The 288,358-nt window shown below is 40.0% G+C and overlaps 7 protein-coding genes and 1 long non-coding RNA gene across 26 annotated transcripts in view; 3 read left to right on the top strand and 5 right to left on the bottom strand.

Moving 5' to 3' along the window:
• Nucleotides 1–14,392, bottom strand: part of PACSIN2 (protein kinase C and casein kinase substrate in neurons 2) — a 53,232-nt gene extending 38,840 nt beyond the window's left edge. For 3 of the 5 annotated variants that reach the window (XM_085049010.1, XM_085049014.1, XM_085049015.1), the window contains exon 1: nt 14,235–14,392. The gene's annotated coding sequence lies outside the window, so the exon portion shown is untranslated. Of the gene's footprint in view, nt 1–13,712; nt 13,838–14,174 lie in introns of those variants that run through there. The other 2 variants (XM_085049011.1, XM_085049012.1) reach the window with 2 other exon arrangements.
• Nucleotides 14,393–23,222: 8,830 nt separating this feature from the next.
• On the bottom strand, nt 23,223–42,544 carry TTLL1 (TTL family tubulin polyglutamylase complex subunit L1). 8 transcript variants are annotated; one of them, XM_085049001.1, is made up of 13 exons: nt 42,204–42,544; nt 41,238–41,389; nt 38,093–38,176; nt 37,617–37,819; nt 36,457–36,589; nt 35,038–35,246; nt 33,608–33,788; nt 32,397–32,531; nt 32,131–32,239; nt 29,015–29,158; nt 27,201–27,287; nt 25,924–26,087; nt 23,223–24,382 (listed from the first exon to the last, which is right to left on the bottom strand). In XM_085049001.1, exons 5-13 carry the CDS (start codon nt 36,567–36,569, stop codon nt 24,253–24,255), a joined length of 1,272 nt encoding a protein of 423 aa, XP_084905127.1. In that variant the 5' UTR covers nt 36,570–36,589; nt 37,617–37,819; nt 38,093–38,176; nt 41,238–41,389; nt 42,204–42,544; the 3' UTR covers nt 23,223–24,252. The 8 variants fall into 8 exon arrangements, with proteins under 8 accessions (XP_084905127.1, XP_084905124.1, XP_084905128.1 ...); XM_085048998.1 differs by lacking the exon at nt 37,617–37,819 and having other exon boundaries at nt 42,204–42,543; XM_085049002.1 differs by lacking the exons at nt 41,238–41,389; nt 42,204–42,544 and adding an exon at nt 39,859–39,985.
• A 634-nt stretch (nt 42,545–43,178) lies between these two features.
• LOC146443879 (uncharacterized) lies at nt 43,179–55,022 on the top strand. Of its 2 annotated transcripts, XM_085049009.1 has the most exons (6): nt 43,186–43,301; nt 48,952–49,530; nt 51,487–51,623; nt 52,831–52,932; nt 53,844–53,955; nt 54,482–55,022. In XM_085049009.1, the coding sequence occupies exons 3-6, from the start codon at nt 51,493–51,495 to the stop codon at nt 54,575–54,577; spliced, it is 441 nt and encodes a 146-aa protein (XP_084905135.1). In that variant the 5' UTR covers nt 43,186–43,301; nt 48,952–49,530; nt 51,487–51,492; the 3' UTR covers nt 54,578–55,022. The 2 variants fall into 2 exon arrangements, with proteins under 2 accessions (XP_084905133.1, XP_084905135.1); XM_085049007.1 differs by lacking the exon at nt 48,952–49,530 and having other exon boundaries at nt 43,179–43,301.
• A 3,246-nt stretch (nt 55,023–58,268) lies between these two features.
• On the bottom strand, nt 58,269–60,694 carry MCAT (malonyl-CoA-acyl carrier protein transacylase). Its single transcript, XM_085048996.1, has 4 exons — nt 60,251–60,694; nt 60,070–60,157; nt 59,603–59,820; nt 58,269–59,332 (listed from the first exon to the last, which is right to left on the bottom strand). The coding sequence occupies exons 1-4, from the start codon at nt 60,692–60,694 to the stop codon at nt 58,910–58,912; spliced, it is 1,173 nt and encodes a 390-aa protein (XP_084905122.1). The 3' UTR covers nt 58,269–58,909.
• On the top strand, nt 60,670–69,469 carry TSPO (translocator protein). 2 transcript variants are annotated; one of them, XR_014849349.1, is made up of 5 exons: nt 60,670–60,974; nt 66,482–66,682; nt 67,725–67,863; nt 68,394–68,476; nt 68,738–68,963. XR_014849349.1 is itself a non-coding variant. In XM_085049006.1 (4 exons), exons 1-4 carry the CDS (start codon nt 60,670–60,672, stop codon nt 68,912–68,914), a joined length of 822 nt encoding a protein of 273 aa, XP_084905132.1. In that variant the 3' UTR covers nt 68,915–69,469. The 2 variants fall into 2 exon arrangements, 1 of the variants encoding a protein (XP_084905132.1); XM_085049006.1 differs by lacking the exon at nt 68,394–68,476 and having other exon boundaries at nt 68,738–69,469.
• Nucleotides 69,470–70,536: 1,067 nt separating this feature from the next.
• TTLL12 (tubulin tyrosine ligase like 12) lies at nt 70,537–96,188 on the bottom strand. Its single transcript, XM_085048995.1, has 14 exons — nt 96,057–96,188; nt 89,186–89,358; nt 86,999–87,197; nt 85,129–85,288; nt 84,390–84,523; nt 82,168–82,244; nt 77,899–78,015; nt 77,588–77,782; nt 75,933–76,044; nt 75,013–75,164; nt 74,857–74,938; nt 74,318–74,386; nt 72,021–72,159; nt 70,537–71,045 (listed from the first exon to the last, which is right to left on the bottom strand). Exons 1-14 carry the CDS (start codon nt 96,174–96,176, stop codon nt 70,894–70,896), a joined length of 1,881 nt encoding a protein of 626 aa, XP_084905121.1. The 5' UTR covers nt 96,177–96,188; the 3' UTR covers nt 70,537–70,893.
• Nucleotides 96,189–96,226: 38 nt separating this feature from the next.
• Nucleotides 96,227–106,896, top strand: LOC146443875 (uncharacterized). Of its 2 annotated transcripts, XR_014849351.1 has the most exons (4): nt 96,227–96,364; nt 98,282–98,438; nt 104,662–104,741; nt 106,770–106,896. It is a non-coding gene; the product is annotated as an uncharacterized LOC146443875 (long non-coding RNA). The 2 variants fall into 2 exon arrangements; XR_014849350.1 differs by lacking the exon at nt 106,770–106,896 and having other exon boundaries at nt 104,662–105,350.
• SCUBE1 (signal peptide, CUB domain and EGF like domain containing 1) lies at nt 106,334–287,400 on the bottom strand. 5 transcript variants are annotated; one of them, XM_085048991.1, is made up of 23 exons: nt 287,235–287,400; nt 284,313–284,435; nt 256,275–256,403; nt 240,451–240,585; nt 193,071–193,196; nt 184,844–184,960; nt 182,080–182,169; nt 166,779–166,895; nt 146,607–146,729; nt 126,940–127,056; nt 124,823–124,945; nt 121,926–122,045; nt 120,800–120,892; nt 118,681–118,797; nt 116,558–116,695; nt 115,352–115,555; nt 113,808–113,969; nt 112,933–113,100; nt 111,924–112,085; nt 110,330–110,527; nt 108,686–108,838; nt 108,112–108,191; nt 106,334–107,050 (listed from the first exon to the last, which is right to left on the bottom strand). In XM_085048991.1, exons 1-23 carry the CDS (start codon nt 287,320–287,322, stop codon nt 106,898–106,900), a joined length of 3,036 nt encoding a protein of 1,011 aa, XP_084905117.1. In that variant the 5' UTR covers nt 287,323–287,400; the 3' UTR covers nt 106,334–106,897. The 5 variants fall into 5 exon arrangements, with proteins under 5 accessions (XP_084905117.1, XP_084905116.1, XP_084905118.1 ...); XM_085048990.1 differs by having other exon boundaries at nt 116,558–116,716; nt 287,235–287,399; XM_085048992.1 differs by lacking the exon at nt 182,080–182,169 and having other exon boundaries at nt 116,558–116,716; nt 287,235–287,399.
• Nucleotides 287,401–288,358: the final 958 nt, after the last annotated feature.

Here is a 288,358-nt window from a genome sequence, read left to right as displayed (position 1 = left end):
TTTCATAGGAAAACACTTTTTAACCTACTTTATATTTGTTATACTATCTTAAAAAGCCTGTAGCCACAATTCCAGCTGAAAATGCCAATTTCAAACCAAAGAAGGCTAATGGTTATTGATCCTGTCATGGACCAGTGACACTTTACCATTGGAAACTCTGCTCATTTGAGTCTGACAATTGATGATCTAGTTAACTGTGACATAAGACAGTCCACCAGACTATGTTTTCACCAGGGAAAAATCCAGTACTTTTCAGAAGATAAATGTACATCTGTCTGCATTTTCAATGCCAGATTTTAATTGAGAAGTCACCACAATAACTGATTAAATTGGCAAAAGATGAGGATTACAATGAGGATCACAGAATCCTGGAAACAAGTCCTTGGAGCAGATGAGGCTGGACTACTCAAGATGACTTCAAAGAGTGTTCAACAGCCACACTTTGCTACAGTAATCAGTTCCCACAAGAAATACTTCAGCTGAGTGTTTGTCAAGTTACAATGATCACAGAGCCATGCAACAGCCTGACCTTTCTAGTCGGATCTTTCATGGAATAGGGAGCCTTGTTGAGATTATCTAGCACCCTGTCCAGTCACAGCTCGAATGTCTCCAGTGATGGGGACTCTACAATCAATTATCTATCAATTCACAAGACATCATTCAACCTCAGAAAGATAAAAACTAGAGTGCCATTCTCATGGCCAGTTACATTTAATTTGCTTCTTTACACTCTGCACACAGACAGTTCTAGTCCATTTTTCTTTTTTTTTTTCTTTTGCTGAACTAGAAGGCTACACAGTTGCACCTTGGAGCCAAAGCCATTAACTAATCCTTTAACTATAAATTCTAATATCTGAAGAAAAATTTCATGGTACTGGTACAATCCAGAAAGTTCACATTATACTTAATTCATGTAATGATACAGGTTTTTCAATATGGTCCAATTTGTAGGACATAAATTGCAGATACTCAAGTAACTAAGCTTGAAAAAACACTAATTTGATACACACACACTCAACAACTTGTCTTTGTCCCGGGCATGTCACCTCCTGGTATAACTATCTGTTTCTTATCATATGAACATATTTTTACTGTAACATCTACTGGCATGAGATGAAGCTCTAAATCAAAAATATTTCAGTCTTGTATTTCTACTATTGGCAGCTAAAACTCCCTTCAAAGGAAGGCAGCTCTTCTTTCAGAAATATTTGTGTCTGTTCTCATTGATACACAAATTGAAGAATTCTAGTGACACCAGTCTAGCCGACATTTTGTTAGAACTAACATCCACCTGTAGTTCAGCTTTAAGAGCTTTATGTAAAAGAAGGTACAGTAGCTGCCACACAAATCTTCTGCTGGTCTTCATTCTGAGGCTCTCAAAAACAATGCTTGGTACTAAGTGGAACAATTTAGAACTGCAGCGTGTTATGTAATATCAGAAGAGTCCTAAGGTTTTTTCAGAGTTCTCCCTGGATGCTGGTATGAGAATATATGAACTATATCCCTGCAATGTTCACCAAATAAAGAAGTTTCTAAAGATTGCCTTTTCAACCTAAAACCAGTGCAGCAATAAAGAAGGCCATTCGAACAGGTTTAGCGCTGGCTCACAGCTTTGACTAAGTCCTAGCAAAATTAACACTGAAATTAGTTTTACTAACGCCCCATGGTTCCAACTGACAGACAATCAAAACACATCACCAGTGTCCATTTTCTTGTGTCTGGAGAGGTGAAAGTCAATGGAAGACAGGACCAACATAAATCGGTGGAAAAAGGGTTCTCTTAATGTCACTGATACAAAGTAATCACAATACAATGATACAGAAAGGGTTCTTTCAGCTATGCAAAACCACCTCTGGCTCAAGGGATACAGTAGATCAAAGTACAAAGCCAGTGCTTTTGCCTATAAAATAAAGGCACTGAAAGCTTATCTAAACTCCAAAAATTTCTAAAATCATATTTTGCTGTCCTCTAGTTAGGGCACTTCAACAGCAATATTCCAGAATATATTCAGTGGTTTCAGGATTTGGAGGCAAGTCACTAGCGTAAGGCTTATTCAGCTTAACACAGATAACCAGTAATTCTGTATCAAGTTTTAAATTCTAGACAAAACCGGAAGAAATCAAATAACAAACTATTAAATGACTTTTCAAATACATAACTTCTTGCTTGAATATTTAAGTTTCAGTAGGCTAGCTTTAGACAAAACTTCAACTGCTGCATTTTCATTTTATACATTTGACATATATATGTCCAATTCCTACTTCTACTCATCTTCCACCTGAGGTGATGATTTTTCTTTTCCTTAGGACAGATGAACAACTGAGAAACAAGATGTAAAAGTATCTTTTTAAGCTTATGTAGCTGGATTTCCAGCAGCCCTTCCAGTATTCACAGCAACATAAATTCTAATGTAAAAGCCTAGGTGCTGTTCTTTGCACATTCCCATAATTCTCACGAGTTGCTTCAGCTGCATAACTAGAGAAAGTAGCTCCAATTTAATTCATTCTGGGAAGCAATGCAGATTCCTGGAGGATTGGAACAACAGTTGACAAAGCAATTTAACAGGAGCTGTGAGTTTCACATTGCTTATTTCTCTCCATTTGCAGGGTTGAACACTGCACAAGTTAATTGCTATTGCATTACAAAGAGTGTTTCACAAGATTTTCATAAAAGCTTTTTTTTCTGAAATGAGATTACATAACCTTGTTCTCTAATTATTCACTGCACTAAAAAAACTGAAGGATTCATGTGATATCTTTTTCCTTGGCAAATTCAAAACATATTTTGAAAAGCAGGTTTATAAAATCTTCAGCTTTAAAGAGAGAATTTGTACAACAGATTTTTATGGTATTTTTCATACCTAATAAATTGCATTCCAGTGAGTAAGCTAGCTAAATTAGACACTTTACACATCCCTGAAAATTAAAAAATCATAAACACATTATAAACTTCAAAACTGAAATATGATAATTCACAACTCAGAAAAATCAGATCAGAAGATATTATACTGGAACAGCATTATTCACTCAAAAAATGCAGTATTTCATCTATATGTATGAAATAATCCATATGTGAAATAAATACAAGTGCAAAAAACCCTAACACCATAAAAAGTGAACAATGAAAATACCTCCAGATGTACTTGAAAACATCAAAACCTGTTCATCTCTTCTCGTATTTTCCTGCTGTGCAATATCTTTGCAGTGGCATAAATTTAAAGTACTAAATTTAAAGTACTAAAATTATTATTGTAAAACTAGTAATTTTATTCAGCAACACATTAATTACATGCTAAATTTAGCACTACTTCTCCTTAATTACACAAAGCATTTCTGCAATACCTAACAAGTAGAAACAAAGGTGCTTCCTCTATCCAGCCTCTATTGCAAAAAAAGGGGAGGAGGGATAAAGGGGAAACCTCCAATCACAGTTTTAGTTTCTGTACAGGGCTAGCAAAAAACCCCAGCTAAGTGGATCTCTGTAGAAAGAGAAACAACATCATATTTTATCAGACTGATCAAAGTCTAAAGCAAAGAACCTATATGTTATCTTGCACAACCCCAAATAAGTTCAGAATCATTGTATGATATTTGTTTTATCTATTTGCGGTTATCAGTTACGGAACTGTTTGGTAGTGGCCTGACAATGATTAACATTGCATAGCACGCGTTTTACTCATGACATCCATACCACTCACAGGATTTACATCTTCCAGAAACTATGGAATAGCCTAGGTTAAACCAAGTGCTAAAAATGCAGTAATTTGATACAGATTAAACCCACATGTTGCTCTCTGATACAGGGATACTACAAGCCAAAGCTAGTTTGGACAAAGGATTTCTTAGCCAAATTCAAACGAATTTTAAGATCAAATCTCATTTCAAATAACTTCTAAGGTTCACCTACAGACCCTTTAAAGCTATATGGATTGTCCTTTAATCTCCTCAAATTTGTGTGTATGAACATAAATAATAAATTTGGTCCTAGCTCAATGAACACACAAGACATTCATGATATCCCAAGCACCCTTCCCAGTGCAGACAATTAAACAAAGAAAACCACAAAATGTTCTTCAATGTTGTTCTAAGATGTTTTCTGAAGCCAATCTGAACACCTGCTTGAAAAAAAAAATTAATCCAGTGGAATAGCAGTTCACTCAGAATAGCCAAGAAAGCAATTTGGACAGTATCACAGAACAAAAGTAACAAAAGAATCCAACTAATTCTACTTCTTGAATTCTAATAATTCTGAGGAAAGAAAAAAAAAAAAAAGAACCACAAACACCCACAAAACCAAACACAAATAGGTTACAATCAGGTAGGGAAGCAGTTTTCTTTTCCAGTTCAGGAAATGACAGCAACAGCATGGGTTTTTTATACACCTAGATTTTACCCTGGGAGAAAAAAAAAAAAGGAAAGAAGACACTAATATAAAAATACATTTGATTCTTTCCACAAAATGTGTCAGTCTTGGAAATTAAGTATTGAATTGAAATTTAAAGCTACTTCTTCAAAACTTGGGTTAACAATGATGTGCTAACAGAATAATCTAAATCATCTGCTAGGAGTTTCAAAACAATTATTTAGCATTCCCTTTTTTTTCTGTAAATACAGTATTTCATTACATAAGAATAAAATATCAGCATTACACCTTAGAAACATCTACATTATTTATAAGTAAATATTCTAAAAGTAAAAAGGCAAGGACTTTTGGCTCCTTTCTACTTGGAACTAGTTTAACTTCAAAAAGTATTTCAATTGTCTTCTAGTACTTCCACACCAAAATATTTTAAGCAAAAATTCAAGAAAAAACCAGCAAGTTTACCTTAAAATTTATTAATTTCATATTTATTATCGATTCACCCATGCATTTAAAATTAGTCAAAATTAAGAAACAAGTTTAAGCATATCTCCAATTCCCTTAACTACAGAGAGTGTAAGGGTAGAGTCTGAGTGAAGAAGTGTTACACCTTTCTCAGTTGTATTCCAGCAGCTCACGTAGCACAGCTTCACCTGCCAGGCTGAACAACAATCTTGCATTTATATGCACTCCATTTTCCTTACTTTATTACACCTGACCATCTCTGGCATACATCTAATTATAGAAAAACTTATACAAAAACTTGTTTGCATTCAATGCTCACTTTACAGCTCAACTTTGTAGAAATTATTCACTGCACTACATATCTCCGTATGCAGCCTGATCACTTTGTTACAGCATAAATTAATTCCACGGATAGAGACTGATCTCGTTTGTGCCACATTCCAGTTATCCCTCTTAACCCATCCCTACGCCACTGATTCTGTTTGGGAAGTCAGCTGCTGAGCTTTATGCAGCTGAAAATGACTCTGCAAAAACAAAAAGTTTCTTGCTGAACCAGAGAATCAGACCCAGACACAGCACAGCCAGATCAACACAAGCACCACAGAGCACGTAGCAAGAACAAACAGCTGGGCACCAGTGAAAAACCCTGATTTCCTGTTTTAGTCACAACACAGACTATCACTGGTTTTGAAGTTACTTATCGTTGTGAGTAGAAGCATCAACAAACTTTGGAGTCAGTTTAACAAGCTACAAGATGTTCTGTTAACACAAAGAATAGGCAAGTACACAGACCACACACAAGGTAACCTTCAGAAAAAGTCTGACACCCTGGAACAAAGGCAAAAAGATATTTTCCTTGCTTATGTGTAAGCAGTAGGCATACAAGTAAGAGATTATATTTTTGCGTTTGGGAACATATATCAAGCCCATTTAATAACACTGAAACATTGTGCATGTCACATGACTGAAGAGCTTGGATGTGGTTATGTAGGGAGAGAGGACCAAGTGGTCAAAAAAGGAATGGTGGCACTTCTGCAATAATAGTCATTATTCTTTTGAAATATTAGTAACTTGAAAGAACTACCACTCCACAGACATTCTTCACCACACGAGCACTAACTGGTATCTACCAGAGGCCACCCATGCACACTGAACAACAGCACACACAGCTCCTTCTGCAAGGAGCTGCTGCTGGGGGAAGGAGAATGCCACATTATCGTGGCACCCACGTATGTTCCACGTTTTGCTTTCCCAACTCCAAAATTTGTATGTGATTTATAATGGTATATTATGGTGACACTGTCCTGACTAAAACAGCACATTGTGTTCAACAAGAAAGAACTCTATGCATCCATACCTCAGAAGAGAACAGATGACAGAACTAGAAGTGACTATGTGTCCTAAGAAGCTCAGTTTTGGCAAGCTGATAAAATATTACTTCAGTATTATTTTATCACTATATCACGCAAGACTTTTTAACAACTGTCCCCAAAGCCACATTAGAAGAAGAAAACCACATTACCTACAGAAATACCTCTATGTGAAGTGGAAAAGAGGGAAAGTTCAAAGTAACAAATGTAACAAAAGCTAGAAATTACAAAAGATAGCAGAATGAACACAGAAAGAGTTCTACTGGTAGACAGCAAATATATTTAAAGCTCCTTTATTATCTTTACTGTAATGACCTTAGCAACAATGCAGTCACTCACTTTAATGTAGTAACAGAGGCAGAAGATCTATGAATGCTGACAAATAATCTTGAGTGATATGATTATTAGCCCTCAAATTAGAAATTAAAAGGACGTAGGAGCCCAAATCTGCTTTTGTTCAGGAATTCTAAAATATCATTTGGGATGCTCTAGCTCACTCAGCACACAGAAGAACCCTGACAATGCCCAGGCACTCCCTCTCCCACACTCCCAATGGGAGCTTTTCCACCATCCCTGGAAAATGAGGTGATACAGAATAACCTCCCTGTCCTGGCCAGGCCACTCCTGCCTCCTGCAAAAATTAACCTTGTCCTGGCCAGAACCAGGACAAGTCAATTAATACAGAACAAGTAAGATTCCACCTGAGCATACTAACCTGGTAATTATTATTACACAGTAAAAAGAAAAATACAATACAACCAATTTCTTAGCATCATTTTCTTTTTATGAGGACACCATCCTGAGTGATAGTGACTACGCTGAGGACCTAAGTTACAACACAGCACTGAACTTGCTTTCCCAAGCTGTTCTGATCAAGATACAGAATAATACAAGCTCAGTCTGATATTACATTTATTTTAAACTCGGAAAAGAGAGAGTCAAGAAATATCACAAAGCTGGATGTGTTCACTGAGCTACTGCTAATCTATTTACAGTTATTATTAGTGACCTGGTAAAAGATCAGGAATCATGACTGATTACTGCCTAGCCAATTCTAAAAGAAGCCTGAGGAAATAGCAGATAAGACAGAAACCAGTGCTGATAAACCTATCTGCACTGTTTGCTGAAATGAGCACAAGTTAAAGATGCTGATTTGAAATAAGCATTGGGCTGTACCAAGACAAAGTTTAATTTCCCTATCTCATACAGATGAAAAAATATTTTAAGCATCAAGTTTGAGGAATGCTGAAATTGAGCAGAATATTCGGGAGAACATGTTCAATGAATTGTAGGATATCAAAAAAGTGCCGGGAGTAGGCAGCTAGAAGTACATATTATCTGATTATACATCAGAGAGGTTACCCTGTTAGAGACAGCAGAACTAATTAGCTAACTGAGCAACTAACATGGTTGTGGGTAGACTCTAAATCCATTTTTTCAAAATGGGAAGTTTTCTTTGTGGCTATATCAAATTCCAACAGGGATCCATTCACACAAGTCCTAGAGATGGTCTTTTTCAGAAAAGACCAGATGATTACAAATAGTTCTTCCCTGAATTTAAATCTAATAATTTTTTTTTTTACATTTCTACTGCACACTATTAGCAGCTAGATAATCAATCTACTTAAATATTTTAGGAGCAGCAGCAGCAATTAAAATCTGTCTAATCAAATGATAATATCTTTCAATGTCTACAGAATGTTAATGCATGATGCACATACCAAAAATTGCCTATTCATTAAAGCCATCTCCCACACATGCTCCTGAGGATCTAGCCACATCTGCAGCGCATGGAGGACTCCATGGAGGAGCTGTGAAAGCCCAAGGGAGACTGAGACACCTTGGGAAGCCCAGGCTGGAGCAGGCTCCTGGCAGGACCTGTGACCCCATGGAGAGAGGAACCCAGGCTGGAGCAGGCTGCTCCTGATGGATGGGCACCCTGGAAAGGAGCCACACTGGAGCAGTTTGTGAAGAACTGCAGCCTGAGGGAAGGATGCATGTTGGAGAAGCTTGTGGAGAGCTGTCTCCTGGGGGAGGGACTCCATGCTAGAGCAGAGAAAGAGTGTGAGGAGGAAAGAGAAGCTGAGAAACACGTGAGGAACTGACTGCAACTCCCATTCCTTGTCCCCCTGTGCCACCCAGGGGGAGGAGACAAGAGAAAAATCAAGAGTGAAGTTGAGCCTGTAAAAAAGGGAGGGGTTGGTCAAAAGCATTTTAAGATTTGGTTTCATTTCTGACTACCCTACTCTGACTTGATTGGCAATAGTTTAAATTAATTTCCCTGAGTCAAGTATGTTTTGCCCAGCAACGTAACTAGTGAGTGATCTCTCCTGTCCTTATCTCAACTTGTGGGTCTTTTTTTACAGTTTTTCTCCCCTGTCCAGTTGAGGAGAGTGACAGAATTGCTTGGTGAGCAGCTGGCATCCAACCATGGTCAACTCACTGTAGGCCATCAATGAGACAGTAACAGAATAAAATTTCTTTTCACTTATCTTTCTGTTTAGGAGTCTGTTTGCTTAAGACAGCCTGCAAGTGTGCTTTGGAAAGTGGCACCATGAATCATGGGTTATTGGTTGATCATACTTTATCCATAGGCGCTGGTTGTTCCTGCTTTCAATTGAAACAGCTTTCAAAAACAACAAAAACCTCAGTTCTCAGAGCCCTAAAATAACAATCAGTGAGATGGCAATACTCCCAGGTGTGGGTGTAAGAGTTTCTAAGAAATTTAATTGCCCAGAAGAGGAAGAGCTAACCACTCAATTTATTTCTCACTGTATTTGAATGACACTAGACTAACAGCATTCTTTATATGAAGCTCTCTCCTAACACAGAAAAAAACTAAAGGAAAGTTGTGTAAAGGAAATGGTTATCCAGTTTCTCATAAGTAACACAAAGTGCCCACATTTTGGAATGGAACTGTGACCTCAACGCAGCAATAACTTTGGAATAACTAACTTCAGTTAAGATCTCTCTAGAGCTTAAAGCAAGCTGTTCAACAGCTCCTACAAGTTAAGCACAATTGTATGTTGACAAGGTATCAGGTAACTTAGAGTGGTTTGATTATTCCAGGTAAATAAAAAATCAGAGTTTTGAAGGTTTTACCTCTAACTATTAAGGGACAGAGAGAAACTAAATACTTTGGAAAAAATGTTTTTAAGAATGTTATTCAAGGACTGTGAAAGTAAGCATGTCTACAAGTTGATGTTGTATACAGCAGGTTCCATTAAATACAGAGAGTTCATTTAACAGAGCTATACTTGTTTATTATCAATTTATCATTTCTCCCAAAACGAAAGCAGCATTGTTCAACTCAGTAGGGAGCTAGGTATCTGTCAAATTGCCAAGAAAAGACTCAATTAAGGGACAGGATGAAAGGCGTAAGTCAAACCAAAAATATGTCCATTTGTCCTATGACTCATGGCAGATTATTTATTGAAATCTATACTTCACTTCTTTTTAAAAGGGCACATTAAGCATATTCACCTTGCACCTTTTATTTAGCCTATTAAGTCAGAAATTAGGAAAAAACCCATATAATATAGAATAACATTCTTATTAATATACAATATAGAATACATTAGAAAAACATACAATATAGAATAATATTCTTTGTTATATTATTTTAAAATTAATCAAGTATGGCTGTGCATCTGCTATTGACAACAACAACAAACAACATTCTTATTTCAGTATTCAGCTACTATTACTATGCCAGGTAAGTAGTTCTGTGCAAGTTGGTTTTGTAACCCAAACCCCTGGCTGTGCTCAGAAAGCAGAGTATGAGATGCCAGCTACAAGAACTCTGCTAGTCCTTTCAGAGCCCAGTTGACAACATTTTGTTGCTATAATCACCAGCTGGCAATACATTCACCTGGTATGTGGGAGAGATTAATGTACAATTATACATGAAAGTCAGATTTATGAGCCCTATTTGGGCTACTCATGCACAAAGACACAATAAAATAGGGCAGAAAGAATATCACACTTCTGCAACAAGACACTTCGTGATGAACAGTACAGCAACACCAAGGTCAGCCAGTTTTTATAGTAGCAAACAGCTTACTACTTTATATCAGAAGCTAAGAGCTTACAAGCACATCATGATTCTGTGGAATATAAATCACAACAGACATGAGAAGATACTTAGAACACACTTGTGAACTCCTCTGAGTTCACAATGTCAAAGTCTGAGTGGCACCCATTTGCAGGGCATATACTATGTTACATCCATAAGTTTATGTCAAAAGATTACATGAAGTACAGCCTTTTTGGTTTCAGGAAAACTCTTGAAAGAAATATTTAATAATACCATACAGAGTTCTCATTCTCAGCATTTCTGCTTTTATATCGTGGCATGGTTTGTCGTTCACTGGTCTAGAGTATGTGATAAAAGGCAAAAAAGGGTGTTTAAAATTTTTGGCCTATAGATGTCTTGGAATTAGTTCTTAAAGCAGAGTCCTACATAAGCAAAAAGGGTTAACAATATGCACTGGCCCAAAGCCATTCAAGATACACGTTTCCAATACTATCAAAATATTTACAGTACCTTGTGTAAGCCAGAATGGTTTTTAAATATTTGCATATTCTAAAAATTTGAACTAAACCACCTTACTTAAAGCCTGAGAGACATTTTCTTTTTGCCTTGGAGCTCATTACTGTGCAGAGTTACAATAGCCATGTTAGTTTTACCCCTATTTACTAATTAGGGCTGGGTACCTCCTCAAATATTGACACATCCTGTCCACTGAGATCCACAGGATTCTAACCAAGCGCCCCAGTGGCTCAAGCAGAATCCCTCACACTCCAAGCAGCACTCATCAAGGCAGATTCTAGACCGACATCATCAGAGAAATTTGGATTGTTCCCCTCCCCTAAGTAAGGCACCTTGAGGATAACACATAAAGGAACAACATTCAAGTCTTGTGACAAATTTGACTATGAACCAACCCCAGAATAACAACAGGTGTTTTACTGTCAGCTCCAGGTTATTCTTCTCAGCCTACTAGCCAGGTAACATTCATATTAAATACAGCATTCTATTCAGTCACAGACTCCGAACGCTTAGCTCAGTATGTCTCAGTACAGTTACATCACTGTTTTATTTCCTACTTCTTCCTTTTCACCTCCTGGGAATAATTCATCTTTACATTAAGTCAAAAATCAGTAACTGGGTTTAGTTGAAAGGGGCAATGTCACTTCTTGAAGTTCTGGGGATTACGACAGAGTTTGAATTAAATCCTATGTTACAAAGAAGTTGTTAGTCTCACAGACTAGTCTTCAATTCAAGCATTAGAGATTTCATTCCAGGTTTCAGGCAACAAGAAAATCATTAAATCCTAGTATTTTTTTTAAAAAGCAGAGTTTCCAAGAACCAAAAAGGCACTCATGTATTACTTTATATGGATGCTTAAAAATATATATTAAAAAACAAACAAAAAACAAACAAACTCCCAAAAAAACAAAAACCCCACAGAAAAACAACACCCCCCCCAGTCACCTTCAATCTGCATCTACTGTTCTCCTGGTTTATTGTATGAGAAGATGCCGGTTCTCCCGGACCTGACACACTATGAAAACTACACACCGACTCAGAAACAGAAAGCTACCTTTCAGCTACTTTATGTTACAACACAGGCAACTTTTGACCAGCAGCGCTGCTAAGCATTTCATCCAATTCCTGCAATAAGTACAGAATTTTCTTGTCCTGCATTTATAGGCTACCAATTAAATTCACAGTTAACTTCAGGCTCATTTTAACCACAATCAAGGAAGCACAGAATTGACATATGGACATCTTTAAGCACATAGCTCACTCAGCTCTAGAGCAGGAAAAGCTACCCATATGCTCCACAGACAGACCACAAGAACAAAACCTCCCATGCCTAACACTAAATCATCCAAACATGTCACCTGGTAAAAATAACAGGTTCACAATACTGATTTTCAGACAAACAGTCAAGTGGCTTGTCACAAGAAAAGAAAGTAGACATCTACCCTCTGGAAAGATATATCATCTAGATATTTTCTGAAGGCACTGTTTAAAAACATTCATAGATCACAATGATCTGGACCACAGTCCAGAAAGCCATGCTCTTATGACAGTATTTCAAAGGCATAAGAAAGAAAAGTTAGATCCAGATTTGCAAACTACTTACCCAAGGGAGTTTGGAACACTTGAGCACAGAACAGCCATGGCAAGGTGACACCTGCACACCTCTCCTGCTCACCACACTGCAGCTGTGGTGTATCAGAGATCAGGGATCTCTGAAATGATGCTGCACTGTGCTAAACAGAAATGCTCCATATGCTAATAAATGTTCCTGCTTAAGCTGAATCAGTCATAATTGACAGAATATAACTACTATCTTTGAAGGCAAATTGCAAGTTTGACAAAATATAATTTCAGGCAGGTACAGGTATAAAAGTGCCAGCACATTAGCCCTCAGTGCTAATAACCTTAATAGTAAAGAATGCAATCAAGAAGTTTTGACAATCTGAAATACAGCTGGCAAACTCTTTTAGTTACTGCTCACCTTTAAGCAGAAACACAAGCCATAATGTCATGTGTGTCCACCCTGCCCAAGAAACCAACGAAGCAGTGCTTTTGCACTGGTCTGTCTTGTCACAGACATACGAGAATGATCCTTTTGTTGCACTATAATCAGAATGAAAACTCAGTTGATTACATAACGCAGTCTTCCCTATGGCTTTTATAATAATGCACTACTATTGTTTTAAATTTTAAAAGAAGGGGAAAGGTTTTTGCTTTTAAAGAAGAGCTGAAGAAATGCTGGCATTAAATCCAAATCAGCAGAAGGGAATCCCTCATGTTCTCCCCAACAGCAAGAGAAAACAGTCTCATGGCAGCCTTTTAAGCAGTCTTTTGGAGGTCGGGGAGCACAACAGAAACAAAAATGCCTAGCCCATCCAAGGCTCATTTTTTACCCCAGTCTGGGTCAAATGACCAAACTTACACAAACAGGTACAGGAAACATGAGCAGTGGTGTACTAGTTTTAAATTATCCCAGCTAATCTATGATTTTAATCAAGTAACCCAAGCGTTTAAAACTGCAAGATTGCAACAGTTTTCAAACTGTTCAGTTTACAAAGGACAGCATATGTCACCTGCATCTTTCTGGCTTCCTTCACTGCCCAGGCAAAAGGATGACAGCTCAGAAGACTGAATTTATCAGCTTCTGAGTCACTCCAAGCAGAGACAGCTGAGAAAGACAGACACAGCAAGCCAGGCAGACACTGTACACATCCTGTCCTCCCCTAACCAGGTAGCCCCAATGCACATAAAGAGATGTTTGTCTCTAACGCAGAGGTTTCGGTCTGGGAGATGAGAAGATTCTTTCCACAAGCCAAAAAAGGGAAAGTCAAGATAGAAGGCGGCAAAGGCAAGACCAAGCAGCTTTACTCAGCTGGGTCATTACGGGTACGCAGGAGGCCCCAAGCTGTTTAAAACCTCACTCTCCCCCGTAGAAACACCTCCTCCCACCAAACCAGCAGCGTTACCTGCCATCATCCGCGGCGCCGCGATTTCAAAGCCGGCAGGAAAAACCCAGCTGCTCAAGTTAAGGACTCCCATCCTCGCCTTCTTCTCCTCCCGTCCCCAAACCAAAGTCGCCGCCACCACCCAGTGGGTCACTAAACTTCCCCGAGCAGGGAGCTCTCCCCTCCTACAGGAACCGAGCCAGTGTCGTCATCCCTCGCAAGCCCCAGCCCTGCCCTTCCCCGCCTGGCGCCGTGCAAGGAGAGCTTCACCTTCCCCGCGCCCTCCGCAGCAGCAGCCCCGTCGCGGCCGCAGGGTCGACGGCCCACACCCAGCGCGGTCCGCGGGAGTCATCCCCCGGCCCGGCCCGGCCCGGCCCCAGCACGGGCAGCGCCGCCGGCCCGGCTGCGGCAGCGGCACCAGCGGCTCCCCCCGCCCGGACCCACCGCCCGCCATTGCCCAACGGCTCCGACGGGGATCCCAACCCGGCCTCCGGCTCGAGCCTCTCCCGAAGGCGGGGCCCCGGAGCGCGGCGCGGCCCTCACCTGCAGCGCCGGGACCTGCCCGTCGCCTGTGCCCGGCGGGCGTGAGGGTGACGAGACGGCGAGAGCGCGGCGGAACCGACCCGACCCTGCGCTCCGCTCCGCTCGGCGCCGCCGTGCGGCCACCGCCCCCGCCCGCCCCCTGGCGCCCGCCCAGCCGCCTCCCCATTGGCTGAGACCTCCAGTGAGCTCCCGCCCTTCTACCGTCCATTGGCTCTCCGCGACTGCCAATCAATGCCGTTTTGTCGTCGGGGGCGGTGAGGGACGGCGCGCGCGCCCGCGGCCCCCGCGCGCTCCCCGGGCGCCGTCGGGGACACTGAGGGCCAGGCGCGCGGCCCCGCCCCCTCCCGCCCCGGCCCGGGTCACCCTGGGAGCTCCGACCTCCCCCGGCCCGGGTCATCCCGGGAGCTCCAACCTCCCCCGGCCCGGGTCACCCCGGGGGCTCCGACCGGCCCGGGTCACCCTGGGAGCTCCGACCTCCCCCGGCCCGGGTCATCCCGGGGGGCTCCGACCGGCCCGGGTCACCCCGGGGGCTCCGACCTCCCCCGGCCCGGGTCACCCCGGGAGCTCCGACCCCGCGGGGGCGGTGGCTGCCCGGCCCGCCCGGCAGCAGCGTTAGCCAGGTGTACGAGTGTAGGAAACCGTGACAGGAGCACTGCGGAACGTGGCAGGGCGCGGCGGGGACAGCACGGTGTCCGTGTCCCGTTTCCACTGCGGGGCACCGTGAATAAGCAGATGTTGTTCCCCGAAGCGAGATGTGAGCCGGGCGACAGTTCCCGGGCAGTGGCGGGGACTTTTCCGCGCCCGGCAGCGGTGCGGGCGGTGATCGCGCTCCGGCGGCACTGCGGCACGGGGAGCGCCCGCTCGGGGCTGGGCTGGGCTGGGCTGGCAGCTGCCCCGGGCACGGGCTCAAGGACAGGGCCACCTCTGACACGGCGCCGCTGCTTCGGTGGCACCGCTGCCCGCGGAGCTGCGCAGTACTAGCCCAGTATCAGAACTGTTACTCCCGACTTCGCCTATCTTTCGGATTTATTTGTTTTAGACAGAGGACTACTTCAAGTTCCAAGCAGCAGCCACGACGGTGACCTTATTTCGTCCCTTCAGCCTTTGCCTTCTCTGCCACTAGTTTCTGCATTTCCCTCCCATCTGCCCTTCTCATCACTGCTCTGCCTCCAGCGCGGTCCCTGGGGACAGCCTGGTTTGAGGACAGCAAGATCTCTGGATCACTGGGTAGGGCTGCAAAACAGTCCTAAGAGTACTTTCCTCTTGGCCATGGTTCTTATGCAAGCCCACATATAATCAGATAGACGCCAAGTCTTCCTGTACTCTTTCACTCAGTCTGTGACTCATTAACTTAAAACTTAAGTTCACTTAGGTTAGTTCACTAGGATTGTGAGACCATAGCACTGGGATAAATTTTATCTTCTGAATGCCCTTGAAAAATGGACTCGAATTAATTGCAATTAACATTACTGTGAAATTTGGTCAGGTTGGTAAGCTTTTCTAAGATCAAACATGATTTCTCCCCTTCCCTCGTCTCATTTTCTTCTACATCCTATGTTGAAAGTTAACAGTTCATGTTTGCAAAATTTTGTGATTTATGGTTTCTTACACTTACAACTAGAGCTGCAATTTAATTTTCTACAGTCTCATTAAATGTGAGATCAAGCTTCCTTTACAGGACACTACAAGGGACACAAACAACCACAAACACAGCTCTTTCTGTAAAGAATTAAGCTTCCGTTTTGCCTAGAGCATTGTCAAAGCTGGAAATTCTCTGTGCCAGAATACTTAGACTTTCTTCAACCTAACATCAAAACAGTCATTCATCTCTTTGTTTGGTCAAATAATGCTCAAACTTGTTCAAAGATGGAAGAAACAGAACAGGAATTCAACATAAATCATAGCACTCTCTGGAAGAACCGAGTTCATTCTGCGATGAAAGGGAATTCCAGTTTGGCAGAGGACAGAACCTGCAGCCTGGGGTGCACTGACACAGAAAATCCCCAACTATTTCATACAGACTTGGTTGAATACCACCACCTTGTGCCCCAAAAATCACTTCACTGTGCACAAACACCATGCTGGTTTCTTCTATGCTACTGCCTGTGACAATCAGGGCCCATGTTCTGATATTAGGCCACTTCGGGGACAATTACTGTAAAAGGAGCAAGAAATGTATCTTCAAGTCCCCAGTCTGGTGGCACAAACTATCAGACAGCCTTTTAACAATTAAGAAAATATTCTTCAAATCAGTTATTCCCACACATTGACTTTGTTGGCTGATGTACTGCTTATACATTTTATATATACAAAACATGTAATTATATATATTACAATATGCACATGGAAATAGTATACGATTTATAACTCTATTTACATATAGTTTACGGTACTTACATATATACCTTTACTATACTTTTTATATATTATACATATATATTACATATATATATACACATACATACAGGTACAGTACATTTAGCCCTTGTGTCATAGTGTAAAGGCAGTGTGTTATTTTGGGACTTGTCTTCATATGGAACTTGAACTGGTTCTGCCTTCCAAGGGAATAGAGAGTGATCAGTAATTTGGAATTTACAAACATTTTTGTACAAACAGCTGGATTCAGATTTTAGTACAACTTGCAAAATAACAACTGTGTTTTCCAATTTTTCACTTAAACATCTTTATAATTCCACTAGCACCTTTATAAGAGCTATGAAACATAATTATAAATGCTATGAAACTATAATTTTGAAGATAAAAAGGTAAATTAGTAAGGACTATTAGTTGGAAAAAAGAAAGCTTACCAAAAGGCAATTTTTATGAACATCTTAATTTAATATTTGGAGGTTTCTCAAGGCACTACATTAGGGAATAATATTTTCAAGCTGCTGAATATTCTTTTCTGCTTGCAAAATGTTTTTTATCCTTTTGACACTTAGATGAAAAATGCTTGGACACCTTTGGAAGCCAGTAAGACAGTAACTGTTACAAGAGTTTTAAAAACACATTTTTAACTGTTGAGTATTTGCTCCTTTCTAAGTATACCACTTGAAACCATTTGGAAGCAACATTATTAGAGTCACCTTAGTGTACTTCTTGAATCAACACTCTTGCTCTTTCTGTGAAGAAAGCAGAATTTGTCTGCACTGGCATTAACACACATGCAGGTACAGTAATTTGACTTCATTACTTATAGTAAGACAGTTTAAGGTATGTATAAATATATACAGGGCTTAAGGCTACACACACTGAATAAATACATACATATATGCACTCAAAAAACTGCCTGGGGAAATATACCCCAGTAGTTAATAAAGCACCATTTTTTTAACTTATAAAATGTAAATTAGTTTTATGTATATTCAATCATTATGTTTTTCTTCTAGTGAATTAAAAGAGATTAGTGGTCTAATTATATCTATCATCAGTGATGCAGGATCCCAGCGTGATGATTCCATAAATAGTTTACTCATGTAGAGAATCACACTTTAGCATATTAGTAATTTTTATTTTAGTATTTTGGTATTTTTCCTAAGTATTAAAATGCAGATGTTCTCTGAACATTTTCAGTTATATTAAAAATGTGACATCCAGTGAAAGATTACCTTGATCTTTTTCCTTAGAAGAACAGCTGACAGTCAGTCCAGCCCCACTGGTGAGCATTTGATTCAGACTGTTAGGAACAGGACAGGAAGTTTGTAGGGAAAAAAAAATCCTTTCATTTTAGTTAAGTATCCCACGGTTATTTTTACTTTTAACACAATCTATTTTTAAATATGCTTCTTGTTTCTTCTGCTGTCCTCAGAAATTCCATGTGTCCTTTTAAGCACTAGTACTTTCTCTGTAAAGAAATTCTGTCTCGTGGCTTCACTCAAAACAAATTTTGTGTTTCTTGACTGCTGCAAGAATATTTCAGCACTCTCTTCAAACTCTCTCTTGCTAAGGAAGTCCATGTGTTATACATCTTTATTTACACTTTAAATGTAAATTTAAATCCTGAAGCATATTTTGATTGCAAATGTAATGCCGTTAGGGACTATATATGCCAACCAATGACAAAGAATTGCAAATTATTAAATTTAATTCCACTCAAATCAATCAATTTCACTGTTTCACTGCCCAACTTTCACTGCGAAAGAACCTTTCCAATAAAAGCCATGTTCTTGCCTGAAATATTTTTTGTCTCATTTTTCATGACGGTTTTAATTACTGTTTCATACTGTCCAAACTTTTCTATTTTACAATAATTATCTATTACTACCTCAGATGTGAATGATTTGCTTTTAATAATTAGGAATAACTAAGGCCTAGAAGACTTTCTGTCACTAGTAAAGGTACCTATGTCATCATAATTGGGAAAGTTCGAGTATGGAGAGCTTGCCTAGGCTTTGATGGCAACTTAGAAAAGGTGGAAAAACATGCAGTCTAGCACACACAACTTCCTACTATCCAGTAAAAACAACCAATTTTTCCAAGATACTCATTTATGTTCCTGTTTCCTCTCAATCGTCGAATGTTAAAATTGTGGCTTAAGTCAGCTTTACCCAGTTATACACACTTGTTTTCTGCAAAGAAGAGAGGAATAAAGTTTCTGTTTGGGTTTTTTTTTGTGCTTTATGTGTGTGTTTGTGGGTTTTTTTTGTTAGGAAGCCCTGCAGGTCAGCAGCTATAGATTGTTGCTATAGACACTAGTGTTCCATTTGGATACCTTTGCACCACAGGGAACACAGTCCATCCTACTGACCCAAAGGCTGGAGTGAAGTCTTGTCATAAAGCAGGCATGGAACATCAACTCCCTTCTCTAATCTTCATTCTAAGTCAACTGAACAGCAACTACTTGAGAGAAACAGCACCCTTCCTTTACTGCAGATAAATGAGCTCTGCCTGACATGTTCTGCTGATGAAATGCAGAGCTATATATCTTCTGTGAAATGTCTATTGTTTTGCTAAGTTTATAGCAGGAAGTGAATCAGGAGACAGGGACATTTTAGGCAGAAGTCCTATTGTAAAGCCAACAGTAATGAAGTAACTTTAGGAATAATACTGCTTCTTTTATACTAATTAAGTTCCTCAAGCCATGTACAGAAGCTATTCTGTGGGAATCTTATTAATTCCTTCCATGTCAAAGAATTAATAGGGAGAAAGGTTAGAGCCCAGGAAGCAAGCCCCACTATTCAACTTTAACAATAAACTCCTTCTACACTGATGCCATTATAACAATTCCTGTAGCTGTTTAGAACTCGTCTATTTAATTCTTCATACAATACTGTCCTTATGCCAATGATCACTGGAGCATAGGAAGAACAGAATTTTAGGACTGAGACACACATTTATATCAGCTCTGCCTGGCAAGTTATTATACTAGCCAAAGTCAGAACTTTTGAGAACTGTTATTTCCGATTTATTTTGCTCTCCTGAAAGCCAAAATAATTTCTTTGTTAGATACATTTGTAGGATGACTGGCACAAGGCCACAGTTAGTTACTAAGAACTAAGAGCTTGTCTGCTTGCAGTCACTCAGATTTAAGCCCTCTCAGTCAGAGGTAAAACAGTCTTTAACCTCTTGGAGAATTAGACTCCAGCAAAAAGAGCCACCAAACATGTGAATGAGAGCATCCACACGACGATTATCATCTTTCATTACATGTGTCAGCATCACTCCTGTAGTCAATTCCCCTTACCTCCTGCAGCAGAGAGGTGCCTCAAGTGAAGTACACATCTCCCAAATCACCTCAGTTCCAGCTGATAGCAGAGCATGCCCCAGGCTCTTACCTGCCTGGGCACCACTTGGTACCATTAGTTCTGTCCTATTACAGCAAGAGATTTAGTTAAAGATGCAGAAGTGAAAAGTTGAAGATTTTATCTCTGAGTAAGCAATTAAAGTTTTCATTTCCAGTTACTGTTCCTCCTAAGTCGATTTTCACCTTTACCTTTCAAGACCAGGTACAAACTAGCATCTCACAGTGTGATATCCACATACCACCCTCTTCCTCCCCCCACAGAACTATTAGCTATGACTGCGTTTGTTTCCTTGTCATTCTCCAAGTCTGCAGCCAAGCTGCTTTATGCACTGTCATTCCAGCTAACACAGACTCTTTCCTTACTCGAATTCCTTCAGAGAATGACTGTTTTTCACCAAGACTTGAAAAAAGACATTACGTAGCAACAGAGCTTCCTAATTTTGAGTTTCTCAAGAACATTCTGCTGACGTACACAAGGCCTCAAGTTCTGCACAGAAAAGGAAGAATTGCTTCTTGCTCACAGATTTTGTTCCTGGGTTTGTGTTGTGGTTTTAAGCCCAGCTGGAGATGAAACACCATCCAGTCACTCGCTCAGCTCCCTCTCTTCCCCCCCACCCTGGTGGAATGGGGAGGAGAATTGAAGTAGAACTTGTATGTAGAGATAAGAAGAGTTTAATAATTAGAAATAAGATAAACTACAATAATAATGGTTAATAATAATAATGGGGAAAAAATCACAAGTGATGCACAATTCAATTGCTCACCACCTGCAGACCTCACCCCTCAGACCCAGATTGGCCCTGGTGAGTAAGTCCCCCAGTTTATATTCCATGGTGTGGAATATCCTGGTCTGGTCAGTTCAGCTCACCTGTCCCAGCTATGCTCCTTCTCCATTTCTTTAGTGCACTTCCTCACTGGCAGAGCATGAGACAAGACAAGCAAATAGTCCTGGACTTAGGATAAACACGACTTAGCAAAAACCCAAAACATCAGTGTGTTAGTGACATCATTCTTGATCCAAATCCAAAAGCACAGCAATAGCTACTGAGAAGAAATTAACTCTATCCCAGTTGAAACCAGGACAGTTTAGTACTGATAATCAGAAAACCAATCTTAGTATGTTAGAATTCAGTATAATTTCAGTTTTGTTCCTTAAAACTCCCTTTACATACATAGGTTTTTCATACATTAGAAATGAAAATATAATTAGGATTTCAAACTTCAACCTCTGCAAAAAGCCTGTCAGAAAATGAAATGAGGAGAAAGCAGTCTGATGTATATAATCACTAGCCTATTGTTTAAAAAAAAAAAAATTGAATGAGATCAGGAAGAGAGGGTCACTGCATTTGTAGTGTCTTTGAATTCTTGGTCTTTAAAGAGAACATTGTGTGATTAAATTCATGTGTGGGTCAGCAAGATAAATTACTAGTAATACATTGGTTGGAGATATAATTGTAAAATGTGGTATCACCATTTGAAATCTTAACTCCAGTTCTAAGGTTATATACCACATAGTCAAAGATTCCTATCAGTTTTGGGTTTTTTTTCTTTTTTTCCCTCAGTTAGTAATATTTTGATGTTTTTATTTTGAGGTAGTAATGATAGTTTGCTAGATATTTCACAAAGATGTTTCATCCTCAAGGGTTTGAAATGTACTTTCTCACTACTACACTGGGTCAGAGAGAAGGATTTGCATGTTTAGATTTGATAGGCCTGTTACAAAAACATTTTCCATATAAAATACTGCTTCATAAATACTGTATTTTACTTAATGTATCTGCTATACACTGGGACAGAAATCTTTATTCTTTGAAAGCAACAACAAGACTTCCAGTCCTGACATCTGAACTATTGCATACTAAGGATGCAAATGAGTTGACTCTTTCCAAACAAACAGAAACCCCCTAAACAATTAAATAAGAATTTTCAGTATTAGTAATATTACAAGCAGTGCCATTAATATTTTGTATTGTTAATGTCTATGTTCTGGAGGCCACGATTCACCTCACTGCCTACCTGTAATAACACCAATGCCAACAACAGAGTACCACCAACAAGCTAGTTCGGAAAAACAAGATTATTTAGATGCTGTTATCAGTACTGGGTCATTGTGAAACTACAGCTACAAGTATCCCCCGGATTCCATCTCCAAAGCCTTCCACAGCCATAAATCCTAATAACCCAGACCTGGTTTTGCTGTCATGTTGAGCCTTCCCAAAAAGGAGAGCTACTGTTGCAATAGAAGAACACCACAGCAACACACCCTCTGTCTGAGCCACTACAGAAATTAATCATAAGCAGGGAGAGAAAGCCCCATTTTCCTTCTATCAGAGTCTCCTTGTTATGTTACCTGTCTCTTAAAAATATAATCATACTACAAAATACTATTTACAACAGGCCCACAGTCCCTATGGCTGTTACTACTTCCCACTTTATCCCTGACAGGCAGTTGGGGGTAAAACCGGAAACATCTGCCCACTAAATACCACATAATTAAAACAACACTACTGATGATTAACACATCTGACTACACATCTACTTAAGAGCAGCTGACCTGTCAAGACTCAAATATACAAGCAAGATTCACAGCTAGGAACTGAAAAAACAAAAAAAACCCCACTACCACCAAACCCCACACCAAAAAAACAAACAAAAAAGCCCAAACAGAAAACCCCAACTCCAAAATATGAGACCCAGAATTTAGGTGAGCTTTACTGTCCTGCAGTGATCATCTTGACTTAGCCTTACTTATTTCAAGAGCCAACTAGAATATGCTTTTGTGGAGGCCAGGGAGAAGATTCAAGCCTGATGAAGAGAGAATCAGTTAGATTTTAACAAAATTATATAAGATTAATGAAGATTACGACTCAATCTACACATTTCATTCCTTATTGCAAAGATAAAACTCAGATTCTGTGTAAGGATATTGATCAGCCCAGCCCACATCTGCCCTCCCTCCTCAACACAAGCTGCTCTTGCCAGACAGTGTTCAACTGTCCCAAAGACCAGTTTGCTGCCCTCTTCTACAAGGACCTTCCAAAGCAGGCAAAGTGGTGCAGTTGCAGATGGTCTTGTTTAGGTGTTCAAGAAACTAAACTTTTGGGAGAGTTTAACTTTACTAAAAAAATTTAAAAAAAAAAAAGGAGGGAGGGAGAGAGAAGGAGAATAAAACCAACCAGTGCACATTACTGTTTATAAATAACCACCCAATATCTGGTGGAAAGTCAAGTGGAAACAACAGCCAATCACAGACCCAACTAGTTTATTTATATGCTATGCTGTTAGAAGATTGAAAAACCCATTTTTATCTTTTGCTCTATATGTTTTGGTAGCTAATCATCACAACTGTTGTTATCATAGCTACCAGAAATAGCTTGCCATGTGCAACAGTATTTTTCTTAAAGTGTACATAAAATATACAAAAATATACAGAGATTTGACTTATATACATGCATAAATACACTGAGAGATTCTGGTGCAAATAAAGATTTATCATCAGCTTCAAGCAATGAGATTTATCACAGTATCTGGCTGTTCTGTCTGATTTCCACAGATGTGCACTCTCTCAAAATAAAAATTAATGGCTAGTGAAATAGTCCATCAATATACCATTGAAACACTCCCTCAGTCCATCAAGCTTCCTACCTTTAAAGTGTTAGCAGCTCAGAACACTTAAAGGAAATAAAAACACCCCAACCCTCAGCATATAAAGACTTGCTTTTCAATTTGTTAATCCTGGTTATAAATCATTAGCTGCATTAACTGACAACAGCCTCAAGTACATGTACTGCTAGTTTTTTTCCAGTTGCTCTTCTTTTACTACAAGAATCTGAACCATCATTGTGAAAATATTAACACTTACCTCTATCACCCTTTTACAGAAACCACAGCTCATTTATTATAGGCAGGAAAGGACAGGCTACTATAGGAAATAAATACTATCCAGAACAGCAAGGATTTTCGTTCAGAATGCGTATTTTGAGTTGTCACCTTTACAAAGAAAGTTCTTAATAATTATTGAGACAGTATTTATACAAATTATATAAACATAATTGTATATACATACACACTCTGTATGTATTGTTGTAATAATAATCAGGTCAGTATACGCCCAGTCCAGTTCCTAGGTTTTGAGTGTTTGTTTCACTTTTCAAAGGTTGTATTGTGTTCTTTAGTATTTCCTACATGCAACATAGCAAAACATAGCAATTTGTCCTAAAACTGCAAGTTATTCTTGATGTCTTCCTACCAAGAGTGCAGCTGTTTTTTCTGTCATCACTTCCAGGTGGTCAGTACAGGCTTTCCTGAATCTCTTGCACGACTTCCTTTGACCCCAGTGGATTGCCCAGGACGACCCCGCAGCTCACGATCAGGCCCATCGCTCTGCGCCATCTCCTCATCGTACCTGGAGACGAGAAAATGCCTTCAGTGCCTCATCCTGCTACACAAACTACAGTGGGTCCTCTAGATTCTAGTTGTCTATTCTGTTTTGCTTACTGTCTAGAACTGGAGTTTAATACAAGCTGTTCTACACACAGCTGTATGCATGCATAGTATGACATGCAGCTGTGATCCTGTGAAATATGTGTGATTTTACAATACAGATCATCTGAAATACCTTCAGCCACTGTTTGAAAGAAACAAGTCATCTGGCAGCTTTAGTTAAACTCCTGAGTTTGTGAAATTTCATGCTTGGGAAATTTCCCCTGTACTTATGCAGGTCTGTGGTTAAGCAGAACATCAGACTGCTGCCAGTTTAAATAACTCCTGAGCTGTTGCTTCAAAGAGAGGATTGTTAGCTGCAGTGCTAAAACTCTACTGTTGCATCAGAGAGTGAGAAGGGAAAGAATGAACTAAACAGCCATGTGATCAAATAAAATGCATTTGATGACACGTATTTGGTAACACTTAACCACAGTGATGAGTAGTTCTGTAAATATCTAAATCCATTATAGCCTCAGATAACCTCAGTATATATTGACCTTTCAGCTATTAGGCAAATTCCAAGCACAATTTGGCTGTAGATAGGTAATTATAATTAACAAAAGATAATGCTATAGTATTTTGTAGAACAATCATAATATATACTTAGTCATACTGTCTCATAGGTGTTCACAGCTACCATGTATGTAACATTCATTAAAACTTAAATCCTAGCTCAGACCACTTATATTCAACTGAGTATATTAGTATATAGAAAGAGTATTTCAAATTAGTATGAACTAGTGGATCAGCTATGTACATAAAGTGCATTTCTGACATACTGAGCAATTGCACCACCAGTGCTAGAGAACCGATCCAAAAATTTTCTCAAAAAAGATGAGAAACTGTATTGGCAACAAGGTATTTAAATCAGTGTTCTTCTGCCTAAGACCAATCAATCCTAGATAAATCTTGCAGACACTCCAGTATAAAAATCTCAGCTTCCTTCACTTATCTCCTCATAATACAGACCAAGGAATTTAAAAATATCTGACAACTTCATTATTTATTTATTTATTATTACATTCATGAATTACAGGACTCAAGAGGCATTATTTCTATGAACTGAAATTTTGTATCAAATAACTTTTAAACCAGAACTAACTATTTTAATGGTTTAAGTACCATCTATATATCGCCCTAAATGTAATTAAAGTTCTGCACGTGTAGAAGACAAACATTCTCTTTGGCTCTGTCCCTCAATTCTAGCTGCTGCAAGATCAGGAGGTGCAAGCAGGGGCTTATCAGACAACATTCTCTCTGGACATGAGGCAAGAGAACTCTGCTTTAATGCACTCCCACCTCCAATGTTGCTATTGCAGCTCCAAAGAAATGAAGTGGCACTTTGTGCCCCTTTTTCACATCAGAATGAAGTTCACCTTATCTTTTTGGTCTACATTACACATCAAAAAATGAGGTGACAGAAAAACAGGTGCCTTTATCTAAACCATTTCTAATACTTACAAGACTTCATAATTGCCCAGAACCTCTTTTGGTGGAGATTTATTCCATTTGCAGTCGGGGATTTCCCCATTAGGCACAGCAATGTTGAGTGTGTCATTAATAAGATTATACTTCAAGATGCGATCATTAGCAGTGCTGGAAGTAAGAGAAGGGGAAGCATTAACCTACAAAAGGAAAAAACAGTCAGAGTCAGGTTTTGGAGTGGTGTATAGTTCTCCATACAGCATGAGTGATGACTGTGTGTACCACAAGGGAAATTGAGACTTGTTGTCTCAAAGCACATCTTTCAGTTCCTCAGGCACTAGAAGGAATTCCCCACTGGGCATTTTTCTTTTTACTTAGACAGGAAAGTACCATACAGTTAAGTGTCTGCAGTGTCAGCCTGAAGATTTTTGTTGAGATGAGATTCACCAGGGTGAATCAGACAAGACAGAATTTTTGGTTAATTTGCTGTTTACATGCACATTTGAGTGCTTAAAATTTGCCCAGTTTCCATGAACAGCTGTTATACACAGAAATCTGGGGCTCTCTTCTAGGTAAACAAGTTTTATTTAAGTTCTTTTCTGAGCTCTCCCCTGTTAAATTGAGAGCTGGAGAGTGCTGTCTATTCAAAGCACTACATTGTACCTTGTTTTAATTAAATGTGGGATTCACTTAACATATCTTTGTTCCACATTTATTTTGGAGAAGTGGTATCAGAACAAAAAACAAGATTTTTTTTAATGAAGTACACTTTTAATTTGATTGAGAAGGAAGAGGGACAGATAAAATTTATAGTGAAGGTACAGATCTAAAGTTAATACCCTAAAGAGATATTTAGGTAAAAAATAAAAAAGCTTTCCAAATATCCAAATTATGCTTTGTGTTCCCCCTTTTGTTTCCTCTCAACCTATAAAATTAAGGCCATGGCAGCATTTAAAAGTTAAATTTGATGTTATCCTCCGTCAAGTCAATCCCCATTTTCCAGCTACTGATACAGTGTTTAACAGGGATGCTAACATTCAGACTGCCCTGAAGTGCAATTGTATGGATTCACTGGATTTAGGAGACAAAGCAGAAAGCCACAAACAAATAGAAACAGCAAACAAATAGGAAAGAAAAGCACGTGCTAGCCTGGTTATCACACGACCTCTCTTACTTTCCAACATTTTTCTTAATCCACTTACCCCATAAACAAAAAACATTGTTTAAAAGGAGGAAAGACTGCATTGAAATCTACTTCGTTTCATTCTGCGAAATGAGAAGGAAGTTTTTTCCTTTATTTTATATAACTTTACCTCAATCAGCCAGGGCTTAAGCTTGTCATCAATGATAATGTCATATCCGTAACACTCAAAGCAGTGTTTATCGTTATTCATTACAGGCTGGGAAAAAAATAAAAAAAAAAGAAAGAAGACAGTAATACGTATTAAAATCAACTATTCAGTAAATGACCTAAATACACACTTTCTTTGCCAGAAATCATATGTGATGACATTATGAATCTTCTACAACACCTTCCAGTGTTTCAACTCAAATATAAGTTTGGTAACTAGCAGGTTCAGGATTGCCTCTTTTTTTCCAAGTTTTATGTAAGTATTTCAGGACTAATAATTGCACTCATGCCAAGTATTAAGTTACACTAATTTCCCATTACGTTTCCTGTGTGAAAATAAGTGTTTTCATACTTTGCAAAAGTAACAGCAGTATTTAAAGGAGAAAACAAAATTTTGAAAATTTACAGCTTCACATAATTGTGAATTCTTTAAACTTTGGAAAAACCAGACTTATTCAAAGACGTTTCTTTTATTCTGCTGCTGTAACTATGCAGAAATCTTAGGCCAAACAATTACAAGATATATTTTTTTCATTATAATTAGCTCAAGGTAACTATAACCCCAGAACCAAGAGAGACCAAAAATCAAGTTGTGCTTAGATGCACTTTCTCTAGAGAACCAGTAGCTTTCCAGCATCTGCTAAACATTTGCAAGTATGCATGGGCATGGGAAGACTTTTCTTCTATGTGAATCTCATTAGATCTTTTAGAGAAAACTTTGTAAAAGGTTTGTAAGATGTTTTCTCCTGGACTAATAAGGAAAGCTCTTCATTTCTTCAGCGACTGAAAGAGGGAAGCAGGAGCAAGAATCTCATTACATGTGCCATTGTCAGAAAGAGAAAAAACAAATTTCATGCTCAATCATTCTCAACACTTTTCCTTTTTTAAGGTTCTGCTAACATTTGATTATACCCCTTCTCTCTCCCAGCTATTTTCAAATACAATTGCACAGCAGAGGCCAGGTTAAGCCATGCTTCCCCATCTCCTCCTAATCCTAGCTGCATGACCTTGTCCCTGTCTCATGCTGATTCTGGTGTTCATCTGGTCCTTCAATGACTCAGCTTATCTCCCTGGCAGAACACTAAGCCATCAATACAGCAAGGTAGTAATTGTCAGTTCACAAGTGAGCTGATTCAGCTCTAAATGGTGCCAGGACCAGCCCAAAAGAGATGACAAGATGATGTACTTGGGACCAGGAGAGTCCTTGGCAACAGGAGCTCCTTCAGTTACCCCAGCTGACCCACACAGTGATACCTGCCCTGTGATGGGCTCATGGCCTATCACCCAAACACTGAAAAGTCACTCAAGCAGCGGACTGGCTGCTGCAGATAACTCCTTGACTTGTGTATAAAAGAGGTGAAAGTACATTATGTAACTCTGATGAGCCTTAGGTTTTGTTTGATAAATTGTCCTCTAGAGATTACTTTTTCTTTGACACACTTGTTATTGCTGGAATGACATCATACATTTTGGCAGAACTTAATACTATTCACAAGGGCAGTATCAAGTCATATTAAATAGTTCACAAAGCCCTCAAGAGATTTATTCACTCCTTCAAATATCCACAGATAACTCAACCCACTCACCCACCCAAGATTCAGTTCCCTCATCTCAAAGAAATAAAGGGATAACAGAACTGTAGAAATCAGCATCAACACCACCACTCAAAGAGCAGAAAACAGATGTATGGGTTTTAATGGCAAGCTCACTTCCATGGTTAGGGGAAGCCTGCAGCTGGAATGCTATCGCTGGCAGCATTCCAGGAACAGTACTCACCGCAACAGCCTTCAGAGACTGCACAATTATCCAGTGGATTTCATCAAATAATTTGTTGGTGACTTCCTTTCCACGGGTGCTCTCTAGATACAGGCGTAAGTTACTCACTGTCCACTTGCCTCCATGGATGTGGTTGTAATCATCCTGAAGAGTTAAAGGAGTTCACTCAGTCTAAGATTTTGAAGTTGTTCAGCAGGCTTTTTTCATTCCCACAAAAGTCCCCTTATACGTACAAGTACTGCTCTAAAAACAAAGCTGGCTAATTGTTCTTGCAGCTTTATGAGGACTTCAGCTTTTAACTGCCCTCTACATAGAGAACTGCTTTTATTATAGCTGTAATATGCTTGCACCACACACTGTAAATCAAGTAATCAATCTTTCTTACAAGAAAAAAATGAGTACTTCGACAGCTTTATAGCAAATGAGCTGTGGTTTGGAAATACAAGTTTTAAAATGTGAAAGGAAAGAACTGAATGTTTTCCTCCTCTGGGGATAAGGAAAAGACAATTAATGAGCAATAGCAGAATTTCACTGAAGTTAGCTGCTGTAAAATGCAGCGCTTGAAAGGGCTTGTCTGTGTTTATTCATTTAAAATACAACTTGTCTGCTCCCCAGTATCTTTTTAATAGTGCTACTGGTAACAGTTACATTCAAGAACACAGTGAAATGACACCTGAATTGTTTTTAAAAATTAAATTTTGCAAGTAATTCAGTACAAAAACCCACTAAGTGTTACTGAAACTGAGCAGGGGAAAACAGGAGGTTACCTTATGCTGTCTTTTCAAAGGCTATCAAGGCTCTGTGTTATTTCTCTTTAAATGGAAAGAGCAAAGCAAGGGTAGTTCATACTGATGGAAAAGCACATGTTCAGCCCTCAAGTAAAACTTAGGACAAATGCTTTGTCCCTTTATAAAGATTCTCCTCAGAGCATTTCTGAGAATTAATAATTGTATGCCTGCTAAATTATAAAACACAGGATGTATAGAGCAGAAAAAGTTTATCAGAAGAAAAAATTCTGTCATCCTCTAGGACAAGGTCAGAGATGTTATCTACCTTATCATTACGCTTTTTCCTACAGCTCCCCCATTAGTAAATTTGGAAAACTGGACTGTACAAATAAAGACCTGAAACATGGTTTCCGGGATTTGCTCCATGGAAAAAATGTCTTGAGACCAGATTCCAGCAAGGGGATAGAGATCAAAGTTTCAACCCTCTTTGCCCTTCAGAACGAGTACTCAAATCAAAACAGATTGTACTGGGTAGAGCTTTACACAGCCACAGTTGTTTTTTAATTAAAGATATTAGAACAAAGTGAAAATAACTAAGTATTATTGTTTTGTTTGTATTACAGCGTAGTGAATAATGGCTTAGAACTGTATTTTCTAGCATCTAATCATAATTTTTATAAATTATTGACAGCTCAAATTAGGTACAGTTTTAGAAGACTAAAACTGTAGTCTAAATGCCTCCAAAGTTACAGGCACATCTAAAACAGGAGAACAAATAGGATGGATAGCATAGCTTTACATTTAACTTCTCTTATGCCCTTCTGCAAAACTGAACAGGTATCAGTGGTTTACCATTTATAAAAAGCTTTTCAAATATTCTAGTAATGATTCCACATTTTTAGGCTGCTACTTCTATATCCATTTCTGTTGTCCTTTATTCTAAGTGACTTCACCACCACGTTCACTTCTCTTATTTGGGAAAAATCTTGAAGGCCATTCTTTTACTGGTAGAGAATATGTGAATAATAACCAGACCAGCAATGTACCACATGCCTCACATCTTCACTGCCACTGGCAACAGCACCAGTATTTATTCTCCAACTTGTATGTGACCTGCTTTCACCATAAGTAATTCTAAGTGTACACTGTCATAATGTGTGTAAAGAACTTGACATGTCAGCACCTGAGCAATAAAATGTTTGTAACAGTGAAAAAGACCATATTTGAACACTTACCCTGGTTTATAACTACCAACATTATCATTCACATTCTTGGTACAGCAACATCCAGATAAGAACAGTTCTGCTACACTGCACATCTTATGGAAAAGTAGCAGAGAAGGCACATCAAGCAAGGTTGCAGTTTAAGATATATTGCATATACCTTGTGTATGAGTGCATATGTATATTCATATAAATATAATCAGGAGCGCCTGTGTGTTTATGTCCTTACATACTTATTTTCCATACCATTAAGATAAAACTTATGGCATTGGGGAGTGCAACAATAGAGTTTTAATTACTGTACCAGAGGCATGGTTTGTACATCAGAGACATCCGTTAAAAACACCAAAAGGACAATCACTATCAAGTGTCTTCCCTGAAGGAACACGGCTTGGGCAGTGGCAGCTTATCCCCAGCTGTCCCTGTCACCCCTGCCCCACTAACCTTCCCTCCTCACTGCCAAACTTCAGCCTACTTTGACCTAAGGAAGTGCTGTCAAGGCCCTCATATTTCCACATGAGTATCACCAGCAAATTACAAGACAGAGCTGTTCTGCAGGCAGAGCTCCATCTTTGTCCATGCAAGAGGAAGCCACCAGATGGCCAGGCAGCACTTATTTATCTCAAGCTGGCAACTGCACATTCCCTTTCTTTTCCACAGAAGGAAGGCAGGGACAGGATGTTGGGGAAACACTGGAAGAAGCTGGAAAGTCTTGTGATGATTAAGTGCTGGAAATAAGAAACTGAATTAACTACATGTCAGAAAGAGAGAGGGAAGGGGAGACAAGGAAGGAGCTATTAAGCCACTATTATAAAGTACATACCCACATGATCCAAGCTCATTAATTGCACTGCTCAATTCCTAGGTGAGTTTATTGGTCTTTAAATGAGACTTGAGGAACTCCCCTGCTCTTAGCTTCCATAAGTCAATACTGAAAATATCACACTCTGCTAGAGAGCTGCAACTCATTACCTTGCACACTTTTGATCTGTGGTTTTCTAAAATTTCTAAATTCTGCATTTTTTTTATTTGTAAGTGAAAGTTGAAGTATTTTAATTGTGAGATGATGAAGAGTATGACAAAACCCTTTTCTTCTGAGTTTTTGGGACAATTTAAGAAAATCAGTCTTGCTACAAAAGAGCATCTAAGAGCTCAGTACACTTACCCCATGTTTCTGAATGGCAACATTTGTAAGATGCACAAACATGTTATCCAGTTCACTTGTACTTGGTGTATATTTGACTGTGCAAAAGCGGCAAAATCCAAGTTTATACCTTAAATGCAAAAAAAAAGAAAGGACATAAAATGTGTTAAAACCCTATAAAAAAGTGGGAATCCTAGGATACCATGTACAGGTTAAACTTCTTTGTGCAACATGCACAACATTATTTTGACCACATCAAAACAAAATATAAATACACACAATCTTACATGTAACATCTCAGGGGACGATAGGTAGACACCAAAACATACAGACGAAGATCAAATTTCTTTCCACCAATCAGTAAGGGATTGTTGATGTAGAGTGAAATCACATAGGCTTCTTTGGAAGACTGAGACACAAACCTGAAAAACACAAATCACATCTCACAATATGACAATTGCAACAATACAATCCCTGAAGTCTTTTTCTTCTTTAGAAGCGTTCTGTAAATTTTGAATTGACTGAAATCTTGTGTCTTTTAGACAATGTATAAGGTTGTGGTGGTTAATAATAAACACTTGACATCAGGCTTTACATACCAAAAAAAAGTTGAAAATACTGTACAGATGACCAAGATCAATTAACCATTTAAATTCACACAGCAGCTGAGCAAGCCACTGAGCAAGAATGCATCTCTGCCAGCCAGCCTTTTTTTCCTTCAAGAGGATTTAGAGCTTGGCAAGGGTCAGACAAGCAAAAAAAATACGTAGTGCATTTCCTTCCTTATTCAAGGTCTTGTACTGCTGGAATATTTGCATTTGTGTTTGGTGCACAATTGCAAACCACTGTGAAAAGTTAATATAAGTTTCAAATTGTGACATTCTTTGGATTACAAGTCAAATGGGGGGAAAAATACTCAAGTGATATTCAGCCAGTCACGTGATCACAGGGAAAAACTTAACATTAGTTGTGTCATCAAAACTTCTGGTCAGAGAAAATCACAGATTGATAACCTGTTTCATCTATTTGGAAGGAGCTCATAAACATGGCATGTATTACTCTGTGTTCCAAAAGGAAAATGCATTTATTTCATATAAATGCATTCTTTCTTTGTACTAATTTAAAAAGTTATTTAATATAGACGAAGCTATTATTGAAATTGCTGAGGGGAAGATTTTTCTCTTGCCTCTCGTTATTTAATACTGTGAAGCAGAACATTTTCTTTCTATGCAAGTTTTTCCCCAACAACACTGAAGGTGTTTTTACAAAGAATATTAACTGAACAGCTCTGTGCACCTCCTCACACCAAAAAAGTCGTATTATAACCTGTTGAGGGAGGAAGCCAGATAACACCTGAGATTAAATGCAAACCTAACTATAAAATGACAAAGCAATAATAATGATGGAATATTTTTCCCATGCATCAGACAATTAGCATGTTGATGGAGATCACCTGATTACAGAAAGTACAGTAAAGGGTTAGGTTTTAAGAACTCACGATGACGTTTTGCTGTCTCGAGACCATTTCTTAATTTGGGAGAGTTTATTGATTAAAAATATTCCTTTTCCTTGAGCTTTGCCACAAGGTTTCATAATCCAAGTGCTGGAGGGATTCTTTCTGAATTCTTCAACAAAGAGATTATAGTCGGCAGGAAGCATAAAAGTCACAGGAACAAAGTCTGGGTTAAGGGGGAAAAAAATGGTCCACAATTAGAGACACTGTATCTGATAAAGCTATTGACATACAGAGACTGAAAAAGAAAAATCCTGTATTTTCAGTTTTCCAGTCTGGCATGATCCACCATCATTAAGACTCATGTTGCTTTTTATCTCATTTAAATTCTGTTTTTCACTTAAACAACTGCAAATTGTTGCATGACGCTAACTTCATATTAATAGAGTCTAAATAATGTGAATAGATTTTTTTCTTCCATTTATATGCTGTGAAATTAGAGTATTGGATACCATTCCAACTTAACAATCAAAATTTTTCTCAATTTCCTATGTCAACTTTCACCAGGCCTTATCGTACTCTGTGCAGGCAAAAATCCCCTTTGGATGTATAATTCTTACTTCCATGTAAGCCCCATTATTCTTATTTATTGTATCTTATTGTGACCTCTTACTATTCTTTGCTCCCACACTCAGTTTTATGATGATTACTGAAACCTAAAGAAAAGCGTTTTTCACTTTTTGCTATTAGATTATCTTCTCCTCCAGCTTTACAGAACTGCTTTCTTACACGGATGAAGTGTTTTCATTTCACTTTTCCAAGATGTAACTCAACTCCACATATCCGCATTCTGTTTCACTTTGATGCTTTCTGACCTCCAAATCATCTCTACTTTCCTCATTCCTGACCTATTCTGTGTTTGGTTTTGGGGGTTGGGGTTTTTTGTGGGTTTGTTTTTTTGTCTCTTTTTTTTGGTGGGTTAGTTTGTTTTGGGTTTTTTCTTTTTTTTTTTTTGGTCTGGTTTTCTTTTTATTTTATTTTCTAGCAGTCATTATTTGTTCTCCAACTTCTCCCAAATTTCTCCTCTGAAGTGTTTGTTCATTCAGCTCTGTCCAGAGCCTTTCTGCAAAACTTTATTTTAGCTTTTGCTCCAGTGTAAGATATTAAGACAATGGATTTTCACCTCTGAATTAAAGAAACTGCAACCCTCTCTCATATGAAGTACCAGAGCCCTTTGGTTTCACCACTAATCTAATGGCAAACTGCTTTAACCTCACAATTTTCCCTCTCCAAAATAATTTTTAAGAAACCCCAAATGAATCAAACCCAACAGAGGAACAGAGCATTTCAAGGTAGCCACTTTAATGTCATAACACTCTAGAGGTTCAATATTTCATGCACAAAAAACCTGGTTCAATTCTGGGTTATTGACTACCTAAGAAAAAAGCTGAATGCTGATAATAAGAGCAACATACCCAAATAAATATATTTCCCATTCTCATCCTTTTCTGCAAGAGGACTTCCTTCTTTCTCAAGTTCTTTTCTGTATCGCTTGATATTCTTTACCATCAAATCTTTTCTGGTCAGTTCATAGTGGTTTGGGAAATGATTGACAATTTGGTCATCAGAGAGGCGGTAACCAGTTTCCACACTGAAAACATTTCTGATTGTTTGGACACTCATCCTGAAACCAAAGACAAACATCGAATGATTCCTCTCAAGAAACACACTTCAGAAGGACAAATTAGAAATCTTCTCACTCCAATTCCTTCATCTTTTCTCTCTCTCATTTCTTTTATATTTAATATTTTGCTGTGGTGACAATCCAACATATCCTGAACTCCTATTAACAAAGCAAATGAGATCCTGCAGAAGGTTTAATCAGTCCCTCCACCACTACTGAAATTGGTGCAGGAAGTGAGGACAGGAAGGTGACAAATTGGTCCCACTGGACTCTGGCTTGTTGATAGTCAGGTCAACCCCCAGCAGGGCCAAAAACTTACTGAAGTGCACCCAAATGCTACAGAATCATCTTTCTAAATCTGTTACTCCACACTCTTGAAACTCACCTTTCCTGTTCAAAAAAGCCACAAACCCAACCTCCTACTGGCTGCCGCCTTGCTATTTGGACTATAAAGGAATTCAAACACATGGCTTGAAAACTGGTCAAGAGATCTTAATGAAAAGACCTGTGATCTTTAGTTATATACCAGATGAAAGCGCTGCAGTGACAGAGTCATCAAATCAGTTATCAACTATATTTTTCACAGAAGATAAGAGCAGGGACACAGATGCAAAGAATTTTCCACATTACATGTCTCGCTGTAAAAATTTAAGAATATTTCCTGAATGCCCCCAGTCTGCTACGTTATTATTTCAGGAAGAAAAAAAACCAACAAACCCAAAACAATACAAGCAGTCACACAGCAATTTCCATGAGTATTTCCCCACTCTCCCAACTGCATTCCAAGATCATGAGCAGATTACTAGATTCCTGCCCATTTAAATAATTGGTTCACAGAGGGTACATTTGGCAGCACAAACTGCCATTCTGGTGAATTTGAAAGGAACATCATAAATTGTTTGGTTTATTTCAAGAGAACTGTTGCTGCCTGTTAATGGATTACTGCATTCTAGGACAGCATTTCATGGTCTTACGTAACACAAATATCAAATGAGAAGCTAGATTATTTACTCTCCTCCTTTCACCATACACAATCTTGATCTCATTTCACATTCACTCTCAGTATTGAAATGTTGAATAATTAGCCTGAATATAAATTGTTATCATGAAGGAGAAGGAAAGTAAAGTTTATTACAGAAGTCTGGACACTGATAATAGGGCAAGCCTCCACAACATTGATTAAAGAAATTGGTAATTGTAGCATACTTACCAATAAAAATTCCAGTCTTCATTTTCTGCCACCTGAATCCATCCTCTTTTTTCAAAGTTGTTTATTAGAACAGATTTTTCTATGTCAGTTACCCACTTTACTTTTCCTGCCATGATCCTAAAGCGGAATCAACCTGTTAGCAAAGGAAAGTTTAGAGATGTGAGGTTGAAAATAGGGGAGGATACATGAAAGTTAAAGCAGAAGAAAAGTAGCACCTAGAAAGTCCTTTCACATAAATACATTAATTTAAAAATCAAGGAAAATAACATCTAGGCTCAGACTGAAACCCCAAATTTCTCAGCTGGACAACTGCACACAAGGACACTGGTTACAGGGACTTTTCACACTCCTCAGCCAGCCTACCTTTTATAAACAGACACACAACAAATGTCTTCCCTTAAATACACTACTGACAGAAACCCCTATTGTATACTGGGTAATCTTTGAAGAACCAAGCATGGAGCATAGACATTTTACTGTTTTTACTCAGGAACATACATTTTTGCTTTGTTTTGAAGTAGGAATGCTCATATGGATCACTTGGAGACTGTAGAATAAGAAACCATGATTCCAAGAGCTCTATCAAGAATTAAGATTTGCAGTACCCCAAGGAAGGGAACTACAGTAAGGTGATTGACCTTGCAACTGATATCATCAAACCCTTACAGGAGGATTTCCCCAAATCTCAGGTCATTAGAAGAGCGCTTATAAACTGCACTTCAGCTCCTGACAGCAGATGCCACTTTCTACATTAGACCTCTCACTTGCCCACGTCAGCCTTTTTTTAGGGTCACTTGACCATTTCAGCTGGAAGGGACCTCAGCAAGTCCAGCAGGGTTAGCTATGAGGTCTGGTCAGTTTGCTCAGAGCTTTACCCACCTATTTTATGAAAACCCCAAAGATGGAGATAGCACAGCTTCTCTGGGCATCCCATCTCACAACCTGACTGACCCGATGGGGGGGTTTTCCTCTATACTTTTATTAACATTATTATTTCCCCTACATTTGTTATTATTACTTACATTACTCTCCCAAGAACAAAACTCACCATGCAAAGGAGTGGAAGAGAGCTGGGTTATCACACATACACATTTAACACCATCTACTGCCCCTTCTACACACATTTTTCCATTGAAAGGTAAATAAAAACATAAAATCACCTTTACTAAATGTAGTACTGTAATTAATGAATGTAGTTAATGCAATTTCTGCATGTAACATGTTGGACTGGAATTCAAGGGGTCTTCATTTTCCAGGACTATCTATGGAGATGTACATCTGCCACCAAGCTCAGGCCCCTGCTGTTTCTTTCTGGGAGATACAACCCATATAATCCCACACAGACAATTTATCCTGTCAAATCCTACAAGGCAGAAATGTTTACTATTAAACTGCAATTTAAAAAAGTTTAAGACACACTTATTTTTATTTATGTTGGTAAACCAATCTGAGATCAAGCTTAAACAGAGACAGACAGAAAAGAGTATATGAAGGCTCAGGACTGTCTGCATGCGTGTGCTTTTATACAACACCGATTTCTACAAGGTCATGATCTTTCTCTGGGCCATCCAGATATTACCAGAACAAAAGTAAATAAAGCCATTAATTTATTTGTATTGAAGTTTGCATGACTCACCATCAATGACTCACTAATACCACACACCACCTTGTTATGGTTTTAAAAGGTCAGGGATTAGTCTGCTTGCAATACAATTGTCCCCTGAAAAGGAAATGCATGAAAGGCTACAATAGTATTAACCAACCAATACGTAAACTTTTCAAAAGGCTTTAAAACAATGTTCTTCACATCTCCAAACTACCCCATGAGGTTCACCAAAATTCAGCCCCAACACTATAGCCATTTCTCTGGTACCTGACTCCTTGATCGGTTCACACAGAGGAAGGTGAGTTAAAACTAAACCAAAGCTAAACACTTCTACCTTCTAACACTTCTAACACTTCTACTGAAAATAGCTTCTACCAGAAATAAAAAGAAAAATTACAAGAGTGCACTTCTTTTCCTCTTTTGGGAACTTGAGGCCTTACAGATCCCTCCTGCTACAGGAGGATTGAAAGGATAGCAATACTGAAAATACTGAAAAAAGGATAGCAGACTGAAAATTCTTCCTTGGTTTCTGCAGACAGTTTGATTATCTCAGATGATGTTTAAGCGGCCAGTAAACAGAAAATTCCAATTTTGCATAACTTGATTACTGAAACCCACAAACACTAGGCTGTACCAAAAACTTTCTTACTTTCAAAAATATCATTTTAATACAGTATCGTTTTCTACAGGAATCCTCTAACCTGTAAATCGGTATTCTAGATAACCTGATGAGATTGCACAAAATAACTACACATTCAAACTTCTGGTCAGCTGAGATCCCTAGCTTCACAAAACATCAAAGAAGGCCCAACACAGCCCTAGCCCACATATTTGTAGTAAGTCAAATCCTTCACAGAACACCAGAGCTCCTACTCAAGAGACAGTAGGTATGTGACAGAGGCACAGCAGGCCTGCCACTTCTCCAAAACACTGCCTTCCTCGCCCAAACTGCTCCCAGAGGCAGCAAGGAAATGTAACAAAGCCTGGCAGCAGCCTAACCCAAGGTGAGGCCTCTTGCCCCGGCACAAATTCATGCGCTGAGATCCAAAAGCAGCCAGGTTGGTATCACTACCACAAGCAGCCAGCGGTGCTGATGGCAGATTTTTCATACCGCAAAACACCCCTGAAGCCACGCCGGCAGCACCTGACCCAGCGAGCCCTGCTTCCTTCTAACAGCACAAAATGTAACTGTGCTTCATTATTAATACAATACCATTAAGTTTATTACTGAAAAATCCAGTTCGGCTGATGCGCATATGCCATCGGAGGAGGCCGGGAGGGTTTGCTGCAAGATTCCCAAAGTGTCAGGGGCGAAAAGGAGCTAAAGAGTGAAACAGACACACGGCTGTGTGTGCTGGGCGGTGGGGGATGTTTGGGGAGGGGAGGAGGGATGTGTATGTGTGAGCAGGGGTTTGTGTGGGGTGTGTGGGTGTGGGTGTAGAGTGTGTGTATGTCTGTGTGCGGTGTACGTGTGTATGAGGGGATGCATGTGGGACAGCTATGGGCGTGTGCGGGTGTGGAGGAAGGGGATGGGACTGGGGATGTGTGCGGAGGGCCTGCGGGTGTATGGAGGGGCTGTGGGTGTGCAGAGGGGCTGTGCGTGTATGGAGGGCCTGCGGGTGTATGGAGGGGCTATGGGTGCATGGAGGGGCTATGGGTGCATGGAGGGGCTGCGGGTGTACGGAGGGGCTGCGGGTGTGTGGAGGGGCTGCGGGTGTGTGGAGGGGCTATGGGTGCGTGGAGGGGCTGCCGGGGCATTACGGCCACCCACGACCCGCCCCGCGCCCTGCGCTCACCTGCCGGCGGAGCGCGGCCGCCGCTCCCCTCAGGCCCGGCCGTGCCCGCCCGCCGCCGCCATGGCCCCGCCCGTTCCGGCACCGCCCGGGGCGGGGCTGAGGGGCACCGGCCATGTTGTGCGGGCGGGCCGGGCGGTGACGGACGCGGGTGTGGCCGGGGAGCCTGGCGAGGCCGGCGCTGCTGCTCCCCCAAGGGATAGGGACGTGCTGCAGCTCTGACGGGAAAGCCCCGAAACCCGCCCGGCCACCTCCGCCTTGTCCCTACTGCCTGGAGACGTTGTGATGCTAGGCCTCCGCGGCCTCGGCCTGCCCCATCATCAGGAAACAAGTCCCTAACAAACATCACTTCATGACTAACGGCGGTTTGTCGAAGGCCATCGCTCGACAAAACCTTCTTAGATGTTATCAGAATGCAAAACCCCCGGGGACACTCCGATGCCAAAGCTCAAGTTGGTGTTTGAGCCTGTCAGGTGTTAAAATGTTCATGGCCGTACAGCTTAGGAATAGCTCCTTTTGTACAGATACTGCTCAGAGGAAGCATGCACATTTTCACCCAAAAATTCCATCACAGAACCCCAAGCTGGCTGGGGTTGAAAGGGACCTGAAAACCCATCCAGTCCCACCCCGTGCCACGGGCAGGGACACCTTCCACTATCCCAGGTTGCTCCAAGCTCTGTCCAGCCTGGCCTTGGATACCTGCAGGGATGGGGGAGGTACAGCTTCTCTGGGCACCCTGCGCTCATGACAACATGAGCAACAATTGTAATTCACAGTGAAAGCGCGGTGAGAAAAATAGCACGTAAGAAGTTAGAGGGTTAGCTCCTGTGCAGAGGAGCCAGATGTACACATGCAAAATTCCTTCCAAAAAGAGATGATGTTAAGACACCTGCCGTATGTTAAGGTCACAGACATTTTGTGACAGGCTCAATACAAACCAATAAGGGATTACATAGTGGACTCCAGAGATCTGGAGAGTCTTTGGGGGAGACTGGGTAAGACAAATTACATATAATACTTAATTTGCCTCTGTAAGACAAATTACTCACTAAAAAATAGATACATTAAGACAGTTGCTGAAATAAGCACTTTGCAATGTGTTGGGAGTAGAGCAAATAACTCTGATACTATATAAGATCTATATTTCCTAAGAGCCTTAATTCCCCAAATAATCTGAATAGAATAAATAGGTTTTATGATTTGCCAGGTCATGCTATGGTAATAGGCTGTTTCAAGGACGCAACTACAAGGAAAGAGTTAAATTTAATAATTAATATTACTGGGGTTATTAAATATTCCCTAGTTTAGCTATGAAAGCAGCTGCAAAATGCAGTGTCACGTGCATGGCCACGTGCAGTGGAAATTTCCTAGCACAACAATACCTCTGGCAGCAGAAGAGAGCAGCCTTCTTAGCCTTCTTTCGATTGAGAAGCTACATCTGCCGTGGCAGCTGACAGCAAGAAAAGTGAACCTGAATCTTCTCCTTGCTGTCAATCCTTTTTTGTTCCTGCATCCATCATACCTCAGAGGAAAGCTGAAAAGAAATACCACTTTTTAAATGTTTTATTTCATTAAGGGACAGAAACGGTTTGGGTTTTTTATTTGTTTGGTTTTGGTTTTGGGTTTTGTTTTTTTAATATAAGAGTCTTTTAGCTTAATTTGGCATCCTTGATTGATGTTACAGTTCCATAGTATGAAAAGCTGTTGTTTTGCTCTTTGAAATTTACATTCACAGTATTACATCACAGCTAATAATAGATGTTGTAGTTTTCAGTATTAAGGAATCTTCACTTTGTAACATCATTGTTAAAACACAGGAAGTGGGGGTAATTTGAGAGCAGCTCAGTGATGCTTACTATTATTGTATCAGGAAATGCTGTGGCAGCACGGGTGTGCTATCTCTGTGACAGAAATGACTCCTATGATGACATTTGGGTATTTTATTTTAAGCTTGAGGCAACTCACAAGGTTACCTGTATGTGTAAAAGTCAGCCTGGTTTCAGGAGGGGAACTATTACTGACTTGAAGAAAAGTAAATACAAAAATTGAAAGAACTAAATAGAAGAGAGTCATGGCAAGAAGTGATAGTAAGAGGTTAATTTCCCTTTTATTATACTGTACCTTCGAGGCAATTTTTTTTGTGCTGTGCAAATGTAAACACAGCACAATCCTTGGCATGAGCTGGAAGATAAGCTCTGTCATGTTCATTTTACAGATGAGTAAACCTCTTGTACGGAGCTCGAAGATGAGACAAGGGGGCTTGTACTGCACAGTGCTGAAAGAAGTGGTTTGCATAACACACACACACACACATGCACGCACACACTTTTATGCACACACTTTTGTACCTTTAAAAACTTAGCCATGAAAGTCTTAAGGACACCCCAGCTCCAGGTGGAGTGCTGTATCTATGCTGCTGTTCGGCTTCTCCTGGTGTTTACCTTCACTTAGAGAGATGAAATCATACTATAAATAGAGGGGCAAAGTCCACTCTCAAACATTAACTGGTAAAGTCTCCTGTTTGACATGACAATAAAGCGTGGAGCAATAGGGGGTTTGGTTCTTTAAAGCTCTTTTGCAGTACACTGGGCTCTGCGTGATGGGTGATACTGACTTAATCACAACACTGTTATCACCAGCACAAAAGAAAAACACCGAAAGTCCCATGACCTCACTAAACCTTTTGGGCAAGGCGTCAGTACCGTTTCAGATCTCTCTCTCTTTAACCTCGGTAACTCTGGCTGTGCTGCCAGGGCTTCTCCTGCCCCACACCCTTTTTCCTCACGTACCCTCGAGAGAGTTGGGGATGCAGGTGCCTTAGTCGTTTCTGCTAAACTTAACTAAGAGGAAACCCTGCTCCTCCCTGTTTAAAAGTGAACACCACCACTGCATTTCCAAACCAAAGCCCAGCGCGGGCTCCAGCACGCTCAGTGCTGGAAAAAAACCACACGGGTCCACTTAGAGACAAGGGCAGCCATTTGGAACGGGGCTCCTTCGGCCAAAGGGGTCCGCAGCGCCTGCTCACACCACCTGGCATCTCAATCGGTGCGAGCGCAAGGCTCGTGCAAGCCGGGATGGCCAGGGAGCAGTGGCGTCCCGCGGCCGGGCAGGGGTCCATCCCACGGGACAGGGTCCCGCGGCCGCTGTCCCACCGAGGGGCGGAGCGTGGCAGGGCCATCCCGGCCCAGCGGCTCCCCGCGGGTGCGCACAGCGCCGCCAGCCCCGCTCCCCCCGCCGCGCTTCCCGTGGCGCCGGCAGCGGCCGGGCGGGCTGGCGGAGCGGCGGTGTCCCCGGCGGGGCGGGGCAGGGCCGGGGCGGGGCGCGGGCGGACAAAAGGGGCAGTCGGGCAGTGTCGCCGCCGTGAGTGGCCGGCGCGGGGGGCGCGGGGAGCCCCCTCTGCTGACGCCTGCTGTGTGCCCGCGGCGCGGCGGGGACTCCGGGCCGAGGTGAGCGGCGGGGTCCCGGCGGGACGCGGGCTGCGCCTTTCCGCGGGGGGAGCGGGGAGAAGCTGCCGGGCGCTCCGGGCAGACCCGGGCTGCTGTCCCGGAGCGCCGCGGAGCGCCGAGGGCTGCCGGCGGTGCCGGGACCCGCCGCTTCACCAGCGCGCCCCGCGCCGCGTCCCGGGACGTTTCCACGGGTAGCACCTCCGCCTGGGTGCTCACAGCATCTTCGGTTCGGGAGGAGGGATCGATGTCATTTAACAAACGCGGCGGGCGGGGGTGGACGCCGGCAGCGGAGCGAGCGGCCGGAGCCGCCGTGCCCGCGGGCGGGGGGAGCGCCCGGCCTCGGCCGCTCGGCTCGGCAGGGACAGAGTGCCTTCCAAAGGATGCTGTGAGCACCCATGCGCCTGATACTCAACTACGGTGTTCTAAGCAAATGAGGAGCCGAGTGCGTGTACTTTCACTCCTAGCAAAGCAGGAAATAAGCCCTCAAAATAAGTCCAAGATATACAGCAAAATATACCAGTGTTAAACTTACAAAAATATTCCCGAATAAGTCGTTTACTATATGTGTACATTTACAACGATGCTGTTGATAATGGGAATGATCTCCAATAGCAGAGATGGATACAGAAATCTGTAAGCAGTGTATACTCTGTAATGTATAAGTCATTTCACGAGGAGTGATTTCAGCAGCATGCAGAGTTCTGTGACTAAACAGATTTCTAGGTGTTTGGGTGGAAAGTATTAGCCTGAGATTGCTTCTCAAGGCTGTAGCAGAAAGACACGTGTGTAACAAGAAGACAGAGTAGATTCCATTGTCATTTTCTGCCACAGTTACATGAACAAAGTTATTTTGAATGAACGTATTGTGGGTACATTAACTTTTTTTTTCATGTAATGCGTGTCAGTTGAATGAGTTAGCACTGAGTGTAATGAAGAAGAAAATCAATGTTTATTCAAGGTGTTCGATATCTTCTGAGGTCAAAGTGTCATCTCTGTAGAGACTCTATCTCTCTGAAGGAAGTTTAACAAAATTGCCTGTTTTACCTGTTTGGTAGGTGTCTGTGGTAGTTATTTTCAATGATTTCTGTATCACTAGGCCATTGACCATAAGACCATTCAGGGCAGACTAAGAAAAATTGAATGCACTCAACTTCTGCAGGGTAACAGCCTGATGGGCAAACAAGAGCTGGTGGGAGTAGAACAGGAGCTGTGATCTTGATCCAATACAGGAAGCCTAAGTAAAACTGTGAAGAGTGTGGCATTTTAACTCTCTATACTGATGTGCAGAACAAGGACAGCATAAATAGTGAGTTAAATTTGAGTTCTTAGATGGAACTTACACTGTTCTTGGGTATCAACAGTTTCTCTCACCTTCCCAATGTGGCAGCAATAACTGGGATTTCAGAGGCATCTGTAGAAGATGACCACCAAAGGTCGTAGATGATGATGAGTTTTCTGACCACAAGTCCAATAAAATGTCCCTGCTAAATGGGACAGGCTGAAGGTGCAAGGTGACAGTGAGGCTGCTGTGCTATGCAGTGCTATGGAGATGAGATGAGATGAGGGAAAATGCAGCCCCTAGCTACCCCAAGTGTGCCAGCTTTTTAATAATAAGAATTATTAGGTTTAAATTGAAAATGTTATTTTGTCTGTTGAAGCTCGGCATCAGCCCCAGTATTTTTATAGGTTATGACCTTAGTGACCAGCATCCTTGAATTTTACATTTAATATCAAGGCATGAATCCTGTAATCTGCTTGCTGAGGATGCCAGCAGGTTCACTGCAAGTACTTCAGCCTTCAAGTGGATGGGGTGGTTGAACAAGGTCTCTTAAGTACATCAGATTTTTATTTTTTTCAATTAGATTGAAAGGATTCAAATTTTACTATGTAATTAATAATTAGGAGCATTGCACAAACTTTTCTAAACACCACCACCAACTTTTTTGTCTGCATCATTTATTTTAGGAGCTTTCAAAAAGTCAAAATTTTAGAATAAATGTAAAAAATGTGAACAAAGAAACATTTTTCCATAGCTTTATGGTTCATTCATAGATTATTGAACTATATATATTGTCATACTTACCTCGTACAACTTGGCTGTGCAATTCAAGTAACAATTGTAATCAGATTCTTATTTATTGTATAAGAATCTTGACCTGTTGGTGAGACAGAAGAGTACAAAGAGCAAAAGATGCTTTGAAAAGGAAATGTTAATATTAGAACAGAATCTTTCCAACTTAATCTAAACCTTAACTCTTTATAAACAAGTAGAGCAGAGGCAATATCCCTGAGATAGGTGATGCTATCACAAAAAACCAACAACCTAAGTGTGGCAGAATGTGTGTGTGAGTTGGGTTTTTTTAATAGAAATAGTTTCAGTGTGGTATCAATATATTTTTCTCTTCGATGTTTTTAGTTCTTCCCATGGAACCTCTTGGGAATTTAATGTTTTAATTTTGGTAAAAGCAGACACCTGATGTTTCTTGTGTCAGTTTAGAAGCTATTGAAATAGGTTTGTGAGCACTGAAGTATTCAGTAGACTCTTTAAGGAAAATGATACTTTATATTTTACTGCAGAAGTAACTTTTTAGGATGGAAATCTCTTGTTCTCTACAGTCACAGTTAGAACTGGTGCTCTCTGAGTGCTCTAACAGACAACATGCAAATGCTGATGATACATAAAAATTTTGAGATTCTTGAAGTCTTGACCCAGTCAGAGCCCCTTAAACATTTTCAGCAGAGACTGAAATACAAAATATCTGTTCTTTAAAAGGTTTCCTCCATTTAAAGTCTGCTGTATGCATTTCTTTTGCTACCAAGCTTACAGAACTTGCTTAAGAACACATTTTTAGGTTTAAATATAATCAAATGCTTAATTCCTATCCTGTTTTGACGTAAGAGAACCTCTGTTAAATTCACAGAGGAGGCATATTATCATACTAACTTACTGATCATAAAAGCATAAATGAAGTAAAATGTAAGAAGTAGAGTGTGTATTTTGCAGATTTACAAAGTGTCCTTTAATGGCTGTTTGAGGCAATATTAAGAAGTGTTTTGTGTAAACAGTCTCCAAGGTCACTGATGGTAAGCTATCTGAGAACATGATAGGAGACAAAGAATTAATTTATCTTTGCTCCTGGACCTGGTACTGGTTTAAGAGTTTGCCTTGCACCCTGGGTTAACTTACCTGCGCTGTGCCAAAATGAGTAAGGATGACTTAACCTCTCATCTTTCTCAGAGAAACTCGGGTTGCTGACGGTTACCTTGCAGCACTTTGCCTCGAGCTGTGGTGGTTCCAAAGGCAGGTGTCCCTGTGAGGGGAGGGGCAGGGATGTGCTGGTGCCCACAGGCTGTGTGCTGCCCGTGGCTCACAGCATCTGACCTTCAAGGGAAGAGGGCCAGAAGTCACGGGCAACTGCTGCTCATCTGACAGAGGTCATAGAAGAGCCCAAAACCTAAAGAAAACAAAACCAAAAAATGCCTAGGATTTTCGAGTGTATCCTTCCTGCATGCCAAATATTTCTGTTTCTCTGAAACCTTAACTAGCTCTTAATCCGTAGTCATTTTGTCCAAGACTTGTCCTTGTAAAATAGCACAGAGATTTGTGCTCACAGCAGTGAGGATGATGTCATGTTTTGAAAGAGGTGGCTATGGATTGGAGATATATATGCAAACAACCAAGCCTCTGTTTGTTTTTCATTTAAATTTAGTTTGCATGGGCAGCTGGTAGAATCTGAAACAGTTTGAGATAGGCTTTGATACCATGGGGGGTGAAGGACGGGGATCCTGTCTGACTATCCATATTTATGTAGGTGGGCTCTGGGAGTTTTGAGCCTGAACACTGGAATTAGATTATCTATAGTGGTTTTCTGTTTTCATAACCAGCTTTAAAACATAGTAAATTGTATATTGTTATTATTTATAGCTTTACTATGTCACGTCTGCATAAAATATGTAAGACTGGATGTGTAAGACATAAAGTGCTTAAAAACTACATAGATAAGTTATAAAATACATAAGGATGTATTATATAAACTAATGCATTCAGTGCATTATACTGAAGTATTATTGTGCCTGTCTTAAAATCTGTTAACACAGCAAATCTAATTGAACTGACTCCTAGCAAATATCAGATCCTTTTGTTTTCCCCAGCTCACCTGCTGGCCTTCCTGGTCTAGCAATGTTCCTTTTTCAAGAAGATTTTCTGTTCTCTTTGGCTGGGTTAAAAAACTCCCTCACAAATAAAACCAACCTGACTATGCAAAGTAAAGATAGTGTCAACATAATCTTTCTACTGAAGATGCTTCATTATTCAATCATACTTGTGTTGCCATAATTTCCATCATATAATTAGGCATTTGGAGAGCTGTTTTTTAAAATTTGGATCTAGGCGTCTTTTCATCAGAACATTAAGTATTGTATTTGAGTTGAAATACATTATTTATTCTGCTGAAGGCATTTCACCATTGAAACTAAGCTTTAAGCATGCTCAGTCAAAGCTTTACAGGGAAGCTTGAGCTTTTTTGATCTGGTTGCTAGTTTAGAAATGATCTCTGTTGCTGACATGGGGTCCTGCCAATGCCTCCTCAGAGCTGATGGGAGGATTCAGTTGTGGTCATTTACTCTCTGAATCATCAGCAATTACTCCCAAACACATACAGCCTCTTTGGTTTCTGTAAACCAAAATCAGTTTACCTTTTCTTTCTGTATAAATGGGGGAAAGAAGGAAAGGCTGAGATGGTAGAAGATTACCATGTCCTGCTGTGGAGAACCAGAAGGGCCTGTGGAGTGTCATGTGTGTTCCTCTTGACCAGCTCTGCACAGATCCAAACCTGAGGAACAAAACAGGTCCATATTAATGTAGCTTTTATGTGCATTTCTATATTATATCTATACACCCAGATTTTAAAAACTATGACAGGAATCAGTAAATGGCCTCAAGATAAGTAATTCTCAAGAAGATAATTGCTAAGCCTTGCTTTGCAACTAAATTAGACCCATCCTGTACATCTCCAAGACAATGGCCCTAGCAGACTGCATTTGCCTCAGTACTGTCCATCCTGTAAAATACATTATAATGCCCTTCCTTGTTGGATGGGCATTGCATTGAGACAATTTGGTGGGCAAAGCCAATACATGAGGCTGCAGCTGAGCTGTGGAGAGCATGACCCAACAACTACGACAGTGTCTTTTTTAGGCTGTGGGAGGAAGGTATTATCATGGTAACAGGTGTGAGGTAGCATATGTTGCAGTTTAGGCTTTTGTTGTGGTATTGTATGGTTTGTTTACATGTCTGAGTTCTGTACTGCCTTGACTTATTATAGGTCTTTTTCAGGACACAGTTTTCATCTTACCCAGATATAGACATTTCCGTTGTATGGCCCCATGAATGTGAAACTAGCATCAAGTCTAGAAATGAAGAAGAAGAAAAATGAGAAAAAGAACATACCTTTTTTTAGTATTTTTTTCCCTCACTATGTCATTGTGAGAGCTAAAAATAGTTAGTAATACATGTGCAGGAGGCAGCTGACTTTTCATACTTGGTCCTACTACATTTTATCTACTATAGTACTTGTTTTACTCGATAACTTCTAACAAGTTTCTAAGGTGTGAAGAAACACAATTAATACATTTCCATTGGTACCCACAGGCTACAGAAGTACACCACTACATCCCTAGATGTTTACTTTGTGCGTGTGAGCCCAACAATTGGGTTGTTTAACCTCCAAAAGTCCAGCACTGCGTGCTTTGACTGTTTCTCTATGCAGCCTACTGAGATTAACTGCATCCAGAGAATTGACAGTTTAAATGTCCAAGGGAGTACTTCAGCATCCCTGGGATCCTCCAAACGTTGCTCTGCCATTCCCAGTTTCTCATTCATGGATCTACAGGACGCCTTGGAGCTCCTGCCTGAGCTCTGGTGAAGTTCTCAAACCAGGAGCTGCCCTGGGTCACCCAGTGCGTACTGCAGTAGTGTCACATTGGACTTTGCACCAAAAAGGGACAGGGATGCACTTGTGGGAATGTGATCAGCCCTTGGCCACCACCACGCCCAGTAACCCACTGGTCTAGATGTTCCCCTGGGAAATGGAAGAGTCGTTCAAGTGTCTGCTTCAGTGAATATGGATTGATTTAAAGGGATGCAGCTTCACTCCGGTGTGTGGATGAAGCCCTGGCACCTGATTCAGAGCTACAAAGTCCTTGGGGTGACTGGGTATCTGGAAATCAGGTAGGGTGCTGGAATGCACAAAGTTCCTCTACGGACATCGCCCTTTTTGTTCCTGATTTTTTCAGATGGAGGAGACACACAGCAATACATAAGGGAAGCATTTAAAACAGGACAGGGCAGCTTTTGAAGCAAATATAGCACCTAAAACTCCCGGCTCTTTTAAAAAAAATACTATCTGAAATAAATGAGCCTTTTAACTCACCTGTAAAATATGTTCAGATAGGTGTTCCTTTGCAGTATTTCCCCTCAGAAAGAGATTTGGGTCACAAAACTCCCCTCACAGTTGTTGCAATAAAATTCAGAAGACCTGATCCCAGCTTCTCTTTGTCACTACTAAACTACACAGCTCTTCAGAACTCTGGATATATTTAAAATCCTAGATTACAAACATCTTTGTAAGAAGAGCAGAAATGCTCCAAATAGAAGGAAAAAATACAGAAGATGAAACTACAAACTGTGTAACACATAATATCTACATATCTGCAGCATGCTTTTCCCCAGCCACATTAAACAGGAAGAAGATCCTACACTTCTTTAAGTATATTTTCATTTATTTAGTATCACATTTTTGTGAGTTTGCTTATGCAGTAATGTATACACATTAGTTATGGATAATTTTGCTTTGTGGAAAATACAAACTTCATCTAAATACTGAAAGATCACAAAGGCCCTAACCTCATCCCAAGTGTAAAATTAATAATGTTTACAAGAATGCAGCAATGTGGCAAATCAAGTTCACACCAAGCAGCATTATGATATTATCTTTTGCTTGGTTTAGTTTAATTTCTGAGAATATTTTATTTGAGTTCTATTCATTTGACCTGCTGAGTGTGTGTTTAAAATAAGAAAGAAATCCAGCCAGCAGAACTCCCCTTCGTTGCTGTCCAGGATCATTCCATCAAAAAGAGGGATCAGTTTTTCAGTGATGGAGCCAGGAAGCAAAGAAACCACAAAAAAGCTGGCCAAAACCAATGCCAGATAAAACCAGAGCATCTCCAGAAAGCTGTAATTAAGTTCAACATCAGGGAGTGCCTTCCACTGCAGCAAATGTCCAAGGGCCAGAAGTGTTACCTGCCCAAGGGCATGCGTAGTTTGGAATAATCCCCATCCACAGCTCTGATGTTGTTTCCCTTGATAAACCAAATAAAACAATCCTAATGACTATGAAAACATCAGCTCTGCTCTCCAAACACTGCTCTCTGTGTTTTCCAAATGCTTGCAATATTAGACACAAGCCACATGTGCTGAAACCTGTTACATTTTGCCATTTATTTCATGGAGAAGACAATCCCCTCCTAGGAGGTGCATATGGAGCAGAGCCTGGGTACTGGTTGTGAATAACTTTCCCATTGTACAAGTAAGCAACTCTGCTGATTTTTGTGGTTTCTACTGTTTGCTCTTCCATGTGGAAAGCTATTAATGGGTTTAAATGTTTGTTACATTCTATTTCTGTGGTGAGTTGCTTGTAATTTCCCTGGTGGTGGCCTCCAGCTGAAGAAAATGTATAAACTTGGACCTGAATTAAAGACTTAGGAAAATCTGTTCGAGTTTGTTTTAGATACTTTGCTGCCTGGGGATCTCCATGGGTTAGAGTGATTTAATGCCAGGCAGGCTGTTGCAAACAATGTAGGAAAGCATCTTGTGCTAAGTGGAACTACTGAGGAACTATACTTGTCTACACTTACTAGATTTATTGAGATTTTCCAACTTCTAGCTTGTTTTGAGCCAATATAAAATAGCTGCCATCAAAATGCTGCATGTATGAATTGCTGGACATCTGTTGGGTCACTGAAACTTTCCTTTGACTACTCTCAAAGTAGTTATCTTAGCAACACTCGTGTTCTGACTGGAGAAGTAAAATGAGTAATTTAAGAGTGCTTTAAACAATTTTCATCTATACTGAAAAAACGTTGCATAACATGAAGCCATGAGGTTGTCTTTCACAACTTGTTGCAGAGTAAGATGTCTGAAATAAGGAGAATCCCCAGGCATTTTGTCCTCTCCAGCTACCCCAATGGAGCACCAGAAGACGAAACCTACAGTAACCTCCAAACAATTCCAGACACCACAGAGCAAATGGAGTTTGATATCAGGTATCACACTACATTAATACTCCTTCTGTCCTCCCCAAGTACAAAGTGCCAGACTTTCCAGAAAACTGCTAAGCCAAATAATCACAGTGCATGCTACTGGAAATGGAATAGATGCAAGTGTAGATAACCTGTAGTGCTTAACTCTGACTGTTCAAGATTATGCTGCATTAAATGTCTGTAAGTTTTTGTCTTGCACAGGGACACAGATATGGCTCTTCATTAGAGACCCACCTGTTACAGCAAGCAGCTGAAGAAGCCATTTTTACATAATTCTCTAGGCGCCACTTACAACAAACTAGCAGTGCTGCTTTGGGTCTTTCTTAATCCCATACATACATTATGTACAAGAGTCAGGGGTTGCCTTTCTCCCCCATCTGTGAAAATTCCTTTCTGTGGGTCTTTTGGCTTTTTTTTTGTTGATGGACTGACCAAATCAAGCCCAAGTTTTTTTTCAAGCAGACTCTAGAATTAAGCTCTTAAGCCCACTTGCTATTCAGCAGATCTCATAAACAGATCTCAGCAGAAATGTGAGGTAAAATAAAAATGTATATTCATATTATTTGTCTGCCAAAACAAAAACACATATCTAAGAGAAGCTAAATCAAATTGGAAATTTTCATCAGGAAAGCATAACAAGTTTTTGGCATTAAGATGTGCCACAGATGTTGTTCAAGTTTCTGTATGCCCCAGGACCTCCCTAAAAGTCTTAAGGTTTTGGTCAGTTCGTACCCGGGCACCACCCAGTAGCTGGAGACCCACACTGCATAGTGGAACTCACTGGAGTACATCTGTTGGATGACAAAGCCAACATTTTTGTAAGATGAAATATTTTGAAAGGTTTGAAGTGAGGGCTGTTTCAATATTTTGACTTATGGGGAGGGAGTGGGATAACCAAAAAACCCAAACCAGAATTCCATTGTCTTTTATAATGAAATGAAACACCTAAAGAATCAACATGCTTTCTCAAAGGTGCCAAATATGTAGCTTTTTATGAAAACATCAAAACACTTCCTATGTATGGGCATAAGATGTGTAATCAATAAACCCATAAATAATAGGAAACAAAACCCCTGTAACATTTCCCTTTTATGTGCCCAGTTTACCCCAAGTGTTGGGGGAATAACAGTACCTGACATTTGCAGAATGCTTTTAAGGAATTGCTGTTGCAGGGTTCTCCTCTAATGTGCACATCCTGACTGCCTTGCAGCTCAGCTACTCATGTTGGCCATCAGCTGGCCCTGATTGGGGATGAATTTAACAGGAGGTTCCACAGGACATTAGAAGAAACACTGCTTCACCTGGCACGAGTGTAAGTTACCTTATTGGCAGATCCTTTTAAAAATCATGTTAGATAAACAAGAACGTTTCTGTACACAAAATAAAAAAATGTATTGCTACTATTGCATCATTATACAGAAACTAGAAAAGCAAAACAGATGGTCTTACAAGGAAAAGCTTACAAGGAAAAGCAATAATGTAAATAGTAAATTGTTTCCACAGACTACAGCTGTTTAAAGTCAAAAGACTTAAGTAGTTTCTTGCTATTTAGAATTCCTCAGAGGCACAGTAGCTTTAGACATGACTTTAAGCACAACTGAATGATGAGAGGCCTGCAGCCTGGTGTGGGATTAACATGTTTCTGCATGTGCAGTAACCTACCCATGCACATACAAAGAAACATGGCTGGACTAGTTTGAACTGCTTTTTATCTGCCGTGAGCTGAGGGTTGTCCTGCATAGTTAATAACTGACGTGCAGCAGCGTCCCAACATGAGGTGCTCAGCTGTGTCTGGTACTCTACCTTATTGTTAATTACAGCTGTGTAACTTAACAGAACATATATATATGGACATAACATATATACACCTTCTACCTCAGTAAAGCTGGATTCACACTCCGGAGAGAGCCTGTGGCATTGCTGTGTCAGTCCTGTATTGCTGTCCTGATTCATCAGAGATAAATGACTCTCATCAGGTCATGCTCTTCTAAGTTTGAAACAACTGCAAAGATAATCACTTAATTCAGAAACTAAATTAGATTTCAAAGTCTTCATCCTAAATATTTAGAGAAATATACAGGTACACATACACTTTCAGGAAGGAATATACTAAACATAAAGGAATATACTAAACTAGTTTCCTAAACTTCTGTATTTTATTTGCCACTCTTTAGAATAAATTTTCTGTCCTCATGCTTTGTTTTGTTTTGTTTAAATCATCAGGGTTGCTATCAGTGTTTTCCAGACGTGGAATGTTATTAAAAGTGTTATAAGAAGCTTTGGAAATGTTTTGAACAATAACTGGACAAAGCGGATCCTTGGCCATGGAGGCTGGGTATGCTCTCTCCCTTTTCTCCCACCTTTTTGCTGGCAAGTAGGCAACAGTAACACCTGACTCCCTTGTAATGTCAGTGAGTGAAGCATGTAAGGTGGCTTTAGGTTGGGGTTTATCCCTTAATTTGTTGGTGCCCCCTCAGTGCCCTGTTTTTTTCCCTTTAGGCTGACATTTCTCATTGAAAGACAGGCTGCTGTCCAAACGCCACATAACTCACAGGGCTCCATCCAGAGGGGAGGCATCTGCCACTATCAAAGGCTGGAAAAGTCTCCCTGGGGAGATGAGCAGAGCTGCTGCCAGCAGAGTTTACCCAGAGAAGAGAGGAGGGTTCAGTGGCTGGATCTGACCCTGCCACCGCTGCAGTCTCAATAACCACCAGCAAAACTGACCCCCTCTGCATTTCTGCAGCAGAACCTGACCATGCTCTCGAGCCCACACTGACCTCCCACACAGGCACCCTTTTAGTTTTCTCGAACCATCTTTTGGCTTTCGTTATTTCTAATTGCCATTTCCTTTCTTCCCACAGGCTTGCAGGCTTCCTTTCAGGTGCCTCTGCCAGAAGCTGGTGCCTGCAGCCTTCCTTGTTGCTGCCTTTTGGTGGGCCATGAATTATGGACTGTAGAATTAACACACAGAATTACAAGAGGAGGTCATTGCTGGACACTGACCGACATCATTAACACCCCAGTGGTGGCAGCTGGTTTGTTTTTCAAATTTACACTGATAAAAATCTCTTTAATATTTAAAACTAGGCTAGTGCTGGGTCACTGCTGTTTCTTATCTTTTTTTTTAAGAAAAAACATTTAAAATAAGGAGGTTGTTGCTGGATAACTGCCTGACTAGCTAGTTTTGAAATGTGACTCCAGGCGATTAGAAAGTCTGTCTTTTTTGTTTTTATTTTAATGCGATATAAAGTGTCTATTTCCTATAAATGAGTTTGTTAAAGAGATTCTGGATGTGAGGAACACTGAAGGCATGCTGGACATCCTTGAAATTTTAACACTGGCAAAGCAATAGTAAAGATTAAAACCACGATACTTTTTTAAAATTAAATTGCTTCAAACCTTTCACAGTGTTGTCTGCTTCATTTTCCAAGACTGCTATCACACATTAATGGCAACATCTTCTGCCCCTTTTCACAGTAAAACTATGAGCTGCCCAGCAGAAAACACCAAGAATTTGATGGAATTCTGAGAAGGGATTTTCTTAGAGGATGCATGTCTTTTTGCAAGCCATGTGCTTGGGGAAAATAGAAGCTTAAGGGGAACATGAGCACAGCTTATAGGATCAAGATGGTCGAGGTGTCACCCTCCACGGGTGGCCATTAGCACGCAGTTGGGTTTTTCCTCTCTCAACACCACCTCCCAGTCCTGTCCAATTATTCTCTATCTGGGTGTATCTCCCCTCCTCTTTGCTGTTGAAGTTGGTTTTCACAGTATCCAGCTGTAGACTCTCTGAGTGAGAGAAAACGAAAGTGCATCTCTGTGGTTTGGGTATTCCCCTCAGCACAGGGGATGCCTGCTTCTTGCCCAGACAAGCAACTACTACCCTTTGCCTATTTTTGAAACAGGAAAATGCAATACTCAATGGATTTGTGATCTAAGCACGCATAGGAGAAGTTGGGAGTTTCAAATTCAAGTCTCTGCTTTAAAGCAGACAAGGAATTTAAGCCCCTCTTGTCTTCAGTGAAGACAAATGCCAAATCCAATCCAATCAAATCAAAATGTGTTTAGGAACATGCTTCCTCCCTTTAATGAAAGGTACCTACATCCCATTAGGATCCTAACTGCCCATCTCAGAAAACTTTTCTGGGAGAACAGAAAATTAAGCTCCACTAGACTATATTTCGTTTGACCATTTCATGAAATACCTTTGAACAACTTGAAATGCAGGGCAAAAGGGAAGCATGCAAAGAAGGAATGTAAAGGGAGATGGCTCCAGTGCACCCCAGAAGTTCAAGCAGCAGCAGCACATATTCCAGTGTCACCTTTTATCAAAATGCTCTCAAGCTGATGTACCCTTCAGCAGGAGGTAGACAATTTTTTCTACAAAAGCAGAGTTAGCACACCTGGAACTGTAGTCACACACAGGCCAGAAGCTGGCCCACGTAGCCAAAAAACCAGACCAAAGTTTTATCCGTGAATTGACTGCTCTGTTTAGCTCCATAATAGCAGTGTGAGAAATATGTTAAAGTTATTATTTACTGAAGGGTAAAATTTAACATCAGGAAGATCTAATAAATGTGCATGTGTAATAGAAGTACCAGTTACAAAAATTTACTCTTCCCAGCAGAATCAATTAAACACTACCTAGATAAATAATCTTCAGGCACAGGGGAGCAGTGATGGGCAGGAGACTGATGCACTGCCTATTTCATCCAAGAACTGTGTGGGGTGACTGCTACAAGAGTGTTTTCTACTCTTGTAAGGCTTTGAATCACAAGAGGGGAATTTCATCATCCAGCATGAATGGAGCGAAACACAGTCTCAAGGAATATAAAATTCAATCACACCAAAGAAACACATAAAACACAAAGCAAACAGCATCCAAAGCAACACCAATCAGCACTAACTGGAGTACCAGAGAGCAGTGCCAGGCTCCTCTCTCACCTGTGGAGCAGAGTTAGTTAATCCTTTAGTCACAGCCCCACAGTCTGACTCAGAAGACCCAAAGTCAATTCTGTTTTTTTTTTACCGCACACTTCCTCATATGACAGCATTTACGGCACTTGATTTTCTTCCACATCCTGTTTCTGCCTGTTCATAGGTGAAGGAGCCATGCTGGTTTCTCACATCTTGAACATTCAGTTTTCAGAAGCAGAAGGGATAAATGAGCAAACACATAAAAGAAATGTGTGGAGATCCAGGATGAATTACTGGCCACTCTCTGCCCAGCCACAGGCAAGTGTTACAGCGCATGCGAGGTGAGCTTGTGCTGACAGGCACCACACGAAATCAACCCCTGAACACTCTCAATGCAGAGGTACAAAGGCCTTCATCACACTTTCTCTGCTCCTAGAAATTGCAACATCAGCACAAGAGCATGATACCCTTTGGCTTCTGATTTTGGAGACACAAAGTTCTCCAGATTTTGGAGCAGCCTCGGCTCATCTGGACTCAGACACTGCACAGAAGTAAAGCAAATAACCAACAGTGGTGACAGGTCCTTCTTCCCACTAATTAAATAAAGCCCACGAGATTGGAATGCTTTTAGGATACAGACTTCCCTTCAGCATTCAGCAGCTCACAAAGGTGCAAAGGTTATCTAATGGTTTGCAAACAAAAGATTTCTAGCATGGTCTTCCCGAAGAGCTTTAATTCTGAACAAAGTGTACAACAAAGTGAAATGTGGCAGGGGGGAAAGAAAAAAATTATGTTAGGAACACTACAAATAGAAAACACATTTCCTCAGAAAAGTAAAATAATTAAAAAGGAAGTCCAGAAATTTTAAAGCACTAAAATTAGTGCCTCCAACATACCATGCTCAGCTCCAGCTAACATAAAAGCAGGTTTGAAAGTCAGTAACATTGCGTTTGGTTTTACAAGATGTGCTCAGAAACTTTTAACACATCACAATCCAGTGTTTAATAATATGAATGGCATTTAGTTGCAATATTCTAACTGAAGACTTTGGTATGCTTTACTGAATAATTAACACCTTATCTGGGACACAGGAACCTTCACCAAAATAATTTTCTTTACAGTAATTCCAACGCTTAATCATCAGCCTCTAACAGTCCAATGGTGAAGCTGACAAGTTCCTCAGTATTTTACTAATTGTTAATGTTTACACATGCTAAAAGTGGAATTTGTACTGCAAGAGCAGGCACAGCTGCCAGTTGCAGTCCACAGAAGAAATGTTTAATAATACAGTCCACTTAGCAATTATAACCAAGGGAGTGTTTTTAATTCACTCTCCCTTTCATAAATGCGAAATTACAGAATGATTGGTACTGTAATTGGAAGTTCCCCTGCATTTCATAATACATTATTGAAGGCATGGTCAGACCTTTGATTTGAGTAATATTTCCTATATTTTCCCTATATATCTGTTAAATATAGCATTAGAATACCAAAATAAAAAACACAAACAGAACTGGAAGCTCTTTCCAGGAGGAGCAACGTGCTGCTCCTCCAGATCATAATTTCCTGCTGCCAGGAAATATACATAATATTTTTGTTAAGCTTTTTTTTTCCCAGTGAACATTTCTTGTGTAACTTAGCACAAACAGTGTGGCACTGGACAACTGGAGTGAAAGTTACCTCCATCCCCATGTAGACAGAGCCAATAATGATGCACCCCAAAAAACAGCATGAAAAGCTTCATAGTTTATTTATAGTTTAACCTTAAGAAAATAATTTTTCTAGCAACATCTTCTGCCTTACTCAGCTGCTACCAGGCAATTAAGGACACAAAATAAGAGAATTTTACATAGATGAACATCCCATAAGTCAGCTGAATTAGAAAACAGAACACCAACACACTGAAAGCCGTACCAACAAATGGCTCCTCCAAATGCACCCTCAATCCCAGAACAGAGCCCTCCACAACTTGGAGCCAACAGCCTCATTCTACCCCTGCATTCCTAGAGAAGATCCCTGCACCACACAGCCGAGGCTACCAACTGTAACTTGAATCCACACCCAAAAAACACCCCCCAAAAAAACCACCAAACCAAAAAACCAGAGAGGGAAGGCTGCTTGCAGGATTGAGGCCAAACAGTGCTACTTGGCCTGTTTGTTGATAACTTTGCAGTCCCAACACAGTTAGAAGAGCCAAACTTTGCTCTCCCCTTCCACACCTGAGGAACTCAAAAGAAAATGTTCATTGCAATTATGCACATAGTGCTCTTTATGTCCTGAGAAGCCAAGAATGTTTAAGACCTCCTCTTTTGGGAGCACAAAGTTTTAAATCAGAAAAAAACAAGTCTTGTGGATTTTTCTCAACACGTTACTTAAGTCTCTGCTGCTTCCTCATCTTCCAGAGCATTTACATGTTTATATTGTTTCCAGGCCTTTAAATTACATTGTTTGAGAATGGCTCCCAGTTGATTCCCAGGCCCCACTTCATACGTGTAAGGAAATTCTGTTCCTTGCTTTCTTTCGTACACTGAGTGCATGGTCTGTTCCCACAGAACAGGTGACACCACCTGCTTCACTAACAGCTTCTGAATGTGCTGTGAGTGCATGTACTTTTTGCCATCAACATTGGAATACACACAGAGCAGTGGTTTCTGAATCTCAATCGATTTTAGGACTTCAGCCAAAGGCTCCACTGCTGGTTCCATAAGTGTGGTATGAAAAGCCCCACTGACTGGGAGCATTTTTGTACGTTTAAAATAATATTTTCGGGCATTCTCCTGCAAAAACTCCAAAGCCTATAAAAGAGAGAGAGAAGTGAGTCTTGCACAAGAAAGGTTTTCTCAGCCACCCCATAAGAATCACTTCATCAGACTTACTTCGATAAAGGGATTCCCTTCCCTACCCAACAACTGAACACATGCTGGAAAAAAAAACCCCACAGATAAAATACTTTTGCTTGGACAAAGTAAGACTGTACTTATCACCCACACAAAAGTGCAAAGGAAAAGTTTTAAAAAAGTGAAACGCTCAGTTCAACTGAAGGAATAGTTATTCTGAAGCAATACCTGTAAGTGTCCTGCAATGACTCTGCTGTCTGGAAACAAATAGTTTGAAACTGTGCACACGGGGTTCTCTATCCCCAGCGATTCACAGTGTTTACGGGCTTCCAGGCAGGCAAATTTGTAATTTGCCTCTCGCCGACCGATAACCGAGAGCATTCCACTGGGGACAGCTTCCGACGCCTTTTGCATGGCTTCGGCGCGCACTTTCACCGCGTACAGCGCTACGGAGAGAAACAGAGATGCTGCGTGAATGCTGCGCAAGAAAGGGCAGTTGTTCACTCTTGCGAAACGTCAATGCCTTTAATGCTGGATTACACATGTTAAAGCGAACAGGGGAAGTAAAATTCTTCCTCGGGGAGAAAAAGAAAAAAGGGGCGTGAGGGACACAGTGATAACAGGCAACGCTTTGGAAACAGCATGGGCCCGCGGTGGGAGATGCTAGCAGGCAGTTCCGCACGTCCCCCAGGCACCTTCGGCAAAGCCCAGGGCTCCAGCGAAGACCAGCGCCGCGAACTCCCCCACGCTGTAGCCGGCGGCCGCCACGCAGCGCTCCACGACCTGCGGGGACAGAGCCGAGCGGCGCCTCAGCCGCAGCGCGGGGCAGGCCCGAGGCGCCGCCACCCCACCGCCCCGACCGGCCCGCCCGCTCACTTCAGGCTGCTGGTGGTTGAGCTTCTCCACGGCGGCCAGGGAGGCGACGAACACGGCGGGCTGGCAGTGCTGGGTGCGGTCCAGCGCGTCCCGCGGCCCCTCCAGGCAGAGGGAGAGCAGGTCGTAGCCCAGCACCTTCTCGGCCAGGCGGTACATGTCCCGCACGCCGGGATAGCGCTGCAGCCCGCGGCACATCCCCACGAACTGGCTGCCCTGCCCGGGGAAGAGCAGCACCGTGCCCTCCCGGGGGCACCGCCACTCCCGCCTCGCCGCCGCCGCGCCCGGCTCCTCGGCCTCCACCGAGCTCTGCAGGAGGTCGCTCAGGGTCGCCGCCCGGTCCCCAGCGCCGGGGCGGGAGCTGCCCCACCGCCACGCAGCGCCGCGGAGGCCGCCGCGCCCGCTGCAGCCACCAAGCCGCCATGGCGCCGCGGCCCAGCCGCCCATGGCCGCCGCCCGGGAACGGGCGTTGCCACGGGAACGGGGCGGCCCCCGCCGGCAGCCGCTGCCGGGCCGGGTGCCGGCAAAGGGGACGGGAAGCGAGGGAAGGGAGGGAGGGAGCGAGGGAGGTCGGTCGGTCGGGCCGCCCCGGCGCTCACCGCCCTCACCCCGCGCGCCGCCCTGGGCCCAGCCCGCGCCAGGCGCCTCCCGCCCGCCCGGGGGCGGCGCTTCGCTGCCTCGGCAGAGCAGGCGCGACTGGCGGCGGCAGCGGCACGGAGAGGAGGAGGTAACGCCGGCGCTGCCCGCGGCACGGCAGGGGATGGGACGGGATGGGACGGGGAGCCCTACGGGCGGCGCAGCCCCGTAGCGGGGCCCGGCTGCCTCTCCGGAGGGGCCGCCCGACCGCTCCCCAGCCCCGGCGCGGGTCCCGGCGCTCCTGGAGCGCTGCTGCCGGCGGGACCGCGCCGCGCCCCGGGCGGCCCTGGCTCCCTGGCGGGTTGGCGGAGCAGGGTGAGGGGGCCGATCTCGCTCCCTGCAGCCAGCGACAGCCCCGTGCTGGCCCGCCGGGATCCCCCGGGCAGCACGGGACATGCGGCGCTGGATGGCGGCGGGCGGGGAGCGACAATGCCGCCGCTCACGGGCCGAGAGGACTTGGGCAAACACTCACGGCTTTTCCATGTTGGTGTTTAGCATGGAAAGTATTAAAAAAAAAAAAAAAAAAAAGGAACCAAGCTAGGAAACTTCCTAATTTTTATCCGGCACACGAGTTTTTCTGGGGCTCGCAGCCGTCTGTGCGCGCTCGCCCGAAAGGCAGAAGCTGTTCCTCTGGTCTCTGCCGCGCACACGAGGCACCTTCGCTCTCCGCACCCAGCACAAGTTTTCACGCTGCTGTTTAACTAAAAATGTCTTCCTTCAGTGTCGCTGAGGAACATTTCTGTAAGGGTGAAAGAAAGGGCTTTGGTTTTAATTCTGAGTTTTTGAGTAATGCTTATAAATCAGCACAAAATGCACTGTGGTATGATTTGAGCGTTCCGTGGTACGATTGTTTTTTAAAAAGTGACAGTTACCATGCTGGAGTTGCAATTCTGTAACGACTTTGCACCGAGTAAGGTTATGAAACTGTATCAAGCATTGAGTCAGAGCAGCTCAGTAAAAGGACTGTGTTAGTACAGCTTGGGAGGAGGAAATGTGTCACAATAACAAAAAATTATACTGACTTTTTATTTGGGCCAATTTGAAAGCATCACAGTGAGCAGATTTTTCTCACTTTTCTATTCTCTGTGCTGGGTTATTTTGTAAGATGACTTCTTCCATGTTTGTAATGTTCCATGTTCCGGGTAAAATACCTGGAAAAGCCGGTGAGCTTCTCAAGGTAGCTGAAATACATGGACAGTAACATAGGAGATATATGACATAGATGTGACCACATCCCAGCCTGTGGCTGCCTCCACCGGTACAATAAGTGTCAATGAGAAGAGATTGAGCAGTAAATGGCAAATTATCCCAGAAAAGATTTTGCTCCAGTATGCATTTCGGTTCCCAGTATATGATTAAATCATAGATTTCCACAACTTGTGCTCTACCACTTTGAAAGAAGTGTAACGTGGGCAGTGAGATTTTTTTTGTTTCCATCTCTACACCTTGCATTATAGTCTTAAGTAAATACCATAGTTTTATTTCTACATACATATTATAAACATATATTATACACTTATTAGATATTTATATTCTATTTATATTATATAATATTCATTGTTTGAAGTGTCTCTATTACTTTAGATTAGATAGCAAAGGTAAGACTGCTTTTTTTGTTTGGTGGTAGCTGTATTCTTTGTCATCAACTATGACATAACTTTTAGTGTTGCAGCTACCCTGGTGTTAAAGCCACAACACACATAAACAGTTTATCAATATAAATTAATTACGTTATCTTTAATTCTTCAGGCAGCTATCTCAGGAAGAAGCCTTTTCCCTGGGGAAAATTTGCATGCTGCCTCTCAGAACTGGGCAGAGCCTCATCTACCCTCAAGAAAATGTATGGTAGAGCATGAGAGGGAGAGTGTCTGTCCTGGGGACCTTTCATGGTATGGTCACAGCTTTGTCAGTCCATCTCCAAACAGTGGGCACGAGGAACCCCAGGGCTGTGAAGGTGATTTAGCTCTGCTGAGGGATTTTCCTTTGCGTTTTTAATGCGATTTTTAAGCCCCATGTGATTGGGTAGGTAGCCCCAAGCTGCACAAGAATGGAACTAGTGAGAAGTTTTATCAGCATAGGGGTATAAGAAAATGTGAGGAAACAGAAAATGGGTAGGATAACGAAGAATATGTTGCAGGGCAGAGATAAGAGTGGAAAAGAAGTAAACAAGTGTGTGTGAGAAGAAAATATTTCCAACCCTGCTGGTTCTTAGAGGCAGATATCTGCTGGGTATACTGCAGGTATCTTCCACAGACATCCAGCATTCTTCAGTATGAAAATAAGGGTGCAAGAATATTGTGTAACTCGCCCTGGAGCTGGGATATGATCAGGAAAGTAGTTATTATTTCTAGGTTGAGTAATATTGGCACAGCCAATGGGGCTGTGTTAGCAAGTCTGTGGTGTGTAAGTTCTCACCAAATCATTTCAGAGCATCAGCTATATGCTGAAAGGAAGGCAGGGCTGATGAACCTCTGTGATTACATTCCTTTCAGAAAATGTACAGGGTGTTCTGTAAACATTGCACAGCTCTTGTGCTGCACAGGTAGACAACGACTGCAGCACTGGCCAAAGCACAGATTCTCCAGTGCATCCTTGCCTTTTACTCCTTCTCTTGCTAAAGACCTACATCAGGTAACCAGAGACAGATGGACAGGGCTTCTTCCATAATCAACTAATGCTGTTTTCTGAATTAACTATGCTTTTTATGGAAAATTGATACTGATACTTAATTTCTTGGGAATGAAAATACAGGAACTCCCACTGCGGATGGACAGCTGTGGTCTATTAGGCAGCTGTGATCTTACTGCCAGCACCTCTTACTGCCCGGTTTTATCCTTCTTTCTCCTTGCAAGACAGACTATTTTGCCATGCTTGGGAAATCCTGAGCACATACAGCACATAATTAATTAGCAGTAATATTAATTAAAAGACTGGGACACCAACATTTAGTTCCAGCTGGTATGTTCAATCTCTTCACTTTGATTTCCTCTCCTTTGCTGTTCATGAATGACTTCACTTTTTTTGTTTCTTTTCTATGTGTCTTCCCTGTTTCTATTGGCCTGCCTGGTTGTCTTTCTCTTGTCACTAAAGAATTATTTCAGTGTTCTTCCTCCAACATGCATGGGTACAGATGCATAACTACATCATTTATTCACTAATGACTGTAACAGAGCAGTATTGTTTCAATTTTATAGTATATAGCACTTTCAGCTTACAGAACACTTTCAGACTTATTTCCCTGGGGAGAAGCTGACAGAACTCCTGACAAAGTCCAGTTGCTGAACACTGCAAAGAAACCACTCTTATATCATTAACATCCAAATAAAGCATTAAACCCCTTTGGGTTCTTGCTTATCACTTTTGAAAAAAAACAGTATTTGGCAGCCATGCTGGAGTTGCACAGATCACAGCACGTGTAGAGATCTAAGCCTGGCCTATCTGTAGGCAAAGCAAAAGCAACAGGATCAAAAATGAGTGAGATCTTATTAACTTTAAATTTCTAACTCAACCTTTGGAGATTGCTCATCTGAAGGCAACCAAAGAGAATCACTGTGCTCAGAGCTCTTGTTCCCATCACACCTGGTTGCTCCTGCACATGGCAATTGCTTCACATCCCTGTAAAAGCAGAGCCTTTCACACTGTCAGTAGGGATGACAAGTGGTGTACACAGCAGCTGACAGCCTGCTTCCTTGGGAGATAACAGCACAGATCTAAGTGCAGGAGAACAGGGAAACTCCTCTGCTCCATTTAAGATGCTTCCTCAGAAGCAGAATCCAGTAGGCAGGAAGTATGGCAGCAATGACCACAGCAAAGGTCTCTGCAGATTTTTTCCTCCCTCCCTTGTCCATCTTCCACCCAAACCTTATTGATTCTACTGCAGCAGAGTACCATATCATTCTCCCCTTTCTCCTTCTCCCCAGCCTTAGTTCTGAATCCTCCCTTGCTTAGTTTTTTCCACCCACTCAGTCTTTTGTTGGTTTTGACCTTGACTTGTACCTCTTTGATGTTTTTTTCTGCTGCCTTTTTTTGTGTGTATTTCTATTCATTGCCAACTCCCCCCAAGCCCACAGCCCAGGCCTATCTGCCCTTTCTTGTTTACTCCTCACCTTTCTCATCCTACATGCCTTACCAGTCTCTCCATGCTCTCAGCTTACTTTTAAAACTCTGCTCTGCTTCTATCACCAGGATTTCTCTCAATCCCATGTAAACTGGATTGTGGTCCCAGCCACTGAAATCTCATGATTAAATCTGTGTGGACAAAGCCCTGAGTGCAGGGACAAAAACCATAATGCAAAAGCTCCCTTGCTGCCCAAGCTTTCACCTGATCTCCAAACAGAAATCCACTGGGTCAGAGCTGTGACAATGCAACGTCATCCTGTGCTTAAACTGATAGGAAATGGCACATCTGTTCAAATAGGATTTCCCCTTCCCCACTCCCTGCCTCCTCATCCCAGCAGTCATGACTATAGCTATAGAAGCTTTGAAATCCAGGGAAAGACAACAGCCAAGACAGTATCAATATGGCACTTTTCTCTGATGAGCCTCTGAAATGCTCACTGACTTAAAACTTTTTTTTTCTCTCCTGGGCCTTCTGCAGCTGCCCTTTCCCCACTGCTGCAATCTCTGATAACATCATCTCTCTCCTGCATACCAGATGAACAGGAATTGGGTGTATTTGCCTACTGTGTATTTGAAGAAATCTCTTTCAGTTCTGCCCTTTTTATTGTAGCTCTAATGTTTACATTTTAGTAAACTAAGCACAGCTCTTCTGTAGCATTTGGCTTTTGGCCTGAAAATCTGCAATGAAGCTTTTTCCTCCTTCCTTGCTTGCTGGTTTTCCTGCTGCCTGTACCCTAACTAAAGCAACATGGCCTAGCAGAGCAAGGCATTACTTAGCCCTAGTTCTGTAGGCAAATTTAATGGGCTTGGCAGCTACAATTACTGCAACTGACTGAACGCTTCATGAAGGAGCCAAAGATATAATCCCCATGTATCCAGATCACCTTCCTTGTTTAGCAAAACGTCGTTTAAGTACTTATCTTCTCATTGTCCTCCCTGGTGTTTATTTTCCAAGGCAGCTTCTCAAGTGTCCTCTACTAATTCACATCCCTCTGACTCCCATTGAGCATCCTGCAGAGAACACAGAACATTATTTTGCCTGAGCACAGGAAAACATGTGCTTTTTTCTTACTTGTCTCTGCCATTTCACTGAGGCTGTGGGATTTTTGGTGAATACAGAAATACACACTTCTTACTGCATTTATTGATTTTCCAAGTGCAGTTCATATAACATCAAACTGCTTTATTCCTCTGGTATACTTATGGGTGAGGATATTTATGTAGGTTAAATTCAATAACCCTAGTGCACTCAGCTGAGAGGGAAGGCCCCACTTCCCACTGGCTCCCACCTCCCTAGTGACAGATTCCTTTACAGGTGTATTGGTACAAGATCCATTAATTGCAGCTGCAGTCTCTCTCAGTGACAACACCATGCTGTGGATCAGATCTGACATGCGTATTTTTTCAATCTGCTAGAAATGGAAACTTTTGCATTTGCACTTTAAAATTGCTCTCAATCAACATTTTGTTCTGTTTCAGATTTGCTGTCTCAATGGAATTGGTACCAGCCTGGGCCCCAGCAGTAGGCTTCACGCTCCTGCCCCATGCAGGAGGATTTTTAGGAAGAAGTATAACCAAAAAGGAAATCCCAGCATGGTATGAAACTCTACAGAAGCCATCCTGGTGTCCACCGAACTGGGTGTTTGCTCCTGTTTGGGGAACTCTTTATACATCTATGGGGTATGTTTTTCACATTGTATTAAGGCACTTACCTGATCTCAAAGTTGCTTTTTGTATCATGCTGGACCAGAGAACTATGACTGTACTCCTGTGGCTGTATGTTTGTAAGAAAGTGCGTCAAGCTGCCTCTTTAACAGGTAAAAACATGTTTTGGGAGTTGTGTGTGGGTTTGATAGGACATTTTGTATGCAGAAATATCCACATCAAAAGCAGGAGCTTGAAAAGCTGCCATTAAGTTGCTTTCCTCATTCATTCTGAGGGGAAGACCTGCCAAGCTGGAAACAATGGAGCAAGGAAGCACAGGGATTTCTTCTAAGTATGTCCTTCAGTAGTTTTAGGAAAATAAAAAAAAAAAGGGGGGGGAGGAAATTAGGATAGAACTATTATAACAGAGCTTAATAATGCAAAGGATGAATTGAATGTGAGATTGGCACTCCCACATTCTCTCATTTTGGTTTCATTTTCTTTCCAGAAAAGCTCTGTAATTTTTATAGCCTTAGGTCCTGTCCCTCCCTACTAGTATTCTCTTTTCCTTCTGCTCTTACAGACTGTACTTTTAAACTTATTTAAGTGTAATACTTGTGTATTTCAAGAGTTAGCATTTGAATGAGACCATTACTGGCCTGTGAATAAAAATGTGCCTTTTATCAGTGAGAAGAGTTGAGTGGCTTTCCCAACTTCCTGCATGTTGATTGCACAATCTGTAACCCTGTGTCTGGATTCCTCATCACAAATCTGGGTAGCAGGTTAACTTGTTTCCATTTCAACATGGCATTCTCTTTAAAGACTGAAATGCAGTAGGTTACCTGCTCCCATGCACTTAGAAGTGAGAACTCTGGCATGATTGGGAATTTTTCTCTTCATGTTGCTACCCAGAGCAGCTGATCAAGCCTCTGCTGTCATTACTCTACCAAGTAGTGCCTGGATAGATAAATTTTCCAAATTAATCTGTACACTAGCACTGAAGTTATTTCATTTGGTCAAAAATGTGTGGTAGCTTTAAGCAGTGTAGTGAATTACACTTTCTCTTTGCTCTCTACAGATATGGCTCCTACCTGGTGTGGAAGGAACTGGGGGGCTTCAATGAAAAGTCAGTGGTTCCTCTGGGTCTGTATGCAGGGAACTTGGCATTAAACTGGGCATGGACTCCAATATTTTTTGGAGCTCACAAAATGGGATGGGTAAGTGGAAAACTTGAGTTTCTTAATCGAAGGCTCCTACTCTTATTTACAAGGTACTAACATGGAAGGTTTATGTCATAATCTTGTCTCCCTGAAAATGGGCCTGAGTACAGAATATGGCTTGCAGAAATTTTCTAAAATTCTCTTTAATGCATGCCAGCAGCCACCTGAAGGAATTTACATATCTAGACCATCCTTAAATGGATAGTCTTCAAGCAGCTCTTTCTGCCAGCCTTTGGTAAGAGCTTTGTGTGACTAGAAAATGTAAATATTTATGCCTTAGTGAAATTCCTAGGTCTTTCTGGCAAACAGCAGTGATAAGAAGCTTATTACATTATTCTGGTGATCAATACCCACTTTAGAAAAGACTCAATTTCTGCAGTTCTCTGAAAAGAAATAGCTTGTCTCAAAAATAAGAACTGGTAATAAAAAAAATTATGTGTTTGCCTGGTTCTCTAGCTGTACATGCAATGCTGTAACAGGGAGACTTTGCAATCCATCAGAGATTCAGTCACACCTCATCTTTTCAGGTGGCATCGGTGACATGAACAAAGTGGAGAAGTCTGCTTGCTCCAAGTCACACTGGGAAGTGTCTCACTGCCCACTAAAGAGGGTATGGATGAGAGAGGCTTCGTTATCCCTATGCTCACAGCTGTATACTGCCCTATTTGTACCTGTTGTATTGTGTTATGACTCAAAGTGATTCGTACCTCAGCAGAAATCTATCATGTTTTCCTGCTGGCTGGTTTTCTTAGAAGGATTGAACTCAAGAGGGATAGAACAGGTGCCAGAGCTAGGTGGAAAGAGTGACACAGACTGTGGAGTCAAGGAAATGCACGAGTGAAAACAACACTAACCACGTTCTGTGTTTCAGGGGCTGGTGACTCTCCTGCTTACAACTGGTACAGCAACAGCTACAACTGCTTCCTGGTACAACATTAACAAAACAGCAGCTTATTTGATGGTTCCTTATCTAGCTTGGCTAAGCTTGGCTTCTGCACTCAATTATCGGATCTGGAAGGACAATCGCAACAAGAAAAAACCTGAATAAGTAGTTTTCAGCCAAAAGCTCCTTTTTTCACAATAATTTTTTATACAAAGTTATGGCCTTGTTTTATTTTTAGCTAAACTACTTCTACCATTAGTTTGCTAATTACAAGTTGACAAAACAAATACACTTTTATTAGGCAAGCCACAAAGGGCTGAATGCCTGACTGGGTTTTATAGCAAACTAAATGAAAGTCTTGATTGAAAAGTACTAGTGCCATATTACAGCATTATATGTTACATGACAACAGCATTTTAACTGTTACCAGAAGAAAGCAGGACCTCAAACGTCCTTATGTTCAGAGGCAGAAATCCAGCCACACACTAACAGTTTCCAGAAAGGTGTTCCCAACAGTGACAGGCATGACTGAGGCCTGAATCTTTCATGTTTACCACTAGACACAGTGCTTTAGGGCTATGATATGTCCCACTACAGCTACCAGATGTTCATCTTCTGGTCATTGTACTCTGGAAATGTTTAAGAGCTCTTTTTAACCATTTGTGCCTTCTCACAATCTAGTGTCAGCCAAATGCATTAAACTACATGTGAACTTACTAACCTTGTTCCTTGCTGGTATCATTTTGAAATTGTTTTGAGCAGAAAAACACTGAAGGCAGCAGGATGCTACAGCCTCAAAAACAGCCCTTTCATCTCTTCTCTTGACCTTTGCAATGGCCAAGACAAACCAGGAAATTCAGAGCACCTGTGAGGAAACTGTGAGAACCAGTCACAACATTTCTTAAATCACATTTACATAAGGAGTCCAAACCAGTTCTGGTTCCCCTGAGCAGGAAGCCAACATGGTGTGAGCATCACTTCTGGCTGTGCAATCCTTCTCTCCCTTCTGCCCACCTGCACAGTGATTGGATTTTCCTAAGCCACAGATAGTTTGCTTCTCCAGATGTGTTCCAGTCAGTGGAACAAAGGAGGTTTCTGCAGACCAGCCTGCAATAGCCCCAAATGTTCCCCTGTGTTGCTGATCATGAGGAATATGCATTGCATATTTGCAAAGCTTAAAGCAACGTTTAGAACACTTAACACTAATTTATAACTGCACTTTTCTCTCAAGCACATCCTAATTGCTGCAGACTAGCTTAAATAATGACTACCTATGGAATATATGTCATGACAGGCACCAGAATTTTTTGCAACTTGTGCATAAAAATGCTACATTTTAGCCAGTGACCCTGATTTGAGGAAAGATTAGGAATGATTCATTTCAAATGGACACCTCACTCCCAAGTACCTCTTTCTTAGGCCCTAAACTTTGAAGTCCAAAGACTGTTTGGGCTTCTAGGAGAGTTTTCCAAATCCCTTTCATTCCTTTAGGCTTCTGTATTCCTGTGCTGCTCTAGACATTGCCTCTTGCTCACTTCCTCAAAAATCTGCTTTAAGGCACAGGATAAGGATGACAGCCAGCAGTACAAGATTCCTAAATGCTGTGGGGTTTGTTTCTCTTTTTAAATACAAAAAATGGGAAGATTTCATAAAATCTTTAGTCTCATTAACCCCACAGTTCATTGCACTGAAACACCCTATTATTATTATATTATTTCCCACCAGAACTTTTTAGATCTCTGTGTAGGAGGGATAGATAAAACAGGGACATACAAACTCCAACATGATTCAGTAAATTATAGTTTTAATGTTGACAAAAGGAACTTGTGCAATGTTTCCCAGCCAGCAAGCAATCAGGCTACCTGAAAAACAAGTCCTACTCTGAGGTCTCCAATATTCAGTAAAGAAGACACCTTGTCAACACACACCAATGATTTACAGAAAGAACAAAGCAAGACAAGGAAAATGCAGACAAAAGGATTATCAATACAGTAGACAGTATATGCATATTCTTCAGATACAATTTTTTTTCCTTGGTGATCAGCATTGGAAAGTAATTGCATCAGCAGCTCATAGAACTGAAATATAAATCCTGCTGTTAAGCATATCTGAGAAGGAAATTGGGAGAGTCATGTCTCCTGTGATCAGACAATGCGTGTCACATGGCAGTTGTCTGTTTCATCCAGAAACAGGGTGCTGAAGACATCATTAAAAAAGGTAGGGTGGTACCGGCAGGCTCTGTCACAGTCAGGATTAAAGTTCACCTCCAAGATCTGAGGCTGCATAATTCTTTTCCCTGTAAAGGCAAACACAAACATTGCTGCTTAAAACAAGCTCTGTGGAGACCCTGAATCACTGCTTTTCTTTAATCCAGCATTTATAGGAAATGATTGGAAAAAGCCATCTTTTATGACCAAAACTGGCAAGCCAGTAGGTTGTTTTTGTTTCAGTGGGTTGGTTTTCATTGGAGGGACACAAGTGTGTTTACCATCATTATCCAGAGGACAATTATCCAACAAATTCTGCAATCACTGTGCTAATTCAATGCCTCATTAGGAATGAGAATTTGCAGCAATTTAATAGGATCTCCCTGATCCAGCTGTTTTGCTTGACAGGCTGGAACATCTTCCAGAAAACTCTGCTTCTCCTTTCACATTTCATGACAAACCTTGCTTTCTTAAACATCTTTGGTATCTGTTCCTTCAACTGCAGCCACCCCATCTGCTACTTCATGCCACTCCTAAAAGAAGTCAGGAAGTTTAATTTTCTTTTAAAATTTCATCTGGACCAAATGCATTCTGTGCAAAATGAAAACCAAAGGATTTTATTTCATGTCTTGTGTCAAGATTGTTCAGTGAAGGAACAACCTTTTGATGGCTAAGGAAATCCTACTCTGCTTTACACAGGAGCAACAAACCTGAATTAAACAAACCCCTGCTTGGGGGGTTTTGTGTGTGGTGGTTTGTTTGGGCTCTTTTGGTTCCCCCTCGCCCCACTGTTGCTTTGTTTTGTTCTCTTTTGCTCCAAACAGAGAACAGCAGCAGCAGGGGCACAAGGGAAGCAAGGATGCAGCCAAGCAGGTGGCAGCTGCCCCATAATTCATTCCTGTTAACCAGCATGGCAGATGCCAACCCCACAGACCTGCAACTTCAGGTGTCAGTGGGAGGCCCAGAGCACACTGCTTGAAAAACAGAACGAGTTAGAAGAAATAAAACTCTGAAAAGGTCCACAAACATGAAGAATTCAACATTCAAATAAAGGAACTTCTCACCATCTCTGCCGGTGTCCCATTTAAGCATCAAGTCAATGGCATATATTGCTCTGGATGATGGATAATCACAGATGCCAAGAGGGGCAGGTTTAGATGAAGCAGCTTGGAACAATTCAGCAAATGCCTTAAAAATACTTTCCTAATAACAGAAAAAGGTCTCTGAATGAGGAATGAGGTTCCATAAAAGCAATAAGCACATTTCTAATCATTCATACAGGGTTTGTATCAATTGCACTACACAACAGATGAAAATCTGCATAATATATTGGCTTCCAAATGTGCATTTAGACCTAATGCCAACATAGAAAAAGGACACAGCACCTGACAATATCCATGGCAATACCTTTCTGGGGAGCCAATAAATACTATGGAAATCCTGAATGCAGTGCATTTCACATCATAATTACCCCCCTTCTCAGGCATTATGCAAAGTGTTGCATTTATGTGTAGAGGAGGGGAAAAAGAAAGCCTAGGAGAGTTCCAGAGCCACAGTTCTGAGGACCAGAAGTACAACTGTAAAGTTCTGGCTGTTTTTTTCTGCCTATTAAGTTGTATTCTAGCTTTGTTTTGTATTGTTCTGTTCTGCAGTGAAAAATCTTCTACACACATACCTAAAAAGGGTGAGGGAGACATGGAGATTTCAAGAATATACTACATAGGTATTTTGAAAAACAGTCAGATATCCAATTTGAAAGTAAAATCAAACAGGAAGAACACACAGGTGTGAATTTTAGCATTGAGTTTATACTGCAACGAACCATTCCCTCTGCAAATAAAAAGATGGTGTAAAACTTCCTATTCTGCACACAGTACCACTTTGGGGAACCTACAGGATGTATTTTGACATCTCTCTTTTCATCCCTTGTAGTCTCTTCCAGACTATTTAAAACCCTTTCATATTCTGAGTATTATTAATTGGATACAAGGGTCTAGTTAAAACTGGTGGGAATTAATTTATGGAAATCAAGTCACAGTTGGATAATTTATGCACTTTTGAATAAATATGCACATATACAGGCTAAGCTATCATTTACTCTGCTTCTTCCAGCTCCTAGTAAATATAAAAGAATGAAAGAATTCAGTTTTGTGCATGTTTTGGAACTAGGTTTTCACATTCATCTTTTTCTTTCAAGCACCAATTACAGCGGAAAAATTAAAATCAGTGAGAAGGCCCTCATCTGCCTTCCCGCATGTTTTATGGAACTGTAGTATTTGGAGCTTCCTTTTCACAAACAAAAGATGCCCTGCTATCAGAGAACCATCTGTGTTCTCGTGAAAAGTCATCTGTGCAATAAGCAGGGACAGAACACAGAGAAGCTAGGGCAGCAGCAGAAAATTCTGCACTGCAGCCTCAAAGGCAAGTTTAAATTCAAAAAACAGGGGTTCCAACCTAGTAGCTCAGAGAGATTCTGCTGGTGCACAGGAAGTCTTTAAGAAAAAAGAGAAGACCAGCCTAGCTTGTTTTCTTTTAAATATGCCCCAGTACACAAATGCAGCCTCTGCACCATCCAACCTGGCAGTGTAACCCTTTAAGTACAGCATACCTGGGACAGGGGGAGCACTTGTTTCTATCAGCCCCCTGGAGATCTTCATCTCCTGAGTGAGCTCCAGTGCTCACAGCACAGCAAGCTAACCTCAAAGGGGACAGGCAGATCTTTAGACCAACAATTCTGCTTAAAATCCTGTGATCTCATTCCACTGAGGTTACTGTATACTGTAACCTCCTATTTACTTGAATTCCTACTTGTTCTGACACCTCCTTATTTTGTGGAGCCATCTGGAACAAAGGAAGCAACAGCCTGAATACCTCAGTGGTTCAATTCAATCAGAGTCGGTGTTAATATAGTGCTGAAAAGCTAGACTTCCCAGCCTTTTTGCATGAAATACAGAATCTTCCCAATCATGATTATCTCATTGGCAACCTTCTGCAAAAAGAGATGGAACTCAGAAGAATAAGAAGAAAGATCCTAGACCAAGGATTTTGAGAGCAGTCAGGACTGGATATATTGCTACGCTATGATAAGGAATTATCATAGTGTAATCATGAAATAAAATTCTGGAATTATAAAATTCTCTAACTTCCAAATTTTTGAGGGGGAATTACAGAAAGTTAAGAAATGCTTCTAAAGTAAAAGTTAACATGTGATGTCCTTTGTGAAACTGATACACATGAAGTATGTCTTAGGAGAAAAAAAATCCAAACAACCCAACACTTTTGGAAAAGCTAGTTTGCTGAGTAAAAAAAAACCCAAACAGATCATGAACATTTACATGGGGAAGATGAATTGCTGACTTACTTGTACGGTTGTCCAAGGATATTCAGGGTATTGTTTTTCAAACAGAGGAATAAAGTCTTCACAGTGCACCTAAAAGAGTTTAGTAACATCAAAGGCTGTCTTGCTTGGGAATGACTGAGCAATCAGATGACAAGAACATGGAACATCAAATATATTTGCCACTCATACAAATTCAAGTAGAGAACTAGGGAATCAAGACAATTCCTGAATACCTTCCTTGTTCCAGGATTTCTTGTTATAAAAGTTCACACTAAGGCTTCGACAATGACAAGCTGTCGTCTTTTATAATTATTCTGTTGTCTCTATCAACGTGGCTTCTACTCAAAATGTAGGTTTGTATTACCTTAGATAATCACACATGATTAGGGGAGAGCGGGGAAAGAGTCTAGAATAATATTTGCTTAGGACTTCAAGTACTTTTAACATGAAGGTACTTTAGGTGGATGTGAAATAGGTTATTTGCTAATAGCCACAGAGCAGGCACCAGAAGATTTTCTACCAACAGAAAGGTGAGGGAGTGTTTTGGGCCATTTGCTTACCTGTTTTAATGTCACACCAGGAGCATAATTCATGACAGTGAAATGCTTCTCATAATCATCCAAGTCATCAAGCGAAAATGCCCTAAGGAACAGAATGAGTCCTTAGTTTCCAAGGTACCCAATTCCCCCACCTGCACAGCTGGGGGAGGTGAGTACCTGTTGGAAAAGCGCAGCCAGAACACATCATAGCTGTAGAGGCGCAGGGGGCGGACGGAGCGCAGCAGCACCACGTAACGCACGTCGAACTTCACCAGCCCCACGTCCTCGCGCTCAAACAGCACCGGATCCTCGATGTATTTGCACACCACCTACAACACAGCACGTTAAACACAGCTCAGCTGACATGCAAATGTCACTGCACCTCGATGGCTCAAGGTACCCCAGCCTGCTTTTCAGCTTCTCCTCAGAAATGTGCACAAATACACAGTGTTATTTTTGTCACGCTCTGTCAACAGGGTGTGGAAACAAGGAAAGCAGTATGTTGTCATTTTTAAAAATCACAGATCTCTAACTCTGGTGACCTTGTTGTTTTGCACTAGAATTGTGAAAAGATTCTATGTGCACGTCTGCATTCCAGAAAATACATACAGTCCACACAGCACCAACAAATGATGCTGGAGGGACACTGTGAGGTACAGGTGGATATTGCAGATATTTCCCGTAAAAAGCTCCTGGTTCATCTCCTGTTGGCAAAGGTGGTACCTTGTTCCACTAAGCAGAGCAATAACAATCAACCAGGGGACAGAAGCAATAATGTTCCCCAATTTATGACCAATGCTGACTATAGCTAATGTGTTTGTCGGCCAGCCTGAGGATTGGCTTTACAGCAGCACCATGCTAGAGTATCCCTTACTGTCAGGGCAAGTTTTGATTTTTAAATAAGACAACATCAGGCTCTGAGTTCATCACTGCAACTACCGGAGTTGAACAATTTGAAACTGAATCTATTCTCAACTGTATGCTTATGGCCAGCATATGAATTTTGAAGAAAATAAATTTCCCTTGGATTTTTTGACCTCCTTCTATGAAGCAGTTTTTTTAGCTCTGCCCTTCAAATCCCATTCAAATCCAAGCACCTTTGGGCTGCTTTCCCTGTGCCTGATGATATTGTGAAGATTGTTGGTGATGTGGGTATCCAGACTTCTGGCCAGGTTCCATGGTTTGCATATCCAGTGATTGTCTTCTCCTCTGAGAGAGAAAAGAGAGAGAGAACAATTCCTCTAAGTATCCACCTCATCCATCTGGCTGAACATTCACATGGATCCATGTCTTCTCCTGAAACATACTTTATAAAGGTGTGGGCCACAGTGCAAGACCTATGATTTTTGCTGACAGCTGGGAGCAGTAGGTCTTAGGCATAAGAGAGAAAAGGCAATGATACCTTTCACAGATTTATTTTTTTTTATTTAGGGCCTAGCATGATCTCAGTGTTTATCTCTTTCTTCTGCATCTGGCTCCATCAAAAGGGGAATACAACCCATCACCATAAACATGCACCAGTCATGGTGTGGAATCATTCTGCCAGGAGCCTGAGAACATTCTGGCAGGGTACGGTGCAGTATTCCAAGTTGGTTCCCTACTGACACCTCCAAATCGTTCACATTAAATGACTCCATAATTCCTCTCTTTGGGAAGAAGCCACACAGTATCTCAACAGTTCACCCTACAGGAAAATGAAAGAACAGCACCATCATCTCACTTCCTAGCACCCAGGCACCTCCAGGGGCAAATTGTTTGAGATATCCTTGAGAAAAAACAGCAATATGCTGGTCTTTTATCTATCTTTTCAAATTAGGACAGGGTGATGCTCGATGTCTTCCTTTCCTAAACCTATTTAAGCATCCTGAGAAACTTCTTGAGCTTCATCATAAACATCATAAAGTAAGCTGAAGATAGCAGTTAACTTCTGTTTTGTTTGAAAAATCCTATGTCCTCCTTCCCATTCCCTACATACACACTGCATTCACTGTCAATCCTTAATATTAAAAAAGAATTAAACCACCACACCCTAGGGATACATAGCAGGTGTGCTCTCTCCTGCTCATGCCAGTCAGTAACAGACTATATATAGCAAATAATGGCAAAATGAAACACCTGGCAGGTGTCACCATAATAAACAAGTGTCACCAAAGCAGCAACCTCTCAACCAGAATACTCCTGGTATTGTCTGTTCCATGCCAGACAGAAGAGATTATGCAGCAGTAGCTAATGCTCTCTTTCTTTCTTATAAAAAGAAAAATCATAGTTTCCAACCACTTCAAGGCAGCTGCAGCAGCACACAATGTGGATTTAAAACCCTAAAGCTCCACAACTGCTTCAGGCTAACACTAAAACTCCATTTTACTTTCACAACCTTACAGAACCCAAGTACTTTAAACATTTTCCACTCTGGCTTAAGAGCACGAACCACTGCTACTGCCCCTTGGAAAAAAAAAAACAACCCCACACTTGCTGCAAACACATTTTGAGGCTTTGTATATCTGTTAAACACAAGAGGTAAGATCCTGACTAGACAAAAAGCAATGGACTTCAAATCTATATTCAAATCACAGCGAAGTTTCTCGGTTTCAAACTGCATTGCTCATCTACTCTTACATTAAAAAAACAACAACCTAAAAAGCTCCTAGTTTTCACTTCAAAATTTCACTTGAAAATTCACTTGAACTCCTGGTCTTTGAGGAAAGTAGGCTCAAGTCAGCACAAAACGGAAGGAAGAGGAAACACAAGTCACCTTCTGTCACGTTGCTGGAAGTAGCTGATGAACTGAGGCAATTCTGTCTGGAGGTTAAAAGTCCGAGGCAACCATCTGGGCCCATCTGGTCCTCCAGCTCGTCTAGCAATGGATGCCAGGCAATCCTTGACAGTCAGGAGGTTTTCACAAGGGAACTGATTCACCATTACCGCAGGCCTTTCCTCACTCAGCTTCCTACAAAGCAAAGAAGTGGTTGCTGAAGGGGGAATGTTGTGGAGGCCTTTAGGAACACAGTTTTTATAGAAAAAATATTATTATCACAGGAACAATTAGTCCTATAATTAATTAACCTGTAATCTTTGAAGTGTGAGAAGTTGTAGAGGATGTCTGCTTCTCCCTCGTTGTCTGTGAATACAAAACAGGGATGTGTCAGGTTGTTGAGGACTTGCTGAATGTCTGTGAAAACCCTACAAGAAAGAGGCGCATGAAGAAAAATGTCAGTTTAGTCTCTGGAACTGATCAACTCATGCTAAAACAGAAAAAAAAAAAGTTTAAAGTTCGACTTTCTACAGAAATTATGCTCATGTACACTCTGTGACAACCTCTTCTTGATACACAAAACCAACTTCAATTGAAGTGGGATAGATTAAAAAAATTTGTCTTTTGAGAACAGAAACCTCAGAGGTGGTTTAGCTCCAACACCTTCACAAAAATTAACAGTTCAGCACCTGATGACTAGGTCCCTGACAGAGAAGCACTAACATGAATTCACCATTCTACTTGAAAAGTCCACAAGTGAGAGTGACCTTGTCAATATCTTCACTCCTAAAAGAGCTCTAAAAATCAACCTGCTGCCATCCACGTGAAATAAAGCCATAGGAAATCTTCTCAGTAGCTTCAGAAGGTTATTTTTGTTTGTTCAGAACTTCACACACAGAAAATTTACCAAATAACCCAAACATATGAAAGTAGGTACATTGGGTATATGCTGGAAATACACACAGCTTTGAGGTTTGATACAAATTCTCTCTCAACCCCCATTTGACCACACAAAACCCTAAACCAAACCTGACAGACATTTCAGGACATAACCAGGAATGAGCCACGTTGTTATATATCTTAAAATTTCCCTCTCAAGTAAAACCAGTAACTTGGATGCTAAAATAAGCAGATAGAAATAATGGTTATTTTGATGACTTTACAGCTTAAAGTGAGGTCACTTAATTCAGAATTCACCATGTTGACTCAAAAAGACTGGGGTTTTTTACATCATTCTCATGGTAAGGGAATATTTAATCAGACTAAGCAACCACTAATTTTTTCCATGAGAAACTACTATATTCTTCCTCCTCTCCAGATCTCTTCTGTATCAGTTGTGGAACTTTCCTCTCCTCCTCCACTACTACCCAACTAGAATATATATTCCCCTGAGAGACACTTCTCTGAAAAGATGAACTGCAGAAATTGCCCAGTGACAAGGGGAAAGAAATTCTTTAAAAAGCAAAGTATGTAAGATGCTTTGCATAGCTCCATGTGTGAGATACTACAATGGTTACACTATTTATGCTGAATTCTATAACTGAGATGACTTCACTGTAGATCAGTAAATCAGCCTGACATTGTTGCTGACAAAATCCACCAATCTTTCCTCACTGTTGCAACAGAACAAAGTTGGTATTTCCAGAGTCCCACTAGCATTTCTTCCTGCAATATGTGGTTTCTTGACTTCTCTTTCTAAGTCTGCACCCTAGGGGAAAGTGTAATACCAAATCTGATATACTGGCACTCTGGGTTCTGCCAAACCTACGAGCTTCCTAATATCCACTAGTTTGGAGCAACTGTTGGTCCTTGAAGTAAAAGTAAATCTTAAGTGGTGAGCTGAAGATAATAGGTCAATTATACAATGCTGTAACAAAATCCTGAAGCATCCAAAATCTCCACACAAATATGCATAAAAGAACACATGCAGCACAAGAACTACTAACATATAAGTTGCTCAGAAAATCCCAAATTGGCTCCTTACAAATACACCCTACAAGTCACCATCCCACAAAGACCCAGTGCCAGAGCACTCAGGATTGTGCATTTGAAGGCTTGCTTAAAGAATACAAAAGTGCAGCACAAAAGAAATAGGGGAGCTCAATCTATCTTTGTTAAGTGCAGGAACACTACTGTAATAAGCTGAGAGAGGTTAATATTAGAGGGAAAATGAGGCCATTTCATTTGTTCTAAGGTTTTAAGTTACTCCACCCATTCTGTATACTATCCTCTTACCATGAAAAGTCTTGGGACAGTCAAAAGCTCTGGAAAGCACATTATTTCAGTTTGAGAATGAAAATTTCCTAGAAACACTATGTAAAATTAATGTATTTCACTGCCAACATCTAACACTGAGTTTAGTGGTCAGATTCCCTCAGGTACTTTAGTATGTCCAGTATTAAGGCACACATTTGAAACAATCAGATCTCTGCACAGAAGGAGAGCCTCCCAAAGAGGGAGGGTTCTCCCATAATTTGGGACAACCATACCTCCCAAATGATGGGGTTTTTTCTTGTCTTACAGAAGTCCTGGTAGGGATGCTATAAAGCCTGGGATTAAAGATGATATCCAGTGAAATCATCGAAGTAAGAAAAAATATGCTTACACGAGACTTGATTTACTCAAAATATTTAAAGCTAAGAAGCAGTTATGAGAATCAACTCCCATAGCACAGAGCTTACAAGACCTACCAAAACAAAGAGCTGTCTCATAACAGCTCTTTGGACATTTTTAAAAAAATGACTGATATAACTGAAGAGAAACATGAAAGAGATCAAAAGAAACAGATGATCAAGCCTAACACAAACTGGGGAGACTTTCCTGAATAAATCTGTCTTTGAAGCATTTAGTTCTTTTATTCACCTTTTCTTCCCATTCAGCAATCAGCACAGCTGGATAGAACAACCTCCCTAGGGCAGCAGTTACTATGCTACAAGACCTAATTGAACCCATAATTTTGCTGTATCAATCTACTTGTACTTGTTCCCCTCCTTTTCAGGATTCAGGTTCAACATTTATTCCATCTTCCCATTCTCTGTCTTAGCTCTGCCTGGATACAAGATGACTCAGAATTTGTTCCAGGTTCTAAACTCTGCAACCTCATGCCTTGAATTTCTTCTGAATCCCCTAAACCAGCAGCAATCCACAAAGCAGAGCATACACATTAACAGGCTACACACATCTACCCAGCCCCACATGTTCCCATCTGTCTGTCCATGGTGACAGCCTTAAAACCTTTAAAGCTTTAAAAGAGGCCAAGAGCACTGGAAGTCTGCAACCCCCACTCAGTCCTCTAGACTCTGAGATGCTGCTCTACTCGTGGAGGAACTTTAGTAGACAAAAATCAGAGCATGAGAAGGACCTTAAGGCCTTCTGTCCAGACAGGAACTAGATAAACAAAAAGAGAGGAAAACCCTTAGGAGTACATTGATTGGGTGTGGATGAAATTCCTCAGAAGAAGAGCACAAAGAATTTGATGTATTTCCCCCTCCTTCCTTCCTTTCCTAATGTGAATGCCATTTACTTGAAATGTAAGATATAAAATACAGAAGTAAGCAGTGAAAAATATATCTGCATTTCCCAGCATTCTCAATATTTCTTTCTGCCTCTATTAGAATGCATCTCCCTTTGACTCCTGTATCTGAGTATACCAGATGAAAAAAACCAGCTTTTGCTTATCCTCACTGTCTTGTAATCAGAGATTTCAACTACAAAAAGAATCTTGACTATTACTGGGCAAGATACCAAATGCCTCTCAACAAAATGACTTTGATTTTCAGTAGTTCTTCTCAAGTAAAGTTGATCTAGGGAATAACAAATCAACAGAAGCAGCTGGTGTGTGAGTACATCTAACCAAATACATTTTAGTGCAACTTTACCCCTTAAGCCAAATGTTTCAAGCAAGAACTGTGATCCCAGTGTCAGATTACAAACACTCCGGAGTGCAACTCACAGCACATGCTAAGCAATGGCTTGTTTTTCTGGAATAAAACCAGCAACAAGGCAGCCTGGCCATGCAGCATCACTGCTTTTGCTCACAAAAATCCCTTATCTTTGCAATGTTCTTCCAGCTTTCTTCTGAAACGGTTTCACAGCACACGGTCCAGATTTGTAGCAAATACATATCCAATTTAAAACATCCCAGATTTTTATAAGAGTCCTGTTTGGTAATGGCATCTGAAGAAGGGGAATAGTCTGTTATATTCACACAGCACAAAGCAGTGCAGGTATCCCTGTGGACATACATGCTATAATAATATATACCTTAGTCATACTTAGTGAAAACAACACTATATAAGTTAGTGTTAAAACATTCTGCAACTTCTCTTTCACCCAGAAGGTGGCACTTAATTAAAAAAAAAACCAACTAAATTTATTCTTTAGAAATGCTGTAAGTGACAATTCATTCACTTTGAAGAATAAATCCAACAAGAGCAACTACTATGTCAGAATCTTAGGCAAGTGACCCCATATAAACACACCTTTAACTTGCCTCTGTTGTTCACAGAAGGAAAAGGCTGTTCAGCCTGAATTGTTACACATAATTCTGGTAAGAAAACATTTTGTTTGTGGATACGTACTTGAAAACTTTGTCTTTGGCATAAACTGGTGGGTTTATTGCTACAGGAAGATTCTCCTTGTTTTCTGCTAAAATGGCCTAGAAAACAGAAAACCACAAAAAGTTAATTCTAGGCAGAATGGAGTCCTTTGCACCATTCTCCTTGGTGTAAGTGAATTTCAGCAAAGTTACATTTTCACAATTCTATTATGTCGTGTAATGTGCTTTTCAGGAAAAAAAGAAAATCAGTACATGAGCAGAGGCAGAAGGAAATCCTATCAAGAAATAAGGCTTCAAGACCAGGGCACATCAACACTGTTGAATGATCCTGAGAAATTCTTGTCTCCTAAACGCTAAAAAAACCTCAAATCACAGCCAAACATATACAGTAGAAGACAAAGTTACTCTATTTCCAATAAATGGAAGAATGACCATTTAGTCGTGATGGTTTACCACAGATGACTAAAAAAATTATAAGCAGCTGGAACCCAATTCTACTCCTGTGAAAATGAGCAAAACATTTCCAGCAGTAACCATGCCTGCAAAGCCTCACTCCATCCTGTACAGCCCTCCTCTGACTGATAAAAGGAAATACACTTTTGTATCATTGCTGATGCTCTGCCAAAGGAAGTAGCTCACAGAAACTCTGGGACAGGAGAAGTGCATCTTGAGAAACAAAAGCAGCTGCTGCTCTGCAACAGATACTTCCTAAGAGATACTTCTTCCATCCCAGACACCTCATTAGAAGCTGCCTCCCCTGACACTGGTTTTTGCAATCATTGCTCCATCATTACCCACAGTATCTAAGTTACAGCCTTTGTGGTCTGTGTTGGAAACCAGAATGAGGTAACAGAACAAAAAACAGGCATCAAAAAGTTAAGCTGCAATGTTGCCATAACAACTCTTTCATTATTTTACTTATAATGAGAACTGGAAATGTCAGCAGCATGGTGTCTCTTTCTAGCTGTGTCACCTTTGGTGTTTAGGGATGTGCTATGCCCTAAGCTATTCTTCACTGCTCTGTCACCAGTTAAGACTTTCATCTACTGCTAGGCATTCTAGAGTAAAAGAGTTTTCTGTTGGCTGGTTCTAGCATCAGGAGAGCTGTCATCTTTTCTCAACAGCTGAGTGGCAGAGGTAGTTAAAAAAAAAGGCTACTTTGAATAGATGTTTTTAAGGTACAGTGGTAAAATGTGCCACACACAGTTCTTCAAATTGACCTGATCATACCCAAACAGAATTGAAACACATGCAAAAAAAGTTGCCTCATCTGAGACCCAGGCACTCTTGCCAAGAGAACATATGTAGGACAAACTCTGGGTGCACTGTTGCTCCTCATCTGTTAATGCAAAGTACAGCTCTTCCAAAACCACAAAATCCCAACCAACCAATCTGACTTAGGTTACAAGACAGCCTAGCTATTTTGAGTGTATTTAGCAGAAGCAGGTTAACTTTATTTCTGCCTAAATATTGTTAACAACAAGCTGGATACAGCATTTTCTGCCTCTCACCCATCATAAAGCAGCAGATAGGTGGGGCATAGATTCATCTTTAGAAGCTGCAATTTGAATGCTTTTAGTTGCCAGTACAGCGTCCTCACAGATATCAGTTTCCTCACTTTTCTAAAAAGTGAAATGCATCCAGACATAGTTCATGAGAAGGAGATTCCAGACATGAATTTCACATCATTAAAATATCCCAAGCCTTTATCAGAAAGGAAACAAATTGAATGAGTACTTTATAATAGTGCCATCAAATTAAAATGTCTCTGCTCCAGTATTTAATGGTTCTAGACCACAACATAGCCCAGTATTCAGTCTGAAAAACATAACTTCTCCGGAAACAGTAAAACAAATCTTTCTGTAATTCAAGACTGAACAGCAATGCTACAATAATAAATCAAACCAACTGGACAATGTATCAAATATCTAACTGGAAGATGGATGCCTCATATGAAGTACCTTATTGTATACTTATTAAAAAAGCTATGCAATACAGCAATAAAATATTAGAACTCACTTATGTTGTTCCTGTATTTAAACACTTAAATATTTTAAATGTCTTACACTTTTAAATATAAGTGTAAGACATTTCTTGTCTCACTGTGCTTTGGTTGTTTTTTTTAATTTAATGGCTGTCCTCTGAATCACTCTTTAAGTTTGAAAAGAAGGAAGATCTTGCAATGTTTATTTAGACACTGTCTTTTGGTAACAGAGATATGATATTATCTTGTTAAAATTATACCTGGTAATGCTCATCTGGTGGCTCTGGAGTAACACAGCTGACATCCAACACTTCAGCTGGCACCCATGGTAACAAAACACACTTCCTGATCAGGCGATCTGTTTCTCCATAAGCATAATCACGAGTGACTTCATCTGCAGAAAAACAAGGAAAGCCTTTAGGAACTGCCTTTCCTTTTCCACTGAAAATCTTCCTCACAGCATAGTACACAAATGACATTTTACAGTCAATACCAGCACAACTTTTGTTATTTAAATGAAAAGTTAGAGATAATTAAAAAACTATGATTAAATGATTTTATTATTTAGGATACTTATCTTCTCCAAACGATGGAGGCATAAGGTGGCCCTTGATTAAGATTACAGGAATAAATCATTGGCCTGGTGTTTCCCAACTTTCAGAGTTTGACTTTCTGATTCAAAGCTACTAAACACACTTTCAAGGAATTTTTTTTAAACCACTCAGATGACTGAATTGGCAGTTTCACTAAGGCAGTGATGCAAGATTTAAGTTCTCTGTCAGTAAAACAGTAACAACATTTTTGGACTGGTAAAAGGTCTGTACCTCAAAATACAGGAATACCAGAGAGAACTTCTGTATTTGACAGCATTGCAAGTATGCAGCCATCTTGGTCTTGAAATATCTGTTCTACTGTGAAATGCTCAATGATTTGTAAGAATTGGCCCATTTTGTCTTGCAAGTATTAAAGAAAACCCCATCACATCAGACACACACTTACCACCAGTTTCAAGGTCTCTCAAAGGCCAGAGAACCGTGTAAGCAATTTGCTGAGGCATATAAAAGAGAGGTGCTGTTGCAAAACTTGGCTGATCTGAATGCTGAATGCGTGATCCAAACTCATCCATGATGTACCAGACAGGAACCTTCTCCTCTGCAGTCTGCATGATTAAACACAGGGAGACATCTCACACACATCAGTTGCAGGAAAAGCTCCAGCAGACAGAGGCACTGGCAGCACCCCTACACCATTTCTCAGATTCCTGCTTCAGCCAGGACTCTGGGCAGGTGCTCCACACAGAGTAATGCTCTCAGCCCTGAGGCTAAGCCAGCATCCAGGCACTGCTGGGAAGGGCTAGTCTGCTCCCACCTCCCTGCAGTCCCATCTTCTTTCTCGTGCTACTGCTATTGCCTACCTGAGCTGCTTTCCCTGAACCAAACCAGGCATTTAAGAGAGGTAAATTAGTAGAAGAGTGCTTGGTAGGATTAGTTTTCCTTCAGTTTCTATCAGAATCAGTTAGCTAAAATGTGTTTGAAGTTTAGGAGTGAAGGAGAGCAAAACTGCCTCCCGCACTCACAGCTGGCTGTGAGTGTTGAGGCTGCATCATCAAAGCACCCCTTCCTGCAACACTTGCCATGAAAAATCCCTGACTGAGAGAATAAACTTTAAATTGCTTGGTAGCACTGCTGTGGTCTTTTTACAGATGCAGGAATGGAGCAGAGAGACTAGACTTAAGATATTCAAGCAACCTAATGCCAGAAAAAGGAACAGAAGACAAGTTTAACTACAGGTTGAATTAATTGTCTTCTGGGAAATAACTTTTCAAGTGGTAACACAGATAATTCCATTTGACTGACAAGCTATTCATGACAAATTGAGAAACAAAGAGATAGGATATGAAGACTAAGAGATACTGTTCACATCTCCCTTTCATTTAAGGAAAAAGGAGTCACAATGAATCCCCTTCTCAGGGACTTTTCAGACCTGATTTTACTGGGAGTGTAATTGATAAAGGTGACCAGTCCAGAGAACAAGCTCAAGACCCTGAGCTAACAGGTGCAGTTTGATCATGCTTGCACTGCTCAGGGTTAGCCCTGCCCATTCTGCATAGGGCTCAGCCCAAAGAATCCACCTCTCTCCTCTTTAATTCCAAAGACTCAAAAAAGCCTTGGAGTTCCACTGCAAACCCTACAATAGGGTTTTCAGCTGAATCCTAAGGGTTGTATTCCCTCAGAAATGGCATGTGTGCACTTGAAGGTGTCTGAAGGCTCAAGACATGCTGGTATAGAGCTGAAGGACTACAGAGGGCAGGGTGAGCAAACCTGGTGTGATCTTACCCACACAACCTAAAAGGAGCAGCCCTTGCAGCAGGAGTCATGCCTAGAAACACTCAGGTTCCATCTTGAAGGTAGCTGGTTCTCACCTGACAGTAAAGTAACATTTACACAGTACAAAGCAGGGAGTTACTTGACAGTGCAAATATACCTCTGGTCTGTAAAGCACTCTGTACAGGTGAGGAAAACTGCAAGCACAGCTGAAACACCCTCCTGCAAACCAGCTGATTCTATGAGAGGTTCTTTCCTTCACTACGAAAAACTTCAAGTAGGAAAAAAAGTGACATAACATACAAACAGACCTCGCCCTTATGGCCCCTTTCTTTTGCAGCAGACTCTATTTAAAAAAACCCTCAAATTTCTCATCAGAAAGCTGTGTGTTTTAGCTCTACATTGCATTTGCCCTCCTTCCAAACAGAAGTTTATTCTGAGATGCCTGTAAAGGATCTTTGTTAATTGATAACATGCATCTCTGTTAACATCCACATACTGGAATGTCTTCACCTACCGACTTTTAGCATCCTGCAGAGACTCACCCCTTGAGAGAGCTGGTAGGTCTGGTTGTATTTCCACATTTCCTGCAGCACCTGCTCGATGCTGCCCTCGTCTGGGACCTCTCCGTGGAAGGGGATGCCCATGAGGTTGGCCATCCTGTGCAGCAGGCCGGGCACACGGCGCAGCTGCAGCCGGGCGTGCTCCACGCGGTAGGTCCAGGCGTGGTCGATGAGGAACACACTGCGGGAGAGTTTGGCTGCTGTTACACCCCTGCCTTCTCACACGTGCACAGCCACATGCTCTGGGAATGAAAGCTGCATTTATTTCCCTGGAGATGGGTTGATAGCTGATCTGCTCTTAGTCACAGAGTCACTCCCAGAGCACACAGTGTGGCACTGCAGGGGAGGAGCAACTTTCCAGTAGTAACTTACACAATGGTTTTGTTCTAGAAAGCTTATGGGGCTTAGCAAGTATTTCCATGAAAATGAGGGGCAAAGGAAGAACATGCACTCAAGTTTGTGAACCTATTCCCTTTAAAAGCCAAGAACACAAATTTCTTCCCTTTTAATCACTATTAACTCTGCTACATCAACCTGATATTCTTGCCTAGAGAGGGAAAACAATAATACATTATTTTGAAAAATTATTTGAGGACATTGTTGGCCATGAGGTTTGTGACATCCATTGTCATCTGTAAAGCCAGGTGGGGAAGTCTGATCATCAAGAGCCTGTATATGCTATTATAGAAAATGAGCAAGTTTTAAGCTTAGATTATTTCAATCTGTTTTTGTTGTCTTTTTTTCTTTGGGTGGGGTGTGCCCCTGAGTTATTTTTTTTTAAAATTGCATTGTTTTAAAAAATTACAATTTAACCCAAAATAAAACCATACACATCTGGCATGGCTTCCCTTGACAAGTTTAACCTTTGTGTAGGCTGTATGACTTCTAGGAAAAAACCCAGTTTTTCAAAAAGAAGGGTTCTCCACATTTTGGTTATATCATCTTACTGAACCAATGCAAAGAAAAATCTGAATTCTACTTACTAACAAAAATCCCAAACCACACAAAAAACCCCTGCACAACACCCATATTTCAGAAGGCTAAAAACATGTCAGCTGTCACATAGGGCAAGTATGCCTGAACAATTATTGTTTCCCAGACTCCACACACACATGAAACCTCATTTAATTTTAAAATTAAAGGCTCCAGAGAATGCTAAAGTCCAGATCTTTGAAAACATTAGCAAACAGGTGTGTTGGTGTTCTGCTCCTATATTCACATACCTGAATGCTGCAAGGAAGCCCAAGATTATCACAGGAGCTGGTTTTGAACTTAATAATCTACGTGCATTCTCAGATTTAGAGCAGCAATGGCTTGTGTTAAAGCAGGGATGTAAAGGCAGATACCTGTTGGTTTTACTCATCAAGTCTAATTTAAATGTTTAGATTTTGCATGTTTACCTAAGATCTCAAAAGAATGAAAGGTATCACAGAAGTTTTATAGAACTGAGCAGAATTGCATTTAGATCTCCAGCAGAGATGACTTCATCTCACTGCTGTTTATTATGTATGACAAAGAGCCTGCTCTGTTTGAAATCAGTAAGAACACAAAAAGCAGTGCTATAATTTTAAGTAGTTTCTTAGACAACTTTATTCTAGTTTTATACTTTTATAGCATCCTAGTCTTATATTCATGGCAGACAATCTGATTTTGAAGCAAGAGAACAGTAATTTGATATATTCAATTATACATGTATGCACATGACCACACTGGAATTATACTTTAACCAACTGAAGGAAATTTAATAGTCCACAGAAAAGTACAGTGAATACTTTCTTAGCATGAGATTTGTGGAGGTCACAAGTACTTCTTTAGTGTTTTTTGCCCAAAGGCACACAGACTTGCAGATACAAAGGTTTGTTTTATTTCTGCAGAATTCATTTCAAGGTTGCCTTTTCCCTATTTTCTCCCTGCATTTACAAAAACCAATCTCTAAGTATCTTCTTCCATGATTTAAAAAGGAACAACATTAAGACATTTGCACTTCTAGTACCCTTTAAAAGGTATGCCTCAGAGCATGCATCCTTCCTCAAACATGGAGCTATGCCTTAGAGTAGGAAAAGAGTATTTCTGAATAGGATCAAACTAGTCTCAAAGCAAACTGTCACTGTAATTTTAGGGTTTCACAGTACTCAAAGACTGAACACTAGTTTTGAAATCACTACTCACCTATCGGGATTAGAGGCTTGAAGCCCATTCTCATTTGTTACAATAACTTTGAAACAAGGTCCATTTCCAGGATTTGCTTTTTTAAATTGTTCTTCCATTTCTTCATCAACTTCTTCATCCTCATCCACCTCTTCTACTTGCATTATTCCAAAGTAGTCACCAGCATCAAACACCTGAGATGGAAAGTGCACACGATGTTGTGCAATTGGTTAAGGCAGATATGCACAACGCAACACTTGTAGACATTTCTTCCAGTCAATCTGATAAAAATTGGCCTTTTTAACTTAAGAGACAAATGAACAACAGTATCTTTTCTTTCACATTTTTAGAGAGCTGTTTGTTTGGGAAGTTTCTTTAGTTAATATTGGCAGGAAGCTTTGTCGGTTTCTTTGGCACTAACAGATCTACTAATGATTGTCTATTAGTTTAACGCCTCATTAAGAATTTAAAGGCTGAAAACAGAATACCTCTGCTAAAAGCAGTAATTTAAGACCTGCAAAACTGAGTGTTACCCAGGCTCCCTAAGGTACCTTAAGGTTCCTGAAGAAAAAGAGCTTTTCGCAATTGAGTTCTGAACCAGTTAAGAAATCTCAGCCTCCTCCCCTCTCTCTTCTTTCTCTCTAAAAGAAAGTCAGCGCTCACTCACCTCCAGATAAACTGGGAGATTCCTTATACTGCTGCAAGTCAAGTTGTATACACTCACCTCCACTAATGTGCTGAAAGGGGCTTGTTTACATTCTTGCCTACTCTGGATGCAACAACTTCATCTAGAACATATAGAAATCAGGGCAGTTACCACACAAGGCTGCCTTGCCAACTAGTGGGCTTGAATATCTTGCAGAACCAAGACCCTGCTGACAACTTTCATGATTTCAAAAGGAACATATGTTTTTAAGAAGACAAAAATATGTAAAGCCTCAAAAGACTGTTGAAATTCTTTCAGAGAAAATTATTTTGCTAGAGTCACCCACAGACTACCTAACAAATGAGGCACAGGCAGACAAATCCTTTGCCTCAATCTAATATGACTAAAGAGTAGCAGAGAGGGAGAAAGGTCTAAAGTGTGAGCTCTGGAGTTACTGGTTCAACACTCCAAGCCTGGTTACACACAGCCTGCAAAGCCACATTATCAGAAGTCAATACTTCTATATAGTGACAACTTATTAGCTGGAAAATCTCAGCGGCAGCAACAAGCTTTTATTTGTTCAGGTGAGCTTTCCTTTAGGACAACTATTCCTGTTAAGCCTCAACAGAAGGGTGAGGAAATCAACTCCACATTTGTGAAAAAAGACCATCTAGAAAAATTGGACAGCTGCTCAAAAACAGCTAGCAGGGGAGGAAGGCAGCAGAGAAACAACACCTACTTCTCATTGTAAGCCACAGAGCAGGTTCATAGAGCATGTCCAAGTGGAAAAGTATCTGAAATTCCCTTCTGAGGAACAGGGGACAGTGTTTTCCTCTGGGATGGCAGAAGGCAAGGGGAGGGGGCTGTGGTGGGAAAAAAAAAAAATAATCACAGAATGTCTTGTGTTGGAACCTTAAAAGATCATCCCGGTTCCATCCCTGCTGCATTGGGCAGGGATGCCTTCCAGATGCTAACAATAGCTAACAGCTATTAGCTGTTATTAGCTAATAGCTTCTTAGCTAACAGCTTCTTAGCTAAATGCTAAGAAGATGCTAACAGCATGTTGGCTTAATACATACAGATGCATTTTTCTCGGGGTAAAGAAAATTACTCTGCAAACAAACTTACCAGAGATTTAAAATACACCTACTTAAAAAAAAAACCCAAAAAAACCAAAAAACCAGAAACAGAGTATCTTTCACTTCAGCAGGTATCAAAATAGCAGTTCTAATTTATTTCCAGTTCTCCAGTTGCTGGAAGAGGATATCATTACTGAATAGCAAGCAATATCACAACCTCTTGCTGTTCTAATAGTAGCCTCCAATGTTTCTTTAAGTCTCTGCACACTTGTCTTGAAAATTCATAGTCATTCAAATTCATGTAGGTGCATGAAGGCCCCAGCAAAAGGAAAAGCTTTTCCCTGTGCTCACAATTTTTGTCAGGTTAGCTTCCAGCTGGATGAGCTCTCCAGCCTGGTTCAGGGCACACGTGCTAATCCCAGCCCAGGGCAGCCAGCAAAAGAAGGTGCCAGGAAACATGTTCCACTCCTCCCTGAAGTGACACTTCACTGCTCCTGCCCCTGCATCAAGGGCCATCCTCAACAAGCTCATTAGCCAGCACAAGAAACTGCAGCAAAGCGATTGGCAGTCATTAGAAAATGAAAAGTGCAAGTGTGACTCAGGGGAGCACTTGACGTGCTGCAGTGTGTTTTCTGCACCGAGCTTTTGTCTTAAGGAGTTGGTGAGAGTGAGACAGGAGGTGTGCCAGCGGCTGACTCACATTCAGCCCTCGCTCATGACAGGCTCCACCCGCTTACCAAACACCCACAACGAATAGCAAGCTCTGCCACAACACTAAGGGGAAGCTGGTGGGTTTGCATTTTATTAAGTATCATCTCAAGACTGAGAAAAATGAAGGGATTCCAAATGTTCTAAGCTAAATTTTAATCTCTCCCTCCAACAAATCATCAGATGCATGAGACTGTAGCAACTGCATTTAACAAAAAGTCTCCACTTTTAATACCTTTACAGAATTATGTTCAATTAAACATTTCTCCTAAAGAATTTATTTATAACCTTGTAAAAATGAATTTTGTGTATTCCTCACCCCAAGCAAATCACACTTTTTGGGGCAGCAGCTTAAGACTACCTTGATCAGTGGCTGAAAGTTTTGGTTTTTTCAAACTCATAATTGATAATACAAGCAGTTCAGTAGTGCACTGAGGGGTTTGGCAGAAGCAGCTTGCTGTCAGTGTGGATACACAGACAGTTTTGTGTGGACAGCATTGCTATCCTCTCTTCTTTCCTCCCTTAGAGCCAGGCTGTCACACTGAACCTCCTAACACAGCAGCTCCATTAAGGGAATCTTAAGTAAGCTACTTAAGCAAAAACCAGCTGGATAAGATCACACCACCAATCTAAAAAGTAATCTTTGGCTTGAAGCAGCATAGGGAGACCTCACATTAAGTACTCCACCAGAGCAACCAGCAATCTCTAGAAGCCAGCAAAAGGGTACCAACACATTCCAGTGGCACAACTGCTTGCAAGCAAAACATGTTTGGGCAAAATCCCTCCCTCTCCACGTTCAGGTGCAGCTCCAACCTAACCAACCCCAACGAACCAGAGAACCTGAAACCAAAGCAGGCACATGTCGTGACAATTACCACAAAGGTATCTCCAGCAAATTCTTTTAAGGCACACTGCAAACTGCTTTGTAGGCCACGGGCAACCTCTGAGCAACAGGCTGCCCCCCACTGCTCTGGAACAAAAAAAGTCTAGTAGGATTGTCATGCTGCACTCCCTCTAATTAATTAAAAGCCTCCATTTCTAACTGGGATGAAACTCTAAGCAGTCTTTTGCCAGCAACATCTGAGGGCTACAAAAATCTTCCTGCAAAACACAGAAGCCTGCAAAATAACTGAGTGTATTGTGAATAAAATAAGATGCAGGCACTGTATTTTCCAGGCTTATAAACATAGTATACACACTTTATCCAGTAGCATAAGACACAACCACTACACTAGAAACAGAATTTCAGCACTTGTAGTGAATGATGACGCATGCATGTATTTTGTTTTTCAAGTTTCTGCCAGAAATAAAAAAACATTTCCTACCAACAGACACTGAATGCTAAATGCAAAATCAATAAAGGCAGGTTTACCCATCCAGCAGATATATCATGTTTTGAATGAGCAATTCAATTACATAATGCTCTCAGAACGAAACCTGCTCCAGCAGATCCCAAGGTACATAAAAAAACCCAAACCCTCCACTTCTCACAGGCTTTAGTGTACACAGAGGAGGCAGGGTGCATTCACTCTGTATGTCGAAACACATGTGAGAGTGTTGGAAAACAACTGCTTGGGCTGGGTCCTAGAGGTATTGATGTAAGAGATATTTTTATCTGTACTATGGATGCAAATTTTTCAAGTTCCACGCTAGAAAGTTTTAATCTTTGCAACAGGTTAGAACAAATGAAAAATTCCTCCCGTCTTTACACATGAAACAAGGAAACTCATCCTATGCTCTGTGTTGCACTGGTTTTTTGCCCCCTCAGTTATTCTTTATTACCTAGACTCCCAAAACGTTTTCACCCCTTCCTCTCACCTCCTTTGCTTTCTTTACTGCTGCTCCTCCAGCCATTCCACATGGCCCAGCTCTAAGTAAGGCACTGTAACTCTGTCTCTACCTCCCCGAGAGGTCATCCCAGTCCACAGCACTCCCTACAGTAACTTTTCCTGGACATCCCAATCTTCTCGATATCCTTTTGCCCTCCTTCTGGGCAGAAGCTGCAACAGTAGAGACAAGCACTCTCAGCAGCTTAATTCATCTTCCTAAGCTCAGTGAAATAATTAAGTCTCTCTTTCCACACACACTGGGACACTTAGAACAGAAGAGCCTGCTCAGCCACCACTGCAAGTAAAACGAAGCAGGAGCAGCCTGCTGCCTTAGGGCACGTGCTTTCTTCCTTCTGCCTTTCATCATCCCAGCCTCTGTAAAAACATCAACACCATGGCGCTCTTCTCACTCTATTGTCTCACCTTCGAAATGTTACACCCTCCCAGCCGAGGTTGGTAACAAGCAAGGATTTCAGCCACAGGTCACAAATCTTAAGCCTGCGTTGTGTCACAGCACAGATTCACTTTGTTACCTCCAGCTTCATATTGGCACATGGAAATGCAACAGCTCTCAACTTCGGGTTTTCTTAGCAGCTTAATTTCATCCTCTTCCAGGACATCCCCTCTCATACATTCCTACCTAAGCAGAGCATTAGAGATTCCTCCTTTAAGTCACTTGCATGAATACTTACTGATGGGGGTGTAATCCCATAAGAAGTTTGTGACTGGACATATATTTTAGAAAATGTAGATTTGCTTTCTCTGCAATAAACATGTTTTCCTGTTATTAACAGTACCAGACATACAACAGACAGAAAGCAAAAGGCACATATTCAGACCCTTCCTGACTATAAACACACCTATACTACCTGTTCAAGCTTCTCATCCCATCTCACCTCTTTCTTCATTGCTTATCATGCCTCCCAGCAAACTACCACTAGGTGCCTTCTCCCCCATCACATCTCTTTCTCTCCCTAGGACTAAGAGTTCACCTCATTCATATTTTCTTCTCCAGGCTGACTCCTCCAGACTCCCTCAAGCACTCTCAACTCTCCAGACAGCCAGCTTCGGGTTGCGTCTCTTTCCTGCCTCAGATCCCTGTTCCTTTACTCCCACAAATCAAAGACAGCTTTCCTCATCACTGAGGCTGGGCTGCAGATGTGCAAACAGAATAAAAAAAATTTAAATACAGCCTGTGTCTTTACAATCTGTTTAAAATCACTGCCTTTCTTGACTTTATTTCTCTTCCCTTTCTCATCACAAAGCTCCAGGGAGCAAGCAGATGGTTGGGACAAAGGTGAAAAGGGATACTCCATCCTGGAGTGTGCCTGTGCCTCCACACTCCCTTTAGTTCAGGGCCAGGGGTCAGCTTCAGCTGAAACATACCCAGCTCCTGCAAGGGGATGGTCTGTATGCCCTGGACAGAGCTTCAACAGACAGAACTCAGGACGACTCACTAAGGGCAACCTCCCCAGATTAATGCAACTGCATTTATGCGTGGCAATTTCATAAAGGCTTACAAAATTTGGCCTGGTAAGAGTCACAGAGCACCACCCCACCCCGAGATGCTTTACAAAGTAGTCCTTGCATTGTTATTGTTTCAACTGCTGCCGTAACATTTCAGCTCCACCACCCCTCTTCTCTGAAAGAGGTGAAGAGCTGAAAACACTCCTAGAAAACTGCCCGAGACAGATAACTCATGCACACCTGAGATACACTGACTGAGTTTGCTCTGCACAGTTATAAATGACAGAGGGCAGGGCAGATCTGTGTGGAAGTGAACTGGAGAAAATAAAATTATTTAAAAAAAAAAAATCAGGCAGAAACCAACCCAAACTATAATGCATTAAACATATGACAACATCCTGAGCCTAATACTCCTACTGTTGCTTTTTTTTCTTAATTCTCTTTGGCATACAAAGATGAAGGCTCGAGGACATTATAGTCCTGCCTTTGGCGGGGACAGAGTTAATTTTTTGCTTAGTAGCTGGTAGAGCGCAGTGGTTTTTTAGATTCATCACCTGTCTCCAGTACTGTATCTCCAGTTACCGGGCTCTCCAAACGCTTCCAAACTTCACACCGACAACAATAAGACGCAATCAGACACACACAACACACCTGACGTCTTCCACAGCCCCGAGCTGCAGTTTCGGTAACACAACCCGCACGCAGCCTTTCCCACTCTCCCCTGCTAGGCAACACCGTGACTCTCTTCCTCATCCAGGCGTGAAGGGGCTGTCCTCAGCGCCGCTCCCCACGGCCTCAGCTCATCCCGGGCTCGGTGCTTCCCTCAGCCCGCTCCCCACGGCCTCAGCTCATCCCCCACTCGGTATTTCCCTCAGCGCCGCTCCCCACGGCCTCAGCTCATCCCGGGCTCGGTGCTTCCCTCAGCCCGCTCCCCACGGCCTCAGCTCATCCCCGGCTCGGTGCTTCCCTCAGCCCGCTCCCCACGGCCTCAGCTCATCCCCCACTCGGTATTTCGCTCAGCGCCGCTCCCCACGGCCTCAGCTCGCCCCCGGCTCGGCGCTGCTCCCTCAGCGCCGCTCGCCCCCGGCTCAGGGCTGCCCGCCGGGGCTGCTCCCTCAGCGCCGCTCGCCCCGCTCCGGCCGCCCCCAGCGCCGCTCACCCACCTCTCCGCGCAGTTTGCGGCTCAGGCTCTCCCAGTAGCGCGTCGGGATCCGCGAGGCGCGGAGCGCAGCCCCGTGCAGGGCCACGAAGGCCGCTAGATCCTCCTCGCCGTCCCCCGCCATGGCCGGGCCGGAACGCGGCGGGCGGGCAGCGGGGCGGGAGCGGCGCTCGGGGCGTGCCCGGCGCTGAGGGCTCGGCCGGGAGCGGGCAGGGGGGAGGCGGGAGCGGAGCTCTCGGGCGGGTCCGGACAGGGGCAGCCCCGAGGAGAAGGGCCTGCGGGGCCTCGGGCTGAGCCGCGTATGCTGAGCAGGTGTGGGTTCTGCTTCGCCTTTGCTCTTCTTCTGCCCTGAAACTTTGATAAAATCGCAGCATTCGTGGCGCAGTGCGGGCCTCAAGGTTTCTTTATTTTCCCGGTGTTTGCCGATGAAGGGACTCTTCTGTAAGGCCACAGCCCCTGAAGGGGGTTACAGGAGCGGTGTGAGGCATGGCGGGCTGACTGCCGGCCACAGCCCTGGGAATTGCTCTGTCTGAGTTGCGGTGCTCAGGGAAAACGTACAGCCAGTCATTTTTTAAATTAAAGCTTTTTCATCTTGAGCGTTGACAAGTGAATTTTAGCATGTAGACCTGTCTTAAATATCTGTCAGTACAAAAGGGAGGTGTGCTTTTTGCAAGCTCCTGTAGCTGAGTGCTGGCTTCCCAGTGCTTTTTTTGTTAAGGAGAGATTTCTCAGTGAAATCTCTTCCTTCTAAGATTTTGTGGGGGATGTGAGGCTTTCTAAACATTACTGGTAACTTCAATCTGAGCTCAGGTAGGGTTATAAAGCTCCAAGAGCAAAGCCAGGTGCCCAGCACTGCTCAGAGCACAGGGCTTTGCTGTCCCTGCTGCACCTGCATTGCTCTCTCTGCACATTATCTGCTCCAGAGACTGTGGAAACTCCTTTTCCTGCCAGCCTGTCCTCAAATCAAGGGTTCAACTTCAGCGCTGCCTGGGCTGACAGCACAGCACTGTGCTGGGAGGGGTGTCCTCCAGCCCTGGAAATAGTCAGGGTCAAGAAACAGGATTTCAGGATCTAGTAGCTGGTTAAGAAAGCCTCACATGCACAGACTACAGTCAGTGGAGAATGTGCCATGTTGAAGAAATACCTCTTTGCTCTCTGCCCTGTCTAGCGTTGCTCTCCCAAGGGTAGCAAGAATCCCTTTCTCCACATAATTACAGAATTATGCAAGAGGAGGGTCTAAATATTAAAGGACTGCAATAGGTTGGTCTGGTGCAGAGAGGGCAGAAAGAGATTAAAAATGGTGCCTACGTGCTGTAACTATACATCACCACTTAGCAGCTGAAGATCTAAACCTCCAGGTTGAATATCTGAATAGTAAACACAGGCAAATCTTTGCCTGAGACTGTTTCTGCCTCACCACGTGCTGTGTTCCCACATTTCCTCAGCATAAAGGCTCCACTAGGATGTCGTTAAGGAGACCTCCCTGATTAAACAGCAGAAGATCAAAAAACAGTTGGATTTCCAGTGTTCCTTGACTGGGTTCCCACCCTGCTACCCTGAGTTTGAGCACATTTTTTGCTAATATTGTGGTTTGGAAAAAGAGGACGGCTGTGGTGTTGATCTTGCCCTAGTATTGTAAAATGTGGTGATTAGACAACATGCTAGTCCTCCTGGAGACCTTGCTTACTGAGAAGGCCACCCTTCCCTCTTTTCTGTCCTTGTCATGTGATGTAGTTAAGTAAATTTTTTTACTTCCCTGACAAAAACCCCCAAAAAACAAAAAAACCCAAAATCATCAATCTTTTTTCCTTAAACAGACCAAGGAGGAAAAGTAGGGTGTGTTTTAATTTCTTTTTTTAGTAGAGCCACAGTGATCATGCCCTGTCCAGAGGCAAGGGGAATATGATTCTGTTTGAACACGAGATTTACATAATGTTTCTAGCCAGGTGTAGGCAGGAGCTTTCTCACTGCTTGTTTGCACTTCCACCTCACTTTGGGTGGGAGTTTTGGCTGCTGGCCAGCTCTCCGTGGTTCCAGGCTGTTTGGGTGGGTTTGCAGGTCTGGGGATAAACTCCAGGTGCTTATAAGACACCGTGAGAATCACTGAAGTGAAGAGTAGACTGTAAGTGGGCCCTTTCCTGATTTTGTCTAGCAGTTACATAACTGTGGTGTTACTCAGCTGCTATGCTTGGCATCTTGTTTTACTTTTTTGCTGGTCTTCCACAACAGGAGTAATTCCTGGAGCAGGGAGTAGGAGCCAGCACTCACCATTCTTGTTCAAGCACCGTGAGGTTTTCAGGAGCAGTCCTTCTTACTCCGATGTAGACCACCTATGATGCCAGAGCCTTAGCCCAGAGACACCACTGTCAGCCTCTCATGAAAGCAGGTATTTGTGAATAATCTTTGTGAAAAGAAAAGTCACCACAGTACTTTATTCTGATGATTTCCTTAGGAAGAGAGACTAATTTGCAGTACCTCAACAGTGCAGTCCTTACTCAGGCAATGTGTTTGTTAAATTTAATGGGTTACTTGACATAGGTACTCACAGAGAATGCAAAAAGGGCTCAGCAAGGCTAAGCTTACTAGCACTACCCCAGTGTAAAATAAGAGAATTTAGCCTTCTGGCACTATCCATAGGGAGCCAACCCATGGAGCCCTCGAGCCTCTGTCACAGCAGGCCCCATGACTTATCCACCACCACCACATTTAGTTCCCACCCTGCAGCAGTCTGTAGCAGCAATTTATCATGAGTTAGCAGATGTGAAGTAGCATTTGCCCCCAGGAAACACAAATACATTTTTTCAAAGTTTTGTGAGTCTGGCAGTTTGTGGCTTTATTCCAAATGTTTATGGCCATCTCATCCAAACAGATCTGATGTGCATTCCCCACTTCATACTCCTGTTGTGTAATGTTAGAACCTTCCTCTTTACCAATATGGCAGGGAAACCTCCTTAAAAGAGGTAAGGATATAAGGGACAGAAGAGACCTTAACATCATAGTGAAAAGGAGATGAAGTGACATGTTTTTGGTGCATTTTAAAATAAACCCTATAATATGTTACGAAAGAAACCAGCATGCCATCTAATATATTACTTTTACAAATTCAGACCATTACTTAGCAGTACTGTGGTACACACACAATACAAGTGAGCTGCAGGTAATGTTATTCTACGTGCTAAGAAGTGCTTTTGGAGTGTAGCACATCTACATGGAAGAGACCTCTGAGACCATCAAGTCCAACCTATGACCTAACCATGCCAACTAGACCTCAGCACTGAGTGCCACGTCCAGTCTTTCCATGATTTTACCAGGCACTGAAGGGACACTGACAGGCTTATAGTTTCTGGGGTTCTCCTACCTTGCCCTTCTTGAAAACCACAACGTTTGCCAGCTTCCAATCAGCTGGGACCTCTCCGTGTTCCCATTCCAGATTTTGTCCTTGAATACAGACCCTTCATGACCAGTAATCAACTTGATTCCTAATGACCTTTAGGGACTTTAGAGTTCAGCTTTTCTGTCTTTGAGAGGAGCTGAATTTCCTTGTTACTCATTTAAAGCTCTGAAGCTGTGAAGACAGGTGAGTGCCATTTATATGGCACATCTGTAGTCCCATAAAATGATGGTGTGTCTTCTTGGAACACAATGAGGATAGCTGCCCATAGTACCTGAGTGAATTACCATCAGCTGAAAAAGGCAGTAATTGATATTTTGCAGCCAGGTTCCTTCTGCCTTTCAAACCTGCCAGAGACACTGAGAACCATCAGTCATACTGACAGTATTTATATAGTTTCCTATTTTATATATATATATAAAATCAGTGAAGCTGATGCTGTCACATCATAAATGCTCTCCCTTCACAAGCTGAACTGCTTACATGAGGATAGCAGCAGAATGCATGTGCCATGCTGGCACATGAGAGCTTCCTTCCTCTTTCTTTGAGGCTGCTTCTAATTCCAGGGGGACAAAGGGCAGCTGCATGAGCTGTACATGGTAACACCAGAGTTAGTTTAACAAAGAGTTAAAGGTCCTGGAGGGATATTGGTGATGTGGTTCTTCACTGTAGAACTTTTCTTCTTTGAAAAACTCTCCTTGAAGCCTGATTGGAAGGAGCTTAACTCAGTGTCCCACAAACTCATGTTGTTTGATGAGAAATAAAAAGCTCACTGTTGCTTAAGGATGAAAATTAAACCAAAATATGTACATGCTATCAAAAAGAGAAGTTCTCTTCTGATTCTTGTTGAGACTTGTGCAAGGAGCCTTGTCCATGTACACAAATAAATGACAGGCAGGGGTATCCATTCCATTTAAAGTTTATTATGAAAGTGATTTTAACAAAAGTTTTATTACATGCTTAATTTTTAACTTTGACATAGAAATCAAAGCTATTAATATACAGAGGCAAAAGGAGATGTATTTTCTTATAAGGTACATTTACAACAACATGTTCTACTATAAATCTGACAGAATTGTTAAAATATTGGTAAAGCTTAGCACTGTATTTTATTTTCTAAGTATCAAATTTTGTACAGTTATTCACTATCCTTGCTCTAAACTATTATCGTACATTTCATATGGAAATAGCTGTTTGTACACAATTTACATTGGTAATAAAGCTTAGAAGTCCCAGCAGCATCTACAACAGTTTAGTTTAAAATCTCACTCCTGCGCAGTGGTTTACGTGGAGCAAATTGATGCAGAAACCAGTATTACACTCTGTGTGTTTCCCTCTGAAATCCAGCCTGCCAGAAATTCCTGCTTACACTGGTGAAGGACATGATTATAATGAACTTTTTGCAGGTGAAAGTACCTCTGATCTCAGTGGTTTTACAATGAAAAAGGCTCTGTGACCTGATCCAGTGTGAGGTTTTATCACTTCCACTGCTCCCTACGAGCATAGAGAGATCCCACGGCTTTCCTCCTTTCCACTATCCATGGGTGTAATCTGTTGAATTTCCTTGTATTTTATTTCTGAGTTTTGTGTTGTTTCTTATCCTAACAATGGAAGAAGAACCAGCACTAACTTTAAAATACATATTCTTTATATATTATGAAAATGGGAAGCACTTTAGAATGACACTTGATAGTCAATTCTGTTTAAATTAGCACGTTAAATTGCCCCAGAAAACTCTTCCTGTGATGCCAGTGAGACTGAAGAAATAACAGGATCTGTAATTTGGAATGATAAATCTGGCAACTGCTCACATCCACCCCAGTCTCCTGAAGTATCTTTATGATCAACACGTTGAGTCCCTGCTGCTTTCAATGCAAATTAATGGCCTTTCTAAGTTATAAAACATAGAAAACAATATTTACAAAATAATTTTAATTAAAAAAGTAACAAAAACAAACTCTAAAAAAGATATTTTCACAATAATTAAAATAAAGCTTAATTAATCAAAGCCACTTTTTCCCTAGATATTGAGAAAACTGAATTGCAATTGTATATCTTTAAACTTGTTATCGCCGCTCTCTGAATACAGATGGTTTAAATTATTACATCTAAAGGTACTTCTGTACATTTTACTCTTGTATATTACATATTAATTTTATAGATTAAAAGCTTTATGATGAAAGAATAAATAAATGAAATAACAAACTGGAACTGTATATATTCAGATACTTAGATAACAGATTTTTGACATTTTTAATTTCCCAGTCTGTTTCTATTCAGATGAGAGATAAAACTGAGACTTCTCTCTGAAGCCAAGTCTCATGCTGAGGAGTAAGTTCATAGTACCTTACAGAAATTTCCCTTCTTCCATAAATTCTTATGGAAGACAAAAGTATTCCTTTTCCCAAGTGCTTACAACAGACTCTCATTCTAGAAAACTACTTCAATAAAGTCCCAAAGTACTGAGACTCTAGAAGAACTCCTCCAGTTACTCCCATTCCTGTCAGTCAGTGGTTTTAAACTATGAATAAATGCAACTACTTGAACTCATGATACAGATGTAAGGAACTGTGTGTGTCACTTATTCCCATCACTAAAAAAATCATCCAGACCCCTGAGATGGCTGAGAAATTTGCCACTGGGTTCAGCTATTGAAGATTTCACTCCACCTTCTTTTTTAAGAGCATCCAAAGGTATTTTAGAGTCCAGACATGGGAGCTGTCACAGAGCAGGTGTGTGTTGCTGTCAAACACCTGTCAGCAGATCCTGTTTAAGAATCATACCACTACTTTTGCTCCTGAAGTTCCTAACCGGTTATCTGCAAGATTAGAACTGGCTTGTTTATAGATAAGACTGATATAAGAAATTTGAATCTGTTGGACAGGCTTATAATGAGGCATGGGTGGGGTTTGACTGTCCTTTTGGAATGCTGAACACGTGTAAAGGATGTTTCTCATTCATGTAGCAGCATCCTTGCATTCTGCTCACAGACAGGACTACAGGTGAGCTGTGCTCTTTAAAACCTGCTGACAGCTCAGAATGTGGACCCTCTAAAATCTCTCTGACAAATCCTGTATTTATTTAAGCTAGTCTAAAACAAAACTAAACTAGATTTGGCTTACAAGGTAAACTAGTTTTAAGTAAGCTTACTTCCTTTTAAGTAAACTTACTCCAGAATGAAGCTGATGTGTAGGAAGGACTAGTCTAAATCCCAAGTAGTCATAACTTTATTCTATGTGGGAGGCACAACGAGGAAATAAACTTGTTTGGAAAAAAATAAACTTGTTCAGGTAAAAATCTAATGTATGATGGAGGAAGGAAGACAGGGCAAGAAAATGGGCTGAAAGAAAGACTTCAGGAGTTTTAAATTCAGCTTCAGTGAGCTAAATCTTCAGGCAGAATAAATATTGTTATTGAAGGAAAGATGCAGTGTGGCATCTGTTGAACAGGCAATCCTGACACTCCCTGTACTCAAATGACACACAGAGGCACCTTGTCCTCGGTGCTTTCAAGGTACAGCTCAGGGCTTGATGAGCAATTTGGGATTGCTGCAGTGTCCTGGACTGCAGCAGGTGTGCTGGCAGTGATTTGGTGGCCTGTGAGAATGTTTAAGGGTGATTCACCACCACCCCACTAAAAATAAGTGCAGTATTTAAAGCGGAAGGAGAGGCTTAAAATGGTAAGTGCTGCAGGTGCAGCTTTTAAGCATACAGGTGTTTGCAAATTGAAAATAAAGAGCTCTGTGCCACAGAATTGGGCAATCACAAATGGGCACTTCTTCAGTCTACCTGTAACAACACATATATGTGTTGTTGCACCTGTCCTACAGAGAACGTGTAATTCTGTAAGAACAGATACAGGGCTGTATTTATTGATAGGTTCAAGTGCAGTATTTCATATTCAGGGTAAAAACTGGAATTTTATATCCTGCCACGTTCAGAAATCTGGTTTTCTTAAAGGCAGCCATATTTCTCCTTGTATGGTTTTTGATTACCAAATGTGTCTTGGTCTTCTCTCTAGAAGAAGACATTCCTTTTTGTTGTGCTGTTATTGTGTAGCAGCAACAGGTTTTCTGACTTTGACAATAAAGGCATCTTACACTTACAAATGAAGAGCTGAACTCACTATTTGGTGACTGGAACTATTAATCTAGTATGAAAGTCAAAGCATTTTTAACTAATAGAGCTGATATAAAAATTCTGTGCTATTCTATGAATTGACTGAAACCAATTCAGACTGCCCTATATACCACTTGTCATTACTAATTACATTAGAAATTTGCACATCCAAGAGCATTTCTGTGCACAGTTGCAAGCATTCAAACCTGCTTCATTTTATAAATATATCAGATATGAACCCTCTATATGTTCAGAAGCATTTAGTTGTCAGCTTTTGAAGGTCAAATTATTCTCCTTCTTTCAGTGCCTTCCTTCAGCAACACAAAGACTGTGTTTGCCACAGAAGTCCACAAGTGCCTTGTCCTGCCTGTGGAGTCCCTGCCCTGCTGTGGCTCTGGGGAATATGAGCTCACATTCATTCTCAGGTTCTCTGTCAGGATGAACTGAACAAAACCCTGTTTTTGTGTAGTGTGCTTGTCAGTCAGGGCAAGTGGTGCCAGAGCCAAATGCAACTGCTCTCACCTGTATTCACCTCTCACACCTCTACCAAGGTCCCACCACAGGTGGCCAGAACTGGGACATGTCCTTCTTATGGCTGCTCCCTGGCACTGGATTTCTCATGGAGCTAAGGGCCTGGAAAATGTTACAGTGCTGCCAGTGGATTCTAAACTCTGGCATCAGTGTCATACAGTGGTATTACGTCCAAACATGTTGGTTGTTAAACAAAATTTTTAGAAAGGCTTTTACTAAACTCAGTGTACAGTAGCAGGTTCCAAAGTTTGCTTACTGAAGTTTGAAATACTAAAGATTGCTGTAAATAATTTGCCAAATGAAGAAGTTATTTTTCTCCACATTTTTCACATCTTTTCCTTCATATCTTTCAGTAGAATTGCTGCAATCTGGACCCATTCTAATGGATCTGAATAATACTCTGAAAAAACTATCAGACTTTGAACTGTTGCTTGTCTGAAGTAGTTTTTTAGCTATACACTCCTACATAATTGAGTACCTGAAAAGATGTTTGCTTTTTAAAGTTTTTTTTGGTACAAATAACTACTGTTAAAGAAAAAACTAATGAAACTTTTTTTTTTTCATTCCAGGCACACAATGAATCCAGGAATGATATGTTCTTCTTTGTTCACCTTTAGTAACCCTTGGTGAATAAATAAAAGTAATAAAAGTAAATAAAAGTAATTTTAACATCTTCAAGAAAAAGTTAGATTTAACAGCCTTTAACAAAGGACTTTTATGGAGAAGTTACATTTTTTAACAGGGGTTAAGGTAGATATTAAAAAGAAAGCTCATCAAAGACCTGAGGTCCACGAGTGGAAAAAATGAATTGCTAGACTATAAGTTTAGGCTGTTCAGGTGTAGAAATAAAAAAAAATATATATTCTTCAACAGAAAGGGAAAGAAGGCAAGCAAAATTACAAGATGGCTAAGTAGAAAAACTCAACAGAATACTTAAGGTGTTTCTTAGAAATGGAATATTCAACCACTTGTAGCCAATAGAAACCAACTGCGTAAATTTAAGCAGAACTTCCTCAAAGAAAAGAAAAAAAAGGTTAAGATAACCACAATCACCCCAAATGTATGTCTTTGAGAACATTTAAGGATGTGTTAAACTACAGGGTAGACAGGAAAAAAATGCAGCAAAGCAAAACTATGTGTTAGTCTTTTTCTGAAAGGCTGCTGCCAGGAGAGTTAATTTCTCCACGTAATAAACTTGGAGAATCAAAAGGAAAAATGATATATAAGAGGAAGGGACTGAAAAGGAAAGTGGCTGAAATACTAACTAAAAAAAAAAAAAAAGTTCTTCTCTCATTTGAATTAGCTTCTGTGCCAGGAAACAGCAGGAAACACAGGATTTATCATCATGGCAAACCGTGAGCAGGGCAGGGCCTGAGCACAAGGCTAAAGCTCTCCTGCAGTCCCTGTGCTTGATGGGCTCTGTGGCTACACATTTGGGATAAAAGGGAGAGCCAAGTCTCTGGAGACACAGAACCTGCCCTCCAACTCCTCTGCAAAACAGTGTCCTGTTCCCCCCTGAGCCCCTGACAGTCTGGGGCTGGGACACAGCTGTGCTCCCAGTGTTTTAGAGACAGCAGGTCCTGCAAAAATTCCTCCTTGCTGAGCTCCTCCCATGCGTGTTGTCCTGAGGGTGACTCTGTTGGTCTGCATGTGGGGAGTTCCCAAGGAAGAGGCAACAGATGACCCTTTACTGGACAGCAGCTGCATCTTAACTGATGCTATTTTTCCTAGAATAATATATATTGAAAGAGATTGTCCCAGAGTAAACCATTATCCAGTATTAAAAAACCTCGAAAGGCTTCAGTTTGGTGTTAACAGAAGTGACAAGCACTTGGAGAAGTCATTTAATTGCCTACACAAAGTTACATACAGATATGAGTAAATAGGGTGTATGGGAGTAAAGATTTAAGCATGAATAATATTTACAGTACCTAGAGATAACATTACTAATGTACCCACAAATAGAAGTATATATTTATATATTTATATATTGTACTTAATTAGATGCTCTCTTAATGGAAAGAAACCCAAGAGTACTAGTGTTGTTCATTTCTCACATATCCTATTGTAAAGGTCTTTAAAGGGACCAACTGATGCTTGGAAATCCAGAGCTAAATCTGTTTCAATTAAGTAATTAACAGTGGCAAACCTCTGAAGAAGTTTAGATGAGAACAGATAAAAACATCAGGATACTGGGGCATGGGACTCAATCTCATGTAATTCATAAAACAAAATTACACGTTTCTTTTTTTTCTTTTCTGATTTCTACTTGGACAGAGGTTCCACTAAGCCACAAATGAGAAATAACAAAATTTAGATTGTTTTGTTTTCTTCTAAAGATTCAAATATGAACTTCAAGTGCAATTCAAAATCCAAATATTATTTATAGTACATACTTCTTTCTATAACAGAACTTTTCTGCAGGTAGTTTAATCATATTTGAATAGATTCCTCCTTTCTTTGATAAAAATTATTGTTGATGAAAGAGCTAGAGAGAATAGAGAGAGAATAGAGAGAATATTTTTACATAGTGAAATTTCAAATGGAAAGTGAGGATACACTAGTGCAGACACAAATTTGGATCTACAACTAGATGCACTCAGGGATGCATGATTTTTTTTCTGTAGTAAGAATCCCATTCAGAACATTGACTTTTAACAATTATAAAACACCGCAGGTGTTTTCCAGTAACAACTGAGAACAAAGACGTCAAAATAGAGCCTTCAGATTAGCAAATGTTTCTACTATGGAGGAAAGACAACATTTGACAGGAATGCAAAATAACCAAAATTGAATACCACTAGACTATTTGTATGGTCGTAGAAATCTGGAAACTTTTGATCGCAGTAGCTTTATAAATGATCTTGGAAACATTTCTTTTGACTCTTGTGCTGTGTACTTGAAATAGTTTTGTGGGTGTGCCAGTACATCAAAGAGAGCTTTAATCAGTTTCTTGTCCTAGGGAAGACAACATATATATATGTTAGATAAAAGCAGGGTTTGGGTGTCTGCACAGGTTTCAGAACTGAAGAACAATAGATCTATTTTGCAAAACTGGAGTCTGGGTAAGGAAACTGCTTTGTGTTGCTGTGGAGTTTTAAAGTGATGAATCTACCTGCATTGCTGGATATTTTGTGCAGTGCTCCTGGCAGTTCTTGCACTGGGAGGGCAGCACCAAATTACCCACAAACTGCAGATGTGGGGCATTAGAACTGCAAACTGCCTCTTCCATGCTGCTGTCCAGGCTCTCCCTCCATGGCTGGGAGACCAGGCTGGTCCTCAGTGATGCTGAGCTTTCTAAGGAGGTTCTCCTGCACCTCGGTAAAGCTTTGATCTAGAGCCTCAGCTGAGCCTGTGCAGGTGGGACCTGAGCAACCCGAAATCTTGAGTGAGAGAATGGGGCAATGCCGGGCAGGGATGGCCATGGGAGCTTGACACTTGCTGGCTCTTCAGCAGCTCCTGTCCTTCCAAGCCCTACATTTACACAGCTTAATTTTGCCCCCGAACAGCTTTTTCCCAGTTTTAATTAGTTGTTACAGCTGTTGCTTGTACCTTTGGAAAACCATTTCACAGACAGTTTTCAATGCTATATTATGTTTATGTCTTACTGAGGCAAGACAGTGATTTAGGTAAATACATTTTTTTAATGCACAGGAAACTAGTAAGTCATTTAAACATTTAAGTGCCAGACTGAGGCTGAAGAAGGCTCTTCAAACAATAGGTTCTTCTTTCTTGGCTGACTAATTTTTCTAACAAACAATCTTATTAGTCATATTAGCATACATTTCATTTAGTTCCTGATTCCACAAAAGACATAAGCACGTGTTTAGCCCAGCTGAGTTACTTGATTTTGGGCTGCTTCAAATAGCAGCATAAACCTCAGAAGACAGAGAACTGCATTTGGGGTCACACTTGAGATTTCAATATAATGATTCTATCAAGGTAACAAGAACTATTTTAGGAAAATGCTTAGGAAAGGGAATTATTGGTTGGCCTCAAAGAAAGCAGAGATTTCTTACCTTTAGAATTTCTTGATGGTTTTCTGATGCATATAATCGGCCATCTCGAACAATGTCTTCTATTAGTTGTTGGTAATCCTCTGAAAAATAAAGGTCAGCTGAGTGACTGTTTGTGACATCCTTTGGGAGGGAAATAGCCAGACATGAGCTAGACCTCCTCTTGAAGATAGAGCTGAGAAATTTTGTATCCTGTTAATTACTCAGTGTCTTTCAGGCTGCTGTGTTCTAATCTAATAAGCTTAAAATTCTCTATTTCTTTACAACAGTAATTTTGAATTATCCAAATAAATAGTAACATCCTCAAAAAACTACTCCCTCCAGATAATAATGCTGTATTATCGCCATTCTAGAGATGAAGAAACAGGGATACAAAATAACTTGTCAAAGATTATATATGTTATATGTGTGTCATTTCAGAGTCTTTGCAACCAAAATTCATTCACTGGACTAAAACTGAGTCACTTAAAGTTTTTCCTCATTCTTCTGTCCCTGTAAGCAGTGTAAGAGAGATTCTAAAAGAAAATTTTCTGTAATTCAGATATAACACAAAGATGAAAAACAATTCCATTCTCACCATCATAAGTCACATAGGGGACCTGAAATCCTTTGCCACTGTTTCCTTCGTTTGACTTGAACTGAATCCACAGTTTCCTCGATCTTGAGGTAAATGCAATAGGTCTCTCGTAAGTCTGACATGTTTCATACGTAGTAATTGAAGTAGGAGAAGCTAGAAATAAAGTTAAATGATATTCTTTATAAAATTTTTGCACCCTTCCTCATCTAGAGGTCAGAAGTGTCAAGCTGACAAAGCACTTCTCAGCGGACATATTCCTGAGAGCAGAAACTTTTTGTGAGACAATGCATGTAGTCATTATTTGCCTATAAGGAGAAGTAGGTTTTTCCAGAAAGGTAATGGGAGTCCCACAGCAAGAAGCTTAAGCAGACAGTGAAGTTATCGTTTTTGATGTTTATAAAATTACCATCAATATTACTTTTCAATATTACTGTTAGTATTACTTGGTTTTCTTTTTTTTTTTTACTATGCTAGCATTGAATTCCAGAATTCCCATGTGCTTGTCCCAGATGGGTAAGAACACGTGAGCTGCAGGGCAGGCAGACATGGTAACCAGCCCCTCACATGCCCACTTTGGGGAGTTCATCTGATAGCAATAAACTATTTATCTGAATGTGATGTCTGGTGTAGGAATTCTGACCAAAAGACTGCCACACTCCGGGGAGTCAGTGACCCACAGAACAGTTAGCTTGGCTGGGAGGAGGTGACTGGTGGCAGCCAACGTGCCTTCACTAAAGGGAAAATCATCTCTGAAGTGTGACTTTACTCTGATGTGACTGGCTTTGGTCACTGTTGGAACCTCAGTTTGGGATTAGAAGGATAACTGATGTGTTTTGCTATAGTAAGTGCTTTTCTTTTAAAAACATCATCTGGAAAGATATAATTTCCTTCCATTTATAGTGACAAGGTGCCTGCCTTCTGATATGCAGAGATGTCAACATAGGCCCTCAGGGAGGAAAAGTTGTGAAAATTGTTTTAGCAAATAAAAGACACCATTTTAGTGCGTAAAATACACTGTTTTGAACAAAACTACATATAAACAATTACCTTTCAGGTTTGGTGCTTCTTGGAGATTTAGCAACAAATCACCAGAAGGATGCCTACATCCTCCATGCAAAGGAAGAGTGCATCTCACTGGGATCTTAACTTCAGAAGCTGTTGAACAAACTTTTTAATCAAAGATGCAATGTACCCCCTCCATTCCACAGAAAAGTGGGATAACTCTGGATTTCTTGAGGGTGTCCGTTGTACCAACCCACAGTCCAGATTTAGCAATAACTGCAGCACAAATATATATATATACTTTCAAAGGATAAGTGAGAGCACAATTTGTACAGATTACAGAGACAGTTCTCCAGATACAACTTAGCACTGTTGACTTCAAGAGAAGCAGTGATTTATGTGCTGTGATAACTGGGATAACTGACAGAAGCCCATTAACTGCTTTGTGACTCAGACAATAAAGTTGAATGATTAGTATCACTCTGCTAACTGTTATTGGTAGTGTTCTGTTTTAACTTGCTGTGCCACTTCATTCAACAATCCTTTTAGAAACACTGACTACACTAAAGACAGTCATCCCTTCAATGTGAACTCTTCATTCCATCAGTCTGCAGTAAACAAAACCCATGTCTGGCAACCTACCACTTTTTCTCATTACTAAAACATCACCACATTCATCTTCAATTGGGAGAAATATCTCAGGTACTACGATGAGTATTCTTCTCTTTGGAGGTGGATTTATATTCCAGATGCATTCCACATTAGCTGGGTAGTCTCCAGGATAGTTGGGTGATTCAATGTAGCCAGTGTAGTCCCCCAGTTCCCCTCCACAGTGCTGGTCTGGGGAGAAACATAAATTGGCATTCATATCAGTTGATTAGTTAATCTGAGGTGTTTTTCTAGATCTGTCAAGAGCAAGTCTAAACTCCTCCTTGTGGCTTTAGAAAGGCACACATTCTCCAGCTTTAAAGGAATACCACAAGGTTGCTCCAACTACTTGGCAAAACATTATTCTCCAGTGCATGAACTGATTCAAAGCTTCATCCAGGCTGCTTTAATATTTGATTAAGAAACACAGGTAGTAAAACATGATCCAGTTGTGGAGATACTCACACAGTGGTTACCATGGATACTATGCTGACATGCAGAAGATATTCTGCTTTGATTTACTTGTTTTTTAATTGCATTTAGCTGTATGAGTGTGCTGGTCCCAACAGCCAGCCTTACTTGATTACAGATCTGCCTTGCTTCATCTTAGATTAAACCAGTTAATAAACGATCTCCCCTGATGGATCAGTTTTTCTTTCTGAGTTTTCAAAACTCCTGTTGAATTTGGCACAAGTTACTTATGCTTGATCTCTCCAGGCCTAGTCATCCACATAAAATTAGGTGTATGTTTAAATATTTTGCTTAATCCAACTCTCAAGTATTATTTAAGGTCAGAAATTGGCTTGAAAACAGAGAGGATCTAAAACAACAAAGTAACAAGGATGGTTTTATTTTACAGGAAAATCATCAAACTTCTTCAATTCTATTGAAATATATAATTTACTCAAGTTACATTAGAAATGATGAAGGGCTTAAAAGACACATGGCACATAATCAGAGTAAAATCTTACAGTAGATCTGCACATGAATAGTTAATTAGATGACATTGCTTAAGTATTATCGAAACATTCTCTTGAATTAGCATGGTAGTGATGAAAAAAAAAAAGCTTGCCTAAAATAATCAGTCATCCACAAAAGATCAAATAAAACTGCACTGAAATCCTTGGGGATATTTAAAATGGAAATTACGATAGGAGGCTGAGTACTGCAAAAAATCCTCCAATAAGAGATCACCTGGCAATTGCAGCATGCATGACCCTATCTCCTAATATTTTATAATAACTACAAAATGGCATTTACTCTGATAGAAGATATTTTGCCCCACAGTGACACAGAGAAATATGCATCACTGTTACACAGCTTACAGGATTTGGGAAACTAAAGGCTCTCTAGTTTGAACTTGTAGCTGGCACTCTGTGAAATCATATCAAAGCTAAAAAACTAGTGCATCTAGTACTTTCCCAATTTTTTTCCTTCATTGTCTTACCAACTTTTCCTATTCCCTCTGGCAGTAGATATATCCTAACTAGAAAATATAAATCTGAAGTCCAGCCTGACAGATGGAACCTTTGAGCTGCAGTTCAGAACCAAAGACACGCTTTGTGTCACTGAAATAAACGTTACTTACTTTTGCAGTGTGTGACATTGGTGGAGCCATCAAAATCTGTACTTGTGTTGCCAGGGCAGGTGATGCAGTAGTTTTGACCAAACTCAGGCTGGTATGTTCCCACAGGGCACCGGATACATCTGTGTGTTGTGGAGTTGTAGTAGTGTCCAGGAGAGCAATGAACTGCAAGGTATGAGGTGCATTATTTTCAAAAAGTAGCAACTTCCAATGCAGAGAGAACTTTCTTCCATCGTGGACATAGCTGGTCTGCAACATACTTATTAGGCCATAAAAGGCAGAAAGTACACCATTACAGCTCCTTGTATTTCCCAGTGTAAAGGATCTTCTATCCAGGACCCCATGACTAGAGCTAAAGCCTTATGAACTAGAAACACCTGTGTCTTGCCATACTTAATGTATTTGTAAGAAGTGGAAGCTGATGCAAATCCACCTCAACAAGAAAAATTACTTCCACAATAGCAGCAGAGAGGTTTCCATTAGTGTCTGTTTGCCAGTGCCAGCATGTCATTCCAGTAACTAAACCAAAATGCATTTGGGCAGATTCCTTCTTCAGCACTGGAACTGGAAGTTGATGTTATGGAATACAGAACATGTTGCACGCTTACAATTTCTGCCTAGTCCATGAGTAATCAATCCTTAACTTTGCATAACTTCTCTAGTGTTTAGTTTCTCTAATCTAGTAAATAAAAATATACAGGACATGAAAGTTAAAGTATTGTCTAATCCAAGTTTGTCTTGTTTCTTGCCACACAGTGGGGCTGATTCCCTTACCAGTTGCAGTGCTGACCCCCTACCTGCCTGTGGTAAATTCCAAAGAAAACCATAAAGCCTGTTTAGTCTGCACAACCTCAGAAGACCATTCCCAGTTTACAGATTTCTTGACCATTTAATTTAATCACATGCCCATGCAGCAACAATGTTTGTTTTGGAGCCTTTCAAAGCCCTCTGGCATTGACGATAATAAACCAAAGAAGTAGGAAGATGAATTGTGGAAAGATTTTAAATTCACCTTTGGTTTCACAATCTTGAAAGGAAACAGCACCTTCGTATTTGGTCACAAGCCCACCACCACAGGGAAAGCAGAGGGTCCTTCCTGGTTCAGGCTGATAGGTACCAAGAGGACAGACTGTACAAGGTTTAAAACCATCCGAAGAGTAGTGCCCAGGAGAACACTGCCCTAGAAATTGAAAATGATCATCTGTGTTAGTGTGTTCACTTTTCTGGAAGAAGTATAAAACCCACTAGTAGTAAGCAAGGCTTTCTTTCACTTAAACATGTGACATCAAGGCAGCTGCAGATCAAATTCTAATCTTACCTGCAAGTTTTGTATTGTTCCTGTATCTGTTTCCTAAAACCATCACCAGTAAATAGAACCAGTTTCACAATATGCTGTTTGGCAACTATGTTTCTGTTTGGTATTGTTTTGTTTGATTTTTAAATTTTTTTTAGCAAGGGCTCTATCAAGATTTTGTTAGAACACTTTGTACTTTCACCAGCTCTTTCAGATATCCTTGAAGAAAGCATTAATGTAAATTACATTATTGACTCACCAATACCAGTCCAAAGTAATCCAATCCTCTGGCTCACAATATACTGATGAGTCCTTACAAGTCAAGGTACTTCCACACCTGACTTGAAGCACAAAGTGCTGTGCTTGGCTTGCTCATTTCCATACTCACATTGCTGTAGCAGATCCCATCTTCTTGTCAGCAATGTGAGTGGATGGACCAAGCCAAACCATCCATTGCTTGTTAGTGCACAGAGATTTCTTCTGTTCCCTTGGCAAGACAAAAGTGTGGAAGGCTCTCTCCTCTTTCAGCCTCCCTGCCTCACAGGATGTACGTGTGGTAACACCTAAAGCTTCTACAATCAAGTTCAACTTGCCTCCACACTCCGAGACATTCCGTGCTCCTGCCACTCCCTGGCCGTCGTTACTGGGGCAGGGCTCACAGGTGAGCTGTCCTTCTGTGTCCTGGTATGTTCCTGGCGAGCACGGAACGCACTGATTGTGTTCTCCGCTATAGAAGGTGCCCGTGCTGCAGGTAACTGAGGGAAGAAAAGGGGAGGCCATGGAAGGATGTTCATTTGGTCATGTTATTTGCCCTTACATCCAACATTTAGAGAACATGGATCTCTTTGGCCCCAGTATTATAATGGCACGTTTTGCAGATGCTAGTCCAGGATCCTCACCTGATGTGAACAGACTGATCTCCACTGCAGTCTAGGTCAGTTTGAATCAAGGTGAAGTCCTTCTGCTATTATTTGTACTATTAAATGGCTTTGTACTGCACTCAAGTGTTTATCACATGTGTGTTGCTAATAAAGCTGGGTGCAGTCTTGAATCAGCATCTCACAGTTTATTCAAACAGCACTGCACAAAGTGTGGGACATAATGTGTGGTTTTTGTTTACACCAGGTGCATTTCCAAGTTGGGTTTATGGTGGATGACTGCAAAAAGTCTGTCTCCTGAGATCAGTTCTAGAGATTTGTCCATGCGCAATGTATCCCCTGTAATAATTTCTGTCTCTTGCCAAATACCCCAGCTGTAAAGTGTCTTAAATACATACAGGAATACCTGTGCTTTTCTTGCTGCAACAGGGCATGTAACTGCATCAAACATTCTTCCCTACTGGATAGGGGTGGTTAAAATGCCTGAGTTTCTAAATACTAACAGCAACAGTCCTTCAAATACAATTTCTAAATCACTAACTACCTCTGAACCAGCTCATTGGAAGTACCTATCAGATCTGACTTCTTTTGGCTTGCAAATCGCTTGGAATCTAAAAAGCTGGAAAAATAGATATGCTGATTTTGAATAGATGTCTGCAAGTCATTAGAAAACTCGCAGTGCTGAAAACTGCCATTACTAAGTTTGCACTAGCACACTGTCCCCAGCAAAGCACTAGAGACTGATGACACGGGAAAAGGCTAAAAGAAATTAGATATTTTACATAAAATAGATTGCTATAATTTTTTTAATTGGACCCCTTGAGCATGAAATATAACATATCCATGGATCACAGATTATTTGGTGGTGAGGAGAGTGAGAGTGGTGATATAAAAATAAATACATAGCAACTAGTCAAACACCACATTATTATTTTACAGATTTGCAATTATATTTTCATAAGATGGGAGCAACTGGGAACTAACTCCCAACATCATCTTGTGGCAGATTTTGATACCTACCACCTGACAGCATGGGAATGTATCTGTATTTATGCTTCTGTTTTCCTGCAACCATCTAATGAATTCCCTTCAAAGTCTTATGAACCATCCAGAGTCCATGCATATATACTGAATAATACTAATCATTAAATTCTAAATCATCATCACAGAGATTTCCTCCTTGGCTCACCACAGAAAAGGTACTTTTGGACTGCTTGTTTTGGGGGATATGGCAGAATTTTGCAGCTGTTTAGACTTACCACATTTTCCATCCTGCAGTACTTGCCCTGTACTGCACGCTTCATGCCCTTCAGTAGCTTTAGCTGGCTTCTGAGCCACTTCATATTCTGTCCCAGAAAACTGAATGTAAAATTGCTGTTTATTAATAGATTTCCTCAATGTTTTGATTGCAGTTTGCAGCTTCTGCTCCATCCTTTTCCGAACACAGTCAATGTTACAGGTGTCTAGATGGGAAATGATAACAAAACTAGAAGCAATTGAGATTCATGTTTAAAAGAGGTGCTCAAGAAAAAGCTTAGCCTGCATTGCACTAGGACACCTCTGCTTCACTGCCTTTTCCATACAAATTGAAGCAGCAGCTCCCTGTATTCAAAATCAGGCCCTTCAAAGGGACAGGACAGCACCCTGAGGTCCATGGAACAGTTCCAATGCCTCCAAGTGCATGCTGAGCTCCTCTCTGGCAGCAGGGTTACAGTGAGTGCACAGGCTGAGGGCTGCACAAGGCATCAGTCCTGCTGTGTTCTCCTCCCAGGTGTTGTTTAGGCTGCCACCACTAACGTTTCTGAACTTTCTCAGCTGATTAGGAATTCTTGCCACTTCCCTGACAAAAACACCTTCGTGTCAGTGACAAAAGGAAAGGTGCTTTCAGGCACAACTACTGTTTGAATCACTTGGCTAGTGAGGTACCCCTCAAGGTTAAGAAATCTGCCTTGGAGGACTAACATATTTATAGAATTCAGTATTAATTTTCTTTAGCTAGAATTTATACCATAATATTCCATCTCATTAATAACTCGAAGCAATTAGTTTTATTCCCGATGTTTGTTATGAAAACATGAATTTTTCAACTGTGTGATGAAAGTCTGATTCACAGACTAAACATTCAGCACCTTACATCTTGGAGGATATTTTTATCATTGTTTTTGCAGAACTTCTGCCTTATCTTTATGTTCCCTGTGCATTGCTTAGCAATGCTGATTAAAGAAATCAGACTGAATTAAAGCACATGACTTAACTCAAGGCTTAGAAGGAATTTCAATGCAGGTTTAATCTTTGTTCCTTTAGCTTAACTTCACCCCAGATTCTTTTCAATTTAATCTCTGAAACTTTGAGTTTGGAAAGGCTGTTGAATGAGGCTTGTGCTAAAAGCTGTTCACAGCAGCTTGACAACAACACACCAAGGAACTAAATTCTGATTTCCCTCCACAGACTGATCTTTCACAAACCTGAGACTTCTTCTGACTTCATCTCCACTTCAAACTCTGCAGTGATATGGGACACTTCTTTCGATGGTGACTTGCGTCCTCGGCGCTTTTTCTTGGAGGAATCACACTTGAGATTCACAAAGGTCACCTGGCAGTTGTCTGTGCAGGGGAATTGACCTCCTTTGCACGTGAGAAGCGACACAGAAAAGAAATCAAGTAGCAAAGTAGCAAGTGACAGGCTAACAAGTGATGTCTCACTGGATTATCATGAATGCAGTGACAGGTTCATAACATTCCCTGTGTGTTGTGAGACACACCCTTCTCTGGGCAATGCTGGGTTTGATCATTTTGCTGGTGAATGCAGAAGGCAAAAGCACAGTCTGGTGATGCACAGTGGTACCTTGAATGCCTAAAACTGCCTGGTCCTTTTCTGCATAGGGATTGGAAAGCTCTTTACAGAAATTATTTAAAATCAGCAAACACCATAAACAGATATTTGATGGCTAAACAAAGCAAGAGAGTCAATTTTCATAAATCCAAGAGAATGTCAGGCCTGGGCCTCTAAAAACGATCAGTGGGCATTCCTTCTCTTTCAGAAGTGACAATCATCCAATACGAAAGGCTTCAAAAGCCTTTGATTGTGAGGTTATGAAAATGAATTGGAAGGGTTTGTCTGAGCAGGAATCATAGAATGCCACAGGTGATGGACCTGCCAGGTCAGGGACAAATTTGCAGCACTCAAGCCTCCAGAAGGATTTCATTCTGAGGGTGTGGCCATATGATATAATCTCAGTGTTACACTCAGGAGTACAGATGACATAACAAACACAAAGCAAAGCAAAGCAAGCAAAGGATAAGGAAATGCATCCAAGAAATACATTCCCATAGTGACTGTATGGATTGTGTGGACAAAAAATTCAATTTCTATGACTTTAAAAATGAGTCTGATAATCACGTCTTATTCACAGGGTAATAAGCATCTTGATAACAAAGACTTGTCTTAAGTCAATACTTGTGAAATTAGAGACATAAATCTGTAGATTTCAGGGTAAAGACAAAATATGAGTCTAAATTTAAAAAATAAAATCTTTAATCCATTCAAATGTTCAAAAAATAGCTCTTCTCTGTTCAGGGCTCATATGACTTCTCACTCTCTAGCAAAGGGGTGGTAATACAGATTCACAACAGAGATTTTATCACAAGTAGATGTTTGGTGTTAGCTGCTAAGTTGCTTTAAGCAGCAATAGAAGCTGTTGCAATTACACCATTATAATGCATAAAAATCCAGAAAATTTAGTTAATATTAAATTTAAATGGACTCCAAATATTTTAAGCTGTGGAGATGCCCAGCAATGACACCCAAATATTCCTTAATTGTCCCTGTCATGACATTGAGGGGATGTGGGGCAAGAAATAAATGTCACAAAGATCTGTCAAATATATATAATTTTTAAATTTTTTTTTGTTCACCTTTAAAAGTGGTGTTTAAAACTACTACTAATAAAAACACATACCTAGTCATACAAGTTTTGAAAACACTTGATTACTTGAATTCATTCACACAGATATTTTTAATACCACATTTTTGTTAATTATATCTAAATCTTATAAATATTTTTTCTAACATCACAACTACTCACTCATAACAAAAGATCTAAGGCTGAATAATATCAGATTTTCATAATAACTTTACCTCTTAGGGGTTGTCTTTGATGCTACAATTGGTTACTAATCCAGTATAAACCAAACAAATAATAGCTGTTGATTTCTTTTAAAAACCTCGTTTGGGAAAACTGAACAAAAAAACCATGACATTGTTTCACGTAACTTTGCATTAGTCATAGCTTTTTGTCTCAGGGTATTTCTGCCATTATCAAGGCCACAAAAAGGATCAGCTTAATCCCAAACTCATGTACTTTTGAACGAAGATTTTTCAAAGCAACTGGTGAGATTATCAGGACTGTTAGATCCAAACCCAAGGCACTGTTCAGCTATAGTGAGAATCCTGGCCTGAATTTAAATTCAGACCAAATATGAAAACCATTACTTTTTTCTTGCCTGCAGCATGAAAACAAACCATGCAAACAAAGAAGCAAACAAAAAAAAATTAAAGTGTTGTTTACATGCTGGAAGAAAGCACATACCTGAAACAGCCTGCTTCCCAGAATCTTTTGCTTTTTCTTTGCTGCGAGGCCGTAAATGGCATTTTGCATCTTTGATTTTAAAACGAGCTTTCTGCTTGATTGGAGGGGCTAGCGAATCTGTAAAGTAAAAAAAGCTACCATTGGGATGCAGAGGAAATGAGATGTGAAACTTATTTTTAAAAACAGACTGGAAACTTCGTTGTGACATAGAAAAGAGGCAGCCCAAGAATGACACACCTTGTACAAGGGGTCCATTTGCACAAATTCATGTTTTCATGTGGGTACTTCCCCTTGGGCCCATGCAGATCAGTGAATGTGCTGGTACCACACTTGCTGTGCACATATACTTCCCCTCTAGCAGGCCTGCACATCTTACTGGATTTTGGGTGAATTTGTCTTTTACTATGAAAAAGATTAATCCCCACCTTATCTTTTTCTGGACTCTCTGTGACTTCCCATGTTACTCGTAGTTCTGCTCTTGCTAATGCCAGTAAGATGAATTTAGTGGAGCTATGCTGTTGGCAATTGAAAACCATCCAGAGAACTGCCTTTATTGCAGTCTATGGCTTGCAAGCTTTATCCCTCAGATTCAAATCCAAGGCAGGTTTCCCAGTCTTGTTTTAAATCTGTTACATAGCTATGCACTGCGTATAAAATGGAGCTGCTGCCTCACCAAATCCCCGGAGGAAAAGACTGGCCTGGCTGTCACCTGCCAGTGGCTGTAGGCCCTGGAGAAGGTGGGGGTGGTCCCAGGTGATGCCACAAAGGGGCCCCCCCTTTTCTTGGGAGGGCCTTACTGAACCAGAACTACAGAAGTGGCCTGTCCCTGTACCACAAACATCTGCTGTCATGCTGTGTCACTCCACAGCACTGCACCTCCTAGCACTCCCCAAGCAGATAACAAATACATGGCTGGAGAACTGGCAAATTGGAGAGAAGTACTGCAGGTAATATAAAGTGGGCTGATACTTCCTACTGCTGGATTTTGTTTCAGCTGCTTCTAGTTTTGCCAGGCTTCAATTTTTTTTTTTTTTAATGCTATCATTTTCCATAAACATTTGAAATATCTCTGCAAAAATAGTCCAGCCATTTCCGAGAAAAAGATGAATGAAATACAGTATTTTCTCACAGAAGTCTCAAAACCTTTTTATTGGAGGATAACCTTTTATCCTTCCAGTAGTAGGATCTGTGCTCCTATGGAAGAGCCTTGCAGGTGAGGGCTGGGACTCACCCTTGTGCTACTGCTGAGTCCCTCTGGCACCCTTCCAAGCCTGGGAAAAAGTCCCATTTTGATAAGCTTGCCATTGTCTATGGAAAGCAAATGATTCTATGTATTTGTCCTTACTGAACATATCTCAAACCTGTACTACTCCCACACTGAGCCACCAACTCAGTCCTGCAGCTCTACACACCCTACCTTTGAGGAGAGGCTGCACAAAAGGAGTCTGTGCATGAGGAAACACTGGCTACCTCTGATGCCTAAAGATTTTTGCTTTTTATAAATTTTTATATGTTTTCCATATATTTGTAGTTCTGTAGACTGTTAATATGTGGTTATATAGTTCCTGGTATTTTTCCTACCCTTTCTCTTGGATTTTAGAATAATAAGCTAACCCTGCTAACACATACTTGGAATTTAGTCTTATTCTTAAGAGAAGTCTTATTCTTAAGAAGAGAATTCCTGACAAAGACATCTTTGTCTTATTCTTAAGGAGAGAATTCCTGACAAGGACATCTTATTTTCTACGAGAACTTAAGAGACATAGCATGAGAACAGGGCAAAGAAGCCCCTGGACCAACTCCAAGGGGCTGACTCATGGGTGGTTTAGGGGGGTAACTGATTTCCTACTGGATGTACCAGCCAGATATAGTAATTAATTCACCTTACAGAATTATTGAAATCCTGTATCACACATGCGTGTGCCCTATTTTGCGCACCGAAAGCTTCCGCTAAAGAATCGCTTTTTTATCTTACCGCTTTAACTCTGTGGCAAGGTTTTTCCTTTTGTTATCAGGCAACATCTTAAGGCCAGCCTTGCCTAGCTCAGGAGCTCCATGTCCTGCAATCCCTGGAGCTCCCTGCCCTCCCTCCCCGGGCTGGGAGCAGGGCAGCACCCACCTGTGCAGCTGGGCAGGGTGGTGTTGCGCCGCGGCTGCGCCTTGCCGTGCTGCATGGGGACACCGCAGCTCAGCGTGTAGCTGTTCTCCGAGTCTGGGGGACAGAACACAGTCAGCACAGGGCAACAGCCTCACCAAACACCTGCTTGATGCTTCAGCTTCTTAATGCTGCTAAACAAGGATACGTTTAAAGTGCTGGACTTGGATTTTAAATGGCTGAGATATTCGGCCAAAGGCTACTGCTTCACGGTTTGTTTCTTCCGGCACTGAAATGATACATTTTGCAAGTGATTTGGCACAAGGTTAGCTGTATATAATTCCATGGTGCACAAATAAAAACTATTTTGTGTTTGTCCACGGCAGAGTCCTTCTGCTTTGATCGTCCCTATAATTTAAAAAATAAGCCATGTACTTTCATAATAATTTTAGCTTCAGGCTCTGACCGAATTTACTGGCGGACACAAAAATTACATACTTAAAACCCTAACAGCATTTACCTATTGCACAGATAAAAGTGTGTCCTGGTGCTCACAGATTGCACAGTTCCAGTAATCTCTGCTAAACTGAAAATAAAGTGTGAATAGCTCTATTGCATATAATGCCAAGACTAAACATGAAGAGTAGAAACTCAGAAAAAATCCTGTGCCAGAACATCCATGAAAAAGCAGTAGCAATCCCCCCACCACCTTTCCTGCAAAACTGTGAAGATGAAAATTACCAGTAGCAAATGGTAAAAAAAAGGGGGGGTGAGGATGAAATGCCCAAGTTTTTATAAATAACACTCAGCTGAACTGAGAGACACATCCATCGTAACCAGGATGGTGCAGGATCTGTGCAGTTGATTTCAGTGAATTCCTGTTGCTTTTTAACACAAGGTTTTTGTTAGAATTTTCCCACCCTTGCAACTGACACCTCAAACAATGAAGGACCAAACTTCTAAAGTGTAGCTGACAATCAGCTCTTCTTGTATTTAGTGATGTGCATATCTTGCCCAATTTAATTTATAATGTTTTGCTCATTTACTGTTGTCCATAACAAAGAATGAATGTAAGAATCATGAATACATTAATGGAGAAAAATCCTCAAGTCACATCTTAGACTTAAGAGGACAAATATTTTGTACAAACCTGGAACAAAAAGAGTGTTGGATGGGCATGACAGGAAGCAGCTCTCTATGCCTCCTGTCTTACTGCACACGAGCTGAGCCTTGGGAGCTGGTTTGGCATTTGGGAGACATTTCACCATCTCTGAGGAGAAAAAATGAAAGAAATGTAAAACAATCGGACACTGCCCAACCCAGAACCTTGTGTACACACTTGGATACAATGGTGAGAAAAGGCACAAGTGGCAGAAAAGCATAATGACAGATACAGCAATTTCTGAAATAAGCACACATTAAGAGAGAGCACCTGGATTTGGATCTTGAGCTCATACTTGAAAATACAACTCTGTCATGTTTTCAGACCTAAACTCTAGATCACAGTCCTTCCCTCCTATCCTCCACTTTGGGACCACCTGAACATGGGTCAAGATCTCACTCTGGAATGCAGGTGTCTCTCTGAGCACAATTCTGTGTGCACATCTTCATCTCAGAAGCAACAGGTAACACTAATGACTTGAGGTGTCCTTTCCCCTTTTTGGAGGCACAGCTCTCTGATTTACCAGACGAACTACTGCACTATGCACAGTGATCTGTTTATTTAGATGACCTAGAAAATTGTATTTTTTAATTCTCTAACTCTCACAGGCTTTGTAACTTTAGCTCCATGTTCTAGCTTCTGGAGCTAGAAAACTTCCCAGCCAGGCAGAGAGGAGGCAGGAGAAATTTAAATCTCAGTCAGGCAACTGTAGGGCAGTTCTTGCTTCTTGCATATCAATGCTGTTTCAGATACATGATTTTTCTCCAACCGTTTCTTGATGCTTCTTCCAAACCCGCTCACCTTACAAGACAGGCTTGGCTGACATTTGTTTTTCTCACGGCTGACTGTGCTACTGCAAATGTCATTTTCCCTATCTGCCAACTCACCAGAGGACCACACCTATGTAGGAGTTGCTTCTGAGGCCAGAGCTGTAGCAGCTAGGCTGGTTTGGGTCTACCAGAATGTGGGAAAATCCCAGTAAATCCAGCATGAAACCAAGCAATTCCAATGCAGTAGCTGGAATGAGTGTTGCCTGACTTGGCTTGAGTGCAGAGGAAGAGTCCCAGCAGCCTCCAGCTGGTTTGTATTCCTGGCCTCACTGGTCATTAAAAATAAATATATACAAGTCCCATAAACATGCCTGATGTTCACATCTCAAACATGGGAATAATCATCCTCCACTTATCTCCCTCCTAAGTCTTCTATATTACTTTGGTGATGTCTTTAAAGAAACTATTTTCTTTGGACTAAAGAGGCAACAAAACACAAAATGCCATTGCTGAACAAAAGAGGGTTTTGTTACTGCAATAGTCTCCAAATCACATGGCATTGAGGATGAGTAAATAGAATTCTTCTCCTTTTTATCGTCCTTTTGTAGAATATAGTTTCCTCTTAACAATGCTGGTAATAAAGGCAGGCAATCAGCATGGAGATGACACTCATTTTAAACCTCATTGAAGTCATCAAATACTACAGTATATATCAATAGAGAAGGATGTTCTATTTCCATCTTTCAACTTAGCATTCTAAATAATGAGGAGAAATTTACAACCAGGAAAGTATTTTCAACACAGCCCTTACCATGGGAGCAGCATTCTTAGTAGGCTGAGAGGGAATATAGCCGAAGTGGTCTAACTTTATACTAGACTTCCAAAAATTTTAGTCCCAGCTGTTATTTACAAAATCCTTTCCAGAGGAATAACTGGGATATTGCTAAAAACCACAGTTAGCTATTTCTTACTGTCACAATACTTAGTTCTCTGTATAGCAGGGAAGGTAATATAAAGACAAGTGAGCAGGAGAATAAAGCATTTAGTTGTGGTTGGGAAGAACATAGTGGCAAAGACTAGAACTCAACCTGAGGTACTCATCCACCACCCCACTCCACCCCACCCTGGTTATAAAGTGCTTTCCACACTGCTGTATCTGTGGAAGTGAAAAAAAAAAGCCACATTTGCATGATCACACAAGAGGCCAGTGCAGTGCTCTCTGCTCCAGATTAAGGAGTGCTTTCTCTCAGTATTGTGCAGAGATTCCCTGAAGGAAGATTCCCCTTTTCTTCTTCTGTCTTCCTCCCAATTAGGTATTAGGCATCATCCCCAAATGTGTCTATGAGAAGTTACTGGTGGTTAAAAAATTTGCCATGAAAAACCCCAGGTATGCCATTCTCACTAAAACTGCAAAACCTGAATTAAAATCTCACAGAAAATACTATGAATGGCTGTAGCCATGACCAAGATTTGCTGTACTTCAAATAAGACTCCAGAAAAAAGGTGATCTATTTAAAGGATACAGAAATTCAGGTCTGCCACAAAGTGGCACTAGCAGCAAATGCCATAATTTTTGTGGTCTCAGGATTTGTGCTCATTGTGATTAATACTTATGGCACAGCTAATGTCAGTACTTTATATTAAGCAGGATACCTTTAGAGATAATTTGAAAAATTAGGGTATGGTTCTGTGAATGTAGGTATTAACCTGAATACCATGTCCTACTTGCAACAGTTAAATATTTTTAATATTTTAAATTCGTCTTAGAGGTAGAGTTGTGGATGACATTACAAAGATGGAAAAAAGGCAAATTAAGGACAAAACTTTAAAATACATAAGATAATAGTACTTAGATTTCTGTGAATGGACTCATAAACCTTAAAAAATTTCTACACAAACAAAATCCAACATATTGCCCATTCTCTAATACACCTGCAGTTGCATCCTAGCCCATGGAGCTCCACAGGATCAGGTGTTATCTGAGTTTATAAAATAAATTTGGGGATCTATATTGTGAAAATGCAGCACCTCTCAAACAAAACCATGGGCTTTTCCACCCTCCTGGAGACCAGGAGCATTGCCACAGCCACTTCTGAGTCCCATTTCCACACTTACCAACACAGTCCTTTTTGTTCCAGTGCAGTTTCTTTCCAGGTGGGCAGACACACTCATAGCTCCCCATAGTATTGACACACCCATAGTCACAGCTACCATTGCTGATGCTGCATTCGTCAATATCTGAAAACACATTTAAAGTTGCAAAGGGTCGTAACCATGTGTACACACATATAGTGTGCATTAAGAGATGATGTGCATAAGGAAATCTATTTCTACTGTATCTTTTACATTTGAGTCTATATTAACATGTCTAAAGGCAGGGCCAAACAACTTCAGTGTATATTGCAGGTATTTGTCCTTAGACAGCTCCTACTCTCCCGAGGATTTATGCATTTGATACAGTTTACTTGCCAGGACTAGTTACACTGAAATTCTTGGAAGTACTCACAAAACACAAAACATGCTTGAAGGTCTTGACAGCATCTGGTCAATAATGCATATTTCATTATTTAGAAAAATGTCAAAGGCATAAACCTCTGTGAGATTAGACCACTTCTGCAAAACAAGGAGGTAAATTCTCCACGTGATTCCCAGAGTTTGCTTTTAGAAATTATTCAGGTGAAGGAAGAAATTATGCGTTCAATAGAAACTAAGCAGTTGAAGTGCAGTTCAGACTTGAACTCCTCAAATAAAAATAAAAGGTAAAAGCTTGCAAGAAGGCAAAGAAATTATGTTATCATTGATATTCCACAGGAAATCTTTCAACTTTTGGTACAATACAGAAGTATTTAGCCAGTGTGAGGTGTATCCTTTCCAGTCTGTGCATTCAGCATTTAGATACTCATGCCAACAAGGCCAGTCTCTCATCTCCTCTCTTCCCACTGCCAGAAAGGATGTTTATTTATTTAAATAAGCTGACATGACATCGAACCAACACAGAATTGCCAATGCTCTGGCTCAATGGTAGGCCTCAAAATTAAGAATGGAAGGACTAAAAGCAATGACAGGCTTGAGCAGCAAAACTTACGGCCTGGACAAGTCTGGGTTCAGAGTTGGGATTTTGAATCTGCTCACTATGGAGGAGGAGGAAGAGGAGGAGGTTTGGATCTGGTAATGTTTTTGCTCTTCAGCACTGAGTATTTCCACTTAGAGTTTAGGTCCTTCTTCAGTCTTCTTTAAAAGACTGAAGGTGATTTGAGGCTGAAGGTTATTTGAACACTGAGGCAGAACCCCAAACTTTGAGGCCTTCCCTAAATTATTACATTAAGTCATTAAGGAATTAACAGTGAAACTGAAGATCAGTCTCTCCACACCTCCCACAACACAGGTCCCAAAAACTTCTGGACTCTGATTCTGCTTTCACAACTGCTCTCGAGTGGAGTCTGTTCCCAAACTTAGATGGACTCTTATTTCTCTTCCTGCCTGCCTCTACTCTTACCATGAATTCATATGATACTTATCCCACTCTATAGAAGAGAGACCAGCATACACCTCCTACCGTTTTCTCCCAAAAAAGAAGCCATGCAGAGATATCATCAGCAGATTCTCAAGCTGACATTACAAAATCAGGTGAACTGAGCACTCAGAAGTGAAGGGCCAGCATTTGTTTGTGCTACATCAGTTGAACCTCTAATTTGATCATTGTGGTAATACTGCCCGATGACACACTTAAAAAATATCCTCCTCCTAGAGAATGAAACATTGCAGCACCAATTCTTCCCAGGCATACCAAAAAGCTTGAAAGTTGCTCCCCAGAAAATGGGAGGAAGATCCACCAAGCCTTCTTTTATGCATTTCACAGTTTATGTCACACACCGGTGAGGACAAATGCCAACAGAGCCAAAATATGTGAACTTTGAAAAACTGACATCTTTCTCCTGTCCTCTTTGCTCCCCATCATATGAAGCCTCCCTACAGCTATGACTAACCTCACTCCTGTGGAAGTACTGATCAAAAAATGGTGGGACATAGTTTTCTTTGGTGTTTTTCTGTTGGGAATGCTTCAGTGAATTTGAGATGCTGAAATTTTAGTCACGCCCAGGTAATGATATTTTAGATTTATTTTAACTTTATTGTTTTATCATCTTCAGTTACGAATCTAAACCAATGTGTGGCTCTGTAAACAGTTCACAAAGCAAACAAACAGACATGTAAGCAAAACTCAGTTTCCAAACCTCCACAGTGCGTCAGTCCGTACAAGGTGTAGCCTTTGTGGCAGAGACATTCAAAGCTTCCAGGATAGTTGATACAGGTGTGATCACAGGTCCGCTCAAAGGAGCACTCATCTATGTCTGAATTCATAGAAAAAACAGTAAGAAATTAGGTTACACTGAATGACTGGAATTTCTCATTGAAATGCAACATCTTGTTACTGACAAAGTATCATTTACCGTCCCAGGCAAAATCTGAATAAAATATCATTCCCATTCCACTAGTGCCTTATAAAGAGAATACTTACAGGAACATGGAGAAGGACAAGAAAAGGTAATTGGGTAAAATCCCACGAAGACTGTATTATGTATGTTCCCCATTAGATGGCAACCTTTAACTTCTGATCATACTGACCCAGCAGAGCCAGGCGAGTACTGAGCTTCTGGGGAGGTTAGTGGCACAATGGAAAAAAAGGTTTGGGTTGAACTAAGCAATTCCCTCTTTCATTGACCATCCTGCTGCCATCTTGCCCACCAGGACAAGGAGCTGCTCCCAGACTTCTGCTCTGCCTACATAAGACTGCACACACTTGCAGAGGGTAAGCAAAACACAGCCAGGGAATAAGCCAGCGTCAGGAACGGACAGGCTGCACCTAACACAGGAAATATTCGTCCAAAGTCCACGTTCTACCCAATTCAAGAAAATATGACCTCTTCCCCTAAAAAAAGTCAGCTATCTCTAACTATCACTGCTCACCAATGTGAAAGCCTGGTTTACACAGCCTGTCCCATCCAGCAGGCTCTGAAAAAAGCAACTGAGAGCACATTGCTTCCTGGACAGTACAAAGGCTTTGCTGAGCAGGTGCTGTGGAGGTTTATTTGACAGCAGTCCTGACAGAATGGACTTGCTGAAAACATTAAAGGTATCTTAAACAGCAATCTGTGCAAAATAATAATTCTGAGTTAATTTTATTGCTTAAAAAAATTCTCTTCAGTGATTAATTTTTCTGCTTATAGGTCAGAAAAAATGAATACAATGACATTATTTGAGAGTGGTCATTTCAACAAATCTCATTCCTACAATGTTCCTGAATTATAAATGAATGCAATAGTATTCCTATAATAGTTTCCACTCTTTCTGGATTTACTTTTTAAGAACAAAACCAGAACAGCACCATTACAATATATAATTTAGACTTTCGTATTATACATGCTTGGAAAGCTATTGGTGTTTGAAAAAACTTGAAAACTCACCATACTTCAGGGTATTCTAGCCAATTCCTAAATCCAAGTATAATTTACATAGTTTTGACATTTAATGAAACATTCTGGGTCTCATTCTATTGTTATTAATGCAAATCCTTACTTTCAAGAACTATAAAATCAAGATTTTCTGTATGTGTACACAAACCCAAAATCTGTGTGAGAGTTTAGGCACAAACTTAGAATGTCATAAACAGCTATATTTTATATGACCTCCAACTTTAAAATGACTTTCAAAACATTCACACAAAAGATAATTCACAATGTGGGAAGCAACTGCTCAGGCAAATGCATAACATAAAATGAAACAAACACGAGAAACAAAAATCTGTGCTGTCCAGTTTTATGTGTACATCACTATCATTTGCTATGATCAAGTCACAAAAAGATGACAACTGAGATTTTCGCTTTTTTACATCTATGTAATTTTTAATTCATTTTTGTATCCAATTTAAAATATCACCATTTGAGTTCTGAAAGTAATTTCTTTTTAAGGTTTCCTTTATAGTCTTGGAAATATGCAGCTTTTGAATGCACATAAATGGAAAACTGTTTCAGCTTTCTCTAAATAAATACACAAAGTAAAATCATTTGGGCATGAACACTGCAGCTACAGTTTTACAGGATTTTAAATGCTTAAGAAGCCAAATCATACATCATGGTTTCATTCATGTGTAACCTAGTTTGCTAGATGGTATTGTGGGAAATTTACAAAAGCAGTTCATTTTCTGACCTCTGACTTACCTTGGAAATCTCTTTCTCAAAGCCAATTTCATATTTCTCAATAGTGATCTTATCCTGCACTAGTTTAGTCCGTGGTGTTTATGCACTGCTGTCACACTGGAGCACTTTGTGTTGCTGCATATATGGCTTATTTTTCTTCACATCCAGGAGGATGCACTTCCCTCTCTGCTCATGGAAACAACACTCTGCCTGACGACATGACCACTGCTTGTCGAGTAACAGGCCCTCAGCATGACCAAATCCGTTTTTATTCCATAGCTTTTCCACCATTTAAACACCTTATCGCACCTCCTGCTGCTGTTCCCATCAATTCTGGCTGTGCCCTGGCTGCTGGAACAAGGAAAGCCTCCAAGCAGGTTCCCCTGGCTGAGCCTCAGCCCCGGCTGCTCCCAGCCGTGGAAGGACCCAGCTTTCTGCACCATCACCAGTCCCCTGAGGAATTCAGCACTTGTCATAGAAAAGGGAAAAATATGCACCACATACTCTTCATTACAAGAGACTGGTGCTGTGATACAGGATGCTGAAATCCCTGGTTTTTTTTGAACTCTGATATCTGTGCTCTGCATGCTGTTATTCCTGGGCTCCCAGGAACTTTGATGCTGGCCCTCACACCTCTGTGGTGCTTCACAATACTTCTCTATATTTAGCCTGAAAGGATGTACTTATTTCCCACCACCCTCGGGACACAGGTGTATCTCACAAGAGACTGTGGGGCTGGGAATTTGACCTTCACAGCCCCGGGTTTCAAATCCTGCTTGACCACAACAACTGGGAACAAACTTGGGGATCTAAATCCTGTCTCCATTGTACAAAAAACACTACAAAATCTGGCAACCTCATCTACTGAAGAGAAGTCCAAAAATACAAAAGCAGAGATGTAGCACGTTACAATTCCCCCCCACCCCCATGTACACACTCAAACACACAAACATTTCCCCCCTCTCTATTTCCCCCCTCCAACACCCTGGAATAAATACTGATAAATTAACTTTCTGGGTCTGAGGTGCTCTTAAAATAATTTAAAGTTAATTAAATTAAGTTTTTAAACTGTTCTAAGATGAAAAGTCAAAATGTTGTGTTTTTGAGGAACTGCGGTGGAAAACTTTAACTTGAGGTTGAAGTTTGTATTCTATTTTTAGTTGCATTTGGCATAAATTCACATGTAGTCCAAGCTGTCTCTGAACATTTCAGATTTGCTAACGCACTTATTTGACATCAAACACATTCTTTTTACTTTCACTTAGTCAAAAATGCATACCACATTCACCACTGCAGTCGGCACAGTGACGTTGTCATTTCAGCATTTTAAGAGGTGTCTTCACAGCTGAGCTGTTTGAAGCTTACAGGAACTGTGGGGCTAAATTCATTGCTGGTAGTACATGATTAGTTTCCTGCCAGCTTTTTTAAGGAATACTAGTGATTTGTATAAAATCCACTAAAGGAGCTCTCTACTTCACAGCAGATGACCCAGTGGAAGTGCCAAATTCAGGGGTTGGAGCAGGTGACCTCCAAAGGTCCCTTCCAAGCCCCACCATGGATTCATGGGCACAGTGGCAGTGCCAGACTTCTCTTTCTGGTGTCCTGTGCTGCTCACAGCTCTCCTTCCAGTCCCTGTTTCCATGACATCAAGGCATCATCTCAGGCTGAATAAAGTTCAATATCTTTTCTAGCAATCTATGTTCTCACCTCCAAAGAGAATGTTTGAACAGTGGAAGCACTCCTTAATTTTGCCCTAGAAGGGATTCAACTGGAAGAAATTGTTCAATGGTTTAATAAAAGAGCAGGACTTCCCTGGGGTTTTGAGGGAAGCAATTTTTGGCAACGGTGGCCATGCTTGATAATATTAGTTTGGCTAGGTTCCTATTATTTCAAGTCAGCATTTGGATTTTATTGTTGATTTTTCAATCATATGTAGCTTTTTTTTTTTTTTTTTTTTTAAAGTTCAGGCTTTCCCATGTTAAATGATCCCATAATGATCTTTATTTTCCTTGAATGCAAAGTTTTTTAGTGGGTGTCAGATTGTCAGTACTGGAAAGTAAATTCTTCTATCTCCAGAAGGGAGCTACCAGAGATCAAATTTCTTCTAAGTTCCCTCAAACAGATGTGCCTCAAAGGTGACCTGAGGGAGCAGGGAATAAAGCAGCTCATTTTCCATGCTCATTCAAGTCCCTGCCCTTTCCACTGGTGCTGCCACCAGACTCCCAATTACAGTAGCACCAGTTGTTCTGTGGTTTGTGTGATGTGGACATGGACTCATTTTTGGATGTAGAGTGCAGGGCACCCAGAAGCCACCACACAGCAGTGATTTTTGCTAAGTCTGAACCTGAGCTGGATTCTGACCAGCTGCTCTGAAGTGAAAGGCTCCTTTCTGCACTCTGTTTCCAGCCCTCAAATGCAGTACCCTGTATTCCAGATTGTCATTGCTTTCTTCATCGCTCTAAAATTAATTTCAGAGCAATTAAAAGAAACCGATGCTCGGGAAATCAAAGTGTAATGTGGGACATTTCCAAAAAGCATTAGCGTTACAAACAAGCAGCTCAGCACTAGACACACACAGGTGAGACTGGTAAATCCTGCTGGATTTAGAGACCTTTTAGAACTGCTAACTGATGCAGGAACTGCTGTGACTCCCTGACAGAATGCACATGTGCAAAACTCACTTGCACAGAGGAGTGATTTGGGGGTTGTGGTTAGAAAACTGAAGAATTCAATGCCCAGCTTCCCAACTTCACATTAAAAATCTACTTCAAAAATGAGGATTGTCCTGTCTCTGTTTTCCTTAATGTAATTTTGTTTGTTAATATTAAGAACAAGTGAAGAAATTGTTTAGAGAAAACTAATGGTCATCTCAGCAGCTTTTCTCTGAGACATACACTAAGTAACTAGGTCAATTGATGAAACTGGAAGCCTCCCTCCAAAACACAGGTCATGTATCAGAACTGAATAAGAACTTAATCTTGAGCTTGGAGTATTTTTCATCTGATTTGAAAATAAACATGGCATGGAGAGGTCACTGTTATTTGGTAGTGCTATTTGTGCTACAGAGAACAAGACAGGAGAGGCTCAAAGACAATAAAAGCTGTAACAGGGATGGGGAACAGAGTGCAGACTGTAATGCTTTCGGACACTGCAAGCAAAGAACCCATCTTCTATTTGATTTGTCTGTGTTTGGTGAGGCAAGCCATGAAGTATGCACTAGATTGCTGCATATATGCAAAATAGAGAAATTTAAATATACTATTTCAAATAGAAATAAAACAGAAAAATATTTTTTACCTAAAAATTGAATGTACAATAAAAATAAAAGGAAATATGTATCTCTGCTATCATCTCCTTCATCAGTAGAAGTGACTCATGACACCTTGAATGCTGGTAGATCAATGAAAAATGGTCATGATTTTTGCAATGCATTGAGGTGCTATTACAGTTGTGAGCCTATACACTCCCAGTCCTCCCAGCAAGCTTAGGTATACCTTGATCATGGCAAAAAAGATTTTTCTCTATCTCATAACTGCTGCCCAAGATGCTGTGAAGAATATATATAGCAAGGACTGTGGGTTTCAGATTCAGGTGTTGCTGGGGGTTGAGCCCCAGGCTGGGAGCAGTGGCCCAGGTGTCCCAGAGCACTGAGCACAGCAAAGCCACTGCTCAGAGCAGTGAGGTTATCTCATAACAAGGCCACATTCTCCTCATGCAAAGGCCCACAAGATTTAGCTCTGTTTTGTCCATCTCACACAGCCTGCGTTTATTTTTAACCCCCAAGCCAAATGTGGACTCAGTGTGGAGCACTCCAGGCCATACACACAAGCCAAACCCAAGGTTAGTCAGAATGTTTTGTGTTCACCTTTCTCAGCTTCCAAGCTATCGGCTCCTCTGAGAAACAGAGCCTTTCCTTGTTCTCATTCATTAAACACACATACATAGAAACTCTAAAGAAGTGTTACATGATGTTTTTAAAATAAACACTAATGCTTTTTTTGTATGTATTTTGGCTGAAAGTTATACTCTGTCTTCTCCTCCCCCCACCTCCAATTTCTGCAGGGAACTGATACCACCCATGTAATGTTGTTCGCCTCACAGCCGAGCCAGCCTGGTTTCCAACAATATTTGACAGACATTAGGGAAACCACATATCTTAATCTGAGTGGTTGCTGCACCGTAGGGAGTCATGATTCAAACTATGTTCTCCAACAAATGGTGGTTTAAATTCAATGCTGGGAAGGCATTGTTTTGCTACAGCAGCCATATGATGGGGTTTCCACCACATCTCACGTTTTTTGATCCACAGCGACTTACTCCTGTTCACAGTTAGTAAAAATGCATCCTCCACGTGAGAATGGAGCTCTCTAATACACAGCCAACCCTGACCAGGAGGAATGGCTTATAGCTAACTTCTCCTTAAGTTTCAAAGTCTACAATAATAAAACCAATGGAAAGGAAGCAGGGAAAGATGCAGTAATGTGCAGCTCTTCTACTTCATTACCTTCCCACTGAGTGCTTCTGGAGCAGGCTAACACAAAGGGGGGAAAAATAGCCATAATCCCAGGTCTTTAAAAGTAATTGAAAACCCACACCCATTTAGACTTCCCACTGCATTACTGAGCTGCAATCAAGTCACCTTGCTGCTGAGACTTAATTGTTAATAACATACCTAATGACCTGCAGGAAAAAAAAAAAAAACAGGTCTGGCATTAATTGCTGCACTTTTAATGGGAATCTAAGTGCCCAGGTAACATAGTCTCATCTTGTGTTTCAGAAATTTGAGTGGGAAACTGTCCATTATGACTAATGTTGACTTGCATTTGCAAAGCATTTATTTATTTAAGAACTTTATTGCTCACTGTTAAGTATGTGATTAGTGAAGACCAAATGTAACACACTAATCAGGGACTGAACAACTTCTGAAGGAAATTGATTCTGCTTGCAAGGAAATGTGCTTTTTATTAGAGATGATTTGTTAGAATGCAAAGAGGTAGTAAAACAAATAAATGCATATAAACATCAAAAGAAACCTGCAATATATATTTGAAACAAAGGCAATAAATAAATAGAAACCTGTGACTTGTTATGTAAGCATTCCACTGAGGAGATATTTCAAGGATTTAGCAGTACACAACAAAGTGAATATTCCTCAGCTTCAGGGAAAGGCATACAGTATATAGCTGTACTAAGGACCACTAATATCATACACCTAATTCTACCTCACAGCCTCAGTATTCTGTCTGTATGTTTTTATTCAGTATACTGAGATCCTGGAAACAACTTGTTTTCCTCATCCTCCCAGCTTATCTGTACCCACAGTGAGTCCAATAACCCACTATCTCTGTTCTTGAGGCTGTCACTCTTAGCAGAGGCCAAGTCTCTGTCTTCATAGAGTCTCAGATGTAGTATTAACACTCTCTGTATCTCTGGTGCAAATGCAGTTTAGGAAGCCACAGCTGTCTCTGCTGTTTATCAGTTTGGTCTGATCATTTTAGATACTCTCATTTTGCTCTAAGGAATATCTGGGCATCTCAGACTTCTCCTTTTACTGTGTGTTCTCACACTTCTGCTACATGTCTGAAATTGAATAATGTCTTCCAAGACATCATCCAGAAACTGGATGTTTATTTTGACAGAATTATTATATTTAATGCCAGCATTAAGTACTCATACTCATTTAATCCAACCTCCTGTACTTAAGCAGCCTCTAGCATTTTGCCTGGTAACCTCCAAAAGCATCCCTGCTCCAGAAGGGATTGTCTAGGTGTTTTCCTGAACTGATCCCTTAACCTTTTTCATCAGTTTAATTTTTAGAGCTCGTATTGGTGTGATCATTTTTAATTGCTGAATTTTGTAAAGCCTGAATAATTTCTCTTGAAAAGTGCAACGCATACCTGATCCTTTCAGGAATAAGCAGGTACCTCTTTTTAGATTTCTCATATTATTTTCTTGGGCCTGAGGTTCCACACAAGAAAGCAGGAATGATTGCAATGAAGCAGTTCCCCTGGGCTGCCTGGCTGCCTCTATTAATTCCTATGAAATCACCTCAGTTCAAAAGACACTAATCTTTTATCAGCCCCTTCAGTGTTAGAGGAACTGCAGCAGGCAGATCCTTCTTTGATGCTAAGCACCAAGGGGACAACTCTTCACCCAGCAAACTCATCACCCTCATTAACATCACAGCAATTGGTTTCCCACTATTTACCTAGAAGTTAAGGCAAAGGGAACAGCTTTTAGGAAGAACGAGAGACAGTACTTTTAGGAAAGTATTTAAAGGTAAATGGCAGCTTGTTTCCTTTATCTCTGCTATCAGACCTTATCAAAAGAGACCAGTTGCACTTTCTGTGAACCACTGTGCTATCTCTGGGGCTTGAAAACAAAAGGAAAGCAGATTAAAAAACGAGACTTGGCAATAAAATTGTAGGCCTAGATTCTCTGCTCCCTCTCCATAGTAAATACAGTCTTCTCTTTAGGAACTCTTCCAAGGGAGCTTTATGTGATCTCACGTAACAACAAATTAATTTTCCCTTCTCTTTTCAGTTTCTTTCAAAAATTCCATATTTAGTTTTCCTTCCACACAGAGTCCACAAGCTCCTTCTCTTCCACAAGCTTCCCTCAGGACTTCCTCTGAGTCTGCAGAAATGGAGCTGTGGAACAACATCTCACTGCAGTAAACGCCTATTCCCCTAACACATGTGTGTGTTCCCTTTAACACGTGTGCCAAGCCAAGTGACCACCACACATTCCTCTTCCTGTCAGCACTGCAGAGCCAATTCTGCTCCCAGGCACTTTGGTTTTGTTCTGCTCATGCATCAGCCATGGATTTGCTTGCTTTTGGATCTCCGAGAGCTTTGCCCAAGGGGCAGGAAGATTTATGCTTTTGGATGGAAACTGCAGAATTTGGCAATTTCAACCAGGCAAAAACTGGCAGCTAACTTTGGGGTCTTTGGGGGTTTCTTTGACTGTAGGTGGTGGGATTTGGAACAAGGCTTTTTTACATTTCTAAAATGAAATACATCATCATTATCACCACCATTATTATTACATTATTATTTCTCTGCTGTTGGACAAAAAAAGAGATTTCTGGTATGTTTCCCTGCAGCAGCATTACTATTTTTCCCTGCATCACCCACTATTTTTGAGGGCAGCACCAAACTAAAAGACAAAATAATGATAGAGAATTACCTGATACATTCAATTTTGGCAGATAATAATTTCTTTTAACATTTTAAACATGGTTGAGCAAAACTACTTCCTAAATCTCAGTCCTGCAAGCAGAGATGGGGAACAGCAGTGTCAACTTTTTCCCCATGTGACTGCTGAGGAGGAAAAGGTGCCTGGCCTCAAGTGCCAGGCCAAGTTTCCCTCTTCCTCTTATTCTTCAGCTGAGCTCAATTTTGAATTTGGTCAGCTGTCCTAGTAAAGAGAATGAGAAAACCAATGCTGGTCACCAGAGACAGCTCTGCAGATGCTTGCAAATAGAGAAGCTAAAAAAAGAAAGGGATTTTTTTTTTCCAGGTAAGAAAGTTTGCCTGGTCTCTTATGGAACATGAAAAAAACCTACTAATAACTAGACACAATGGTATAAAATTAGTAAGTCTGTCCAAGGTCACAGGCACAAAGTGAGCCTAGGGAGGTGTTCTATAAAGGTGTTTGGAAGGGAACATTTCAAATTGGTACTGGTTTTCTGTGTTGAGCACATCACACTTAACCTCACCATAAGCTCATGGCAGTCACTCATCCTGCTTTTTCTCCCTACTGCTATCTTTGTGAATAATAGTTTCTAAAAGGATTTCCAAATGATTTTTAAAATATATAAAAATGTACCATAGGGATCTGAACCCAAGTAAAGCACCATTATCTTGTAACAACCAAAGCTAATAGTATAAAGAATGCCTAAGTACACTTAACAGTATTACTCATTTTTATAACCTATTACTTTTAAAGTCAATAGTAAATGAGTTGAGCTGAGCGTTTTGTCAGACCACAAGAGCTACACAATCTACCCACTACTGCATCAGGAAGGGATGGAAATCAGGGCAACCATATCTTCATTGCCCTGTGAATGGTGCACTCATGCTAACAAATGCATTGCTTGGCAGAAGTGGGGGACCACCACCCTCAACATATCTCTGACGCTGAATTTATTTGCTTGATAGCTTCCTCACATTAGCTAAAGATCGCCTTTGGCGTAAGATTTTGAAACAAAATTATGTATGGTGTGAAAATAAAGATCCTCTCAAGCCAGCTAGTATTTCTATATGTGACAACTGGACACAGTCGCTTCCCAGCAACTCCAGGCTTTGAGGGCTGAATCTACTGTGACATGAAGTAAAGATATCATGACCAGAAAGGCAAAAGCTTAACTTTTTGTATGAAGAACATCTTGAAATTGAAGACAGAAGTTGTGTCAATGCTTAGACTTCCAGATATTACCTTTGCTCTCAGGCCTATGTTCACCTGTCCTAGCTCTTCCCACCCCTCTCCATTACTCGAGGGCTTTGTTGTGCTCAGGTTCCTCTGTCAATCTCAGGAACCCAGCAGGAGGCAATTGCCATTGGCTCCTGTTATGTTTATCCTCTTGCCATTGTTTTGCTAGGACAATCTAAAATGCAATTAAAGTAAATTCCATTTTTTTTAAAAAAAAAAAGTACTTTATCAAAACACTGTGAAGATTTTATAAGTAAATGTATAATTTTCCAGTATCAATCATTTCCCAAGGCAAAGGCAAGCTGAGTTATTTACTGCTATTACAGGAATAAACTGTGCTACCACGCCAAGAGCTTGGGGTAGGAAAAGCCATCTATCAAGAGAAGTGCATTAAAAGAAACTTTGGGCAGGTTTATTTGTTTTCCTACAAACATAAACACGTTTACTAGTCTGCACTCTGCTCAAGCCACTATTTAGACAGCAACTCTGTAAAAGCTGCTTAACAGCCTAAAGAGACAACATAATAAAGTCTTTACCCTCTCTGTATCAGGGAAGGAATGTTCCCCCTATATACAGTTGCAACACATTTGATTTTTAGCCATATTTTTGCAAAGCTGTTCACTTTGCTAAGGTGTTTGTCTCCATCACCCTTTAGCAGGGTGAGACTAGTGAGACTTCTTGAAGGAACAAGGGACTAATCTGGCAGAAAACATGCCTGGTGTTATCTGACAGTGCTGAAAGAGCAAGTACAACAACACAGTTTCAGTTTTCAGCTGAGAATTTGAATGCAGCACTTCCCTTCACCTCCTGTAGACCTGGGCATTCCCAGTTTACTTCAAGCTCTTGCTGAAGTCAGGTGAGCACTGAATATATGCAAGAATTGCTGTTTTCTGGCTCTGCTTCAAAGGCTTGCTTAAAAACTCTGCCCAGAAAGGCTGGCCTCCACAGAGTCCCAGCAGGTATCCCTCTGAAAACACCAACACTATGATTTACAAACATGCCTCAAAAATCCTCCACCCAGCAAAACCCCAGAAGACATCCCTCCATTCCACTGACTCAGTATTTGAGCTTAGGTTTTTGGTTTCATTTCACCTGTCCTAACTCAGGCCTCATCTCCAAGTTACCTAAACAAAGAGTAGCAGTTCATAACACGGCTAATGGAAGAAAATCACACTCCTTTGTTTCAACAGATTGGGCTTGTATTCTCATTAGAAGAAAACAAAAAACCCAGGGCACTTCTAAAAAGCCCAGGAGTGTAGATGCAAGCACAGGAAAATGAAACTCTTTTTAATATTTGGGATAGGGTTGTCATTTTACTGCAATTCTGTGTAGCACTCAGGGTGAAGGCTATCTGACCATAATCAATGTCACTAAATGCTTGAGTGCAGTAATTTGGCCTTAATATGCAATAGTGGAGAATATATATACACATATAGTCTTTCTCTTATTCTCTTTAAAAACAATTCCTATTGAATTACAGCTTTCAGCACGATTTATCAACAGATTATTGTTTGTGGAAGAATGCTACTTTCCTGCTCAAACTATTCCAAGGCTGACTCATATCCTGGTAATTCATTAATACATAACATGATTCCAGTCCAGTAAAGTAATTTCTGCACTATACAAGTCATAAATCCTACAACATCAACTGAAAAATATATCTCAAATTCTCTTTGTAAACACTAATGGAACGTTTTGCTTGGCTTCCCACACACATCATCAACTGGAGGGGGCCAGACAGAGCTGTAAAAAGCAATTTGATAGCAGTATACTTTATAGAGTTTAACAGTATAAGAGCTACCATACTGAATGAGACCTGAGGTCAAACTAATCTACTATCTTACTTCAAACAGTAGCCTGTGTCAGAAGCTTCATGGGAAAATAGAAGTGGAATAATCTGTCCCATCTGCCCTCTCCACATTAGGTCTCATTCTATTAGAAAGTGATTTAAAGCCTAGATTGTGAGGTTTAATATGCCTTCCAAGAAGCAGCAATCAAAGAAAACTCCCCTTTAACTTATGAAAACACTGCTGCAGAGGGGAGAACTGGAGGTGGAGGGATGTGTTTGTTTTCATGTTTCAGCAGACTTAATTGCTACAACCAACACTGCAGATGCTATCACTTGGCAAACAAACTTGTACTGGCTAGAGCTGTTTTTACTTCATACCTGGGGCATTTATTGTTTCTGGGTATGATCTTGCAACCCATTTTTCTCACACAGGCAGACTGTACCAATATGCACTTTCTCACTGAGACCCAGTGTAACAGAAAGGATTTGAGAAGTATTCCTTTCATTTGACAGTGTAACATGTTGCTTACCCAGTGGAGTATTTTTTAATCTTGATGCAAGAAGCAATATGGTGCTTGTCAGAAGTGAGATATTTTTGTAAGGCTCAGTGGTGCAGAATACCATAGAGAAAATCTGCACAGGGAGTGAATATCATCAGTGACAGGGAAACCATCCTGAGATTTCTTTCTCTAAGTCTGATTTCCACAAGCAGCTCCCAGGATCTCCCCCAGTACATCACTGACTGGTTCTTGAGCTACACTGCACCAGCACCTGAACCAGCACTGGTGTTTATAGATGAACAGTCCACACATTAAAAACACATCTGGGCCAGATTCAGCTGGAGTAACAAGCCAAGGTATTTTATGTTAGCTCACATCTACCTGATGTGGATGAGTGCATGAGCGCATCAGGGCAAAATCACAATTTCTCTAAGTGTATCACAGAAATGAGTGTTGATAGGGGAATGGCCTGAATCTCTCCATCCCTTGTTCCCATGAATCATCCCTGAACTGGCACTGACTCACCCCCTTCAAGTGGTACAAGATGACAAAGACCAGCAGTTTCCTTCAGTGTGACAGCACAGTAACTCTGCTCAGTACAGTAGCCTTCTCTTTATATATATAAAATATCCATAAGGGAGAGCAAAATGAAGCCCTGAATATTTTCTCTGACTGCTGAAGACCTCTAACTTAGAGCAAATGCACATGGCACACTCAGGCAAAAGTCAGTGAGGGCTATGCAAGCCTGCTTGCTCCTCCCTCCACACAGCAAACACGCTCTGTGGGATCCCCACTGCCACTTCCCTCCCCATGACACAGGCAGCAGCAGCTTCATGGCTTCCTAGTGCTCTCCACCTGCTACAGTTCAGTCCTGACCATGAGGGTGACAACCTCTGAGAGCCTTGTGAGGGTTCAGCTAAAAATGTATTTTAGATATTAAGACAAAACCCCACCCCAGGCAGTAAAATTTCTGCTGATACCCTTTTTATGCCATCTCATCTGGCTTGAAGCTGCATGTTATTGCCACTTCAGAAAGAAAAGGAAGGCTGAAGAATGTTATTTTTATTAAACATTTGCTTTTCTATCTATTTAATGATGGAAGAAAAGGCAAGAAAGGGGGTAGACCAACAACGAAACTTGCCAGCCTTTCCACTGGCAAAACCATGTTGATGCATTGAATCTGAGGGGCCAGATGCTCCAGCCCTGACTGCTCAGGTGTGTTTTGTTACCTTAGATGAGTGATTGTCCTGTATAAATCAATGCAAGGGCTGTATCCTAATGCTGGGAACTTCATCAGGTTATGTGACTTGGACAAGGCCGGTTGTTTTATTGGGTTACATGACCAAATGTGAGTGAGAGGTCACTGCCATGTAACCCAAGGCTGCAAATCTCTTTGGCTATTTTTTATTTTTTAATTTGGTTTCTCTGTGTCAAAGATGGCTAGCGATTCAGTGCTGCTGCTGCTGTGGATCCACTGATTTACTTGGGATTAAACTGGTCCTGTACATCCATATTTATCTTCAATGGTTCCATACAGAAGAGTATAATGCAATCTTTGTAGCTAATCTTTATGGGCTTCTTTAGGCCAAAAATAATTCCCACAAACACTTTCTATCTGTCCTTCCCTGTATGATTAATCCCTCATTTCATACCCATTTTCAAAATGGAGATACCATGCCGGGATATTCAAATCTTACCCTGGGAAGGCAAACAGTGCATATTTTGTACAATAAGTTAAAAGGTGGGCATTTTGAGAGGTAATTACCTACCCAGTTAATAGGCCAATGTTTCAAGAGCAGGCCTGCCGGATCCTTGGATCATAGACAGCTACTGTGTTTTTCAAGGTGCTATTTTTCTTCCTCTCATTCTGGGATGAAAGAAAGCTTCCCTTGACAGTAGGCATTGGGAGCCCTATGTAAAGTATCCCTCTACTAACAGATATGTATATATGTAAAACAAAACCAAATTAAAAAAACAGGAAACAAACAAACAAACAAACAAACCCCCCCACCCAGAGCTGGACAATGTTTGAGGTGTACTGCAGGACAGCACTGCAAAATGCTGGCAGAGTTACTAAGGAAATTGCTTCAATATCTGCTCACAGCATCACTGCTCTAGCCATTACTTCCAGTTGTTCCACTCCATGAGCATCAAGTCTGGAGAAACACTTGTCTGGAAGTGAAGCTGAGAAGAGAGGAAAGGGGGTACAGTGGGGCACATAAGAAGCACATTTGTTTTAAATGAAAGAGAGCTACAAATATCAAGTATGATATCATACAAGTATGATAGTGCATATGCTCATGTCTTGTAGTGAGAGGGAAAACCACCTCAAATGAGCTTTGCTTGGACTTCTGTTAGACAGATTTGTAGCTATCCAAATCTAGCAAAACATGCCCATAGAAAATCACTAGAGGGAAAATTCAATTATTCATGAAGCAATGGGGCAAATTCTGTTTGGGATTTCTTATTGTAGAAACATGCATCACCGAATCTCCTTTGGAAAGACACCAGCACTATCAACAGCAGACTGAGAGACCCTGTGTTCCAGTGCCTGGCTACAAAAGGGTCAATTGCTTTTGTTTAAAATCTGCTAGGAAGGCAGTAAAGAATAACCAACAGTCAAGCAGGCAATACTTCAAAGCAAATAAAAAATGCTGTCATCTATGGCCGTAAAGAAGGCCCAAAAAAGCCAGATGGCCCATGCAGGTAGTCCACATGCCCTGGAGGTACTGTTCCCTTGTGGACAGTCATTTCCTTTTATTACAGTGGCTGTATCGATTCAAATGGTTGGTGAGAAGACTTTATCATGTCTGTGATATCATCAAGCCACACTTAAGACTGTTCTGGATGCTGTAAAGTGGACCAGAATGATGCAAATGCCTTGAGCTTTTGCCCCCTGCAAAAGCTTAAATTCCTCAGCGTGGGAGGATTTGTCTCTATTTTGAATTGAGGTGGCGGGAGGCAGACGGTGAGTGTGGATTTAACAGACCAAAGTATTACATGTTGATCACTGGATGTTCCCACTAAAAGCACTTTTTTTTTCTCAAGGTAACGCATCTTTCTATCTCTTATCACCCCCTGGAAAGATTTATGACAAATGTGTGGGCTGTCTCTCATTGTCTTGCTTTGCAAAAAGCAATTCCTGGAGCAGGACGAGAAAATTATTTATGATAGAATTTCACACATTTTTCTGGGTGCTTAATGAAGCTTGAACTTGAGTGGAGCAGAGAGACTGCTTATCGTTGATTTTTTTTTTTTTTTTGAGATCACTGCACAACAAACAGAAACTGAATAAGCAATTAAGTTAACTGGCTTTAAAACTCATACTGGCTGAGGACTAAGGTAATTATGTCTGAGCTTACACATATTCCTTGCAGCTTCATTTGACTGCAGCAAGTCTTGCCTACTTGCTTGTTACCAATGTCATTCTAGAACTGATCTGAGTCGTAGTCCTTCTATTAATTAACAAAAAGGTTACAAACACAAGCTCTCCTTGCTATAAATATAGCTATGTTATTTTTATTACATGTTGAAAGGAGATGCAGACCTGTTTTGCCAGGTTTATACAGACAGATCCAACTGTTTCTTCCTGCACCAAAGAATTTACAATACGTTAGACTTAAGGGGTCAATTAAAGTAATACACAATAGATGGGTTTGGTATTGTCATAGAGTGATTTCACTGTCAAAGGGGAAGAAAATCTATTTTTAAGTCTGTGTGAAAAAAGAGACTCTGGGAAAACAGTATCAGACTCCATAATATTACTGGCAGGGCAGAATGGATTCTTCCCCTTCTGGGTTACAAATAAGTTTCCTTTTAAATGGCTGGAATGCAGGGGAGGGGAAAGGAAGGGAACCCCCCACATTCTCCTTGTCTGACAAGGAGCCACAGCGTGAGAACCACTCCCTAGAAGAAGTAATCTGTGATTGACAATGGTTTTCTTTGCAGCCAGGGCTAAAAATGGTCTATCTGTAAACAGACAAATGCAGAACATTTTAAGGCTCTTTCCAAATGCAAGTGCTGCTTACACAAGCACTCAACATGCAGGGTGGCACCAACAGAGCGAGAAACTGAAAAATCAAGGAATTCTCATATAGGGATATGAGCACAAACACAAGACAAAAAGAATACCTTGTAATGGGCAAATTAGGAGGAGCAGATTCACAAAAACTGGAGGTTTACTCTCTGGGCAGGCCAGGCATTTCTATGTGTGACGTTAGGCAAGCTGTTATATTTGGCTTCACCCTTCCTGCCTAAAAACTGAAAAAGAAATATTTTCCTCTTCACAGAGAGGATGAATGTATGGAAGGCACTTGGTACGATGGGGTGGGAGCTCTGCAAACAATCAGAACAAAGTCTGCGACTGATACAATTTCCCTGTAATCTCAAAGTCAGCTCTGAGGTCTACAATGAAAGGACATGAAGGAAATTAGGTGAGGTGGGACAACTTCAGCATTTCACAGGGAATACGAAGGAACATTTTTTATTGAAACATGTAGAATTGCCTTGTGCTGATACTAATGATGAACACGTTTGGAGATGAATGCTCCATTCACTGGGGAGGCCACCTGAACGAAATGGGACCCAGTTCCAAACAATGTAGACTTCTAAGGTCCTAAATGAATGTTTTGTAAACATGTTGATTAGTAACTGAAAGAAATCCTTATTTTAAAAAATGAAAACCAGAGGAGAATGGCAATGTTGACAGAAAGATCATAAATCATGGAAACTCTATTATGAATCAAAACAACAGATGTAACATGAACAACAGCATCTTTTATAAACAGAAATTAGACTGTTCTGTTTCACTCATTGGAAAGGCTAATATGCCTAAAATAAATTTCCCTGAATCTATCATTAATGTTTTACGGTCAGTGTTGACCAGCTGTTACAAAAAACAAAACGTGGATGATTTATATCCCAGAAGAGTCAATAACCCCAAACCACACTTTCCTGACAGACCTGACATTAGAACCTCTAACCACGTCCCCTGACTATATTCTTCTCACAGTGGAAGAAGCAAAGTACAGGTGATTCATACATCAGGGATTTCTTGCTTTATATTCACTTTCCTACTCTCTTTATTAGCAGGCATACTGACTGCCTGAGTCACCAATTATCACCTTAAGCACCAGATGGGAACTAAATTATCACAGTGATCCCTCCACAAAGCAGGCATTACACCATATTTGCTGGGGTCTGAATACCTCAGACTTCAAAGAGGAAATGACTTTGTCCTCCCCATCCCACGGCATGAAGAACCAGTGTTTCTGGGACTGGAGGAACATGTCCAGCCCAAAAATTCTCTGGAATTGCACTAATGGGCACTAATTCTCTGGAATTGCACTAATTCTCTGGGCTTGCACTAATCTATCTGTCACAGCAACAGATAAGCTACAGTTTACTAATCAAAGTATTGTGTACAGGCAAGACTGAGTGCCTGCTCTTCCTCACTGACACTGGGAAAAGCAGGATAGTCAGATCATGGTGATACTTCCATGTCGGATCACAGGAGAGAGAGAGAAGATCAGCTACTGCTTTAGTCCTTGCATGGTGTGTATTTTTACCGGTGACTCTCTCATTCTGGAGCTCTGGTACATGAAGAAACAAAACTCACTTGAACAACATTTACAGAGCTGCTTCTAGATTCTCACTATCATCACAGAAACCTGATTATTTACAGGGAGCTGTTAAAGCCTAGTATTAAGACTGCATAGCAAACAAAAAAAATTTGCACCAGCTCTTGCCTAACTTTTCTCGAGTTTTTCCCTGGTGTAATAACAATTAGTTCAGTGGTGAAACCTCTGACTGATACCCCAGTAAGAGCATGACATTACACATGAAATTCAAGAACAAGGAAGTCTTCCTAACCATCTCTAAATACATCATGAAGGGAACGTTTCTTTTTAATATTCTGTCCCTCTTTCTAGCACGTAAATCAACAACTGGCAACTTCCCCTGGTCTGACATGATTCTACAGTGCTATTTCTGCTGAATAATGTGGTACTAGCTGTGCTACTCTCAGCTCTTTCCAACCTTTCACTAACTCCTTTGTGCCTGATCACACAGTCAGGGAGGAGTTCTTGGCTTCTCAAATGATGGATGGAAGTACCAATGAGAAGCAATGGAAAAATTCTGAATGACGTATATATCTTCAGATCTTGGTTTCTCTTTTGTGGATTAACAAACAAGGCTCTAAAATACTGTTTTGAACTTCATCATTTTACTTCTTCAAAATCCATGCAAATAATCACGTATTAATAAAATGGCAGTTTCTGCACAAAATTTTAATTGAATACATCATCCTTCCCTTTCTCTCTCTATTGATGCATGCTCATCTTTCTATTTTTTTCTAGGAGTTTTTAAAAGAGTAAAGCTGCAGAGCTCAAATGTCATTTCTCCAAAGGTCAGTACTTGGAAATGGTTATGCATTTAATTAGTCATAGAATACGTAACATCAGATGACTTAGATAACAAATCATGACATGCATAGCAAACGATACAAAACACATTTCAATTCTCACAAAACACCACCATTATGCCTTCATAAACAGCTTCTGTTGGCAAAGGTGAGATCACAAATTAGACTCTTTTTTTTAGTTTAAATCTTGCAAATGCTCTATTACAGTCAGTTACTCTAAACGACCCTGGTCTAAATAAGAGAAGCCTCTGTCCCATTAAGATCATAGCAAATGAGAGGATTTGAACATAGGACTCTTTGCCAGAGGCTATTCCACTTGGATTTTTATACTCCAGCAGGACACTGGCATTCCTACTACTAAAAACATTGAAACAAGACATTTCCAATAATCTTCTAATCTCACCTCAGGAAACAGAAATATCACAGTTTTTTTCTAACCTTACTTCCTATGGCAGTACAATTAAAACCTGCAGTACAAATGACTTAAGTACAAAAAAAAAGAAAAAAATCCAGTGGAAATAACATCCTCATTATATAAAGAGTAAGGTTAATGAAGTATTACCTTGGCAGGTCCTTTCATCTGTGAGCAGTTTATAGCCTTTCTGGCAGCTGCACTCAAAGCTGCCAACCGTGTTTCGGCAGAAATGGTCACAGCCACCATTATTTACCAAACACTCATCAATATCTGCAAAGAATGAACAGCCAAAATTTAGTTCATGATAGTAATTCAGTCATTCAGGGCAGGAATACAGGAATTTACTCAGAACCCCAAGGAGGCTGCTGTCCCTGTTAGGAACCAGGCTGGTCAGACATGACCCTTCCCAGACCTATCTCACAAGGCTTACAAGGAGAGCTATGGGCTGAGCTTGAGCTGTTCAGGAGACAGAGGTATTTCTCTCAGAACTGGCACTAACAGATGACCCAAGCTGAGGCACTTTGGTGTTAGAGAACATTCAGGGAAGCTTCTCTGCAGATGTAGTGCTCTGCCTGATGGCAGACTTCAACCTGTGAAGGACGTGAATCCTTTTACTTTGTATAGGAACTATCAAAACATAAGAACACACAGAAGAATTGAAATAATAACAAACATGAAGTAAAAGATACTTGAAATCTGAAGAAATACTTCTCTTATCCTTACACAAACAAATGCAAGGACACATTTTTTTCAAAATTAGCATTATATGATAGTTTGGTCATTATTCACTTACACACAATGTCACTCATTTTCACGTGTCAAACTTTTTTTCACTTGGTATAGCAGAAAAGGATCTAACTGTGAGTGCGTGTGAAATGTTGCTTCTTCAGTTATTCTGAAGACAGAGGAGCTATTATCTTTATTTGAAAGCCATATATATATAGATGTATATGAAGGAGAGGATTAATGGCTCTTACTTTAAATAATGATTACAAGTGGACTGATGAACTTGGTAAGATCTCTGTTCTGAATTTCAGACTGAGGATTCTACTTTCTGCCCCTTTTGACTTCTCCCAAAGGTGCTGAAAAACTGGAATAACCAGTCCCTTTTCCAATCCATAAAAGGTTGTGCAGTAAGTATATAATAGGCCATAAACCTGATTTGAAATACAGAACATCTTTCCATCCTTCCTCAATTATAAAACCATGGATCCATGTTTATTTGAAAAAGAAAAAATAAAAAAGAAAAAAACCTTTTTTTTTTTTTTCAGGAGAAGAATAGTGCCAAAAATAGCTGTTTTTATGAATGCAAACAGTGAACAAGTAATATGACATTAAGCCTTGGCTGCCTACTTCTAGAACTGAAAACAAGATCTTTCTGGAAACTAAGTGGAGAGTGATGTTTCCTTTTGAAAAGCTTCTTGCTGGAAGAGCTTTGAAACTTTGAGGTAACAGCTGGCCATTTAAAGAGCAAATCTTCCAAAATGCAAATATAGATGCCAAAAGGTCTAATATATGGAGATAGAAACTTGTCAAAACCAGGATGATGATGGTGAATGAAGGGCATGTGTTAAAAATTATTTGAATTTAGGAGGACTCTTAGTGACAGTCATTCATTAACTTTTGGAAACATATGATTCCAACATGGGAAACTGGCACGGCACTTACCACATTTCTGTATGTAAAATATAAACAGCAGCAAGAGGAGTGAGGTGGTAAATCTGAAAATCCTAACAGCTGAGAGGCAAATTCAGTCATTCTGAACTAGTACTTATTACTTTTGTGCTTGGTTCTGCAGAGGAGTGGCTTTTGCGTTCAATCCAAGTGAGAGGGTAGATTGTAGGCAGCAGCTGTGGAACGCCCTGAATGCTTTGCACAAAGCCAGCTCAAATCTTTGTGTCTCAGGTGATGAAGTTCTCAAAGTGTTCTGAAATCAGGAGTCATGATTGTTGTCTGTGGTCTTTCTAGCATTTGGCTGGCCAAGAACAGAAACCCCTGGGCTCCCAACCTGATAAACCTGGTGAAGAACACACTGAGGGTCACTCCATGCAAAACCAGGAGACTGGAGGCAGTAACCCATTTGGTTCCAGCTGTCATCACCTGCACAGGTCAAGATCAGTGGTGAAAACACAAGAATTTTTGGCCCAATTCCTGCAGCCTGGCATTTCCTTTTGCAGAAGTGACTTCTCCCAGCTCCCCCATGTGCAACTGCGACTGTGCTGATGGATTACCACAGAAGGTCCCATCCTTTTGCAAAACACAGGTGCACCTAACTAGAACTTAGCTTGTCCTGACAAAACTGTGGGACAAAGGCAATTGTGAATTAAAATTACTAATACGTTATGCATTGTAAACACACAGAACAGTCATCCATCATGAAGAAGATATCTTTTACCCATGATAAGAACAACATGACCTTTGGGCTACTCTGCTGCCTGAGACTGATTGAAGTAGAAATTACTAGCAGCCTGTCAAACACCATTCTGGAGTAATGATTGATGTTTTAAATGATGGCCCCTGGATTTCATGTGCTAAATTCCAAATTCCAGTCTCTTTTCCGGGTCTCCAAAGACCATAAGAGGCAGAAATGAAACACTGCTGGCATCACAGTACAGATTTTAGGCTGTTAATAACTGTAATTCCACTGACAACGCAGCATATTAGTTTTACACCAGAAATTCTTAGGAATAATTCTGAACCAGGATCTGGGTAAAACCTGGGAGAGTCCACAGGAAAAGAAAGTATTTATTCATTTCTTCTAACTGGAAAACATGACATGACCTTTTGAAACCAGGACCATCAAAACAGAATAGAGGTCAAAACTGTTAGCTGCAAAAACATTCTAAATAACATAAACAGTGCCAATGTCTCTGCTTTCACTGTATTTCTTTCCATGGCCATAGCAAGACTGACGAGGCATGTAAAAATTATTTCACTCTGTGGAGAGCAGTACATTGCTGCATTTCACTTGGAAGAGAGCAGTGTCCAATCGCATGTATCACGTCTAACTGGTTTATAGAAATTGCACCAGGTCTGTATCCCCACTATTTTTCTTTCCTTGGCTATAAATAATTTCTGTTATGAGCCATGTGAAAATAAATTATTCCACTGTGTGAGAAGGTGAGGCCCCATTTATCTTTAAACTCACTGGTACCCAACTTTGTCAAGTGCCTCTTTGGACTTCACAGAGGGTAAGCATGTTTGCTTCTCACATAGGGAAAAAATACACAGTGGAAACCCATCATGGTGCCTCTTCCAGTTTTGCCATTATTTAGTCAAATATTCCCCTGCTATTGTTGGGACTGTTTGTGCAGGAGGCATAAACCTGCTGTCTTCAAACATAATTCTCAAGTGGCTCCTTGTGATGCAGGTTGCAGAACAGCTCCAACTTCCCACAGGCTCTGCTCCCCTTTATCCTCAGGAATGCAAAAGGATGTAAAGAACTGTATTCCTCCATGGGGGTTGTACCTAAAATGCCCTGATGATGCTGTGAGAGTAATTTCAGACTAGGAGGTCTGATGGGCTTTCAGTGCATTGGCAATAAAATCCCGAGGGATATCTCCTAATGCAGTAGGTTGATGTTGTTAAATGATACCTTGCTCATACAAGCCAATGATCTGCTACAAATACCATCTGATGTGGTGAGTACAAATGGGACACATGCAGATATGAAAATGCAGTCCAATGAGAAATCACAGAATCATTAAAAATGATGCTAAAAAATGCCAGGTGAAGGTATGGTGTGACAGGCAGGGCACTCAAGCCTTCAGTTAGCTCAGAAAATTCTGTTAGCTCATTCAATTCCCATGTAATTAAATACAAAAAAACCCCCAAAGATAAGATTTACACCAAGGTAGCTAACACCTTTTTAAAAGTTGCAATATTTGAGAAAAAAACCCCCAATTGCACCTATTTGTCTTGAGATGGAGCTGAGCAACACCATCACAAAGGCTATGCGTCCATGTGAACCCAGAAACAAACCCTGGGTTGTCTTGCTGAGCACAGAGTGGAGAATTTCCACTCAGCGTCTGCGACTCCCTGCCATGTGATGTGCAGGGCTGAAGGAAGCCCAGGCTGGCAGCAAATCCCACTAGCAAAGGCCTGGCAGCCTTGTGGCGTTTGCTAACAAGTCACAGTTCTGGCACACGCATCCAAGCAGTCTTTTACAATGCCCTGTCTTTGCACTTATTTACCCAAATTCTCCATTTTCTTTTGGACACTCAGAAGATATTTTCAGAAGAATGGAGGGCGCAATCATTTTTGAAGAATGAAGGAGAAATAAATATCTCTAATATAATAGATGATCCTATTTTTTTCTGAGGATCTCAATATGAGGGAGGCAGTGGAATCAGCTTTTAAAAAAGCTTTTCAGCTTTAAATAAAAGTATAGAAATTCAGATGCTTTGTGCTAAGTTGCATAGCTACAATTTGACTAGGCTAAACAGGCAGACTGTTATTTTTCTTTTCATGATCTTGTGAAGATTAGCGGGAATGCCTGCTCCTGTTCCATTTGCACCCTTTTAAAGTGCTGCTCAGTGTAATTCATATTTGGAAGGAGCTGGTTCTGATCAGGGTGCATGTAGGCACTTGTGTGTGCACATATAAACCCACAGAGATTTGCCTTGCTGCATACAAGTCAGGGAACAAATTAAAAAGTAGGGATTTTAGGAAACTTAGAACTTAACATTTCACATAAGCTGCTTAAAGGCAACTGAAAGGGTAATCAACATGCAATCTTCACTTAGCTGTTGAACAATTAAGGAGATGGAGATTTCCAAAGCCTCATCCCAGGCGGAAGTGAGGGTTCTCCTTTCAAAGGCTGGACAAATATTTGAACTGATTGTGTCTGTCTAATCCTTTGCAGATTTAAAACACTACCTAGCTCCAGGAAAATAATATACTCCCAGACCAACCTAAAATAATTACAGAAACTTCATAACCTTCTTATTTTTAATAATGAAAACCAGCATGCTGGAATTAGTAATGGTATTACCAGTATACAGTGGGCATCAATAGAAATATATTTTCCATAAGGTGGGCTAGTTTGCTAGTTCTTTTTATTCCCTGATTTCCTAATTTTCCCTTGCTTTTCTTTCCTTGTCCTTTCTCATGCTTCTACAAATCACCACTGTCCCCTAAGCCTAGGAGCTAGTGTTGCCTTGTTGACACAGATATTAATTCCCTGATGCATACAGACCACAAAGTATTTTATAAAGCAGCCACAAAACTTTCTAAGCCCATGCCAGAGGTGGGGAAATAGAGGAAGAGAAAAACAAACTCATCCACACTTGACTCCAAGCCCAGTGTACAACTCAGCAGGTTCCCCTGGGGTGCCAATCAGCACAGGCTTGCACAAAACACCTTGTTCTACATGCTGTTCTGTGTCACAAATATTACAGAGCCACCAATGCTCAGACTGCAATTATTTTTATATTTGCCTGCCACTTCACAATAAAACTTGTAAACTCAGGATTAATGGAAGCATAAGCTAGCAGGCTCCACTTGCAATACTCTAAATATAATATTTCATAGCATCTTAAATAACATGTGCCAGGGATATCTCACTAAGGTAGAAAGATAATTTCATATCCCCAGCTTCACTGGATCAGTGCCACTATGAGAAAATCTAAATCAAAGTAGAACATAGGCACTGCTGTTCCCTCCAGAAGCATCAAACCAGCTGTTACTGGTTGGTTACTTTGCAGGGAGTTTTAAGTCCTAATTCCACATTTACAATGCATTTATCCAACACTCTGGGCAAGGTAAAGTACTTCTGTGCTTTACTTCATCTGTAAAATTGGGGATTGTCAATTATCACTTGGTATTTCCAGGATCAATACTTTAAAATGCACTCTTACTGAATAAGGCACTGTGAATCAAAGGCATTTGCTGTCGAATTTTTTAAGACAAATTACAGTTGTTTTTAACTTCTGGTCTGGGCTTCAGAATGGTTTGATCCAGCAGCATATTCCACGCTGGTAAAGCTTTGCACAGGAGGATTTAGTGAATGTCTGCAGGACCGTTAGGGCCGTGTTTACTTCAGGAAGTACAATTGCTGTTCCACCACCCTACCTGACACTGAACAGTTCATTGCCTCTTGCATGTTTCAGGGAGGAATAACTGTATTTATGTAGTGCCTTCTACTTGAGGATTTCAAAGGCCAGCAGCTTCTTATCTTCATCATATTAAAGCTACACAACACTTTTTGCAGGAGAGGTACATTTAATTAATTCTTGTAGAACAAATGGGAAACTGAGGCAGGTAGGATAGTGTGTGACTTGGCTGCATCAGATAGCTACAAAACGAAATAAAGCATATATTACAGCACCTCTAATTTGACTTCTGCGCTTCAACAACATCCTCATTTTCCCTCCCACGGTGCTAATTAACTGTAAAGTATGATAGTCATTACTGAACTGAAGTTCCACCAAGTAGCAAATGAAGATTCTCTGTTTAATTAGCTTTATAGCTACGTTGTGGGACGAGGCATTTTCCTAATTAACAGGATTAAATCTAGACTGGGCAGACAGGAATGAGTGTAATTAAAATTTAATCTCCCTCATCCTGAAAACAGGCTGCCCACAAAATAGGGAGCTTTGTGTAAATGCTCTTAGAGCACAGAAAGGTTGAGGCAGGTTTCAACACATTTCCCTCATGTCACTTTCTCAATTTTCACCTGTTATCTTTGAAATTTCACGAAGAAACCTGTCTTCTAACACAGATGGTAATCTGTCACATATGGATTTAGGTGTCAGCTATTCTCCTCCAGGACATATCCACTCTGACATTATCCACCAACCAATCAATAAAAGAGTCTGCCAGGCTGCCAAGAGATCAATCACCTTGTAAAACAAACATTATGTCCTATTATTTTCTTATTACAGTTAATTAGATATATAAAACACAAAAACCTTTGCAAGTGAAAAAACTCAGAAATGCTGTCATAATAGGTTAGGCCCAGATTTCTCATTTGTAAAAGGGAAGGGATTTACTAAATCTAATGTGAAAAGAAAGGATTTTCATTTAAAATTTTTGCTGAACACTGAATTCTTTTCTAAACTTAAAAACATGTTAGTGCAATGCTATGAACCCAAACAGTGCAAGCTGTCTGAGGCTGTGACACCAGAATGTGAAGGGGAATGGAGATATAAAGATACAGACTGATAGTCTTTTACTGTCTAGGCTGAGCTAAATGCTGAAACTACTCCTCCTCCCTGCCAAAGGAAAAGATAAACCACCACTGGAATCCCAGGAAATCAAACTTGTTTTCCTCCTCCTGTAACATTTTATCAATCAAAATGCTTTTGTCAATCAAAATGCTTTTTACAAAACACTGGAGAGGGAAAAGTAAATGTGCTGTTAAGACTCCCGTGTGTACCTGGGGACACCAAAGAATGTCTCTCTGTTTTACAGAGCATGGGGAAAATACAGGACATCAAATTCTGGGAAACTGCTGTACCTGTGGCCATGTGAGTGAGTACAGGCAGATCTGGAGGCTGTGGTTAAAACAGTGACAGAGAAGTCTGCAAATACATTGGGCTGACTACTTACCTACCTTAATTATTCACACAGCCACTGCCACCAGAATAATTCTATGTGTAATGTTTATGCAGGAGGAGCCAGAAGAACTAACTGGGTTGCTGCAGGTTACACACAATAACAAGAATAAAGGACTTAATACAGTGTTTCTTAAGGTGTAAATCGGACAAAATTGTGGGGCTGACAACCCTGGGCATTTTCTCTGTGCTAGGGTGTCACTAAAAAACAAAGCTTGGCTCTTATATTTTTTCCATATAATCTGAATGAAGAGCAAAATGGCAAGTGAGATAACTGCACTACTGGACTAAGACACAAGAATCCCCAGATTTAGTGTATTAACTCAATTTACATTTACTCACAGTTGTTTTCATTTACCCCCTTGGAACTACCATCTGCTCAGGAAAGCTCTGTGCTTATTTCCAAGAATCTCAGTTTGCTTCTGGAAAAGTGTTTAATCAAATAAAACTGATATTAAGGACAGTTAAAAATATTGATGCTCTCTAAAATCACAGTGAAACTATGCTAGCTTTCCTGGGATAAAGCTACTCCTTCTGAAAGGGGCAGTTGAATAAAATCAGCCCATGATAATTTAAATCGCTCTTAATGAATCAAAAAAATTTGGATGCTGACCAAAAATTAACTCTCCAAAAAGTTCTGAAGACACTTCAACCAACCAGGGATCTGTTCTGTACAAGACAGATCCATCACTGAGAGCAGGATCTAGTAATATAAAAAAACCCCCAAGCTCTATTTAATGATGGAAAAAGCAATGATAAAATAATGAAAAAAATACTCTAGGTTTTGAATGTTGGCAGTTAGGATTATGTGAGTACTCAACTCCCAAGTAACAGAAAACACAGCACACTTTTCCATAATATAGCGTGGTTGTTGATCCTCAGGGGATTTTGTATTGTTGAACAAATGCAAGGTCTTTTCAACAACTGAAATGCAAAATATGACCCTCTGAAGCATTAATTTAAAGGATTTGGCATTTTCAAAGGGGAGGTTCACGAAGACAAATAACAACTGCAAGTTTCTAGGGAACAGGGATATTGCCTAGTCATGAAAAAACCCTAACTTAGTACACATGAATTTATTTTGTGGGGATAGATGGAACCCTTGGGAGGGAATGAAACAGAATGAGTTACATGGCAGCTGACCCAAGTCTGCAATTTTTAAATGGAAGATAATTTGTTATATTATATTTGTCTGTCAAGAAGAAGTCTACAGCAGACAAATGAATTGTATCTCTTCAGGCAAAAAACCCCAAAACCCGAAAAAACAAAACCCCAAAAAAACCAAACCCAAAACCCCACCAAAAGTCAAAAAGGCAATTTGCTTAAAAGTAGGGAAGAGGCAGTGAAAATTTCACACATATTCTGGATTAAATAAATGTGCAGCACCAGTTAGAAGGATTCTGTCCTCCACTCTCTCTCTCTTCTGTTTTTCCATTCCATTTCTTTTTTCTGACAAATTTCAACTGTGTTGATATCTAAAATTTGCATTTCCTTTATTTTTTTCTTAAATTTAAAAAAAAAAAAAAGGGTTTAAAATCTGATTTTTCACCACTGTGGTCTGGAACTTCAACTATCTCTTAGGAAGTCTGAATCAAACATTCAGTCACATAGATCCTCCTCAGCGAGTCTCCAATTGCTCATTTTTCTGATCCCCTCACTAGGCTTCTGATCACTGTCACCACCTCCCACCAAGAGTTTTCTATCTTTTCTTCCCCCAAGTCCCACTCATTCACTCATTTTCTCCTGGCAACCAGCAGCTTTTCCCCTCTCCAACATCTCCTCCACTATTTATGGTTTTACCACCAGCTCTTCTGAACCTTCTCCTCAGTCAGACACTATCATCTTATCATGCACCAACAAGAGTCAAATCCCTGTTTGCTATAAAAAAAATGGGGAAAAAGTACAGAAATCTCATTTTGAGTCACCCCCCAGTCTTAGCAAGTCTTGAAACAGCTGTTTCCAGGGCAGCAGTGCTGGCCCAGATGATTGTGGTTCTCTCACTGGACATGACACAGAGCTTTCTGCTGAGCTGCTACAGCTGCCTGCTGGATGCTGTTATGTTTTCCTCACATTGGATTAATCTTGGATGGTTTTTGTCTTGAGTCCTGGATAACATTGATGCATTAGCATAAAATGACTGCAGCATCAGCAATAAGGCCTTAATGTTGGCTTCTTTAATCCACATTTAGGTGCTTTTTGAAAATGCTTTTGTAGCTACCTGGGAACTTGTGCTGTCATCCAATTTCCAAGTCTCATCCACCTCTTTGAAAACAAGCAACTCTTCTGAGAAACTGAACTTGATTATAAATCTCCCACTTGTTACTCAGTTTTCCCTCTCAATGCTGATCTTTATGACTTGGGTTTTTTTGGGACACAGATGGTCTCACATATTTTTTAGGGCCCTAGCAAACCAAAAATAACCTCAAAACCACCTCTGTAATTTAATATTCCCTTTTGGCTTTAGTCTCTCATTTGTCATTCCTATCAAATAAATTCCCTTTGTGTCTTCTTTCACCAACTACAAGTCTACCTGTTATCTCTGCAGCATGCAGATGGTTGATTCGTGTGCCACCAACTTCCCTGTAGAAGCATTAAGTGGGTCCAACTATAACCTTCTTCTTAGGGCTTCTCCAAAACGTGTGTTCTCAGAAAGTCTTGCCAGTCCTCAAGTCCTGAACAGGACCACTGTTTGCATGACAAAATTCCTAATTTTCCTCTCGATTAATGTTGGTTTTGTTACTTTTTCTTTGGTTAGGCAGACATATCTATTCTTTCATAGCATTAAATCACCCACTGGCTGCCTTTGGTTATTTGTTTGTCACAAATGCCTCCATTTTTAAAATCATATGGTTTTGTCAGAAAAAGAGGAGTATAGGGAGGGGGAAGAGACAAGAAAAAGTGATCCTTTGCTGCTGCTGCAACATCTTTCCAGAAAATCTGCTGGATTCTGTAACCAGCTGAACAGTTTGGGATTCACACAAATCTGCCTGTACCAAGAAGGCTTCCTGCCTGCTTCCTGAAAATGGCATGTGGTCTCAAAACTCTTCAACTGTGCAGAAGCACTACAAAATGGTCAGAACTTGTGTGTCAGAAGGCAATTTTAAGAAATTTCAGCTATTTTAATGGAACATTTAATTGCACATGTCATCTGTGCATCACAAATATACAGAATATTAATACTTTTGTTCCTCCTAAAAGCACTAGTCTAATTACTGGAGAACCCAAATTTTCACTACTATCGTTCTTGACATCAGTCTCACACTCAGGAATTAATTTAGGTGCTAACTTCTCATGCAAGGCAAGGATGGCCCTCTGTCCATGCAAAGACATATGGGATTTTTGGTTTTACTTTTTCCCTGTTTTTAGGATAAAAGACAGACCTCAGCCACAAGATTTGTATTTACCTTGTGATCAGCATGGACAGGGCAAAGGTGTTTTTTGTTTTGATACATTTTATTTTGATTGTGCTTATATCTGATCTCTTCTAATTTCTGATAGCTCTTTGCTTACATGGAGAGAGAAGCAAACTCAAATGGTGCTAATATTTGAACATACACTTATTTCTAGTTGCAAACACTGGGAGGGTAAGTTTTGTAGCTTGAAAGCAGAGTTGTGTAAGGAATCTGATGGAAGTAGAGTTGCTTACAATGAATTATGAAAACTAGATCTTGATTTGACTATTGGGAAGTTTACTCTTGGCTTAAGTTGATGAGAAGCAGGGAGAAAACTAGCAGGGGGAAAGAATGGCCCAAAATGAACCACTTCAGTAAACACTTAAGGGTTGTTAAAAGACAACACATATGTTAATATCTAACTTCCAAAACTCTTATGCCCTGAGTTTGGACAGTTTGTGGACTGGCTTAGACAAAGTCATTTGGCTTTGGCCTGCAAGTGAAAAAAATCAAGGCATTCTGATTCCTCTGGAGCAGGATGTTTTTCAGAGGGAGGGACACAGAAGAAAACCAGGGAGGGACTGAGAATTTGTCCTGCACTGAATTCCACATCTGAATGGACAAAACAGGCCTCTTTGCACGACTGTATTAACACTTTTTCTTACATTTTGTTTCTATCATTCAGCCCAGGGAGAGTCACTGTATTCCTTGTTGGTTAGACTCTGAGGGGAAGTGGAAAGGATAACCCAGTTCAGGGCATCCTTCAAGGCAAGTAAAATGGGTACCCTACAGGTTGGGATTAGACTCTTTCAATGTTATAAGGAGCATGTTATTGCAATAAGATATGAGTTCAGAGGGCACCAGCTGCCCCATGTTATTTCCCAAAGCACACATCTTTAAGCTTGTACAAATAGGAGGTAGTTGAGCCATATGATGTAAAACTTCTAATCCCACCAGGAATTACCAACGGCCAATGTGCTTATTTTCCCTTGGGGTCACCTATTCTTCTGACTATATTCTAGAACACAGTTCACTGAGGAATTCCTGAGAGAAGTAAAAGGCACAAGGTGCAAAATCAAATTGGATGTCCCCTGAGAGCTAATGCATAGCAGAGAGGACAAAGATTCTAGCTGGGTATCCATGGTGGGGACAGTACTGGCCTTGGGGATAAAACAAGGAATCACAGAAGGTGGAGTCTACACAAAGACCAGAGGATGACAACCTCTGTTTTAAAAATGAAACAGCAATTTTTAGTGCCTTTTCTACTGAGGTTCTTGACTTGAAATGCCATGAGCATTCAATTTTCTGAAATGTCTGAGAAATCTTCCTATAAAAAGTCTGAAGTGTATCTGAGCTATTACTTTAAAATGTTTGTACTACTTGCCACTCCCAAGAATCATGGTCGAAGTGGTCTGTGAGCCTCTTCATAGTGAGTCTAAGCACTCAAGTTTATCTCAACCTCTTTCCACGTGCGAAGTTGGACATTTTTCTTCCTACCTGAGTAGGTAAAGTCTGCTGAGAGTAATCCTGTCTTTCCCCTAGTTAATTTGACAGACTCTAACTAACATGCACACTACTGCTCTGGGACATCCCAGGGTGATCCAGCCCAGACACCTTCATTTACATGCGGCAAGCAAAGAGAAGCTACTTATCAGCTTGAAAGAAAAAGCTGCCCTCACTTCTTGTCACTAGCTTTGACTAAGGGACCATTTTCCACATGCTCCTTCCAAACCAAACTATGCATATAAGGCACCATTTCAGCAGAATGTTAACAAAATTTAATGTGCTATACGCCACATTTCTCTGGCATGAAGCAGTAACATTATGAACCAGTATTAAATGCAGAAGTACAATCACTCTATTAACTACCTAAATTCTCATAGAGATATGACACATAAGTAGATGGCCTTGGTGCAATGATCAAGGGAAATGTAATCAGAAGAAAAGGGAATAAGATAAGCAGGTCTCTGCCCTTTCTGGCTTTGCCAGATTTCCTCTTTAAAAACTCACTGCTGCTTGTAATTTTGAAGCTGACATTTGGTGGTACCACAGCACTCTAACTGCAGAGGAGGTGATGACTGTCAGCAGCTTCTTTCATTTGAGTTTATTCTTTCACACCATTCGCATGCACATTTTTTCCTTTTCTTTTTTTTTTGAAAAAGCACTGGAAAATAGTAATGGCTTGTTATGGCTAATGGCTCATAATGCTTATGTTCCTCAGAAACTCAATGTGTCTAATGTGGAGGGAGCTGAACTGATCTTTTCACGTGTGTTAAAAAAAATTCATGTTGCTAGAGAAAGGTGAGCTGGAAAAAGCTCTTTTTGCAAGCCCCAGGACCTGCTCTGGGACATACAATACAATACTTGTTGACACTAAGGCCACTGATACTCCTTTCACTGTGTGGAGCATCACAGGTATTGCACACACTGCTGATGGGAGGTGCACAGAAAGCAGACTGGGGATTCAAGCAGGAGGAGTCAGACAGCAGTGAACAGATTTGCCTCAAAATGACTGTTAAAGTTCAAACTCTTCAGGAGATAACTGAAATTCCTTTTCATTTAAAATGCTGATGCATGTGAACAAATTCAACTACGGAAAACTTTGTATTTGGGTGAGTATTTTCAGTGAAGTCTCTTTACAGCTAAGGAAAGAAACTAGAAAGATAGAACAGTGCCCAACCAAAAAAAAAAAAAAAAAAAAAATCATCGTCAATCACATGGAATCATTTGGGCCTGTCTTGCATTTTTCTCTTAGGTTTTATCTGCCTTGGTATAAACTTGACTGATGCATATGATAACAGAGGTTATCTTGCACTGGGATATATTTTACTGTCAAATTTTTACTAACATGTTAAAAAAAATTCAAATTGATCAGGAATATGAACCAAACAAAACCTGAGTTTATCAAAGGTAATCCTACTGCAAAAACATTGCATTTAGGCAACAATGGAAAAAATATCTTTTTCCATCTTATCGAATCTTATCTAATCAATCACAGTCAAATAAAGGTATTATCATAATTCAGGCAAGCTAATAGTGGATGTACCAGATGAACAACTCTATCTTGCTAATAATAAACAGTGAAAATGTGATCTGTCTGGAGTTCTTTTAAAAAAAAAGAGAAAACATTTTCAGTTTCATATGAATTGATTGTGACTGACAAGATGCAATTCTAAGTGCTTTAGTCAATTTAATCCAATTTAGAGAAAAAAACTAAAACAAATTTAAAGTAATTTCGATTAATGGAATGATGGAGGAAATCATAACTGTTCACAGATCCTCTGTAGCCAGGAAATGAAGCCAAATTGGCCAGCTAAACTGTTCACTGTGAGCTTTTCACTTAGTGTGTTCTGAATGAAAAGAGAGGGAAGCCTTCAACATCTGAGTCATACTCTCATACCAAACTGATGTCAAGCATTAATTTTAAGCATTTAATGTAATGAAACCTTTCAGTTCATATTTAACAAAACATGACATATTTTGTTTCATTGAAACTCATTCTCGAAAAAACTCTTTTCTCACAGAAACAATTCCATTTTCCAAATTTAATTCACGTTCAGGGCTTCATTTTTTTGTGTATCCAAAACTAATTTAAAATGCATTTTTCTGCTGTAACAGGCGGCAATTAAGCAAGATAAAAAAAAAGTAATTACTATGTCAAACTAGTACAGCCAATGCAAAATTTCCCTGTAATTTCAATGTAACTTTGATGCTGCTCTTTAAATGAAAATTTTCATTAGTCTCCTGCTTTTTTTTTTTTTTTTCCCCTAGATTGCTTAATGATAAAGGAGGTTACAGAGCTGAGTTACTGGACAGGTCATTCAACACTCAGGCATTTCTGAAACTCCCACCGCAGCACAGTCAGGTATTTAAGCGCCTAAGTGCCACATTTCTTTGCTGCATCTGAATGCTGAAGGATGGGGGCCTGCTTCATGGAAGTGGAGAGCCCACCACATTGCTGGGTCACCATGACAATGAGACAGCAGGAAGGAGAAATGTTTGCCATGCAGTCACATAACCCCAGCGTAACACTGCGCTGGTTAAATATGCCAGAGTGCTAAGAAGGGCTGACTTAGGGTCACACGGGGAGTAAAATGCACCATCTCTGGGTGGGGATGGCAAGGGAACTTTCTCTCTCCTAAATACAGGTCTGTGAGCTCACCTGGGCTTGGCACCCCCCCCCAAGTCGTGCACAGGAATGAATCCTGCTGTGTTTAGTCACAGCTGGTGGCACATTATGAACCTGTAATATTACGTTGTTACTAAACCCCCTGGTTTAGTAGCCCAACTGACTATCCCAAAATCCTACTGTCAAGTTCCTTCCCCTTCAGGGTGGATTGTCGCAAGATGAAAATCAAATGATCAAAAGCAGATGAAATGATGCAAACCAGAGAGTTAACTGAACAAAATAATCCACACCTTGCTATTACAAAATATCTATGGGAAATTGCAAAGTTAGGCAGCACTTAATGGATGTTCATAGAAAAGTCATAGTTGACATGCTGCCTTTGCTCTATGACCCTCAGAAATCCAGTTTCTCCTGCTTGAAAATTTTATTTGCTCTGTCATTTGACTCTAGGAGCTCAGCAAGGCCTGCAGCCTGCACAGTTCCTCTATGTCTAGGCGCAGAGTGCTGGGAAGTCGCTTTATTCTGCGCACAAGAGTGCCTGGAGGTACTGTTTCTTTGCTCAGTCCTGAGGCAGAAATGGAGCATACATATCATACACATGGTCCTACACTTTACACCATGCTAGAAGCTTGTGGCCCATCCTCTTGCTCTAATTCATTCTTAGAGAAGCCACAAAGGAAAGTCCCTGTCTCTCTCAGACATCATCTTTCGCCATCATTCTCAGTTCTTCCCTATTTTAAGTCCTGGGGGAAGAATTCTCCCTGGCTCAGCTTGTCTCCTGTAGCTGCCTTCAGGAAGATGAGCTCTATTGCTCGATTTAGTATGGCAGATGGATTTAAACAATCTTCAGAAATCTGTGCTAGGTCTAATCTAGTCTGACTTCACTCCTCTTGAACCCTACAAGATTTTTGCAAAAGCCTCCTGCTTTATCAGCTAACTAAGCTGTATTTAGAATAATTAAAACGTTGAACTGATGAATCTTCTCACTGAGGGCAGAGCAGAGCTGGATCCACGAGAAGGTCACTCAGCAGGAAGGATGCACAACACAGGGGATACTAAAAAGTGGATTGGAGGCAATGAGCAATAAGCATCGCGAGCCTCAATGTCTTTTAATCTTCAGGCTTGCTTTCTGTCTGAATTAGCTGAATTCTGTGGGATAACTTGGTAGGCATTTAAGGAAGTGACCTACACTTGTTTTGTCATGTGCAGCACAATAATGGACAGCATCAAATGAACTGAGCATCAAGCTGGGATCACCCAGTTACAATGGCAGTAGAAATGAAATAGCATTAATTAGAGGGGGAATATGGAACTCTTTCTGCCTGGAATGTCTCTTCTCTTAGCTGTCAAAAGCCTCCATGGTCTGGCTTATTAAGAGCCAAGTTGACAGGACAGCTGAAGGGAATAAAGGAACATTCTCCATTGTGTGCCAAGCCAACTGAGGGAAGACTTCAGTTCAAGTCTGATTTTTAAAAAACAGCAAAAGACTAATGAACTTTTATCCACACACCATTAATACATCTGAAGATCATCCTAACTAGACCACAGAAAACACTTTTGCTCTTATTTCCCTGCAAGATCAGGTAAGTAATGTATGTAAGGGAGAAAGAACCTGAAATTAAAAAGCTTTTCTTACTTTTCAGAAAGCAAGGCAATCTTCCACATCAGTAGTCTTCCTACGTGCTCTGCTGATACCTGTACGTATTCCATGCTAAAACTATCTCCACAACAATTCCCCCCCACCCCCAATTTTATTGACATTTGATAGAAACCAGACTGTACTTTGCATTAAAAAAAGGAGCTTGATTCTTTGAGGTACAATGAACTCTCATTTCCCACCGAACCTATGGAAGAGGTCAACCTCTTCCAAAACCACTGAAGACAGGTTCCTTGTATTACCTAGAAGTTGGAGTCGTACATTTTCCATTCTCTGATACACTGGGAAAGTGCCAGGAGAAATATCAGATTATTTAGTTGGGACTCAGTTATATACTCTTTGATTTAAATTCCAATCAGCTTCTGTGATAGAGCTATGGAATGTGGAATGTGATATTGCAAACTAAGTATAGAACAATTAGTTATGTTTAAAAGGGTTTATTTGCCGATACTCTTTTTTTTTTTTTAAGCACTTGTCTTTCCTTTTGTATGTGTACTTGCCTTTTTTTCATACTGAACAATTAATGTATTTCCCAACTACTATACAAAACCCTGTGGACGTTTTGAACAGTAAACTTTTTTTCCTATTACATGTCTATACAATGCCTAAAACAAACTAGTCCTGATTGTTGAACAGGACCGTTTAGAAATTTTAGTTATTTAGAAAAATAGTATTTTTATTTATTTATTTAAAAAATTTAACTCATTCCCTTGTAAAAAAATATGGAAGAAAAGTGTCAGTAGATTTCCATAAATCACCCATATGGCAAAAGCACATTATTGAGGAAATCACCTACAAGTGAGCTAGAATTACAGATTAAGAAATTACACTATGTCCACTTTGCAATACTCAAAAGTTCAGATGTTTCTTTGAGTCTTATTTAAGCCTCTTGAATCTAAGCAACTACATAATTTCATACAGTAGCTGCACTATGTAAGATGTCTTAGAGAGTAAGATGCCAAAATGGAGTAAAAAAATCATAGACTTTCCAATAAAAACATTATTTTTGGTCAACATTATTTACCATATTAAACCTAAACATATTAATCATTTTGCTCAACCCGCAACTGCATTTTTCACTTAATATATTAATTCTCCCTGCAATTCCTCTCAGCTTTTCTTCCAGGCCATATATCTCTACTTTCCTTTAATAGACAATGGCACATCTTTCTTCTATATTTAGAAGCATAACCTCCCTCAAAATGATGTTCTGTGAGAAATCTCACTTGGACATGCTGTGACACTCGATGGACTTGAAAACTGTGCCCAAGAAAGACAGGATACGACAGCTGCATGATCCCTGAAGATGCTTTAAAGGCCATCCACTAGATAATCCCTTGCTCTTACCACACAGACGTAAAATTGTAGCTGAAGGAAGCAGGGAACTGGGTATATGAGAAATTGGGGGCCAGTCAAATCAAGGGGAGCAAAGAAGAAAAAAATCCCAAGGAGAAAACTTGAGCTGATCACTCTTTCCTGTTCTTTTCTTTCCTAGAGAATGCAGAGGAAGGAATATGTACAAACTGACTTTCTCCCACCTGGTCTTTTCCAGGCTTTACCTATAAGCAAGAGGAGCCAAGAAGGCATCAGTGTCACTCCACCAAAACGTTCACTTTTGCACTCAGAAGATGCAAATCCTGTAGAGCATCCCCTTTGACTAAGGGCTGCCTGCAAAAGCTGTGCAAGAAACTTCACTGGTCTGTTTAAGTGCAGTATCCTTTGTGCACGGATTTAAATGGAAAATTACTTCAGCTTCAGGAGAGCAGAATCTAGCCTAGAAATCTCACAGTGCAATACATTAGATAAATATTATTAAATTAAATTAAATTATATTCAAAATTTATATATTGCCATTTTATGATGAAGAGTATTTCCTAAAATAGCAATAAAGGTTAAAAAGAAATGGTTTGTTGCTTTATTAAACAATCTGTGTTAATTTCCAGTTGCTGCTGTTTTAAAGAAAGTAAGAAAGAATCAGTAGCATCATAAAAATACAGATTCTGTTTTTTAGATTTTCTACTCATAAAAAAGGGGAAAAGCAAAATGTGAAAGAGGTTAGAGCTAAGGTATTTGGTTTGAGGATCAGTAGAATATTTTATTTTGTCTGCAGGAATAATTATAGACTTGATTATTAGATAAATATTGTTTCATGTTAGTTCTCTGGCCAAACGTCTAAATTTAGAATTACTCTTTTTTTCATTACACAGTTTCAATAATAAACATTATTATCAAGCCTAGGTGTATGTTACATTATTAAAATGCCTCCTTCTTAAGCACTTGGTGGAATCACTATTACTGTTCTGCTATGGCTTAGCTAGTCTGCTGGTAAAAATGAAGATTTATTTTTATGTGGCTTGAACTAAGATGACTGAGTTTTGATGTGTGCTCACCCTTAACTATTAACATTGTGTGCAATGGCAGTTTAAATGTTTTATTTTCAAATAAACAGGCAAATGGACTGTTATTTCTATAAATACTAATAGGATCATGCCCAAGCACTGGGATTTTGCAGCCTGGAGCAGGAGGAAACCACACATTTTCTGTTTATTTTTTACTATTTTAAGTAACATCAGGCCCTGGACTGAAGATACTCTGACATTTCTGGTTACTTTGAAGGAATAAAAATCACAAGAATTTCTTAACAAGTTAGGTCAACTTGTGCTAAGTCACTGAATGATTAAAAATATTCTTTTTGACAAGAATACATGCAATATCCTCCTGGATGTCCATCACCAAGGCTTTTGCAAAGAAGCTCAAAAGGAATACATAGGAAAATAGGAAAATGGTTAAGGGATGTAGGAGGTCCTACTAACATGTACCCAAATCTACTCCCGTGCCATTAAAATGTGATTGTGTAGGGATATCTGAGAGCTGCCCCTGTCCCCTGAGCTGAGAACACATGCTGACAGGGATATCAGATGCTCTTTTCTGCTCTCTCTTCCCCTGACCTCGGTTTCAACACACACATGAAAGGCAGAATACCAAGGTTCTCGTGCTGTCTTTGGAGCAGTAAAATTTGAGTATCAGCGGTGTGGTTTAGACTCATGCATTTATAAATGTTATTCTGGTTTTCCTTTGTAGCTGGTTATTTATCTTTGGAAGGTGCAGAAATGAACAAGTGTCTGGGTCTCTTTCGGAGCAATACCGGGCTTCCCTTAGTAATACCCAGTCAATTATCTGCAGGTAACAAAGTACTGCTTGAGGATTGTGACTTGTTTTCTGAATAGACAAATTCAGACACCATCAGATGACTGAGGTTTCACAAAGGTATCAGAATATCCTTTGAAACTAAAGGCTTTTTGTAGCCCAGAGTTGTTAGTCTAAATCTCTGCTCAGTTTGAAGCAGTTTGACCTCTGCATTTCATTTCTTTGCAGTAATAAAACCCTCTAACAAATAAAAAGAAAAATGATTGAACTAGGTAAATACAGAAAAATTAGGGAAGGAGAAAGCTAATGAACTTAATTGCAATCACTATACCGGTATTGCCCAGACTTAAAAAGTATTGATTAAATAACTGAATATTTACATCTTGTACTGGACCCGCTGAAGGCAAATGATGCATTGCAAAGCAAACAGAGGCTGACCTTTGCACGTTTTCCCATCAGGCTGCAGGGTAAATCCAACTGGGCAACTGCACCGAACCCCTGTCGCGGTATCCTTGCAAGTCCGATCACAGCCTCCGTTATTGACAGCACATGTTTCTGCAGAATGAAAGAGAGAGAGAGAAAGAGAGAGAGAGAGAGAGGGAGAAAGGGAGTGTAATGAAATGCTCTGGGGGAGGGGAAGGGCACTGGCTCTTTGGGGCAATATTACAACATATTAAAAGCAATATAAGTTTTAAGCAAGCCAACTGGAGCAAGCTCAAGGTCATCAGGATCCATGTACTAGTTTTAACAGGTAAATCATTTCCAAAAGTTGTGATTTCTTTCTCCTCTCAAACCGCAGATTTTACACTATTTAGATAGTGTTTTTTACCCTATTGTCTTAGACAATATTGTCTTAGACAATAGGGTGGGTTATTACATATGAAACAAGTTTAAAAAGAAAAAAAAGTGATTGCCCTTAAAAGCAGAACTAAACATTCTGTCAATGTCTAGCTGAGCCATTTTAAGGTTCACTTTTAAATGATGTTGTAGGCATAATGAACTTTAAAAACAGTAGAAAGCAAAGCAGCGTGCTAGACTTGGAACTGAGATTTTAAAACCCTTAGTTAAGAAAGAGTTAATGGAAAATGAACTACATATATCACTTTGACAAGAATCTACATGCCCAATCTGTTCTTACTGAACTACAAGCAAAAGGCATCTGGGTTTTGTCCACTTAAAGCTTTTTGCAAATTGAAAGGAGTTTGGAGTGGGTGGGAGGGCATAATTGAGGTCACTGAACCCATTCCAAGCTGTGTCATTGAAATTTCCCAGTGCTTGTAGTATGTAGAAGGGTGGCTGGGCAAACACAGGCAAGAGAAAGTTGCAATACTTCTGAGCTTTTACTACAGTGGGCAGTGACTATTAGGTACCACTACATTAAAAAAAATAAAAATGTTCAACTTCATTACAGAGAAAGCAAGAACCCCTCCCTCATGGCCATTGTTTTGTGTTACTCATGTATGCACATGCACACACCGTACACATGCATATGCACACATACTCACAAACACATCCATAAAAGAGATAAAAGGCAAGGGAAATGATTAACTTTGCTTTGATCCACAGAACAGAGTGGATGTAAGGATGCCTATTTAGCACGTCAGTTTGAACTGTACATTTTTCTGAGAAGTATTTACTTCAGAGAATAAGTCCTTTTAACAGTATCTTTTTCAGTTGCTCTGGATTTGATTAAATTAAAATACCCCACTGCCCCCCAAGACTGCTATTATTCTACTCAGCTCACCTCTTTCCCTAAAGAGGCTTTGTCATTAGTTACTCAGATTTACAGACTCCTATTGCTGAATATTCACAGGCTGTGTCACAATTGTACCCTATGGACAGGGTCTGACAATCAGCTATAGGGTATGCTAATTGGGAATTGCCTTAGAACAGTACATTGATCAAAAATTATTTACACAGAACAGAACAGGCTTTATCTTTCAACTTACTAATACTAAAAGATTTTTATTTTAAAGTAGCCTGTGCTTTGCCCTCAAGGTGAACTTAGACTAGCCCTCTGGAGGGACTTCACTGCTTTAAGGAAAAAAAAAAGAAAGTGTAACTATTTTTTTTTTTTTCTTTTACACTGGCACAGGCTTCTCCATCAGTTGTGAAATAAGCTCCTGGCACTTGAGAACAAAGTGAAAGCAAGGGGTTGGGTAAAACATGCATTAACAGCATGAGACAGATCTCTGAGTCCATATCCATTCACACATGGTCCTCCAGATAGATTCTAAATTTTTATGTCTGTTTGCTATGTAAGAACACCACATAGAAAGAGCCACCGGTATACAAATGGATTTGCATATAACTGCCAGGAAGCAGAGCTAACAAATGGATTGACATGTTTTCTGGAATAGCTTCCTGAAAATGCAGCTGAGTCTGCAGATTCTGATTTTCAGGTAGTTCTTGCTCACCTGTAATTCTGATTTTTATTTACTTCTCTGGGAAGGACTATTTTATAGACTTAGAGGCTGAAACTTCTGCTTGAAGAATTCTTCTGCAAGTGACAATGCTGGCATTTCCATTTGTATGTGAACGTGTGTGTGCATCCTTGTAGACCAACATATCAAATAATTTTACATTTCAGAGAAGGAAAAACGTTCCCAGTCATTTAAAATTCTTAACTTGGGTACAGTTTAAGGGCAGGAGGATTAGCCAGGAGTAAAGAGTTAAGGTTAAAACTCAGGAAAAAGAGCCGAAGGTTACATTTGGCATGGCACTGCAAAGAGCAGTAAATCTTATGTTAGCAGATTAACTCTGGCATATGAAGACTCCTTTATTGCAGTGCATTAACACAAGATGAACATAAGCAGTAATATTTCTGCTTTCTGGATGACATCCAGTGAAAATGAATAGACACAACAATTTTTTTTTCCCATGGCATGGATTACTGAATCTATAGGGTAAGGGTCATTCAATGAACAAGAGTTATTTCTATGTATAAATAGAAGGAATCAAGCCAGCTTTTCTTATTTTCACACAGATTTAGTAAAACAAACCAAAAAGGATAAATACCCTTCAACCTTCCTAGCAACTCTGACTTTCATACATGATGAACTCCTAAGAGAATGAAGATCCAAGTGAGCAAGAGGACATGTGACAGTACCTCTAACACTTTGGATAATTGGAGAGATGTACTGATGAAATTCCTTAAACTCAAGGTCGTGAGAAACCATTGGTAAAAGAAAGCAAACATGAATAGCAGAATGTGGGAAAGAGGCTACATCAAAGAGAGGAGCTGATGCCTACACACAACACAAACCGAATGCATGACCACCTGTGTTTCTGAGAGGGGTGATGCTGATTCATTCTTCACCTCACCACTACCAAACCTCTCTATATATTTGAAATGCAAATACAACTTTAAGGCCTCAAGCCAAGAGCAGAAGCAAATTGCTTATTTCCATTCTTTCACATTGGAGAAGCGATGGAAGGGAAAGAACAGATGTTAAAAACTGGATCAGGTCTTCACAGTGATGTTGATGCTACAGACCATTTTTGATGTTTTTTTTTCTCTGAGAAAGACAAACTCAGCATTTTAGCCTTTTTTGTTGTTTCTTTTGTTTGTTTCAAACATTTTGCACATTTTTGTTAGTTTTTTTTGCTCTGACAAGGTAGCAGAATAAAGAAGTGGAAGACACAAGTAAAGCAGCATCATGTTACTGACATTTAGATTCCTTCAGAGTTATGACAAAGCTTGTAATTTGAAAATATTAGACTTTACTCTTAATTTAAAGTGATGTTTATAGCCCCATCTACATCCTTATTGAATTGCTACCAGAAAATTCAGGCAAAAACAAGGATCTGAAGAAAAGGACATCTATTTATTTAAGGTGGTCTGGGAGAGATTACATTGTATTTTTCCAGTGGAAGCTCCTAATTCTGGAACAATCTCTTGTGTATCTGCTCAATGGATCCACAGACAAGAAATAACTAAAATCATTAACAATATGCTATGATTTACTCCATTAGGACTGTTGCTTTAATATTAGTCCACTGCACTATGGGATACACACTGCTTCTGGATATTAAAATACTCAATTAAAAAGCACAAGCTTGAGCTATTGGTCCTTCAGCACTGGATCAGGAACACTGACTTAGTTACCAGGTGAAGTTACTTCTGTGTCTGCAATGGTGTAGAAGAGAAAGACCAGTTCTTCAGGTTCTACTTCTGAAGCTTCTGAACTACAGCAGAATCTCCACCAGCTGGCAACAGGTCACTCTCTTAAAAAGAGGAGTCACACCAGACAGGATTTATTTGGCTTCAAATAGTATTAAACGCCTGAAACTCTGAACATGTGTGTAATGGTTTGAGAATATTTCTGAAAGCCTGATTTTCAGCTTCTATGAAACAAGTAAACATAACCATTTAAAATACAACTTCTAATAAAATCTGTTTGCTTGGGAGTTTCTAAAGCCAATTATTTCATAAAGCAAATACTTGTGACTTAAATTTATCTCCTTAACAAAAGAACATGATATGATTTTAAGAGTATTGGTCAAAATCAGGCAAATTTTAGAACCTTTATTATTCATTTTTGGCAGGCTGGTTCAATCTGAACTAAGATCCAAACCAGTTTAATAGGAACTGAGATATGGTGCAAAGCACAACATAATTACATAGGTCTTTGAGACTGAGGATCTGAGGATCAGGCAGTAATCTATGTCTTAACTAGGTTATTCACTATGATCTTTGAAAATCATGAGGACTTTGATGACTGGGCAAGGTAAACACCAACAAAGGAAAGAGGAGGGGGATCTAGCATCAAGGTGCTTTCTTTAGAGATATGGAGAAGAGACACTGAATGGCACCTTCTTGCTCAGAAAAAGTTGTTCTTGGTCTAAATAAAATCACTGTGTTCCGCAGAGCTCAGGATTGCCATTTCCTTTGAATCAGAGAGGAAGGTTGGACTGACTTCCTGTCTTAAGGCCTTGGGCAGAGGAAAAGGATTTTTAGCAGCAACAGGTAGGCTGCAGATAAAAGACATTGCAGTCCCCCAAAATGAGGAGTATTCTCTAAGTTTGTCAGGTTTCTATAAACTGTTTAGGCTTACATGGTAAGCAGTAACCACAGCTGAAAGGAAGACATGGAAGTGGAAAAATGCTTTTTTTCCACTACCTAGTTCTTATGATTGCCCAAATGATAACACTGACCAAAGGACAGGTTAAAGAAAACTAGCAATTTAAACTGCCTTTATTTGGAATTCATTTGCACTAGACTAAAGCTCACTGGGGTCAGCAGAAATAGGACGATTGGGCTTTGCTCGAAGCCTGTGCCATATTATTTTGAACTTATTCTGAGTCAACTTTTATGCTAGCCAAGAGCAATTCTTGATGGAGTAGCCTGGAGCTCAGAATTTAGAGAATCTATCATGTCCTATCAAGTAGATCATAGTCCAAGCAAAGTTATGAGTAACTGTACTCAGCTTGTAATCGTATCTGCTCCTACACCTGGTCTGAATTTTGCACAAGATCTGAACACAGTATCTTATGCTTAGAATAACCCAGGGGTTAGACACCTGAACAAGTCAATCTTCATGCAACTGAGAGCTAAATGTTGCAAGCAAAATGGCAGCTTTAATGCACTCACAGTTTTTAAGTGCAACGAGGAGATATATGGATTAATTAGACCATTTTTGCCTAGAGAGGTGCCTCTGAAGTAACATCACCTGGAGCGGCAAAAAGAGTAAACCACTCCCAGTTTCTGATTCTCAGCAGATGTGCTATAACTAAAGCTGTTATAAATTGCTACTGTGTCTGAATCAAGAGATAACCAATTTACCTATCCTAAGCACAAGAAAAAGGAGTTTATTTCTCTGTATTTAATTCACAGTCAAACACATACTTTGAACAACTGAGAAAAGATTAAGAAAGTCTGTTAAAGAAAGCCAAATATATGGCTTGGAGAATTTTGAGCAGTTCTAATCTGAGAGCATTAATTGCCATTGTCTGTTATGATTCCTTGCATCACTGCAATGTTTTGGGGCTCTCATAAGCACCAACACCAGGACTCCACTGTGCCAACTATGTTTCAGTTACGAAAAAGTGATGATGGTAAGGTATTAGAGCAGCTTTATGAGAGGGCAAGATCCTGCTCAGCTCAGTGGTACTGGCTCCCTCCCCTTAAAGAATGTTGAATCCATTCAGTTAAAACACAAAGTGCCTGGAATCAAATTAGTCCTTAACTTGTACCTCCTCTCCTCTCCTCTCACATCTGAAAAAGCACTTTGCTCCATCTGGTTCAAAAGCTGCCTGTGCAGACATCTCATCTGTTTCCTTCACGTTGGTGTCACAACACAAAAAGAGCTCTTTCTGAATTCCAGGGACACTGAGGTTTTGCACAGGACCCTCTTCCTCTTAACTTTTATGTTACTTACAGAATCCAGAAATAATTTTAGCCCCTAGTGGAAGGTGAACTGCATCACCATGCCTAAGAACAAAGACAACCTAACTGAATAAAAAAAACCACACTCAAGATCCCCTGCAAATTCTGACCAAAAATGCACAAATTCTGAAAGCCTGAAACTTGGAAGAGATTAAAACTTAACTCTGGAAAGGCCATTAAAAAATATATATATCTGTGGATTATCAAATGAGCTTGCCTTTACGTAAAAGGGAATATGCAGTATGAGTAAGAAAGCCCAGAGAACAGATGCTAAGACTGCTGTTGCCATCCATAAAAAGAATATTACTGCAAGTGGCAGTATGTGAGGTGGTATGCTATGTGGCAGGAGATCAGGGTACAAGGAGAGACCCAAAGTACAACAAGCACAAGAAGAAACTGAACACCCAAAATATTTCAATTTTCTGTTAAGGGAGAACTATGCTATTCTCATGCAAATTATGCTCTGTGATGCTGAAAGGATAGAGAAAGAGCATTCACAAGAGTATAATGAAAGAAACAAATAGCTGTGAACAGATGAAGGACAAACTGAAAGAGCTTCATATTCAGGGGATGAAAAAGGTGAGACAGAAAGGGTAACTTGCAGGATGTGGAATTCTTCACTTCGTTATGCTTGTCTCCTCATTTCCTTGCAATTTCATGATTGGTAGAATTTTATTTGCATGAAAATAGGATGAGGATCCTGCCCTGACACATAGGGAATGTGTGAAGAAACAACTAGGTGAATCTTACATTGAATCATGAACTCAGCAGCTCTCAGTTCAGAAAAGCTCGATTCCTCTTCAGGGAACACTACACTTTTAGGGAATGTAATTTGATAGATTGGATCAGGTGTTTTACAAGCACCCTATGAGTCCAGTCTGGTCCTTAAAATTAGCACTTGTAGCTGCGCTGCTCTCTCTAGATAGAGAAGCTGCATTTAAGAAAAACTGAAATACTCTGAACATAGCGAAGAAGCATTATCTCCTGACCTTGGACAAATCCTTTCATTTAAAATGGAAAAGCAAAACAATGGAAGGTATTGCCAGGAATTCTGGATAAGGCCGGGGTCTTTATTGTCAGCAAAGAAATGAAGAAAAGGGATTTTTACAGGAAATAGCACACCATTCACAAACTCAATGAATAAAAGTGACAGTAACTCAAGATGAAAAGATCTGCCCTTGGGAGACAGAGAATGCATGAATGACCTCAGGGATTCCTTCCCCCCATTTGCTATGATTTCATACAGCAAAGTAGAACTGACAGAAGGAGTTAAAGTGAGGTCTTGGTTTCACAGTTAGTAACTGAATTATAGAACCTCCTAGCAATATGCCTGCTAATGAAATGTTTTCAATTCTTTATTGATTAAAGCACAAAAGGATTATGATGCATACAGAGTCACACACTTGGTTTTCTGACAGTGAGTATTTCTAAATTGGGCAAAAGCCATTCAGAAAAATAAAGACATATTTTAAGTAATTGGAAAGAGTCCTAGGAGGTAGTACAACAAAGCTAGGTACTGAAGTACATACTGGAAAGGTGCTCTCGGTTTAAAGTGACCCTTGGTAGGCTGTTAACTGCGATACAAGTTAACTACTTTGAAAGAACACTTGAAAACAAACGCTAGCTTGTCCACCTACCTACCTGCTCTTTGCCACAGAAACCTGGGAGTAGTATTACCTGGAAAATCTCATTCTATTTTGAAAGACAAAGTCTGCCGAATCTGTTTTTATTTCACATTGGAATGAAACATCGTAAGACTTTCGGAAATTTTCTGATAGCAAACCAGAGCTCATAACACTCTTTACTCCAATGTTTGGTAGTTAAGGTCTTAAATTGCATGTTAGAAACCCAGGTCACATTTTCTTTGCTTTTATGTCTACTGAAACTGAAAAATCCCTAGCCCTTATCAGGCTATTGATTACCAACAGTGGCCCCAAGGGTGGAACATTCACATGAGGAAATATTGAGTTAGTCTGACTTTACAGACCAACATTTTCCTTGAACACGGGTGGCAATGCACCATGAAAGGGTCTTCAGTAAAATTTCCTCATATTTCAAATGAATATTCTAACAAGTACATTCTGTCTGTGTACATTCTGTCTCCCTATTTCTGAAGATCATTCCAGGCAAAAGCACTGTGAAAACCAGAGTTTCCCCACAAAACCTACTTTCAAGAAAAAAGGCTTTTGACAGAAAACTCTCATCAGATGAAAGGATTTTTTTAGGTTAAGAATGCGTGGCTTCAGTAAGTTCTACAGCTCCTTTTCCTGAGCTGCAAAGAAGCTAATTATGGCTCTACCATTGAGTCCTGAAATCCAGAAAATGGTGGATTTCCATATGACCTATATTATCACTGTGTATTTTATACAGTATTTCAAGACAGATGTTTGCTTTTGGGTATGTTATTCACACTGAGTTACTAGAGGAAAGATCTTTGGATGACTGAAAGAATATAGAAGGAAGGTTTCCATATTGATATGCTGTCATTTTTAACATGGCAGGAGAAAATAAATTTAATTATCAGACTCTAGTAATTCTAGTTAACTTTGTGGATTCTGCTCTCCTGTAATCAAGAAAAAGTTGTATGTCTCTACTGAAGAGAAAACTGTGATTCATAGAGTGTCCTGTGTGTCATATAGAGAGGTAGAAGTAAGAAGCATACTAGAGAAATTAGACATTTTTTATCTGCTGTTTATGTTCATGTTCAGACAGGGCATAGATCTTTGCAAGTTAAGACCTGAGATTTGTTTAGCCTTAAGAACACATTGTCCCATACCATCAGTTCTTCTCAACTCTGGAATCCCAAGGATTTCCAGGTAGACTAAGAAAAAGAAGGGGAGAAGGTTGCTGGCCATGTGAATGTACATATGGACATAACATCATTATCAATATGAAGTTCACACGCTGCGTGTGGGCCTGCTGTGATCCTAATTTTATGCAAGATACCTGAAAGAGGATTTTAATTAATCAGAAATAGGGTATGTAGAGGACTGCTCTGCTAAGAGCTCCATGATACCTCAAAGCCTCTGCAAGGGATGACAGCAGAGGCAAGGATGGTGCTTCAGATGGCCTTCCTGCCTTGAACTCTTGGGGAGTAGGTTCAGCTCACATCTGATGGTTGTACCTCTGCTCAGTAACAATCGGTTAAGTGACACAATCTGTGACCTGCGGTGGGAATTCAGTGTGGGAGGAACTATAACTGGGTACCTTCCTGCCACTGAGGCAGTCAGGTGACAGGTGTTTCAGACAAGGGAGTCAAAGCATGCTTGATGTCCAGGATAAATAGGCAGCCTAAACCTTAGATAACTGGGGTTTAAGAAAACATACCATGTGGCTATTAAGCTCAGATGACTCAAGACAAATGAAGATGAGTATCACTTTTGGTTCAAATGGGTAAAACCAAGCTCTAAATTTTTAAATTTCTCCACCTATTTGATGTAATAGATACTAAAATGCTTGCCTTTCCTACAAATGCTGTCAAGTCATGACCACAAGACAAAGTTGCGTGTTTTTTATTTCATATGATATGAGTAGCTCTTTAAAACCTGTTGTAGGTACTGGGCTAAAGATATGAAATGAAACCAGCTTTGGCCAGGACAGGATAAACACCTTGGCAGATGTTTCCAGGTACCTTGAGCAGGCACAAGATTGGATGAAGGAGTTGACCTTCTGACACAGAGAAGGGAGTACTGGCATGTCATTAAAGTGACCAAAGCAGGACTTAAAATTGTGAACTTGTGATCTACTAGTCCAAACTGGCTTTGCCTATTTACTTCAACGTTTGAGATCTTTGAGGTTGAACTGATCAGGAAGTACAATTTCCAAAGCAAGCAAAGGCAAAAATAAGAGATGATTTTGCCCCATGTAGCATGCAGGGATATTATCTGTCATAAACTAATCTGTGGCAGAAATGCCCAAATTGCAATTTCCACAGCTCACATCTCTAGTGATTGCTGTGCAGAAGGAATGGTCTTAGCTGACTGCACATTCATGTCCCCAGACAGGTAGCTGGGTGCTCATTATAAATGGCTGCAAAGCTACTGATACAATAATGGAAGAGGAGACATCTGCAGAAGTCAAACGATTCTTGCCCCAGCAAGGCAAAATACAGAACCAGTGAAAACATTATCTTATTTGCTGGTTATTTGCCATGAATATAGCCAGACCACAGCCCTGTCTGTAAACAGCTCATAGGAGACCAGGGATAAATGTAATATAGGTGCACATAAATCCCAGCCTGGCAAAGCTGGTCCTTGTTGGTGTGATTTTCCAAATGGCACCACAGAAACAATCTAGGCAGAGGTAAACTCAAGCAGTAACAAAGACCAGCACGGTTCCAATGCACTTTACAGTTTATACCAGCATATCACTTGACAGTAAAATACTTTGGAGGGTTCTTAGGAACCAGCTTCCAGGAAAGAGAATTGCATCTCTCTCTGAGGTGGGTTGCAAATAACCTTACTAAGGGCCCAGGAAGTCAGTGTCTAATGGCAATATCCTAAGTTGCCCTGACACAAAATTAGCTGAACATGTCTCATGAAGGAGTGGATATCCGTGCAGAGTTTGGACTTCTGAAGAGTCTCGTAGCAATGGTGTTACTCGTGTACCATTATACATCCCTTAAGTATGCAAGGGAAATTACTGTGCTTCCTTAACTTCAAGATGGGCTCATTGCCCTGTTGCTTTTTGCTATACTCAAAAGTGCTTTGTATACCCCTCTTCTTGTGACAAGAAGGAACCAACTTTTTATCTTCTAGGGCCAGAGAAAGAACATTTTATTGCCGAAGTGAGTTCTTACAACAGTCATCTCTGGGAAGAATGGAAAAGGGATTGAAGGAGAAGAAGATACGTGGCATTGGCAATTGTTCTGAAGTCTTCAAGTCAAGGTCAAATAAACCTGATCCATTGACTGCTAAAGAGCACAGGAAGAAAAATGAAACGTAGTGAGAAATGGGTCAGGTCTGTCTCTTCAAGAAGAGCTGACCAGAGGACAGGATAACAAAAAGCCTGCACAGAACATTGTGGTCATATTGCTAAAACACTTTACAGATTCACGCAGTCAAGAAGGACTGTGATTATGGCAATGTAGCAAGTGAGTGCATTTTTTAAGACTATATAAAAAATACTTCATAAAATTACTTCGCTCAAAGAATTGATGTAAAGAGTAGCCAAAGAACAAAGAATTACCTCTGACTAGAAGATAAGGGCTCCTTAAATCTTAATTCCAGACTGTCCTACAGTTCTGGCTCCTCAAAGAAAAAGCTTTCAGCTGCCTGTCACATCTTTGTAAGCAGTTGACTTATTTGTAATGAGGGAGCCCCATGGCATAACTGATGCTATAAATTCTATTTCTCTGTCCATAATATCAAGTTCTAAAAGAAAGTTTTGAAAAGAAAGTTTTGAAAAGAAAGTTTTGAAAAGAAACTTCTAAAGTTTCTAAAAAGTTTCTAAAATAAAGCTTCGGGATATCAACAGACAATTGCTCTGTGAAAACCTTGCAGCCTTTTTGAGTGAAAGACACTGGCCAAGGAAAATGTTAAGCCCATGAGATTTGATAATTTACACTTTATTTAATGATAAAGTGACTACTGGAGGATTTATCTTTACAGTTGTAGACTGTGATGGGGCTGTTGGATTTATGGATTCCATACAGGTCTACAACAGCAAAAAGAGATATGAAAACATGAATAAAAGCAACTTCCATTGCTGAAGATGGAACAAGAAGACTGGACAAAATATTTTGAATATATGTGTATTGCTAGGGTTAAGTGGAAATCTATTGCTTCTAAAGTTGTGCGCCCATGCTAGAATGACTCTCATACAGGTAGGCAGGGCAGGTATACTTTGTTTCACACTCATTCTGGATTTATACTGAAAAGGATGTGAAATGCATTAGTCCACTCCTCTAAACAGGGAGGGCAGTCTCATGCTATGATGCTGTGACGGAAAAAACAGTCATGGCAAATGGGTTCCCAAGGAAGAAAAAGGTAAAGGAAAATGGAGAAGGTCTCTGTGATGCTCCTAAGTAACACACAAAGTATTTTCAGAAAAAGTTGTGTTATACCACACAAAACAGAGATTTAAAGATAATTTTAAGAGCTGAAGGCTGTGCTTACCTAACTGCAAGATAAATGATATCAGATGTTTAAGAAAACCTGAAGACATTGATTGTGCCCTTCTGGTTTATAGCAAGTGCAAGGTGTTCTGCAACAAGGGGGATGTAAAGGTCCCTTAGAGATGATGGTACGGCTCTGGTTTTGGATGTGTTTATTTCTGCAGGATGAATGTCCTTCCTAAGCCTCAGAATGCTCATGGCTCAATGGCCAGTTTACAAAGCCACCACAGAACTATGGCAGAACCTTTCCAGGAGCTCACCTGAAGTACAGCTAAGGCCACACTGCTTCCACTGCATGATGGCAATGGCCAAGAGTAAGTGAAGAAGAGGTAAACGAGCTGTGTGAACATTTGCTGACCAGAAAACAGTCATTCAGTGCCATCTCTTTAGTGGGAGCACTCTTGACTCCTAATCCAAGTGCTTTTCTCTGATCTGGTGACAGCTGGAAGCCCTCAGGGTCTGTCCAAACGTTATGAAAAAGTTGGATGAAAACTCCTAGGCATTGCTGGACAGTTCTAAATGAAAGTTTCTTGCAGGTCATCAGAGTAGACCAGTTTCTCATCTACCTCACAAGACCTACATAAAAATGCATCTAACAGGGAGGAATAATATGTATTTATCGACTTTTCTCTGTTTAAGATATAGCCACAGGTCACAGGACCACAGCATGGCTCAGACACAGGCACTTGTAAGGACCAGTCTGAGATACAGAGGTGGCCAGTCCCACTGTAGCAAATGACTGGTATAGGCAGCCTTGGCTGACATTAAGGGTTATACAGATCAGAGTCATTTTGATAGCATGCAGCAAATGACAGGGGACTAGAAATTATCATCTCAGGACTTACAACTGAAAGCACCTTTCATCAGGCTACTAAAATTACATAAAAGCATCTACTTTTCCCACTCTCCCAAAACTGCCTGCAGAAGGATCAAAAATCACAGTCCATTTAGAAAAAACTGGGGAAAAAGTCTCCTGAGGAGCCTTCCAGTACTTCCTAAAACAGCTGTTGAGAAAACATCTGAAGACATATGGAATTTCATGGAAATGAGTAAGACTCCATTAAAAAAGAAATCTGAGTATCAGAAATCAGTAGAAACAAACAAGTAGAAAAGTCCCTAAATATTAAACTACTCACTCAGATCTCACTCACTAATTGAATTTCTTTTCCTCTCTAGTTAATGTTTTTCTGAGCAATCAGTGGTTTAAACACAGCATGTCCATAAATTCTTGGCTCTCAGCTGATACCTGATGATACAGGAGGTACTGAAGAGTTAAACAATGCATTTTGCAAACTGGATTTTAAACTATCTCCCTAAGCCTATTTCTAGAATCTGTGTTCAACCTGGAACTTGCAGACCTGGTGTAATTAAGAAAGCTGTTACTAATCTTTTTAATGCTATTTGCCTGGACTCTTGGGAGAAGTGTGAGTTTATTTTCAGGTTGGATATTTATTTTTTTCAGAGGGTGAGGCATCAACACAGTGCACTGTGTTGCTCAGTACCTCTAGAGAGTTCTGTACATAGTATTTGTGGCTGGACGAATTCGCCATTTAGACCCAGAGGATTGCATTTTTTCAGTGGTCTAGAGGCCTTTTGGCACATTTATTTTCCTGACTTCTTTTGAGACTATGGGTCTTATTGAAATTATAGCTAAAAGTGTTAAAAGCAAGATGAGGTGCCGCATAGCTTTTGCTAAGTTAAAATACTTGAAATTGTGTATCATTAAAAAATAAAACTAAATGGGTCACTTGCTAGGTCTGCAAACTAATTGGAAATTAACAATCATGGATAAAATAAAATAAAAATAAAACAATATATGCCCAGGTTTTCACATGGAGGAAGATATTTTACTTGAGTCTTGTCATCCAAAACCATTACAGACTCATAACACTGTGCCACTTCCTACCCAGTGGTTGTATGCTGGCCTGTGGGTAAGAGGATGGCTTGTCATGGGTGACAAGGTACAAATGATATGGAAGCTTTATAAATATTGCCACCAACTGCAATTATAAGCCCAGCAATCAACTAAATATTAAAAGTGAGGCTTCTGGTTTCCTAGAGGTGGTCACTTCAGAGAGATGTAGATGCTCACAGGCAGAGCTGAGATTGCCAAAGGCTAGCAGGGCAGCCTGAAAAAGACTCAACGGTTTTAAGAAAAGAAATAGTAACCCAGAGGGAAGAGAGCAGAATCTTGTCCTGCTAGAATCTACTCCATGGGTGATGAATCCCTGTCTTGTAAGTGGTCCACTGGGTACATCCCACCAATGGTCACTATGTTTAAAACCTAGTGCAAATAATTTTATGTGGTGACATCAGAATGGCAAATACAGAGAAATAAACCACCTGAAAACCTCCAAACATCATTCAGCAGTCTGTGCTACTCTGTGCTCTTTGCTACATGCAAAGTCTGGCAGAGCAACTCGACCCTTTCTATACCCCAAAGGCTCTTGTCACTAACAGCCAGAAATGTAATATGAAGGAGACAAGCACAAGGGTGTGCGATGGGTTAACTGAGAGCAGAAGCTAAAGAATTATCTTCACTGTTCACTGCACTTCCTAGGCTCTTCCACTCTCAGGCTCCAACAACACAGAGAAACAAGCCATGCTTCAGTCTTGAAAGAAGAGCATACAGAAGCTCACTAGTCACTAGGGAAAGATCTTTCAGTGGTTACTAAAATAGCTGCACTAAAGAAATAAATGAATTTCCAGTCATAATATTTACACTTCAATCAAAAGTATAGGAAATTTTAATTAGGCAAATACACTTGTTCATTTAACACCAGATATATGTAATAGAACATTGGTTTATATCATCATCATCGTAATTATCATCATCATCATCCACTTTTAAGTCAATAGGCAGGTCTGCAACAGGAGATTTTTCAGGAGTTCTACAGCAACACATACATACAAACATACGAATCACATGTAAAAAGTAGCTTGCATAAGCTAAGTAAGGTTAATGGCAAAAGCTTTTTTCTATGCAGAGAAAATTGAACATTAAAGCTGCAGTGTTAGGAAAAAAAAGTTTAAAAACAAGAAATGAAGTTGTACAACAGATGAGAACTTAACAAAATTGGTGACCTTTCCACACAGATGAAGTCAGGTTAAAAAAAAACAGGCCAAACCAAAACCAAAGGAGACCAAAACCAAATGAGACCAAAAGAGAACCTCCCCCCCACATACATACAGACAAAAGTGAGAGCACAACAAAGGAAGTGGAAGAAAAGTGTTACCCATAAGTAGCCGCCGTTTCACCCGCTTGTCCACATCAGCTACTGACGTGGCATTGTACTCAGAACTCTCAATTGCAGCCTCATCCTTCTCTAAAACACAAGTAAGGGACAAACATGGAGCAGTTGGTTAATCACAAGCCCAATTTTCCGCTGCCTAAGACAGTTTCTTGGCATGGCACAGCCAAAGCCAAGAAGCAAGGCATGAAAGCACTAAATCCCCGTTAGAGAGTTAATTCCCTTTGAGAACCCAGGAAAAAATTAAAAAGGGTATTTAGGGAAAGGAGGAAGAAAGAGGGTGAGAAGGAAGAATGGTCAACTATGAAGTAATTAACCACGTAGAGGAAGCTGGATTTCTACTGGAGAACAAGACAGCTAACATGGGTGCCCCAGAGAGGTGTTAATGACGAAAATTAAAATTCAGGAAGGCTAGTTAACCAAACTACCAAAGACAAACTGTGATCCAGGCTGAAGGTGGCAGGCAGAAGACTAAGACAGACAAGAGAGAGCGAGAGGAGTCCGGTGATGGATGGGCACGGATGCACCATAGCCTTGTACACATCGACACACTGAGAAACCAAACAACTGCATGCAAATTAAACAAAAACAACAACAAAAATAAACAAACAACAAACCAAACAAACACAAAAAAAGATCAATTTGGGCAGTGCTGGTTGCCTGCTTGTCTATGAAACACTACTAGCTAAACATTCAATGCTAGGAAAGATGTTGCAAGGACAGGGTTTAGTAATTTTATTAGCATGCAGTGAGCAGAGGTCATTTTACAAGGGAGTCTCTGACATCCTACATGTAAGATTTTCATACAGCATAATGAGGACTTTGGTTATGCTTCATTAGAAATACACAGAAACAGTCACAAGTGTGGGAAGAGATGATCAGTAGGTGAAATAAAACTAATGATTGCTGATACAGGAGAGCAATGGAGAAGCAGCAGCTGGGTAAATACAATGATTTGTAGAAAAAGGGAGATGCTCATTAGGAAAACAAAAACGAAAATGCAAGTGGGGACTTTCACATGCAGCAAACATAAAAAAAAATAAAAGGTTAAGTCAAGCAAACAAAGACAAAATATGTTAGACAAAGGGTAAACAAGTATTTATGTGGCATTGCAGAAGTTTGCATTCTTGCAGTGATGCCTGGAATATACACACCACTGAAGACAGCAAACACTGGAATCACTGAAGTGAGGAGGAGGAGGAGGCTGGCAGGTTTTGTTTGTGGCAACTCTACATGGTTGAGTGGTAACAAGAAGTTGTTTTGTTTTGTTTTTAACAAGTTCTAGATGGGATCAGGCTGCAATAGAGGCTTTTGTTTGAGTTTGTTTTTTTTTTCTCTGTAAATAATTAATAAACGTCAGTTATCAGACAAGACAGGCAATCAGGAACCATCACCAGAAAGCAGGAATAAAAATGTAAAAAATAAACAAAAAATTAGAAGTATTCTAAGAGAAAGAACTATTTTAGAGGGAAGAAAATCAGCACAGGCAGTAATATGTGACTTACATCACAAGACCAAGGAATGTAACATGGAGTTGTATGTATTACATTACAAAAATGAGAAAAAAAAAAATTAAAAAAATAATAGATGCAAGGTACACAGCTTTTAAAATAATTTTTTACATGCTGGACAAAATAAAACATCAATCCAAGGATATTAGTGAACAATAATAAATAGAAAATCAATTATCTGTTCCATAAAACCTGCTCTCAAGGCTCTCACTCTTGCAAATTGTCTGCATCTGGAACCACCACAGGACAGGGACCGTGGGATGGAGACCTCTGTGTCACCAGAGGCACTCATGGAGAGATCCCCTGCATTCTGACACACCTTGTGCAGACAGTGAGGCAGAGGATGTGACCAAGACAGACTGGCTGAACGTAACTGGCAGATTTCCATGGGTTTTAAACTCTCTGTCTTGCAGTATAGGAGAGAAAATATGACAAATACGTGTCCGTGGGTTTTTTTAACCTCAGGAAATGACTTAAGAATTTGTAAGAATTTGAAGTTTAACAAACAAAAAAAGTCAGCATGTCCACAATGCCAATGAAAACCATTATGGATTTCAGGTTCTGATCTGTAAGAATTTTCAAATGTTAAATTGCACTGTGCAAAAATGTACTTTTAATTATTTTTTTTTAAGTGGAGTGGAAAGAAATGGTGTTAAGCAAATAATACATTTTAAAATCATAATGTTTGCAAAGCATCTGCCAAGATGCTCCATGTCCTGACAGGCTTTTTCCTGCTGATATTCTGAATGAAAGCTTAGTCACTACAAGTGTTGTAATTTTTAGAATCATCAAACATACAACAGGGAAGAAAGCACATAATGATGACTCCTTTTCCCTGATAACAGCTCAGAAAAGAAGGCAATTTTTCCTAACCTTGCTCACACAAGGAAGTTTTGAGTAATGAAAGCAAACTGAAGAGCTGAACTTTCATTCAAAATGATGAATGTTCTACACCTTTTCACTTCAAAAACGAATAGTTATGAACAGAAACAAAAGTTACAAGTGAGTAACAAAGGGATACTTCACTAACAAACACTTTGACAAAGCACGCATGAACGCTTCCCTGTGTGCCTGGCGTGAGCTCAGCTCAGGATCTGCTGGAACACACTTCTGTCAGCACTGACAGTGCTGAACCCCTGTGGGACACCAACACACACACCCACAGACACACACACACACACATGGCATGGAGATTCTGAGCGATACGAAATAAAAATGTGCTGCAGTGAAGTACTTACCAATGCAGGTTCGGCCATCCGAGTGCAGGGCATACTTCTGATGACAGCCACACACAGGACCAGTATCTGTGTCATCACAGGTGTGCTGGCAGCCTCCATTCCCATAGTTACAGGTTACTAGTTAAGCCCCAAATGAATGTGTATATATGTATATATAAATAAAATGACAATGAAACCAATTAGTCTTGAGGGCCTTTCAGAACACAGAAGAGCAGTAATATACCAAGACATAAGGCAACATAACATTTGTGATTGCAATTCTTTCTACTTCTTCTTTCTGCCCCCTCCCTTATGCTTGTCTCATGCCCTAGCCTCAATCCATATAGTGAAGAAAAAAAGAGAAAGAAAAATAAAAGCATTTTCCCCAGTCTATTTGTTATTAATAATTTTTGTATGACTCTTAGCCAATTCCATGAAATCCTAAAAGCTACGTGCTTCATATCCATGAAGAAATTGACAGTCTACCAATACACATGTATATTTTCAAGTCTATAGACAGCATCTCTCTTTTGCTTCCCCTTCATGCTCTAAGTAGAGGAAGCAGAGACCAATTAGCAACAACAACATAACCACAAAAGTCTTGAAATCTACTATATCAAGTACTGGCCCTCCTAGAGCAACAGGTTTAAAAATAAAACAGAAATTGTTTGTGGTTTTTGTTTCTTCTTTGTAACAAAAAGTACACAGTTGTTGTGGCTCTGCCATGCACTGGCCTCAGCCAGGAAGGAAGCACTGGAGATGCCACTTTCACTTCAAAGCATACAGTGAAAAACAGGTTTTAGCAATTCAAATGTCCTCTGGTGAAAAAGTTCTAAACATACATTAAAGCAAACATTTTTCATGAGAGTAGGTAGAATTTTGAAATTCACATGAATTAATACATCAGTTTTAATTAATTTGCCTTCTTATATGATGGATTTAATTTCTGACTGCTAAGACAAACTGGTTTGAATATATTAAGCTGGCTAGCACCATTAATAAAGCCTCTGACTTGCTCCTTTTTCATTCAGTCTTTTGCAGCTGCACACCTTGATGCTGAATCACAGTTCTGATCTGACTGATTTCTGAATTCAATTTACTGTCTTTATTTGGACTAGGTTCTTTATTGGTACATACCTACTGGCAGATACAGCAGAAATATAATACACCATTATTTAGTTATATACTCATCATTTCAGAGGACTTCCGTGTTTTGAAACGTTATGGTTTCAAATTCAAATGCTGACTACACTAACTTAAATACTGACTCTAGTAATCAGAAGGAACTTCCTCACACTGGTCTTAGCAGAATTTTCCTTCTTGATAAGAGAGTTTATGAAAGAGTCAGGGTAGCAAGTTGCAATGTAAAACACAGATAATGACTGACAGGATTTGAAAATCATGTATCTAACTCTAAATTGAGTTTTTATCTAATGCAAGAGGGCTAAGCTTATATATTTTCCCACTGAACTCAGTGACCCTGCTTTAATGCTAGCTTCTGAAAATGGAGTTGACCGGAATTTTCCATCACAGTAACTAGAAATGAAATATCCCACCTTTGGTGGGAGTGCCTCAGCGCTGAGCAATCATGTCACTCTCAGTAATCATTGAAGTATTTAGCTTTAAATGGAACAGTTCTAAAAAAAGCAACTGAGGGAGACCCACCACAGCATGCCCAATAGAATTCCTAATAAAACCTCCTGCCAGCCTGGGAACTACAAGTTTACAACTTCAGACCCTGAATTCTGGCAAAGATCACAATAAGAATTGTCCATCTCTCGAGTGAGTACAGACCTGAGGCCACTACAGGTGCAAGCATCCTTGGTGCTCCCCATTGTACACTTGGAATAAAAGTCTCATTTTCAGAGTTCTAGAGGGAATAGTTTTGGTGCCTAGTGGTAAGAACAATCTCTGAGAAGAGAGTCTGCCTGGATTCCCACTCCTCTTTTCAGGAATATTGCTGTCCTATCCAGTTGGAAAGAATGACATGGGAAAGATGGGGAGACCAGCCTGACCCACGTTCCATTTTTGGAGCTTGGCAGTTTGTGCACTAGACTGGAAAATGGAAATTGTGGGTTCAGTCTAACCAGACAGAGGAGGGAATACATCCCAAATCATAAGAATCCTAAGCTTCTGAGGAATTACAGCACAAAAACCCCTGAGCAAAAGCCAACCTCAGGCATTCTTTCTCCTTCTCCACTTTTACAGCTTAACTAGTAAGTTTTTTGGGTGAAAAAATACTGGAAGCAAATAGTTCTGCTTTGCATCAAATGGAAACAACATTTCTTTCCCTTCACTACACCACAACATTTTGGCTTTTATTTTTGATGCAAAACAAACAAATTATGTCAATTCTTTATTCTTAAAGCTCCAACCTTTCCAATGAAGACATCCTTATTCCTTGACCCCATATGCCTCCAGGACTGTGCGGAGTTTCTATCCTCGTTGGACTGCAGTGCCATCACAAATTACCTTAAAGGTGTTGTTTATGCCAGATGTTTAAACACATTTCTAGCCAACTGTATTTTTATTGAGGATTTTAAAGCGCAATCAGCAACAAAGTGCGTATTTAAAAAATGTGACTGCAGTGGTTATTTTTGGCATTCCTTGCTGAAAGCCTCTGCTGGCAGAGATGAAAATATCCTAACACACTTGCTCTGACCCACGTAATATGAGGAACTTTTCCTTACTATATTTGTCTATGAAAAAAATCGCACTAGACTGATGGCATTTATAGTAAATCCTGCAGAATCACACACTTTTACAGTTTCCTTGCATATTAAAGTTACTGGTTCCTGTTCTACCCAGTCCATGAATACACATGTAGGTCAGTTCCTTTTCCTGTCTCCTAGAAACATTGGTAAATTATGTTTTTGAACGATTTGAACTTCTGTCTAGACTACAATTTATTTATTTATTTTAAGCAACTTGAGCCAAATTCTGAAGCTTGCCAGCTCTACAGGTGAACTTGGTACAAAATCCAGTTGTAAAATATGTCATTTCAATTTTCTTCCAGTCCCCTTTCTGTGGCAGTGACACAGTGGGAAGTTTCTCTTGCTTAGAGGAAAAAAATCATAATTATTTAAAAACAAATGGACATCCAGATCTAACTCCATTTATGTCAGAAAGAATTAAAGCAATATTAATGAGAATTCACAAAGTGTTCTTTTTAAAACTATTTCTGATAAATTTGGACTCTGTAGCTATGCAAACAACCGTGTGCTCATTCAGAGTCTGCTTCAGCAAAGAGGCAAACGAAAAGAGGCAAAATGGTAAATTCTGACAGTCACAGATCACCTTAAAATATCATAAATCATGTTACAATAAAAGAGATGGAAAATACTAAGTATTTTTTTTCACCAAAGGAGAAGACACACATATCTTTTAGAACTCAGACATACTTATCCCCACATGGCAGATTTAAAACCACAATAACACCATCTTTTGACAGTGCTTCAGCATTTGCATATGTTTTAAGTGCAATCAAAATGCTGGGCTCTTTCCCTTAGTGGGAGAAATACCCTGCACAACAGCAGAGAAGCCCTAGAATGCCACCCACCCACTGTGTGACATGGCCAGCACTGGCAGCCAAGTCCCCGGTCTGTTCTCCCAACACTTTTCTATGGGAATGAAGAACTTTAGGGCTGACACTGGGGCTTCAAAGTGCCTTCAAACCAGGAATTCTTTTCACTGACTGTGATGCTCAGGGTCCTGTGCTGTCCTTCAGCCCCTATGGGCTGGCAGCATGGTATAATGTCCCTACCTGCCCACCTGCCCAGACTGGCACCAGCAGCATCTATTCTGTTGGACTGGGCTGAGCCAACAGTCCTGAGACACAGCTTGGCATGTTAGCAGGGCTAACATCCGGAGAAATATATGGACTAGTCTAGAAATGACATTTGGATGATGAAAAATGAGAAACAACTGTCAGAAAGAGAAATGACATCTTAAAGAACAAAAAGGATTTTAATGTACATATTCCACTGAATACTGATATTGATATTCCATGCTAAACTCCGCAGAAGACAGAAAACACCAGAATTCAGCTTCGTTCTACAGCCTAAATCCTGTTTACAGTGCTTCTCTGAAGTTTCACAGAACCCTTTTTCTGCTTTCTTCTGTCTTACATGCCCATGATAAGAAGTACTTGAGAACATATGGCAAATTATTTAACCTAGCATAACCATTTACCTTTTACCTTAGTACCTGGTAACTTAAAAAACTTCCCAAGACAACATTGTCTTGATTTTGTCCACATGTGGACTGAAATATATACTATGGCTTAGGTGACACAGAATTTGTCACAAGACAGATCTTTTGTTTTTGTAGAATGGACTTCTCAAATGAGCATATTGTAATTTCAGATAACTTAAAACCTGCACTGTTTTGAACTAAACTGGCCATCAAATATATAATTTATGGAAACACATGGGCATCTCTTTTTTATGTGATAAAGCTGTGCATGCAACATTGCTTACATGATTTATTCTAGTATGGCTTTATGTTTTTAACATTCTGGAGATCTTCGTAGTGTTAGCAAATAGTTGCATGAGGACATCATCAGCAGGAGCTGAAAAGCTGCCACTTGGCACAGGTAGGTTGGGATTTTATTGTAAATGTACCATACGGGATTTTTAGAATCACTTTGTACTAGCCTTCCTGCTCACTTAAATACATTATTTTCCAAGGAGGCAGATAGAAACAGCTGTAGATAGAGTTACCCAGCATTTTTCATTAAAATATTCAGCTTTTACTTGTTCATACTCTTTTAGGTTGCCATTTGCAGATATGTGTATCTGCTTTAGGTTTCCTCTTATTTTTAAACTTCCAGCTAAGAAAGAGATGAACACAAAACGTCTTGGTTTGTTCATATTTGGGGGAAAAAAGTCTTCAGTTTATCAAAAACTTAATGCAATCATGCTCAGGAGCAGGATCTTAGTATCTCTCATGGATACAGAAGAAAGAAGAGGTAAATTCTCATGTTTTTTCAACATAATCTGGGACCAAATTCAATGCTCTGAAGTCTCTTCTTTCTGTTGCCAGCAAGCATCTATGAAAATTACTGACAAAGCATAATCTTCTTCTTGGCTTGTGAGGCCACTGAAGTGGTTTACAGGAGTATCAGCAAACTCCCAGAAGCTGAAGCTTACTGATGCTTTGGATCTAAAGGATGCAGCTCATCTGAGGGATCATGTATGGATCCGTATGATTCTGCTTGGTGTATTTCTAGGTGGTCTCTTGAGGTCCCTTTCAGTCTCAACACTTCAGTGCTTTCTCAGCATGCTGGGCAACTACAAATCCCATACTTAAAATTTATACTAAGAAACCAATAAGGCTGCAATCTCAAGCTCTCAAAAGGTACAAAATACCTGACTTCTTGTACATAGACCAATTGTATCATGATAATTATCCTTAATGACAAATGCAGAAAACACTCTGGTTTCATTTAGTGCACAGTGAAGCTGGGGAAAGTGAGGGATGTGGAAACAGCTGGGAATCTTTTCTCATCTGCTGCAGAGTGAGTAGCAATCAGAAATGAACTGTCAAGAAAGAATGGTCTTGTTCAGACAGTGAAAAGAGCCGTAAAAACTCTAATCTATTTCTGCCTTCGCTGTGAAATTCCTACGTAGAGCTTGGCAAGTCACTTGAATCTCTTCTATTACAGGTGACTGATATTATATTTCTTTATCTATGGCATTTGCAACTACAGCTGGAGCCGTCAGGAGTTTGGCTTGGATCATACCAACGTGCTATAAATGCTTAACTGGGTTCTGTGTGGCTCTTGTTAATCACCTATCAGTACTAAATGACTTTGACATTAATATCTTTATAATAATTTCTCTTTTGTAAGATAGGCAAACCAGTACTTTTTAAATTGACCAGAATGTTTTGAAAATACATTACAAATGCCTACAAAGCACTTTGATATTACAGTAATGAGTATCATGGGAAAACCCACAAGGAAATTAAAAAATTTATGTTCACAACAGGGCTTAAATACCGTGCAGCAGGAAAGGTGTGAAACTAAATTATGGAGAGGAAGCTACTGAACACAAGCTTTTTTAATGTGCACTCACTATCATGGACACTGAATGAAGCAAGAGCGACTGCCTTATCAGCACAGGATGGTAAATGATTAGATGGCACGGGATTATGTCATTAGGATGTAGTGACAATCTCATGATGTGTGCATAAAAAGCAGGGAGATTCCCTCCAAATGTTTCTGCTTTCTAACTTATTTTAGCATCTTCCTTGGAGGAACACATGCATTGTTACTAAAGGCCTTGGGCCTATTCATTTGAAAACCTCTCCCAGTGGTCTAATGGAATTGCAAAATGGCTGATAAAAATTCACCTAGAGATGAATTAGGTGTACTAAGAGGCACTAAATTCTCTACCACCTGTTCACATAAAAAAACCAGAGCAGCAAGCTCTGACAAACCCTGAAAGGCATGGACTCCTGGAGGACCATGATAAATCAGCATAATTAAGAGGGATACAGGATTTTCCTAGGGGTACATTGTACAAGGGTACATCAGACCCAGCTAGTCCCTGTTATACAGGGTTACAGACCTAGTCCAGGCTGGCAAGGGGGAAGCGTCTTTTCCAGCTCTTCAGTACAGCTGCACTGAGTAGCTGCAAAACTGCAGCCCGAGATTTAAGCCAATTCCACTGAAATGGTTAGCTAGGAGAAAGGTTTTTTTAAAAGCTGAGATTTGGTTTCAGAATTAGACTTCTATAAATAGCTTGCTGTAATCTCACAATTATTGTCCCAGGCTATCTGGCTACACCTTTATACTTCTTTGCATTTGGAAGGACTAGAGGTAGTTATTTTAAATAAGAGTCTGGAACATACTTGCTATGGGTTTAGAGGCTGGTGTACTCTGAAGTAAGCTCTGCAGCCTTGGAGAACTCAATGTGCCTACTTAGAGGTCTGTCACCAAAAGTTCATTATACTTCCAACTACAATATGAACACCAGAGGGCACAGAATAAATTGAAGTTTTCACTCCATGAAACCTTCAGGACTAAGAAATAATGTTCCAGAAAAAGCTCTAGTCCTCCTGCCACCATCTCATTATGAAAAATGATACTGAAACTCCCAAAAACCATGCAAATTTGAGGAAACAAATAATAACAACGTAAGTAAACAACCTCCCACACTTCACCAATGTAGCTGATGTTGCACTCCAATTAACAGCAAGCAATGTTCACTTCTAATAAACACTGAGAATGAAAATTACCATAAAGGCATTTTTCTCCATTCTTTTGCCTTTGGCCCTGTGTAACCTCCTAATATTGAGCAGAAATCAGGCTGTACAGTATTCTGTGGCATTTTGTTGTGATATTTAAAAGTGATTCTTTTGACTTTTTGTACTTGGGAATTAATATAATCTATGTGTGTTTACACAGTGGAGATCTCAGGAACAAAAGAACTGAAGTGTAAGGAAGACTGTCTCAAAAATACTGGCCCTATGCAAAGCAGCAAACAATTCATGTTGTTTTGCTGCAATTATTTTTTTCCTTCTGTCTCTCTCAAAGCTACCAAGAAGGAATGCAAGTCAGATCTAAGACTCACTGAAGCCATCAGAAAGACTCAGTTCTCAAGCTTTCAGATGACAATGCTGAGGTCAATTTTTCAACCTGTACAGAACCATTTCTAATTTTGTGGGCTAATGAGTATCTGTATCTTTGGCATCCCAGCTTCAAGAATATATCACTCTGGGATTTTCTCTGAAGAACAGTATCTATGCTGCAGCTGCATGTTTTCCAAGTAACAAAACTAGACTGTGTGCAGTGGAATCAAGACTAGAGCAATCATTTCTGTCTTTTAAAAAAGAGGCGCTCACTCCCTTAATTTGATAGCTCTAGTGGGTGTATCAATAAATTCATTAGTAGACTCATCAATGCATCCTCCTTTGTGGACCTTCAAAATATTGCAAGCCAGAATCCACTATGCCTTATTCATATCACTTTACAAGGAAAGTCTGGATTAAACTGATCCTTCACTTTTCTGCATTCATACGAAAGGAAAGTTGTTATCATTTTGATAACTGAGCCACTGCCAACATTCTATTATTCAGTCCCTCTTATCCATTCCCAAATGTACCTTCTACAGCAAAAAACCCCCTCATTACTAAAATTACAAATCACCTTTAGCCAAAACAAAATTAACTTTTCTGGAACATCAGAACAGTGAAGAAAACAAGACATTTTGGGGCATTTGAAATTTAATCTTCATCTACCTACATTTGCAGTCCTTCTGGTTTTTGGCAAGTTCAAAGCCAGGTCTACATTCACAGGCAACCCCACCTTTGGGTGTCTCCCGGCAGATGTGTGCACACCCATGATCTTTGTTCATACAGTTCATACCCTCTGTAGAAAAGGAAAGAAAAATAGAAAATATTAGTATTGAAATAAGATTACAAAATCAGTCTGCATGTCCAGTCCTCCAAGAATTTTATCTGCAACTTTTATTTTTCATCTGGACAAGACAAAAGAACAGAGCTGAAAAGTGATATATAGTCAACAAAACAGTGTAATAAAAGACAAACAGCCTCGGGGCAAATACAAGCCCTACTGTGTGTCTCTGTTTCATGTAGAAACTTGGGATTTCTCTATTCTGTATCTATATTCTAATCTTTCATGAAAGTATAATGGATTTAAAGGATAGTTCAGGAAGTTGTCTGTCCCACAGAGCTGAATAAGTGATTTCACTGTTATTTTTTTTCTTGTATAAATTCAATGGCTGTTACTGTCTGGTGCATTTTTATTTGCCTGTTAATGTGCTTTATATTTCCTAACACAAAAAAATCTGCCAAGTATAATAACTAAGCATTTTTGCTTGGATCTGTTGCTTTGCTATTTGTTATACATCTCATTTCTCTGTCATCTACCATAAACAACACAACTCCAACAAACCTACTACCACTTTTCTCTTTGACTCTATTAAACAAAACACAGCAGCTGTTCAACAAATATCTAAGTGCCATGTGTGGATTCCTGTTAATGTTTATGCCAAGGAATAGTACCAACCAGCTTTCTTTTAATCATCATAGAGATAATTTTAGCTTTCTAAACCATGTAAGTGATTTAGAAAATGAATGCACCTTATACTCTTAGAGCCTTTCATTACCGTGTTAATTCAAATCCCACATATTCACAGAAATCTTGAACTCAGTTCTTATGGGTCAGCATCTAACATTCCTTGTGTGAACGAAGGCTAGCTAGATTTGCATTACAAAGCCTTCCCAGACTTCCCCTTGGATATCTGACCTGTAAAGGAGAGACAAATTCTCTCAGAGTGCACAGAATTCACATTGTAACTATGCTTGCTACACTGAAAACTGCATGTGTTGCCCAAAACACTGCTGTAAGCAACATCGGGGTGGACTCTGCAACTCATTTGGTACTTTACAATGTGTCTACTCCTACCTATTCTAGGAGAATTTCTCAAAACTAACCCAGTGTAAAATGTTCAACTTAAACCTACAGTGACAGTTTATTGTAAGTAAATGTTTTTTGTGTATAGAATTTTGAGGAGGAAACGCCACAGAAAGTCAGTCAGGGATTGCCTCAGGGGGACAGAAGTTAACAGCTTCAAGAAGTTATTCACACTCCTCAGCTTTACCTCTGAAAGGTTTGTATTAGCAGAGTAATGAAAAACACACATCACCCGTGTGTTTGGGTATTTTTATTCACCTCTCCTACAAAACATACCAGGATCTCAAATCTCACCACCTATGAAAGCCAAATTATAGAGAACAGATATATTTATTTCTCCTAGATTCCCCTCTGTGCTGTCTTTGAGTCTAAAAACTTGCCAGAACATAGTAAGTTACTATGACCAAGTAAGTTATTCTTTGTAAACTGCAGCCTGGATAACAGATGCTATTGAGAGATACAACACATACAATATGCTATAACACACCATCCTATACATCAAAGTGAGGTATGAATGCTTTGTTTGGCTGAACAGATACAAGAAACCTGGGAATGGCCTTATTGAAGGTTTTGAGGCATTTTATAATCTCTTTCTCTCCACTTCTCCCAACAAAGGATTTCAGACACAATGTGTTTGACAAACTGCATTCCTGTGCACTGCGCTATGCTCCGAAAGGGATCTGGGAAAGATAACACATGGCTGATTGAGTCCCACTGCTGAGGCTCTGAGAAGAGAGGAATTACAGAGATGAAAGCAGATATTTAATGGCCCACAAGTGTAATCAAGCAAGTGATTTTTCAGTGTTTACTTGCAGATACCGAATATCTGCTGTTATTAAGATCGCTTGGGAAGACAGAAATTGTGCACTGCTAGAAATATTGGGAGAAATCAAAGATGAGAATCCTTACTTGTAGAAATAAAAGTGATCCTGATATTTGTGTGTAAGAACACTATATTTTAGTTACTGTTTAATTATTACAGCTATTGCATTAATCAGAGTTGGAGCAAAACTATTTCAGTTCCATGTTAAGCAGGACAACACCATAGAAATCTCCTGAGCCTGAAAATTCATTATTTTAAAAAATATAAGGTTTTTCTGGTGAAATCAAAGACCATTATTTTTCAGTCATGAGCAGGAACTCATGAATAACAGAAATTCTCATTTTTATTTTAGTGTTTTTCAAAATCCCTAAAAATTAAATTACAAAAAATTCCTAAACAAAACCTTTTTAGCCTGAAAAAATGATTGAAATAAGAATGCAGCAAATAAATATTTTACCTTGCTAAAAAATGCAATCTAACCCAAATCTGTGTTAATTGGCAAATAGTTTTAATCATTCAATATTTTAATTTTTTCCGCAAATACGGTATTTGGCCAGATGTCTTCTGTATCAATCTACATACCCAAATAATTTATGAACCACTGTTGACAAAATTTACTGTTTTGCAAGTTGACTCTTCAGACAATACTGAATCTTTAATGATGCGCCACAAAAGTAACACTAAAAATACAAAAATATGCTAAATACCTTTCTAGCACTAATCTTAGTTTCTATGCAAGTGCACATAAACAGCAGAGAAAAACACTCCTAAAATGACTTTGTTCAGTATTCTCTTCAGCAGGATGTAGTCCAAACTTTAAAATGAACTAGAAATACATAAACCCCCTCAAACTTCTTTTCCTGTACTGGAAGAAGTGCCGTGCTGGTAATAAAAGAACTGCTCTGATAACTGCTCACTCTGCTGCCACAGAAGCAGCGAGATGTTTGCGTTATCATTTCTCCTCACAACTGCCCCAACCGAGAAAGAAAGCTTTGCAATATTTTAGTTCATGTTTAGCAGCCACCTAACGTGCACGTGCTTTTTCCACAAGGGGTTCAGAGCGGGAATAACAGCATGTTAAAGGGGGATGTTCCTTCAGCCTCTCTTGTTGTTCAGCCCCAGGACAATGGGTGACCCAAGGGGGAGGTGGGCAGTGTGCTTCAGCCCCACTGCCACAATCAAGGCCAAACAGCTTTATTTGCAGAAATGGCTGGAAAACTACTCATTCAAATAACAGAAACATGATAATGGAAAAATTGCATGGGATTCTCCTGCTCATTTATTTTTCTCTTTGTCACCACCAGCCCCAACTCAGCAAATGGGTCCCAGCACCAATGGGTGTTCCGTGCTTCGCACAGTGCCCCTTCCTTGAGCTGACTAATGTAATGCAGAAATAGGACAGAGAAGGAAAACACCCATGGAACCGTTCAAGGCCTCTCCCAAGTCAGTACAGAATGATGCCCACAGCAGTTTTACTTGAGTGTGTTGCACAGCCTGGTCAAAGTACCATGACACAACGGATCTTCCATCCAAACCTTAACCAGAAAGTATTTGCAGAACTATTTACAGAACTACACCTTTTGGTAAACAGTTTTGTGACCCATCCCCCTCTCCCACTGTGTGAACATCTCCGTCACTCTGGTTCGGAACACAAGGAGTTGTTCCAAACTTCTCTTGATTTTTGCAGGGCTCGGTGTGTCCCAGCTTCTAGAACTGATGGGACTATGGGTCAAGTGAAAAATCACATCTCCCAAATGAAAGGAGAGTCTAAGAGTTGATAAGACAGAAGTCTGTACATCAAAAAAAAAAAAAAATCTTTACTTTATTGGCATGACACTAAAATGTCCAATGTTGAAAGGTTCTAGGTTTTACATATTAATTGTTAATAAAAGCAGTGTTTTAATTCCATATGCTGCTACTGAAGGTAATCTCTAAAGCCAGCACAAGAATGGGTGCATGTCTCTTCAGCAGTGCTGGCAGACAGTAAAATAAACTTCTGAAACACAGACACACTCTCAGCAAATTCACCTTACAGACAGCAAAACAAAATCCAATGGAAAATATAAACAGGAAGATAAATGTCACTTAAGAAAAGAAAGCACTAATCTAATTAAACTAAATCCTCTCTCAGCATTTTAGATATGACTTGAGAAACTCTCTTCTATTGCTGTCCTGGATTTTTTTCTGACTCTAAGTTACAAAAGATTGTTCATGGGAGAGTGACAGGCACTGTTATGTATACCCACAGTCCACACTCATTTTTGTTCCTGGCCTAGGATGTGAGTCTACTACATTAATCCAGTCTGCCACCTAGTTATCACAGATCTCTTAATAGTGCTGTTCTGCAAAATGTTCAGTCTGATATAATGGCCTCTCCATTGTATTATGCTCTAAAAATGTTTTCAGCTCAATGGCCCTGAAAGTGCTTAAATCAGGCTGACTGTGACAACTAAAGCATGGATCAGCCTTTATTTCTCATTAACACTGTCTGTTCTCATCTTAATTAAGACTTCTAGCAATTATTTTACCGCGTGGTTCATCATATGTGCTTAGATTATTGTCTATGTTGCCATGATTTCACTTACACTGTATTTATATTGCTGCTATTTTTATAACTTTCAAATAAACATGCTGATTCCAAACCTGATCTGAAAAAGACTACTTTAAATGGTACTGATAACTTTTGGAATATTGTCAGACTGTATGTGCTTTTCTTATGCTAAGAAAATACAGGAAATCTTGAACTTAAACCAAACATACGCACTGACATGAACAGCAGCATCTGCATTATTTACACTCAATCCTGAAAACTACATAATCAGATTCTCTTTTTTGTTGATAAATTAGAATTTACAAAAGGTGAAATCTCTTTTTAAGTTGCACCACACATAAGATTAAAAAAAAAGTCTCTTATAAAAAAGATTTAAAAGGTTGTAGACATGATTTTGGAAATTCATACATCCCAAATAATTTGTATGATTCTGTCCCAGTAAATTCCAGAAGATGTCAAAGATAATTAACCTACATTATACACAAGTAATTGAATTGCTGGACTTGGATAAGCCACAGAGTTTAATTATTTGTAAACTGTTCTACACATTTTTTATGAACATACCGCATAAGTAAAGTAAAGCACAAACATTTATAACACAAGCTATAAGCAATTGTTGTGGTCAGTTTCTCCCCATCAGTCTTAGTTATAGGGCATAAATACTTCTGCTTGGGTAGGGGATCCATGTGGGGCTAGGAAACTGCTCCTGGTGGTAGCCAGCACTTCCAGGACCTTTCTCTTCTAGAGAACTGCTAATTTAAGGAATGGTAGAGTTCAACTACATCAGGATCAATTGATACAATTCAAGGGTATCAGTGTGTATCATAGATCACAGCAAAATATAACAATACCAAATATATTGTAATTAAAATAGCTATAAAGAAAGGAGCGGAATGTTTTATGAAATATAATGTCTTTTGATGACCTTATTGTCACTTATGGTCATTCTGTCCTTGCCTGGTGCTAGGAAGAGGGGATTATATCTTCAGCAGCAGAGAGAGGAAAGAATACAAGAGGAAAGAAGCATTCTCATCTATAATAATGTATATTATCATCATTGTAGAAATTTGTTTTTAGTTCTGTTTTCTTTTTAAAAATTGTGTAAGAAGCTACATTGCTACAATAAAACACACTGGTCAATGACCACGCAATTTAGAAAACTGGAAAAGACAACTCCTGTCACAGAGTTCTTACTCTGTGAGGAATGGAAGCCAACTGAAAGGCACTAAGTTTCTGATGGAGACAGGAACATGATGTTAGTGAAAATGTGAGATGGCTGTTTTAAGCCAAATGTTACATTATGCAAATAAAAACAGACTGCTAACTTTTTGTCTGGCTGGTGGAAAGCAGCTCCCCATCTACACCTGTGAGTGTCCCTGCTGTTGCCTTCTAACTCCAGGATCTCGTGTCCATCTCAAGAGGGATGAAAATCAGCAATTGGCTAAACAACCCAATTACAGTCAACAGATAAAAATGGTCAGATCTTAGGACCATTAAAGCCAAGGGATTGTTTTCCAACAGACTGGATCTGACCTTTATGCTGCACAGTTGCATCAGATCTTCTGGACATTTCTGGCTCCCTAATAAGAGCCTGATTCTGGCATGTGAAGAATGTCTGGGTGAGCTCTGCTCCCAGTGAGAGAAGTAAGATGTTTTCATCCCAAAACAGAATGTCTTTTCTTGAGAATCAAAAACCCCACCAAGATTTGCTCTCTTCAGCAAGAAAATGAAGGATGAAACTAATAGACTGAGGCAGGTGCCCTTCCTCTGCTGACCACAATGCCACAGGTACAAAGCATCCACCTAGGAATAGACCTTTGGAGCTAAGTGAGAACCCTCACACTGGCTATGTAATCATCTATGTAAAAATCTAATGTTTTTCATATTGTTAACTGAATGAACACAACATTTTCTTTCCATCCTCATTCCTGAACTAAGTTGCTTGGTTCTGCCTAAAGCTTTTGGAAAAAAAATTGTTTCAGCGACTACAACTCACCCCAGCAGAGGTTGAAAAGAAAAATAAAGCAGGCAAACTGACCCAAAGAAACAGAATCCTACACTTTTAAGTAGGTTGCCAGGAGAAATCTTGGACATAGTACAAGAAAACAGCTGCTGGTATATTATAAAATAAACAAATTCAAGTTTGTTTAGCAATTACATGTCTTTTCAGTTTGGATCTAAAACATCCTTAAGGCCAGCATCTTCAGCAAGCAGACTTGCAGTCTGATCTCTGACAAGATGTTCCTGCTCTGAGTAGCAGCCAGAAAAACACATGGAGGGTTTTTGTCTCGAGATTTAGAAATGGGCATGTATCAGAAATATAACTTCATTCTGTCAGCAGTAGGAGCAGATTTACAGTTCTGCAAGGGTGCTGTGGTTTCAGGAGAATGACAAGAATAACTGGACCAAGTTTAATTTAACACAAAAACCATGGAAGCAGGGAAAGGAAACAGATTCCAGAACTGCCAGAAAATGTCAGCAATTCCCATGGGATCAAGAAGACAATAAAAATGACTGGCCAAAATCCATCCCATGCTGGTTGTGATCAACTTGTAATGGTATGATGGCTTTTTGGTGAACACATGAAAGAAGGTCTGTAATCTCAGCCTGCTTTCCACATTGCAGAGCTACCAAGAGAAGCTGAGGCTCACTGAAGCTCTTTCCAATAGTCTGTGTTACCTTCTCACACACAGATATGCATTAGCTAAAAAAAAAATAATTCTGCAGGATAGCTTAGAACATGTGTGTCACTGCTTCTCTGGTAGAATCAAGTGTGACTCTCTGCCAGTACAGATCTGGCACCTGATGTTACACAAAGAGGAATAAATGGCAAGGGAACAAAAAGGTAAGGACAAGAAGGAAAAGAAGTGGGGCGATATTAAAAAAAACCAACTACAATCTTGCAATTTTTTTCCTTCTTCTGCAATCTGCACAACTGACATGAGACAGAATTGGCTTCTAGAAATATTTCTAATAAAATATTTTAAAGGTAAATACTTCTAGGACACTTTTTCAAACACATAGAGTATATTCAGATAGATGAAATAACAGTAAATATTTCAGCAACACTTTTCTTCGCAGAAACTCCTTTACATCCCAAACTCTTCCTGGGAAGATTTCACAACTTCTTGAAAAATTGTGTAATTAGCAAAATGATACATGACATTACAGTATATGTATCTCTATATATTATGTACTATAACAGACATATGTGTCATTATATATGTAGCAATTTTTTAATATAATGAATATTCATAATTATATGTGATTCTATAAGTACTAATGCATATATAACCTATTTAAACTCAAAAATATGTTGTTGGAATGAAGGCTTCTAACTCTTCTCCAGGTAAATGTGGAGTATGAATGAAATAATATGCTTACATCAGGATTATCATTTTTATAGCAGGGCTAAACATGCTCAAGATCTAAAGCTCATTCCATCATTTTGTCCCTTACAAAATGGAACACTGACTGGGGTGGTACGGAATTCTTCAACCTGCCCCCCTGCAGAAAGGACCATGTAACAACTAAGGTTGCTACATTTGTCAAGGATAAAGGACAAAGCAATAGAGTTTCCAGCCTCCTGTTCAGTGTTTCAGAAGTCACTTCAGCTCTGGACAGCAGAATGTGAAGCAACATCCTTATGTAGCTGGGCTATGGTCCCCAGAGCTTCACATTTTCATCTAGATTTTGATAGTAGAAGAATCCAGTGGTCAAAGTTATTGCCCAACAACCAAACAGCTGATTTACACCAGCTGTGGTGACTTCCAGAAAAGTCACATGCAACTTAGAACCAAAATTTTAACGGTGTATTTGGAGCCAGAGTGTTAACTATAGTTTCTCTCAAAAATAAAACTGTGGGTATATTTAAGTAGTATTTCTACACACAACACAAATTCTGTTTAGGTGCCAAGTGTTCATGTGTTCAAGTCCCAGGGTTTGTACAGCCCACTGCCATGCACTGTTGGCATGCAGGGGATAGTTTGTTCTTTGGGAAGTCAAATAGGAAGGTGTACACTTGGGGGCCAGAAAAAGTTCTTTGGGAAGTCAAACAGGAAGGTGTACACTTGAGGGCCAGAAAAAGCACCACAGAGAACAGAATGGATTTCAAACATTCCAAATTTCAATACATTCTCTTCTCCTTTTCCTTAAAACAACACAGACATATTTCACTGATGAGTTATCTGAGAAATAAAGTAATCCAATTCAGAACTGCAGTGGAGTCAAGAAAGAATAAAATTATACTGTGCCTTAAAAAATGCTATCACTTCTAAATGCTAATATAGCTAGACTTTACATACCCAAGGACAATGGAAGACTGAATATGAAAGCCAAAATATATGTTTGTAAACTGCCTTGTGAAAAACCAATTTTATTTCCTATCAAAATGTGTTAAGATGTGTGTAGTGTCTGCGGTAAAAGCAATGTTATCTGGAATACTGTCATAACTAAATAACTACTTTAATAAGCTCAGAGTGCTTGGCTTCTCCATTTCCCTATGCCTCTTGATTGATTATTCAGTGCGTCTGGCGCTAGGGCTCATAAATTTCAAAATTCTTTCAAGTTTTTTTTGTCTTTCTGATCAAAGAAATGTTTATGTATCCTTCCCATACTGTCTCTCTTTAAACCATTGGCTTTTTTCAAAGTGGGTTTTTTTTTTAACTCCATAATGTGATGTACACAGAGACGTAAATGATGTCAGAATCCTTTCTGCCCCAAACCAGTCTGTAAATCTTCAGAAAAGCAAAGTTCATGGGTGCATTTAAAAGGGGCACAATCTGTTTGTGCTTAAAAGAAAGTCCCCCTTTTTTTTTGTGTGTGCAGAATAACAATGCCAGAATGTGTTATTCCAAAGAACTGTTGCCATGGTGATGCCATCAATAACATCATTTTCTGCATCCTTGTCCTTTAAACACATAAGGAACGCAACAAGCATTGGTAAATGTGAAAAAAGAACAATTACCTTTTCTTTCTCAACAGCAGAGGAAGCCTTTATTCACCTCATCAATAGAAAATTATGTAGAAAGGAATAATAAAGACTGTTACAAGAAGCACCAAGAAGCCTATTAGTGACAAAGGCTTTTTTTTTTTCTTTCCATGAATAATTACAGCTCTTCAAGAAGAAATCAGCCCAGGCTAAGGACCCTTTGCAAGCTTTAGATGGTAAAACAAACATTTGACTATACAAGGATTTCCCTTTCATGTACCTTTCCAAGGAAAAACAACTAAAATCCAGAGTGAAATGAGAGAAAACCCAGAGAAACATCTGCTGCAATTAAATTTACAGAACCCTGCTCATTCACCTAAAAGACTCATAACAAAAGCAACTAGACTAGTGACAGAATCAATATAAATTTCAAGCCAGCAGGTTAAAGTTGTCTATAGTGGGAAACTTGGGCTTTTAAAGTCACATAATAACAGGAAGCCATTCTGATTCTGTACAAATGGGGGAAACAGGATTTCAATACTAGATGTGTTACCAAACAGTTGGAAAACGCTGTTCAGTTTAAAACCTCAATGGCCAAAGCAAAATGGTAGATACACTTCCTACACAAAGTCAGTCCATAAATAATGGAACCTTTACCAAAGCAAGATTTGACTGCAGGGAATTTTAAGAGTCATATAGCAATTAATTAGGAAACCCTTCTGAAACATAGCACTTTTGTCCTGACTCTGATGGCGATGTGCAAACAGGAGCCCTGAATGTGCTGCTTGGTGTTTTCTACATAAAGGTCAATGCACTGTGCACTGCCTTGTTTCTATCTTTTGGACCTTTTTTATTTGCCTATACTAGGGTCAGAGGCTGAAGGTGGTGGTGAAGAAACCTCCTGCTTCCTTCTCCTTGCCTCTAGGTAGTAAAGTGAACATGTGTAAGAGGAAAGTGTGGAGGAAAGGAAGAAAGGAGTGATGTGAGTTGGAGATCAGGAATGTGTATGTCCCACAGAGTTAGACCAAAGGGCTATTAGGGTTAATGACAGCAAATATACATAGCAGAAAACTAATCAGATTTAAAACAGTAACATGAATTTACTAAGATGATGCAATTCCAGACGCTTGAGCTGAATTAGAGTGGTCCCTGAGTAAAAGACAAGAAGTTAACCATGTGGCCACATTTACAAAGGAAAGTTTGTGCTAGTTAGGAAAGGGAATTCAAAATGGTTGAATCTCTTCCTGCATACATTGTCTTATGCTGTCCTTTGATTTCTCACTGCTTGTCTCTCTACCTCTAAAGAGAGAGAGAAAGCTTGCTCATTTTGGATAGCTCCTTCAGTTCTCCACTTGTTGCTGTGGAAATCCTATGGGAATTGTGACCCAGCAAAGATGAGCAACATATGGAGATGGCAGGAACCAATTCTTTTCCTTTCTGTTTAGAGCTTCTGTGATGTTACAAGTATTCTGCTATTCAGTTCAGTTTAAATGCTAACACTCACTGGGTTCTCTTTAACGGAAAAAGAGCTTCCACATTCTTTCTAGATTTCAACACATTTAGGAATTGTTTAGAAAGCTCTGTGGAAAGGCTTTAATATGGCAGCTGATGGCCTAACCCAGCTTATCTGAGGGGCTATTCACCAAATTCCCCAGAAAACAACAATTAGTGAAATCTGTTTCTCAGTATCCAAACATCCCTCTTTATCTCTTAAGCCGAAGGAATAAAAGACAAATTCCTGGAAGGAAATGTTATGATTCCCTTCCCTTCTGATTTGCTTGAGACTTGGAAAAAAAATTCTCCTTTTGTAATTTCCTAGTTGGACTCAATAGGCAGAAAGCTGAATGGTAATTCCCAGTTTACCAGTCCCTCAGATAAACACTCCTGCACGGCTGTCAACAAAACAAACCAATTGTTTTGATGAATTGGTAAAAGCCTCTTGAATTCCTCTGAGATCATTTCAAGGCCACTGGAAGTTTATATGCTTAATTTATGGAGTAAGTAGTAAAAGTGTACATGTGTCTTATTAAGCAACAGTTTCCTAACTGTTGAACTCTGTGACTGAAAGGACACAGCATTAATTGTTTGTAGGTTACCTCAGGATGCATGCAATACATAAGGGTCACTTCAATGTGAACACATTCTTACACAGATCTTTGAGAAAACCTTCTGTCATTTTTATTCTGGAGAAAAAAGCTACTGAGATCAGATCTTTTAAAAGATATGCCAGTACTTACAATACTATTCTCCTTCACCAGTAATTTAAATAAAAATATAATTCTTTACAATAATCAGGCATTAGCTAAATAGTTTTTTTCTGTCCCCTGAATCCTTAGATGGAATTTTCTCCATTTCATCATGTACAATTATAACATTTTTAAGGCAAAAGCAAAAGAAATGGTGAAAAAAATTAAACTTCCCTATGCTAACATATTCTAAATACTAATGGTGCTTCTCAAAAGAGAAAGATTTTTCCATCTCAGGAGTGTTTCCAGAATAGAAACCTCAAGATTAACCCTAAAGTGAATCTTGCTATATAGAATTTATGGCCTCTGTAAGGATTCATCTACCTCTACATGACCACCATTTCCACTTGAATAGGTGTATTTGCCTTACACTTCAGTCACAAAATCAGTTTTTAAATGTTCTCAAAGGTAGCACTGGAAAAATTTAATGACACATTTTTTGGTCACAATCTGCAAAACAAAAGCTAGCAAGTATGTCTTTACAGCTGCTATTTTATCACCATGGGGGTAACACAGTAGACTTTCTGTGCCACATCTCTGCTAAGAATCTTGCCAAATCCTTGGCTGAGAGAAAAATGAAAGCTGCAAGTGTGGGAGCATTGCTCAGATGGAGAAAGCAGATGAGAGCTGGGTCATGGAGGCAAAATAAGGAGATGAAGAAGGCTGGACAGGCATGAAGGGACAATCAGTCATCACCACTGAGTCAGAGGCCTGTAGAGAACGTGAGTAATAATGCTAGCAACTCAACATATGAGCAGTCAGGAGACAGGGCAACAGTCCTTGCTGGAGAAGGAAAGGCAAGTCCATTAAGGGAAGGAAAGCAAAGATGTTTTTGAGGAAGTGATCTAGTGTGGATATGGAACAGGGAAGGCAGTGTGCTGAATAGACCAGTAAGCTACACTCCTTGCACCTAGAAAAACAGGAAAAAACCCAAAAGAAAACTCTGAAAAAGTACGATAATGGAGTAAAAAGTGGAAAGGCTAGTGGACAATAATTTCTTTTGTCCAGAGCCTTCAGGCTCACCAGAAAAAGACGTGCCATTGAATTTTCCCATATTCCTCAATGACATTATATGACAATTGCTTACATGTCTCTAAAGTTCTTGGCTTGCCAATATGTATGCATTTCAAGATTTCTAATACAGTTTTGTGGGAAGGCTTTATTTAATCTACAACATTCTCACCACAGCTCTGTGTACTCAGGCTGCCTGTGGGGTGACATCAGACCAAAGAAACTAAAGCATTTCTCTCTGCCATTGGCATAAGGGCCATCATTATCAATACCTAGCAAAGCATAACACTGGAAACTGAAAATTTAAAAGCAATGTAATGGGCAAACAACCTGTGATGCAAACAGGAGTTTCAGGCTCCAGGTGCTACACTGGATGACTTCAGCATTCTTGAGTCCTTATGAAGTTCTTTGTGGGTTTAACAATGTGTTTCTAACTGGTTGTGTTATTATCATAACCTAGAATAATTTGTAGACCTGTAAAGTTCCCACAGGGTGTGGGCTATATGCCGATTTAATAGATATTGTGCTGGTTGGTTTGGGCATCAAACCAATGGGCTTTTTTCTACACTCACTGAAACAATGAAAAAGACAAAGAACACACACTTGGGCCCGACTCCAAACTTTAAAATCCAGTTTGATGGTAATCCACATCCTTAAAAATTAGAGGGTGCCATCATGTGAATTAAACACAACATACACACAACAAGTTCCACCTACATCACCTGGCCAGCCAAGGAAGAGGTCACAATGCTACTTTAGGATGTGTGTTTACTAGATTGGAAGTGCTCCCTTTTCTTGTAGAACTTGTTCTGCCAAAAGTAATGAAGAAGACCAGCCAAGTGGTGGGTGCCAGAAAAAAAACTGAACTTCCATCTCCAACTTCATGGTGTGAGCAAAAGGACAGAGATTTTCCTTCTTTTATGAAACCCTACTGGCAGCCACTCTACTTTCTCCCTTCACTACGGTAATTTCCAGATTTCATAAGTACTGAGAGAGTTGTTGTTACTTTTGACCCTGACTTGTCTTCGAGGTCTTCTCTCTTGCATGCAAGTTTTACTGATGTCAATGGTTTAAGAAATAATAAGGAATCTAAGACTAATGTTAGGTAAACCCATATAATCTTATAAATAAATAGTACTTTGTAAGAGGCTTTGCACTAATGTGTTTTTCTAAGATGACATTTGCACACACATTCCTACCAAAGAGGATTTTTTGATGAAATGTTGAGCAAGCTTAGACTGATAATTTAGAAGTCATTGCTCTCTGCATGGAATTTTTGATGTTGCGAGAGACTTCAGATCTGAAAGCGACAGTGCAACACAATAATCACTGGCAATCTTTATACTCAGCATAGAACTACCAATTAATTTCCTTAATTGGAGTAGCTAGGAAGGGATCTCCATTTGAACAGAAAAGAAAATTGTGATTGACTTGGTTGAACTGAGCCACTAATGTCAGAACAAAAATGAAACTGGAAAATTATTCTGTGGTCCTTGATAACATGTCATCCTAGAAGAAGCCCCTGAGGAAAGTGTATGAAAGGACTTGAAATTGCCTGTTTGGACAGAAAATTATACAGGTTCCTTCTTCTAAGATGATGCAAACCACTGGTTGAATGATTACTGCAGCTATTGCTTCTTTGTGAATGTACAATACATTAATTTATTGTTACTCTGTATAAATTACTCGTGTTACTGAAAATGACACAACAGGGGTTGTGATAGCCTGGCATGGATAATTCAGCACAAATTGTGAAAGGTTACTTTATAATGATCATTTCTGCATAGATACCTTTTCAAGACAAACAAGTAGTGGATAGCTTTGTCACCAATGGAAAGCATTCTATTGAGTTTAATATTGACCTCTTTGGCTCTATGACAACTTTTCAAAGTTTAAAACTGAGGAAGTTAAATAATTTCTCATTCTCTCAGACAAGATCAAAGGCCTCAAGCGATAAACTCCATTTTCTACGAGTAAGGATAAATTAACGTGCATCCCTACGCCACGCAGTGACATGAGGAATCAGTGCTATACGAACAAAAAGAAAACTCAAAATAGAAAACATACCCAGTTTAAAAGAGCTTTCTAGCATTACGGACATTGCTTATTGCTTATTGATACTAATTAGAAAGGCTAATAAAAAGTGGTTTTATAAATACATAAAAACAAAAGGAGAGCCAAGAAAATCTCCATCCCTTATCAGACGCAGGGGGAAACCAAGGATGAAGAAAAGACTGAGGCTCATACTGCCTTCTCTGCCTCAGTTTTTAACAGGAAGACCAGTTATCCTCAGGGCAACTGGTGCCCTGAGCTGGCAGACAGGGATGGGGAGCAGAACAGACCTCCTGAAATCCAGGTGGAGGCACAGGAAAAGAGGACACAGCCTCAAGCTGTGCCAGGGGAGGTTCAGGTTGGACATCAGGAGGAATTTTTTCATGGAAAGGGTGGTCAGGCATTGTCAGAGGCTGCCCAGGGAGGTGGGGGAGTCACCATCCCTGGAGGTGTCCAAGGAACAACTGAATGTGGCACTCAGTGCTCTGGGCTGGTTGAAAAGGTGGGGATCAATAATAGATTGGACTTGATGGTCTTGGTGGTCTTTTCCAACTTAAATGATTCTGTAATTTTGACTACTTTCAATATCTTCAGAAGATTTTAACAGGCAGGAACTGATGCCCAGGATGTTCCGCCTGAGCGTGAGGAAGAATTTCTTTCCTGTGCAGTGAATGAGCACTGAACAGAGACCAGAGAGGGTGTGGAGTCTCCCTGACTGGAGATATTCCAGAGCCCTCTGGACACAATCCAGCACCCTGTGCTCTGGGATGGCCCTGCTGGAGCAGGGGCTTGGACCAGATGAACCACTATTGCCCATTCCAGACTGAGTCATTCTGGGGTTCCATGATTCTAAGGATAATAAAGAAGTTTGAAGAAAACTAAATAGCACTGTTCTCATAGTAAGGCCAGTTAAGTCAGTGATTTTAATTGCTACTTCTCACAGCAAAAATATTGCTTCCCAGAAATCACTAAACCAACTGCATCTTACATGAACAAACAGTAAACCCAAATTTGAGACTACTTAGATTACAGTAGAAATTCCAAAGAAACTAAGGGATGTGAAAGTGGGAAATCTGTATTTTTACAATCCATCTCAAATAGTTATTGTCTATAGTAGGAATGTAGTCTCTGTTTTCTCCCTGCATGGTTAAGGGAGGGAAATAAACTCCTCTAGAAGCCAGAATCTCTCCCTCAACCTTTTAAAGAGAGTTTGTTGGTGAACTAAAACTTTGCCAACATAATGTCAGATGAATGCATTTTGAAAGATTATTGAATATGTTCACTGTGCTGGAGAACAGTCTTATATCAGTTTTATGTCTCACATACAAAAATTCTCCCTCATATCTAGTTTGAATCTATTAGTTCATAACCATTACCTCGTCCTATTGCAATGGGACCTGCTAAAAAGTTTGTCTTTCTTACAACCACCCCCTCTAAGTATTGAAACACAGCAATAAGGTCTCCCCAGAGTCTTCTCTTCTCCAGGCTGAACAACCCCAACATCTTTCATCCTGTCTTAACAGGACAGGTGTTCCATTCCTCTGATCATTTTTGTGGCCTCCCTCTGGACCTGCTCCAATAGGTCCACATCATCTAACATACTTTTAATACCATAAATAGGAGAAAAAGACTTAGACATAATTTTGAGAAAGTATTACTGAACATTCATATGACTAACAGACTAGAAAAAGTGCATGTGGATGTGTGTTCAAGTGTCTGACTAAGACAACAGTCTAGTACAGGACAATGAAAGAGAACATTATTTGTTTCAAAGAAATATAGTTGTGTTTAAAAAAACAAACAAACAAACAAACAAGAAAACTGTCCAGCTAGGCTACTCTGTTTCATTTCAGTTAAACTATAGGCTACTCTGTTTCATTTCAGTTAAACTATGATGTATTTGTCCTGTGCAGTGTACAACACTGAAGAAAAAAAAACTCATTAGCAAAAGACTTTGCACCTAGACCTAAAAATTACAAAATACAGCAGAAAACCTGACAAATCTATTTCATTCAGAAAGTGCAACAACTATATCTGGAGCATCTACCAATGTTTCCTCTCAGACTGCAAATACTTTTATCCTACTATTCTTAATCTTCCCTATCATCAGGACCACTGGTAACAATTTATGCCATGGATATGCTTCACCTTTATGTGGTCACATCAGTCTCTGCAAGGACCAAGAAATACAGGTATCGATCATCTCTTCAAGCTGTCACCTTTCTTTTTGGGGATATGTAAAACTTTTCTTCAGCTTTTAGCACTGCACTTTATTAATACAAGTAGGTTTTCTTCATGAGCTGCCCTGCACAAAGTTAGCCATGAAAGCTGGGAGTGCAGTACTGAAGGTGTCAGGTTTGCTGGCTCAGCTGGTTGCTGTCCACAGGGACTGCAGGCCAGGAGCAAACGATACCTCAGAAAACAGTGATTAAAACTACCTGCATGTTGAAGGAAGTGGAGGACAGGGAAGATGGATGGCATGGAAGGTTTCTGACCCTTCCCTGAGGACCCTCCTGTGTGAGAAGTGGGCTGAGCCCTTCCTTTGGGCAGCTGCAGTAAGGGAGCAATGGGAAACATGAGCTGAAAACTCAACAAATAAAGGAATTCTGGGAGAAAAACCATGACAAAAACTAATGGTAATACTTTACATTGAGAGAATGAGTACAGAGTTCTGAAGTATATTTGACTTATGTGGTAACTCCACCAGTAAATACCATCAGTAGGGCTTCACAATAATTACATGTCTTTGCAGCTCACCTGATAATTACGCTCAATTGGATCCCTGAGTATTCACCATACAACTGCTTTGTGGTTTAGAAGATGAGATAGTTATATAATTTGCTGGTATTTTTCAGTGCTAAACCCTACTATTACATGGTGCAGTTCTTACCACAAATCATCACCAGTATGGTCTATCAACACAGATGTTGGTTCTCAACTATAAAATTCCATATGATTGAAGAGCTGAGCTAGAATGCAACAGATGCTTTAAAAAGTGCTGTTAATGCCCAGTGTACATCTGAATTTTAAAGCAAATGCCCATGAATGTTGCATTCCCTTTTTAGGTGAGCTTTCAATGAATTTCACTCAGGTAATTTGCTGGCAAAAGCAATTGCTGAAACAGCAAATTTCAAGCTGGAATTACGCATTATTTATGAAAAGAAATGTTTTGAGAGTATGTGAGTAAGAATTCACACCTAAGTGCTAACCATGGTGGTAACACAAATCGTGAAGATACAAATTCTAACGGAGCGTGTAGATTTGTCCTGAAAAAATGGATTAATCAAACAGCCTTTATCTTATAAATGAAGGCTTTGAGCTGTAACTACACAAGAAACTATTCTTTTCTGCTACTGCAAGATTCAAGGTGTGATAGAGTACTTCTGGTAACACTGGATTACAACTTGGCCACCAAAAGCAACCAAGGTCACCTTCCTTTCAGTACCTAACATCTATAACTAGGGAAAGAATTCCTGAAATGAGTCTAGCATAAATTACAAAATACATCTGTCCCAAATTTTTTCAAGTAAAATAATGTATTTTGGTCTAAAAATGGTAAGTATTTTTCTTGTAACTATTTAAAAATACCTGCCTACCAGAAATGAAAACAAGAACAAAATTGAAGCATAGAGAAAAAAGGCCATGGAAACAGATCTACTTTGCACTCTTAAATTGAAATATTAACTTGAAATATTACAGTTTTTCAAAAAAATGGTAGTAAGCACAAAACACATTACAATTTTGTAAGCAATCAGTTCTAGATCTGAAAATCTGAGTGGGCTTTCTGCTAATTATTGGGAAAATTTTGGGGGGTGTGATACATGTCTTTCTAAATGCTGGCCCCTCTGAGTCCATGTAAATTTGCTTTCAGGATATGGCAGTGTTTCTTTTAGCCTGGAGATGGTATCTTGAAGCAAAAATCCTGAAAATTTGAGTTTATTCTTTGTTTGTGCTTCTAGTGCTCAACACAGACACACCAGAATCCAGTGCAGAGATATCAATACAATTAAGGGGTTGGAGTATTTGATCTGTGAGGAGAAGCTTAACAGAGCTGGGATCATTTAGGCTCAAGAACAGAAAGCTCAGGGGGATCACATCAGTGTGTGTAACCACCTGACAGTAAAGAAGCAAAGAAGATGGAGCTGGATTCTACTCAGTGGCACCCATGGTGGGACAAGAGCTAATGGGCACAAACTAAAATACAGGAAATTGCACTGAAATATAAGAAATTCCATTTTGCCTGTGAGGATGATTGAACACTGGCACAGGCTGTCCAGACAAGATGTGGAGTCTTCATCCTTGGTGATATTTAGATTCTGGCTGGACACAGCCCTGTGAAACCTACTCTAGCTGATCCTGCTTTGAGCAAAGGGAATGGACTTGATAATCTCCAGAGTGGCCTTTCCATCTCAACTGTTCTGTGATTCTGGGAAAATTAAGAGATTCTATTGCCATACAGAGCTCATGGAAGCTGTACTGTACTTTACTGACATGTGCAAGTCTCACTGAAACACAAATTAAATAATATATGTTTTGATTGTAGATCTTAAAAAAAAATAAATTCTGAAGATGGACTTGAAATGAACATATTTCCTGTCAAAGCGATCAAGTGAAAAAACACTGCACATGAAGATGTACTATAGACTGAACATATCTATGTATTTCTCTGCATAGAGATGTACCATACATTTTCCTCTTTCCTAAGAAGACTGTGTCACAGTATGACATGCTTGTAACATTCCAATCTTTCAGCTAAGACTGGAAAGGCTAGAAAAGGGTTATGACTGATTCACTGTCTCTGAATATAAGGGTGACAGGAATGGCTGTCTGGGATGCAGTGTCTAAGGTATAGGCTGTGCAGTCTATTTATATATGAAAGAAAACCAATTGAGGAGAGTTTTAAAATAGTTTTTAAATTTAAATTTGGAATTTGCTTTGTAAATAAGATAAAGTGGAGTGGGAAAGAACTTCACATAGTACCCTAGCCTGAAAATGTAAAGAAGGGGACTGCATACTCAGAAACCTTCTGTTATCTCCTTCTATCCCCTTCTGAACTATGAACTGATCATTGTATGAGGTGACTCCATTGTAATAGTTTGTAAAGAAATTAACTCCTGAGCCAGAGATTTGAGCTTCGAGGTACTTGGAGAACAGTTGTAGTGTTGTGCAGTAGGACACAGTTTTTTTCCATGTTCATTCAGGGACAACTTTAGAAGCACTTACACAAGCTAGGTGTTTCCAAACTATTTTTAAAAAGTTTTGACACCTTTTTCTCCCCCCTGCTCAGTGCTGGACTTCTCCAAAAAGAGACAAATGTGGACTGAGAAGCACAGCACATGCTTTTGATTTCATTCTATACACTCATTTTGAGGTACTCCTAGGGTACAATTGCAATACAGATCCAGAGACCATTCCTCCAACACAACCCAACCATTTCACACCTGTCTACCTGCATACTTATCATCATGTCATCAGAACTCCAATTATTGTAAGTCTTGCTTTTGTAAAATATTTGAATAACATAGATTGGAAGGCTCCTGTAAAGATCATTTGATTAAAGCTTCAAAGTTACATTGCTGGATTTTGCTTTCTCAAAGATACCTATTTCTCAGCACAGCAGCTACGAACTATGTTGTGTTTGGTGAAACATCTTTTCTAAACATTATAAAATTAGTTCTGAGAATTTGTATAATAAAATTCTCAGCTATTTGTTATGCAATTACTGATGAGTTCACGCTGATGACATTTGCCACCTGTATTTTTGTCACTTTAGCAATGTGCACTTATTATAAAAAAATTAAGTAACAAAATACACCAAATTATCTGCATTGAGGAGGTACTGAAATAATGTCACCTGAAGAATAATTATCACCATTCCTCTTTTTTTTCCTGCTGGAGATAACAATTTTATCATCCTTTATTCCCCTGCTCACTACAACCTGTGTTTCCCTCAGTGCATCTAGTCAAACATGGAAACATTGTGCTTGGCTCATGTTTATTTTTCAACATTTTTGTTCTCCATGCCTATCAAGTAACTCTGAAAAAATCCCATGCTTCTCATGCCATTAAGTGATCCCAGCTATGACTGCCCCATTGCTCTAAAAAGGTATCTGTATGCCACTGTGAAGCACTCCATTACTTGGGTAAACAGCTTTTACACAATATCAAAATCTGTTGAACTTTCAATATAACTAAGTTTTCACTATTTTAAACACTCTCTATATTTTGCTTCAGAAAAAGGATGGAGAAAGCTTTGACATCTGACTCCAGTCAGCTCCTCTTCCTTTGAGCAAGGAGATGCCCTTACACTGCCAGAGCTCAAATGCCCTTTGCCTATCAAACTCTGCTTGTGGGATGATGAAAGTCAGAGTTAGAAGAGATCCTCAGGTGCAAAGATATATTTGCAAGTGATCATCCTAACTTGCATATTAGACACTTCCCTACTCCTGATGCTGCACTGGATTCACAATCAGGAAATACGAAGAACTATTGTCCAAAACCAAAATGTTGTTTTGGGGAAGAAATCTTCTTTTCTATGCCATATCTATTTGTGGGATGTTCACTTCCAATTTTTTCCTTAATCAGTTCCAAACACTAGGGTAAATCTATGTGCATCTAGTTAGAAACTTCTGGCAACATACATGGTGGAAAGAGCTTTATCCAAGGTCATCTCTATTGTCTATGCCATAGAATAATACTAGAAAAAAAGACACTATTTTTCTGTACATATGTGGCTAGGTATTTAGGCATGCACAGAATGGGCTCACTGGGAAATTTTTCCTTTATGACCACATAAATCTTTTTCATTAAAATCAGAGTTATTTATGCCTAGGACTACCTGTGCTTGCACCAGACCTGGTGGGCCAGAAGAAAACCCTGCCAAGACCACAAACTAACTCGGCTCTCCAGGGATTCCTAGGTTGCCATAAGGAGTGGCTTAAGAAAGCAGTTTTTTGAAGTCAAGTTATGAGTCCCTGTGGGCCTCCTGCTTATTTTATGAAGGAAAAATTCATGCTACCTCTTTACCATATAACCCAACACCCATATATAAGAGGAAATGCTTTGAGAAATTTACAGAAATTTATCTGGGAAACTTGCAGCATCTTGTACACCTTGCTTATGCTGCTGCATGTTCATTAAAGAAAAAGACAACTCCCTAATATTTTGTCCTGGAGAGATCATTCTAGGAACGAAATATAACAGTGCACATTGAAAATACAACATTCATAAACCCCTGAGCAAATATTTGTGCTAATGAAGGTTAAGGAGTTGGCAGTTCTGAAAACTGTAGTCCTCTATTTATCGACAGCCTAATTTCAATGCAGGCAGCTGGAGTGGAAGCTTCCCTACATTGGCCTGCCAATGCTTTCAACCCTGACCCAAAGAGACCCTCTCTAGAAGCAAGAAATAATTAATTCTTTATGCCTGTTCAGCCCTGGATTTATTTCAAGCAAAGGCTGCCAATTCCACTGAATCTGTACACAGTGATTTTATAATACAGTCTACAGTCAACGGGGATCTGAACTGAGACCACCTAAGTCATTCCATTGAAACAACACACTGTAGTAGAAATAGAGGGCTGGGAGCAAAAGGCCAGAGCTGTTATCCACTTCAGCTTATTTCTGCAATTGGAAGGTGGTTGCAAAGGAAGGGAAAGCAAGTTGAATCACACCCAATAGCCTTGAATATTACATAATTACATTAAAAAAATTACATGAAAATTAGGAAGGAAAGTCGGAGAGCACTAGAAAATGGTTTGGACCGTTATACTCCTGTATCACCTATTCTTCTAACACAAATATTCCTTGTCCTTTTTATGGAATGAAGTGAATTGTTCTTGATGTAAAAACTCACTTGCTGTAGGCATGTTGAGTCTGATGCAGTATTCATTAGTAATGAGATGGATTTCCATTGACTGAGACAGTGACTTATCAACTCCTTTTTTATTTAGGCCAGCTCCCAGAAATGGATGTGTCAGTATTTCAGGATCTAACTTTTGATTTCTGCTTAAGGAGTAAAATTTTCAAAAATTACTAAGCACTCTCCTTCTGAAAATCAGTCCCTTTAATGCCAGACTGTAGCCAACCAGACTTACAGGCACACCTGTCACTGCTGAAAACCAGAAATTCAAATGACTCCAATATGAAGCCCCACCATGCTTTTTTTTTCTTGAAGCTGTTGACAAAACTATTCACTAACTCTAGAGATTGTGTCAAAGACAAAAATTAGACAAAGAGCATCTGCATCAATCTCCAACATAAGTTTTAATTTGCTCTTTCTTAGGTATGCACAGAAAACAGACTTTTCCTCTGCTAAGGATGAAGAGTTTCCTTGCATTATGCCTGTGCTGTCTGCTTTAGGAACACACCTGCTACTCCAGAATGTCAGCTGAGAATGCAGCTCTTGCATAGACTCATTCCTCCTGCAGTCAGAAGTTTTCACTACTGACATTTGTGAAGCACAGACCCTGTTTCATGATCTGACTAACAGGGGAAATAATGCAAGGGGTACAATAAAATGAGTTATCTGAAAAGACATCTTTATATAATTTGCAAAATCTATTGCTTTTAAAATAGATAACTGATCATATAATAGCTCATTGTAACCTATTACACCTAACTAAATCAACACCCTCCAGCAGAACAGCATGAGTAGAAAAACTCTTGGAAACGAAACAAATACCTCAGTTTAATCCTGCTAAATGCAATAAAGATGAACTGATAGCAGTAGTTTTGGATTAATCCCATGACTGCTTTTATTTGCCCAGAAATGTACTGTTCAGATGAGATTCTTAAAAAAAAAAGAAAAGAAAAGAAAATGGCAATTTAAAAAATTTTTTGGTTCACTTCTAGAACTCCTTTCTTCACAACTGATTAGGGCCATGAAAGAGGCCCTAATACTCTGGAACACAAGCTACTACATGCAGAACATGGCTCCATTCATTTTCCATTCTATGATTTTATTTCATAGAAAGACTGCTATCTTTGACCAGAGAACCACACTGATATTGCATTAAATTGTCTTTGTGGAGTAAAAGTAAGTATGCTTCTAAAAGTTTGCAACACAGGACCAAAACTGTAAAAGGATAATTGAAATTTACTTCTGTAATTCAAAGAGGGAGCGATTCACAACCCAATGTGGCATTTTTAAAAACACATTTCCATCCCTGTTATTTAGACATCCTGACACAGTTAACAAGTTTGCTACTTGTTCTTTCCACCTCATCTCAGCACAGAGCTAAAGCTTTGATTCTAACTGCTTCACTTAAGGTCTCAGGAAAGGAACAGAACTGTAGAGTATATTGCAGCAAATGGTGAACTTATATTGAAAATAAGACCATAATACCAGATATACAATTGCTAGGCAGCATAACATGAAGCAGTTGGAAGGAAGAATTACCAGCTGCAAAGACAGAGAGAGGGGCAAAGCAGTAGGTCAGCTTGCTCCCTGTGATTGGACAGAATCACTGTGTCTTTTAAGTAAGGGAGAAAAACTGAGGTTTTTGTACTATCAAGTGCAACAAAAGTAATTCTTCTTAATAGTGGCTTAACAGCAACCCACCTACATGAAACAAAACTTTATGTCAATTAGTCTATTTGGACAGAGGGAAAGACTCAGATTTTTTTTTCAGCTGCACTCAATATTTACTTTGAAACAGATTTGATACTTTTGCTAACCAAGTCCTGCTTTAAATATTAAGAAATCTCTCTTATTTTGTGTGTTTCACTCACAACAATTTCAAACACATAATACCACGTCATCTTCAAGCAAGCAAACTCCCAGTATTTCTCATTGGTTTTTTTACACACACCAGCACGAACAGCTCTGCACCTCCTGCTGGCCCCCAAGTTTGTTTAGCTGTTCCAGCCATGGGCTGCCCTTGCCAAAGCTGGACCGGGTGGGTGCAGCAAGATTGGAATGGGGGAAACTGCAGATCTGCAGTGCAGGTATCATGAGGGAATGTGTGAGAGTGCACACAAACCAGCAGCTCTCTTTCTCTCAGCCCCTGGGAACAAGAGGCCACCAAATGGAGAGAGCAGGAGCCAGGATGAGACAAACAGGATGTGGCAGTTCTTGAGACAAGAGGCTGTAAGCCTGAAGGGCTCCTTTTAGAGTGCCTGCATGCATTCAAGGTAGACAAGAAGAGGGTGTGCAAGAGAGATCCACTAATGGCTACAAAGCAGACAAACCACACCAGGCTGAAGAAATCCCTGAGCTGGGAACAGTGCAAGGAAGTATCACGTGTGCCTGCCCTGCTTTTCCTCTTCCCCAGGTACTTCAGGCTATTACTGGAGACAGCTATTACAGCAAGACAGGCATGTACTGTGATCAAGTACCACTGTTCTTGTTATCTAAGAAGAGTCCCTCTGGCATGGTCCCTGTGGCCTACATATTCAGTCTTTTTCCCCATTATTAACAGACTATTTCATTCCACACTTTTCGTGGATAATGAAGAAATTATTTCACTTGTAAGACAGATGAGGCATTTCTTAAGTGCTATTCTTTTTAGCTTTTGTGCTGCTAATTCCACAGAATAAATAAATAAATAAACTGGCAAGTAAGCACCCTCTCACACACTTGCATGTTTGAATCCCATTTACTCTCACCCAACAGTTTTCTGATTGATAACAAACCACTTTTTTAGATCATTAAGGGTGGACTAGCCTTGTAACACAGAATGCAAAATACATAGATACATGTATTTAAAGATACCAGCAAACACTTTTTTATAAAAGACCAAGGGCTTAAGATACCTGTAATCCAATTTTTACCATTTAAAATACAATTTGGGGTGCAATGGAGTTTTATTTCATAATTTAAAAGGCAAATTTCTTTTCCACTTACTCTGTGGGGGTTTAATTGCCACTGAGACAAATGTGTCCTGCTCCTTGCTGCCCTAGCAGACCTATAATAGGATTTCACTGGCTTCTTTTTCAAGTGGAAGTAAGCTTATGTTCCCAGCTCTTGACATTACATTGCAGTACTGAATTCACATCAAATTCAAGGGCAAAAGGATGTATCTGCACTATTAACTTTAGGCATCTAATGCCAGTGTTCCTGGGACCTTCTGGAGATGCGCTGAACTCAAGTGCTCCGAATCACAGCTTTATTAGAGTTCGTAGTCATTCCTATTAATGACTTGAGCATGAATCTTAAAGCTTTGGAGAACCTCTTTCCATCATATCCACAGGGGAGGATGGCTTTATGCATTAAGGCTTAAACACTTTTGGCTTTTGTTTCTTTTAGGTTTGGTGGATATTTTTGCAGTTTGCTTGGCAAAATGAAGCATCAACAATTTCATTTAAAGAAAATCAAAGCAATTTTTTAAAATCTGCAGATATTTTAACCCCTTTCCCCATAACATCTAAAAAAAAAAAAAGTACATGTATTCATTTCAAATTACTGTTTCTCTGAGAAAGTTTTCTGATTTCTCTGTGAATTTGCTTATGAGTCCAGATTATATAAACATGATTTTTTAACTAATGAACAATTTGTCTGTGAGATCTTGCCCAAACAGTTAGTGAAGGCTAGGAATCTAGCAGGCTAGAAACCAGGAGGCAGCATTCTCTCTCTAGGGAGCCCACTGAACACCAGGCTTCCTTGCCTGTAAAGTAGGGATACACATCTTTTGTCTGGCTGAATGGAGAGCCTCAACCTCTCAGTCTCTCTCTCTCTCTCTCTGCATAGAGGGTAGAGTAGTTGACACAATAGACCCAGACCTAAAAGCTATTGTAATACAAATTAATACTAGTTTTCCACAAACCCTTCAGTAGTGCTACCTAAATATACTCTTTGGCCACAGAACCATCCACAAAATAAATGCATTGCATTAGAGATTTTCACCACCCGCACTGCAATTAGCACAGTGATGTAACTTTTTTTAGATCCCAGTGGTATAAAAAGAAAATAGCATCATCTTGTTCAATGCCAGCTCCTCTGTTAAAATATTCATCACCTAAGTGATAGTTATGTGCTTTTTCAAAGTGTAAAATGCACAAGCTTTGCCACTGGCAGACTATGTTCTTACTGCATTTAAACCTGTGTAGAACAGCCATAATTATCAGGAATGAATGGCCAAAAGTGAAAAAAAAAATTTTTAAGAGACTGTATGTTTTAATTCAAGTTGTGCATAGAAAGAAAATTAAGAATTTCTCAACTGAAAAATGCAAGCCTAAGCATCTGAGCTTTTCAAGTAGCTGTTACTTTGAAATAAAATACAGTCATAGTTATAAGAAAAATGAAGTGATATTTGTTGTTTTTACCTGTTACTATTGGTACCATTTGTGGTTATTATTTACATGCTATTTGTTATTATTGCCGTTGACAGGGAAATTATGCTCGTGCAACTGTGCAAGGCTTATTGTGGCAGCATGTGGGCATGAGTATGGAAAAAGCTGACCATGAGACATTTCACTGAGCATGAGACAACAAACAGGCCCTAAAGCTCAGTTATTTTCTGACTCCTGAATTGTGCTCCACGATAACAAAGCCATAATGAAGTGGTTCACTAGAGGGGATCAAGCTAAAAGTTAAGGCAACTTCTGGGGAAAAAAACAGTTGATGAACAGAATGGGGTGGGGGCGTATTAGGTGAAAAAATTTATTTCAAATAAAGCATTCTGTTACATTCCCTTGTCACTCAGTAAAGGAGGTAGAATTTGTCTTATCAGAATGGTCTGTCTGTTGGTATTTGTATTTACTGTAGAGCCTATTAAGCACTCTGCTGCTTCCAATGATGCAGAGGTTCATGGTTCACATGTCATGATAGATGCCCCCACAAACCGAGACACAGCAAAAATTATTAAATTCATAAGCAATTTTGCCTTGGAAGGGCACTGATTGAATATGCTGCCATTTGTGCTCCTGCCAAGAAGCAGCACTAAATGCTGTGCATTTCAAGCCAATGCCCTAGAGATTCACAGGGTGAAAACTTTGTAGCTTCAAGATACAACTTCAAGTGTTGCATGAGATCTAATGAGATCCAAATGACTTTGCAAAATTGCCCTGGCTCCACTCTGCTCAGGCACTTTGCTCTAAATCGCACCATGTGCACTTGCACTAGGGATTCTCCAAGGTGTGATATAAAACTCCAGGCTTTGCTTGGGTATGTAGGAGTGAGCCAGAGCTCACAGCTCAGTAAGAAGATGGAAGGTGAAGAACACTGCTCAGACAGGGTGGGTTCTACAGCTCTTAGAACAGCTGTTCAAAGCACCTGCCCCTGTTTCTCTGTTACTACACCCTCTTCAGATTCTGACCATGGAACTCAGGTACAAGAGAAATTCTTATTTGCAGTCAGTTTGAGAGCAACCTTTCCGAACCTGCTGTCTCTTCTAACTGGACAAAGAACACTGAGGTTATCTGGGAATTTAAGTTCCCTGTGACTTCAGGGATCTAGGGACCTGGCAATGGCCTGGATTTTAGTTTTTTTCTTACTGTGGCAAATTACAGTTGCGGCTTTTGTGGTTCTACTGTAAGTTTTGAGTTTGTTTTGCCGACAAGCGCTTTGTGGCTCATGGTATTTTAGTTGCATCTGGAATACATGTTCTCTGAACCCTTCTGAACTGTGTATCTCTTGCAACTGACTTCAACTGATGGCCTTGGGGATCTTTTGTAGCAATATATTGCTATATTTCTGTTATTTGGTGCCCAGACACCAATTCAATGAGGGGTTCATGCTACAGAAGTCCTTGGAATTAAAAAAGAATCTAAAAGTATTGCAAGAATAAAACAATCATTATGTATATTAAAAATCTGTAAATGGCAACTAGAACTGTAGCTAAACACAAATAACTAGTTATTAAAAACCAGTGTTTCTTTTTGCAAGTATATTTTTCCTTTCAAATTTTCTAATCAGTCAATGTAGAAATTAAATAAGGTTGCTATTGTGCTAGAAAAACCTGCAGAGCCTTAATTTGAATAAAATTTTAGGTCTGTGGGATTTTTATTTTATTTCAAAGTATCTTGCTCTGAGACCTATTAAGACACTCATTGTTTCAAGGCAAGATATTTGATGTTTGTAAAGTGTATTAGACACTTACATGCTTTATATTAAAAAGGAAATGATTGGCTTCACAAAGGACCATACAAATACCTTTTTAATTGAAATCTTTCCATCTCCCCTGCTTTCAAGTCCCCAAAGGTACCAAGCTATGAATTTCAATGAGGGCTTTGCAAAACAGTATTTAATTAGTGCTTTTCTGTCAGCCCATCTTCCATCACCCATCTAACCATTCTTGTTTCTACAGAGACATGTAGCAGCAATTTAATATTATACAAAAGGAGCAACATTCTCTCACAGATAAGAGTCTAAAACCTATCAGTTCAACCTAATTTTGGTATGACTGTTTTCCAAACCCATAGGAAATGGAGTCTGTTTTTATTAGGGAGGAAGCAGACCTTATCCATTAAAAAGAAAATGGGGAAAAAAGGAAAAAAATAACAATAATAAAAAAAAGTCTGCTCCTGAAGGAACCAAAGGCTTGAACAGAAGCAGTCTGTTCTGTCGCTACTGCACTTCAGCTGTGCCTCTGAAAGTATCACCGTGAAAAAGTGGGACTAATGCTGATCGATGGCAAATGATGCAGATGACAGAGGATTCTGACCAGCTTGCAGACACTCTGCAGGCTCTTTTGGTCAAATATTAGCTGGTCAGTTCTATGCCCAGCTGAAGAAGCCTCTTGCATTCCTTTCCAAGTAAACCCTAGCGCAGCAAAGTTCATGATTAGCAACTTCTATACCTTGTGTGTGAAAAGGAGAATGGCCACTAGGCCTGGCTGCAGTAATTCTTGGTTATCCTCTTTCAGTGGGACTAGAGCAAGGTGATACACCCAGGCTCCAAACCTCCAGTACTGGAGAATGCTGGTGTTATGCTACAAAAAACTGAAGTGTGTTACCTAGATTAGGCACATCACATGCCACTCCAATTTTCTACATTGCCTTGCTACTGAAGAGACATAAAATTTTTGATGCTTATCTTAAAATACTTCTACACCCACTTTCTCATCGTCTTCAAAGGAATTATAAAATCCTTACTGTGAACGACCTAGCTAAAAAAGCAAAAATCACTTCTTTATTAAGGTGTAACTCTGAAGTAAAGTTAGTTTATGCCAGACACTCGTCATTCCTGGAAGTGAATGGGAGAAGGGGAAATGAATTATGAGATCCTGTACACACATCATGTGGAAAACATGAGAATACAAACAAGCTATATGCAATAGAAATAACTTCTACTGATGACACAGAGTTATACTGCAGTGTTTATACATGAGGATGATTAGGACACAGTAGAATACACAGAATGGAGAAGCATCACAACAGACTAATGCTGCTTGAACTGCACCCTGGAAACACTCAGTTCTTGAAGTAAATGAAACCATTCAGGTGAATGCTCCCTGTGAGGGACTTTAAACTTAATTCAGCATGACTAACAATTTCTTGCTCTGAAAAGGGGTCTGAAATGGAGGAAAAAGGATGCCACCAGCAAATAAGAACAAGGAATTTTGAAGGGTGTGTTGAAGGGCACTTACTCATACTACGCCTACCTTTTCACAATATTTCTCCTTCTTTCATTTACCTTCCTAACATGACACTAAATATATTCAGAATCCCAAAGATTAAAGTAATAAATATTTTTAAAATGCTGATTTCAGGCAGAATTGGGAAAAGATGTGGTAATATCCAGAAATAAGAATAAGACCCATGTGGAAAGCTGACAGCATCACATGACTTGCTCATTATGGTAGACCCTTCTGTCCTCAGTCTTGGCTACAATTTGGGAGTATGAAGACACTAACTTTGGTAAAGAGAGAGCAGAGAGGAAAATGAAAGCAGCAGTAAAAGCCACAAGACACCACAGGAGGGTGCTACACACAGTCCCTGTATTCTTCTGGCAGGAACAGCTAAAGGCAGCATGACTATGTTTTCCATAGATTTTGAAAGCAGCACTAAGTCCTCTTCCCTCATAGCATCTCAGAATGGATCCATTTACTTATAATCAGAGACTCCAAACCAAAGGGCACCAGTTGTGCTAGCCTAAGATCTGTTGGTCACAATGGTACTGTCAACCGAGGCTCTTGAGAACATGAGGAGTGAAAATTACCTTAGCAAATGACCCATCCAATGCAAAGAGTTTAATGATTGTATAAACAGTGCACTGCACTGTGTCAGACAGTAACTCCTCTCTACCTCAAAACATCAGCACCTATTCCTTACATGCATCTTCATCTATGCATCTTCAGAAAGCTCCAGGATTCTCAGAATGAAACTAGTGTGTGAAGGCATTTACACTTCTATGAATCAGCATATGACAATACACTTTCTATAAGTACAGATAGATTTTACTGTGCTCAGATATGTTTCTTTTCACACTTCCCACTTACTTTTCAGTAGCTAAACAAACCCAGAGCACTGTACTATATACAACACATTTACCACTAAGTATTTTTTACTGTTTACAGCAATTTGAAAAGAAAAATTTTGCATGACTCATCCCTCTTCCAAGAGATTTATGCTAACTTTCCAGGGTAGAGATTACTCCCTTCTGTATCCCAGTGAAGGTAGGAGAGCTCACCACAGTAATCTGATGCATCTGGTGTGTCCCTGGAAATAGAAAAATTGCATATGCTTTCTTTAAAGTATCTTCTAGTCCAACGGTTTCTTGCCCAACTGCCCAAACATACACTGCACAGAGTTTGTCTCTTCACTGCCCCATCTCAGTGGAGCTTCTGGTCAGAGCCTTTGGAATACAGAAAAAAAAAGGACACGCTGATCCACAGAAGTAGTGGAACTACTGGCCTCTTCTTATGGGGAAGGGAACATAATGCAAGGGAGACTTCCAAGCAAGGATCTGGAATTCTTCCTTTCCCACCCTATTTCTTTATCATCACCCATCCTATTACCTTCTTTAATTCTCTATTACCAGTTTAGTTATATCTTCCTGAGGTGGTGTTTCTTTTTGCTGGGTTTTCTTGATAACTTCCTTAATCACAGAATGGTTGAGAGTCCTTAGTTGGAAGGGACCAATCAGGATCATTGTGACCAACTCCCAAATCAATGTAATGGTGGCCAACAGCTACTGCCCTGCCAGATTTGTTCTGTCATGATATCCCTTGCAAGTTACCACTCCAGTTCTCTTTACCTACAGAGCAGCTACCCCTTGCACCTTCACTTTCTCTACAAACCCCACTTTCTTAATTTCTCTCTCACACAGAGCTTCTCCCTCTTCAAGGAATGAGTCCACCTGCTGTTGGCTCTTTGACCCTTGTTGCATGTCAGCATATCCACTCTCTCCAACAAGAATCCTAAGGCTTGTGTCTCCACCTGTTTCTATACCCTCTTACTTGAATGAGTTCCGTGCACTCTTGAGGGAGATGGCGAAGGGAAAACAAGCCCTAGCTCCTTGCTCTCTTCACTTGATTCTAGTGTTCATCACTACTGGAAGCATTACAGTTTGTTTCCAGTAAAACCCAGCATGTGCTGTATGTACATCCCATACTGTCAATATCTTCAAGCATCTCAGTCCAGAGGTAATGGGGTAGCGTAATTTCCTAGGATCACATTCTAAAGCACTCTGGGGTACTTCAGGATGAAAAGTGCTCTCTTAAAAAATAGGTAACTACATCAGAAGCTGCACCATGAGAAAACAATGCATAGCCATGCCTTAAAATAACTTCTGGTCTACTAGTCCACACATGAATGAAAAGTTAATGCAACCAAGCATGGAGACAGCATCATAATGTAGGACAGAAAAAGACCTAGAATGCTGGGAAATTGTGTCAACATGCAAGGTAAGATGCAGTCAGCAGCCTTGCTTTCTGCAAGGTGGAATTCTGGTGCTTTTGGCTCTACTGGGGCACGACCTTGCTCTGAGAAAGCCACCAGATATTATTCAGAAGTGGAAAGCAGGATGCAACAGTGCTGTGGAATAAATGGGCTGGTGATTGAGAGCACATGCCCCAGAAAGCAGTGCCTGTGCAAGAGTGAAGATTCTCAGCTATCCTGGGCAATTTACTACTAAAGAAGTATCAACATAGAAAACCACAAATCATTTAGCAAAGTGAGAACACATCTGTTTCCTAATAAATTGTGTAGAAATATGTGGTTTTCCAATTCAAAGGCCACTGTTAAAATTTCATTCCAAAGGAGATGCACAACTACTTTCCCACACTCCAAGCCGGAAGCACAGAATTAGGCAAATGCTTTCAGAGAAGCTTCTGTCGGCAGCAATGAATACCTGTTGTAACTACCACTCTAATTATTTGGCAACTAAATTTTGTTTCTAACACTGTCTGGGATACACCACGAGGAAAACCCATGTATACAATGCTACTTTCACAGAAGATAAGAAAGTATAGCAACAATGGCCACCACATACACTCTTTCTGTAGGGAATGGAGTTTGGATGGGAAGAAAAGGTGAAGATCATCTCTCAGAAGGCTATGCAGAAATACTAACTGCTGGGAAGACATCTAATTTTTAGACATACAGCCTCATAAATGAAGCAAAAGGGCTGCTTGTCATTCTATATCCTATACAAATACTGGAAATGCAAACTGTCTGGAAAGAAGAAATAGAATGCCATAACCTGGTATGTGCACTAATTTGCTAACTGCTCTGTGGCTTCAATCCAGCAAAACACTTAAGCACATGAATAGTCCCAACAATAGAGGTCTGAAAGACTGCCCATACATTAAAGTAAATTGCAATGTAGGCACAAGCCTCTCCCTTGCTTTCATTAGAGCCTGCAAAACGCAGAGAAGAAAATCAATGCTGTCTCCCCTGGGTATAGCAAGCAAGGAGTGGGGTCACAGTAGCTGCTTGCAAGGATAGCTTAGGAAAACATATTTACAAAATGCCTGTGTATTTGTATCCACAAATTTTAAATATACGTACATTGGTGGTATACCTTACTGTCTCCTAAGCAAAAAAAAAAAGAAAAAAACCCAAACAACCAAAAACCCCACAAAAAACCCCTATGTTGTTTTCTAGTTGCAATACAAAAGGGTCATTTAGCTATGAAAAAAATTCCAAACTTTTTACTGGCTTTGCTTTTATGGTGAGACATTTTGCCATTCTGTGGAAATGAAATATGTTGCTCTGTTTTCCCTGAGTTTACTTCAGAAGAGGAATCTGAATAAAATGTCAGCCTGAGACATGTAGCAATTGTAGCTTACAGAAATCAAATGTCAGGGTTCAAGCGGGTGTGATGATAACATTTGGTGGGAGCACAAGGGAGAGAGATGAGTGATTCACAGTCTGGAAGGCGACATTGCAGGGTCTAGGTCAGGGGAAAAGTGAGAGATGCTCGGGAATGAGGATGGGTGTAGCACGGAGATGATGAATATATTGCTATTTGATAAAAGTTACCTCCTATCAAGATTTACTCAGACGGCACCATTAAGGCGTTCAAGAACCATTTTCTGGTTACCTCAGGGAACAAAATCCTTTATTATCTGAACAAGAATATTACCAAAAGGACCCTTTTAAAGCACAGTTATAATTTCTGCTTTCACTGTCACTAGTATTTACATTCCTTCTCTTGCTTCTCTGTTCAAATACTAAGACCAGCACCTAACAGACACACAATGGGCATATATAGGCAAATACATCTTCCACAAAGCAGCAAATTTTATTCCATTCCTGTCACAAATGGTTAATGTTTTTCTGGGGCACTCAGCATCAGATTTCATGTGGAGGCACCTGAAATAGCAGTACTATGTTATTAGCCATTTAAAACCAAATGCTATCAAGAACACAATGCGTGGAAGTCTAATCTGCAAGTTGTACTTCAGAGGTGAATGAAATGTTTACAGGGCAATAGTGGTGTGAAAGTGGCAGAACCTGCTTCTCTCAGAAGTCTACATGCTCTGCTGGCACATTCAGAGTGAGAAACATCCACTATGTACACAAACCACACTGCTGCTGTCATATCATTGCTCTTTTTCTGTGCATTGAGGCTTATTTAGCATTGCAGTGTGGGTTCTTCACCCTAGCACTAGCAGGCTCTCTTCTGTGCCAGAGTGAAGAGCATCACCTGTTCATACCTCTGCTCTTATCACCATAACAATCATTAGTAGCATTTGGGAGCAGTAGGCTATGTAACTGCTCTGCCAAGTATGTTCATCAGTACTGAATTGCCTGTCATCTGCTTAGCACCTTTTGGTTTCCTTCTTGCTTTTTACTCTCTTTCTCAGAGCTCTGCATAGGACCGAGAGACACTTCTATAGTTTAGTGAAATGATTTGCTAATTTCTTCTGCAGGAAGTGAGAAGTTTACAAATGTAGTACAGTTAATCATGACTTTTTTTACCTGAGCCATGAAAGAATTATGATTTGCTTCACCTTCTTATTCAATCTCTGGTGTTGGCAGATGATCAGAGTCTCAAGATGCCAGTTCAAATCCTACTGAAACTGCTGGGAGTTTGTGGACTTCAGAACTGGTTTTATCAGGCTTGCATCTCATCTCCACTTCAGAGAGAACACTACAGCAGTGACCAGAGCAGTCCTTGGCCTCTGCAGATTTCATAGGCTAGAAATGCTGTATTATGTCATCCTAGACACCATGTACACACTGAATTGGTATTTCATTTTTTAAAAAGAGCAAGGAGGTGGAAGGATAGGATGAATGAAGGTGGGGATATTGGCAGAGCTGCATATGGCTATAAGCACAAGATCTGCTAGCAGCATATCTGGTTTGTAGCCACCCCTGGCTATAATGATCTAAGAAATTAAAGGTGAAGAAAATCCTTTGGAATCTACAAGCTGTTTACAAGAGGTCAGCAGAAGACTAAACAGAGTGCAGTCAATACTGTTGTACACATGTGAACACAAAGAATTCTTCTTGATAAGCAGCTGAATTTGATTTCTATACTTTGATGAAAAGCATCAGCTAAACACTGAACATGGATTTTAATTTGGGCAGTATTTACTGGTGGACAAGGTAAGCAGAAAAAAATGGCACTGTTTTTCCTGACATCATGCCATATTGGAAAGCAAGGAAATAGTGCTTCTGCCTGTAAATAGGACTTGTGGAAGTCCAAATATGAAAATAAATATGAAATAGGAAAAGTGCGATGTCCTTCAATGCAGTCACACTTCTGATTACAAAGTTGCTTTTGAGACAGCTCTTCATATAGCTCAGCACAGAAGTAGCTCCATGAAATGAGTCATTAAAAACACTAACACAAAATAAGGCCTTTGCAGGTGGTTTTGGAAAAAATGAAGAAACAAAACAACCGCCAAAATATTTAACCAAATGACATATAAATATGTCATGTCAATATAAATAAGCTGGAGGTATATTTATTTACACTTTGGGTTTAAGCACTTGACAGCTAGTAGGAGTTTGAAGGACATTCAGAAGCGCTACTACATATACACTAGAGCTGGGTTAAACAACATATCCCCAGTCTGGACAACAGGAAAATTCCTTTAGTCACCTAATGTCCCTGTTGCATAAAACCAACAAAAACAACATAAAAACCACAAAGGAGCTCTTCTGCTCCTACCAGGGAGGATCCTCTAGATCTTTTTTAAATGATCTGAGTATTACAACTGGTATTCTTTCAATTTTACTGTTTTCCTGGCATTTTACTTTACTGTGAGGCTGTTTTATGGAGAATTTCAGTGAGCTCCTGATAGGCAGTGTTCCAGATTAATTCAGTGTTCATTGGGCCAATAAGTGGTCAGCTTCTCTGAGAGACAGCACAGCAATGACAGCTCACTATCTCCTGTGAATTCTCAGAAGACTGAATAGCACAAGGTATTTTGAACTAATGACAAATGCTCAAAAGTCACGTTTAGATCTACACAGAAAGCCTTTTCAAAATAAATCTCCAGGTAAACGTCCTAGTCAGGATTCAAGTGTAAGACACAGACTAGCCTAGGAAACTACAAACCCTGCTTTGATACAGCTCATTACCAGCTTTTTTTTTTTTAACGATATGTTTTTCAGACCCAAATTCGAGCAGAATAATTGAATATCCATTTAGCAAGCACTTAGGCCAAATGGGAAGCTTAGAGGGAGCTCTGAAAGCATTTTGTCTGGAAAGGTGAGGAGCAGAATCCCAGTCCTGGAGAAGAGCAGGCAGAAAAGTAGCTGCTGCCCAGGCAGGTCTGTCTCACCTCCAGCACTGCTTGGATGTGCCCTTTGGGTTTATTTTGCTTGGCTTTTCCCTGCAAAACTCCCCCAACACTGCAAGATTTTACCAGGGAAAGGAAATGGGTGATTCAGAGACACTACCAGGAACACACTCCACCCAGCACATCAGGCTTCATGTTTGAGCAGCTCATTGTCCCAGCCTCTCTTCCCGATGAGAGGCTTCATGGCTACTCAGTGCCGTACAACAGCAACCCATGCAGGCAGACAAGGCTGCCTAACCACCACCTCCACTCAGTGCCAAGAACAACACTGCCAGGTCCAGATGTTTCAGAGTTTTGAAGTTCAGAGTTTTAATTTTTTTTAATATATAATTATTATTATTAGTCCAGAAAAATCAGCTACTTCAGGGAACAAAATACGGCCTAGTGGGAGAATACACTTCTTTCAAAAATAATGCTGACAATGTTTTGTTGACTTGTTCAGGTGGATGTATTCCTCCTCACTCCTCAGACCTATCCATTTCCAATGTCAACTTTGTTGCCTTCCCAGTACAAAGACACAGTACAGAGAGTCAGCAGGCCTCCTGAATTTCAGTGAGCAGTCAAGCTGCCTGGCACCATCAGAAATCGTTCAATTTACAACACTGAGCCAATAGAGAACAAAGAGAACAAAAATGTGGGAAGGAAAGGCGGGAGAGAACGGGATTTGCAAAATGCACTGTTATCCACTGGGCTCCCTGCGCTACACTTTGACCTCTAAACATGTACATGTAATTCATCAATCATTGATGTTAAAGTGCACCAGGGATGAAAGAAGGGCATTAAATAACAGACCAAAAGAATGGGGCTCAGTATATCTGCATTCTGTTCATAGTAGGAGCATACATAAAAACAGATACTCAGTTTAACAAAACAGATTTGGTGAAATCAACACAGTATCAATTAAACTGCATGCACTGACAAATGATCCCTTCACAGGTTTTCTGGAAAGTTGTTGCAATTTCTACAGCCTTCCTGTGTAACTGCAGGCAAATTATTTAACTTTTCTGTCTCCCATATCTATAAGTTACAGCAGATGGAATAATAGCTCCCCATTCAGAGAGGGTTTAGAGTTCTGAGGTAGTTTTTGTAAGCTCCTGAGACATCCTCTAGTGAATTAATGATCAGAAAAGCAAGTAACTAGGAGTTCACTTCTGAAGCAGGCAGGAGAACACACAGCATAAGAACATTCACATCCCTGCTTCCCCATCTTGGCATTTGTAGCCTCACAAAGAAATGTCAGTTTAAATAACCAATTCTCATTACACTAAATACTGAAATGCCAACACTGATCATGTGGATTTCTGTTAAAAATTAATGTTTTAGCAAGGAGGCTCTTAGTTTTGGCCTTCCTAGTACTTTGCAGTTTGATATGGATTGAAGATAGCAGCTATTTTACCATCCTGTGCCCATGTAAAGTGTAGGCAGAAAATCTGCCAGCTCTGGTAAATCATCAGTGTAACGAAATGCTTGCAGCACCAAAGTGGATAATATGGGCTTACATCACATGTGCAGTGATTTAGCAAGCTATAAACACAGAGAACATTTAAAGAAGGTACTCCATATCAAAGGGGGACAAAAGTACTGTTGCTTTTACTCCAAGATGAATGCCTTATGATGGAACAAGAGATGAAAGATTCTGCAGCTTCTCAGCACCAATAAATCAGGCACAGCCTTTGGAAGATGATTTGTCATTCATCACGCACAAACCCCAGGTTAATTGATTTGTTGCATGAGCTCAATGCTCTTATGAATAGCGAACACAGTTCAGAGACTAATTCCAACATGATCCTCTCCTCCCTGTTACACTTAACAGATCTGTTTCTGCATTTTTGGAATCCTGGGAGCAACAAAGGAGTTGAACCCTTGCAGGGGAATCATCCTGATGACATGATTGTAGGTTGGCTTTGCAACCTCAGCACACAATCCATTCCACTGAGAAAAAAATAAGATTTCAAAGACACTGCTACCGTGACTGTCCTATGACTATACTGTGGCTTGTACAAGAGAGGTTACCTAAATGAAAACTCTAAGGGAGTGGATATGGAAAAGAAATGTTACTGGTGAGCCAGGGAATTAGGGAGAGAGAAGTATGCATTTTTGTCTTATGTCTTCTCACCCTTCTTTTAATTTTCTATCTATTCTCGTCCACTTCACCTCATTCCCACCTGGCTGGCTGTTTCTCTTCCTCCTTCTCTTATTTTCTGTTTGCCTGACATACCTTTGTCTCACTCCCCTCTTCCTTTGTGTCCCCTCTTAAAAATAGCCTCTGATGCTATTACAAAGTTCATGCTATAAGAGAATTCACAGTGACTTCTAAGATATGAAATTTAACAAAACATGCAAGTATTCAAGTATGACTATTAAATACAAGCATCTTCCTTCTTATTTCCATTAACTCCTAAATTAATTCAGAATAGCTCTGAGCAACCTTGAACATAATTAGATGGAACTGAATAATTAATAGAACTCATGAAATGCATACCCCATACAGGAGGCTAAAAGTTTATATGAGAAGGTATTTGGTATTCATATCTTGAATTTCTGCTGGTTTATAACCAGAAACACATTGCAGTATTAGTCCTTAGAGCTCCTGCTGGATCACATCTCTGACATTTGTCATCAAGAGCAGAAAAGAGGAACAACATGGTCTGTGACTAATTTCTCTGCACACTGAAACACACAAGACACACATGGAGAGACCCATAGTGACTATAATAGGTATGAAAGATGCTGAGCATCTTTACACAGAATTCAGAGAGGGTCACATGATAAATACAACATATGGTATACTTAAAACAGAGTCCATTTGTTGTGTTCATGTGTCAATGCAAGCTTTTTTCCAGTATTCTCTGGCTTAATATTCTTCCCAGATCTTTCTCACCTGATGTTTCAGTCAACTGGATGCCAGAGGCTTTTAAAAAACATGTCAGTGCTTTTATTTAGTATAATCTTGCTATATCCAAAGTAGAAAGTATGGACAGAACATTGGTTCACTTCCAATGCTATTGAATGATTGAGTGTGAAAGCCCCTTTTGCCTATTTTCTCTTTTAAATTTTTTTAAGGTCCTACTTTCCAGTGTGTTTTCCCATTAGTGCGTATAGTTTTCCCATCCTGTCAGCACTGCCAGTCACTCAGCTGCTGAGCTATGGCCTGTTTGCTGCACTTTCTGTCACACAGGTGTGGAGAGATTTCTGATCTGACTTATGAATTCCGTGCTGCCCCTGGCAAGCTGGCTGGCTGTCATGCTGCTGCAGGGCGTTTCAAACAGCTGCTCTGTCCAAGACATACTTCTTTGCACTGTCAGCTTAATTTGCCCCCTTTAGTTTTCATCCTTTCCATACCAAAAGGCATTGGCTATGAAGCCATGAAGAAACAACTACAGTACCTTTAAACTATTTCAGATTCTTGCTCATTGAGAAATTATCTGCATGTCCTAGTTTATCACTTAGTCATGTTCAACTGTGCATTTACTGTTCAAGCACTACATCCATAGGACTTCTGGATTACCTACCAGCTGATGTTTCCTAGTACATCTAGGCTTTAATTTTTAAGCATTATTTTATTTTCTATTATATTTTAAAAATATTTATGCCTTTTCTGATCAGTATGCTTAAATCTGGTACCTGTTGAAGGACAGCTTCTGCACAACAGTCTCGGAATTCAATCCCAGATTTTGGCAAAATCTGGCCATCTGCTGTTGTTCCTGAGTGTTGGGAAACTTTCCCTTTGAGTTGCAATTAACTCACCACTATTGTATCCTCCTAAGTGTTGGTTTTCTAATGCATTCAATCTCAGCTGAAGCGAAGCAACACTGGGTATGGACAACTCCACAAAATTTGGTTTTCTTTCTGAATTAAAACTAATTCAAATTCCCAGAAAACTTTGAAACACTAGATTTTTTCTTTCCAAAGGCAAGCAAGTTATAAAACCAAGGTAGAGAATGTGCAGAGTGTGATACAGGTCTGACTTGGTCCCTAGGAACTCAACAGAAGACTGCAATCAACTTTACTTGGCTGTTTTTAACTCTGCAACTTGGGATATTCTGAAGCTCTACCTTGATTTCATGTCACATAACATTTTCGCACATTCTGGTTCCTGTCTGGACTTCTCTGAGCAACAGGACTGCAGCTGCTCTGATGGATGGGATCTGCCCTGCAGTTCAGACACAGTCTTAGTCTTAGAAAATACTATAATACTTACACCTCAGTTTTCTTACATATAAAAGGAAGATTGCAGCTTCAGGTTTCAGATGCAATTAAAATTTTTGTAAGCCAAAATGCCTTTGTCTCCAATTCTATGACATTCTAAGCATTAAATCTGACATTTATTGAAGGTCTTAAAGTGAAAAGCTAAAGGGAAAAAATCAACAAAATACTACTGAGAATTTTGACACTCAAAACTCTGCTTTTGCAGTTTTATTTGGATAGCTTTAGTTTTATTTGAATAGTGCTTAGTGCTTAGAGGGCAGCTACAAAGAGGACGGGGGTTTGCTTTTTGCAAGGAGCCACAGGGAGAAAAGATAAAGAGTAATGGTTAAAAGTTGCAATGATTGAGGTTCTATCAGTTCTGTGACCTAAGAAAGACAATTTTTACAATGAGAACAACCATTCAGTGAAACAACCTCCCCAGGCACAGAGTGCAGTCACCGCTGATGGTGGTTTTCAAGATGTGACCAGACAGGGCACTTGATATTTTCATCCAAGCCCCCTTTCTCAGAGAAACTTGGAGGTCCTTTCCAGCCTGGGCTGTTCTATGATTCTATAAGACTACTTACTCTCACATCGAGCCCTAAACTTTCACCTAATATTGTTTTTGTATTGTATTTTGTATTTGTGATGATATTGTATTTTGTATTTGTGATGATATTGTATTTTGTATTTTGATACTGTGTTTTGTATTTGTGATGATTACTGCTTCCCCTCACAGCTGAACCTAAGTCACATTACATTTAAACTAGTCATGAAACTAGTCCTTTCATATACGAAAGGAGAAAAATCAGGTCTAACAGAAATGACTCATACCAGGTATTTTCACCTGTTGCATCTTTCCTCCAAAGAAAGAAAAAAACTCCTTCCATTCTAGAGGAATGGAGAGAGAAAATGCTAGGTGCCCTTCATAAGGGCTGCTGGAGCAAATAAGAATCCTGGAAATGAAAGTACAGCCATTTTCAGGCATCATACACAGTTTTAAAAAGTAATACACTTCTAACAGGGTACAGTAAAATTTTAAAAAGCTTTTATATATCTATATCTCCTATATTCTGCAAAAGATAATAAATTGAATGTTTTATTCTAAATGTATCATGGGAATACATAAGGAGACAAGTATCTATCACACTTAGGTCATAATGTGTGCAGTTTTAGGAAAAAGCTTCCAAGACAGCAGTATGTTTGCCCAAATAGAACTGCTGCTGCCTGAAATGTTTTCTTACTATTTTATCTATGAACTGACTGCCTTAAAATTTGATTTACATATATTCCTTTACAATCATATTAGGATTCCAATTTAAAGAGACAAATAGGATTGTTCTGTGAATGGAATGCCCGTACTCAGGGTAGCCATGGTGAAGCACGTTCAGGTAATGGAGTAATTTAACTGGTTACAGCATCATGGAAGGGCTTTCATAGCTGAGATGAGAAACTTGTACTTCATAAAGTCTGGAAAACTGCTGGCAACACTTAATTATTTAAAGTCACCCTTCTACACAAATTTAAATATGAACAGATTATTGTGCTTTCTGTAGAAAAAACCTCTGCCCTCTAAAGTGCTTTGCAGAAATTCTGAGTCACAACAACCTCCTTGCCCAGAGTCCCACAAGGGATCAGCACCAGAGCTGGGAATAAAGAATCCCAGAATCCCAACTGTAACGCTTCCTGCAGTGACGGAACAGAGCTTCCTCACAGGGAGTCCTAACACATTATTCTGCCACTACAAAATTGCACTGAACTAAGAAAACACATGAAGAATAAAAATAAATCATGGAAAAAATTGAACAAAGGTGGCTTTATAATCCAAAGAAGAAACTCAGTAGTTTGATTTCAGCTGACCAAAGGACTCCTATGCTACTAGTGGAAAATTAACAAGGGTTTAACACATAATCAAGTTTAACAAGTTGCTGTGTATCAGTACAAGCATGGTAAGCCATTCCATAGGCCTGCATAGCAAGTGCAAGACAATGTGGCTTAGCACATTTCCTTGTCCTCTGGGACTACACACACACACACTTTTAGTACAGAAAGAGACAAGCTGGTTTTGAGAATCTTGCTAAGTTGTGGTAGCTTGACTTTATGTCAAATTCCCTAATTCTGCTAAGAACATAAGGCTAAGGGGAGGTGAAAAAGCATTTCCTTGCCAAGTGGTTTTTTAACAGGCTTGAAGATGACAGTGACAACTGTGTAAAAAGCTTTTTTACCATTTGATGAGACCACCATGATTTCAGCTTTCTATAGCCTGGTACTTATCTACCTCTTCTCCTCTCCACATGTAATACCACTCATAATTCACCTGCCTTTGCACTTTACTGGTACTTGCTGTATAAAAACATTGGCAGTGAATGATGAGTACAAGTAAGACCATTAATACAACTGTGCTAGAGGTAGCTATCCAGGGAATGGAATCTGAAGTGGCAGAAGTCTTCCTAGCCACACAGCTCCTGAATTATGTTGCTTGTAGGCAAACAATCTTTGTGCTTTAGGAGATTTTCCCCTGGAGGTGGGATCAGCTGGGAATTTGGGTGAGTGAGGCAGTTTGTAGCCAGGGCTCCTGCCCACAGCACCTTTTGTACATTGTAATGAAATAGGATGTACCCTACTCTTTACTGCGCTCACTCTGAACTTCAGTGGAGATATAAGCATTCTGTCTCTCTGTTTTGTCTATCTAAAGGCACTCTATTTTGATACTTTTTAAGCCCAATTCAGATTTTTAACTAACTTTGCTAAATTAGGACTTTAGGGATGTGCCCCAAGGTTTTGTTGAATTAGGGCTTTTGGCTTATCATCAAATTCAGTGAAAACGTGCTGTAACCCACTAACCTGACTCAGTCACAGCTGTAGTGTAGGATACTAATCTCCACATTTATTAAACACATGCTCCCTCTGGAGCTGGAGATGATACAGTAACAGCTGTTTTATTCAGGTTTCCTTTTAAGTCATGAGGAAACAAACACAACCCTGTCTCTGGTATAATTCCCAGTTTTCATACCTACTAATGCAATTAAGATGTACAAAGATAAACAGCAGTTAAGTTCTCCATAACTTTTACAATCTATTCTCCCTCCCATTCTTGCTCCCTGTTGTTGCCAATATTATTGTGAGTAAACTAGTCCTGAAATCTGACTCAGCAAAGCGCAATTAAGTTTTATGCAAAAATAAATGAGGCAAATTGTACTGGGCATAGCATCCTCCCAAAAGATACTGACACTAAACATAAGAAATCAGTAGGCCTGTAACAAAGACAGTGAAACAAAGTAAATGCTGGGACACCAGGGTTTGCTCTGACTTTAATCTCAGCCTGGACTCCCACTATATAAAATTATTATTTCTCTGTGGATCATTAATCCTTTCTGTCTACAAGAAATAACAACACTTCTGGCTGGCAAGAAAACATGTCATTTGGGAAACAAGAACATAAGCCCCTATCATGAAACTCCAATATGGCTTTTAACCATAACTTGTGGGTAGGAGCATGGTGACACAAAACACCCCAAAAACATTGGAACAAGCACAGTGCACCTCTGGAAGCTGAGAAAATTCACACAGCAGCCAACAATTTTAAGGAGGATACCTCTTATAAGAAGACACCAGTCCTTTGCCTGGTCAGTGCAAAAAGGGATGTATCCCTTCCTCTCAACTCCCAATATCCACTGCCCTTTTTTAACTCTGAACCCACCCCATTACTTAAATGTGCTGGTGAGCTCCAAGCGTGTGATCAGCACCAGCCTTGCTGGTGGCTGAGGCAGGTGGGCTGGGCTGACACACAGGGCATCCTCAGGCTGCTCCCTCCCTTCTGAAACTCATCCCAACTCCAGTCATGTCCAAAGCACCTTGCAATGCTTCTCCCTTTCACCCAAGGCATTTGAAAACAGGAGGGAAAAGCTGGCAGCAAACTGCACAAAGAACCTTGTGGTTGATGGTCTTAGACTAGCTGAGTCCTTGGAGAGACTTTAGGTAATGTCAAGGACACCAACATTCTGTGACTGCACATGCATTTCACAGAGATGGAAACGTAGCCACACTGCAATGAATGGATCTTATTATGCACAAAGTCAACAAACTTGCTAAAGGGCTTTGGCAAGTCAGTGCCTTTGTGTTTGGATTGCAGTGCTGGCTGCGTGGTGTGCCTTTGTCCACTCTGGCCTTGTTTATCAACAGAGGTACAGTCACAATATAGCGCTAGGCACCATTCTGGCTAAATATGTTGGTGTGTATTTTTGTGTTCCAACAGTTTCTGTTACAGCATTTACAAGTGAGACCTACAAAAGCGAGTAAACACAGATATTAAAAAAGCCATTTGCTTTCTCACCATGCATGTTTACTGTTTGCAGTTCAGTCACCCCTGACAAGTGAAAGAGATCATTTCATCTCAGTTCCTTCCTCCAGCATACCCACCTGATGTATTTCTGGGGGGGACCATGACACTACAGTGTAATGTTTGCTGTTTTTGTAAACTGACACTTTACTTTTGAAAAGCTGCAACCCATTTGTTCATAAAACACTCTTGCAATCCCCACTGGTCTATTTCATAGTGTGCTTGTTTTTTTTCAGATCTTAAATAATTTTAAGATACTGCTTCAAAATAAATGTCTTAAATGTCTTATATGACATTTTCTTTGTAAACAAGTTAACCCAAATATATTTTCCCATGCATATGTATTATATACATACAGCAGTCAGTGTGCAAATCCAGTCCCCCAGTCCTTCCAACAAACTAGGAATCCTCTTTGCCATAAAAACATACCCTTTCCCGCCTGTAAAACTATTCCTTCGAATAAAATTTTGCCTTTAGAGTCTCATTTTTCATTTATTTCATTAGTTTCCATCTCAGATAACTACATTCTCTTTTTATTACAGCTGGGATTTTTTATAATGTGCAAATTGAAATAATGATTGTAGTGCAGTATGCTGCAAGTGCTTTTCATTAAGACTCCAGCTACTATTCCTTGCTCTGTTGGCTATCTTTATGTCAGGGCTACTCTACACTGGACAGAAATTTGGACTATTTAAGTGGAAAAGAATGACTAAAACCTATTAGATAACAACCTCAAAACTGCACTGATTCATGTCCCTTAACTGCATAACCAGAATACTTAAAACTTAATAATCATGCTAAAAAGTAGATGTGTCCATATATCCCAGGGTTTCACGATTCTGGAAATCAAAATTACTACTTGTCTTTACAATTCTGTTTAAGCAAACACACAGTGCCAGAAATACATTTACATTTCTGAGATGCTACATTACGATGTTTTGCTTTCTTGTCAACAGAGTGACTAAATTTGTCCTTTGTATTCAAGTATGATTTACTGGTTAATATTAGTCACTTAAAATAGTTCAGAAGCATTTGTGTGGCTTGTTAAAATTTACAGCATGCTTACATTGTTGATCACCAGTCTCATCTTGCTACTTTGTCATTCTGTATTGCTTATTGGTAAATGAGTTTGCTAGCATGTATTCCCACTGCTGTCAGGGTCACAGAAGTCTGAATGAACACTGAAAAGAGTCCACTTAATTGCTAAGATTTATAGCTATGTTGTTTTCTTTTCTCCCCTTCCACTCAAACTTGTCTTCCATGTCTGACATCTATAGAAAAGGGAGAGCTGCTTATTCTAGTCCAAAATAGCAGCAGACAAGGATCACAGTTTTGCAGGGATTCCTTATTTCTATTGCTAGTGCACAGGCAACAGAGAAAGGGTGTTTTAATCCACCCTGGGACAGGATACTGAACCAAAGAAAAGTGCTGTGTCAATATAATATCAGCCACGATCAGTCTGCAATGAAGTAATGAATTACATGACTGGCAAAAAAGCCATAACCTGTATAATTTATAGAAGTAACGAGCTGTTCATTTGGATTTAAGATACCACGCTTTCTAAGGTGAAACACAGGTGAACTATTATCCAACAAACAGATGAGAAATTTTTAAGTCCTGAAAACTCAGAAGAAGAAAGTTACCATCTGAAAACTGTCTGTACTTGCCCAAAGTCTGCTGTGTGAACCAAGTGTAATTTCTGTGTCAAACTAAAGCCTGTTTCTTTGTCTTATTTATGACTCTGCTACAAGTTTGGGTAGCAGAGGAACCAATCCATTCCAACCAACCAGTAAAATGATTTTGGGAACTGTGGAGATTGAAAAAACCAAAACCAACAAACCCGAAACTGTTTCAGCTTGACTGAACACAGTTATTCTTGAGAGTACATTTTACACACTGAAAACTTACCAATGGAGCGATGAATGCAGGTGTGCTGGTTATCACTCAGAAAAAAGCCCTCTTTGCATTGACATTCGTAGCTGCCCATAGTATTTACACAAATCTGCTGGCAACCTCCATTGTTATCCAGACACTCATCAACATCTAGAAGACAGAAGCAAAAATAAATGCAAGATAATGTATAGATTCAGAATACACATCTAGAGGAGCAAGGAATCAACAAAAAGGCACACTGCAAATTAAACTAATGAACACTACCTGAATCAGTTAATCCAAATTAATCCCTCTAAGTATTTTTTCTGCATACTAGGTTTAAAGTTAACATGAAAAAAAACCAAAACAAAACCCCAAACAGTGGGGAGGGGAGTCCAGCTATGTCTCCACATATTCTGAGCTGCAAATTGATTTCCAATGCACAGTGAACAAGAACATCCTAAAAAGGCTGTGACCCCATCTGCCAAGTGTGATGTTGCACTCTGTCATTCCCACTCCACTTGGAAAGACATACCTCAGGTCTACAGTAATTTCTAGCAGGGGTAGCAGGCAAACACAAAGGGCATTACTGGGTGAAAAGAGTCTTTATAGAGTTCTGGTCTTGAACAGAGCAGCATGTTTCAATTACTGGAGTCATAACCCCCTACTTTGTCAGTTTGTTTAATGTTGTTTAGTGAAAAGAAGGCTGCTTAAGTCTAAATGTTCCATGTCTGTATTGTCATTTTAATAGGCAAATATATAAAACCACAAAGGCAGCATTAGCTACTGGCTGTTTTGAGGGCCTAGCCCCCATCACTTCTCTTCAGCATAACTGTTCTTACGCTGGGCTGTTTAACAGAGACCTATGTTTCAGCATTGAGAAACCACTGCCACTAATAGGTATCTTACCCACATTCAACTTTGCAACTCTCCTGTTTTGCTCCTGAAAGTGAATCATACCTATTTTTTGCCTTCTTTTCCTTTGGATAAAAGGAACTTGCCACCTGAAAATTCCACGTTTTCCTTTTTTATGAAGACTCTTCAGCCAGTTAAGCTATTTCACAGTATGTGCCAACATGTCAGCAAGGGAGTTGGTGTCTTTTTTGCTTTCATTTTATTTTTGGAAGGGTTAAAAAAACCACAACAAAGCTAAATGATCCACAACGCTCCAAACCTCAGAAGAGCTGAGGTTTTTAATGCAGAAATTAATTCCTCCAGGACTGGCCACAATACACTAAGGTAAACCCATGCTGCTTTTGCTGGTGCTCTTGCAAGCAAGGCCAGGAAGCTGTGAAATGCTGCAGAAACTCAGCCAGTCACTAATGCAGGATGCTGGGAGCTTGCTCGGCTGTTTGGGCTGCCTGCACTTCATGTGACAGCAGTCATAGCTCTTTCTCACAGAGAAAAAAGCTCTGGGGTAATTAGAGCAGCACCCAGGGAAACCAGGCAGTCTCATTCTGTCTTGAACTACAATGCAAGTGTACAGACAGTCCTCCTTTTTTTTATTTATCAGGAAATGTTAAGCACTATTGACTCAAATTTTCTGTATCAAAATCCTCCCTGCCCTCAGTGCTTGCTCTTTTCCAGATCTGAACATTTTCATAACCTCATCAAAGATTTTGGGGGTGTGTAGGAAAAGGGGAAGTGAAGACTTTCCTTGCCTCCTGCTGCACAAGAGGGAAAGATAAATAAGACATCTTGGTTAGATCCTTCCTCTGTTAGTCAGCAGGCCTTGCTGAACACTTACTGGAGGAAAGTCTCAGTTGGCACCTGCAGAAACCCCCAAATTATGCTGCAAAGTGTGCAGCCTTCCCAGAGCTATGTTTACAGTACCACAAAGTAACTCGAACAGTTGCCTTTCAACTCTTATGAATATTCTGAAACAAATGCAATGATTTATAAACATTTTTTCTGCTCTTGATAGCAAATATTAATGCTTTACCACATTCATAAAGAGACAGCTCAGTTTACCACCAAGCCCCAAATCCATATGCTAGAATAAGATTATTACAATTGAAACTCTTTAAAAAGCTTTCTATGAGGAATGTCTTCCAATTCTGCTCAATTACTTGCCTCAAACTTATTTTAAGATGCATTTGTGAAGTGAAGGACTTGAAAAAAGGAAACAGTTGGGATCTAGGACTACTCTGTCTCTGTATTACAACATGTCTTGCAATGATCTTGGCCTGATGGTTCAGGATTTACATTTTCTCTTCTCAGGACTCAGTCTTATCAGGGTCAGGCTATTTGGAGCACTTTGTATTACTGCAGTCTTAAAAGGCAGTATTGCTTACTATCCACCCTACCAAGCAATCTATCGGACAAGGATGCCTGGAAAATATTTACTGAATTATTTACCTGGTAATCTTTCTTTCCAATAAAGTCACTTTATGATCAGCGTATCAGTTTAATTGTAACCCAGTTTAGAGAATAGGATAAAATAGTCTTCTGAAGTTATGCAAGAGAACTCCATCAACTCCAAGAAGCTCAAGTTTTGGTAGATCTGGCAGAGTCATTCCTTACTGTTTCTGAATTTTTTTCAAAGTTCACAAATGAAATACCTGCCCAAGGGGCTTTTTTGTTCTTTCATGGTACAATTCTCATTCAATGCAGCTCAAGTTATGCACCTGAACACAAAAACATCGGTAGTGCAGCATGGATGAGACTGAATTTTGGACCAGATTTTCTAGAGATTAAGTTCCACATAAACACCAACATAAACAGTCGGGCTTTTGATAAAGCTTTTCTATCTCCAGTTTTGGTGGCTCTGTACATGTCAAACATAGCTGTTGACTCTTTTGGAAAAACTGAGGGTAGATTCTCAGAAGCTTTAATTGTTGCCAATGCTGTGCAACAGTTTACAACTTCTGGAGACCTGTACCTACCTCCAGAGATTTGAAAAAAGTCACTCATGGCATAAAATCCCTTCACTCAAACATCTACTCTAACCCCCAACTAAATCCATTGTAAAAACTTTGAAACTGATTGAGCACAAATACAAAACATACTTGGTTTATTACTCTGTTCTTAATAAAATAGATTTTTTTTTTTAAGTACTAATAGACAGGTCTTCTTTTGTAAACTTTTACACAAAATCAGGTACCACTGATCATTCAGGACCAGACTGTCTCTGAGGATGGCAGCCTCAAGGCAGCAGGGGCAAGATTCCATTCCTTTAAACTGGTATATGGAAAGTCAAATCCATTTCCCAGCCTCCTTATCTGACAAAAGTTTCAGCATGGCCTCCCCACCTGACAGTGTGCTGATTCCTAAAGTACATTATCTAGAGCTTACAGCAGAGTTGGGCCTCAAAATCCCACTGATGATCCCACAGTGGAAGCTGCAGGAAGATTTCAGCAAGTCTTTACAATCCAAACCTACAAAAGAATGGAAAAAGATCCTCACCTGAGCTGAGCTCAGATGGTTATTCCACATGGCTGCTCCAACCCTCATCCACAAAAAGAGGATGAAAAACTAGTAGAGAGTGAATATATATACTTAAGCCATTCTCTGTAATGCTCACCACACAGAACTGCCCTGTGATTATGTTGGCCAAAGACAACGCCTACTGGAAGCACCTACAAATAGCTCAGTTTCCACAGCTTTCAGCTGCTCCTCACCAGCACAAATAAACCGCAGACATGACAACCAGCAGAAAAGCAAGAATTGCTTCTACAGAATTGAAACCAGGGACCAACCTATGTTTGCAGGGAAAGGAGTGCCTGGACTTCAGAGTGGCCAGGCCTCATCAAGGACAACCAGGACCAGGGCAAGAAGCAGCTCAGGGAAAGGCTGGGAAAGGAGAAGTATCTTTCAAAAGAGACGCAGAGATAATGGCTGCATATATGCATACATATATAGCTATATCTATAGATCAGAAGCATTATGCAAATGAATGCAGATATCAATTTGCATAAGACCTCTAGCTTTTTGGCCCACTGCCTTCATATAATCAAACTTGTGTTCTGTACCTTAGTAAGATGAGATCCTCTGGAGAGTGGTAGTGTGGAACAGTATCAAAGGGTAGGAAATCTTACAGTTGATAAAGATGAATGTTTTATATATTAAATAAACAAATGTTTTCGGTTGCTCATTTAATTTATCTGATGAATTCTTCAAATTAACTTCATTGGTGTTTCACCCTGATCTGGCACAGAGCTTCCTGCAGCGTTTGGCCTGAAGAAGCTCCTCCAACAAAGAGTCCTGTTTGGATACCATGAAGGGAGAAAGGTCTACTAAGGTACCTGAAACCAAAACCTCAAGCAGGAAGACACAAAAGTGGAAATGCTACACAGAGTCAATGCCAAGTATGTCCACTGTTTGCTTCCTCCCCTGGTCTTCCTTCCTTCCTTCTGACATTTCTCTTTCATGTCAGCATTTTCATAAACACTTAAGCCCCTCCGAAATCTGAGTCTTCAAAGTCTCCAAAGTATTTGGGAAGCACAGTAAAATGTACTTATTGTAGCACTAGGACTTCTAAAAACAGAACTTTGACTCATGATCCAGGGAGCTGATCCTGCTATTTTTTTTTTCTCTAAGCTACTTTGAAACTTTTGGAAGATATCTCTAAGATGCCTATTTTACCAGTGCAGAACATCGTGACAGAGAGATGAGTTACTGATAGCAATACTGCAGACTTTTCTCAAATGTTAGCAACAAAACACCACTTAGGATCTTTTGCATTTGTAAGGGAAATAGCTAGCAACCACAGGCTCAGAAAATGTAAGTGCCTGATTATGGAATTTTAATGTAAGTATATTATGAATATTTCTAGTCAGAAAGCTGGCTGAAAGTCTCATTAAAAAAAAAAAAAACAAACCCACATTCCTGGATATACTAAAGTCATACCAAAATAGCATCTATCCCAGCATCTTTGACACTGTTCTGTAGTAGATACTCAAGGGAAGACTGTAGAGTTGGGTCAGAACCATTGTAGACATGTTCTCCCAGGTTTCAGCAGTCACATACCTAATAACTTTCCTAAATCACTTCTTAGACCACTGTCCTGCTGAATCTTTCCCGTATGGATTTCTCTAATCTCCAATAAGCCCAATATGATGCGGCAATTACGTCTGCAATTTAATGATGAGATTTAATTTTTTTATGAGTTTTACCAAAAAGACACACTTTTGTTCATTGCAAAAATGCTGCTTCGTAGTCTGAATGAATGCCCCCAAATTCCATTATTAGGAGAAAGAGTAAATATTCATTCACTACTTGCTTTTTCTGCATCTTTCTTGATCTTACAAATCCCCCTTAGCCTCAGACTCTTTCATATATTCTGAACCCTGAAGCAAGGCAATATACAAATAAGATAATTACAGAAACAATTCAAATGGCTTCAGTATATCATGTTTAAAACCAAATGTGCTCATTTCTAGGAGTTAACCTTTAACGACAGCAACATTTGGAACACACTCTTCTCACTTCTCTAATCCTCCGAGTACCGTGATGCTCTGTTGGAGTGGGTGTCTTGGAAGATGTGATCTCAAGATCCCCATGTAAGCCCAAAGAGTAAATCTGGCATGTAGGAGTGGTATCAGATCAGAGGTTGCAGGCAGGTGCTCCTGCTGGAATGCTCCTGCAAGTAGTGACACGTTGTGATGGTAGGGAAGGTGATCCCTTGCAGCAGCTGAGGAGGCTATGGAAACAAGAATCATTGCTAACTGAAAGAGCTGCCAAACCATCTTCCTTAGGCCGACTTTATAGGAGAACGCAGGGAGAAATATTAGAAGGAAGAGACATTGCTACCCATGTACACAGCATTTGTATCTCCAGAAGATCTGAAATCAGACTTCACCAAAAATTTAAAAGCTGGCCTCAAATTTTCTGCTATTTGCATATGAAGCTAGATTCTACTTTCCCCCCTTTCTTTCAGAAAATAAAAGATCTGCTGAACGAAAGGAGAAAGAATACCACAGCCTTCAATTCAATGCTTCATTCACTCCCCCAGTTGCAGAAACATTCACTAGAGCCCTTGCTGAGAAAAGATCCACTTGCAGAAGATGGATCCTACAGTAGTCAATGTTTACTGAACTAGACAAAAAAAACTCCAAACCAACAAAAAGTGTGAAAAACCAGCTTTCCCTGAAAAATTGAGTCCATTTTACAGGAGGAAAACATAAAGAAACAATCACAAGAATGTTTTTGTGTGATGAATACTAAAATCATTCTAAAATGATTGACTAATTAATTGATCCCTAGAACCACTCATTTCTTATGTACAAGGATACAACACCTAAAGTGATGGTCATGATCTGTCCTGGAGAATTCAGTCTTGTAATGGGCTACAATCACTTACCCCATGACATCCACTGACTGGGCTTCTTGTTTGCCTGCCCAGCTATAGATGTGCACAGCTTGAAAAGGATGCTTAAAATCTTTTCCATAGCTATTTCGTGACACACAGTGGAATGACTTAAATTTCACAGCATGCAAACACAGTGTAAATGCAGCTGCAAAAGACTTCTTTTCTCTCTACAACCTAGGAAATGTGCATGTAACTCCACAGCTTAACTCTGGTGCATGTGATGCTTGCCCACTGGCTGACCTGAAGGTAACAGTCCCATGGATATTGCATGGATGTTGCACCAAGTTCAAATCTCTTGACATCACTTGTTTCTTCCTTTCCTAAACAACTGGGCACCACTCTCTGTCAAGACACCAAAACCCTTTTCACAGCTTTTAGCATTTCCAAAATAAACATCCAAGTCCCTGAATGTGACATCTGAGTTGCAGCTTCTATCCTTTCACACAGTAACCCTCTGTTTTTCAGATAGACACATACGTGGGGTGGCCTCCTGTCAACAGTGCCTAAACACAACGAAGTTCCCACTCAATTATTTGTTAATGTTATCCACTCTTTTCATTCAGGCTTTAAAACAATTTTGTGTGAATTTGATCATGCTTCTTTTCATCTGTGCCACTGTCTAGGGAATGCTCCATAAACTAGTGGAGGGAAACTAATTACAGATACAAACAAGCAGCAGTCCAGATCACCTGAAGAAAAAACTTGAGCTAAGTGAATTATCTAGTCTGTTATCATAACGTCCTGTACTTTGACTTGTCCCTCACCATCAGTAACTGCTGCAGGTGGAACTGAAGCAGTATTCTCTATCCTTCTTCCAGGATACTTACTGCTTATACCTGCTTCCCTTTACACCTACTTATATATCCTGCCAAGATTAGAAAAATCTGGTTTGGGTTAAATAAAAACTGTTTGTTTTTTTTTTAAAGTTATTGTTATTATTTTTATTATCGTTGTTATTGTTTCAATTCTTTTTCTCACAAAAATTAAAAAAACCAAACTATTTTGCTATGTATCAAACAAACCTTGAACCTTGACATGAAAATTGAGACAGTATTTTCATCCCAAGTTGCTAGCATTTTCCAGGTCTATATCACATGAAGCACTTTGTTCCTGAACCCTGCAGAACGTAATGAAAGCAGTAAAAACAATCTTCTACCTTGGTCTTGTAGTTTGAGCCATGCTTTCAAGTTTGCACACTGTAGACTGAAGTCAGAAGAATAATGTAAAGATGCAGAAATTCACTGAGAGTATTAGACAGCAAAATCAGGGCACTATGGAAAGCTGAGACTCATTCACACTGGAAAAGAGTTAGGTTTAATTTTCAGATATAGTAAGCAACTATGTAGCAGATATTCTTTTTGATGGATGTTTCTTGACTGTATAAATCATATTGTTTATGATAAATCAACACTGCCAAGAACTGACTGCATTCTAAGCATAGCTCAACAGTGACTCTTTGAAATCAGAGATCAGATGACTTCTTTGTCTGATGTCTTTTTGTGATCCATATGAATTCAGTGTTTTAACTAGATCTATGTAATTTCTAGGATTGAAAAAGCCACCATTCCATTAGGGAAGGCTTGAATGTCATACATAGCTGACTGGTAAACACACCCATTATAGGCTGAAATCCTGCACCCTCAGATGAACACACCTTCTCCCTTGGTTTAAGGAAGCACTAAACACGATGCAGCTTTGATAATTTTGATAATTTCAATGTATTTTACAATTTTTCCCATAAAATATATATTGATATAGGCCACACTGGCCCAGCAACTTGCTAGTATGAGAAAGTTAAGATGAATTCACAAAAGTTATAAAAGTTATAAAAGTAACACAATCAGGTAAAGCAGTAAGAATGCAGTGTCTCTGAGCTTGTTGAACCAATACACTATCTACAGGCATATCTGACCAAGAGCATCTATATGGGATTTAACTTATACACACTAACTTCACACTCTAAGCTGCTTGTTCTTTATTTTCCTGAGTGTTCCATCTAGAGAAATCTTTACTGTGATTGATTACCTCCTCCAGGGAGTAAGTATTTGAAAAAAAAAGAAAAAGGCTCAGACAACAAGAAGACTTGCAGAAACAAGAGACTGAGATTGATGCTGCTGTCACACAGCTCCCACTTTCTTAATTTATTATGACAGTCTGAGAATCTAACTTCATAGTTGGCAGCCACCAAGATTTATTCTAGACTTTTGATTATTTCCCCATACCTAACAAAAAACTTTGGTCTATGCTGATTTATACTCTCACTTGTTTTGGTACTGCTCAGATCACACTGGCTTAAGAAAGCAAATATACTGCAAATTAACATGTAAAGAAAGTTATATCCCATTTGAACTCCAAAGATTAATGTGGGGTGACCAAACATTAAAGTACTTTTAAAGGGGAAAACTTTATACAGAAATAGAAAAAGCAAGATAAGGAAAGCAGTGTGTTCAGATCCTAGCTTCAGAGAAGGCTGGCTACCAAAGACCTTTCCATTAATCACAAAGAGAATTCCAGATTTTTACTGGATTTTGGAAGATCATCAGAACTAAGATATTATAATCCCATCTTGAAAGAGAGATTTAATTTAGTTCTCTGACTGCCCGCTACCACTTGGCAACACGGAGGCTTTCACAAGATGCAGGCAACCAAGTAAACACATATATACAGAAGCTGCATGTAAACATCTAATACAGAATTGTCTCTGGAACATTTACATCCTAGCTGTAAAAACAAAAAATAAAAAATAAAAATAAAAATAAAAATAAAACCAATATTTTTTCAGTACCTAGTCATCAGTCAGCACAAACTGCAGAAAAAAACTACATGTTCTAAAATCTGATTCATGCTACTGTACCACGAAGACTGGATACTTTAAATTGCTGTGATGAATCACAGCTGTTTTTATTAATCTAGTGTACAGACCAAACAAGACTGGTAAGGTAGCTGAAATCAGTAATATGGTAAAAATCAGCTCACTGAAGAAATATATCAGAAAACAACTTTCTTTGTCATTTAGCCTTGCATCTGAAAACCACAGAACTTTAAAAAATGCTTTCAAGTTTTTCATTCTGCAAGAACACATTTGTCACTAAAAGGCAGTTCATTGTTCCATTTGCAGCAAGGATTTTTGTGAATGCACTCACTGCAACTTGTCTTGGGAAGGTTCAGTAGCTAAATACCAGAGGTTCCCCTCATCTCAAGGCTCTTACTATACTCCAAGGACCTAATCCCTGCCTGTCATCTTTTGCAGAAATGCAGAGCTCATGGGAGTTTAAAACCTACAGATACATCTGTTGTTAAACCTTGCATTTCAACAGTTCTTATCTGGTCTATAAATATATATTATATACATTCCCATTTCCATCTTGTGGCCTGGACCCCTCACAGTTAGAACAGCTCCTTGCTACTCAACCACTGAAACCTGATTTGGGAGCCCAAAAACCAACTGTCAAGTCCCAAAATTCTGTTCAAGGAAAAATCTGGAAATGAGTAAGAACATCTAGATTTAGATTATTAACCTTCTTGACAAAAACACCATAATTTTACATTTAATAAAGCATTTTAAACAAATTTTACATTTGTTTTAATAAAAATGAAGAGTTATGGAAAGAAGGCTATTGGGTATTCAAACTTCCTCCATCAGCCAAGGAGCTTGGAATTACTAATCAGGAAAATCTGGAAGAGAGTTTATGACTGATAATAATATTAGAGGCCCTGCTAATGTGCTAGAGAGGGACAACACTTAACTGTCAGCTCACCTAAAAGTCTTCTGGAACTAGGAAAGAAGGGCAAGGAAAACTGGAAGCTGGCCAAGGAAATGGACCATATTTCAGCTTCTCTTTAAAATATTTGTTTTTATGGAACTAAAACCAACTTTCCAAAAGATGTTTAGTTTCATATTAAAAATGTTCACATTTAAAAAAAACCATCTATTTGAACTGTTGGGAAACATAAAGAAAAATAAACATCAGTATTATCTGTATTTGCTTCGAATTTAAGCAAGCAACAATTGTGCACAGCTGTCAGGGGAAGAAGAAAAATATAGCTAAATTAAAAGGAAGACATTGGTCTCTTCAATCATACCAGTGATTATGCAATCCTGAGTTATGTGTCACTTCTTGACAAGATACATCTGGCAGCTTTAGGAATGATTTCTCATATATTTGCAACTCTACTCCCACTTCATGGTGATAGTCAGGTTAGGCCACAATCCCAAATCCCAGTGTGTACATTCAAACAGCAGGGTAGGAACAGGTAGATTTTGATTTCTAATGGGTTTGGGTTTCTTTTGAAAGAAAAACATAGAACACTAGAACATTTACTGGAAGATGATTGAATGATATGATATGATGTGATATGATGTGATATATATACATTTGAAAGCTGGACTCAGTGATCTAAAGGTTAAACTCAATGATCTTGGAGGTCTTTTCCAACCTAAAATATTCTGTGATTCTAGTATTTGCTAATGCTAGTTTTGTCATCTGAGTCAATTTTATATTACTACCACCCAGTCAGGAATTAAGCCTATGTGCCAGGGTTAAACCTCTTCTCTGTAAAAATAAGGTAAGAGATTTTAAAGGAGCACTGCAAGATGGGCACTTGGGTTTAGATCTTAACCTCAGACCTTAGAAGAAACAAAACTGTGTGACTTCAAACATGAACTTTCCTATTGATTTGAGATCCCAAGGTCTATTTTATAGCAGGCATCTTGAGGCCTGTGCCTCATCAGCTCCTGGTTTGTCTCAGAAATTTCTCCTTTGGCTGCAGGCTCCCAAATGCCCATCTGCAATCATGGCTTTGCTCCACCTACCAGAGCTGGCAAATCAATAGCACTCCTGGAGCAGGTTCAGCTGCTCCAGGGAAAGTGCCACCTCTCCTTTCCCACAGGGGTTTCCATGTGACCTAGTCACTTTGTCAAGAGATGCAAAGTAGCATCTGAGAACAGACAAATAAAAAGCTTATTTCCATTATTCAGGCTGGAAAATCAGGCCTTCTGCCCCAAGCACACCTTCAAGGCTGTGGACATAGCCAGGACTTTGCTATTCAATGCACAGCTGATGCTGTGCTTGTGTCTGAACACCCTGCAGATTGCTCCATGGAACCTATCATGCACACTAGGAATTGCATTTCTGTCCTGATTTCTAACCAGAATTTCCCTCTGCTTCCTAGGACTCTTCTCAATCAGACAAAATATTAACTGCTGAAGACCCACAAACTATCCTGAATCATCAAAACCTACTTCTATAGTTACCTTTAGGAGGTCTGACATACACAATAATCTATCAAGATATCATACTATAGATGTCCAAATTTAGTAATCACTATTTTTCTGTAAGAGAAACCAAAGCAACACAGATTATTTGAAATAAAAGCAGGGATGGAGAAGAGTAAGGTTTCTATTCTTGCCTATGGTGCAGACATCGAGATACCTTGTGTGAAGACTGAGAAGTAACTTAATCTGCTTGCCCTAGTTACTAATCTATAAAACAGTGAAAATTATACTTCTTTTCCTTACAGGACTTCCTGAGGACAAATCTATTAGTATTTACAAGGTATTCATGTATGTTCCTAGAGGAATTAACACCACAGAAAAACCTATAAATAAAATAAGTATGTCTCTGAATACATTTTTTGTCCATGCTGCTTTGCATCTTTATTGATACTTTCTAAGAACAGTTTGCAACCATCTTTAGTACACTTACTAATAAGAGAAAACATAAAAAGCAGAGGATTTCATGGAACCTATCCAAGGTTCCAAAGCATTTGCCACTAATAGGAAGGATGATCAGTTATGCCATAATCTTTCCTGAAGGGCAGAGAGAGAATGAAAATTGATAGCATGACTCAACATGTAAAAGACACAAAGAAGGAAAAATCAATTTATAAGTAAGATCATGGAGAGAAAAATGATCAAATAGGAAAGAATATCAGCACCAGAGAGCTAATTGCTTATAACCTTCCCCCAGATTGGTATTTCCTGTACAAGAAGGGAAAAAATATTTCAGACCTATTGTATGAGACCAAATACTAGTCTTGTATCCACTGAGCAGAATTTAGAGCAATTTTCGAGAAAAAACTACTGCTATTTCAAGGAAGTGCTAAAAAAACTATTTTTAGCTAGAGAAGGATATCATCATATTTGAATCCCACATGGAGTAATTTCATATTATATTTGAGAAACTCCTCAACAAAAATGTCAACTAGAAAGGAAGTTGAGGTCCGCGGAGGATAATTTGGGGCATTTTCCATCAGAAAAGGAGGGAGGGAGGAAGGAATGAAAGAAAGAAAGGAGAAGGAAGGAAGGAAGGAAGGAAGGACGGACGGACTCAGGAAAAAGCACTTGTCAACAGTATCTGCTGTAACTGAATACTCCAAGTTTGCTATTTATGAAGAATATTTCAATAATCTTGCTGTACTGATGTAACTAGAAAGACATTCAATGAAGATTTATAAAGGAATGGAAACCCTGTCAAGAAGAGATGGCTTAAGATTTTGTAGAGACCTCGGTGAAGCAAGATACATAGAAATTCTGATTCATGCGATGCAGAAACTCTGAGAAATCTTGTTCAAACAAGAGATGCAGAAACTCTGATGAAATCTTGTTCATTACAGGAATGCATTGAAAGGTGAAAAACATTGTTACTAATCTTGTGAAGCATTCTGTCTCCATAAAAATCCATGAAAAAAGAGTGGTTTTTCAAAAAGCAAGGACAGGTAGAAACCAGTGAACTCATCAAAACTATAATCCTTTTAATGCCTAATTTCATCATGGTGAAAAAGAAAATCTTTGGAATAAGCAAACTAATTTCCAAAATTTCATAGAAATCCCTATTTAAATTTGTGTGTGCAAATACAGGCTTTGTTTTTGATTTGAGACCTCACTGCAACCTCTTAACAGCAATTTACATATTTCTGGTAGCAAAAGAGAAAGGAAACAAAACTGGTCAAGAAGGGAAGGGATTAGAATGTCCCCCTTTTCAAAAATTGATACTGTACTAATGGGAACAACTAGGTCAGTGTAACTGATAATGCTAGCAACTAGCTGTGGACCCAATAATGGCAGAAAGATGCCATTAAAAAAAAGTTCTCTCTTTTCTAGCAATGGTGTCCCAAATCTGAGTTAACACACAAAAATCAGTTATAGCAAGACTGGCATGGTCCCTGTCACAATTAAAAACTTCAGTCTAAAACCCTACAACCATTGGTCCTCAGTAAACTCATTCAAATTTTGAAGAAGGTAGGAAGAAGGAATGTACCTTGATTGCCTTTTCAGTGCCTCTAAGTAAAAACAGATACTAAGACATGCTAAAGACCATTCATTACTGGCAGACACAATTTCCCCAGTCCATGGTCTCAAAATTAGAAAGACAACTGTGACTTCTTTTAGTGTCCTAGGTTGCACGGTGGGAGAAAGGGAGATTTTTGCTATTATTCCCACTGTTTCAACTGCAGTCACCTGTTTATACTATTGTATTAATTAAAGAACAATAAAAAACAAATGAACAAAAAAACCAAACAAAAAACAATACAAAAAAACCTCACACACACACACACACAAAAAACCCTGACAAAAACATCCCCCAACAAAAACCAACCAACAAAAAAACCCCAAAACAAAAAATCCCAACTATTAAAAAACAAACTCCCCAAACCCCCCCAAAACAAAAAAAAACCCCAAACTCCCCAAAAACAACAGCAAAAAAACCCCAACAAACAAAACAAAAACCACAATACAACTAAAAAACAAAAAACCCCCAAAAGCAAACAAGCAAAAAAAACCCAAACAAAAAAACCCCCCAAACCCACAAACCAAAACCAACCAAACAACAACAACAACAACAACAACAAAAAACCAGCAAAAAACCCCCAAACAAAAAATCCCCAAAAAACCAAGTGGGTGAATAGAAATCAATGAAAATATAATTAGAAATGTGACTATCTCTGTAGATTTAGCGTCTGTGTTTCATGACCAGAGAGCAGCAACACAGACAGTAGGTCCAAAAAAATCTCATAGCTCTCCTGAATGGCTCATCCTTGATCAGGTCACTCCTTTTGCTGTTCATTGTTCAAAAGGTTTTTTCTCTGCTACTTTTCCCTACTACAATGCGATTTGTTTGGACAAAGTTGAAACTAGCAAGCTGTTTGAAACAACACATATGCACAGTTATTTGAATTCCAAATAGCTCAACTATTTGATTATGTTTGTGTCCTGTTTTAGTAGGAGTTTATGAATATTAGAATAAATAGATTTTTCTCTATTTTTAAAATTAATGCCTGGCTGCTCTTTGTATAAGAAATTTCTCTTGCAGCATTAATCATTTGACCACCTCAGGCTGAAACAAATAAATCTATTTAGTCTGTTCTATAACAAACGAAATTTAGAAGTTTGAGTCAAAGCTCTGTCAATGGTCAGGATATATAATCCATCTGAACAAATATTACTCTGTTTGAAAATAAACCCAGTACAAAATACATCTACTGCAAGGCTAACCGAACCCTTGCTGTTAAAAGTCTAGTTCTTTCACAGCTTCACTTAGTGCAGACTGGTGATACTGGACTTCAGTATTTCTGGTTCATTGCCTCACTTCTTGACTTTCATTGCAAATATCTCAATTTTTACGAAAGTAGAGCTCCTGTGCAACACAGAGAAAAATACCCCTTTTGCACACTGTTTTACAAACATCATCTTGAAATTAATTTACAACTGTACCAAAACATGGTCATTGCATTTCTGTTGGGAATACTGAGAAAGGTAATGTCTAAGAACTAGAATTTAACTAAAAATTACTAACAAGTAAGCAGGAATGGGAAACTGGATTTAGCAATCTAGGTCCATTTCCACCTAATTCGCATGAAGAAATTTCATAACAAAAACATATACTTATGTGGCTTCTAGGACAAACCCTAGAAGCAAACCTATTTAAACCAGAGCAATGGACATGAATCAAAAATACAACTCCCCAAACCCTCAGACTGCTGAAGCAATTAAGATCCTGCACTGAACATGGATGTGCAGAGTCAGTGGACAGTGTCCCTCCACTTTGTAAAAAGCTGTGGCTGGTAACAGTTTCTTCTCCCCTGCTTCATTGTCCCAGTATTCCTTCCTTACTTGTACTTTTAACATCCTGTAATTTATGTTCATACACCATATCCTAGAACTATATTGCCTGAAAAGGGAAGAAAGGGGAGGACAAGCTCTAATGATATGACTGGGTTTACAAAAGTTGGGAGAAACAGACAAAATACATCTCAGAATATTTAATTTATTTAACAGATTACTTAAAAAAGAAGCCCAAGCATCCAGTACAAGCTTCGGGGCTCAGGGTTTTCTTTAGCAATATTAGACATGGGCAAACTGTTTTGAGCAGGTTGAGACTGAGAGTGACAGCTTTAAGGGTATGGTCTAAACCACACTGGAGTCAACACACAGGTCTGAACTTATTCAATCTTTACTGAACACATGCCAGATGAGAAAATGCAGGAAACAGATCAGGCCTTCTTGCCACAGCCATGAAATGAAACTTTCTTGCCAGCATTTGCTACTTACCAAGACAGTTGTGGCCATCATGGGCTAACATGAAGCCATCATAGCATGTACACCTGTAGTTGCCTGGAATGTTGATACACTCGTGGACACAGCCCCCATTGTAGAAGTCATTTTCACACTCATCGATATCTAAAACACAGGAGGAGGAAAAACAAGCATTTGTAAAAAGAGAAGATGAAGAATAAGGAAAAATTTCTCCAACTGAGCATGTTTTTTCAATATATGCATGTTCCTTATCTTTATTAGGCTCATATTGCCTACTTCATCCAACACATGGTCAGGGACTGAATATATCCATGTCATATTTGTCTGTCAAGCAGCAAACCAATGTATAGAACACTCCTTCACAAAATAACTGCAGTATCATCATAACAAACAATGATATGTTGACAAAAAAAAAAGGTAGACTTTTTATATCTAAAATGTAGTTTTTATTTTCTGGCTTCAAAATAATCAAGCAGAGACTGAGTGAAACCTTTGACTTATAACAACTATATGTGAAGCATGCTATTAATATGGTATGAGATAAAGTGTGCCTTTTATAACAATTAAACTAAAATTTTCTGTCTTAATCCATGTACAGCAAGAACCACAAAAAGTCCAGCATTTTATTCTCAGAAGAGATGATAGAGTTGTTTGGGTTTTTTTTTTTCACACTGGCCTGTATCTGAAAGATTATAATAAATGATGAGAGATGGATTTAGTTTTAACTGCAAACAATCCTGGCATGATCTTCCCTCTCTCATACAAAAAAAAAATCTCTTCATTAATTCTAGAAATGCAAACTTTCTTCTTTTTACAAACTGTATTTTGGCTTATACATGGAACACCAGTATCACAGTCACTCTTGTGAATAATTCAGTGGTGCACATCAACCAACTAAAAACACATAAATTATTAAAGCTGGCCTCATGGCTTGATAACTGTCAGGTCTAAATTTGTGGTGTACTAGACCAAAAACCACAGCTACTCTCCCTAAGTTAGGCAGCACACGATAAAGTTATCCTTTTAGAAAACCACCTGTTACTATATCAGAGCTATCCTGGCATTACATTTCAAATTCATTGCAGAGGTGATTGACATATTTCTGAGTTAGGTTCATACTCACACAGACTTTCTTTTTTTGCCCCCCAGCTTTTAAAGGTACTCCATGAAAATCTTTGCTACCTGGTATCACACCCAGATGCAATCCCAAGAGAGCAAGGTGGTTTGGGGAAAACCTGACTCCTCTGAAGAGCCAACTCAGACTCAATGCTTCCAGCACTTCTGGCCCTTGGATTGAGCATGGCTGGGTTTGCCCCTCCTCACACAACCTGTCAGAGCACGGGCACACTTCTCCCAAGTTTTGTTGCAAATTTTCCCCCTCATGTTGGCCTTTTCCAAAAATCTACCTCAAACTCAGAATACTCCAGGTCTCCATCCACCTGCCTCCAGGTAAATTTCCTAATTTTTAAACCACTGTTCTGGTTCAGAAAGTGCTTGTCCTTTAGTTGTGCAAGTGCCCAGTCAGCACAGCCTGTGGTTGTTTTCTATCTTCCAAGGCCAGTATGACAGCAAAAAGATATGTCTTTGATCTTTCTTGAAAACAATGACCAGCAAGTCAGCTGCTCATTCTAAACAACCTCCAGTAAAAAGTCTCTGAGAAGCTGCTCTCATTTAGTCACAGCCCTGTATGCCTAGGTGCATATTTCCAAAATGTTAGAGCCTGGTTTCAACTCAGCAGAAATTTGCAGCTTTCATAACCATTCATGAATACTTCCAGAAACTTCCTGTCATTCTTAGCTACAGGGACAATAACAGAGCTCTGCAGTAATGCCATGTTTTAGCAGGCCAAGTCAATAATCAAAAAGCACGTGACATGATTTTGATGTCAGGCGTGTCAGGCATTCCCCTCAGGACACTCAGAAGAAATGGCATCTTCATTTTAAGATTTGCTCTTAGCTTTTAACCAGCAAATGAGTCTTTTCAGAAGAGGGAATTCAGAAGAAGATGTTACGTTATTCAGCGTCAGACTGACAAAGGTTCATAAATAAATTCATTTTTTTCAAATAATGAATCAAATAGCACTGGTTGTTTAAATAAGCAGTGGTAGAGCCTTCAAAAGGGACCAAAAAATAAAAAATCAAAGAAATGTGAACCCTTTTGAATGACTGTCCCTTATATAATACTTATTTCTATAAAGCTATACAGTGATTAGCAGCACAAGGTGCTGATGTAATACAAACACTCAAGTTGCAGGAAGGGTAATACAACAGATACAGAAACCCTAAAAATAGCAAAAGAAACTGATTCTTTTCATCTCACTCTCTCAGGAGTTCAAGCCACAATTAATATTGCAATAGGATTAGAAAATTATTTCTCTCTTTTGCCCCCCAGTAGCTGTACAAAACTAGAAGTGGAACCAAACATTTGAACTCCTTTTCAGAGCCACATTGTGGGGACTTTGGTGTTTCTTCCCCTCCAAAACACATACTTGCTGTTTTAAAACTTCACCTGGCTGGCCAATTGGAATTTCTATCTCCAGTATTGCTAGCAAAACAAGGGGCTAAGACTGGTGAATTTACACTTCCAAGAAAACCAAAACAAAACCACTCCAAATAAAACCCAGCCCCCTCACTCACCATCAAAAAACCCAAACATAAAAAGCAAACAAGAAAACCTTACAAAAACATGCACAAAGCCTGCAAAGTCCAAATGCTGAACCTTTATGAAGCTCCAGCTGCCAAGAGAAAATTAAACAATATCACCATCAGTCCATCTTCTCACACACCTGGAGGAAGGCACTCTTTAAAGAATGCCTCAGTGTGGAACAACTGTAATTTATGTACAAAATATTACACCTGACATGCCAGAATATGGTTTCCTTAGTAAGCTTCATATAGAGTAAAAGTAATAGGAGTACATTCAAACACAAAAAACCTGTAGGCTTGCTCTTAATTTTGTCTGTTGTAAACCTCAAAATTTGAAGGAGCCATCTGTGTTCATTTCCTTTTACTTAGGTAATATCCTATTATTTTTTTTTCCTGTAATTGACAGAATTGGGTGTTAATCAAAATCTCAACTCTAAACACCTCTAACTGAGAAATTTAGGTCTCCCTGCTACCATTTTTAGCATTTGGTCCCTTAATATTGTCCTTTACCATGAAGGAATAACCACAACAAAGACTAAAACCAGGAGAAAAAAAAAAGTTGCTATCCAACCATGAAATTGTGCTGGATGTAGGTGCATATACTGATCAATTACCAAGGCTTCTCAATGGAAAACCTAAATTTTTATCTATAAAACACTGGGGTTGTACAGTATCTATAGTGGCAAAATACTTACCAAGTTCTCAATTCCTTATATTCTGGCTGTTCAGACAGGGAACTCTTAGTGAAAATTCACCTTAAAAGACTATTACAATTTCCCTTCCAAAATGAATTAATTTCACTTGGTACTACAATGGCAGGAATCACAGGAGTCTCAGACAAGAATTAGATGCACCAAAATTATTAAGAAGGTGTAGGGCCATTTGTAATAGTGATACAACCTGCCAAGAACCTATTTGAGCTTAGTGTATTCCAAAGAGACAGCAACTCCTAATGCCAGGGTTGGATATAAGCAACCACATCCTCAGATGCTGGCAAAACTATTTTGATCATCTCTTTCTGGAACTGGTTTGGAAAATCTCAAAAATCCACTGCTTGTTTCGAAAGTTTTAAAGCAAAAAATGATCACACCCAGAGTATGAGGCTGCAGTTATTATGAAATGCAAGCACCCAAGAACTTTTTTTCAAAAAGCCCTTGACAAGTATCTGAAAAAATCTGAGGATGAGTTACCATGAGGATGTGCTGTAATTTACAGTCCTTGTATTTGAGTTATAGGAAGAGACTCTGAATTTGCCTTAAGCGACCTTATTCTTTTTAGTCTGATGAGACCTACATTTCCTTTATACATTATAGGGTTGGTTCCTCTTTCATTATTGGAGGTGAAACTGAGCCTCCCCCAGAATTTGTTTAATTTGTGTATTCTGCCACAAAGAGATGGAATTCTCAGGAGTCTCACAAGGCCACCCTGCAGAGAAGCAGCTCTTCCAGAAGCACATACAACTAAGAAATGTTCAAAATAAAACAAGAATCAAACTCTTCTGCTTCCAATATCACAGTATTTCGGATTTCTGTTTCAGGTTAGAACACACATCAGCATGCAAAAACTAATGTCCATGAGACAAACCAAACTGTAAAACACTGAGGTAATTGTAAAATGGCTGGTTCCCACTTTGTCTAAACATTTTCAGCAGTGTCATGAAATTTACTCTGCGCTAAACATCTTTTCCAAGAAGTAACCAGCTTTGCCAGAAGGAGGCACAGAATTTATGCCAAGGAATTAAAAAGCCTACCTCCAGAAAAATTCATTCCCACTCTTCATTTCATCAGTTGCAATTAAGTTCCCGAATGTCCAAAAATCTTTACAACACATGCAACAAACTTTGTTAGCACAGCTACAGATCATTATGGGCACAGCTACTGAAATCAAAGCAAATGTCTGCATGGAGTTGATGAATTTTGGATGAGTGTCACAGCTAAACTGTCACAAGAAGCCTTATGGCTATTAAAATGCGAAAGGAAGAACGACTGAGGCCTGGAAGTCAATGAGCCAAATTCAGCATTTAGTGTTGAATTCCACAGATTTCTATAGAAAATGGGAAAGTGTGCATTGACACAATTTTTGTCTTGGCATCTGCCAAGGCCACAGATCCCAACACTCACAATGCAACAGAAGATGTTCGAAACAGGCGTAGGATTGAATAAAATCTGTGTCCATTTTAAAATATTTCTTGATGAGCAATATAAGGGAAAGATCTGGAGGTAATTTAGTAAACAAAAACTCTAGTTGATCTTGAAAAGAGTAATTTATGTGCTTGGACATTTCAAATAAATAGCCAAAGAAAGCTGTCTGCCCACATCAACTTCTAATTTAGAGAACCACAAAAAAAAGCTATCATGCAGGTGTATTATGCAGATGTGGAATATCTCGTAAAGAAGTGGGATCCATTAAATAACTAGAAAAATAAATATTAAAATCCTTGTAACTACATCTTGATGGATGAAGCCACATGTTTTTTCAGTATCTAAAGAAAAAATATTTTTATATTAATGTTTATCTAGCTGCTTTAAACAAAATACTGCCAAAGAGGCACTATGGAGACAATAATATTGTCCTTACAAACTAGACAGGAAAAAACTGTGTTTTACCTTCTTGCTTGAAGAGAAGAGAGGGCAAAGCATAGCAGATGCAAAATTCCCTTTTATCAGTCATCTTCTGCTAAAAAAGTCATCCTACAGTTCTGCAACAGCAGCATCTTGCCTGCTTATCCACAGCCATTATGCAGCCAAGAACACTGCAAGATGTTGGAGCCCATTTTTCCATGTGGTAGTATTTTTCACTTGTATGATGGCTTTTCTCCTAAAAGCTTTCAAAAAATTTTACTGATTCTTTATTGAGTTTTGGTCACTGTTCCTCCTAGGACTAATTCACTATCATCATTTCCAAAGAAAAATACAGGATAAAAGGCCCAGGCTGGGCTTCTAAATCTTACACAACTAACAGCAGATTTACAGTGCAGAACTGTCCTCCTCACTGCATAGCTTTATGCAACCTGGATCTCAAATGATCTACAAATAAAAGAAGTAGCCTTGTAACATCCAAAGGTGAAATAGCCTGAGATGAAATCCCAATCCCACGAAAGGCATGAGGCTTTTTTGCCACAGGCTTAGTGAAGCCAGGAAGACATATTTTCTGGGATTCAAAGTAGAGAGATATGTGGGACAGGATCAGCACTGCAATTTTTTGTTCCCATTTCCAATTCAGAACAAACAGCAGTGTAGCACTGACACTGCTGCTTTAAAGGAAACAGGCGGAAGTGAAGTTACGTGCACACTGACAAGGATTACGAACAAGTTCAGACCCTGGATCACAGTCAGGTCACCATCTTATTCTTTTTAATGACTGGATTTGAGACTGTAAAAGCCATGAAAATAAGTAAAAATTACATGGCAATATTTACATATTTATATGCATATGTTATATTCATATGTATATTATTTGGCAGAGTCTACATTTAATATACCTTCAGCAGATACACAAAACACACTGCTCAACCTGAACCTTAAGGCATTTGTATTTCCCACATCAAGTTGCACTTTCCTTAGGAAGAGAACCAGTTCCAGATCTAAAGGCCAGAATTAAAGCTCAAACACAGGTTAAAGACCATCTTGGTAAAGCGCAGGTGAAATTTGCCAGAGGTTCAGCTCTCTGGGAAACACTCAACCAAAGCAACAACACTAAAAGTGTTAGATTCTTAAGAAGAGCTTAGTATCAGCACAGTTCCACACATTTGAAGTCTGCTCAGCTCTGTTCTTAAAATTTGCAAAAAACCATGTATGAAGAATCAGGTGGGAAAATTTTATCAGTTTCACTTAACCTGACCTGCTGAAATACCATTTCCCTCTGCATTTTGTGATATCAGAATCCAGCATCTAATTGATCTCCAAATTTTATGAAGAAAATATTGAGATATCAGGACTCATTCAATTTTGCTACTCCAAAAAAACCCTTCACCTTCACAGAAAAGTCCATTTTTGAAAACCTCTTTCCATGAACAGCTTCTTAAATCATTTTTTAATAAAGCAAATTAAACTCTATCATTTGCTACATCTGGTCCTTCCTGAGATACTTTATTTTTTTGACTCATAAATGTTAACATCTTTTTTTTTTAGATGCTGTGATCTTGTAAATGTTGCAATCTAATGAATCTGAGGAACACAGAGTGCAGCTTTTACAGCTTTCAAGTTGCCATGATGTTTTCAAGATGCTTGTGCCAAAGAAAACTGTAAAATTTGATAGCCATTAGGACTACTCTAGGAGGCAAGGTCAAGGGTGGGCAGGCTGGGAACAGGGTAAATTCAGAAAAAGCAGCCGGATGTTTCTCAGTGGAGAAGGAAAAAGAACAGGTATAATACGTTGTTTAACATGAGGGTTTTTTTCAGTGTAAATCCCTCAAGAGCCTTTCCACTATGGGTACTGCCTCTCCCATGTTTTTCCCATTAGTGCGTCCACAGAGAAAAAAAAAATCAATTTTACAACTTCCTTCAAAAATGTCACAAACCCCTATTTCCCAGTATTAAACCAGCAATAAAATGAAAAGGCCATGCCAACTTAGTGGACATGATTTGGATACAATCTGTGGTATTGTTGTGCTGTTTTTCTGGAAGCCATTTCATCCAGTTTCCAGAAAAGATCAAGCACTCTGTAGCAATTTTATTTGTTTCCTTTTTATCTGTGATGGCTAAGCACAAAGTTCATAATGCTTTACATTTTGCTAAAGTACGTGTATGAAAGAAGGGGGTGTGGGGGGGAATGGAACACAAACCAACCATGTAGAGGTATGTCCAGCTGGTTAAACAACACACACATTTTTAAAGTGTGAACAGTTTCATATTTAGAACTATCTTGCCTAAAAGCATTTAGGATACATCTGAAAGACAGATGAGACATCATCTCCTTTATCACTGCCTGTAGCAACAATTATTTTCTTTTCTAGATTTTTTTACTTAGCATTTTTTTAATATTGTGTTTAATAAGTTTTTTCTCTAATTACAATTATTAACTTATAATTAAAAAAAAGAACAGAGACAGCTGTTGTTGATCTCTATTTTGACTTGTGTCTGAATTTTTTTTCCTATTATTATACCGTGTACAGCAAGGATGAATCACGTTTTCAAGTCCCACAGAGTAAGGATAGTCTTCCAGGAGCCACCCTCACTGGCTGGGGAAAAACAGACAAACTTTTAGACACAAAATCCTTCTCTGAGGAGGTGATGAAGTAATTGAACTGAGTTTATCAGCTGTAGAAAACGTAGGCATGTTTAGCACTTGTTACTTTCCAAGTTTTAGTTAATGATCCTAAAATATTGTGCATCAAACAAAGAGAATTAAAAAGTCACATTTAAAGACACTAGCGACTAGACAGTATCAAGACTTCAGCTGACTCAGCTCACATATTGTTAAAGGAAACAACAGATTATGAAAATCCAAAATTTCTGCATTAGCTGAATGGTTATAGCTTACTTTTTTGGTGAATGACCATCACATTCTTCATTTATTGATAAGAAATACGGTGTCTGGAGACTCCCTTCCTTACATTTTTCTTAAATTCACCTTCCCTTCCTCTGTTTCCTGTCACTGTTCTCCTTCCTGTGCATTTCTCTCCTTATTTAAACTGCTGGTTTGAAGAGTAGAAAGAACATTTTTAATGACTGGACATTGATACGCCAATCAAATTGACAACAGACTCCCGAATGTACCCTTTTGATTCCTTCTCTGAGGATGCCTGATGTTCAAGGCAGGTATTCCTGCTTCAGTGCACACGTACTTTGCCAGTGGAAAGTTATCACTGAAGTACAGGGAAGTAAGAAATACTTGAAAATATGGAAAAAAAGGTAACATATAAACTGAAAGCTGAGATTTTGCATGCATTTGGTGTCATTTGCCAGCCACCTAAATACTCTGTAGGGTGGCACACATAACACTGCAGCAGCAGGAACGGAGAGGAGATCAGATAAGTGATATGGAGCACTCTACTTAGGACCTTACAGAGTTTCTGGCTGCTTAACTGGCAAATCTTTGTACAGCATTAACTGGGGTTGTACAGAGCTTTTTAGCTACAGTACCTTTTGTGTGTATGAAACCTTTGGATAGCTAGAATCATTATGGAAAAAAATAATTAAGCAGAGTTCTCTCCCTAGGGAACAATATATGTTCTATCCATGTATCTAAGTATTATCCCTGTGTGACATTTGCCATCTTAACTAGCACAATGAAAACTTATTTGGGACCGTTCCAGCTTCACTCATAGTAAATACAATATTCTTTTCTAAAGTATAAACCCCAAATTATTTTTACCCTGCATTCAGCATCTTGAACCCTTGATTAGAGTTTGTAGCAGTTTGACATTTGTCTTAATTTATATTTACACAGATTGGCTGCAAGTTCTTGGAACCTCAAGTGAGATACCCAAATAAAGATGGATACCTGCAGAGCACGTAACAGTTTTAGAGCCTGTCTTTATTTAATAGCTGCCATGCCCGACAAGCTCAAGCAGAGAGGTTTCCTGTTCACAAGCTGTTATGAATGTGAAACATGACATTTGACAGCATTTTTCCCACCACTTCTAAATCACAGCCATTTCCACCACAATTCCCTCTTTTAATATAATGGGAAATGTTTGATTCCACATTGAAGAAGCTCTTTGAGATCTAATGGGAGAGTATTTCTGTGTGCTTTACTGATACTGCTGGTGTGCATGCATCCTAATGATAATTGTTGCAGTAAGTCATTGCAGGGGATTGTTCCTAGGTCTTTAAATTCAAATATGCCTCTATAAATTTTGAGAGAAATGTTTAAAGCAGTGAAATTATCTCATTGACAGAGACATAATTCCCCTGCTTTCCCCCCAGACTCTGCAGGTATCTCATTCTCAGATTATGTATCTCCAACCTTCGTTTGCCTTTAATTTTTCAATGTCCATTGACAAAAGGAAAAAATCCCAACCTCCAATTCTGAAGTTTCTTTATTACCTACCAGTAAATGAATATTAACTTATTTTATGTGGCCCTTCATGTGGGGCCTGAATGCAGACAAGCTCATTCCATTCCCCAACAACATCCTTTATGAACTGGAGGCCTCTCAGCATTTTGGTTTGCAGAGAACAATAAAAAGCAGCCTATAAGGAATGCCATTCTAAGTCATTCACAATGATAAAGACTGTAACACCTCCCTGTTAAACCGCAGCTGACTGGTGGTAACTTGGATCATCAAAACACAGATCCTTCTTTGGTTTAGAATCATTAGGTTTGGTTTTGCTGTAAATAGTTTTTCTAACTACAGAAGCTTTTACCTGGACTAGGAAGGTCTACATGGTGGCAAAACAACTGAAACACACGTGGAATGCACTGAAAAATGGTCATTCATTAACAATGAAGCAGAAGTCCTTCACACTCATGGTAATTAAGACTCCAGAGTACCTTTGGCAAGAGTAATCTCTTAATACCAGCATGTTGCCTGATTTCCAGTGTTAATCATTCCACATTACACTTTTTTTATCCAGGAGATAGGACTGAGGATTTCTTACTTTCCTTCTCATTTCTATGGTATTAAGAAGACTTATTTTAAGTGTTCTTAAAAAATATTTCAGTGCTTTAGCCTAGATACAGATGCACTATTTGTATTTAGTTTATGCTTTCAGGAGAATGGTAATAATTTTGCTCATGAGTCCCTTGCAGGGCTGTGGGTACTCAGGATTTTCAGGAAGCAAACAGTAAAATCAGTTGAGATAACCCTACCTCATTTATAAGCTTGATTTATAACCTTTGCTTCAAAAAGATCTGAGATGACTAAACTGAATAGAAATCAGATCAAAGATTTACAAGACCTTTTAATCTGACATAGTCTTGCAAAAAATATAAACTCATTTTTGTCCACCACCCTTCAGCTCTGCGTACCATCTACAAGGTACAAAAGTTACTAGTCTACAAACTTTGTTAATATGCAAGGATTTAAAATGATCAAGTAACATTTTGTTCCTGTAATGAAACTTCAAACTTGTTACAGATTTGTGTTTCAGCGTCTCACTTTCAGTAAGTTAAACCTTTCTAAGCCTAGGATAATAATGATTATACCCTGAATGTAGCGCACACGAGCACTGTCTGAAACAGTTCACAGCTCTAAAAGCTGCTCCCATCAGAACTGTACAATCATGAAATGTGGAGCTATTTTCAAGATGCCAAAACAATTGGCAATTTTGCTGCACATCTCAGAATTCTGGCACAGCCTCTCTCAGCTTCTTAACAACAATTCTGTCTCCACAGTGTGTGAAGTACCTGCCATGCAGTTTTGCTTGGATGTACAGATTGAATGTTTTCCATTTCTTTTGTAAGCATGGCCCTGGCCAGTAAAAACAAGAAGCCCTAGATGTTGTTGTAGGAGATGAATGCAAAAGGGTTTTATTTTCATACAAATACCACATTGATGTAATTCTTGGATTCCAGCTATTTTATTCCTGCAACAGAGAACCCAATCCTACTGATACCTGCTGACTGTTCTAAAATTTTACTTACAAAGAGAGTTCATCAGTTATGATGTAGGCTCTCCTTAAGTCTTTCAAAAGGCCATGCAGAATTTATTCTTGTGAGCCAGAGCTCTGTTTATCACCACAGACAAATAATCACAGAGAAAATCTAATAAACAGTGGTAACAGCCTTTGGTTTTTGACCTGTGGATATGTAACCATTGTCCAGCAGGGACATAAATGTACAGATAGTGAACAGTAGCAGGCAACCCACTGGCTTTTCCATCATCGTTATCCTTTCCAGACTCTCAAAACATTTCCTGGAGTCTTTGACAGCTAGACAAGTAAGCAAGAGCAGAGGCTCTCTGAACAGGAATTAATGAAGTTGCACACTCATCTTTGCTGGATGTGAGGTGAGGGTTAGATGAGGCCAGGACAAGCTGTACAAACACCAATTTTGTAGTGAGGAAAGTCCAGGAAAAGTGGTAGGGATGAAAATTTAACATTCAAATCTGAAAAACACCATTGCTGATCTGTGAGTCATCAAATATTTTCATTTATAAGCTGTGCTCACATCTGATGTTTAGACAAGAAAGGGAGATAGGACAAACAGATGCAATTTTAGTTTTGCCATAAAATCAGGCATTTCTGCTCCAGTGTTCAAATACCCTGTACTGGAAAGCCACACAGCTTCCATTAACACTATTAAATGAAAAAAGAATGAAACTGCAGATACAGGAATAAGAACATGGGCATTTGCTGTAAGCTCAAGAGTGCTATGTTCAATTTTAAGTAATTTTATTTGCTTGTTGTATTGGGAAGAATGTCAGGTAGAGAGAATCAAAGAATGCCTACAACTTCTGTGCAGTATTCGAATAATAACATGCTTTTGACAGAATGCACTATAGAAAGCCAAGCTGTACAACTGTTCTGACCTTCTCCCCAAAGGCAGAGGGATAAAATCAGGTAATTTTATATAAATAATTGTTTAGTTCTGTAGACTTATATCCAGTACTCTCATTGAGATGTTTTCTTATAAGGTGCCTTTCACAACAATGCTATTTTATTATGCAGAGATAAGCAACATGCAGCAATGGCTTGCCTAAAGACTTGATTTACAGCCCAATAAACAGTTTGGGGTCTTTGGTTTTTTTGGGTTTTTTTGTTGTTGTTGTTTTTTTAATTGGACAATACATCCAACATGAAACTAGAGATTGGAGATGTCACTTCTTAAAATGCTCTTCATTAATTCCACATGCTTCTTCCTTCTTCCCATCCTTCTAGAGAATCCCAATTTTAGGACTGTCTCTGGTGTGCATTCATAGTATTTCTAAGATACATAAACAGAATTCCAGCAGAGAACACACTTCAACTATCTTGGTTATCCATTGAAAACAGGGCACCAAGGCCTGACTAGTTAACTCATCCATAAATAAAACAGGACTTCAGCCTCAGTCAGAGACTCAAAAATGAAATAATAGGGTTATGGGTGTTTATATACAGCACCTGGTTTAACAGTGTAACCATCTAAAGTTAGGTCAAACATCTAGGTCAAGCTTTTCAAAGTACCTATTAATTTTTCACAACTGACTTGAGACTCTCCTTAAAGAGGTCTCATTTTCAGAAAAGTGTGAAGACCAATCATTCTGAAGATGCTCTTAGCTGCCAAGCCAAAAACTAGGGTTTGTAGGGTTTGCCTACATAGAGAAACACAGTGTGAGGTTGCTGGTAAACAGCAATATATAGGAGGCTGCAAAGACAGGTGTGTACAATAACCTCTTCCTGCACAATTCTTTCCCAATTCTGAGCATGGCTAATCACCTGTCTACCACTGTGAGTGTTGCAGAACACCTGGAGAAACAAACATACTTATTGCCCATTCCGATTCTGAAGATGTCAATAAACACAGTGATTTGAATGCAACTTCTGTCTTGGGAGGTCTTTAAATCTCTAGCTGCATTCTTCCATTTCTTGTTTTTTTATAATCTCCTGTAAGCATCCACTGTTGGCCATTGTCAGAGACTGCACAGCAAGCTAGACAGATCTTCAGTTAAACTGGGTCTGGCCAGCTTACACACTTTTGATATTAAAAGGTAAATACACATAGGTAGGAAGCATAGGTAGCACTATGTACCCACTGTAAAGAGTCCTAACTTTGCCTTCCTATACTGGGTGTAATTTAACAATCTTTGTATACTCCATCAGCACAGAACATAAAAATTACTGGATAATAAGGAGAAAGTCTAAAAAATGCTTTAGACTTTTCCAAAGATTAGAAAACTAAGCAAAGAAAACTGACAATCAAGAAGGTCTGTCCATCTCCATAATGGGCACAAGTGACTTTTTACAGAGGTTTCTTCCAAGTGCACACAAAGGTCTAGTAGACAGCATATAAAGGACTTTTAATTTGTGCTTAGTTTGTGCAAGTAGGCAATTCAGCACTGAATTGAAAGCAATGCAAATCAAATAAAGGTATGACCACACAGTCTAGCAGTGCTTCCTGAGTAGGATGCAGTAAATAAAAAATTTTGAATTAAAGAATTAAAAATGTAAAACTGAGACTGGAAAGACAAATTTTGTAATGATCCAATGATAATATGGCAGCTTAAAAATCCCTTGTTCTGGTTAAATTCAAAGCACAAGTACAGAATATTCTTCATTAATTTCAGTGGAATTAGAATCTTAGAGCTGCAGGCTTATTGCCCAGATATACCTCATCCAACTTTACATGCTTCCATTGGAGATGTCCACATCTGTGTCGGAAAGAGACTCTTATTTCCAAGACATGATTTATCTGACCTATTTTTGTCTCCAATTATACAAGGCAAATGGCATGAAGGAAGTTTCAATCAACTACAAAGGGAAAGCAAAGCAAATGGTTTAAGTGTGCTGGTCTGTATTACTGAGATCCACCTTTGGACAGATGAAATCCACCCTCTGTCCTCCTCAGGCAGCCCTGAAATGCACACGAGCTCTGTTAATACACCAAATACTCAACAGACAGAGCCAGGACTGCCTCCCTCCCAATATAACAGACTTGATTTATATTGAAATTTAGGTCTCTGAAGGGCTGCAGAGACCATAATCAAGTGACTGAGCACAATTTCAATGTTAAACTAAATGAATTATAGGGTGTATTATTAATGGTTGTAAGTGACTGACAAGCATTTGCCTGAGGACGGACAAATGCAGGAAGCTAATGTTTGTATTGATTCACATGTTAATCTTGTAGCTTGTGACCCCAGAAAACTTTTAAAACAAAGGCAGAAACATGTTTGCAAATTAACCACAGGAAAAGTAAAGTAATGCCACCCCCCACCAGTCAAACAATTTTACAGCCAGCAGACTGCACAAAACCACATGGAGGAGATATTTTTAATGAAGTGCAATATAAGGAGAATAATGGTTACCCGTATTCAGTCTGAACAATTATTAGCAAAAGGGCCTTAGTATTTTAAAGTAAGCCATTTAAGAAAGGCTTACTGTTTTAAACATAGGCTGTTTTTGATTATAAAGTAGAGCTTTTAATTAAGATTAGTAAGGCCTAATTCAAGCTATAATTTGGTTACTTTAGTTAGTAAATGTCCATTAAAACCAAGCAATTAAGGTTAAATGGGTTGAAGCATTTAAAGCACTCCTACTTCAAATACTATAATAGAAAAGACTATCTCAGTGACTAATTCAGACCAGAGGACATGTATTTATTTTCCTCAAGTTTTTTACTTCCTTGTTGATCATTAAGTTTATTGAAGAAGAAACTCTGAGTAACCTGGATTTTTGGTGGAACACTACATTGTTAATAATTTAAAAAACACAAAACACAAATTCTGCAATTTTATATAGTATAAAGGCTGTTCCTATTAAGTTTTTTTCCTTAACTTTATACCTTTCAATAATAAGGATATGCACTACACTTCCCAGTAGCTATTTCTGTCTTTTGATAGTTGTGCTCATACTTGGCATGATGGTCAAAAGCATAGATTATGTGCACTTGACAGGTAAAAGTAGAAGCATACTGCAATTAGTACTACTTATATAAATGGTCTTTTAAAGCATACCCACCTCACCTTCTAGTTCCCATTTTTCCCAATTTCACAGCATCTTCAAAGACTGAAATTCTTCATGCTGGGTCTCATCTTTAAGATTAAGTTATTTTAGCAAGTTCAGGCCAAACTGGCTGAGCAAATCAAGGATGTATCCCTGAGGACTTGACAGCCTCCCACACATCCCCCTGCCTGGCTGTGCCAGACCCTCTGCTAACACTCACATTCAAACAGCAAACCTCTCACCCAGCTTTTGGACTCTTCAGAACTCCCCCAAAGCATCTTGCCATAAAAATCACAGTTCTCAAGATAACAGGCTGTCCTTTCCATCAAACAGGAGACCTACAGAAAATGCTGTGTGCAAACAGGACCACTCAGATGCTCTCACAGCTACAAACACTGGGGCTTTCCTCAGGGAATGGCAGCATTAAGGAAAACATGCTGGTTCTTCCAGAGAGTGTCCCCTTCAGGTCTCCATCCCTTGAGTCTACACTCTTGCTAACTCAGGCAATTTTATCGTGTAATCCTACTCAGGAGAAAGATTGATGTTGTCTGCCCACTGTGGAGCAGGTTACAGCAACTAACTGCCTGTTACTTTCTATATAGACCATCAGAACACTTGTCTTAAAGACAGCTCAAAATCATGACTGGTATCTAATCATAACATCAATATCGATGGTCATCACTAACAGCCTTTCAGGATAAGCAGTACAGGATCATATTCTAGTAACTCTTTTCTAGTAACTTTTTTTTTTTTTTTTTTTTTTTTGCAACAAAGTCCAGTGAAAGAGCTCAGAAATGTGCATTGGAAACTTTTGTATTAACTCAAAGTAAATTGTGCCATTAAGCTATTCTAGAAAATTAATGCAACTGCCATTGCTATCCTGAATAGATTTGTGTGTATTCTCAATTCAGAATAAAAGATAAAGCTTTTGTGTTTTGCTCTGTAAGACCACATGTGATGCATTCAACAGATTTTTTTTTATAATGCAGTTTTTGCACTTCCTTCAAGAAAAAGATTTTTAAAAATATTTCAAAACACACAGTGAAAGGATGGAAAGTGCCAGAAGGATAAAAAAAATAAATAAGTTTAATATACATTTAGAAGTTACTGCTAACACAAAATTTAAGTGACAACACCTTAGATTTCACCCATATCACAAAAAAGTATTTTCCTAGGCAACAATCATACGATAAACAATTTGATGTGATCATTGCCATTGTTAAATCTTTTGAGAACTGTAATATAAAAGTTCTTCCATTCTGAAGCCATCATCTCTTTAAATGTAAAACTGTGTGTATACAGAATAATCAGCTGCCACTGTCACATAGTGAAACATTCTGTACCTAATGAAATAGACTATATCCAACCAAAGCATTTTAGTATTCAGGTTTTTAGACAACAGGCTGAGGTTGTCTATTCCTCTCTTATACCCATTCTCTGGCTCACTCTTACAGCCAAAGCAGTCACAGGTCCGAGAAATCCTGGCAGCCCTCCTTGCCTCATTTGTTCCTTGCACTCTGAATACATCTGCACACTCCCATCAGAATAGAGGTAAAATCGCTTTCCTAGGAATTCAAGCCAAGCAAAAGCCATAGGGTTCCACCTTTGTCTGCCCTCTAGTAGCCAAATAATGCAGTTAGCCTCCCTCATGGCTTTGGGTTCAGTCTGCAGCACAGCCAAAGGAGGCTGCCTTCCCCCAGAGTGCCCATGCACACAAAGCCCCCACGAGAGCCCTTGGGAAAATCCCCACAGGGTCAGAAGCAATCAGTTCAGAGCACCTGCCTTTGGAGCGTGTGCTGTACCAAGACCTGCACTAAAGATCAGATGAACTTGACCATTGTGCAAGCAAGAACTGGGCTGCTTTAAGAGAAAAATGGCATGGTGGGGGGAAGGACATGTGAAGAGGAGCTTTGATCACATTCATCTTTAGACAGGTTGGAATGCATCAGAAAAAAATGGAAATTTCTAAATGAAGTTGGACTTTGTTGCTTTGTAGTTAGAGAAAAACTTTGGCAGGTCTCCAAGTCACAGTTTTTGTGGAATCCTTCCCCAAGAAAATTCTGCAAACAGAAATGTGCAGAAAGAATAAAGGTACAACTCTACTTGGTAGAAACACTGACATCTCTAGAGGTATGAAGTCAGATATCAAATTCCTTCTATGCATGTGCTGCCAAACAATTCAGATATGCATGACCCAGACTACCTATTCAGCAAAGCAAATACCCCACTTACTTCAACCCCTTTTTCCACTATAACAAGGAGACTGAAAGTTTTGAATACGACCTCTGCTTCCAGATAATGAAATCAGAACAAAGGCACTTCAGGGCATGTTTCCCCCTCACAAAAGCAAGAACTAGAATGCACAGCAGTAATGTCCTGTAGCATTTTCAGCAATGATATGTCCAGCAAATACAAATACCTATTTCTGCACAGGTTCCCCTCCGCAGAAACACATTCTGCAGCACCACCATTCCCTCCAACATTAATAATTAGCAAATTGATATTATGCATTGCTCTTATTTTTCTTCCCCTCAGTTACATTTTTGATGTTCTATGAGCATGATGTCTTGTTAATTGTAAGGACTGACAGTGGTTCATGCAGATTTAAGGCATGGTAACAATAGTATGAAGCTTAGTAACCTCACTCTGAAAGAGTAAATGAAAATTGGCTTTTATATTCTCTGAGATAACAGCTCACCTGCTTAACAAAATTATTATAAGAATCAGAACAATCTGAAAGTTGTTTAATCTGTTTAATATTTCTGATTATTTGATGGCTGTACTGTACATTATCAGTAGTTGAGAAAGTATGGTCTTGAATTTGGTGTGTTGCTTCTGGGGTCTACAGCACCAAACAAACTGCACTAAGTTTAGGTCTAAAGCATGTGCAAGATCAAGGTCTTAAATCATCTTATTAAATGATTCAGATTTTTTCTTAATTCCTTGGTCACTGAAAGAAAAACTGTGACCTTTGACAGGCTCCAGAGAAGTAGCACTGTAAAGTTCATTGTAAAGTAAAATAAGACAGTATCTTCAATTTAACAAAGCACTTAAAGAGAATTACTTTAAAGGGTAAGTTTCTTAAGATTAAGCACATGCTTGAGAACTTGGATGATTCACAGCATTTGAACAAAAAAATTCTTCAAATGGTTCTGTAAGGATATTCCTTTTGCTCAGCATCTTAAATGTGTAGGAAAGTCTTGAAATTTCAAGAGGGTCTGTCAGACCCTATCTTCAGTTCCTTATAACTCTGCTAAACATTTATGTATTAACTCTACTTTTTCTTGCAAGACACCTGCTTTAAAGCAGGTGGGGATTTTTTCAGTTGAAATTTAAACCAAATATATACATACTAGAACAAACAAAGGAAAAAAACCAGGAAGTTAGCTTTTTTTTCTAAAGGGATTATATGGAAAAATCACTGCTTTGCTATGTTTAAAAAATTCTCCCCCAATTACTTGAATAGATTTAATGCTCTGAGATTTTGTTTCCAAGAAGGTGCCAGGAAGTTACCTTTCAAGAGATTTCTCAGGACAGAAAAAGATGATCAAATTACAGCTGAAACTTAACCAATCAAAAAATAGCCATCTAAAAATTAATTCATACATCCCCCCCTCTCCAAAAAAAGATATATATTCAAAGCTCAACAGGCATCTGCTGAAATTTAGGCAGCTACAGTTTCCAAAACATGCTTCTTGGTGGGTGTTATTTTCAACCTTAGGCAGTAGTTTGCCACCCCAATGGCTCCAGTAACTAAAGCAGATTAGCAAATCTATTCCCCACCACCTTCTCCCTGCCATGTGTCTCAGCCTCTACATCCCAGATCATTGACTTTTCAGTGTAGAAGTGCTTACAGGGCCAGGTTGTAATCCTTTGTGTTTTCTTCCACTTTTGGGGGTATTATTTTAGTGATATTCTTCACAGAATAGTCCCACATCAATTGCCCCTGTCCAAGAAAAAAAGCACGATCAAGGAAAAGGAACTTCCTAAATCAGTGCAGAGGGAATAGTACTCCTTTTCCAACCAGACTGAATACACATTTTCCCTTCAAATTCCTGCCCTACATCCTCCATCCCAGGACTGCCTGAGGTTTCTTCAAACCTGCCCTGTATTTTGACCTGCCCTGGCCAAACCTGCCCAGCTGTCCTGGGCTAGAAGGGTACAGACTGTGTCCATCATCCTCTTCCATGGTTACAGACACCACCCATGATTCCCATTACCTCCAGAATCCTAAGAGCACGGATGCTAACAAACAGAGTAGATGCTACCTCAAATGCATTAGTGGAGCTTATTTGGGCAAGGGAGCAGCAGGAGGGCACATTCTCTAGCTCCTCTTCTGCCATCACCCCAGCAGAAGCTCTGTGACCATGGCATGCATCAGCCTGAGATCAAAGATGTGTATTTCAGCAGGGCAATGGACACACATGAAGACAGTGCCCAAACAGGAGCTAACAAAGGATGGCAAAGAGCCAGGCAAAGATGTTTTTCCAGCCAGCCACTGAGGAAAGAGCCATGGGTCTGCAGGGGGTAGAAACAGCAGGGAATGTGCTGAGGGACAGGTGAGCTCTGAGCTGCTGATGGGGGCCAAGAAAGAGGTGGAGAAAAAGGGAGGAAAGGTGTAAATCTAAGAACAAGCTGGTAGAACTGCTTTGACTTAAAGACAAAACTCAAGGGAAAGGGCCAGTAAGGGGCACTTAGAGCTTCCAGCTGCCAGTTCTCCAGTCCCAGAGGTCTTGCTGTGGGATACTGGCTCTCAGAACAATGCTGCTGTAACTGCAGCGAGCCACTGAGAGGACAGGGGAAGAAAAACAAGATGAAATAATTGAAAATACATGAGGAAAGAACAAAAGAGAAGCAAGACTTGCAGTAGGAAAATGACAAAAGACAGCTGAGTAACAGGATATGCAAGACAACATAATGAAGACTGCAAGGAAAGGGGACTGCACCAGAAGTAAAGGTGACAGGTGGGAAAACAAGGAAAACTGGATAATATCTGGCAGATGTGTAAAGAATGAAGACAAAAGAAGGACAGACCTATTGATCTTAAGACATTTTATTTATACTCCTTCATTTCATTCTCATTTTCCTGACAGTTAATTTACATTGTATAACTGGGGGGAAAGAAGCTCCTTCTAAATACCAAGTTCACACCACCCCAGGGAGTCACCCTGCGTTCTGCGGCTTAGCAACTGTTGAGACTGATGAAAGTTTACATATATTTATAAGTTCCCAGAGTATCTATAGACCATCCAGCAGACAGGGAGCTTATCAACTACTTAGAGAAGTGTCCTTGGGAAAAATATTAGTTTTTCCAAATTGATAATTACATGCAATGCTATTGAAGAATGAGGCCCATATTTCTAATGGCATGATATTTGTTTATGCAAAATATAGTGATATTTGTATCCAAGAAGCATTTGTGGAGAGAAAAAAAAGTTGGAGTGCTCTTTTCCTAAGACAAAATGGAAGATTTCCAAAGTGGACCACCAGGGGAGCTGTTCACTGAAGCAGCATTGTGGGCTGTCAGAAAGCAGCTCTGAGAGGTAGGACAGTGTAGGGAAGAAAAGAGAGAGGAGAAAACAATAGGGTTCGTGACACATGGGGACTGATGGCCCTGGGAGCAGTTAAACAGGGCATGTCAGCCCAACTAAAGGATATTCTGGTTTTAGTGGATGAACTATTGAACAAAGTTGGAAAACTAAAGCAATTTGAATAAATAAATAAATAAAATCAAGCCTCCACTCTGACCAAAACAAAAGCCCTATTCACTGAACAGAAGCAGCATGAAGGAGGAAAAAAAAGTTATCATAAGCTGTTAATTCACTTAGGCTGTAATAAAATTCTGATTTAATACAGAATGTTCTCAGGAGTATTTTCTTACTTGCTGCTAGTTCTTCACTTCTCCACTCCCAAGAAAATTCATCCCCTAGTGCAAATTAGAAAACTCACAAGTCAGAATTGAGTATTAAATGGTACCAAACAATTTTAAAAAAAAATAAGAGAGAGAGAAAGAAAAAAAACCACGGATGCAGAAGGCCTCAGAATTTAATTCTGGGAGCACTTTTACTGGCCTAAGCCAAATAAAATGCAGCTACCCAATAAATAAATAGGATTTATAGAGAAAGGGAAAATAAAAGACAGCTACCAGCTCAAATCAAAGAAGCTAGTTTACACTCTCTCTCCCTCATTTTTTGACAAAATGTACTGCTTCATTCTGAAAGCTGCTTTCAGTGAAATCAGCACAAGGGCTCATCCAGAGCAAAGCCATAATCTGTGTGAATAAAACTGGGAAGGAACATTTGACCCTGAAACAGAAATCCCCATAAAATGTGGAGGTGGCAGAGTACATTGCTCTATGCTCACATGGACTACTGCAAGCCAACTGCACAAATACAGCAGCACAGACTTGGGGCACCAGGTCCCACCTGGAACATGGCCATCAGGGGAGGGTGACATGAGCTTCAACGCATGACATGAACACTGTCTGTCAAGGTATTGTAACTTCAGAAAGCACAGCAGCTTCAGCACCTAATATCCACTACAAACCTCATTCAGGGAAATCAAGGGAGTCCCTGAAAATATTAATTCACTTTCTACTGCAATTGGAAAAACCATCAATCAGAAGAAGTCACTTCAACTGCCTTGTTCTGTGGCATTGCTGTTATTCTGCAGAGACAGACAGAACAAGGCTAAGCTCACTAGAGCTGTGCAAGCATCAAGATGCCTGAGTTTCAGAAACCAAAGGACACTCAACAGTGCCCCAGCTCTCACAGGACATCACTGATGAAGATGACTCACTTAAGAAAGAATTGCTGAGAGTGGATTGATGGGACACCATGGAGCTCTTGAAAGAAATGGGATCATTGTTCCACTTAAAAGATATCCAGAAGTGCCTTCCTTACTTACCCCTGCAGACAAAAGGAGGCTTTAATATGAAATACTGGACTGGGAGCTGGGAAATGAGAAGTCTGGAAAGACTTGTGTTTCCAGGTTGATTGATTCAGAGCAGCCTTCTCATAACATTTGGATTCACTTTTGAAGAGGATGAGAAGAACACAGCAGGTATTTCAAAGACCATAATAAAATGAAAATCCAGTGTGTGAGACCATGAATGAGCCTCTTAAAAAAATGAAAAATAAAACAGGTCAAACAGATTAAAACTACAAGAAGGATATTAAGTCAAGCTTGGAGAGTCAGTCATTATTATTTAAGTGAAAGTGATGAGAAGATAAATTTTCTAGATGTTTTTCCAATTGCTAAGATTTGTTTAAAATCCTTTAAAAGCAGATCTAACAAACAGGTATAAGCAGAAACTTGGCCTAACATCCACAAAATTACTGAAGTTCATAATGGCTGGTTTATCTATACAGTTTCTGATTCATTGCAAATGCAAAGAGCTATCATTTTAAACTTTACTGTATTGCTGTGAGTAGCTTAAATTTTGGCTCAGGGACATCACTGCACCTGCAGAATGAAAACAAACCTGCACATGATGGACCCAGGAGTCTCAAACACTTGCCAAAGAAAAACATTCACCATCCCGTTGTTTCCACAAAATCACAATCCCTAGTTCAGAAAAAGGCTTTTAGTTAGCAGTTTAGAGAAGTATGCGTGCAGTATTCTTTGCTTTTCTGTCTGTCACAGAGCACCAATGGAAATAACAAAACCTAGATATATCAATGCAAATACTTTTCCAGACACAGCATTGAGTTTTTCCATCCACTCTCCACAGGCAAGTGTTAGGAGCTCTGGCAGAGGTTGTGATGAGCAGTATATCAGCACTAGATTAGGAGATGTCTTGCTAAATAGTTTGGCTGTACAGCTTCCAAAAGCTCCTTCAGCTCAGAAGCCCTTAGATGAGCAGTGGGGTCAGAAGGGACAATTGGTCTGTGTTTCCAAATGAACATATGCAGAATATAACCTGGTGTGAGGCTGAATATACCTGTGATTGAGGGAGGAATGGTGTCACTGTTGAACCGCTAGCAGAGAGAAGAAGTCCACTCTTCATTGTGGCAAAATGTCTATTTTTATTAATTAATTTCAACTTATATAGACTTTCAAAGATCACCAGGATTGGTCAGCTCAAAACCTCCCCCTAGGCCGATTGGCGAGGCTTCAACTGTCCATATCTCAAGAGACCATTTTAATAACGTCCAAACTTTATCTTTATTTATAAAACACAGGAAGAAGAGAGAAAGAACTCTCACGGGAAAGGTCTGTGCTCGCCACAGAATGGTTTATCTTATTTTGAGGTTATATCACACTTAAGCCCAGTGAGGTGCTACCACTGAGGCACTCAAGAATATAGGCCATCGTTGCAGATAATCACCAACACCTGCCTCTTTATCTGGAGTTATTATTTACATTAAGAAAAAGACTACAAATACAGGAATATATGACAAACCTAAATCACTAGAACTGCATAATCCCACTCACCTAGCAGTCAAGCAGAACTGCTGCTGATACAGCACAAAGTTCTAACACGAGCAGAAATCTGAAAATCACCCTCTCCAGGCAGACTCCACCAAGACCCTTTGCCATGGTACATAGATGTTGCCCTCAGCAAAAAGTCCATCACAACATTATGAAGCTTCACAGTAGAATGATTAAAATACAGCTGAAAGTTGTGAACATTTCCCTTCTGCACAGAGTTCAAGAAACGTGGTAACAACTGTATGAGATCAATCATTAAAAAAAACTGAAGCCGAGTTACGAAGATACTGTGAAAGACAGCAGAAAAAATGTTTCAAGAGGAAAATCTCAGTCAATATGGGAAAGCTCAGAGTAGAGTTTTACAATCCAGAAGCAACAGGTCCCAGTAAACATGTCTTAAGGGCCCTACATGTAAGGTATAATCCAAAAGGAAAAAAAAACAGCTAGAGCAACTCACTGAAATTACAGTCACACTGAGGATAAACAGTAGGTGATGGAAAAAAAAAAAATCAATTTACAAAAGAAACTTAACACAAACTGGATATAAAATGGGCACAGACATACATCAACCAACAACTATATAGAGTATTTTAACCGTTAATGTCATGACAGTTTGGAGCAGTCAGAGAAGTAGCATGGGAAAAAAACCCCAACAACTGGGTTTGAGAGCTAAACCCCTTCACACACTGTTCAGTGACAGAATATCCTACAACAGCAAACACACAACACTGCATGGGACACAAAGAAGGCTCTGTCAAGGCACAAGGAACCCCAGGATGTGGAATTGAACCTTCTGGAATTTCCATTGCTTTGACACAATTATGCTGAGATACCGACATGTTGAAGAAGCCAAAATTCAGTGTTGAGAAGGTAAGGACAAAGACCTATGGAGCGTGAAAGATCATGCCTGCAGCCCAATGCAGCCCACTGCATTTGAGATCCTCACTAAAATCACAATGGGCAAGACTTCTTAGGTAACTGCAGGTGTGCCAGGGCAAGTAAATGAATTAATTATCAGTTAATGGATTTGGTATATTGACTAGAAATGGAGAATTGAAAGCAATTATGTTTTAAAGATTACCTAGGTGTTGGACACATTATTCTGTCCTAGGAAAATGCCAGCTAGAGAATTTGTGTTCAAAGGACATTGATACATATTGTGATACAGGAAAATATAATGGTAATGCTGACCATGAGGCTTTACAAAGCATAGCACAAAGCTGATTGAAGAAAATAAAATATCAGCTGAAATCTATGGAGGGAAGCAGAAGACAGGGCACAGAAAGAATGAGGAACTCTTCTGTCTGGGGAAACAACTGTGCTCTCTAGAAAGAAACAGGTCAGGTGGTTCAAGCAAGAAAGGTAGTCAGAAAAAAAAAGGGAAGAAAAAAAGGTAAGGTAGATCTGTGAACTAAGTCATCCTCAGTCCTAAGAAACTCTGAAGAAACCCAGGCCAAAAGACATTTTGAGAGAAAATTAAAGTTCAGAAAGAAATTCCCTGCTGAAGAAATTTAACAGACTGGCAAGAAAATGTTTCATTTCCATATAATTGCTGCTAGAGCTCTCCACATATTTTTAAAGAAATATTTTTGTCATATGTATTTCTGCCTGCCCTTTCACTCACAGCATCAAACCATGAGCAAAGTCCTGCACAAGTGGCTGGGCTCCACATTTACTGCATTGGCCTAAAGATCCCATTGTTTAGAAAAACTATTAATAAATACACAAGAGTGCACAAATACATATTGATATACTGGACAAATATGTTTGTACAAATATGTTTCCTAAGAATCATCCAAAAAAATGTTATTTCCCATACTCAACCCTTTACTCTAAAATGAATTTTAAGTGAACAAAAGCGATATTTAAGACTTCTGTTTAAAATAAACAAACACACACTTTTCTAAATTAATTGCAATGCCTCAATACAACCTAAACTGGCAGCTCACTAAAATTTATCCAAATGAATTTGATGCTATAATGTCTCTGAACTCACTGTTCTGTATGAATGGCAATTCTACTTGTTTAGCAAAATCTGGTTGTGTGAGAGAGCCTGGACTATAAGGGAGTTAGTTATGCTACAAGGAATGTTCTTCAGACATGGAGCAACGCAGGTAGATTGCTACAAACTTAGCCAGAGACACATTATTTGTACAAAAGGTATCTTTTTCTCAAAAGTAACTACTTTCAGTGATCGAAAGGACTATTTTGAAAAGCCCAGCATTAAAGACCAAGAATCATTTAATGACCCAGTTTTGTTATTGGCACGAAAAAAACTATCCAGTGGATTTAATCTTTGTTAACAATCACTTTTATCTTAAAAGATAACTTTTAACAGCTGATCACTGAGGCTGTCTTGTGACAGAATATTAAACACCATTCAATTAAGGTAGCTTGTTTATTTCTATAGGTTTTGAATACTTCACCTCAAGATGCAAAATAAACCCACTTTCCATATACAGCAGGCCTGAGGTAGAATTTAGCCCTGCCACTGACCCTTCCTTCTAATTCTGAGCTTACTCACTTATGGAAATGATATCTGCCTGACACTGAAGTACACAACTTCAGTTACAATGTTTCAAAGTACTTTGGGATCAAATTAAGGGGTACTAGCAAAATAATTTACAATATGCTCCAGAGAGGAAGCATTCAAAAACATTTTAAGCTTTCTGCTCATTCCGAAGTTTGGTATTAATTACCAACTTAAGACATGGAGCTGATGCAAAAATCTTTAGAACTGTTACCATAATGTCATATAAAAGAAGTTATAAATCATGCACAGGAATGGTTTAGATAGCTTACATTACCTGACTAATGCTGAACATCCATGCAGAACATGTTGCAGTATGCCCCAGTTTACTGTACTTATCAGGCTTGTCAGACACTAAATTCTATTAGATATGAGTTTGATATCAGACACAGATGTTCCATTATTCTGTACATCATTACAAAGATGAATCTTGGTTTTTACTGCTAACTGAGTTTGGTGGTTTTTGGGGTTTTTTTTACTGAGCCAAGGGGAGTCAGGCAAAGAGATATATGTGTATTGGATAAGCCATGTCTACCACTAAACAGAGCTCAACACCTAAAATATGAATAGTTAAAGTTTCAGGAAACTTTAGTGTAGAAAACCAATACAAGAAGTACCAATGCTGAGAATGCTGTAACCTCCACAGCTGCGGCCTTGAGTGCATTTTCTCAGAGTTCTGTAGCCCTTTCCCTGGATGGGATGACTAGAGAAAGAACTGGTGCTGAACAATTATCCTGTTTGTAAGAAAGAAAATCTGGCTTCCAAAAGAACAACAGCTCAGAGATGCTAGAGCACCAAAAGGTGGACAGTCAGAATTTATTAATTTAGTCTCTGACAATTTAAACCCAAGACAGAAAAATATGACAACCACAAAAATGCTTTATGGGGGCACTTAAACAAACAGTTTGGAAGTCCATGGAGAATAATATGTGGTTTCCAAGCTTTGTAGACAAGCAAAGTAATTTCTAGGTCTTCAATCTTTTTAATGGGCTGGCTATAGACATTTTTTAGAGAGTTGCTTTCTGCTGTAGAAAGACAGAGACTTTGAAGGAAAATATTATACCTACTAAGCATCTAGAAGAAGGAAAAAATAATAATCTTGTGTCTTTTATTTGTAAGGCATTCTGCTGTGATTACAATATTTGTTCTTTTCACCAGAGAACCACTCTGCTGAGATTCAACAGACAAGATGGAGTGCATAAAATCCAAAACATGAGCGAACACAGAGCCTAATAAAACCTGCTAGGTCTTTTTCAATTAAAAGACTGATGTGAGGACATAGAAAATTAAAACAACTTTTTTTTTTAAGTTTGTATAAACCAAATAATCTAAAACCATTTAAAAGGAAGAAATGCTTCCTTTTAAAACAATGTTCTTCTGACTAGAAATACTAAGATCATGACACGTGCAGAGTGTCAAAGAGAAGCAAACTCCAGCAACCTGTTTGTGTAGGTACAGAAAAACACCTTCTGTAACTTGTCCAGGGAAAACAATGGCCAGTCCCTTCCATCTGCTCTCTGCCGGGGAGTGAGCCAAGGGCCCGGCCCATCCCATCCCATCCCATCCCATCCCATCCCATCCCCACACCCACGTGCTCGGCGCAGCGCTTCGAGCCCAACGCTGCTTGGGAGGAGGTGGTGCTGCCGGGGAATCGCCTCCCTGGGGAACACCGCCCCCTCACACCCCCTTTTAAATTTTATTCTTAAAAGTAGGCGCGCAGGCACAACGTTTTCGGTGCCGGACAATTAGCAAAAGCAGCAGGGGTATGTTTGCCAATAAACACCCAGATTTGAGGTTAAGCAGCTGTAAATCTGCATTAATCGTTTCAGGAATCCAGCTATTTACAAAAGCTTTTAAAGAGCAAACAAATAAGAGAAGAGAGAGGAGAAGAGACAGGAGAGTAGCCGATCTGTCCTTACCTTCACACTGCTTCCCTTCCCCTTTGTAGCCCGGCTTGCAGATGCATTTGTAGGATTTTGGTGTGTTTTGACAAATTGCATCGATGTGACAGTCATCCGTAGCTTCTGCGCACTCATCAACATCTGGAAGCACAGAAGGAACCCCAAGGGGACAGATTAAAAGGGAGACCTGAGACACAAAACACCAAGGATAGATACTCCCCCTAAAGCTGTTTGCTTGCCTGTCTTCCCAGTGTCATCGTGGAAATGAGAACATCTAAGGTTAAATAACTAAACCAGCCAATGTGATATTCTCCTCAAGTCACCTATAACCACTGCTCCATGGAACTAGAGGGACTTGGTTTCACACTTCTACATGATGAATGAAAGACACTAGAAATGAGCTTCTGCTGTATAAGTCTGGTGCTGGAGACCCACATCTCCGTAAAACAAGAGAACGTTTAAATTACCTGTAAGAGGAGAGAGGAAGACCATTTGCATGTTCTAGCACAGAGATTTTCTTAATTTTTTAAGACAGACCCTTGTTTAAATAAACTATGCTGGTGGGGGAATGGGAAAAAGAAATATTTGAACAGCAAAACCACACTAATACTTTTTACTAAGAGGCAAAAGAATAAATAAATGGAAGACCATATGAAATTTGGTAAGGTAGCGTGGAGAAAAGCAACTTGCAATAACATCATCTACTTGAACTAAAACTCATTTAGGAGGAAAGTCCCAGCAGTCATCCTGGCCCCTGTTCGGGTGGGTGCCTTACTGGTGAGTCTAACTCTGAAAGGGTGGGACCCAGATCGCTTTTCTTGTTTTCAGAGTAGGAAGCCTTTACAAACATTTCAGTGACGGGCATTCGCTTTCTCCCCCGGATTTAAAGAGGATGGGGAGGGAGGAGGATGAGAGAGAGAGTCGAGATTTGGTAGTCGTGGGAATGTTAAATGAAGTGAGTACCGGAAAAAAAAATACAAACCCAAACCAACAACTCCGACCTATTCAGGGATGGGGTGTGCTGGGAACATGGGAACACTGAAAGCCCTGCCTGACCTGCCCCGCCCCCCGCACTGGCCACAGACGGTCCCCGGCTCCCCCAGAACCCTACGCGAGGGGCTGCGATGCCACCGCACCCCGGGGACACGGGCCGGGCCGTGGTGTCAATCCCACACCTCCCCGGGCTTTCCTCCCCGCTTCATCCCAGAGCCACATCTGGGGCTGCCGGGAGGACACAGGCAGGGGGAGAGCGGTGCCCGGGGGAGGTGAGCAGCCGGAGAGGGACCCGCAGAGCTGCACAGAGCACAGCCTCTCCTTTATGACCGGGAAGTACCCAGGACGCAGGGGTGCTGCGCAGAGCACAGCCTCCCCTTTATGATCAGCAAGTACCGAGGAGACAGAGGTGCTGCGGAGAGGGAGGGAGGGAGACGGGCATCCAGCGAGGGGCATGTGCAGTTGGTTTCATGTCAATTAGATTAACAGATCCTCAGAAAGGTGCACTAAAGTGCAAACAGTTTTATTGTTAGCTTGAAATCCTAACGCTAATTGTTTCAGAAGTGCTCACTCAGCCATCTCCAGTGATAACACACGGATCCTTCAAAGTCACCGGGAACAGGAGGGGGCTATTTAGAGAGGGGAGAATAAGCAGACATTGTAGCATGGCACACAGCAGAGAACTTCTCTGAGAGGCGCAGACCAGGGCTGCCCCGCGGGGCACCTCTGGAATCCCAGCAAGATAATTGCCTGGACTCTGTATTGTTGTTGGGATTTTGTTTTGGTTTTTGTTTTGTTTTTGTTTTTTTAAGAAAGAGGGAAACAGCGCCGAGCGTCGTAATTTTTCAAAGAAAGGCAGGGCTGCTGTAATCTGTTGCCTTCTTTCTTGTCCATTCATTTATTTTACCGCTGAGCCAGTTCAGATCTAGCTATGATTTACGTGAATTAGCTTAGGTGTTACCCAGATCAGGCACAGATTCAGTCAAGCACAAAGAGAAGATAAGTTTTTTGGGGGGTTGGTTTTTTTAATGCTTTGATTCATACTTTTGAGTCATTAAACCGGCACCCATCTCCCATCAAGATCAGCAAAAGTGACAGCTGGACTCTTTATAATGCCGTCAAAAATTCAAACTGCATTGAGCTAAGGGGGACATTTCACAGCAACCAGAGGATGCCTGGGAGTCAGGCGTGAATGCCAATGAGTCAAATGAAAGGGCAAAACCAAGTATGAGCCCCTGCTCCGCTCCACATCTCACACTGCATTACTCAGACTTTAAGAACTTCTGCGCTGACTTCGTTCACTTTGTTCCATTTAAACTCCTCTATCCGAGGAACAGGGATTTTTTTTTCCACACCCTCCCCCTCACACCCCCCCCTCCTGCCCCCGCTCGTACTTCACCTTAAAGGATTTTTCCTAGCACAACTTCAGAGACTGCACACACTTCTTTCAAAAATCACTTTGGGCTTGCAACATTCCGAAGCAGATAGGGTTGGGGGCTGTTTGATTTTTTTTTTTTTTTTTAAAAACACCGAAGCAAGGGCTTAGTATCATTACAGCTATTAAACAGATAGGAGCGCCGCTGTTAAAACACCAGGTCTTTGGGTTAATGAGCAGATAGGGAAAACCTGTGAAGATATCCCAGCCAACGCCTGCTCTGCGGAGTCTCCAGGGCTCAGCACAGACTTATCTCATAGGCACTCAAGGAAAGTAACTTTTTCTTCCCCATCTCTCCCTGCAGAAATCCCTCGGCTCCGGCTGCGTCAAACACGCGAGAAAACACCTCCCCACCGCAACTTGCAACACCCTCGGCGCTACGAGCGGCGAGAAGTGACCTCCCCCTCAACACCTTACAGCGGGGAGAGCAGAGCGGACAGACACGGTCCCCCCGGGGCCGCGCCGCCCGCGCCTGGGGAAAGAGGCACGGCGGCGGAGCCCCCTCTTCTTACCTGCGCCCCCGCTGCCTCCCGCCAACCTGCCGGCCCAGGCGAGAGCGAAAAGCAAACAGCAGCGCCGCGAAAAGCAAACAGTGCCCATGATAATGATGCGATCCCCGGTGCCTGTCTGCGATAAGGGACGCGCTCGGGGCCGGCCGCGCGGAGCCGCCGGCGCTGACGCCCTGACAGCGCCCCGCTGATTCGCCGGGGCTCCCGCGGCGGGGGCGGTGCCGGGGCGGGCCGGGGGCAGAGCCGCCCCCGCGGCCCCGCGGCTGCCCCCGCCGCCCCGGGGAGGGGGTCCGTGCCCCGGGCGGTGCCTGCTGGCGGGGCGTGCGGCTCTGCCCGGCGCGGTGCTCGCTGCCCGGCGCGGTGCCGCTGCCGCCGCGCCAGGTAGGGCCGGCAGGGACCCCGCGGGGAGCGCCCTCGGCATCGCCTCCTCAGCGCTGCCGCCCCGCCGGAGAGCGCCCCCCCGCGGGCGGGCCGGCTCTGCGCGCCGCCAGGGGACGGACGGAAGGACGGACGGACAGACGGACGGACAGCCCCACGCCGCGCCTGTGAGGGCACACAGGCCAGCGGACACTGCCCATCTCCGTAGCAACCGCAGCCGGGGATCCTTCCCCGTTCCCGGGCTCAGGCTAAACGACAACTTTTTTTCCTTCTCTGCCTACCTCCCAGCTTCGGCTAACTCTGTTCCTCCTTGCCGGTCATCACCGGCCGCTGCCGTCCTCCAGCGTTTTTAGCGCTTTGCTAAGGAGGCGAGCGCCCCTTTGAAGCCCTGGTTTTGCTCCTCCAACCCTGCTCTCGGGCCAGCCATGGCTCCACAGGTGACCCGCGTGGCCCTGGCTCGGCCCGGGTGACATGCTCTCCCTAAAACCATCTCTTCTGCAGACAGACATGTGAGTGTCATTGTCACTACCACCCTGGAGGCGAAAATCATTCACTTTGAAACCCAAACACGAGGCATTTCCTCCCCCCGAGGCAAGATCTATGACCCTAAAGTCGTCCAGACTGTTTTTAAAGGACTGAAATAGCTGGCAGACACCCCTTGTTACGGCCGTGCCACCCCTTTTTGCTTTACACCTTTCTTTCACAGATATCCCCCTGCGGAAATGCTTTGCTGCTTTAGGTTGTTTCCT

Source organism: Lichenostomus cassidix, chromosome 1Aa (genome assembly GCF_008360975.1).
Source record: "Lichenostomus cassidix isolate B80296 chromosome 1Aa, HeHo_3.0, whole genome shotgun sequence".
NCBI classification, from domain to species: Eukaryota; Metazoa; Chordata; class Aves; order Passeriformes; family Meliphagidae; genus Lichenostomus; species Lichenostomus cassidix.
The sequence above is the reverse complement of the archived record's forward strand: the minus strand, read 5'-3'. Positions and strand labels throughout refer to the sequence as shown.

Bases quoted from the DNA above. Each gene is read 5' to 3' on its own strand.
- TTLL1 (XM_085049001.1), bottom strand. From the start codon at position 36,569: ATGGCAGGAAAAGTAAAGTGGGTAACTGACATAGAAAAATCTGTTCTA. The intron at 35,247-36,456 runs GTAAGTATGCTA...CTTTGGTTTCAG, and splicing joins GAAGACTGGAATTTTTATTG to GATGAGTGTCCAAACAATCA. The intron at 32,240-32,396 runs GTAAGATTGTGT...TTTGCATTTAAG, and splicing joins CGTCCCCTGAGATGTTACAT to GTATAAACTTGGATTTTGCC.
- LOC146443879 (XM_085049007.1), top strand. From the start codon at position 51,493: ATGTCTGAAATAAGGAGAATCCCCAGGCATTTTGTCCTCTCCAGCTAC. The intron at 51,624-52,830 runs GTATCACACTAC...ACTGCCTTGCAG, and splicing joins CAAATGGAGTTTGATATCAG to CTCAGCTACTCATGTTGGCC. The intron at 53,956-54,481 runs GTATGCTCTCTC...TTCTTCCCACAG, and splicing joins TCCTTGGCCATGGAGGCTGG to GCTTGCAGGCTTCCTTTCAG.
- TSPO (XM_085049006.1), top strand. From the start codon at position 60,670: ATGGCGCCGCGGCCCAGCCGCCCATGGCCGCCGCCCGGGAACGGGCGT. The intron at 60,975-66,481 runs GTAACGCCGGCG...GTTCTGTTTCAG, and splicing joins AGCGGCACGGAGAGGAGGAG to ATTTGCTGTCTCAATGGAAT. The intron at 67,864-68,737 runs GTAAGTGGAAAA...TCTGTGTTTCAG, and splicing joins GAGCTCACAAAATGGGATGG to GGGCTGGTGACTCTCCTGCT.
- MCAT (XM_085048996.1), bottom strand. From the start codon at position 60,694: ATGGGCGGCTGGGCCGCGGCGCCATGGCGGCTTGGTGGCTGCAGCGGG. The intron at 60,158-60,250 runs GTGAGCGGGCGG...CTGTCCCCGCAG, and splicing joins TCAACCACCAGCAGCCTGAA to GTCGTGGAGCGCTGCGTGGC. The intron at 59,821-60,069 runs GTGCCTGGGGGA...TTCTCTCCGTAG, and splicing joins AGCCCTGGGCTTTGCCGAAG to CGCTGTACGCGGTGAAAGTG.
- TTLL12 (XM_085048995.1), bottom strand. From the start codon at position 96,176: ATGGCGGGGGACGGCGAGGAGGATCTAGCGGCCTTCGTGGCCCTGCAC. The intron at 78,016-82,167 runs GTACGTATCCAC...TCTTTCTTGTAG, and splicing joins GCCAAAGACAAAGTTTTCAA to GGTTTTCACAGACATTCAGC. The intron at 71,046-72,020 runs GTGAGAAGTTCC...TTGCCTTTACAG, and splicing joins ATGGGACACCGGCAGAGATG to GGAAAAGAATTATGCAGCCT.
- SCUBE1 (XM_085048990.1), bottom strand. From the start codon at position 287,322: ATGGGCACTGTTTGCTTTTCGCGGCGCTGCTGTTTGCTTTTCGCTCTC. The intron at 124,946-126,939 runs GTTTGGAAACTG...ATGTGTTTTCAG, and splicing joins CGGACTGACGCACTGTGGAG to ATATTGACGAATGCAGCATC. The intron at 118,798-120,799 runs GTGGGTGCTGCC...TTTACTTTACAG, and splicing joins CACCCTGCCCAGCTGCACAG to ATTCGCTAGCCCCTCCAATC.